This window comes from Bos mutus, chromosome 18 (genome assembly GCF_027580195.1).
Source record: "Bos mutus isolate GX-2022 chromosome 18, NWIPB_WYAK_1.1, whole genome shotgun sequence".
Taxonomy (NCBI): Eukaryota; Metazoa; Chordata; class Mammalia; order Artiodactyla; family Bovidae; genus Bos; species Bos mutus.
In genome coordinates this window covers 47,818,105-48,089,213 of record NC_091634.1, presented here as the reverse complement: position 1 = coordinate 48,089,213, position 271,109 = coordinate 47,818,105, and the positions used below count along the sequence as shown (strand labels likewise).

Here is a 271,109-nt window from a genome sequence, read left to right as displayed (position 1 = left end):
TCCGTTCCTCAGGGAGAAGTCCAGGTGGTCCTGACCTGGGAATCTGGTCTGGAGGCCCCAGGGCTGAGCTGGTGCAGCTGCTACAGTTGGGACCAGACAACCTCACTCCCTTGTCCTTCAGAGCCCACGTGTGTGTTCCCTCTGAGGGACTAAGGAACTCTGACAGAGCCTGCCACCACCGCGGGGGGATGCTCGCTGCCAGAAAGAATGCTGTCCCGTGTGTGACTCTGAAGGACGTGAGGCCACCATTTTAAACACCGCATGGACCATTTACGGGATGCACACAGTCGCCCTCAGGGACAAGTCCAAGTGACCTGCTTCCGCTCAGCCCAAGAAAAGCCAGAAAGGCATGTCCCCGACCCTTTGGTCATCAGTCTGGCTGGGCACTGTCCTAAGTGTGACTTACACCATCTGTCCCCACTGACAACCACCGGGATAGGGTCAGGGTGAAAGGCTGATCAGCACATACCTTCAGCTGGAACAGGGTGTCTGCAAAGAGAGACGATTAAAAGATGGTGAGGAGTGTGAGAAGCAGCACTCCTAGTCGGCTGATGGTCACCACCTCCCCTGAATGTGAAGAGCTGCCACAGAACTGGGGCCTGGAGGGAGGCCCACTCACACCAGCTTGGCACCTCCTTAGCCACAAAGCTCAGGCAATGAGAGTTTCCCTGACCTTCTGACACCTCTAGGAAACACCTGGACAGCACCAGCTGACCTTAAGGGTATGAGTGCAGTCCACAGTGAAAACTCAGTACGGTCTGTAATCAGTGCAGCTTTACAAAGGACCCTTGGGAGTTCTCCCCAATCTAGTAAGGTTTACTACTTGTTGTTCAGTTGCTAAGTCTTGTCTGACTCTTTGGAACTCCATGGACTGCAGCACGCCAGGCTTCCCTGTCCTTCACTATCTCCTGGAGTTTGCGTAAACTCATGACCATTGAGTTGGTAGTGCTATTTAACCACTCATCCTCTGCCACCCCTTCTCCTTTTGCCCTCGATCTTTCCCAGCCTCAGGGTCTTTTCCAGTGAGTTAGCTCTTCACATCAGGTGGCCAGAGTATTAGAGCTTCAGCTTTAGCATCAGTCCTTCCAGTGAATATTCAGAGTTGATTTCCTTTAGGATTGACTAGTTTGATCTTGCAGTCCAAGGGACCCTCAAGAGTTCTCCAGCACCACAGTTCAAAAGCACCTTCAGTGCTCAGCCTTCTTTATGGTCCAACTTTCACATCTGTACATAACTACTACAAAAACCATAGCTTTGACTAAAAGGATTTTTGTTGGCAAAGTGATGTCTGTACTTATTAATAGGTTTGCCACAGCTTTTCTTTCAAGGAGCAAGTGTCTTTTAATTCCATGGCTGCAGTCACCATCTGCAGTGATTTTGGAGCCCAAGAAAATAGTACTTGACAGTCTGTTTTTCATGGATAAAAACAGCAGGGTAATGATTCTTAAGTTATAAAAGAGCTGGCCCACAGAGACCACTCTCCATGGGAGCTGCCATTTCTGAGCCATCAAATCTGCAATGACCAACCGGAGACGTGCATGTGCGAACGTGTTACTGGCGAAGTCCCTTGGTATCTGAATTTGCCACTCGCCCAAACTCAAGAGCTAGGTAGTTTCACCTTAAAACTATCTCAGTGTATCCCATTCCTAAATTTGGGAAATGATTCTTGAAACTGTTTACCACACTAGCCCAGAATGAAGAAACAAAATTCTGGAACCAGAATCCAGACCCATAAAGGCAGGTGAAGGCTCCCAGCTGAGAGCTCCCCTGGGCCCTGTGCATCTGCCACCCATGAGCGCAGGCCCTGGGCAAGGCCAGGTTGTCTGTGCATCTAGAGCAGGTGGCAGGCAGCGTGCTTACTGCGGGGGACAGCAAGGCTGTGTTAGGTGTGGCCCAGACTCGGGTGGGAGGGACAGACTCCCACCCGAGGCAAAACCTGGCCCTAGAGAAAAGGGATATAAGAAAACAGAACTCCCTGGGGAGCTGAAGCTGAGTGGGAGGGGCAAAACCCAACGTGTGTGTGCTGGGCATTGGGGTGGGGTGCCTTCATCTTCTCTCTGAGGCAATCTGTATAGAATTTCCTTCTCGACAGTGACGTTCCACCTGTCTATCACACCAGCACTGAAACATTCTAGCAAATGTACCTATCTTCACTTTATCACAGATGCTTCCTGTTCCTAGGCAGAGCAGGGCAGAGAGCCCTGAGGTGGTACTGCTGGCAGCGGAGGACCAGACGGACGACCAAGCCGCCTGGGGCTTGCGCCTGCATGGACTCCCTCCCAGCCTGTTTTCCCATCTGCGGAATGGAATCATACGGTTCCTACCTCAAGAACTTCTGTGCCTGTACCTAATGAGGATTTTTTGCCTTAGCTCTTATTTCTCTTGGTAATGTTCTGGGGGCACTGGTACAACTGCCTCCTTTTCGGGTGCCCTCTGACCCGGAATCCCAGGGCCCAAAAGCCTGATGTCCCTCACCAATACAGCAGCTTGGCAAGTGGCGGGGGGAGGGGGGGGCGGGGCGGGGGTAGGGGCAGCCGGTCGTTGGGGAGAGCCGGGGAAGTGGGCGGGGATCAGGGAAGGGGCTCTGGTATCGGAGTTCTGGGTCGAGGTCCCGGGTTATGGGGTCGGGGACTGGGGTCCCGGGTTCAGGCCCCGGAGTCCGGGGTCGGGTTTCAGGGTCTGGGATCGAGGCCAGGGGCACCCGCCTAAGCCCCGCCGCCCCGCCCCGTGCAGCCCCGGAGGGCGGCGGCCTCTCACCGTCCATGGCTGGTCCGGCAGCGGCAGGCCTGGAAAAGGCAGACCGACAGGATCTTCCAGCGGCGTCAACAGAACCGACCGCGGCTGGCGAGCGGACCGGAGGGCGGGTGGGCACTTCCGGGTCGCGCCTATTTCGGAGGCGGGGCGCTCTCGCGAGAGGATGGGCTGGTCCCGCGGGAGGTGGTGTTGCCGTGGTGACCGCGCAGGCTTGGGTGGCGGCTGTCCGGCGTCTGTGAGTCAGTGGGCAGGGCGCCCACTAGGTGCAGGGGCTGGGACTGACTCTGGTGGGGGCCTGGGGCGGTGGGTCCACCTATGGGCCTTTCCAAAAGCAAACGCAAACTGGGGAAAGGTAAAGGGCCGGTGGCCTCTTCCCGGCGCGGCCCCGCCCCCGTAAATCTTCCGGCGCTGGGTCCTCTCTGAGGACGGTGCCTCGGGGACCTTTTCATCCGGGGAAGTATTCACATGTAGGGAAATGGAGTGCCCCAAGTCTTTCAAGCTATCTTATTTCATTCCAAACAGAGCAGGCAACTGAAGGATGGGGTCCATTGCCCAGACTCAGTAAAATAGGTCCAGTTAATTGCACATGTATTTTCAGATGAGGAGTCGAAGACCCGGCGCACTTACTTAGTTTCAAAGGCTGAGGAAAGGCGGGTGGACAGACCTTCACGAGAGTCCAAGAAGCCTTCGGACACCAAGCCTGCGGAGAGCCTCCGTGAGGAGAAAGGGGCGGCTAAGCGGCAGTGGCCTTCATCTGAAGTGGGAGGTAGGACACTCCCGAAACCAGACGTGTATTTGAGGATGAGGCGCACAGGAGCCTGCGGTGGGTTGCTAGTAGCAGGGGGCGTGCCCTGATGATGGAGAAGGTTTGGGGACCTTTATCTAGGAGGTAAATATGAGAGTTCTCGTAAAAAATGTAATAAGTTTGCATTTAAGTTTAATGTAATTGGTTTTAAGTTTCCAAGTGGTAGCTGCGTAACACACAGCAAGAAGGGCCAAGCCATGTGCAGACCCAAACCAGCCTGTAGTCCTCCCGAAGGCTGCACACCTTTGGCACCCGCCTGCCACTCCCTCCGCATTCCACAGACTGGAGCCTGAGCAGCTAACTTGGCGGGGGGCGGGGGTGAGGGGGGTGGTGGGGTGGTGATTGGTGGGGAGAGTAGGAGGTAGTCGGGCTGTGCAAGGGGACTTCCTGTCTGACAGGATGTGGGGGCAAAGAGAGGAGCCAAGTGGGCTTTGGTGACCATGAGAATGGATAGCCAGTGCATCCAACAAGGAAGGTATGGAGGAGAGAGAAGCTGGGCACAGAGCTTCACACTGAGGCCCCTTTGGGGTCATCAAGGGCAGAAAACCGTTTGAGGGGAGCACACTGGACATGGGAGCGAGGCCTGGACTTCAAATTCTAATTCACGAGCTCTTATATAAGGCAGGAAGGGCCAGAGTCCTAGGGGGAGGTTTGGAAAATTGCTGCCAGTCTGTCAGGAAGCTTTTGGCCGCTGGTCACAGAAGAGCTTTACTACCAAGGGGCTCAGTGTCCTCCAAGTAAAGAAGAGGTCAGAGGCTGGGCCCTGGGCGTGGCAGCATCCAGGATTGTGTGTTCACACTTGGCCACCCTCAGTGTCCATGGTCCACAGAGGGCTGGACAGGTTTCAGTGGCATGCACACAGACTATGTCTCGTTTGTGAGAGGTGTTATCTTGCTTCGTATTAGCAAGGGCACCATCCCTCAGAGGCCTGCGTGCCCAGCTCTCCAGGACGGGCTGGACCTGTGCCAGCAAGGAAAGGTGTGGCCGTGTGTGTCACACCCTAATTTCGGGGGCAGAATGAGGGTGGAGTTCCCAGAAAGCAGGTGAAGAGTGCCATCACACGGAACACAACCCTGGCACACGCTGTCCTGGGTAGCACACCCCAGAGCAGATGCGAGTGAAAGAAACCAGACACAGATCCTGCTCTGCTTACGTGAAAAGTCCAGGAAAGTCAACCCCATATGGAAGGAGCCTGGGCCAAGGGTGGGCACAAGGGCTCTTCGGAGAATGATGGAAATAGACTTAAAGACTCAGTCAGTGAGTGCCCAACTTTGAAAGTTTACTAAATCCCATTGAGTTGTATGCTTTACACAGGTAAGTTTCATGGTTTTTAAATTATACTGAATCAAGTTTTAGGAAGGGAGAACTTGTTGGCAGTGTTGAATGCTGCAGAGAGGTGGAGTAAACCCAGGGAACACTATTGAGTGAGACCAGCCGCTGCACTTGGTGGCCTTAGTGGGAACCAGGAGTGAAGACACATACCTGGTTTGCCAGGAGGACCACCTCAAGAAGGGCAGGGGCATCTTCTCATTCACAGTCATTTTTTAAAAAATAACAGTTTTTATTTATTCCTTTATTTGGCTGCTCTGGGTCTTAGTTGTGGCATGTGAGATTTTTAGTTGTAGCATATGGGATCTAGTTCCCTGACCAGGGATGGAACCTGGGCCTCTGCCTTGGGAGTGCAGAGTCTTAGCCACTGGACCACCAGTGAAGTCCCAACATCCAAGTTTTAAAGCTGAGGAATTTCCCTAGTATATTTGAAGAAATGAAAGTTAACCTAATACCATAAAAACCTTAGAGAAATGATGAGTTCAACAATAAAAAATTCTGTGTATTATACAATTAATAAAAATGGGCTTTACTACTGTTGAATGATTGCTGGGCTAGGGTCAGGGGAGGTGTGCTGACTGAAACAGGGCCCGTGGGAGCTCTGTGGGATGCTGGAAAGTTCTGCATCTTGTTTGGATATGGGAAACTGCAGCTGAACACTTAAGAACTGTGCCTTGTGTCTGGTCTGAAGTATGCCTCAGAAAACATGGAATGGAATACACATGAGTCCTTGTCTCTTAGAGCTGCACCCCCAGTATTCTGAGTGTAAATAGTTGTGCTGGATTGCCAGGTGAAGGAGAGTACGTGTTTTCACAGATGCTGCTTCCCTCCCTCTCCGCAGGTTCTGTGATTTGATCTCAATGCTTCTCCTACCTCGGGGGTCTTCATCCCCTCTCTAAACCTTTTCAGGTTTGACATTGTCTTGTAACCAGTAGAGTGGCTGAAGTGACTTCCAGGTGGTGGGCGATGAAGGGTGGCAGGGTCTGGCAGGCTCACCTGGGTGCCAGCTGTGCTGCGCTGGCCGCTGGGGAGGCCATGGGGGAGCAGCAGTCGCATAGTGCATCCCACCCGGGTGATGGGCATGTAAGTGACGAGCCTACAGCGACTGCAGCTGAGCTGCTGCACAGCACCTAGCAGCCTGGTGAGTGGGTGTCCGCCGTGGCCAGCCCAGTCGAGCCTTCAGATGGCATTTGACTGTAGCCCCTGGGAAACCACAGTGATAACTGTCCAGCTGAGCCTTTGCTCAATACTTGACCCATAAAATGGTGAGAAAGTGGTTATTTCCAGCTGCTGAGGTCAGGCTGAGTTGCTACCCAGCAGTGTAGTAAGCAGAACACAGGTGAGTGCATGCTGCGGTGGAGACCAGGTGTGACCGGGTTTGTAGTTGTGGCAGCTGGTGATGCAGATGTATTGTACTGTGCTCGCTTCTTGCTGCTTCTGTCCGTACTTCAACTTTTGCATTAAAAACCCAGAAACATACATTATAGAGACTAAGGCACCACAAGTTGGCAATCAGCCAGTTCCAAAATGCTGCAAAATCTTCTGGAAAAAAAAACAACAACAACCAACTTTTCTACAAATAAATGACTTGAAGAAAAGGAGCTGTCTTATAGGTCTGATCAGGTGGCCATCACAAACACCATGGGTTGGGAACTTGCTTGGTGATCCAGTGGTTAAGAGTCTACAGTTCACTGCACGCAGAGTGGGTTCGATCTCCTCTCAGGGAACTAAGATGCCACATACCCAGGGGAAAAAAGCAAATCCTATGGGCTTGGTTTAAACCACAGACCTCATTTCTCATCATACTGGAGCCTGGGGGGCCCCCTATCTGTCTGTGTTCCTGTGAGGATCCCAGACAGCTGTCTGATGGCTGTGTCCTCACGCGGCCAGAGGAAGAAGGTTGTGGTCCCCTCTTCCTCCTGATCCCTTCCTGAGGGCTTCACCTTCATGATCTCATCTAACCTTAATTCACAAAGGCCCCACTTCCAAATACCATCACATCAAGAATCAGGCCTTCAACATATGATTTGGAGGGAGGGGAACACCAACTTTCAGTCCACAGCAGTTGCTAGGAGATTTAAGAGACCTATGAACAAAAAGCAGTGTTTGGATCTGGGCTAAGTTATTCTTGAGATAATCAAACTGGGTATTAGATGATAATAAAAAGTCAATGATAATATCCTTAGATGTGACAGTGCCATTGTGGTTATGCTAAAAAAAACATTCCTCATCTGATAGAAATACTGTATTGTATTATCAACTATTAAAAAAATGTGAAAAACCAGTTTCCAAAGATTTATATGCTGCATGATTTTATTTATGTAACATTCTCCAATGACAAAATGATAGTGATGAGGACAGACTAGGGACTGCCAGGGGTCGGGGTTGGGGCGGTGGGGCGGGACTGAAGTGTGGCAGGAAGACCGGCCTTGTCCAATGTCTGGATCTGGTAGTGGTTACAGGTGACCACACGGCTCAGAACACTCACTGCACCGCAGTCGGCCCTGTTCGTCACCTGAGGTGAGCATATGTTCTGCTGCCTGAGGTGAGTCACCTGAGGTGCTGCCGCTGAGGGCAATTGACAAGGTAGCAGGGAGCTCTCTGGGCTACTCGTGCAGCTTTCTGTGAATTGATATTGTCAAAGTAAAACATTTTAAAAGACATCAAAAGTTATAATAATTAAAATAACATGGCTACCATATAAAAAGGGCAGGTGAGTGAAAGGGGAAACATGGACAAGAGTGACTGTGTATGTATCGATGTCACCATGTCTATATATAATTAGAGTATGATAAAGCTGGCATCAAAATCAGATGGGAAAAGGAAGGCTTGTATGGTAAACTGTGCTAGGAAGATTCCTTAACATTTTAAGAGAGAATGTAAGGTGGACTGTAACATCCTGCTGTATGCTCTGATAAATTCTAGATGGGTTGAGTGAATATAAAAAGTGACTACATGTACATCAAGTCTACTTAAAATTTTTTAAAAGGTAGACTGTAAACTGATCAGGCAACTCAAAGGGGAAAGGAAAAGAGCAATTAGTACCATCTTCCAGTTGACAGTGTGTGGTCATCTAAAAAAAATTTCCTTACTGGGGGAAAAAAAAAGGTGCCTACAAAAAATAAGATGTACATTTTATTCTGATTCCTCAATTGGGAACATCTCTCTAAACCTCAGAGCAAAGACATTACAGATAATATTGAAGGATTTGACTACATTAAAAAGTAAAACATCTCCCCAGCCCTCTATAAACAAATGTAAAACAAATAATGGTAAGCTCAAAAAATATTTACAACAGAAACAAGAGGTCAAAGAGTAACACATGACAGGTCCAGAGCCCAGACACGTTGTGGGTGGAAGTCAGACTGAAGGCATCTGGTAACGTGGGAGGTGGGTTCAGAGGCCCCCAGATCGCAGTTCTGCGAACAAGTCTGTAGGAGCCCCTGCCCTTACGTGTGGTCATCCCTGGGAGGGGGATGGGGGAGGCTTCCAGGATCAGGTTAGTAACCTTTGGTATTGGCTTAACCCAAATGGAACTTTTCTGGAGCATTCCTGAGCTCATCAGAGAAGCCTTTGAAACAGGTGAAAGCATCAGAGAGGTGGCTGTGAAGCAGTCAGCTCCCGTGGTTTGAGAGTCGCCAGCCAGCAGGGAGACAGTGCTTTGTCCTTGGCCCACAAAGAAATGAACTCTGCCTACAACCTGAGTGGCTGTGGAAGGTCTCCAGGTTCAGATGAGGACACGACTGGGCTGACAGCTGAACCGTAGGCTGGACTCCAGACCCAGTGGAGCCCGTGGTGATGTGTGTGCTGTTTTACGTTGGCCACTAAAATGTAACTTGCAGGCCGTAACTGAAAAATAGTGCAGGCTGTGTGCATTAAGAACTGTGAAAAGATTCGTGTTTCTAAATGAAGAAGCTTTAAAACTCTGAGGAAGATGCAAGGAGTCTTGTTTGGGGTTAGAAACCTCAGCAGCGTCACGGTGTTAATTCACCCTTATTCTAGCAAGTCAGTGTGACACGAGCAAAAGAGCACAGGTCATTTTGAGAACAGAACCAAATTAGCCCAAAGGTCACGTGAAAGAGTAACAGTGTAGGGATGGCAGGAAGCATCTGGAAAAGTGGCTAGAACAGATAGAACCCTCTGACGTGTGAACGTGTCTCACAGTGATGAACTCACGGTGTCCTTCGTGCTCCAGTGGGGCCCCGAGAGGTGCTGTGGTAAAGATGGTAGTGGTTGGGGGAGATAGGCAATCTCACTAGACAACTGAGAAAACAAGTATAAAGTAAGTATGAAAAGGAAACGAGTGAATGGTTTTTACAAGTTTGGACCCGGGGGTGCCTTTTCCAGTCTGACAAACTACAAGCCATTAAGGAACAGATGGATGAATCTGTTGCAGAAGGAAGCTGTAATAAAAAGCCAGGAGCTATCTGTAACATATTTAATAAATCCCTAACAGTGAGTTTCCCAAATATAAAAAAAAGCTCACACACAAAAAAGGTAAAAGTAGAAAATGCAGAATGACATTCATTCACAGGAAGATACAGGGGCGGAATGAGCACTTCCACGGTCACTGTAGCCTTGGAAAAGGTTTAGAAAAACGAAAAAAGCAGGAGCATGTGGAGAAATGTCCCTGGTGATAATCTCTTAGCGAAACACAAATTAATCTTTACGGAAAGCAAGTTGACAATATTGGCCAACATTTTCCTAGTAACTTACCCGACAGGTAAACCTCCAAAAGTTTGTAAATACATAAATGCAAGAATGTTCACTGCAGCATAGTTTAAACAGAGAAACTGGAACTAAGCTAAGTTATATTCATCAAAGGGAGCTGTTATAGCATGATGGCCCCCACAGTGAACTCCAGGCTTGTCTGTGCTCAGCTGGGGAGGGTGTGGTCACTGCGAGACTCAGTGTGTGGTTCCAGCAGCAAGTATGTGTGAAGTGTCTGCAAGAAGCAGCATTCCAAATATAGCTTTTAACCAGTGTGGATTATTTTTAAGTGAAATGTTTTTAAGTAAATATTTTTAAGTAGTCTTAATATATAACATACCCGCTCGGTTGGTAAAGAATCTGCCTGCAAGGCAAGGCAAATTCAATTCCTGGGTTGGGAAGATGCCCTGGAAAAGGAAATGGCAACCCACTCCAGTATTCTTGCCTGGAGAATCTCATGGACAGAGGAGCCTGGCGGGCTACAGTCCATGACATTTCAAGAGTCGGGTACAATTTAGCAACTAAACCACAATATGTAAAAAAGCTTGTGTAAATCGATATGAAGAAATTATCTTAATTTTAATTCAAAATACAATGAAATGCACATTGACTTATGATAAAAAGGAGAAGAAAGGATACTCTTGAGCTGAGTGCAGGCGTGGGCCCCTCGGCCATGGTTAGAACCATGGAAGCTGTGTGTGTGGCACTGGATGGTGGCAGCATCTTCCTCGGCTGCCAGCCCTGGGAAGGTGACAGCACTGCTCTATGCCTCAGTTCCTTCTGTAAAACGTAGGTGTTAAAGCACCCACCTCAGAAACGTGCGGGTCGCTATTCCAGGACTCAGAGCAATGTCTGGCGCAGAATGGGCTGCTGCTCCTCCTCCAGGTGGCTGAGTTCCTGAGGTGTTCAGTGAGGAACAAGCAGGTGACGATGTCTTCTAATTCTGTTCAGGACACATGTGCGCACGCGGGACACAAAGACCTCTCTGTAGGGCTGAACAGAGGCCCAGGTGGAGGAGCCCCGAAGTGGTGACCTCCAGGAAGCAAGGCAGGAGGTGAACGGTGGAAGCAGTAAGGAGCTCTGCATTTAGGCTTGTAGCATTTGGTAGTGGTTCACATGCCCTGTGCATTCCTGGAGATCGTAACGAGTTTGAGGAAACGCTGTGGCCCCCAGCTCTATAGCACCCCCACTGATGATGTTCTGTACGGAGAGCTTCCACTCTGTTTAGAATCCTGTGGAAACTGTGTCTGAACCTTCACCTGTGGGGCAGACCCTGCCTCTTCCAGGTATCTCTCCTGCGTCTGTCTCTGGGCCGCCCCAGAGCTGAGGCTCTCCACAGGATGGTGGGGGTGCCTCTTCTGTTCTCCTCATGGAGGGGGCGCCTCCTGGATTCACCACCTGCGTGTCTGAGTTGTTGCTTGGTTTAAGCTTTGGAATGTTCACTTAGGGTTCTGACTGTTTTCAACCTCGCTCATTTCTTTTCCTTAGCCACAAACCTAATTGCTTTGCTCTGGCCCTAACACAGACTTATGAAATGCTTGGATGTTTTCCTTCCTTCTAGAGAAACCTGATGTAAATCCAGAAAAGAAGAAGCTTGCCATCCCACAGATCATCATCACCACACCCTCAAAAGAGACTGTGATCAGCTATGGTTCCATGGGAATGCAGGAGCAGAGAACCATTCGGGAACGGGCTGAGCAGGGTCCCTACTCCCGACACAGAAACCCCAGCACAGTAGACGCCTATAACATACAGACCACAGAATAAACAGGCACCCCGGCAGCTGTGGTTCCTCCCTGTGCAGTGTCTCGGTGGTGATGGCAGAAGGGCCACCCCATCCTGTGAAAACCTGCAGGTGCCCCTTCAGTCAGCAAGGTTTCCCCAGCTCTTTGACACTGGCAGGCAGCTTGGCAGAGGGCAAGAGTGACTCTGGCTCCAAGAGTGAACGTGGGGTGATCATGAGATGAGCCCTGCTGGAACTGGCTGCCTGCACATCACGATTGAGAGGTATCAGGCCACCATCTCTTGCATTTCTAAACTGAACCCTTCCCGTTCAGGACCAGAGGGCCATGGCACAAGCACCCAGCAGTGGAAGTGAAGGAGGTGTACCCACCCGGGAACCAAAGGTGGGACTCTGAGGTGTTAGCACCCAGAACAGAGAAGGGCTCTTAGCTTGAGTACCACATGATGCGGAGAACGTAGACGCAGCCCCAGCACTTGGAACACTGGCTCTGTCAGAGCCACCCGGGGGGGAAGGTGAGTTGAGCTGACAACTTCCCCTCTTTCTGGCTGTGTTTGAGGGCTTCCAGTGGGGAGGGGCCATTAGGGGACTCAGCCTCAGGTGTCCCAGCCTCATCAGCAGCCCTCGGGTCAGAGTCCACTCTTCTCCGGGTTGGCTGGAGAGCATCCTGCCCTGTCTGAACTCACATGTTTAGTCTGGTGACAGTGTGTGCCAGCTTTCTTCATTCCTGGAATGATCAGCAGGCTGCATACAGAGGGCTCTGTCTTTGTCTGTTGAGGAGCATCATATCTTTTTAGTAGTAAATAGTACAAGTGACTTCCAGTCAGTGAGTTTTGATATAATCAGGAAAACAGACATCTCATATTGACATTGTTTACTAACACATTGTTAATATACTCATTTGTATTTATTTAGTACATTTATTTATGCAGTCTGACTGCCACGAATAAATATTTATACAGAAAGGTCAAGCCCATACAAAGGTGAATTTTATCACAGAGGGTCAGCATGCTTCTCCTCCATAAAATTGCAAGTAGCTGTTGCATTTCTATCATTCGACCTAGAAATTGCCCTCCTACCCTGCCCTAAGCATCTCAAGCAAATAATCCAAAAAGTTATTTAGTTGTTTAGTTGTGTCCGACTCTTTTGTGACCCCAAGGACTGTAGCCCACCAGGTTCTTCTGTCCATGGGATTTCCCAGGCAAGAATACTGGGGTTGGTTGCCATCTCCTTCTCCAGGCATCTTCCCAACCCAGGGATTGAACCTGCATCCCTGCATTGGCACATCTGCTGAGCCACCTGGGAAGCCTCCAAAGCTATATTTCAGTTCAGTTCAGTTGCTCAGTCGTGTCTGACTCTTTGCGACCCCATGAATCGCAGCACACCAGGCCTCCCTGTCCATCACCAACTTTTGGAGTTCACTCAAACTCATGTCCATTGAGTCAGTGATGCCATTCAGCCATCTCATCCTCTGTCGTCCCCTTTTCCTCCTGCCCCCAATCCCTCCCAGCAACAGAGTCTTTTCCAACGAGTCAACTCCTCGCATGAGGTGGCCAAAGTACTGGAGTTTCAGCTTTAGCATCATTCCTTCCAAAGAAATCCCAGGGCTGATCTCCTTCAGAATGGACTGGTTGGATCTCCTTGCAGTCCAAGGGACTCTCAAGAGTCTTCTCCAACACCACAGTTCAAAAGCATCAATTCTTTGGCGCTCAGCCTTTTTCACAGTCCAACTCTCACATCCATACATGACCACAGGAAAAGCTATATTTACTATGGCATTAATTCTAATCTCGTTATTAGCTATAAGTTTAGCTTATCAGAATTCAAAAACAACCAGAATGAAGTGAATGTGGTAACTAGTTTAAATCATTTTGACTCATTATCTCCTTTCATAATTATCTAATGTCCTTCACTTACATTAGTAGTATTTTAGCACTTACAGTGTCTTTCCTCCTGAGCAGGCCGTGTACATGACTTACCTTGTTTACTGCTTCCAGTGAGAATGTAAGGTGCCGTAGGGCAGACTCGGACATGGGCAAGTACGTAGTGAGTGCTCAACAAGGATGTATTAGGGGACCCATTGGTCCCAAAGTCCGTCCGTCGCCACGTCGTGTCAGTTCTTTCCACATCTCTCAGACGCGCCCTCTACTCTCTCTCAGTCCCCCTGGCTCTGCCAAGCCTTTCCCTTCTTGGCTCCAAGGGAGAGCTCTAAAGCACAGCTCCCACTGCCGGGAGAACACCACAGATTCCCGCCCTCTCAAGCCCCTCCCTGCCCTCCCCCACCCCGCACCCCTGGGACCCATTGTAACCCCCAGATCTCCTCCTCCTCCGGTGGCCATTACGCAGCGCGCCAGCGCAGTCACGTGCCTCTGTGTGTGTGTATGTGTGTGTGTCGCTCAGTTGTGTACGACTCTTTGCGACCCCATGGACTGTATAGACTGTAGCCTGTCAGGTTCCTCTGTCTGTAGAATTCTCCAGGGAAGAATACTGGAGCAGATTGCCGTATCCTTCTCCAGGGGATCTTCCCAACCCAGGGACCGAACCAGGGTCTCCTGCATGGCAGGCAGATTCTTTACGGTCTGAGCCACCGTACTTAAAAACTAAAATAAAGCTAGAATCTTGGTAGTCTGAGTGCTTCGTAGAAACTGAGGTTCTCGGGGATCTTGGGGAGGTTTCCTTGGTAACTGTTGCTAAGGAGCGGACGCCCCGGAAGTAGGCCATGCGCCTGCGCAGAGGATCCCTGGTCTGCGCCTGCGCAGATGGGAAGCTCGAGGGGCTGCTCTCGGCATGGGGGAGCCGGAGCCGGAGCAGATCCGTCTGAAGTGTGTCCGTAAAGAAGGCTTCTTCACGGTGCCTCCAGAGCACAGGGTACGAAGAGGGTCTGTTCTGGTAGCTCTGTCCTCGCTAGCGGCAGGGCGGGGCTGAAACGTACTAGGGCCCTCAGCGTCGCGCTAAAGCGCCAGGAGCGCCAGGAGCGCCAGGAACGTCAGCAGCGGGAACGGCAACCCCAGCGGTCCTCGAGGGTAGCGTCCGCCCCGGGGACTGGCCGGCTCTCAGGTCGCCGGCCTCCTCGTCAAGAGCGCGCTGCAGCGCGGGCGTTTCTTAGTTTTGCGTCCGGGACGGGCGCCTTGTGTTAGGGGAGAATAGTCGTGGAAAGTGTTGGAGACGTGTCTCCTACCAGCCTGTGGGTACACTGGGCGGGGTCCGTCTGTGACCCGGCAGCTCCGCTTGTGCCTTGCTCCGTGCGGGGCCTCTCCGTGTGTCAGTCACTTAGTCCTTTCGAGCACCCTTCGTAGAGGTGAGAAGGGTGAAGCTTAGGGGCTTCGAGTGGTTTTACTAAGGTAGACGGCTCGTGCAGGGGCAGGTGTGATCCCTGGTGGCGGGTTGTTTTGACTACTTGCTGGTGCTGTGCGAGGCCGCGTCAGTGTCCAGTAAGAACGGTAACAGACTGAATGAGTGAGCGCAGGAGCCAGCCTTGAGCGGTCCCCCCGGCGTTGTTCACCGAAACGCAGCAACTAATCTCAGTTAAGACATACCTAGACGAGGACAGTGCAAAGTGCGCAATTGTAAGTGCTGCAAGACCAAAGTGTCAGGGGATTTTGCAGAGAAAGAAATGTTTTCAGCTGGGGCTCAGGAAGCAGTTTTGAGAAGGGGCAGCATTTCTGCTGGGCGGGAAAGTGTGACTAGGTTTTGGATGCACAGATGAGGAGGCAGGTGGGCTTGCTAGACCTAGGGAGCAGCAAGAGCAAAATCCCGCTAAAGGCAGTGTGTACAGGAAGCACCAGGGGTTCCGCAGAGAGAGGGGGGAAGAGGGAAGCAATTAGGTTGGGATGGGATGAGGGAAGGGTTCATTTGGAGCCAGGTGACCCTAACTTGGTTTCCCAAGATGGAGGGCAAGGTAAATAGAGGCAGAGAGTCAAGAGAGGGGCAGTTTAGAACCTGAAACTTGCCGCATGTTGTACGACCCACAAGGAAGTGCTACAGATGAAGGTGTATTAGGGTACAGGCTCTGCTAGAACTTGGAGACCCCAACATACAGTGCTTTAAGGACGGGACTTTTATTTCTGGTGCCCCTAACATCACACAGGTTTGCAGGCACTCAGGTTGTCAGTTTTTGCTCCACCAAATCCTAGCTTGCCTCAGGAGGCAGAAAGGAGTGAAGAGCAACCAGCTTCCTTTGGTCAGGAAGTGGTGCTTGTCCCTCTGTGTACATCGTACTGGCCAGAATTTAGTCACATGTTTACACCTAGCTGCAAGGGAGACTGGGAACTCGGGCCACCATCTGGGTTGCCATGTTCCCTTGGGATTGTTTCATAACGCAGAGGAAGAAGTAATGTATGGATGTTGGAGACAGTTTCTGCCACTGTGTTTGGTAGATGCTTTGTGAAGGTCTTCAAGCTTTTTCATGTCCAGAGCTTTGTTTATTTATTTATTTATGGTCACACTGCTTAGCCTGTGGGATTTCAGATCCCTGATCTGGGATCAACCCTCACCCTCGGCATTGAGAGTACAGAGTTCTAACCACCGGACCACCAGGGAATTGCCCAGAGCATAGTTCAGACCATTGCTGCTCAAGTGGACTTTCTGTGATGATGGAAACGTTGTGTCTTCTGAATTGTCCACTGTGGCCACCATGAACTGCATGGGGCCCTCGAACACTTCACATGGCTCATGCAGCTGAAGAAATGAACTTTTAGTTTCATTTTAGTCAATTTTAACCAAATGTGGCTGGTAGTTACTCTTTTTAGGCAGCACACATCTGGACCATGGGATTGAAAGGGAATGGTTGGACCGACTTTGATTTCATTTTCAAAGTGTCTGGCCAGTATCATCACCCCATTTTCTCACCCGCAAACCCAAGTGTGTGGTCAGGACAGGTGCTGGCTCTTTGGAACAGCTTAAGTGTCAGTATCCATCTCTGGTTCCCTTAGCTGCCAGATCCCCTCACTGCCAGCACCTCTCTCTTTCAGCTGGGACGGTGCCGGAGCGTGAAGGAGTTTGAGAAGCTGAATCGCATTGGGGAAGGCACCTATGGCATCGTATGTGAGTGGCTACAGTGGCAGGCCTGGGACCCAGGGACTGTCCTGGCAGCAGCTGTGTCAGGGCTGGAAGGAGAGTGCAGGTGACCTTTAATCCTTGGTATAATTGCTGTCGATTTCATACTACGACTGAGTGAACGGAAGCATCAGATTGTTCATGTGTCCCTGTGAGTGGAGGGCGCTATCACACGATCAAGTGTAGCACCGTGGGACAGTGGCCAGAAGTGTAGCCACAGCCACTGGGACGTCGGTGTGTATCACCCTGCCGTGGGTGTGGAAGCTGCACAAATCCCCACAGTGCTCTAGGGATCAGCTTCATAAAGATAAGGCTGCTTTTTTCACGATAAGGACATTATTTGCTGTTAGAACACAGAAACCACAGAACGCAAAGCAGTGGTCTGCACTTTGACTCTAAGAAGGAAACGTTTAGGGAGACTCTTCTAGCTGGGGGCCCGCTATCTGCTCAAACCAGGGGACTCCCCAGGGAGCACCTGTCTCCCAGCGTTGGAGTATTGCTTGCACAGGGTACCAGCAGTCAAGGAAGAAGAGCAAGGGTGCCCCCATGTGGCAGGAGGGCAGAGGGTGGGCCTGGATCCTACTGTGGAGGCGCTTCCCTTCCAGATCGGGCCCGGGATACCCACACAGATGAGATTGTCGCCCTGAAGAAAGTGCGGATGGACAAGGAGAAGGATGGTGAGCTGGGAGGGGCCGCTGCACCACTTGCACTCAAGTGGGAGGGTCTAGGAAGATGCAAGTTGCCTGAGCTCCCTGAGTGGCACCTGCATGATGGTCAAAGGAGGCTGGTCTCTAGGGGGCTGCAGTCTGGCCCTGCCTGTCTCCCCTGGACTTCTCCAGCTCATCACCCCTCCTCCACACCCTAGCGTCAGTTCCCCTGAGTCGTGTGCAGTTCATTCCCTTCATCTGTCCTCTCCTTCCTGCTGGCTGACTCTGCCTCCTCTCCTGTCTCAGCTCAGCGTCACCCTCCCCAGGGCTTTCCCACTGAAGCCTGGGCAGGTAGCCCCTGTGTGCTGCTCGCACCCCTGCTGACTGCCCCTTGGGCGCCTGTGCGTGCAGGGCTGTGCTGTGCTCACTGGGGGCTGGCTGCCATACACAGTGGTCAGTACAGAGAGCTGCTTGTGTTTGATGGAGGAGGAGAGGGTTAAAGGTGCTGGTTTGGATGGCCTTGCTTCTCCATGAAGTAGCAGGCAGAGTTCTGCCAGGTAGGGCTGGGAGTCACCGAGGCAGCTGGCTGTCAGGGGTCCCTGTCTGCAGGGGTGGGGTCATTGAGTGGGCCAGCTGCAGAGATGGGGTCACCAAGGCCAGGCTGGTTGCAGGGGTCCCCATCAGCAGCCTTCGAGAGATCACACTGCTGCTTCGCCTCCGCCATCCCAACATTGTGGAGCTGAAGGAGGTGGTTGTGGGGAACCACCTGGAGAGGTGAGCGGTCGGTCTGCTTGCTGCCCCCACATTAGGCCCTGCCCAGCCCCCTCCCTACTTCCCTTCCTGCTGCCCAGGAGGCTCCCTTGGCTCACCTGGGAGGAGGTGGGAGGTGGCATGCGTTTCTCCCTCTTACTTTAGCATCTTCCTGGTGATGGGCTACTGTGAGCAAGACCTGGCCAGCCTTCTGGAGAACATGCCAACACCCTTCTCTGAGGCCCAGGTTGGAGGCGTGGGCTGGGGTGGCCGGGAGTGGGGGCTCTGGTGGGGGGCTTCCCAAGCCGTTGTTAGGCACATTGTGCCAAAAGCAGACCTCCTGGCCTTCTGCAGGTCAAGTGCATCATGCTGCAGGTGCTCCGGGGCCTCCAGTACCTGCACCGGAATTTCATCATCCACAGGTGGGCGGGGCTTGTGGCTTGGGGGCGGGGTGACCACTAGACTGACTCAGCACCAACACGCAGGGGAGTAGAGCAACCTCAAGGCAGTGGAGCTCCTGTAACTGGTCCCAGGGGAGGGCGGGACAGCATAGTACCTGTTTTCCCCTCTGCCAGGCAGATGGCCGGGGAGGGACCTGGACTCCCTGTGCAGGGTGGCTCGTGCGGCCCTGGGGGGGACCAGGGGCAGGACTCTACCTCTCAGGAAGTCACTGAGAGCTCTCTGCTGTTTCCAGCTACTGAATGGCCTTGCATTACCTGTGCTCCTCCTTCTAAAAAGTACAAACAGGACGAGATGTGTGGGGAAGCGTTCTGAGTGTTGCTGCAGCGGTAACAACCTTGTTCCTGCATGCGAGTTTCTGGGAACCACTGGTGTTATCTTTCTGTCATAGGGATCTGAAGGTCTCTAACTTGCTCATGACGGATAAGGGCTGCGTGAAGACAGGTGGGTGCAGGGGTCCATGAGTGCCCCTGCACTGGGGTGGCAGGCTGGTCTCCAGAAGCTCCGTGCACACTACACACTGGCTCGAGGTGGCAGTGGTCAGCCTTCCCTGGGTGACACTCTCCCTCCCATCCCTCTGCCTCCATCTCAGCGGATTTTGGTCTGGCCCGGGCCTATGGCATCCCAGTGAAGCCAATGACTCCCAAGGTGGTCACACTCTGGTAAGTCCCTGGAGACCAGGGGAAGTTTGGGTGGGTGTGCGTGGGTCATGCTGAAGTGGCCAGAGCATCTTGGAGGTCTTTCAGCTGCCAAGAAAGAGCAGTGCTGTCACGGGGAGGGACCTGCCCATCCAGATGGGGTGCTGTTCTGTCCTGAAGCAGCCCCGCCCCCAGCTGGCCTTGCGCTGCTCAGAGGGGAGATGGCTTCACCACTGGAGCGTGGGAACAGCGCCGGTTTCTGCAGTTACTTCTCACTTGACATTTTGAAGCAAAACGGGTTGTGGTTCAGGGCAGGCTGCGTTCTGCTGTCACTCACCCCCGCCTGTGTAGAAGGGCCGGCATAGGACACTGCAGCACTCAGGGCTCACCCAGTAATAGCAGCATGTTTGTCAAGCTTTCGTGGAAGGGACAGCCATAGCTGAGGTTCATGCTGCCTCATCCCAGGCTGTCTCTGGCTCTCAGGGCAGGGTGGTGGCCGGTGGGTGCCCTGTGGAGGCCAGGCTGGAGGAGAGGAACTGCCAGATGCAAAGCAGGGGCTTCTGTTCGCAGGTACCGAGCCCCTGAACTGCTGCTGGGAACCACCACGCAGACCACCAGCATCGACATGTGGTGAGAGGTGGATGCTGCTCCCAGGCCTCTCAGACAGTGGGGTGGTCTTGTGGGACCTGGGGCGGGGGGGTGGACAGCTCTGGGGCTGGGGTCTCCCCAGCTCCCAAGAAGATGGGCCTATGCCTGGGGTCCTGAGAGGCAGAGGGAGACAGCCCCATCACTGAGGACCTGCCCTCGTGGCCATAAGAGGCCTGCTGAGGCCAGGTCACGTGGCTCAGCTGGAGACCCCAGTGGTCATCCCATCATGACCTCCTCCCAGCTCTGCCCCCAGCCTCCGCCCCAGCAGCTGGGGGACTGGTCCAGGCGGAGCCAGGGAGCTGAGAGGAGACCCCGCACTCCTCTGCAGGGCGGTGGGCTGCATCCTGGCTGAGCTGCTGGCCCATAAGCCCCTTCTCCCCGGCACTTCCGAGATCCACCAGGTGGACCTGATCGTGCAGCTGCTGGGGACCCCCAGTGAGAACATCTGGCCGGTGAGTGCCAGCCCCGCCCTCCTCCCTCCTGCCCCTGCTGGCCATTGGCCTTTACCGGCCCCTCCCCACAGGGCTTCTCTCAGCTGCCGCTGGCCAGCCAGTACAGCCTGCGGAAGCAGCCCTACAACAACCTGAAGCATAAGTTCCCGTGGCTCTCAGAGGCTGGCCTGCGCCTGATGAACCTCCTCTTCATGTACGACCCTAAGAAAAGGTGCTGAGAGAGCCCCACACGTGCATGAGTCAGGCCCGATTTTGTGGGATTCTGTTGGTTTACCCAACTTTCTCTTGTGTGGAGGGGAACCAGGGGGCGCTCTGCGGGGCAGCTGTGCGGGAGACAAGCCTGACTGGGCCTGGGCCCTGTGAACAGTGAGCTCTCCTCTCCAGGGCGACGGCCGGTGACTGCCTGGAGAGCTCCTACTTCAAGGAGAAGCCCCTGCGTGAGTCTTCCCCGCTGGCACCTGGCCGGGGGCCCTTGTGTAGGGTGGGGGTTAAGGCAGGTGGGTGGTGGGGCCCAGGCGGGTAGGGGCTGTTTTGGGCCACATAGGGAGGCTCAGGAGGGGAGCAGAGGGTAGCGTGGGGCCCTTCCCTCACTCAGGGCTGATGCAGTCCGTTCCCCCCACCCCCAGCCTGCGAGCCGGAGCTCATGCCCACCTTCCCCCACCATCGTAACAAGCGTGCCACCCCGGCCACATCCTTGGGCACTGAGAGCCAGAGCCGGCGCGGCAGACCCTGACGGGTGGAGGTATTCCAGCTGAGTACGCCGCCTCCTGTGCCCCTGCCCACCTCTGCCCTGGGACAGCAGAGTGTGGACCTTGGGGGTGATGCCAGCGGTACACTCTGAGGGCCCAGCCACCCAGAGGCCGGCCCACCGGGCTGTGACTCCACGTTGCGGCTGGGCTGGGTCCGACCTGTGGCCAGGCCTCAGGCCCTCGGTTCCCAGGAGGAAACCTGGCTGAGCCCATCTCAGCAGGTGTTGCTGGCTTGGGACAAGCAGACCTCAGACCTCGTATGGTCACTTTTGTCCCCAGTTGATCTGCAGGATCTGCCTGGAATGGAGAGGCCAAGGTGACCCCCTGGTGGGGCTAGGGAGACACGGAGAGGGGAGAAGGGATGGAGATGTGGACTGAGTCTGAGCTGCTCTGTGACCCCTAGAGTGAGAACCTTGCGCTGTGCCCTGTGCCCACGCCCCTTCTCTGAGGCCCATGGGGAATGGGGGTGGTTCGAGAGATAAACGCTTTTCTCAGATGCGGTTGGAGCCAGTGTCCTTTAATGTACTTGGAGGTTGTGATTTGTGTGACGTGACAGGTGTGGGGGGAGGGGGGCAGACGGCCTGGGGTGGGGGCACCATTGAGCAGAGGCCCACAGAAGACTGGTACCTGCCCCAGGAATCCCGGTGGGCAGAGCACCCCCAGTCCAGTGAGCTGGGGATGGCTGCTGGCATCTGTGCGCCGTTACCACTGGATCTGGGGTGGGCAGCCTTTGAGGTCTCCCACCCTGCCTTCCAGAGTCGGGGGTGGGACCAGCGGGGAGCTGTCCATGGAGGGTGAGTCCCACCTCACCTGGTAGGGTACAGACTCCACATGGCAGGAGGAGCAGGGTGGCCAGTGGGCGGGGCCTGAGGTGGGACAAGCCCCAGAAAAGCACCACGGAGTTTCTCCGGAGAGCCCTTGCCCTGGGGCCAGGTGGGTCTAGGGCCCGGCCACAGGGCTGTCGTAGAGCAGGGCGTCCACCTGGGCTCGCTGCAGCCACAGACGCCGCTGGCTGTTCCCACGCAGGGTGCGCAGACTGTGGCCGGGGTGGCAGCTGGGAAGGGCAGCACAGTGGGTGGCGTGCAGCTGGCGACACGTGTCGCAGCAGAGGGCGGGCAGGGCTCCTGGGGCCAGGCAAGTGTGCATCTGGTAGCCAGGGGGCTCTGAGATGGGTGGCGGGCTGGCCTGCTCAGGGCTTCTAGGGGCATGGGGAGGGGCCAGGTCCCCAGGCCGACTAAGCAGCTCTCTACGCAGTGAGAGGAAGGAGAAGGCTTCGGGCTGAGGCTCCTCCTCTTCTGAGGCCCCGGAGGTGGGGCTGCTGGCCTCAGCCGGCTCCCATGGCCCGCCCCCCGCCCCCCACAGTCTGGCACTCTGCTCCCAGAACCGAGGCTGGCAGGCCAGTTCTGAGGTGGGAGAGTCAGGGCCGGGCGAGGGCCCCCCGTACAGGCTGGCCTCGTCTGAGCCCTCGTCCTCCTGCATGTCCCGGTACAGGTCCAGCCGGGCCTGGCACCCGGTGGGGGAGCCACGGCGGGGCAGGGGTGGTGGTTCTTCCTCGCGGGCCAGTCGCTGCTGCAGCCAGGCCACGCAGGAGGCCACGTCCACACTGGCCCGCCGTGCCTGAAGCAGCTCCTCAGCTGGCAGCACGCTGGTGCCCAGCTGCGCCAGCACCTCACCCAGGATCTCGCACTCCAGCCGCAGGGCGAAGCAGCCCAGGGCCACCTGCACCAGCTGGCGGGCGGGGGGCAGGGCAGCCACCATGAGGCGGTGGGCGTCCCTGCGCACGTAGCCCATCTTCTGGAAGCTCTGGATGAGGAGGTCCTCCGAGAGCGCGCCCTTTAGCACGTGCACGTAGCCCCCGGAGAACGTCTGCAAGGGAGGGGGTCAGTTGGTGGCAGCCCCGCTCCCGCAGACCCGATGAGCTCCCTTCCAGGGGGTGCAGCCCTGGACACAGCCTCTACCCAGGCTGGGGGTGTGAGCTAGGTTTTTGTCTAGGCCAGCTCCCCTAGGGCATGCAGAGGTACCCCCGGCCCCTGCCTACTTCATAGGAGATGCATTCATCTCATGTCCACCTCTACTCCCTCCACCAGGTTCAGTCCCTGGTTGAGAAACTGGTATCCATCCCGAAAGCTGTGCAGCCAAAAAAGAAAAAAACAGGTGTTCGGGTCACCCCTGAGGTTCTAACATTACTGGCTGAGGCAGGCCTAGGCGTCACAATCTTTTTTAAAAGCCTGATACATTTCGCCTGCATCAGAGTCCCTTCCACCTCCTGTCACCTGTAGAGGTTTGCTCCTCTAGTTAGTTTCTTGTGTACCTGCTGAGTGTCTGGTTATGCAAACAAAAAATAGAGGTGTTTTTCTGCTTCTCTGAGCAGGTAGCCACCTAAACACTTTATTCTGAGCTCTACTTTTGCAGTTTCTGAGAGCTTTCTTTGTTAGGAAAGAGGGCTGTGTAGCTTTCCCACCACATGGATGGAATGTGTAGTTTTGGGAGGCTCCAGACTGCAGAGGAACTAAAAGTTTCCTAGGATGGTGATCTGTGTCTCCCATGTGTCTGCAAGTCTGTGACATCTGGGACCTCATGAGTGCTCTGCTTAGAGCCACACATGGGGGAGCTGTTGTGTGTAAGATTATACCCAGGGCTGTGCCTTCACCCCTCAACAATGGACCTTATGCTGGACTGTTCTTTTGTCTGCTTCCCAGAGGAAGAAATGGATTCTTGCCCCAAGCCACAGCAGATCCCATACAGGTCTGCTCAACACTGAAGCCAGTTAGCGTCTCAAGAACAGGCCTGCCCATTCTGCTCCTGGCCCCTGTGGGGCTGGATCCTGCCCTCTGGTCAGAATGGATGAATGAAAGCCCTAGCAGATGTCCGGTGGAGCGGTGAGCCCCAGAGCTCACTGTCCCTGAGAGAGGCTGCTGTTGCCATGACAACCAGCGGAGGCAGCCGCCCACGTGCCCAGTGACGTCATTATCTTCCCACTCTTCTGAATTAGCTCCGGAGCACAAAGCAGCCTGCCCCCTCCTGCCAGCCGGCAGCTCACCTGGAGGGGCCAGGCCGGCCCTGGGCACAGCCTCTACCCAGGCTGGGGGGTGAGCTAAGGTTCTTGTCTAGGCCAGCTCCCCTAGGGCATGCAGGGGTACCCCCAGCCCCTGCCTACTTCATAGGAAATACATCCACCCTATGTCCTCCTCTACAAACGGGATCAGCCCACATCCTGGAGGGATTAGGGTGATCATAGAATGATCCTTCCCATGCACCTGTCCTAGGGTTTCTATGGTAACAGGCCACAAGGCCGCTCTTAGGGCAGCGATACAAGCTTTAAGAGGCAGGATTCCCTGAGAAGGCAGGTACCCAGACAGGTGTTCTTAGCCCTAGGAGTACCAAGGGAAACCTCAGCCAAGAGATGCTCCAACACGCCCAGGACACTGGCACACTGAGCCCTCTGAAACCCATCTGGCTCTGTGGACACCTGCAGTCCCTCATCCCAACGGTAGCCCCCGTCCGGGCGGTGCCTAGCACCCAGTAGCCGGGGCAGGGAACCTCCATGCGGCCCGGCACCCTACCTTGATGGTTGTGAACTCCTTTCTCCACGGCAGCAGGTATAGGTGCACGGCGGCCAACTCTAGCAGCTCGAAGGCACGGGCCAGGCCGCGCAGCGCGGGGGCCAGGTCGGCGCGCCCCCACAGGCCGTCGGTGAGCAGTGCCAGCGCGTCATCCTGCAGCGCCCCGTGCAGGTCGAAGTCTTCCACGAGGATGTGCCAGAGCACGGCCCGCAGCGATGGATCCCCGCACACGCCCGCGCGGCCCCGCCGCAGTTCCCGCTCCAGGCACAGGCGGTAGTCCTCGGACAGTGAGCTACTGCCCATGCTGAGGGGCAGGAGTAGGGTGTCAGCACCCAGAGGCCCCTCCCTGCGTGCTCCGCGCCTCCAGAGTCCCCGCCTGCGTCCACAGTACCCCCTCAGCCCCAGCTGAGCGCCCCTGCTGTCCACAGCACCCTGTTCTCTGGAGATTTGCGCCAGCTGAGTCTCCCTTCCCAAGCAGAAATCCGCTTTTGCCCAGCAGCCCACCGCCCTACCTATCTGCCCCCAGCGGTGCCAAGCCCCAGCCGCTCGGTTCGGGCTTCTCAGCAGGCAATAGCGCGCTTCCGCTGGGGGCGGCTCCGCCCCTCGGCTTTGGCCCTGACGTTCTGGGCGGAGTCTCCTCGGGGGCGGGGCCTGGTCGGGGAAGGGGAGCACTAATGCAACGCACCTGCACTGCCCGCGGGGCGGAGTGAGGGGTGCACAGCGGGCGCTCCCACCCAGGCTGGCACGGGGCGCTCTCCTGCCGCGGGGGCAGACTGCCAGAGCTGGTCCCTTGGGAATGCTAGGCCGCCAGGGAAGCAGGTACCGGGGCTCCTCGTGGGCACGTAGGGGTCCCGGGACGAATCTTGAGGGCGGGGCTACCCCGAGGGGGCGGGACCCTCCTCGTGGCCTGACACAGACATGGGGAAGAGGGCGGAGCCGGCGCTCAAGGTGGGCGCCAGACGTGCGTTTCCGTGTGATTTAAAATAGCAACCCGGTGGTCCATTTGGTAGGACTCCGCGCTTCCGCTGCTGGGGGCCCCGGGTTCCATTCGTGGGCTGGGAAGTTCCTCGTGCGTGCCTCCCAAAAGAAAAAACAGAACAGCAACGTGGGCCTCTTTGACTCGGTCAAAGATTCCAAGCATCCAGGCCCAGAAGGGCCACAATTTCCTTATTTTGGTTTTCCTGCCTAACTCACCGTTAAGACTGTGTGGAGGAAGGGTGAGGGAGGGGTTCGCTCCCTGGGCAGGCAAGGCTCCGCGATTTCTGGGACTCTAACCTCTCCACGCCAAGTGGGACCTGACTGGGGAAAAAATTTCTGTACTTTGAGAAGAATATCATAACCAAGTAGGGAATCTGAGCCGAGCGGTGTTTTGCCGAGCACCGCTGAACATTCCAATCTTTCACTTACTGTTTACTTGACTCAGCCCCCTCCAGGCTTGCATCAACCCTGAAGGGACATCTGACTTCGCACACCTCCAAGTGCATCCTTGTGTGAAGGAAGAACAGCTGCGCTTTCTACGCTCCTCAGTTCACAGTGGTTTATGGTGGGTGCACAGCGCCTGCCGCTCTGTGGCATCTCCTATGGCCTTGCCCACGGCGCCCCTCCCCCACAAAGGCGATCGCTGAATGCGGTGGACACACCCTTGGAGCACATTGTTGCCAATGTGCAGGCCCATGTGTGGACAGTGTTCTGCTTCGTGTCCTGCTCTGCTGCTCCACTTGGGCCCTCAGTGGCTGCAGGTGCTTTCTCTGGATTGTGTGTGCTGCTCCAGGGAGCAGGCCCCTGTTTTGGTGGGACCCTTGAACCTGGGTAGGTCTTGGCACCGTCCTTCCATAGAGGACACAGAATGAAAATGACAGTGTGTGACTTCCTAGGTTAGGTCACAAAAACGCCTTGTTGTCTTGAGATGCTTACTCTTGGAACCTAGTCACATGCTGGGGGATGCCAGCAACTGTATGAGGGGCTAGATAAAATTCAAATTCCACAGAACCTGGGAATGTGAGCTTATATAATCAAGTTAAGACGAAGTCAGACTGGATGAGGGTGGACCCTAAGCCAAGTCAGAACAGTGTCTTTACGAGGAGGAAGGTTACACACTTCAAGAGGAGGCATATGATGGACACAGAGACTTGCAGCCACGGGCAGAGGCTACAAGAGCCCCCAGAGCTGGACGAGGCAGGGAAGGGATCTGTCTGGCACTCTGCCAGCCCATGGTTCTGTGGACACCTTGATTTAAGACTTTAGGACTTTGAGAGTAAACTTTTGTTGTTTTGCGCTCCCCAGTTTGTGTTTTGTTATGGCATCTAGTTAGTTACAGCAAAGCAAATGGCTGTCCTGTGTTTAAGCCACCAAGTGGACTGGCTTGTCACCCAGCAGGCTGCTCTGCCTCCTGTGACCTTGGGCTACAACCGCGAGTGGAGTAGGTGGGTGAGAGGATCAGTTGATACTTACCTTGGCCCAGCATGCTGCACACTACGTGTGGCCCTGTCTCCCAGGTAGCACTGCCCTCTGGATTTTCCCACCTTATCTTCGCCAGTCCAATGCCTAGGTTTCCTATCTTGTGTTTTACTTTGTATTTCTTGATTTTTAAAATGATTTCAGACACTTCTTATGCTGATTAGCTTTTAAAATTTCTTCTTCTGAAGACAGACTGTTCATAGCCTGTCTATGAACAAGGCTTTTTTCTTGTTGTTGATCTGCAGGATTTTCTATGTGAAGAATCCATCATTCACTCATTCTATGGAGGGCCACGGGCTGGGAGAGGCTAAAGGACTGGCCCAGAATAACCAGCAGGAAAGCTGTCTGATCAGGGGAAGGGGCCTTCCCAGTCAGGCCTAGCTTGAGACCCACATTTACCTTCACCTGCTCTGTGAGGGAGACTTTACAGTCCCATCCTCGAGATGTCCCCACCAAGGCCTGGACCAGGGTGTCATCCTCCCCAGGCTTCACAGCTGGCTGGGACTTGTGTCCAGGGCTGGGGGCTTTCCTCTGGAGAGGGCAGGGGTGGGAGACAAGGGCAGGAATTCAGAGGCCGCAAGTTCTGAGAGCAGGGCAGGGTGAGTGGGTGGGTGCCTCCTTGTTTGTTCCTGGGGTGCTGGTGGGCAGGGGACTCCTGCTCACAAAGGCTCCCGAGACAGACAGCTGCCCCAGTGCACTGGGCCTGTGCCTGCTCTTCAGGTTACGTCCACTGGTACCCTCTGGCCTCTGGAGTCAACCTGCTGGGCTCAAAGCCAGCTCTGCTCTGGGAGGTGTGGCCTGGAGGAGGCAGTCACCTCCTCATGCCTCACTTTCCTCATGGTCTCCTGCAGAGCCCTGGGATACTGTGCACACAGGATGGACAGTCAAGTCCAACTGAGCCTTTCCTAGGGACCTGCCCACTCCTCCCATGATGGGCCTCTGCCGTGGTAGGGGGCCGAGGCTCTGCCATGGGGGGCAAACCACCCACCTCCTTCCCTGGCAGATGCTGTCTGGGGCTGCGGCCAGGCCACCTGTCTTGTATTCTCCAGGAGCCCCTGGGTGTGCTGCCCACCTGGAGAGCAAAGCTGACTCCAGAGAACTCTTCAGGATAAGTGCTCTAGGCTTAGGTCCTGCCCAGTGATGACCTCTGACCCTACCAACCCACTAGGCCCCACAGAGTGTCTAATGCTAGAGCGAGTGGCCCCTGCAAGACCCCACTCCTGGGCAGAGGGCTGGGAGGCAGGCTGAGTTTGGCAATGGCCCCCTGGGCTCTCTGGGACTGTCTGGTTCCTGCTGCTCAGCCAGGCGTGGCTGTACTGCCCAGGCCTTGGGCTGGCCAGTGGGGTGGGGAGCAAATGAGCCACGTAGAGGGAGATGCCAGTGACCTTTTTATTTCCAGTTGGGTCAGTGGCTGCCCAGGGGCCTGTAACAGTTTGTGGGCAGGTGGTGGGCTACAGGCAGGTGCTGACCCAGGCTTCGCACTGACCCCACAGGGGCTGAATGGGGGTGGGGATTGGTGGGGGTCTCAGGATTTCCATGCCCACTGCCAAGGGTGAAGTGTGGCTCAGAGATCCCAGACATGGGTAGATGCCCTGGGGACACTTGGGCCTCCAGGACAGAGTGGTCAGTGTCCAATAAATAAACAGCATGGTCTGAACCCACCTGGGCCTCGGGCCTCTATGGGGGTGATCAGCTCTCTACTTGACTCAGACAACAACCTGGCTCAGGGGGCTCCAAACGTCACAGAAATGTAGGGGAGCAGAGCTGCCCTCGGCCAGGCCCACAGCCCCCTCAGTCCTCACGCTGTCAGCGGCCCGAGCCGCCAGGATGTTCATCCTACCAGGAGCAGAGAGGCCTCCCCAAGCCCTGGGGGCCGAAGTCAGGTGGGGGCAAGAGCCCCTCCCTGGCTGGCCTGCTGACCCGCACAGGTGCCTCCTGGCCAGTCCTTGGCCGGCCAGTCCTCCACTACTTGCCCAGGGCCCGCCGGGGCAGCAGCTCCACGTAGCTCAGGGCGCTCTGCAGGGATGTCAGGCAGTAGCCCTCCTCTCCAATCAGGTACCTGCATGGAGGCGACACACGGGTACCTGTCACTGGAGGGGCTGCAGGGCAGAACCTCACTGCTGAGGTCCCATAGGGGCTGTCGGGGGCACCTCTGGGCCACGTGCTGAGGGTGGGGCAGGGACAGGCTCAAAGACCCCACCTCTCATGGATGAACTCCTCCAGGGCTGCACACTCCGACACCAACTGAGGGAGGCCACTCTTCAGCGCCACAAAGGACAGGATGGGCAGCAAGTCATCAGCACCACTGTTGGGGAGACACACATGCAGCCAGGAGGCTCCAGGGACCTGGGCAGGGGGGCCTGCTCTGTCCCCAAAAGCCTGAAGCTACAGCTCAGTCCCTGGAGCAGCCTTGAGCTTGCTGGCTGCTCTCTGTGCTCCTCCCACCCACCAGCCACAGGGGATAGGGGTGGGCTTAGATCAGCATGACAGAAGATCTGGGAGCACTGAGGCCATCCTGAATGGGGACCCTGTGCTGCAGAGCTGGAGGAACCGTTCCTCATTCCTGTGCACTTGCCCGAGCCCAGGGACAGGCTGCTGGAGTGGGAGGCCCATATTCCCAGGCAGCCTATTCACTCCTGGGATCAGGGTCACTCATTTGCCACGCCTGGTATCCCAGACCTGATGCAGGAAGCTTCTCAGTGAGGGAGTCCCTGAGGGATGGTCAAACCCCCGGTGAAGGCCCCACAAGTCAGTGCTCTCTGCCAGAAGCATGAAGGCACAGACCAGGGACTCCTGTTCCCACTTCCCAGGGAGCCACACACCTGCAGCCACTCACCACCCTCTCTAGCTCCTCAGAAATCCTGAAGGAGCTTGTGTGGGGACTTGGACTCTGAAACACTCGTAGTTCTGGGACCTTTTCACCTGCAACAACTTTTTTGGAGGCCAGATGGTAAAATGGTGAAAGCAACCCCAGGCCTCTGCACAGGTAGGCACCACAGCCTGCCCACTCGGCTACAAGCACAGGTGCCTTCAGGGTGACCCTGGTCTCTGGCACAGGATAGCAGGAGGCAGAGCCCTGGCTGGTGCCGAGGGTTCACCAGTACCAAGGCAGGAGACTGCCAGCTCTAGGCTGGCCCAGGTGAGTTAAGGCAGGACACGGTGGGGAAGGCCCCTACCTGCCTCCGGAGTCTGGGCAAGGACTATGGAGGCTTCCCCAAGTGTGAGACAGAGGGAGGCACAGCCTTCGAGAATGCCACCAGAATACAGAGGGGCAGGGCCCTGTCGTCTGCAGGGCTGGAGCCAGGGGTCTTTGGTGGCAAAGGGCCATCCTGTCCTTAAGGAAAAGCAAGGCGGAACCCCAAGCGCCCAGTGCCGGGTCAGGGTGAAGCGTTTCTGCTTTCCTGAGCCTCTGAAGGCAGCCACAGACAGGCCCAGCGCCCCCCGCCCCCCAGCCCCACCCCAACCTCACAATCGCACCCTTCTGGGACTCACATAGCGGCGATGCCAGGCTGCAACGCAGCCTCCCGGGCCCGGTAGTAATCCTCCGCACAGGCGCAGATGACCCGCAAGGCCCGAACTGAGGCGCAGAAGCCAGGCTTCGGGTGAGGGGGTGGGGACGGCGTCCCAAACCGGCCCGGGGTACCGCCGCACCCCGACCCCGTGCAGGACCAGGCAGGGCAGGACGAGCACCGCTTTTGTCCCAAGGGACTCCTCCCCACCAGATGGGACCAGGCTGTGGCTCAGAGGTGCGGACTCAGGGTGCCCCGTGGGACGGGACACTGCTCTCCCTTCCCAAACCGCCCCCTCACCAATGCACTCCAGCTTCTTCTGGGGGCAGCTCTCCAGAACCAGCAGCCCCAGCTCCTGGGCTGCGGCGCAGTAGGGGTAGGGGCCCGCTCCCGCGGCCTCGGGGTCCTGCGGGAGGAGCCTGGTGGGGACGCCGATGGCTGCCGGGGGCGCATTCCTGTACAGCTCCATGCTCCGGCTCAAGGCCGCCTCCCGCAGGCGGTGAACATTCCTGGGGTGGAGAGAGGCCAGGTTCAGCGGCCCAAAGACCCCGGCCCCGGGGCGGACTGAGACCCGGCTGGGGGAGCCGGCCACACCCAGAATCCTGGACGGTGGGCATGGCACCGCCTGCGAACCCAAAACACCTGAGGCCGGGAAGGGAAGGCGTCCGCGGAGAGTAGCACCCAGGTGGACCTCGGGGGCGGGGCCCCACCTGTAGATGGCCAGCAGCAGGGGCCACAGTGGGGAGAAGAACGGCTCCTCGATGCAGGCCAGGCAGCGGTCCTTGGAGGCGGCCGTGTTTAGGCCTTCAAAAGCCAGGAGGGTGAGCGAGAGCAGCCTGTCTGCCGGGAGCAGAGCCGGCTCAGCGGGGACCTCCAGCCCCGCCCCGCAGAGACAGCCTCCTCGGGGTGGGCCTCACCGCAGGCTGCTTCTGGGCTCCTTGGGAGGGCGCTCTACCTGGCCCTGCCTCCCCTCCCCTTGAAACCCTGCGGCCTGGTGAGCCCTTATCCCTGGGGTCACAGGGTCACATGCAGCCGCCCAAGCGCCCGTCTTGGGGCCTCACCGATGGCATCGTGTATGTCCTGCACGGTGCCCTTCAGCTGCTCCAGCACAGGCTCCTTCCTCACCCCTGGGGTCTGGGGCTCAGGCCGCTCCCCAGGGCCCCGGCCCCTGCTCTCAGGAGTAGCCAAGAACTGTTCTAGGTCCTCGAATGAGCTGTCCTTGCCCAGCAGCTGGGGTGAGGGAGGCCCTGCGGGGCTGCCGGGGCGGGGTGGGCTGGCGCAAGGGCCGTCTGGGGGCTTTGGGGCCGGGCTGGGTTCCAGCAGGGAAGGCATGCAGTAGAGGCTCTGAGAAGGCCGGAGCCGCCGGCTTCCAGGAGCCAGCAGCCCGTCGGCATCGGGGGGCAGGGAACAGCAGCCGGGGGTGGCGCCCTTGCTCACGATGGGGTACAGCGCCCGGTACACCGCGCACTGGAGCTTCTTCAGGAGCTGGGAGATGGGGTGGTCGGGAACGCTGTGAGTGGGGTAGAAGCAGTGTAGAGGGCAGCCCTGTAGGTCTGGCGGCTGCAGCCTCCTCACCAGGCTCTGGGGTGGGGGCTACAAAGCCTGCCCAACCCCCCACCCACTGGTCATGTGGCCCCACTGTGAGAGGTTTCAGAGAAGGGATTCACGGATAAACCTTGTGGGCAAATGTCCCTCCCCTCTGAGAAGGCAGAAGGCCTGTGAAAGGCCATCAGGGGCCTACTGCCCCTGCAGTCACCCCAGACCTCCTCTTTCCCTCTTAATCCTTTCCTCTGCCCGCAGCCTGCAGCCTGCTGGAGGGAACTGAGGCCCGATACCTGAGCAGGTGGGAGACCAGACTGGTCACCAGGGACAGGTCCCCTGGGCTCCTCTTGAGCTTGGCCTTCCAGAGCTTTGGCCAGTCCTGCAGGACAGGAGCCCTTGGGAGAGAGCCCCGGGAAGCCCCTCCTCCCTCACCAAGGCTGCACCCCCGGGACTAGACCTCCCCACCCAGCCCCGCCCAGCACTCACATGGTCTTGCTCATACTCCAGGATGGCAGCATAGACGGCCCGCTGCTCCCGCTCCTCGGGGGTCAGGGCAACCTGGCTGCAGAACCTCCTGGAAGGAAGGACAGGTCTGGGGACCTCAGGGCTGGACAGGCTGGCGCGGGAGCCCTCACCTGCTCCCCCACCCCCCGAAGTCCCGGGACCTGAAGCAGGGACGCACTTGTTGGCGGCCTCCTGGAGCCGCAGCCGGCGCTCTTCCATCTTCCTCTGCAGCTGGGGCAGTAGAGTCAAGGCCCTTTCTGAGTGGCATGTATGGACCCCCGGCGTCCCTGAGCCCTGCCGGCCACGGGCCGGTGGGGTGGGTGGAAGAAGGCAAGTCCTAGTCGACCTGAGGGGTGGAGAGGAGTCTGTGGGTGCTGGGAGGGGCAGGGTGGCCTGTGCAAAGGCCAGGAGGCGAGACAAAGCAGGCTGGGCAGGAACCACTGCCCCCCGACCCCAACAAGGATGCTGGGCTCTGGCACCTCTACTCCCTGCCTCCTCCCTCAGCTTAAGCCTCTGGACCCCAAGGCTGGATGGAAAGGATACTGTGTCCTCCCGGGCCTTAGCGATCACCAGGTTCTCCATCATCTGGCGCTGCAGGGACAGGGTCTAGGACAGGAAGAGGGAATAAGGCCTGCCCCCCTGGTACCCCCACTCCACATGGTCCTGGGCCCCACTCACCAGGGATGTCTTCTGCATGGCCTGGCTGGGGTCCAGCCGGGCCATCCGGGCCTCATAGGCAGCCTTCAGCTTCTGATTCTGCAGGGAGGCCTCTTCCAGGGGTGTCAGCTCCCTGAAATGGTGACAAGCTGCTGGCCAGGCTCCAGGAAGCCCACAAACCCTCCAGTCATCTGAGGACCCCTCCTGACCCTCCCCTGAGGCCCCAAGGTGAGGAGGTGGTGATGGGGGCCAGCAGAAATGTAAAGGAGAGAGGACGTCTGGGGTGGATGGGAGACACCTGCCCCCCTGAAATATGGCCCTACTGCCTGGACTCCAGACCTTTAAGCAACTCAGTTATTTGAGTTTCTGGAATAGTATGAAACTCTTTGAAGGCACCATGCGGCCTAAACAGCTAGTTTGCAGCCCACGAAAGGGAGGTCACAGTACTCCGTAACAGCCACTGACAGCCCTCTCACCATCCAAAGTTTCAGTCTAATATCTTCCTGCTTTCATGGGTGGGAGGAGGTAGGCTGTGGGGCACAAAACTGTCCTGGGATGGGAGTTGGTGCCTGGCCCCGCCCCAGAGCAGCACATGCAGAGACAAAGTGAGCAGTGGCTCAGAACCTGCAGCAGGAGGAGCCCGTCCTCTTGCCTACCCTGCTGGGGTTCTGGCATTTGTGTCTTGGGGTCTTTCATCAGCTCTATAAAGAAAATTGTCTTTCTCTCTTCAAATAACGCTCCTCTTCCATTTTCTTTGTCATCTGTTTCTGGATAGACCTTCCATGTCTTTTTCATCTTTTCTTTTTGTGTGTGTGAGCCATTCAGGAAAACCTTTAACCTTTTATCCAGTTCTCTAATTCTCTCTTCAGCTATGTCCACTCTGCTGTCACAAACTTGTACACTTCTTTTTGGGTCCACGTGTGTATTTTTACAAGAGAATATAATTTGTTTCCACATTGTTTTTGATTAATTTAAAAAAATAATTTCAGTATTTCTTATTACTACTTGGTTCTTATTTGACCTCTATTATAAACAAGAGTCAGATTTTACAGTTTCTTCTTCCCTAAAGGAATTTTAAAACTTTCTTTTTATTTTTCTGAATATAGAGAGCATGACTGTGTTATAATCTGTGTCCCATAACTCTATCTGAAGAGTTTTCAGGTGTGTTTCTGCTACTGCTCAAACTTCTTTTTATGTATGGTTGTCTTTGACTATGTACCACTCATTTCATGGAAGTTGAAGGTGCTTTTCTCCAGAGACAATTTGCATTTGCTTCTGCTAGGCACCAGGTTATTTCCATTCTAGGATTCCTTTTGACTAAAGCCACCACAGTTATCTCACCATGCCTCCAAACCCAGGTTTAGCCCACATGCCGTGCTGTCCCATCTTACTTCTTAGAGCTTTGTGACTCCACGACCTGAAGCTTCTGGAAGATCTCAGGTGGCAGGAACGGAGAGAGCTTCCCTCCCTCATCTGAGTATACCCGGCGGTGTCGACTAGCAGGGGAGGGCACGGGTGCAGCCACAGGCATGGCTGGCCTCAGGCATGTTTTCCCTGTAAGACACGTACAGCCATGGATCCGCATAGGGGCCCCACTGAGCCAGACTGAGCCAGGGCCAGGGTGGGTGACCCAAGAAAGCTTTCTCCTGGACACCCACCAAGCTTGGCAGCTGTTGACTGGGCCCTCTCCAGACACTGCTCGGCCAGCTTCAGCATCTTTGAGGTATCAGAGGTCACAGTTTCCCCAGCTTCTGGGGAGCAAGTGACAAAAAAGATGGTCACCATCCCCTCTGTCACTGGTCAGATTCTTGCTGAGATACAAACAAAGGCACCCCCTCTCCTCATCTCGGACCACCTGCCCTCTATGTGGCTATCCTGTCCTTCAGCCTGGACCATCAGAGCCTTTTCTCTAACTACCCTGGCCTTTTCTCCCGCGGACAGCTTCACATGTACTTACAGCCCCTCCCCCAGGCGGGCCCTGCAGGCAGTGTGGCTGTTTCCCAGAGATCATTTCCTCACCATCTCCAGCCCCCCACCCTGCATCCCATGCACCCCGGGGGCGTCTGTTCTCTGCTTTGCACTCCTCCTCAGGAATCACTCCTGTCAGCAAACTCGTGCTGGAGGGGCTGCCACCTGACAGTCTCCCATGGACCCCACCAGCCTCAGCTCCTGACCCACCTCCTACTGCCTTCAGGGCCAGCCCCTCACTACACCCTAGTTCAGCCACCAGATTTCCACTCATCCACTCATGTGCTGCCCTTCCCCACGGGTCCCTGACCCCCACAGTCTTTCCTCTGACATCCCCTCAGGGCCTCTCCCACCATGCCCTACTCCCTGTGCTCAAAGCTCTGCTGAGCTCCCCAGGGTGGTGCTCACTGTGGGGACAGCCACCTCCCCTTGACCATGTCAGGCTGCCACACGCCCGGAGCAGACCATGCCCATGATGGAGGCCTCAGCTTCTGCCACCTCCTGCTCCACCTCCGGTGCTCGCTTGCCCCCAACCAACCCCAGCACCTCACTGCCCCCTGAGAAAGTCTGCTGAGGCAGATCTTTAGAGAACATCCCCTAAGCCCTTCACTTGCCCACCTCCTGGCACTCCCACCACTGCTGTCCCCACTGTGGGAACCTCCTGGAGGCTCTGCTGCCATGCTGGCCTCTGCCCACAAAGCATCCATTGAGCTTCTCCTCATGCCAGAACAGTCCCAGGCCCACCCAAGGCCCTGCCTGCCCCAACCGCACCTCCCTCTCTCCAGACTGCCTTGTATCTGACACCCTCTTCGCTGCAGGGCCTCTGGGCCGCCCTCAGCCCCCAGCCATCGTGTAGTTCACTCCTCCCAGAACTGGGGTTCAGCGTTCAGTCTGTGGTCGTGTCCCCACCCATCTCCATCCTCTGAGTCACAGCAGCCGTCCCTTCCTGCTCCATGTCACACTCATGCTGAGTGTTCAGGTGTTCACCTGCTAATGACCAGGTAGGTAGGACATGGGACATGCCCAGGTCTGGGGCCCAGAGACCCATCAAAGGCCAATTGATGTCCACAGTCTGGGCAGCACAGGAGAAGCTGTACCTTTAGTGGCCTCCACTTCTTCCAGCAACACCTGGGAGATGTAGTGGATGCTCCTCAGGTATTCTGTATATGCCTCCTGTGCCCAGGGAAGAGAAATGACATAAGTCATGCCATTAGAGGCAAATAATTCCATCATGTCTGCTTGGTGCCCTTTTGAAAACAGCAACCATGATGCCTGCTTATCTCTGAGATACACCTGCATTATCCCAGCTGGTTAGCTGGTAACTGCTCTGCCTGGGGCACAGAGAATAACCCTTTTTTCTAGACTTGAAGCTGGTGTCACTCCTTTCTCTCCAGCACGGAAAGGAATGGAGGTTCTCATTCAGTGGGTCAAGGAAGCAGCACTGGCGGGTGCTGCCGTTTCCACTCTATGCAACAAGTTCTTTTCCTGTATAACTCAAGGGCCATTCATTCAGTGGCTTTAAAGAAATATTTCCTGGGAGGTGAATCAGGGACTGTGTTGTAAATCTTAGAGTCACTTTCTGACTCAGTCTGGGAAAACTCTTTCCTGAACCCCAGTGTAAGAATTCCCTGGGCACGCAGGAGTCTATGCCACTAGAATGCTGGCACTTTCAAACGTGTGACCCTCCTGGTCAGGGCTGCCTGACAGAGCTCAGGGCATTTGGAATGACAGCATGGGGCTTTGCTTTTTGTTTCGTTGCATCCCAGTTCTCGTTGCTGCTGCTAAGTTGCTTCAGTCGTGTCCGACTCTGTGTGACCCCATAGACAGCAGCCCACTAGGCTCCTCTGTCCCTGGGATTCTCCAGGCAAGAACACTGGAGTGGGTTGCCATTTCCTTCTCCAATGCATGAAAGTGAAAAGTGAAAGTGAAGTCGCTCAGTCTTGTCTGACTCAGCGACCCCATGGACTGCAGCCCACCAGGCTCCTTCGTCCATGGGATTTTCCAGGCAAGAGTACTGGAGTGGGTTGCCATTGCTTTCTCCGCCCAGTTCTCGTTACCCACCTTTAAGTCTACACTTCACGTAAAGATAAAATGGATTCCGGGAAGGATTTATGACTTGTGGGGGCATTTGCTGCCCTAGAATCCCGACTTGGGAAAGGAAACGGATGGAAGACCTGAACGCCTCTTCCCTTGGGCGGCCCAGAGTGGCTCCGCCGGCTTTTCCACGCGGTTGCCACCCTTAGGATTAACACTCGTTCTCAGAAACAAGCCGCACCCCTCCCCCGCCGGCACTTCCTACCAAACAAGCTCTGAAGGCGACTGGAAAGCCGCAGTTACCCTCTTCTGCGTACCGTCCCCTTTGGGAACCTGACTAAATCTACAGGGCCCGCCTCCAAACTACACAAACACACGGGACTGTCTGCTAGACACACTTTGGCGGGCGGCTTCACGGCACCTCCTGAGTCCCTTCACAAATAAAAACGCCTCGGCTCCGACCGAATTGCTAAACAGACGGGGTGGGGAGAGGGGAAAGGTCGGGAGCTGTCCAAGGTCACGGCCCAAGCCGGAGCCGGCACCCCGGAGTCTTCAGAGAGGCCTGGAGGCGCCCTCCCCGCGGCCCCGCCCTCGCCCACGCCCACCAGGCCGGTCGCTGGTCGGCGACCGCCCCCGCCCCGCTCTGCTCCGCCCGCCTTACCCGGGGCCGGTTGCCGGTGTCCAGCTCGATGGCCCCGTTGGCTAGCTTCATGGCGCATTGCAGTGGCTTCACAGAGCCGTCTCCGGCCGCAGCGGCCATGGCGCCGGCGGGGGAGGCGGTGGCGGCGGCCGAGGGGCGGGGCGGCCGGCTCCAGGCCCGGAACGCAACGTGTGCAGGACCAGGTTCCGCCCGAGCCCAGGACCATCGGAAAAGGCGGTACCAGCAAGGGCCCACTTCCGGCAGCCCGGGCCCACTTCCGGCAGCCCCGCCCCGCCGGCGCGCTGCGCGCTCTGCTCCCGGGGCCGAAGGGGCGGAGGTAGGGGTGACGGAGCTCTCAAATAACCTCATTACGCTGTAGCCAAGAGCGTGTAAGTGCAACTACTGCTGCCCGCACTCCACGTCGGTGACAGGCCAATAGCGTAGACCGTGTCCCTTGCCCTCAGGCCGTACTGCTCGGCCCTCTTCACTGCGCCCCTCCCCTCCTCACTCCGCTCCTCCCTTTACGCTCTCCTCGCCCTCCCCTCCGGTGGTCAGCCCGCCCCATCCAGGTCTCTTCATCCTCCTCCTCCCCCCTCCCTCGCCCCGCCCCTCCCTCATCGCCTCCCCCGCTTCCAGTAAGTCCAGCGAAGCCGAGCGGCGGAGTCGAACGGAAACGAACGAGCACAGTCCGCCTAGCGGACTAGAGGCTCCGGACGTCCTACCTCGGCCCAGCTAGCCGAGCGGGGCCGGGCGGAGCCGGGCCGGACGGAGCCGGGTGGGGCGGAGCCGGGTGGGGCCGAGTTGGGCCGAGCCGGTTCGGACGGGGCGGAGCGCTGGGGCCGAGCTTAAGCAGTCTCCACGGCTATGAAGCGGGACCGGCTCGGGCGCTTCCTGTCGCCCGCGGCGTCCCGGCAGCGCGGGAGTTCGGGCCGCGGTAGTTGTGGCGGAGGCCGGGTCCGGGGCCGCCCCGCCCGCAGCGGTCCCGACGTGGCCGAGGCGGCTGCTGTGGTGGCGGCGCGGCTGGGCTGGGGCCCGGCGCGGCCCTGCGGGGACGCGGGCGAGGACGGCGCAGACGAGGCAGGTGGGTCCGGCCGTCCGGTCGCGAGGGGCGGCGGGTGGGACCCCTGTGACCGTAGAGTGCCCTCGGTGGCCACCGGGACCCCGCGGGACCCCCCGGCCCAGGGTGTCTCAGAAAGCGGACTAGGCCTCCCCGCTGGGAGAGGTGAGGCGGCCTCCCCGGGACGCCGCAGCTGCGCGGGGTGCTCTTTCGCAACACAGCTGACCCGTCAGCTCCCCTCAGAGCTTGAGGAGTAGTATAGTGCTCGAGTCGTGCCGTCTGTCGGGCAGGCCTGGTTTCAGTCGTGGTTTTGCCCTGTGCTTTTAGGATAATGGCTGAATCTCTCAGGGCCTCAGCTTCTTCTTCGTTAAAACAGAACTAAGGATTAAGCATAGGAGTGCCTGGCCCCCCCGCCTGACGGACTGTAATGGGGGTTAATATGCACTTGGTCTTAGTGTCATGTTTTTGCCCCCTCAGAAAAGACTTCAAGCTGCTCTCCTATAATTCCGGGGCAGAGGGGCAGGGGCATCGTCTACTCCTGCAGTCAGGAGTAGAGACCCCCTGGAAAGCAGTGTGTGGACGTGACTCCTTCGCTTCTGGCCTCAGGGGAGTGGTGTGAAGAGGAATGAAGTTTCCAGCTCAGTTTATGACGGTTCCATAGCTGTGGAGGCATTTATATACTCAAACTTTTTTTTTGAGAAAAAAATTTGATGTATAGTTGGCACATAACATGATGTTGCTTTCAGGTATGCTAGCTAACACCCATCACCACTCGAAGTTAGCAGTCTTTTTCCCTTGTGATAAGAACTTATAGGATCAACTTTAAAGAGCTCTTAGCAATTTTCAGATATACACAAAAGTATTGTATTGTAGACGACGTCACCAGGACGTGCTTTGTAACTAGAAGTTTGCACCTTTTGATCACTGCACACCGCATTTCAGCACCTCACTCCCCTTCTTTCAACTAACAATATATCTTTTCTGTAATCATTAGTTCATGATTTTCTCTTTTTGTAGATTCCACATGTTAGTAACATCATATGGTATTTATCCTACTCCATCTGACTGATTTCACTTAGTATAATGCTAATAATGTCCATCTTTGTCATCGGAAATGGCAGAATTTTCTTGTTTTCTGATAACTGAGTAAATATTCCATTGAGTATATATGCCACTTTGTTTATACATTCATACATTGATAGACACTTTGGTTGTTTCCATACCTTGGCTATCATAAATAATGCTGTAGTGTATATAGGGGTGCATGCATGTACCTTTTCAAGTTAGTTTTCATTTCCTTAGGATAAATACCGAGCAGTGGAATTGCTGGACTGTATAGTAGTTTTATTTTTAACTTTTTGAGGAATCTCTGTACTGTTTTCCATAGTGGCTGCACCAGGTTACATTCTCACTAACTGTACAAGGGTTCGCTTTTCTGCACATCCTCACCAACACTTGTAATTACTTGTCTTTTTGATGATGGCCATTCTGATAGGTGGGAGGTAAATGTCTCATTGTGGGATTTTTTTTTTTCTTCATTGTTTTGATTTGCGTTTCCCTCAGTACCCTTGCCTGGAAAATCCCATGGATGGAGGAGCCTGGTGGGCTGCAATCCATGGGGTTGCTAAGAGTCTGACATGACTGAGCGACTTCACTTTCACTTTTCACTTTCATGCATTGGAGAAGGAAATGGCAACCCACTCCAGTGTTCTTGCCTGGAGAATCCCAGGGACGGGGGAGCCTAGGGGGCTGCCGTCTATGGGGTCGCACAGAGTCGGACACGACTGAAGTGACTTAGCATGAAGTAATGTTGACCACCTTTTCATACACCTGTTGGTTATTTGCACACCTTCTTTAGAAAGAGGTCTCTTCAGAGCCTTTGCTCATTTTAAAAATCAGATTATTTTTGTTATTGAGTTGTATGAGTTCTTTACATATTTTGATTATTAACCTCCTATGTGATACATAACTGGTGAATATTTTTTCCTATTCAGTAGGTTGCCTTTTCATTTTGTTGATGGTTTTCTTTGCTGTGCAGAAACGTTTTAGTTTGACATAGTCCCATTTATTTATTTTTGCCTTTGTTGCCTTTGCTTTTGGTGTCAATCCAAAAAATCATCTTCAAGACTGATGTCAGGGAGCTAACTATTATGTTTTGTTACATCGAAGTTTTATGGTCTTTTCAAGTCTTTAAATCATTTTGAGTTGAGTATGGTATAAGATGGTCTAGTTTCATTCTTTTGCATATGGCTGTCCAGTTTTCTCAACACTATTTGTTGAAGAGACTGTCCTTTCCCCATTGTATCTTGGCTTATTTGTTGTAGATTAATTGGTTATATATACATGACTTTATTTCTGTACCGTCAATTCTGTTTCATTAGCTTATGTGTTAATTTTTTTTTTAACTAAAAATATTTATTTAGCTGTGTTGGGTCTTAGTTGTGGCATGCAGGATCTGTGATATTTGTTGCAGTATGTGGGATCTTTAGTTGTGGCAAGTTCCCTGACCAGGGATTGAATCTTGGCCGCTTATAATAGGAACGCGGAGTCTTAGCCACTGGACCATCAGTGAAGTCCCTTTATGTGCCTCTGTTTATGCCAGTACTGTACTGTTTTAATTATTGTAGCTTTGTATTATAGTTTGACAGAGAAGGCAATGGCACCCCACTCCAGTACTCTTACCTGGAAAATCCCATGGGCGGAGGAGCCTGGTAGGCTGCAGTCCATGGGGTCGAGAAGAGTCGGACACGACTGAGCGACTTCACTTTCACCTTTCACTTTCATGCATTGGAGAAGGAAATGGCAACCCACTCCAGTGTTCTTGCCTGGAGAATCCCAGGGACGGGGGAGCCTGGTGGGCTGCTGTCTATGGGGTCCCACAGAGTCGGACACGACTGAAGTGACTTAGCAGCAGCAGCAGTATAGTTTGAAATCAGGAAGCATGATGCCTTCAATTTTGTGGTTCTTTCTCAGAATTGCTTTGGTTGTTCAGGGTCTTTATTGGTTTCATATAAATTTTAAGATTGTTTTATTTTTGTGAAAAATACCAATGAGATTTTGATAGCGGTTGTTTTGAATTTGTAGATGACTTTGGGGAGTATAGACATTTTAACACTGTCTTGTTAATTAATGTCAATTGTCTTATTATTTGATGTCAATTAATTATTCCAATCCATGGTCATGGACTACTTATTTGTGGTTTCAATTTTTTTTTGTCAGTGTCTTATAGGTGTCAGTGTACAGGTCTTTCATCTCTTTGGTTATATTTATTCATAGGTATTTTATTCTTTTTGATACAATTGTAAATCTGATTATTTTCTTAATTTCTAATAGTTTTTTATTAGTATATGGAAATCAACTTTTATATATTGATTTTGTATTCTATAACTGAATTTGCTTATTCTAACAGTTTTTCTGGTGGAGTCTTACAGAATTTTCTGTATGTAATATTATACACAAACAGATTGTCTTGCTTCTGTCTGTATGATTTGAGTGGTTTTTATTTTTCTTGCCTAATTGCTTTGGCCAGAATGTCCAGTACTGTGTTGAATAAAAATGGTGAGAGTGGGAATCCTTGTTTTGTTCCTGATCTTAGAAGAAAGCTTTAGCTCTTTACCATTGAGTATGATGTTAGCTTGGGGCTTGTCATGTATGGCTCTTATTATGTGGTGGTATTTTCTATCTGTATACAGTTTATTGAGGATTTTATCATGAATGGATATTGAATTTTGTCCACTACTTATTTCTCCATTTATTGAGAGGAGTATGATTTTTATTTTGTTAATGTGTGTCACATGAATTGATTCGGGAAGGTTGAGCCATCCTTGCCTCCCTGGAATACATTCCAGCTGATCATTGTGCATGATCTTTTAAATTAAGTGTTGAGTTCAGTTTGCTGTTACTTTGTTTAAGACTTGTACATCTATGTTTATTAAAAATAAATATTATTTTATTTTCTTGTTGTGTCCTTGTCTGGTTTTAGTATTAGAGCAATACTGGCTTTGTTTTGGAGGCATTTAGAGTTCTTTGAAAGGATTTTCCACTCAGAAGACCCTCCACTGGCCATTCTCCCAAAAGACTGTGTGTTCATCTGGGAGCTTGGAGCCAGAGCCCTGCCTCTGGCCCAGACCTGGACTTGTATCTAAGGGGCATGTCTGGGGAGGTCCCACTCCAGGAGCTGGGGCGGGGGGCTGGTGGAGTGTGGATCTCACTTCGCCTGGGAGCTGTGTTCTGCATGCCTGACTTCATGTTTCCTGTGCTTGCCCAGGAACAGCCCGGGCCCTGGCCATGGGGCACTGTCGCCTTTGTCATGGGAAGTTCTCCTCCCGGAGTCTCCGCAGCATCTCCGGCAGGGCACCTGGGGAGAGCTCAGAAAGGCCACCCCCTGGGGACCGTGTTTTCATCCGGGATTTCCAGCGCCTCCTGGGCGTGGCTGTCCACCAGGACCCAGCTCTGTCCCAGTTTATCTGCAAGAACTGCCATGCCCAGTTCTACCAGTGCCACGGCCTCCTCACATCTTTCCTGCAGCGAGTCAATGTTCCCCCGACAGGCCGCCGGAAGCCTTGTGCAAAGTAGGCGCCCCTTCCCTCCTTTGCTGGGGGCGTGCAGGAGACCCTGTGAACAGGGCTGCATGGGCACAGGGCAGCCCGGGTGCCTGGTGAGGCAGACACTCATGAGCACCAGTGCGCTGGGTGTGTCGGGAGACTGACCGGAGAGCACAGGGCGGGGAGGGCCTGGTGGGTGGCCTTGGAGGAAAAGGCTCAGCCTGCACACACAGTGGCCACTGGGCCCCATGCTTGCTCTTGGTGAGCAGCCCTGCTCCTTTGCAGGGTCGGTGTCCAGCCACGGATGGGGCCAGAGGAGGGAGCGTGTGTGGGTGAGTGCGCCCCCAGGGTGGGATGCAGGGTGGCTGGGAGGCGGGGGGACCCAGATGCTGACTGGCCACGGGCTGGCGTCTCTCTGCCTCTCCTCAGTGGACCTGATTGCTTCGAGCCCCCAGGGCCTGCGTGGCTTGGTGGGGTGGGTGCACAGACACGCGGCCGGCTGCGGGGCCCTACCTAGCCTCCAGAGGACGCTGTCCTCCGAGTACTGTGGTGTCATCCGGGCCATGTGGGGCTGCGACCAGGGCCATGACTACACCATGGACGCCGACTCCAGCTGCGGGGCCCTCTTGCTGGACAGTGCTTTGGGTGTCAAGTGGACGTGGGACAAGGATTCAGCCCCGCGACTCCCCCAGCATCGGGGGTTCAACCCCACTGGGGCTGCCCCTCAGAGCTCCCAAGGCAAAGCAGCTGCAGCTGGGGCTGAAACCGAGACACTCCCCAGCATGGACACAAGCCGGCTTCCTTCAGATGGTGACCCAGTGGGGCCGGGGCCGGGCCCCCCGTCTCAGCCAAGCCTCCCCCCAGGTGGGGCCCCAGGTAGGCGGCTCCTCTGGGCTATTTGACCAGTATTCCTGGTCCTGAGCCGGGCAGGGCCCTTGGCAAGAAGTGGGTGTTGTGGTGGTAGCAGTGGTATCATGCGCAGAGGGGCAGTATAGTAACCAAGGCAGCCCTGGCACCGCCTCATGTGCATCTGACAGCAGAGGGGCTGAAGACCCCGTTTGAGCGCCTTCCTTCAAGGCATGCTCACCTGCGATCCAGGTGTTCCTCCAAGCCTGCTTTGGGCCAGGGCACAGAGGGAGGAAGAGCCTGGGCCTTTGTGGGGCACGAAGGCAGCTGGGGTCAGGGGTTGTCCCGAGCCAGTGCAGGTCACTGCCTGGGCCTGTCAGTGCCCTGTGGGGCCTGATCCTGTGGCCCTGTGTGTTGGGTGCAGCTGTTCACCAACGTGGTATTAGAAGGGCTGGGCCGGCTTCCTACCCACGTCTCTGAGCTTCCATGTGGGTGCCAGGCTGCTCCTGTGAGTGATGTTTGCCACCGGATGGTTCTAAGTGAGGCAGTACTCATGCTGGAGGGCTTCACTGTTCTTAAAACTGCTTGGAGTTTTGAACTGTGTGCCTGCAGTACTTGGATACCAATGATCTTTTTCGATGTTCTGAAGCATCCCAGAGTGACTGGATCTGAACCTCTGGGGCAGGGCTGGATTTGCTGCTGTTGCTACTGTTGGCAGGACATGGGGGTGGCATGGTGGGTTTGGCTATGCAGGCCTTGTGGGCGGGGGCGCCAGGAGGTGAGTGGATTTGAAGGCATAGGAACCCTAGGCGCCCTGTCATGCCTGTGGGGAGCACTACCACGCTGTTCCCTGGGGTGACAGGTGACTGGAGTCTTGTTCTTTGTTTCCCAGGGCAATTGGGTGAGAAGCAGGTTCCATCTCCAACCTCGGATGATCGGGTAAAAGACGAGTTCAGTGACCTTTCTGAGGGGTGAGAGAAGAGTGGGTTTACATAGCCTAACATTCCTCCTTGGCAACCCAACGCCACCATCCCAGGGGCTGCAGCCTGGCTCTCACTGGCCTCCCACTTTCTCTGTTGGGAGGAGGGGAGTGGTAGGGGGTGCTTAACAGGCTTCCATTTTTGATTGGGGGCACTTCGGACCTGATGGAGCTGCACAGGGGGCCCAGCCAGGTGTGGACATCACTCTATTTAGATGGTCCTCTGGCTGCTGGCTCATCTCCGCCTCCAAGGCTGAGTTTTATGCCAACCCCAGATGTTACTAGAACAGAAGCCAGCCTCTGGCTGTTTATCATGGTGTTTGTGGTGTGGAGTGGAGGACAGACCTTCTAGAGTCAGGCAGGACCACCTGTCTGCTCCTGGGGCCACCCCCTTCCCCGTCTCCAAGATCAAATCTCTCAGGGTGGAGGCCGCGCGCCAGCTGACCTTTCCACCCTGCCTTGTGCACTGTGGCTGGACCACAGATGTACTTTGTCCAAACAAGTAGAACGACAGCGTGAATTTTGGTGCCAGTGACAGATGACCCAGGTGTTGGAGGAGAACCAGTGGGTGCCAGAAATCCACCCCCCACCCCAGGTCAGGAGGCTGTGGCTGTCCTCCAGCCACCAGCCATCCTTGGGCCTTTCTCTGTGGGGAGGGTGGCAGCCTGTAGGGGCAGCTGAGGCATGCCAGCCAGGCTCTGTCTGCAGACTAGCAGAGCTTATGTCGTGACTCACATTTTAGGGTAGAGATTACAGACATGCAGATCTTTTTCAGGTCTTTGTTACCCTTTGAAATCACTGACAGCTGGCCTGTCATTTGGGCAGGTGTTTCTAGTTACGGGAGTGAGGTGACATTCTAAAAGCCCACTTTCTGTGAAGCTACCTCTTGTGAGGGTCTTCCCCTCTGCCTGGGGCCCCGTAGGCTGACTCTTTCTGAGTTTGGGGTCCTGGTGTGATGAGAGGCATGGCTTACCAGGGATCCTCAGCCTGTGACGCTGGTTTTCCCTTTCTTTTAGGAGATGGTATTAGAGTATTGGGGATTTTAGGCCTTCTGAGAAGTAAAACATGTAGTGTGGGGATCCACATGGTGTTAGACAGGAAGTTTCACTGCCTCCGTCACCTGCTCCAGAGCATTGCTGAAGGTTCTCTTCTTTCCTAGAGATTTCCTGAGTGAAGATGAAAATGACAAGAAGCAGAACACCCAGTCCTCGGATGAGTCCTTTGAGCCGTACCCAGGAAAGAAGTAAGGGGATGGTGGTGCCATGAGCTCCCCAGGGTCTGGGGGGTGTCCAGTGGGTGACCTGGAGATCTGAGCCTGCCCTGGGGGCAGCGGGGACCAGACAGTAGCTTTCCCCTGTCTGCCTTGGTCAGCACACGCTCTGCTTCTCTAATGGCCTGACCTCACCAGCCCAGTGAAGGGTGGTTTCTGGGTAGCCCAGAAGGACTTTCCCAGTTCAGCACAGGGACCTGGCCTAGTGCAGCACTGTGAATGTGATCCGTCCACCCACCTGTGTCTGCTCTGGTTGCCTCTGGTCCCCCACTCGCCTTCTGCCCTCTGTGCCCAGGGCCTTGGCGACATGGCCACCTGGCCCTGCAGTTGCTCCGGGTCTACCTCTGGCCCTGATCCCTTGTTGAGGCAGCCCACCTCCCACAGGGTTTTGTGTTCTTGCTCTGTGGGTGCTGGCAGAGGAGGCTGGTTATCACTGTGTGACCCTGGGCCCAGGAACACCCAAACGCCTCGTTAGTAGATGCCCAGCTTGGGCCTTTGATGTAGAATGAAATCACACCATCAGCCAGGAAAGTGCAAAACAAAATGGAGAAGCAGGCACAACTTCCTTTTTCCTTTGTGTGTGGAGACAAGAGAGGCGGTGGCTTGGGAGTCCCCAGTTGGGATGTGGGACTGGGTCACAGCCCTTGAGCGGGCCTGAGTGAACAGACGCTGCTGGGCCAGAGGGGCGTCAGGAGGGCCAGGATGGAGGGGCCAGGTCTGCTGCAGCAGGAGCCCTTGCTCTCCACCCTGATCTCCATGAGCCCACCTCTTAAGTCCTGCTGCCAGCAGTCCTAGGGCAACTGGCATGGGGTTAGGAGAGGGAGAGGCCCTGCCCTGCCCTGCTCCAGGTGGAGACGGCACGCAGGCGGCCCCCCTGCCCTGGGTTTCCGGGAGGGCGCACAGACACTGCAATAGGACGGGACACATCAGGTATGTGTTCAGAAAGAAAGTGGAGTTGCTCGGTTGTGTCCGACTCTTTGCGACCCCATGGACTGCAGCCTGCCAGGCTCCTCCATCCATGGGATTTTCCAGGCAAGAGTACTGGAGTGGGTTGCCATTTCCTTCTCCAGGGGATCTTCCCAACCCAGGGATTGAATCCAGGTCTCCCACATTGCAGGCAGACGCTTTACCGTCTGAGCCACCAGGGAAGCTGCAATGTGTTCAGAGGCCTTGGTCAGATGGAACGTTAGTGGAAGTTGTACCTGTGGGAGGCTGGAGCTCTGGGCTCATCCCTGACGGCCTCTTGGTGCCTCCAGCACCACAACACGAATGCCTGCTGACGTCCTAGGATGTGGCCTAGGTCCATGTGACCTTGCAGCAGACGTGCCTGTCGAGGTCCTCAGCCACACAGACAGAAGGGGACACCAGCTGCCAGGGCTCCCACAGGAGCCTGAGTGGCCACGGGAAGGAAGAGCACCATCAGCCCCAAGTTGGGCCTGTGAGCGCCATCCTCCCACGCCTGCAGGGACCCCAGCCCCTTGTCCTTCAGGGACGCACTGGGAGACATGGAGGCTGCTCCTGCTCTCAAGGAGCATGTGATGTGGTGCGAGCACCGGGCATGGCTGAGCTCTCACTAGGTGCCTGAGCGGCACAGCAGCGGAGGGTGGAGGCCAGGACCGTGGCCGGGTGGCAAAGAATAGTCATAGACAAAGAAGGGGAGGAGCAGCCTGTGCAGTTGTTGAAAAGGTTCTTGTTAATATTACTGTTTGAAGAGGAAAACAGCTGTTCATGTTTTTATTTGTGGTAAATTAATACACAGCAAAGGTTACTGTTTTACCATTTTTTAAGTGTACAGTTCACTCCCGTTTCAGAACTTTTACAATGTTGTGCTACCGTCAGCACTGTTTCCAGACTTTCACCATCCCAAACGCATCCTCATGAAGCAGTGAATTCCCTGTCTGCCCCTCAGGCCCTGCCCACTCCTAGTGTAGGTATCCATTCTGGGGACTGTGTGTGTCTCTTTCCCACTGGCTTCTTTCACTCAGAATAGGGTTTTTGAGATTCATCCATGTTGTGACCTGTCAGTTTGATTCCTTTCTATAAGGTCCTATTAAAGGGACTTTCCTGGTGGTCTAGTGGTTAGGATGCCACATTTCCACTGCTGGGGACATGGGTTTGATCCCTGGTCGGGTTGCCATGCAGCACATGGTATGGAGGGACCACATTTTGGCTGCTGTCAATGGTGCTAGAAAGGTTGGTGTAACAATTACCTGTTTGAGACCTGTTTTTGATTCTTTGGGTCCTATGGTACTTTTAACTTTCTGAGGAACTGCCATAGTTTTCTACAGCAGCTGCACATTCTACATTTCCTGCTGCCGATGTACAGGGGTTCTGATTTCTACACATCCTCACCAAATCTTGTTATTTTAGGTCCTGCTAGTGGATATTAAGTAGTATCTCATTGTCATTTTGATGTGCATTTCCCTAGTGACAGTGATGTTAAGTAGCTTTTCATGTTTGTATCATCTTTGGGGAAATGTCTGTCCAAGTTCTTTGGCTGTGTTTTAACTAAGTTGTTTGGTTTTTTTGCCACTGAACTGTAGAATATATTTTGCCCTTTTTTCACTGTCTTGAAGTCCAGTGTTCCTGTTTTTACTTTTTTAGTTTACTGTGATTTTGGTGTCATATTCAGGAGAAACCATTACCAAGTCTAAGGTCATGGAAGATTTACCCATAAGAGTTTCACAGTTTTCACTTAGATTTAGGTCTTTGATCCATTTGAGTTACTTCTGTGTATGGTGTGAGGTACAGATCGACCCCACTCTTGCATGTGGATATGTGATTGTCCCAGCACCTTTTGTTGAACAGACTGTCCTTTCCCTAGTGAGTGGTCTTGCTACCTTTATCAAAAGTTAGTCGATTGTACTTGCAGGGGTTTATTTCTGGTCTCTGTTTCTCGGTATGTCTGTCTGTCTTTATGCCAGTACCATGCTGCTTTGATTACCGTAGCTTTGTAGTAAATTTTGGAATTAGGAAGTGTGAATCCTTCAGCTTTGTTGTCTTTCAAACTTGTGTGGCTATTCAATGTCCTTTGAAATTCCATGTGAAACTTAGGATTTTTTTTCTACTTTGTAAAAAAAACACAGAATTTTTATAGGGATTGAATGTATAGATTGCTTTGGGAGATTATTGCCATCTTTACAATTTTAAGTTTTCCAGTTCATGAATATGTTTCTACTTGCTTAGGTCTTAATTTTCACAGCATTTTCATAGTTTTGTGTACCAGTCTAACTTTTTAAGTTTACTCCTAAGTATCTTATTTCTTTTGATGCTATAAAAAGTGAATAGTTTTCTTAATTTCCTTTTTTGGACCATTCATTTTAAGTGTGTAGGAACAGGACTGGGTTTTAATGTGATTTTTCCGCCCTGCAACTTTGCTTAATTTTTCTGTGTAGGTTCTTTAAGGTTTTCTATATATAACATCATGGCATCGTGAATAGAGGTAATTTTCTTTCCTGTTAATTTAGATGCCTTTTTCTTTGCCTAATGGCTCTGGCTAGGACTTTTAGTGCTGTGTTGAGAACTGATGAAAGTGGGCATCTCTGTCTTCCTTCTGATATTAGAGGAAAAGCTTTCAGTTGTTGACCATCGAGGATTGCGTCAGCAGTGGCTTGTCATTATGGCCCTAGAAGTTGACTTCTGTTCCTGACAGATTTCCTTACATTCCTGGATCTAAGAAGAGGTGTGCATGTCTCTTTAAGACTTTGAAGGACACCAAGGGGGAAGCTGCTCTGTTTGGCCTGGTCCTCAGGGCCCTGTGAGACTGGCTGAGGTGCACAACCCCATGCTTGGAAGACAAGGTCCCCACTGCCTAGGGTCTGCAGTAGGGGGACAGCAGTGGGTGTGGAGCTCCCCACTGGTTGCTGAGGGTCTCCTGGCAGGTCCCAGGAGAGTGGATCTGGATCTTCTTTCTAGCTTCCCCCACTCCACTATTTTCCCTGGTGTCTCCAAAGTTGTGTTTTGGTGTGACAACAGGGAGTGACACTTGGCCCTGAAGGCCCACTCCTGGGTCCTGAGGTGGCAGAGCAGGGCCTCCACCTCCCCACAGAGTCTTTTTAGCTCTGGTGGCCAAGCGTCAGTGTGAAGGCCAGGTGGTCAGCATGGGGACTGGAGGCTAGCCCTGGAAATCCAAAGAAACTACCTCAGTGTTTAAAGAAAAATGAGCACTGTGTATGCAAAAGGTCAGAAACATCACTGACCAGTGTTGTCTTTTCTTCCAGGGTGTCTGGTAGGAAGAGTGAAAGCAAAGAAGCCAAGAAGTCAGAAGAACCAAAAATCCGAAAGAAACCTGGGCCTAAGCCGGGCTGGAAGGGCAAGCCACGGTGTGAGAGGTGAGGGGCTGGAGCGGGGGTTGCACAGCCTGTGGGGGCTGTGGCTCCACGTGTGCTCTGCATTGCAGGGAGGAACTGCCCACCATCTACAAGTGTCCGCACCAGGGCTGCACGGCCGTGTACCGCGGGGCCGACGGCATGAAGGTGAGGGGGCTCCCAGGAGAGCGCACCCCCAGCTCTGCTGACAGGGCCTGCCTGGGTCTGTGCCTTCGCTGGGAGGAGGCACGTGCGCTGCTCTGGGGTGTTGGCCATGCCAGGGGACTCACGCCCCTGGTCCCTCCCACAGAAGCATGTCAAGGAGCACCACGAGGAGGTCCGGGAGAGGCCCTGCCCACACCCCGGCTGCAACAAGGTGTTCATGATTGACCGCTACCTGCAGCGCCACGTCAAGCTCATCCACACAGGTGTGTCCTCTCCCCTGCAGATGGGGCTCCCGGGAACTGACACTGAAGAAACCCTGGTGCTGTCCTGTGAGTTTATTGTGGTCTGTTTTACATCATTTTGTGTGTCAGTTGCTTAGTCGTGTCTGACTCTTTGCGACCCCATGGACTATAGCCCACCAGGCTCCTTTGTCCATGGGATTCTCCAGGCAAGAGTACTGGAGCGGGTTGCCATTTCCTTCTCCATTTACATCATCACTGGAAGAAAATGGTATATGCTTTTCAGATTATAAAAGTAACCCAAAGCACAGGGAAGGTGGCGCCCGTGATCACCGCCGTCAGCGTGTGAGGTTGCTACCGCTCCTCTCTGAACACGCGTCCACGGCCTTGGACTCGTGTGTGCCTATGCTCATCACTGCTGTTCTGCCCAGAAGGCAGCTCTCCTGACCTGCAGCCCCCATGTCCAGATAGTCCATCCTAAACGATATCTTTGCTCTGTTGATCTTTGTACAAACGACTGACTTCCTTACTCTGATTTGCCCACTTAATGGCTGGCTCACAGTCCCTTGGTTTCACAGCATTTCATGCTGTGAGTGTTCTTGTCTGTTAGTCCAGACACAGTAATTCCCTGGTGTCGGGTCAAGCCGTTGTAACTCAGTCTGACCACAGTCGTGACCACGAGCAGTTTTTATTTTCAGCACAGAACAGTCTAGACCTCACAGTTTCAGGACGATTGCTCCTAGTCACGGAGGAGCCTGCCTGTGCGGCTGCGTCACATGTTGGTAGGCGCGCAGTGACACAGGAGAGAAGCATGTGGTGTTGCTCCAGGTGCATGGCTGGGGGTGTGACGTTCAAGTTTTGTTGAAAAGCTCTTGTAAGACTGACTGCCACAGTGGGTACCCCTGTGGTGGGGACAGTCCTTAGAGTAGGAGTAGCTGTAATCAGTCATCTGTGAAATTGCACTGATTGGGCTTCCTCTAAGAATTGGTGCTCCAGAAAATAGGTTTAGGGAAACATGCTACAGCCAAGTGACGTGGGTCAGAGCTGTGTCACCTGTGAGTCAGGTGCTTGGGCACCAAGGGGACAGTGTCAGGGCCTGTGGTCACTCCCTATCTGGTCCCCAGAGGTGCGGAACTACATCTGCGATGAGTGTGGACAGACCTTCAAGCAGCGGAAGCACCTCCTGGTCCACCAGATGCGCCACTCGGGAGCCAAGCCTCTGCAGTAAGTGGGGGGTGGTGGCCCTCCCACTGGCAGCACCCTGGCCCTGGCTCACTGCCCCCATCCCATAGGTGTGAGGTCTGCGGGTTCCAGTGCCGGCAGCGGGCATCCCTGAAGTACCACATGACCAAGCACAAGGCTGAGACAGAGCTGGACTTTGCCTGTGACCAGTGTGGCCGGCGGTTTGAGAAGGCACACAACCTCAACGTGCACATGTCCATGGTGCACCCGCTGACGCAGGCCCCGGAGGCCCCGCCCCGGCCCGCAGCAGGGCAGGTGGTGAAGGCTGAGCCCACCTGAGGGCCTGCCTGCCCCAAGCTCGGGTGGTGACTGAGGTTCCGGCCTGTGCGCAGAGTGGTGCCCTGATGTACCCCCACTATGTGTGCTGGTGGTGATGGTTCAGTCTACGGCTCCGGGGTCTTGTGGCCTCTGCTCTGGGACCAGCAGTTTCTTCTCCTATAACCAGAGTGACTTGGGCCAGATGCAGATTTTAGAGAACTGATTCCTCTTCCCCACTAAAGCAATTGAGATTTGTAACCCACTTTCCAGGGCAACAAGAGCTCCATGTCATGCTTGTAATAAATTATTTACCAAGGAACTGGGCAGTGCCCTGTGCAGATCGGGTCAGAAGAGTTGGGGCTCCTGGGAGAGATCGGGGTCCAGCACAGCCTGCCGCCTGCTCAGGAGGGCAGCACTCACTTCCGGGTCACAATCTCCACTCACAGCCAGCAGCTGCAACAAAGCCCACATGCTGGGCCCATTCTGCCCCCGTCCCTCCCGGGCCTGGATGCTGGATGCCAGCTTTCCCCAAGGCGTCCAGCATCCTCACGTCACACGGTGACATGGACCTAAACACAGACACCGCGGTGAGCACCTGGGGGTTACCTCTGCCACGTGCAAGAAGCTCCTTTCTGGGCACCGAGGTATCAATTGCAGCAGAAACAGACGGGCATTTGTTATCAGGCTTACGAGGTCACCCTAGAAAGATGGGCAGTGCCAAGGTCAGGGTGCCCACAGCTGTGAACTGTGCCAGGAGCATCACCCTGGTCTGTCTGGAGATGGGGCCTGGCCCTACACCTGCCTGAGTTGGGAGCTCCCCATCATGGGCCACAGTCCAGACTGCACCGGTCTCCCCGGCCACAAAGAGGCCAACAAGCTTCAGGTACATGTTGAGAGCAACGTGCAGGAAGGCATCTTCTGTGAGGAGGGCATCCTCGTCAAAGTAGGGAAGGAGGCTGAAGGCAGACACAGGTGTCAGGTGACGACCTCACCCGTCTGACTGGGGCTGGTGGCAGGCAGCAGGGGCGCAGCCTCTCCGTCTTGAAGGACCCCTGCTGTCTCTCCCCTGACTTCCAGGCCCTGAGGGTTACCTGTAGAAGGCGACCGGCAGCAGCCTGACCTGGTGGTCGGGGGCCAGGCCAAGGAGGGTGCGCCCCAGGGGGACATCTGCAAAACCAAGAGGCTTGTCAGCAGCGTGGGGTCCTCCCATAGTGTCAGGGTCTCCAGGAGTTGTGTGCCTGCTGACCCAGAGGTGGCAACCTCACGCCACAGACTAGGGGGTAGGGGCTGGGTCTCTGAAACCCTCAGGGCTCCACTAAATTATTAAGTGAATCTGCATACTTAACCAAGAACATAAAGTTGCAAAAATGAGTTTTTAAAGTGAGCCCCAAGGAGGGCTCCTGCATAATCATTTGAAAGTTCCTTCTGAAGAGGACTGAGTCGGCTGCAGTCTGACCTGCTCCCGCCAGAGGGCTGGGGGCCAGCACAGACATGGCTGGCAGCCTCTGGATCTCTCACCCGCCTCCGTCAGCTGAAAGACCAGCAGCCAGGAAATCCTCCTCCTCTGCATACACCCCAAGATGTCCGCACAGATGTCCACAGCCCTCAGGGAACCAATGGCCTGTGACCCACAGAAAAACAGGAGAACTCAAAGGTGACAGTGGGCAAGGAGGGGGTGTCTACCTGGGGCCCTGCACAGACCCTCAGGGTACAGGGTCTGAAGGGAGACCCCACAGGGCAGGCCCATGGCCTGGGGTTTTCTCTCCTGAGAAAGTTTTTGCCCCAAAGGTACCACACCTCCCCTGCTCAAGAGACCCAACTTAGGAGGTCTGCGGGGAAATGGGGATCCATGGTTTCAAGCGCCCTGGGGGCAGGGGCTCGCCACCCTGTCCAATGTGGGAGAGGGTCTGACTTACCTGTGGAGTCAGATACGAAGAGAGCAGGCCCATCAAGGAAAAGAAAAACAGGGAAACGAACAGCTACAAATGAAAACACATCCGCTTACAACATTAGACTACCTGTATTCTGTCCCTGAGAGTAACTATAAGTAAAAAACATTCCTCACTAATTGAGTGTTTATAGGCCTAGGTTAGAAATCTTTAGGGGAATCTTCGCAGGAATAAAATTTCCAATCGCTTTTAGAGAATTTAATGGGTTATAAACAATTACTGCTTGGCGCCCATCTCTGTGGGTCTGTCAGGGGACAGTGGTCTGGAAGATACGGAGCCACTAAAAGCCTTCCAACAAAAACAGCCTGAAAAGTCTAAGAACAGATGCTCCCTGGGACTCTGTTACTTGAAATTCTAATCACTCAAACCCCACACAGCTCAGCAGTTGTTGTCAGGCAGGTGTATACAGCCTGAGCTTCTGGGGAGCTCTGGGTTTTAGAGAATCGGGTTCAGCTGGGTGCACCATGGCAGCTCCCAGTGGGGACATCAGCCTGCCCTCCGAGCAGCCCTCCTCCATCCAGCCCTGGTCTCAGCGAGCAGCTGAATGGGGTATAGGTACCTTGATAAGTGCCAGCCAGCCCTAACTGCCCCCTCCTAGGGATTATGGGGAGGATAAACAGGTCAAATAAAAGCAGTTGAGAGTTAACCTGAAAGTAAGTCTTATCAAACCTGTACACCCAGGAAGGTTTGCTTCCAAATAAAGTCACAAGGACCCCAAACACTTGTGTGTCCTTGAAAAGCACAGTGTGTTAGATGAACCCTGAGAGAAGGTGACCCTCAAGGAAGAGGGTCTCATCCTTGCCTCCTCTCCTTGGCCATCCAGCTTCCCCAGCTCCTGCCGGAAGCTCTCCTTCCTGGCCCGTTGAATCGCAAAGTGCAGGGCAGCCGCGCAGAGCCAGGACGGGCCAGGTGCGGGGGACGGTGTGAGGGGGGAGGACACGCTGCACAGACAAGAGGAGTGTATTACCACAGGAACCCCTGCCCCCAACCTGGCTCTGCACAGACTGGCCCTATGCCCTGGACACAGGAAGCGGTGCAGCTTGCAGGGGGTCTCAGCTTTGTCAGGAGGGTGTGGAACGCAGGGTTGCCTGGAGCCCTTGCCCCGACCCCCTTCCCCCGATTCCCCAGAATCTACACCGGCCTCCCACACAACCCCTGCCCCAATTGCACTGTGATGTTCAAGGTCCTTCAGCAGGTTAAAACGGACAAAAGTGAAAAACAATAAGTGCAGTGATTTAAGAAACTCCTGCTCTCTCTATGATTAGAGTCAGTGGGCAGACTGGCTTTCCTTGTTTTCTGAGGTTTCCGGCATCCCTAACTCTTTGTGGGTGCCTGAGGGATGGAAATGGTCACAGAGGAAAATGTAAGGAGGCTGGAGAGGGCCAGCGATCCTCTCTGTGACCGTTAGGAGGGCACCCACTGGGAAGTAAGAGGAGACGGGTAGGTAAACACTGCACCTTGCAGGGACTGTCCAGAGGCCTCTCCAGCTCCCGAGATGCTGGGCAGGTCAACAAGAGCGTGCGCCCATACTCACCTCTCAGCGAAGAGGTGGGCCTCCTGCAGCTTCCGCAGCTCTGCAGGGAGCGGGCTCTGGGACCACCTCCTCCACCGGCAGTGAAGCTCGGGCTCCAGGCTCGACCACCACAGCTCATGGGAGAGAACGGGCACCGACAGTCATTCCCCACCACCAGGACTCTTTGGAGACCTCAGTGACCCTGACCATCTGGGCAGGACACGTCCACCTGCTGGCTGACACCCACCCCCCCAAGCCTGGCTCTGCTCATCTAGTGCTTCCTAACCACAAGGACAGTGTCTCATCTACGGCCCAACACAACTCATCCTCAGAGGACGCACGGTTGTCCAGGGAGCTCGGCATAGGACATGCTGCTCTGAAAGAATGGGGCTGTGTCCTCCCTCCTGACAAAACGAGAAGGGGTGAGAAAGCCCACGAGGGAGCCCCTCCTGAGGAACTTTGGAACGCCATGCAGAGGCCGGGCTGCAGGGGCTGAGCCGGCAGCTCCAGCCCGGAGCACACAGTGTGAACGATTCCTGTCGCTTGCTCTGGTACGGATGGACTCCTGTAACCCTGTCCTCCCACTCCAGTTCTCTCCCCACTGCTCCCGGCCATCTTCTCCTGACTTAACACCCACTGTGCCTGGGATCACACAGCCAGGAAGCCCTAGATGGACGTGCAGCCCCAGCCACACTGACCCTCATGGCACCTCACCAGGCCCGGGAGCTCCCGCAAGAAGATGGCAGGCCTACCAGAGCAGAGGTGAGCAGCAGGGGGCACTGGGTCTGGCAGGCGGTCAGGGCCAAGTCGGCTGCCAGGGATGGGTCTCTGCTTCGTGCACAGGTGTTGAGGAGCCCCTGGGGGAGGAGATGCCCACCACTGGGTTTGCACGTGGACCCTGGGAACCATTGTATACACAAGGGCCAGGCCAGAGGTCTGAGCAGTGACACGGGAGGGGTGGAGGGAACTGGAATTACCCTGAAGAAGTGGGCGGTGATGTCGTGGGTGAGGGCACCATCATGGGAGAAGTTCCTCTGCAAGATAGTAGAGGCTGGTGAGGAAGGAAGGCGGTGGACGGGGGTGGGCGGCCATGTGCTGTCCCTCCTCCCCCAGCACCTGGCTGCTTTCACAGGCCGTTCTCAGAGCTTGAGGGGGAACAGCCTCCAGAACGAACTTGAACAGAAAATCTCACCTCATTTCTGTTGCTCCCCAGTTACCCTATAAGCTCCACACAGATGACCAGAACCTCAGATCAACCTCCAACCACATGGTGCAATTTTACAAAGCCTCCTGCAGTGGGCACAGCACCTCCCTGTCCCTGACTGTGCACAAGTAAGGGAGGGCACCCTTTGGAGCCTGAAGAGCCAGGTGTGGGCACTGTCTGGCTTTTGTGCCCAGAGGTGAAGCGGGCAGGTCGGTCAGCACTTCTGGGGCCCAAACTGCTAACCTGGGGAAGCTTCTGTGAAGGAGTCGTGTTCCAGAGAGGGCACTGGCCCCAGTCTCTGGCCTTGCCGCCAGTGTCCAACAGGGTGAAGGACTCCCTGTGGCTCCAAGTGCCACAGCCTATCCTCAGTGACCTGCTGCAGGTGGGACTTATACTGAGGCCGCTGGCTCCATGTGACCACAGATGCACTCCTGAACTTTCCCCAGAACTAGTCTACGGTGCCCACATGGCCCCGAGCCCCGCACTTGACCTTGCTCGCTCCACACCTACCAACTCTGAGTTGACCAAGTGGAAGAAATCAGTGCAGCTGGGGGCAGCCGGCTGCTCCGCACGGGGGCTGCTGACCAGCATGGAGGGGGGCAGGCCGAGGAGGGTGCTGGGAGGACAGAGGTGTGGACAGTCACCCCCGAGAGCAATGCTTGGAGCAGCAGCCACCCTCCCAGCCTGTTGGGAACTGGCCCTAGTCTGCAGCCCATCCCTCCCTGGAGGGCCTGGGCTCCTGTGCTGCTGGGTCCACAGACACCACTGTGCTTCCCCAAAGCAGCCATGCAGTTTCATGATGACCCAGGGTGGGAGCAGTGTGCGAACCAACGAGCTCACTAGCCTGGGAAGGATGTCAATTCACAGCTCAGTTGTGATGAAGCTGCTGTGAGGACCCCTGAGCCCACATTCGATGTGAAGCCTTTGAACTGAAGGGATCCTGGGCCCAGACCCTGCTCTCCAGGGGACTCCCGGGGAGAGGCCAGCCCAGAGACCCGCAACTAGAGGGAAGAGAAGCCAAAGTGGGGAGAGACCCTGGGACACGACCGTGTTACCGTTTGCAGGTGAGCAGCTCCCGCTGTCTCTGGAGGCGGCTGGCCATGTCCCACCCGTGAGTCAGGGCCTGGAGGCGTCTGCGGAAAACTCCAAAGAGAAAGTGTCCGTGGGGAGCAGCGTGGCCGAGGGGCGCAGGGCCCTGCTCCAGGTCAGCAGCCATCTCCTGGAGACGGCAGCAGATGAAGAGCACCCGTCTCCTTATCGTTCTGTCACACGCGACCTCTAACCCCACGACTCCTGCCGCGGCCACCCTCCCAGGTACTTTCTTCCACTTCCCGTTACGATGGACGCAGAGGACACACGTCCCTTTTGTGTGGAGTGTTAGGATCTCCCTTTCATCCTCCACATTTTCTAAATTCAGGCACTTTTAAAGAGAGATAGCGGGAATTCCAGATCCCATAAGACAGAGCTGTGTCGGCACGTCCACAGTTACAGACTCCCAGTGTACAGCCGGCGAGAAGGACAGGCCTGGTCTGCCCTCTGACCCCAGAGCCCACTCTCAGGAGATCTGGGCAGCAGCATGCTGACAGAAAGGCACTTTTCACTGCAGGATGAGAACCTGAAGGGCTTCTGCACCCTTCTCAGTGTTCCTGCCTCAGTGACAAGTGACCCGGGAAACAGAAGGGGCTGTATTCCAAACTCTAAATACTCAGCAAGTGGAGGGTTATTTATATCAGTTCTCAAGAGTCTGACCTCCTAGCGCAGCACCCAGAGTTAAAGAGCAGAGAATGGGAGTAGCAACCAAGTTACTACTGAAGTCCATATTTTTACTTCCTGTTTTCAAATCTTAAATGTCCTAAAGCCTGGAGATGCTTCCTGTATTTCATCTTTCATTTTTGTGTTCCTTTGACGTTCATGGTGACATGAGTTCACAGAACACATGGTCTCTGGTCTGAGTGACCATGTCTGTGACTCAGGCTTTCATTCTGCTTAGAACAGGCATCTGGACTCACTGGATACTCAATAAATATCATGATAGCACATGGCTTCGATGCAGTGGACACACTGAGTTTTGCATTTTCTAACTCACCTGCAATCTGGAAAAAATGTCCCGATTTCCTTTGCAGCCACTGAGAACCAAATCAGAATTCTCTGAGTGATGATGACTCCTCGAACTGAAATGAAAACACACTGAAAGCCTCCTTAGTGTCTCCTATCTGTGCTGGGCTACCTCTTCTTCTGTCTCCAGTATGGCCTGTAGTCACAGGGCCAGGGAGTACCCAGGGACCACAGCGCACGCACAGTGCCCCAGCAACAGCACAAAGCCAGCAACCAGCTCCAGCGACACATCAAAATGATTACACAACCAACTGGGATTTATCCTAAGAATGCAACGTTGGCTTAATATGCAAAAATCAATTAATGCAATAAACATGAGTAAAATAGAAAACCAAAACCCACACAGATAAAACATTAAGTTCAACACCATCTCATGACTAAAAAAATAAACTAACTAGGAGTAAAAGGGACCTTCCTCAACCTGGCAAAGGGCATTTATGAAGAACCCACAGTTCACATTGTACTCAATGATGACAGACTGAAAACTGTTCTCCCAAGACCAGGACCAGGACGAAGTGTCTGTTCCTACTGCCTCCAGTGAGCATTGCACTGTAAAGTTCTAGACAGGACAACTCAGCAAATAAATCAGCACATAAAAGTCATTTGGATTGGAAAGGAAAAGGTTAAACCATCTCTATTCACAGATGACAAGACCTTATATATAGAAAAATCATAAAAAATTAACAATAAAAAGCCATCTGAGCAAATAAGTGAAATTAAAGCAATGATCCCATTTACAATGGTGCTAAAAAAAAAAAATACTGCAGAATAAATTTAATCAAGGAGATGCAAGACTTGCACACTGAAAACTATAAAACACTGTTGAAAAATATCAAAGATGACCTAAACAAATGGAAGGACCCAAACTGATATACAGATACAGTGCAGTCATTATCAGAATCCCAGCTCATTTTGTACAAATTGATAAGCTGATCCTAAAAGTCCAGATGGAGCTGCAAGGGCTCCAGAACAATCTTGATAAAGAAGGACAAAGTTAGCGGACCCATGTCTTCCAATTTTACTTCCTTGTTTATTTTTTGGCTGCACCGTGCAGTTTGTGGGACCGTAGTTACCCAAGGCAATGGCACCCCACTCCAGTACTCTTGCCTGGAAAATCCCACGGACGGAGGAGCCTGGTAGGCTGCAGTCCATGGGGTCACGAAGAGTCGGACACAACTGAGCGACTTCACTTTCACGCACTGGAGAAGGAAATGGCAACCCACTCCAGTGTTCTTGCCTGGAGAATCCCAGCGATGGGGGAGCCTGGTGGGCTGCCGTCTATGGGGTCGCACAGAGTCAGACATGACTGAAGCGACTTAGCAGCAGCAGCAGTTACCCAAGGATTGAACCCAGGCCCTTAGCAGTAAAAGCATGGAGTCCTAACCACTGGACTGCCAGAGAATTCCCACATTTTCCAGTTTTAAAACTTATTACAAAGCTATAGTAATCAAAATAGTGTGGTCCTGGCATAGGGATAGATGTAAAGATAAGCAGAACAGAGTTGAGAGTCCAGAAGTAAACTCTCACACATGGTGAGCGGACTTTTGACAAGAGTAATAAGACCATTCAATGGGGAAAGAACAGTCTTTTCAGCAAAAAGGGCAATTGGACATTCACATCCAAAAGAATGGGGCTGGATCTCTACCTCACATCTTACAAAAAATTTACTCAACAGACTTCCCTGGTGGTTCAGTGGTTAACAATCTGTCTTGCAGGGGATGTGGGTTCCATGCCTAGTCAAGAAACTAAGATCCCACATGCCGAGGCACAACTGAGCCTGTGGGCTGTAACTGGAAAGTGTGTGTGCCTCAACTAAGACCTGATGCAGTCAAATAAATAAATTTAGGGGAAAAAAAAGTAACTCAAAATGGATCAAAGGCCCAAAAGCTAAAACTAAAAACAGATGAATATGGCTTCTTCAAAATGTAAAACTTATATGAATCAAAGTACTCTATTAAGGGAGTGAACCAATGACTTTAAGGGATGGGAGAAAGCATCTGTGATTCACGTGTCTCAGGGGACCTGGCATCTGGACTATATAAAGAACCCTTAAGACTCAACAAACAAATAGCCCAATTGTAAACGGGCAAAGGATCTGATCAGACATCTGTCCAAAAAAGATAAATAAATGGTCAACACTGTGAGCCATCAGGGAAAAGTAAATCAAAACCATAACAAGATAACACCACATATCACCTGGACACAGCATATGTCCCCAACCAGGAGGACGATGAGACTGAACAGGCCGTGTCAGACGCCCACAGCCTGCACGGCCCAGACGGGACTGGGAAGGCCTGCCTCTCATGGCAGCCAGTCCACACTGGTACTTCCTGCACTGTGGGTGGTGACACTGGCACCCACCACCTACTAGACCTTTTATTCTCCTCATGTTTGCTGACCAGGTGATGCACAGAGAAAAAGATGATACCAGAAGCTTGCCTTCACTGCGAAGATTCAAATTTGTTATCAGATATGTCCAAATGTGTGGACCGAGAGAAATAAAAACATTCTTAGAGCTACCAAAATCAAAACACACATGCCTCTGGGCACCAACGTTCCTAACCTTTGGCAGAAGTCCATGAGCACGTCGACCAGGGTGGTGCAAGCAGCTTCCAGGTCTCCATCGCAGCCACCGGTGGCAGAGGGCATGGGGAGGAAGTGCTGGTGGATGGCCCACTGCTGGAAGTCCTGCCTACAATGCAAATGCCAGTGTCTGTGCCTAGGGAGGCCGCCTCAGCTGGAGGGGTTGGGGACTGCAGGTGCACGGCTGTTGAGCTGGGGGCAGAGGGGGCGTCTGTACTGGCTGGTCCAGCAGCAGAGCATCCAGATGTGGACCAGGCTCCACAGTGCTAAGACCACAGCACTGGCAGCCACCAGTGCTGCAGTCTGCCCCCACAGGGAGACCAGAACCCGAGCAGGGCCTCGGCCACGACCACAAGAGGAAGGGGGCACTGCAGTGAGGAGTAAGAAAGGAGGCCCCAACCTGACTCCTCACCGACAGCACAGTGGCCTGAGGGAGAGCTAAGAAGGCGTACTCTGGAGCTGCACGCCAGGACGCTGGAGAGGAGGGAGGCCCCGGGCCCATGAGCATAGGAAGGAAGTGCTCAGGAAGCAAGCCGGGCACAAAGCTGATAGGTGGGAGCGCCCCACCAGCCCCTCCACCCCCACCCTCCGAGCTGCAGAGGCATTGTCGTCACTCCCACTCCTGTTTGCCGTCATCCCTAAGCCTACTTGTTCCACCAGAATCTGACACCACGTCACAGCATCTCCATGTGCGGGAACGTCTCTGACCACACCACAGATGGCGGCCTGAGGACAGCCACCCCTGCTGCGAAGCCCCTCAGCACACACCTGAGCCCCAAACAGCATACCTTATGGCTCAGCCATCTCGTTCGCCCGCCCCGAGACCCACAGGGGCCCCGGGACCCACAGGGCTCAGACCCCAATTTGCTCACTCCTGTTGCCACGCCTTGAAGCCAGCAATTGGTGAAGCCATGCCCACCCTCCCCTCCTTGGCTGACACCAGCTGAGATCTTTGTGGCTCCCTGACCATGGCCCTCTGGGGTTCAGACTCTTTGTTCCTCACCCGGCAGCACCTGCTCCCACAGCCCTGCTGTATCTCCCTGCCTGCCTCCGGGCTGCAGTCCCTCAGTAGGAGTGCCCACTCAGGGCCAATGGGGCAGAAGCGCAGGCGGGGAGCCCCGTCTGTTTTGTTCACGCTACATCCCTAGCTCCCAGAACATTCTAGAAGTATCTGCCAAACCACAGGAGCTCAGGAAGTATTCCTTGAATAATAGAATGAATAAAATTATATTCACAGACTATACTATAACAGACTGTATGTTAAGCTGAACATTAAATTGAGGATATCATGACACAAAACAGTGTAACGTTTTAAAGGGCAGATCCTTTAAGCACTTACCTTTCTGTATCTGAAAGAGAATCAACTTCAGGCTGAATTTCTATTTCCAGTTGTAACCAGTCTCTATAAGTCAACTGAGAGAAAAAGCTCAAGTGACCACCATGCCAAGGACGGTGCACAAGAGCCACAGGGCGGGCTGTGAATGTGGCTCTCATGGCAGCTGGAGGTCTCCTGTGTCTCGGACCCTCTCGCCACTTCCCAGTGTTAGACAGGGAGCTTGGCATGAAGCCCCAAGAACCAGTCATTTAACCCTGAAAGTGAAGCTAACTGAAACTTTTCAAACTGGTCTTCAACTGCATCCTCCACATTGCTGCCTGGCTCTGGACAGATCGTGGCATCTGCATAACTTGTTTCAGCTCACCGAATTGGGCATATAACATGAAGCTTCCAGCAGTTGCACAGCACTCGCCCTGTCTTTAAATTCTGGGGCAGCTCACATGTCCACAGAGACCAACCTCAAAACCTCACACTGCGTGTAGCAGGTGTCCCAGGGAGGGGACTGCAGGACGTACCTGGAGCCCCTCCTGCTTGAGCAGTTCCTTCAGGGCTCTTTGCTTCCACAGGCAGAGCCCGGCTCTCCGCCAGTCCACGGAGGGCAGGCACAGGGGCCTCCAGGGTAGGCTGGCCGGGTCCTCCTGAGACGGGGGGTCTCGAGCTTCTGGGAACCATCTGAACATGATGAACTGGAACTGAAAAAAGCCAGTGGCGTGTGTGCTGTGAGGCTGGCCATGCTCGGCTGGCAGTGGGGAGCCCCTGCTCTTCAGATGGCACTTCAGGGGGCAGCAGCTTTGACTGCACATGTGAGGCCGCTGTGTCCTGCAGCCGTGCTCAGCCGTCCCCTGAGGCTTGCTGGCACTGGGGTCTGTGTGAGATGCTCCCAGGTGATGGACAAGCCACCTGTCTTTCCTTAGGAGACAGAAACCCCTGCCCTGTGCTGCCGGAGTCACAGGCAGCACAAGAGGACCATGGCAGCTTGGGACCTGAGGTGGGCTTCCTCTTCTGGGAATCCACTCCCCCTGACCTGCCCCAATCCCACACTGTGAAACTGTGGTACCAGCCCCCAGGCTGCTCCTGACAAGGCAGCTCCCAGCAGGGCCCAGGAGTCCAACACCGAGCCTGGAACTGAGAAGCAGGCTCACTGCCCAGGGGACAGGCTCCCTGGAACTCTGCACGTGCCGCAACCCCGGCTCCCACTGGAACGGACAGCCCTGCCACCCTTGACACAGAATCCCAACACGCAGTCTCCAGGGCTATCTTTAGAGGAAGTATAGGGTGCCTCTTTACCTGGGAAGACGCTACTTATGACTACTGAGCCAATTTTATAAACGGGAGGGACATCTGTGGTTCACCTTACACCCCCTTCTCTTAACTCAGCCAGTGAGAAAAGGCAGAAGGCGGTGGCTCCCAGGAGAGAGCCCGCCACAGACCAAGGCGGTGCTGAGCACGAGATGGAGGCCACACAGCCTCGGGCCAGAGACCCGTAGAAAACAGGAACTCGGCCGAGAAAGGAACCCAGAAGACTCACCTTTTTTATAAGGCCAGGAGACAGACAGCTGTGCAGAAGCTCATGTGACTGGGAAAACTTACACAAGGAATAAGAAATTGCTGCTGTAGAAAATCTGAAAATAGAAAACGGAAATTATAACACAGAAACAGGATCCACACAAAATACAGGGTGGAAGTCAGCATGAGTCACATGAAGTGAACCAAGGGCATCCAGCACCCCCACCCCACCCCCTAGTAATGCATCTTGGAAAATGTAAACAAGCAAGCACTCCACGTAAGGGCTTGCTTCCCCAGCGTGTTGGGGAGGGCGTGCTCCGTGAGGTTCATGAGCATGACCACACATTGTTTGCCGTTCCTGCCTATAAGGACCTCCAAGCCAGGGAGAAGTGGGTCCAGTTGCAGCCTCAGCTCTGCCCACCCATGGTGGCTCAGACGAGTCGGGCAGAGGCTAGAGGCCAGCAGGGAGTCTGGGTAGTGAGGACAGGGCCTGATTCCCGGGGGCCTCATTAGTGAGAGCTGCTCCTGTGCTTGGCTCTCCCTGTCTGCTGACGTCAGCTAAGTCCGCAAGCCAAGACCCTGCCCCTGCCAACATCCCTCCCACCAGAGTCTGGCTTCTGTCCTGACTTCAGTCTGTTCACGTCAGCAGCTGCAGAAAGCCCCAGGTCTCTGCCATGGGGTGGCCACTCTCACCCCAGCCATCTCTCACACCTGCCAAGCCTGGTGCTGGGCTCCCTGCAACGGCTGGGTCCTGGGAGAGGTTCTGGCACTTTGTGTGCAGTGACGGGACAGCCATGCGTGCAGAAGAGTCCCCCAGAGAAAGCTGCTCGCCACAGGGAGACCCCAGAACTGAACCTGAGGGACAGGTCCACCCAGCTGCTGGCCACCCAGCCTAAAGAAGGACACCTGCAGCCCAGAGCCAGCATCTCCAAAGGCAAGGAGCAAGGCAGGATGACTTCACTGTCCTAACCAGAGATACCAGCATGCGCCCAGATACATCCAGACAAGGTTCCTTTCGGGAGGTGTGGACCAGCACAGTATGGAACACGTGTTGTCTGTGCTGTGCTGTCTGAGGAACACATGTTACTACTGACAAGGTGTACTTACTTCAGACACAGGGCCGAGGCCTGCTGGGCCGTGCAGGGCAGGAGGCTGTCAATGAACTCAGGGATGGGCAGGCCCCTGGCAGGGGCTGGAGGACCCACGTGCACCTTGGGGAGCTCAGACCTGGACTCACCCAGGTGAACAGCCAGCGCAGCCAAGCCCAGCACGTGTGAGGCACTCAGGCTTGGGCCCTAAGAGAGAAAAGGTGTTCGGTGCTGGGGGGCCGGGTGGGGGACCCACTCCCAGCTGGAGGGAATGGCAGCCCTACCTGGTGATGGAGCAGCTGGCAGAGCCTGGTGAGCATGGCTGGCAGGAACCTGTGTCCACACAGGGCCCTCACGAAGTGGGTGGCCCAGGGGCCCTGCCTATGGGGACAGCCATAGAGAACAGGGCAGTGGCAGTCCCAGCCCTCCCAGCCCTTCCAGAGCCCATGGATGAGCAGGCAGGCACCGCAGACCCAGAAAGAGCCAAGTCACTCCCCAGACAGCAGGCTCACCTGCTGCGAGGCTGCCTTGCCCACGTGCCTGTAGTACATCAGCCCCCAGCCCTCCCCGCCCTCCCCCAGTGCAGCAGGACATCGGGGGTGGCCCAGGGCCCAGAGCTGGACCAAGACCGATGGCCTCTCATCAGGAGCACCAGGCCACCCTCGGGGCAGCTCCAACCACCTGCTGGGACCACCCAGCCTCTACCTGTCCGGTGGGGCGACACTGGAGGCTGCCATGAGGTTCTGACAAAAAGACGTCAGCAGGAGGTCCACCACCTGAGAGGAAAGGTCTTGTCAGAGCATTTACACCCCGGAGACACAGGATCAGGGCTAAGCTCACGAGACTACGAAACAGGCTGCTGCCCAGAGAGAAGGCTGCCACTTCCAGGTCATAGGAACCCCCAGACCCTAGGAAGGTCCCCCGGGGTCATGATGGGATGTGTCAGTGGAGAACAGGGTCGGCAGACCTGCCCACACCTTCGTCCCAAATGCAGAGTCTGCATGCAGACAATACCAAACCCTCAACTCACTCACACATGGTCTCCCACACTCACCCTCTGCTCCAGCGGCTGCAGCTTGGGGGCCTGGATGCTGAGCTGCACCGGGGCCGCCTCGTCACTGCTGACATCCTCGCTGAGGCCCAGGACAGAGTGGAGCCTCTCGGAGACCATGGCCACCTGAGCTGATAGCTCTACGAGGGAGGGACTGCCATGAGCAGGGGCGTCCCTGCCCCCACTGTGTCTACACCACCCTCAACTTGCATCGCCTGCCACCTCTGCAGGCGCTGACACCTGCTGCAGCCCCTCGGCCCAGCCTTGGTGTCCCCCAGGACCACAGGCTGCAGGGGCAGTGTTAGGAAGGGCCATGCTGGCCACAAGGGGATGTCCTGGGCCCGCAGGGTGACCACAGCTGCGGTAGAGCTAACCACACAGGGCTGGGACTGTGAAAACCATGTGTCACTTTTGACCCTCAATTTTAACTCCTCACAGGCTTCCATGTTCTCTGCAGGTCAGATGTGAACGTACATACATTATATGCGTTCACAACATACCTAATTTTTTTGATATCTCTAGGCTACATGGTTTATCTGCAAGTTTTTTCAAATTGTCATTTGCCTCTGAAAAATTAAGTATATTTACTGAAAATAATCTGCATATACTGAATGGACCTGTGCAGTTAAAAACATGGCTTATTTATATTAGTTTCTGCATTTAGCATAACAAAGTCTAAAACTACTGGAACTGAGCACTTTATTTTGTGGCCACTGCGTGCTCTGAACTGCACAGACTGGTTCTCCAGGTCCCCCAGAGGAGACAGCCCAGGAGCAGAGACCCAGTGCTGAGGGCTGGAGGTGCCAGGCAGTGGAGGTCAGAAAGAAAGCCATACCCAGCCCAGCACACGGCTTTCTCCTCTACATCACCTATCCCACCAGTGCCAAGGAGAGAAAGTTCACCTTCTGCCAAGGCTTGGGACAGCCTGCATGTCAGAAACAAGGCTGCGTCCTCCACACCCATCAGGCCATGGTCAGGCTTTGTGACAGATGCTGAGCTCAGGGAACGCAATGACCACTGTGGCTCAGGGACCAGCCATGAACTTGAGCGCACGGGACATGCCTTCCCACCCACAAACACCCACTGTGGACAGTCCTGCCTGCAGCCCCCTCCTCACCGTCATGCTGGGTGGGGTCCGTCATAGAGGCCCTGAGCCTCTGCAGGGCAGCCATGAGCAGGTCCAGTGGCTCCTCTGCACAGCTGGGCTCCACCTCCCCTCCCTGGGCTGCATCTGAGAGGCAGGAGGTGATTTTCACAATTGGGCTAGACAGCAAGCACATGGAAGTTTAGGAAAAAACCACGGTTCTATGCACATCATCACCGCAAGTGTAAAATGCACATACGTAATAAAAAAGACCAAACGCTTGTGGAGGGAGGCTGGGCTGGGGGTATGAATTATGGACAGATGATGGTCAAACTGATGATGATGTTTCTTAAACTTTTAAGTAACATTGTGATACTGTTTTTTACCATAGGATGTTAAGATGAAATGTTAGAGGGAATTACCAGTCCTCAACATACATTTAAAAGGTTCTAGAAGCCCTTTTCCAAAAGCAGGACCAGAGATCAGGAAGAGAGGCAAGGCTGCTCTTGGCTGTGGACACAGCCCTCCAGCCCCTTGGCACCTCATCAATGAGATGTTCTGATACGGGTCCAAACAGGTGTGGGTCCCCTTGGCCATCAGAACCTGTGGCAGACTCTGTGAGAGTGTTCTGCCAGACAGAATCAGAGAACAGAGTTGCAGGCAGTCAGTCAGCCTAACTGGCCAGCAGGCAGCAGAGGCTTTGACCAGCAAACAGCAGCACCATCTCAACACTGATAGACCAGGCCCTGTGCAGATGGCACCTTGCTCCTGGGGGGTGGGGTAGGGACAGTGTCCCCGGCTGCTCCAGGTCTGATGCATTCTTGGCCCAGGTCTACATCATTGTCCCCTAGAAGCAGCAAGATCCCCACCAACATCACAAAGAGCTGAGGCAGACCCCCAGTAGGACACGGTGCAGAACCAACACCATGACCTCAGCCTGGCTGGTCACCTAAATGTAAAGCTCGAATCAGATGGGCAACAGAAACCACGTTACAACCTCAGTGGGGCACACAAAGATGACAGTCAAGTGGACTTGGTACCACTTCCTTCAGGAAGTGTAAGGCAGGTACTTCCCGGCTGAGACCTGAGAGGGTTGATATCACAGGCAGCCCTCCGGGTGTCACAACCATCCTGGGGCTGAGCCAGTCAGTCTCTGAAGCCACAACTCTGACCAGACCAAGCATGACATGACCGGACCAGAGGGACTATGGCTCCACCGACAACGTCTCGTGATTCGGGAAGCGGAGATGGGCACAAATGAGGACCACACCTTCTGGCTGCTTCTGTCCGGCAGTGGAGCAGGCTTGGCGGTAGGCGGAGTACAGGGCTGGGGGAATTTTATCCGCTCTGGGTCAGAAGCAAACAGTAAAATAGTCCATTGCAATTTAAATTGATTCTCAAGGTTACAATTCCAGAAACTATCAGAAAACACAAATATGCAATACAGTAAACTATACGACACATAAACAGATTATACAACACCACACCACGTGACTCTACTGAATAATACATGCTACATAAACGTCTGCCAATGGTTTTTGTTGGGCAGAGAGATTAGAAATGATTTTCACTTCTCTCAGTCAAGTTTTGGTAATTCTCACATTTTAAAGGTGAAATTAATTACTTTTAATGAGAAATGCTAAGAAAAACACCCAATTAATGTTTACGACACTCAAAATATAAGTCCAGTGATGATGCAGGGCAGCTACAGGGCATGGACCCAGGTGGCATGCCCTCATGGCACAAGGACGAGTCCAAAGACAAGAGCCACGGAGTCACCTTCAGAGGAGTGGAAGTCACAAGTGGCCCAGTTATGAGACACATGACAGCAGCATGGTCTGCAGGACACTCCCCTCCACACACACTGTGCTGCAAACTGTGATGACAAGACTCAAGCAGAACAGAGAGAGACCTGCTGCGGTCTAGAGTATGACTGTGCACAGGGGCTGGAGACTAGGAGCTGAGGGGCACCGCCTTCTGCCCTGGGGTCAGTACAGCCTTTAGCCCAAAGTCAGAAACCAGTGCAATTAAAAAGAGCAAACTCAAGGAAACAGAGAAATCCACAGAAAAGAAACTGTGAGTCATTGCTTTCATTAACATCTTCAGAGAGACAAGACATAGCACTGCATCTATGAAACAAGAATGGATTGCTGGGGGTTTCCCTGGAGGCTCAGTGGTAAAGAATCTGCCTGTCAATGCAGGAGACAAGGGTTTGATCACTAGTCCAGGAAAATCCCACATGCCATGGAACAGCCAGTGCATCACAACTGGTGAGTGTGTGCCTTAGAGCCCATGCTCCACAAGAGAAGCCACCACAATGAGAATCCTGTGCACCACAGCTAGAGTGGCCCTTGCTTGCTGCAACTAGAGAAAACCTCACACAGTAACAAAGACCCAGCACAGTCAAAAACAGATTGTATTAAAAAAGGAATGGACTGCTGTACAAAGAAATATCTGATGGCAGAAATGAAACACTCAGTAAAAGTACCTACAGATAAACTTTAAGAAATCTCCCAGAAAGGAGAGGGAAAACAAAATGAAACAGATATGCAAAATATGACAAAAGAGGAAAAAGTCAGAAGACACTTCAGGAAATATAACACCTAAAAAAGAGAAGTTCCAAGAAGGAAAAAGACACAGAGGAAACTTTCAGTGACATGAACCAAGATAAAATAATCAGAGTCTGGGACTGGCTTCAAAACCATCCAGAATACTGAGTGGGTAAATGAATTTGAAGGCTACAGATGAAACAAGATTGGTCATTTATTGATAACTATTAAATCTGGGTGACAGATTCTATTCTGCTTTTCTGTCTTAAATTTTTCATAAAATTTTAAAAAAGGGTTTTAAATATCCAAGAAAATTCCTCAGTACTGAAGAATATGAACTTCCAGATTAAAAGCCCCACCACATGGGGCTTCTGCAAGCTTCTACACCTTGCTCCAGTCCATGCCTCCCCTTCTACACCTTGCTACATCATTTCACCAGAAATGAAATCAGATCTACAGTGAAATGCACTGCTATAAAACTTCAGAACACAGGGAACAAAGACACTACAGGCCTCCAGAAAGAACACAGATCCCATGCAAAGAGTCAGAAATTGTAAGTTTCTAACATCTCAGCAGCAACACTGGACATTAGAAGTCAAGGAAGTGATGCAAAAATTTGAGGGAAAATAATTTCCAACTTAGATTTCTATACCCAGCCAAACTACCTATCAAATGACGGGCTAAAAAAAGTGTCAAAAATTTACCTCCCATCCATCCTTTTGTGAGAAGCTTCAATAGGAAGCTTTCCACCAACAAAAAGGAGTAAACCAAGAAAGAGGAGGATCTTGATATAGAAAAGAGAAGCCAGCACAAGCCATGGCAGAGGACAGCACAAGGTGATGCTGAAGGGAGACGCAAGGGTGACAGCCGTCTTAAAGGCATAAACAGCTAGTAAGTAGCAATGGAGCAGGTTAGAAGGCCTAGAAGAGATTTCCCTACAATATAACTGCAGGGATACTCAATGATTCTGAACAAGAGAACAGTTAGACACCCAGCTGAGTTTGCAGGGAAGCGTATAAATATGTACAAGGAAAACTACGATAAAACAAAGATGATTATGAACTCCAGAGAAAACAAAAGGAACAACTCTGAACAGTGTCTGGATAGTCTTAAAAACAAGCACTAAATACTGAGGTTTTAAAAACTATTACAGGAAGGATAGCTATGTTTGTTGGTGGAGGACAGAAAACTAAACCAGAAAAAGTGGTAAGTACGGAAATAAAGTTATTTGGAGATTTGGGGCAAAATATAAAAAAATCAGGTAAGAGATGAAAATGCTTGCTTCCAGAAAGAAAGTGAAGTGGCAGGATGGGTGGCATGGCTCTCTGTCTTAAACTTCATAGAAATATCTGATTCTTTAGTCTAACTTGTTTTTTTTAAATTTTGACATATAGTTGAATTACAATGTCGTGTTAATTTCTGCTGTACAGCAACATGACCCAGTTATATATATCGATACGTTCTTTTTCATATTCTTCTCTATTCTGATTTATCACAGGATATTGAATAGTTACCTGTGCTATATAGTAGGATCTTGCTGTTTATCCATCCTTTATGTAACAGTGTACATCTGCGGATCCCAAACTTCCGGTCCATGCCTCCCCTTCTACACCTTGATCCCCTCCCGGCAACAAGTCTGTTCTCTCTGTTTGTGAGCCTGTTTCTGTTTCATTTGGGCCATGTTTTAGATTCTACGTACAAGGGACATCATATGGTATTTTTGAAGTTGTGATATTCAGAATCAAAGAAATTTTCTTTTTAACATTTTAAGCAACTAATTTTAAGGCAACTTTATAGATAAATAGAGCATACGTGTGACACCACACAGGTCTCTGTGCTGCTAGCCCCCAGCCGCACTGGCCACACATACCTCCTCAGGGACTCGATAAGAGCCTCGCAGGAATCAGGGGCTCTCGGGAGCTATGAAGAAAGACAGACTCTGTGAGATGCCGAGAGGAACCCCAGTCTCTGCCAACCCGGCCCCAGGGTCACGGAGACGTGTACTGACCACTCGTGGTGTGAGCAGCGCAGGGAGGAAGTGGGACAGGTAATAGGACCTCCGGAATATGCTGCAACGGAGAAGGGCAGGCTCAGGGCGGCCCCTGGCAGAGGACCTGCAGCAGGGCAGTGCCATCCACATCTGGGGCCGTCCCTGAAGGTCAGCATCATGTTTTCAAGTCTTCTTTCTCACTGTTTAGGGGCCCTTTGCACAAACAGAATTCTGTGCTGGTGACCACCTGTGGCTGGAGAGTCAGGGCATTCTGGAATCTGGGCTCATCCATGATCAGGAGGTTGACCGTGGGAGCTGGAGGCCATGCACATCCCTCAGGGGCAAAGCCTTAAGAAAGCTACCCCATGCTGGGAGCAGCCAGAATTCATGCTTTGGGGTCACAGCAAATTCTACAAAACTTTGCTATTCAACTCCCTGCACTGGCCTCACACAGTCACTGCTGAAGCATGAACAAGAAAAATCATTGTGGCTTAAGGGCGGGCCTGTTCTGATCCCTCTGAACAGCTTTCCTAAAGGGCCCACCCATCATGGCCACAGAGCTTCGCTGGGGCCTGCCCAATAGCCCTCCCGGTGTGTGACCCTACCTGGCCTCTAGGATGGCGACGGGAACCTTCCCTGTGTGTTCAAACACCGAGAGTGCCTTCTCAACATCCTGGGATGCTTGGCTCTGGGGCTGGATGGAAATGAACAGAAGACTTAAAGAAAAGGCAGGAGCAGAGCAGGGCCACGGTTTTGTGGTCAGGTGAGAAGCACGAGAGAGCAGGGCATGTGGACAAGCCCCTGTGCCAGCAAACTGCTAGGAGGGATCGACTGCTGCCCCCAGCCTCAGTGAGCTCACCATGTTGGAGAGCTGCCCTGCCGGCCCCCGTGGGTCTGTCCCTCCACCCTCTTTCTGCTTCCCTTCTAGAGCAACAAAGATCCCAATGCAAAATTTTCAGGTGGGAAGATGCAGAGACCTGATTATTTGACATTTAAAAATATTATGAAATGGCAACTTGTAAACAGCAATAAATCTTAAATGGAAAACTGCTTTACATATTTTAAAGCTTTAATCTGACAGTCCAGCACCTCCAAAAGTTCTTCATAGACTCATAACTTTGAGGTTAGAGTGTCTTAGGAAAGTATACACAGCCCATACACCCACCTGACATGTGTCTACACGAACAGAGTTAACACTTTTTTCTATAATTCTGAGAAAAACACAACCTTGCCCTTCCCCAGCTGATTTACAGACCACTTTGTCCATGAAACCACGTGAAGGGGACCCCAAGAAGAAACGTTACTGGCCGTGGGGCCCCTGCTGCTGCTGTGAACAGACACCAGAGGACGGCTTGCCTGGCCGCCGCACATGCGGGTGCCCCGATGGCAGAGGCTCTGACGCAGAGTCCAGGAAGGAGGCCACGCAGAGAGGAGCATGGGCACGTTACCTGCGTGACATCTCCAGCAGAAGACAGGTCTTCATAGAGCCCCATGTTCTCTATAGAAATCTGCAGAGAGGTGGGTGTCGGTGAGGACCCCTGGGGGCGCTGGGCTCCACGGACAGAGAAGAGGAGCTGGGACTCACTTTGAGGTCGGCCAGGCGTGTCTTGGCCAGCACCACATAATCGGTGAGGAGGGTACGATACTTGCCAGGGACCAGGGGTGGGTGGAGAATGTGCACCTGTGGGCAGAGGGTGGGGGCGTCCATCAGCTCCTCAGCTGCCCCGACTTTCTGGGGCAGTCACTCACACTGACCACAGAAGAGTCCCAGCATCAGCCACAGACCAGAGGACATGCAGCAGACAGGGCCCTGGGCCAGGCGAGGGCAGGAAGGGTCCTGTCACAGAGCTGGTTCCCAGGCCCCACATGGGAGGGAGGCAGTGGGGGGTGGGGGGACAGGACTCAGGAGGGCATGTGCTCACTCCCTCTATGTGCGTTACTTTGTGCGTACTCTTTGAAATGAAATATACATTTAATTAAATAGGAAGATGATGTTCATTTTCCAAGTGCCTTACCCACGAAAGTGAGTGCTGGGGATAGGCATCTCATCACAAGCAAGTGCACAGCAGGATGCTTTTGGTGACAACATGAACTGAGCATCCAGTCTTACACCCCAGGAATAACAGTCATGGCCTCGGGGGCGTACTCCCCCAGCTTCTTTGTCAGTATACAAATAGATCATTTTGAACACCAAGCACAGGGCCCAGGACGCTTGCCTGCCTCACCGTCTGTGGTGTGTAGGCACGCAGACGGCCCTGCTCACGGACCAGCTCCCAGGACCACACACGCTGGTTTCTGGGCATTTACCAGAAGAAACCTGGCTCCCTTAGGTACACCCTGACACCCCAGGGTGGCGTCCCTGCTGTGACTGCTCCCTGCTGCAGTGTCCTGGGGGAACCCCAGGACCGGGGACTGAGCAGAAGGTCCTGCTGGCCTCTCACCTGCAGGTACCGGGGGACCTCGAAGGGCACGAGGTCAGACAGGAACTTGAAGAGGAAGACCAGCGCCTTCTTGCTGCAGCTGTGGATGCCCCTAGTGCTGCCGAAAGTGGCCTGGGGAGGAGCCGGGAATGAGGTGGGGCGAGAGGAGGACCTGCCATGCAGTGGCCATGACTATGTCCCAGCCTCAGCAACAGCGGGAAGAGGGAAGCAATGTCATTTTAGCTTGTTCGTCTCCAGGACGCCATGGCTGTGCCCTAGCTAAACAGACGGACTGAGAATTTAAAAAGTAAAAAATACAGTCCTGTAGGACTTCGTGATGGCCCAGTGGTTAAGAATTTGCCTGCAAATACAGGGGACATGGGTTCCATCCCTGGTTCAGGAAGATTCCACATACCGAGGAGCAAGTAAGCCAGTGCACAACTCCTGAGCCCCCACTCTAGAGCCCATGCTCCACAACAAAACCCTGACTCTGCCCAGACCGCGTGGCTTCCCACCTCCTCATGAGTGCAGTCTGGCAGGACGGCGAAAACCAACACGGCTGCTTTTGTGCACACTGGGCTGCTCTGTGGTGGTTCTCACGTGCATGGGGATGGGGTGGGGGGTGCCCTTCTCTCTGCTTACTTCCCACCAGGTCAGGTGTTTGTTCGACTCTCACAACTAGAGAGTAGCCCTGCTTGCTGCAGCCTGTGCAACAAGGAAGACTCGGTGCAGCCAAAAATAAATAAAAAATTTAAATTTAAAAACATTTTAAAAATTTATAAAGGATACATTCCTGTGGAAAATGGTAAATATGGTGCCTTTCTGTGAACCTTAGAGACAGGATTTGTCAACTGCCCACGAGAGCCCTGTCCTCGAAGACACACTCATTCCACTCTAACCACACGCTCAGCTGAGTGGACGACAGCCCTGCAGGGGAGGTAGCCACGGCAGGTGGGCCTTTGGCAAAGCCCCAGGTCACAGCAGGAAAGTGAAGAGGACCCTTAGAGAACTGGGTGCGCCTGGGGGAGGGAGGTTCTGAAGAGTCGGCCCTGAGCAGTCTGGATGAGCCAGCAAAGAGCAGCACCCACCCCACATGAGGCCCACCCACCACATTGCAAGGCCTGCAGCAGCTCCTCTTCCAGATCACACCCCTAGTTCTTCTGACAAAGGATGGTCAGACAGACAGCAGACATACAGTCACCAGAGTGAGCATGCAGGACACACAGTCGACACCACTGGGCCTGCCATCAGAGCACTGCCTGGGCCCCAGGGGGATCCTCAGTGCCAGGATGGTGGACACAGCTTCGGAGCCACATGCAGAAGCCCCTGGTCCACTGTGTGGAGCTGGCCGACACACTGGGCAGGAGGGAGCTTCATTCAGTGAAAGAACGAACCACGCCCACCAACCCAACAGGCAAGCCGGGCACAGAGTCCAGCAAGGAGACAATAGCTCTGCCACCCAAGCTTCTACAAAGAATAGGCCTTGTAATCCCAGATCCAAATGCACCCAGATGGGCTCAGCAGTCTGGAAGGAGCAAACCCCGGCAAACACCTGCACCTGGTGGGAAGTAAGCAGAGAGAAGGGCACCCCCCGCCCCACCCCATCCCCATGGATGTGAGAACCACCACAGAGCAGCCCAGTGTGCACAAAAGCAGCCGTGTTGGTTTTCACCGTCCTACCAGACTGCACTCACAAGGAGGTGGGAAGCCATGCAGTCTCAGCAGAGTCAACCACAGCTGCAAACGTGGGCCATGCTGGACCCCGGGGGCCAGGCGGGAGTGCAGGCAGCTCACCTGGAACCAGGTAGCGTAGGATGGGAAGACAGCTGGGCCCTCCAGCGCAGCCTGCCGCACGACTAGGAATGCCAAAACCATGCTGTCCAAGTCCCAGCTCTCGAATGCACGTGCCAGCAGACGGGTCACCCAACCTAGGTAAGAACACCAGCACGGCTGTGGACAAGCCAGGGGTGCGGGCAGGACCGTCCACCTGCCCACACCGATCCCCAAGCATGGGTGGCGGCCTGCATGCAGCCTGGCAGTGGGTACGAGGGCAGACGGCAGCAGGCAGACGGCTGAGCAGGGTGGGGTCCTGGGAGACACCACAGCCACAGCTGTCCCCGGCTGGACGACCACCTGCTGAGCAGGTGTGAAGGGCTTCATTTTCACTGAGCTGGAATCAGTGATTCCATGACAGGCTCACTCACAGACACCGGTCCATAAATCACACACAGACACACACTGAGAACAGGACACAGCTCCCTCCCTACGCGCCAACACACACACACCCAGAAAAGGACACAACTCCCGCCCCACGCACCATTAACCAGCTGCTGTGCATCCGGGAGGCAGATGACCAGCGTGGACACACAGGACAGCACGTGTCTCCAGTTTACCTCCTGCGTCTCCAGAACGTCTTGTAAGTGGCCCACCAGCTCCTCTGGGCTCAGGATCACAAAGAGCTGGAAGCAGAGAGTCAAAGCTGGACCTTCACCTCCTCCCACTCTGCATCAGACACAACCTGGACTCAAAACACCTGCCCATGCTGACCCCCATGGCCAGCACCAGCCAGAGGGAGTTCTCCTCTGAGGCTATGGCGCTCTGCCCTAGTAACAAGTTCAGTCTTGGACCTAGATGGTCATCCAGCCGGGGACAGCTGTGGCTGTGGTGTCTCCCAGGACCCCACCCCATGCACTTACCCTGCGGTACAGGCCACTGAGCAGAGCGGGGGTCCTTGCAAAGCTCCACTCTCTCTGCATCTGAACGGCATCGGAAACTTCATTCAGGAGCAAACACACAGAATGACAGGTCAGCAATCATCAATGTTCATTGAGTCCATGTCAAACACTTACTGTGTTTTAATTTGCACTTTTCCAAGTGTATGTGAACTTCATCGTTTCATTTGTCAACCATTTTTTATGTCATATCCTTTATCATACATATCTACTAAATATCCTCCAACCCATCAGTTACATTTTAATTATTTGGCTTTCGAACTTTCACTGTGAACAAGCAGTGAGGACGCCGTGGAAAGCATGGCAGGTGGAAAAGCACAGGTCAGCGGGCCCAGGCCCTCTGCTGGAGCAGTGGCCTCTGAGGAGTTTCCTGTGCTCCGAGGGCAGGCGTGTTGGGAGACACGCAGACCTGGAGAAGGCCTAGGTGCTGGACACCTTTCAGGAAGCCATGTACCCACAGGAAATGCTGACCTGAGCCACTGAGACAGAACCCTGGAATTCACAGAAAGCCATGCACACACAGGAAATGCTGACCTGAGACACAGAAACAGAACCCTGGAATTCACAGTATGAGCACTGTTTTAAAAACCTACCTAGACTTCCCTGGTGGTCCAGCGGCTAAGACTCTTGGCTCCCAATGCAGGGGACCCGGGTTTGATCCCTGGTCAGGGAACTAGACCCCACATGCCACAACTAAGATTCTGCATGCTGCAACTAAGACCCAGCTCAGCCAAATAAATATTAAAAAAAAAAAAAAATAAACAACCAAAACCTACCCAGAAAAGACAAGAAGGCCTTCACCCATTGCCATTCTACTGTGGCAATGGGTGACACTTCTTTAATTCAAACTTTCTTTATGGGAAAGTGTTACTCTCAAACAAGATGTTTAATGACAGAAGACTGTCCTTCCAGTGTTAACACCCACAGTCTGAGTTCCCGTAGCGGGGAGCGCCAGGACGCTTGGACCCACCTTTTAGCACAGGCTTGTGGGTGAGGATCTGGGTCAGAGTATGACAGAACCACCTCTTCAGAGTCTCTGCTGAAAGTATACTCTGGTACATGGGTCCACTGAACACACTGAACCTGTAGACACAGCGGAGGCACTCAGGGAAGGGACCCTCTAGGTTCCCATTGCATGGCAGCGACACCTCATGCACAAGGAGCAGCTCATCCGAAGAGCAGCGGAGACCTGCAGGCCCCACACTCCAGACCCCTGGCTCGGGTGTATGGGCTGGCCTTGCCCACACCCTGCCACGCTTCCCTGGCAGGCCTGCAGCCCGGCTTCCATGCTGCAGATGGAAGGGAATCTAGGGGGGCATCACTCTACAGGACAGGATGAAAGGTAACAGTCGCTGTCACAGAGAGAAGCAGGCAGGTCAGACTGGGGGCGTGAAGGGCCGCTCCTCGCAGGTTTCACAGGCCACAGGAACCACAGCCCCGCCCTAGACCACAAAGCTCTCAACCACACCCACGTTCCTCAAGCCAAGGACGCCATCCCCCGACACGAGAGGGAAGGAAAGACAGCGCAGAGAGTCACCGACAGGTGAGGAGGGACAGGGGCTGGGCCTGACAGTGGGGTGCCCCTTAGAGGAGAGAACTCAGGGTCCCAGATGCCATGTGACCTGCCTGCATCCCACATGCAGTGAGGAGGCTCTGGGTGGGAGACAGGGCAGAAGCCACCCAGACAGGGAGGGGCCTCTGAGTTCACTGATTTAACCTGGGAGGCTGTGATCGCACAGTCAACACACGATGAACATGCACACACATACAACACAGCTGTGTGCTGTAGCTGCTTACTAAGTGCTGAACCACACAGCAGGCTGAGGACTCCTGATGTCATCATGGGGACCAGCAACCAGGAGCAAGGTAATTAAGAAGGGGAAGGAGTAACAAAGCACAGAAGCCTCCCACGGAAGAGCCACAGTCTGGGTGGCCTCAGCCCACGATCCCCTGAAGCAGGTTCGGTCCCCAGGAGCGTGGGGCACGCCCCCACAGAAGCATATACAGGTCCTGCGGGGGCAGCATGGCAGGGCAAGGCCACCCTGGCTTGGACCCTGAGGACCCAGGCCTGCCCCCTCCTCACAACCCGGAGGGCACAGTTCCCACAGGAAGGGCCCCATCTTCAGACGGTTCCTAGCACTTTGAGCTGTCACCACGATGGCGAAAGATCACGGAGCTTTCAGGAGGGAGAGCGCAGCTGGGACGCTCAGCCTGCAGGCCCACCCCAGGAACTCACCAGCAGCTCCCTGCCTTGTATGCTGGGGACCCCTCCGGTAGGCCAGCTGCCACAGCTTCAAGAGTGGCTGAGGCAGAAAAGAGACATCAGCATCATATCGTCACGTCTGTCAGAAACAGCCCTGACCAAGTGCTTCTGGGCAAGTCAGGTCATGGACCCCTAACCCACAATCCCTTCAAGCTCCCACACGTCTCGGTGGCATCAGACTCAAGCCTTGAAAATCCACCCAAATACAGATAAGACAGTGCTTTCCTAACAAACCATCCAGCTGTTACCACTGCTGCTCTGGAGACCAGACGTGAAGACAGCAAAGCTGGTCTCCAGAGGAGACTGTAGTGAGTTGGTCAGTTTGTACCCCATCACAGACGTCAAAGGGCCTCTGCAGGGCACGACTGAGCTGGAAAGGCAGGAGCTACAGGAACCCCAACCAGCCCGGCCCACAGGGCCACTCACAGGCCAGCATCTGCTCAAGAACAGCAGCGGCGATCTGTGGGGACAGAACACTGCAGTCACCTGTGTGCAAGCAAGCCTGCCATCACCCCAGATCCAGTCTCCAGACCCCCTCAGGGGATCTGCCCAGGACACCCTTCCCCCTGTTCCCAAGCACTGGCCCAGAGTCTGGGAGCTTCAGAAACCAGAGACGCAGGAGAGAGACCACTGCCCAGGCCTACGCCCTCGCAGCTAGACTCAGGGAGCGCCCCCATATGGGGCTGCACACCCAAGCCCCTCATCCTGTGCCTGCTGCCCAGAGTCCTGTTCCACTTGCCTGGCACCCACCTGGGCCATCTGCGCTGGTGCCCCGTCTCCCCTCACACCGTCGCTTTTCTGGAATCCCCTCAAAACAAACATTTGCACAAGATCTGAAAAGCACAAAAGCAAAGTGTTTTTGTGCACTGTGGTCCCTGGGCAGACCACCAGCTTCAGAAGGGCTGGGAGGGCAGGGTCTGCACGAAGCTGGGACGCTGGCTCTGGGCACGGGGGGCCCACCAACCGCATCCACCAGACCCAGCCAAGCCTTCCCTAAGCCCACTGCACAGAAAGGGAGACATAGCTGGTCAGGTTTATGGAAGGACGTTCTCACTTAAATAAATTTCAAGAGGGTTTCACGTGTCCTTTCCCTCCTACTCAACCACACTAGGACGCTTTTAGGGCCCGAAAGTGTTAAACTGTGGGGAGCAAGGCAGGAGATGGACTCAGAGCTTCTGACAAGGTTACCATCAAGGGACTGAAATTAAACAGTTTAAGCTTCATCTGGGAGCAGGATAACTCACATCAGCAGGACAGTTTTAGGAAGAAGGAATGCCCCTTCCGCAAAGGAAGACTGTATAAGCCCCACAGGGAACCCTCTCGTCCAGGCTTCCATTTACTCACGGGCCGCATTCCTCGGGGAGGATGGGTGACGGCAGACCTGCTGACCCAAGAGCCGCAGGGGCCGGGTGTCTGAGCGAAGGGCCACAGCAGGCAACCCTGCTCACCCAGAGTCCCCACATTCAGAGAACCCGAGGTTCTTGCCCAGTTTCCTCTCTTGCACCTTCTAAAATCACCACTTGGAGCTGGGCCTCGCAGAGGCATGGATACTGCACAGGTCCTAGGAGCCGACTGTCCGCCCTCTCCCGCCCGCTCGGGGCCTGGAAGGCAGGACAGGTCATCCACGGAGCCCCTGCCTCTGTGCTCAGAAGGCCACCACGTGCCTATCCTCAATACAGCAGCCGGCCCACCCAACAGGCCAAGAGGCTGCCAGCACATGCCCTCGAGGACAGGTGTGCCTGAGCTGACTTCTGGTGGCTCTCCACACCCCAAGTGTGGCCTGCTGTGCTTCCCTGACCATCGCCACGGGACACACCCGCCCGCTCCATGCACTCACCGGCAAGCACAGCCCTGGCGACCTCAGCGTACGGACAGGGGACCTCTATCTGCTCACACAGCAGGCCTAGGTCCTTGCAGAGCCAGACCACCACAGCCTGGGTGTCAGCGCGGCTGAGGGCACAAGCACAGCATTCCATCATCTGTCACACTCACTCCACCAGGGAGCTGAGGCCACAGGCAGCAAGCCGGCACTGCTCAGCCTCCTGCCCCCACCACTGTGGGGCCAGCCAAGTAAAAATCATCACTTTTTCCACAGTGTATTTACTTGGAGTGGCTTATTATTGTTGGGGGAAAAGAAAAATCTTAATAACAGTAATGAGAGTAGTAATAAAGTAATGAGAGTAGTAATAATGGGCTCGGGCTCTAGACCAACAAGTGAGTATCTGGCAGAGCAATGCTGGTTTGGGGGCGTCGCAGTGGGTGGGCAACTCTCACTTGCCGGGTTTGTATTCCCCTGGTGACTAATGATGGTGAGCATCTTTTCATGTGCTTAGCTATTGGTGGATCTTTTTAAAATTTACTTTTATTTGGCTGTAGTAGGTCTTAGTTGTAGCCTGCAAACTCTTAGTTGTGGCATATGGAATCTAGTCTTCTGACCAGGGATTGAACCTGGGCCCCCTGCCTGAGGAGTGCAGCATCTTAGCCACTAGACCACCAGGGAAGTCTCTGTAAAATCTTCTTTAGAGAAATGTCTATTGAAACCCTTTATCTGCTTTTTAACTGGATTATTCCTCTTCTTATTGTTGGAGTAGAGGAATTGTTTGACTTGTAAACAGTTTCCTGTGCACTCTTTTCATTGTCCTGATAGTCGCATGAACTTTAGGTGTCACGTCCGAGAAATCCCTGCCTGGTCCAAGCTCATGAAGATTTACCCTTGGATCTTCTTCCAGGAGGTTTATGGTTTTAGCCCTTAAGTTCAGGTCTCGGATGCACAGAGTTAACTGCTATCTGTAGTGGAGGTAGGGGTTCAACTCCATCCTTCTACATGTAGATATCCAGTGGTCCGAGCCCCACTGCTGAAAAGACCATTTTCCCTCCATTAAATGGTCTTGGCACCGCTGTCAAAAACAACTGACCATAATGTATGAGTTTACGTCTGGACACTCAATCCTGTTTTTCTGTATGTCAACTGTTATGCCAGGACCCCGCTATCTTGATAATGACTGTTTTGTACTAAAAGTTCTGAAAACAGGATGTGTGGGAACTTGCCTGGTAGTCCAGTAGCTAGGATTATGTGCTTCCACTGCACGGGGCATGGGTTCAACCCCTGGTTGGGGAATCCCACAGGCCGCATGGCAGGCAAGCAAGCAAGAACTCAAACAATCAATTCAGTAGGTGTGACTCCTTCAGGTTTTCCCTCTTTCTGAACAATTTTTGGTGATTCAGGGTTCCTTGCATTTCCGTATCAGCACTGGGACAAGCTTGTCAAAGTCTGTGAGCAAAGCAGCTGAGACCCGAAGGACCCGTACTGGGTACACACGTCGTGTTGGTGAGCAGTGCCGTCTTGATAATAATATGTCTGATCCAGGAGCCTGGAGCATCTATTTAGGTCTTAGCTTCTTTTAGCATGTTTATAGCTTTCAGTGCACTAGTCTTGTTCTTTTTCTTTTCGATGCACTATTAAATGAAATTATTTCTTAGTTTCACCTTCAGGCTGTGTGTTGTTATCGTATGAAAACAAAAGTGTGTTTGTGTATTGGTCTAGTACCCTGCGACCACATAGAATTCATTTATTCACACCAGAACTTTTGGTGTGGATTTCTGAGGATTTTCTATATGCAAGATGATGTCCTCTGCAAACAGTTCCAGTTCTTCCATTCCAAACTGGACGCCTTTTTATCCCCTTTGACTAATTCCCTGGCCAGAAAGTCTGGTGATATTGAACAGAAATATTAAGAATGTTCCTGATCGTACAGTCTGCAGTCTCAGTATGATGTGAGCTGTGGGTTTTTTCTCAGATGACCTTTATGAGGTTGACACGTTCCCTCTACTCCCAGCTTGCTGAGTGTTTATCATGAAATAGTATCAGACTTTGTCAACTGCTTTCTGCTTCTATTAAGATGATCACTCTTGTCCTTTATGCTATTAATGTATATGTTAATTAACATTCAGATGTTAAACCAACCTTGCATTTTGGGGATAAATCTCCATTTTTATGATGTTTAGACCTTTTTTGGTTGCTGGATCCAGTCTGTAAATATTTTGCTGAGTTTCTGCATCTATATACATTAGAGATGCTGGTTGGTAATTTCTTGTCCTGGGGTCTCTCTGTCAACTTTCCTGTCAAGGTACTACTGGCCTCATGCAGTAAGGTGGGGAGTATTCCATCGTCTTTATTTTCTGGAAGAATTTATGAAGGGATACTGCATTTCCTCTTTAAATGCTTGGCAGAGTTCTCAAGAGGAGCCAGGGCCTGAGGGTTTCCTTGTGGGAAGCCTCTGAATCATCTAATAGTGACTTGGTTTCCTCTCCTGTTACAGTCTATTCAGTGCAATCTTTTGTATCTTTCTGAAAATTCATTCATTTCATCTGTTTTCTAATTTATTGGCATAACACTCCTCACAGTATTATCTTACAGTGCTTTTAATTTTCTGTACGGTCAGCAGTAATAACCCCCCTTTCATCTTGATTTTGGCTGGCTGTGTCTTCTTTTCTGGGTAAGTCTAGCTAAAGGCTTATCAATTTTGCTGACATTTTCAAAGACATCTTCATTGATTCTATTATGTTTCTCATTTCATAGATTTCTGCTCTAATGGTTATTATTTCCTTCCTCCTTCTTGCTCTGGGTTTGGTTTGCTTTTCTCTCTCTAGTTTCTTAAGGCCAAACTTTAAGTCACTGACTTCAGATCATTCTTCTAATATAGGCTTTTGCAGCTAATTTCCCTCTAAGCACTACTTCAGTGGCACCCAATATATGTTGGTATGTTATTCCCATTTCCTTTGTTATGCTATTTTCTAGTTTCCCTTGTGATATTTTTCGCCAATCCATTGATTATTGAAAAGCGTGTGGCCTACTTCCCAAACACTGTGGATTTCCCAAATTGTCTTCTGTGGATTCTTTTCAGCTGCTCTGTGATTTGAGAAGACACTTGTATGGATTCCACCCTTTTAAATTTATTCCCACTCTCTCTAGGGCCTGACCCATGCGGCCCCCTCCTGCAAACGGTTCCACACTTGAGAGCCAGTGTGTTGCTACCACTGGGTGGGACATGCTGCAGGTGTCAGATACGTCGGCTGGTCATCACCAGTCTGACCACTGGATCGACCCATTACTGAAGGCTCCAATTAGTATGGTTCAAAGTCCATCTCTCCCTTCATTACCATCATGCTTTGCTTCATATATTTGGCACTCTGACATTAGGTGTGTACGCTAGGAGATAATGGTTTTCATGTAGTCAAACTAACCAAACTTGCATAACTTCTGGATGTGACCCACACATCATGAAACCACTGGCTTCAATATGGCACTTACCACTGTGCCTGACAGTCCCCCAGACTAGACACTCTGTGTTTCTTCTGGCCAGAGAACAAACACCTAAACCTCCAGCCTTCTGTTGACCAGGGACGGCCAACCACTAAGGCTCCTGACCCTTCTCACATCTGGACAGGTGGCAGGCAGTGTGCGTGTCCGACTGGCTCCACCTGGATCACCTCTCCTTCAGTCCCTCCACTTTCTGCCCCTCCTCCCCTTGTCTCTCCTAACTATACAGGGTTGTTCCTTTGTAAACCCCCCTTTCTGACTCTTGGTGGCATTTCAGGAGGTAACAGTTGCACACATTTTACCAGTCATAAATTTACCTGAGAAAAATATTTTATCACATTATGTATCTCATAAAAAAAAATTACCAAGTCTGTGCATGATGAAGATTTCAATTATAACAACGTTGTCTTTAAATAATAAAGCAACTGCTTCTCTGGGTGATTTTTGGTTTCACATATACGTGAGTCAAATTAGACTAGATTACAAAAAGTAAATCAAGTAATATTAACTTTATGTTACATAAAGTTTTCATTTTAGCTTATTTTAATGCTAAATAATCACTGGTTTACCTTTCCAGCAGCTCTGGGATGCTTACAACGTTTTGAACATGAAGACGCCACACAGCTTCAAGCAGCAAAGAATTCTGAAGAAAGTGACAGAACTATGAGTCCTTCACCTACACATTTTCTTCTAAGACATTCAACCTATATGCCTAATGACATGCTTTCCTGAAAACCAAGCCGCCAACACTCAATGACCACCTGAACCCCCATCCCCACCATGATCCTGCGTTCAGGCCCAGACTCCAGCTTAACTTACCTCCAGGCCTTTCTCTGCTGTGGCCAACACAAGACCCCACAGTGTAGCTGGTCACGCCAATTTCTCCTTTCTAGGGCCCTTCAGTGGTTTCTCTCCACTTTCAGGACAAAGGCCCTCCAGTTGTAGCCCTGACATGCCCCACCCCTCGGACACGGTGCCCCAGTCTGACTCGGGCCCTCACACCCACTGCACCCTTCTCTTCACCCAGGAATTCTGACTCAGGCCCCCCACCAACCCCGATGAGCTTCTTCCTGGAAGCCTTTCCTAACCACCCAATCAGACACCCTGCCCACTCTTCTCTGCTGCCTGCAAACACCTGGACCATCACAACCCTCATGCATTCAGCTCATTATCAGCAGGTGCTGGGACCATAGTAAAGCCTGACAATCACTTGAACTCTAGATAAACGCTGGATAAAAGTAGGGAAAAACCATGAATGCATCACCACCCTTGGGTTTCTTCTTTGCTACATAACTGACCCCGTTTAGTAACTAAGCAATAGCTTTCAACTGTAAATCAACTATGCGTGTGTTCTGTCACTCAGTTGTCTCTGACTCTTTCCGACCCCATGGACTGTAGCCCACCAGGCTCCTCTGTCCATGGGATTTCCCAGGCAAGAATACTGGAGTGGGTTGCCATTTCCTTCTTCAGGGGTTCTTCTCAACCCAGGGATGGAACCTGTGTCTCTTACGTTGGCAGTGGATTCTTTACCACTGCACCACCTGGGAAGCCCCGTCAGTCAACTATACTCCAGTAATAAAGTCTGTTTAAAACCCTGTAGGCCTACTGAATTTATAACTTTCCAAAAAACAACAGATAAGGGAATTCCCTGGTGGTCCAGTGGTTAGGACTCAGCCCTGTCACAGCCTTGGCCTAGGTTCAATCCTTGCTCCAGGAATTAAGATCCCACAAGCTGCACAGTGTGGCCAATAAAAATAAAAATAACTTTAAATTACATTTTTATAGTTTACTACCTTGGGAAATTATTCATCATAGTACACCTAAGAAGGCATAACATGATGTTTCTGTGTACTGTCTATTCTAATAAATATGACTAATGATGGGAGAATACTGATAAATACGGTAATTGAAGGTCCTTCTTCCCCATTCACAGAGACACTTGCTGAAAGCTTTCCACTCCAGTCTCTGTGATTAACAAGACGCTTGCTGGAAATTCCTAACAAAACCTGGGGATTCTATTGGCTCCACCAAAATGAACAGACTACTGCTTGAAGATCCTGGAATCAGAATTACCATCTCAACTTTACCTGTGCTTTCCATAATTCTTGACAGAAGTAGAGACGGGAAAACATGTTCTGTGCTAATAAGTTCTGAGCGATCTCCAACAAGGACGACAATTTCTTCTGAAAAGAGATTAAATCCTTTCTAAGAAAGCATATTAAATGTCCAGTTTTCCCAGACAGCCAAACAGCAACAAGCAGAGTCCCCTCACTCACGCTGTATCTTACCCTCTGCTCTGGTGTCAGCAGCACCTTGGGAGGGGGCCTCGTGTCTGCCTCACAGATCCGCATGAGGCCAGATGCCACCACCTGGCTGGACAGGACAGCCACTGGAACGCCCAGCCGTGTGGCTTGATCCCGCAAAGCAGAGCCTTAAAGACAGAACAAAATATGGAGATACCCAACAAAATCTACTACTGAAGGAGACTGGTTAAATGCCTTCTCTTAAGCTCTAGCACTACAGAAAACTGCCTTTTGAAGGGGAGAAGAGACCTGGGGGACACAACATATAAAAGTAAGGCAATTTCAGTCTGGTTGAAGCATCCCACGATGGTCTGGGGCCCCTGAAGCCTAGGGCTGCATACACATACACACACGTTTGGACGTTATGGGTGACACAAACAGGGCGCCTGGCAGATGGATTCTATTTCCATTTAATTTTTGGCTGTGCTGGGTCTGTAATAAATTACAGAAACTGAAAAAAGAAGAAGTGGAGCCTGAAGATGTGACTGATTTCCTGCAACCTCATGATAAAGTGAAGGATGAGGAGCTGCTTCTTATATCTGAGCCAAGGATGTGGTTTCTTAAGATTGAATATAGTCCTTGTGAATATGCCAAGAAGACTGCTCAGATGACAACAAAGGATTTAGACTATTACAGAAACTTAGCTGATAAAGCAGCAGCAGGGTTTGAAAAGACTGACTCCAACTTTGAAAGTTCTACTGTGGGTAAAATGCTATTACCCAGCATTGCAGGCCACGGAGAGAGAATCTGTGAAAGGAAGACACAGCGGATTTCACTGTTATCTTGTCTTAAGAAATGGCCACAACCACCCCAGCCTTCAGCAACTTCTACCCTGATCAGTCAGCAGCCTCAACAGTGAGGGAGACTCTCTACCAGTAACAGAGATTATGGCTCTCTGAGGGCTTAGACGATGGTTAACATTTTTAGCAATAAAGTCTTTTTTAAATTTTAGCAGTAGAGCATGTTCTAATTCAGGTATGCACACTGTTCTTTTAGACATAATGCTGTTGCACACTTAGTAGATTACAGTGTCATGTAAATGTAACATTTTTATGCACCAGGAAATGAAAAAATCTGTGGGACTTGCTTGCCTGCAACACTGGCTTCCCAGGAGTGGCCCAGGGCAGCCTTCATCTCCAGCTGCCTTCTGCTCTTCCCTACCCAGCACGGCCTGTTCCCACCACTTCCAGAAACGAGGACCATATTTCTGTCCCATCTTCCCAAGGGTCACTTAGGTTCCTACTGTTCTGAGCCCGATGCACAGTTGCTGTTTTTAAACAAGAGCCTCAAAACAAGCCCCAAGCAAGCCACATAAACTTGTTGTTGGTGACCACACATGTAAGTAGAAAACCATTATCTGGGGGAATTTAAACACATCTGCCTGTTAGAAGCACATCAAAGTCACTTTACGTACAGCTCTGCCATAACGCAATATATTAAGAAAACAAATCTATAATTCACCTATCAATGAACTGGAAAGGTTAGTGTGGGCCTCAGGACCATCACAATCAATCAACTGGCGGAGACACAGCTGGTCACAGGGAGGACCTTCTACCTAGAAACAAAACATCAAGAACTCCACTTTAAAATGCAAGCCATGTCCTGAAGACAACCAAAGTGTACACAGTGCTTGCCTACTGTGCAATTCCCAAATAATCTGAGGTGAAAATTTTAGGGTGAAACTTACTAAAACCTTTGAGAATTACCAGACTCCTCTCTGGACTATTCTACCTCCAAATAGATATATGCTCCTGATTACTTTTCTCACCTGGACAGCATTTAGTGGGTGCTCCTCCCAGATACTCACAAGTCTTGCCAGGTGTCTCTTCATAAAGGTGATGCCTTTGAGAGGCTCGAAAACCTGCAACCCAAATGTGCTTACAAAGGCGAAGCCAACTGCCTCTCACCTCCAGAATGAGGTCATTCAGGTTTAGATGGCTTCTCAGGAGGCGCACGGCTGACTCTCTCACCTTCTCCTCCCCTTCGGGACTCAGTTTCTGCCTCTCAACTCTTCCCTCTAGGGAAGAAAATCAGTTTCACAAAAATTACAGCACTCCTTAAAAACTCAGGCAAGGAAACACCGTGACACGCTGTACCCCTGGAGGTGATGCACCCTGGAACGTTATGTCCATGGGACTCCTGCCAAAAACCGCACAAGCTTAATCTAATCCTAGGACATATCAGGCACACCCAACAGAGGGGCACTCCTTCAAACGCCCAGGTCAGGAGGACCCAGGAACTGTCACCCACGCAGGGACCAAGGAAAAGGGAGTAATTGACACGTGGGAGCCTGGACAGAAAAAGGACTTTTACGGGGAAAACTGATGAAATCTGAGCAAAGTCTAGTTTAGCTGTTTAGGACTGTACCAAAGCTACGTTCTTGGGATTGATCCTTTCAAAGATGTTAAGGTGACTCGGGCTGAGCGGAGCTGAACAATTATTGTCATCCAGGCTACTGGGGGGTGGGGGAGGTGAATCTTACGTCTCTACCTTCTGGAATCGCCCCCTCGTGACCGCACGTAGGACAGAGTGGACAGAGGGCTGCCAGAATGGGAAGCTCGGGTGAGCGTGGAGGGATCAGGGCTCCGGGATCAGGATGAAGGGGGACGAGGATGGGCAGAAGAAGGTTCGGGGGGGAAGGAGTCTTGGGGCCCGCGCCCACCTACCCAGCAGCTCAGCCCACGCTCTCCTGCGGACCCCAGGCCCCTGATCCGAGGCGGCGACCCGGGCCCCGGGGGCTGACATCTCTCAAACAGAGCGCGGGTCCAGGGCTCTACGGGTCCTGCCCGCGCTGCCCTCTCATTGGCTGCGGACAGACGCGAGCGCCCATTGGCTGCCAGCTGCCAGGTCACACCCACCTCGGGGGCGGAGACTCGGCGGCCATCTTGTCCGGGGCTGAGGCGGCCATCTTGCAGGTGGCGGGAGACAGGGGCCAACCGTGTCTGTGGCATTTATTTAGGTCCGACTGAAGGCGGAAGTTAGCGGCCTGAGTCAGATGTCACCACCGGGAGAAGACTGTGCTATCCCTTTTGCGTTATTCCTGACGAGGTGAGCAGAGCTGTGCGTGAGGAAACAACCGACAACCCCAAATTCCGGAGACGCCAGAACCGCGCCGCCTGTAGGAAACCGAGGATGACGAGTCTGCGCGCGAGACCCCGCGGAGCCCAGCGGCTGTACTGAGGCTGCCCCTCCCTCCTTCTCCCCAGACTTAAGCGAAGTGTCACCGCGAGGCCGCGCACGCCGGGGTCGCACAACAGGGGTCTCCCACTGAAATCCATTTCCATCCCCCTCGCCCCTCTCAGGAGGATGTGGGGAGGAGGACTGGAAATCCGGGCTTGTAACCATGGTGACCAGCTCTTGTCCCGTAAAGTCCTCTTGTTAGAAAGATGCTCCCAATATTCAGCCCACTTAGGAATTTACAGGGATTCAATGGGTATGTGCCTGGACTGGGCGCAGACACTGACGTGCACCCCAGTCTCTGTGTCCAGGTTTTCAGGCAACGTGGTTTCCTCGGCCGTGAAGACGGGGTGACGGATGCCCTCAGAGAGCGCTCACTGCCACCCGCTGAACCTTTTCCAGGTGGCTGGAATGTGGGTGCAGGCCGTGACCACCACTCCTGCTGCCCCACCCCTCCATGGGGGCTGTTGAACTTGAGTAAACAAGGGTCCGAGGGAGGTGGGTCTTGTGGGTTGCAAAATATGGCCAGAAGTCCTCCCCCTCTGTCTCTGTCCTTTCCATTTGGGCTGGTGATGGTATGCGAGTGACATGCAAACAGGAGTTTGAAAGGAGCTCATGCTGAGAGTTAGGGACCCTCCAGCAACCCTCAAAAGAACAGCCTGAACCAGCCCACCAAGGACCAGACACATGGAGGAGAGGCAGCCGCTCAGCCAGCAGTCCCTGGCCAGCTGCCTGCCCACTGCCAGAACCTGCAAATTAGGCCATCACAGGCAATCCAGCTGCCAGTGACCTGTAAACGAGGGGACAAGGCTGGCTGACACCAGAACTGCCACAGGCACATGATGAAGCACTAAGCACACTGCTGAGGAGGGGAGCACCCACGTGGCCTTATAAGTATTGAGAAGACCTTGCCTCCAGGCCCAGAGAGCAGAACCCTGGCAGGTGCATGTCCCAAGTTATGCAGCTGGTTGAAAAGAGACTGTGGGGAGGCAGAGGCGGCTGAGATGGACTCAGGCCATCATTCGGCAGTGGAACAGGGGCTTGACCAGAGCGGAGGCCTTGAGGTGAAGAGAAGTGATGAGATCGATTCCTGCCTCAAAGGTTGATCCCCCAGCTGAGGAAGAAGTGCAGAGTTTTCTAACCTGAGCCCGTGGGAATGCAGAGATACACATACATTGTACCCACAAGCACATTATGTTCACATACATCATACCGTATACTTGTACATCATATATGTACATGTGCATCATACACACAAACATCGTGTGTGTGCATTGATACACCATATGCACGTGTATGTATGACACATACATATTCACGTACCCCATACACATGTCATATTCACATACATCATAGGAGTATATCATATGTTTACACGTGTTGTATACACGAACATCGTACGCATACATACATTGAGATGCCATATGCATACATGTATACATCACACACATATATCATATACACACATCACATACCTACCCACATACATCAGCTGAGAGGTGGCAACACTGGGAGGATGGTTGAGAGACAATAACAGGACAGGCCCAGAGTTCAAGTGTGAGTGTGTCAGATTCAAGATGACAGACCCTGGGTGGGGCTGCCAGGGAAGTAGGTTGTAGGAGCCTCAATACACACATGCACACACACACACCAGGGCTGCCCGTCACTGCCCATCATGGCAGTCCTCACCCGCCTGCTTCAAAGAACAGTGGAGAGCAGATACCAGTTACTTGAAGCACGTCAAACGTGCCACTGTCGTGACCCACATGTCCCCTGTGCTGGATGGACCTTCTCTGGGGAAGGGGCTGTAACTAAGTATTTCCAAAACATCGTTGGAGCCTGTGCCTTCCCAGCATCCACTGATAGACTGCATTATTTAGGGGCTGCTGCTGCTAAGTCACTTTAGTCGTGTCTGACTCTGCGACCCCATAGAAGGCAGCCCACCAGGCTATTTTCCTTTAAATTTAGTCATTTTTTTCCCTCCTTCCTTCCTGTTTGGCTACCTTGGGTCCTTATTGCTGTTCACAGGCTTTCTGTAGTTGCGGTGCTTGGGCTTCTCATTGCAGTGGCTTCTTTTGTTGCAGAGCCCAGGCTCTGCAAGTAATTGTGGCTCACAGGCTCTAGAGCCTGCAGACTTCAGTAGTTGTGCAAAGGCTTAGTTGCCGAGGCATGTGGGATCTTAGTTCCCAGACCAGGGATTGAACCCAGACCCCCTGCATTGGGAGTGTGGAGTCTCAGCCATTGAACTACCAGGGAAGTCCCTGACTGCATTTTATTTATTTTTTAAAATTATTTATTTAATTTTTGGTTGTTCTGGGTCTTTGTTGCTGCGAGTGAACTTTCTCTAGTTGTGACAAGTGGGTGCTACTCATCTTTGCAGAGCTTGGGCTTCTCATTGTGGTGGCTTCTCTAGCTGTGGCATGCAGGCCCTAGGCCCGCAGACTCAGCAGTTGAGGTGCACGGGCTTTAGTTGCTCCTCGCCATGTGGAATCTTCCCAGACCAGGAATTGAACCTGTGTCCCCTGCGTTGGCAGGCAGATTCTTATCCACTGTACCACCAAGAAAGTCACCTGACTCCATTTTAAATGAGGTTTCTGTTCATTTTCACAACGTAAAGAAACCCCAAATTTTGCAATGACCGCCAGGGTCACCAGTGGGAAGCAAACGGTGTTCTTGAGTGTTTTCTCAGCTGCTGATCGGGAATCCAGAGAAAGCACCTCCATAAGCGCCCCGTCCTTGTCCCCTCTGCAGAACAGCTCTGTCTGCTTCCCCTCCATTGTAGTCTTGTGGGATTTCCTCTAACCACCTTGGTTTAGCTCTGGGTCCCCACTTCCTGCTAGTACCAGCCTAGAAATCTGTAGTCACGCCCAGCCCCAGTGCCCTTCCCCCGGAGCTGTGTTGGCTCCTTTTAGAGATCAAGCACAGCCTAGCTGAATCCAGCACCCCTGGGAATTCATGGCCTTTATCATTATCCTAAAATAAACCTAAAGCACAAACCACAGCCTCTTGAATTTCAGCTTTTCCTCCCAGACCCCTGAGCCCTGCCTCTCTGCAAGGATGGTGACAAGAGAAGGCATTCAGGGGCCTGGTTGCTCACAGCGTCCAGTGTGCACAGATCCCCTGGGAGAAGCCGACCTGTTTTTCAGGCTGAAGTGGAATTCGGTACAAGCTGAGAGTCTCTGCTTCCCTCACAACAGGTGAAGTGGCTCTGCCTCTGTCTAGGGGAGTTAACTGGGCTTTCATCTCACATTGTTTGACATTTAACCTAGTTGCTTATATGCCTGACTCACTCTGACCTTTGTCTCTGAACTCTCAGCCTGCTCTCAGTGTGTCACCGTGGAGCCCTACACTGTCCTCCTGGAGTCACGTACGTGTATTCCACATGGCACCTGTACTTACAGCTCTAACTTTTTGGCGTCCAGGGGCCAAACCAGGATCCTTTAGTTTCTATTCTGCTAAGATGCTCAGCGGTATAATTCCTGGAGATTTTAACCTCTGGCCAGTGGCAGTCATGAGCCACCCACCCCTCTGATTGCTCTGCCCTGGCACAGACACTTATCTGTAATTCCCTTAGCGCGTCGGACACAGAGCGTGAGAAAAGCGAACAGCCAGTGGGGTTGTGTAGCCATCTGTCCGTTTCCCACCTGCAGTGACGATGTTTCCCTGTGGCTGTTTGCCCCTGAGGACCTGGGGGATTCTTAGGGGGACCTGGTCAGGTTTTTCAGACTGATCTTCCCAGTCTTAAGACATGAACACCTAGTACTCAGCAAATATGTGTGAATGAACAGCCTACACTATGAGTATCTGGGGAGTGTGCTAGTCCAAGTACTGGTGGATTAGTCACTGCACTGAAGGTTTCAGTTCTGACCCCAAGCACAGCCCATGGTGACTGACAGCCTTCCTCGTGTACTGGACATGAAGGGTGAAGGACACGGCTTCAGAGTGGGCTATGGCTGATCCCATCATTGTAGAACTGATCTGGATCCAACGCTTTCCCTGTTGGCTTCATGACTGACCCGTCAGTTTCTGTTTCTTGTTGAGACTTTGAACAGCTGGAAATACACTAAAATTTCATTTCTAAAATCTAGGGGGCAACTTCAGGTTATGGAAGAACTAACATTTCTTCGACTTAGTTCCGTGTAGTGTTATTGGTGGACAAAGAGCTCCATGTTTGACTTGAAAGCCACTTTCTACTGGGATGAACCCCATTCCCATTTTAACCAGGCATTGTCTGCCCTCCCTCAGTGGCAGAGTTACCCACACGAGTTTTTATTAAAGTATGGGTGGGGCTTGGCTCTCCACTCCAGGAAGGAAGTGATCACCTTGACTCTGACTTGTAACCACTGTGTGTGCCCACCAACCAGATCAGAACCCGCTGCATCTGGTTGATCAGTTTCAGTCTGGCGGAGTCACTCTGTTGCCCTTTACTGACTTAGAAGCCGTGCTTACACTCCTAGGCTACACCCGTGACACCCCTCTCACTGCCACCACCTGCAGGCTGCTGCTGCTTACCTGTGTCCATTTCTGGAGCTCATTTGGGACTTTTTTGGGAGATGTGTGGAAAGTGACCTGGCAGGAAAAAAAAACAAAATGGTTTCTAGGGGCATCTCGAGAGCTGCCTGATGCTTCTGTTTTCATAATTTGCTACGGCTAGAAAGACAAACCTTCAGATATTGAGATGCAGAAGTAGAACCTAACAAATCTTTTTTTTTTTTTTGAGTAAAACCCCAGTGTTGTAAATCTCGCTGGCTAAAGTGCACAGGGATCCTTGAAAAAATAATGACAGATCAGAAATGGTCTTGTACCTTACACGGGTGATTGATTGCAGGGCCCCTGGATCAGGTAGATGTGAGTCATCACTACGCCAAGTACAAATTGGCATAACAGGTCTTCAGGTAGTTATTTTCAGAAGATTTTATAAGCCCAATTCTTTTTTTTTTTTTTTTAAAGCCCAATTCTTATATGTCTTCGTGTCTAGAAAAGCAGTAAAAGCACTGTGACATCTGCTTGTGACTAGCACCAAGCCTCTGGCAAAATGTGTGCCTGACTGCACATCCCCTTCACTCAAATCATGTACATACTGACCTTCCCCTGCCTCTTAGAGGCAGTTCTGTACAGCTGTCTGATGTTGCCCCACTCCAGATAAACTTAACTCACAGCTCTCATGGTGTGCTTTTTTGTTTGTTTGTTTGTTTTCTCCCAGTGAACAACTAGGTCCTTACCAAGGCCTGTCCTCATCAAACAAGACCCTCAGTTAGGGAAATTGAGGCCCTTTGAAGAAGTACCAAGAAAGGTACTTTTGCTACAACCCAAGCACCTTCCAGTTAGAGTACTTGCCACTTTCTGCCCTGGGACTAGGGTGCCCCTTGTGAGAGGCTCATGCCAGCAGGAGGCAGGGGGTGGCTCTGCCTAAGGTAGGAGCAGTGACCCTAACTTCCAGTGAGTTAGTGGTGGTCTGAATGGAAGACTTTACCTGCACAGAGTCTGAAAGCACCCCTTGTGTGGGTCCATGGGGAACAGCCACATGGGGGAGGACAGCTCTGTGTCCTTTGAGTCTGGGCCTTACCTCACCACTGTCTGGGAACTCCCCACTGTGGTAAGACACACCTGGAGGTTCTCCCTGACCTCTACTGACAACCATGGGTGGGGGTTCCAGTGGGTGAAGATTAGGCAGAAGATCGGTCTTAGCTGTCATGCAGGATCTTTTCTTGCAGCACAAGGACTCTAGTGGTGTGCAGGCTTCGTTGCTCTGCATGTGGAATCTTAGTTCTCTGACCAGGGATCAGACCTGCGTCCCCTGCATTGCAAAATGGACTCTTCACCACCGGGCCACCAGGGTCCCTAGGCAGGAAGATTAACTTGAGTCCCGGTGCTTGCAGTTCTTGGAGCCCCAGGCTCCACCTTCTCCACAGTGGTGGCACTGCCTGGTTTCTGCCTGCATAAGCGCCAAGAACCAGGAAAGCTGTGAAAGTGCCCAGCTATTGGACACCAAAACTTGTACGGTTGATTCATCTGTACAAACTCCTTTTTTAGGAAGATGAAAATGCCAGTTGGGGTTATCTGAGAGTAGGGCCCTGGAGGCCCGCCTACAAGTCTTCAATGAGGTGACATTACAACTCTGCTGTGATTTCTATCTTCAGCTGTTGAGAATTCCCAGGAACTTTCCAGTCCCAAGTTCCACTACAGACCTGAGAGAATCGCCCGCAAGGAGAAATTCAGGAATCTAGGCCATGTGCTATCCAGGGTGGGGACCGTCGCCTTTCTTGCCTCACCTACCAGTGTATTTTGGCCATGTGACTCTGACCCCGTGCAACCAGGGCGGAAGAGCCCGCGGGGGCGCCTTTGAGCCGGAGCTCCCGGCCAAGGATGGAGCTCCCCGCGCGTTCCACGGAAACGCCAGAGCTGTCAACACTGACGCGTGTCTCCGCTGGAAAAGGGACACTTAAGTGCTTCCTACCGCGGGTCTTCCTGGCTCTCTTCACGGAGTGGTGACTCCCGAGGTGACTTGGCCAGCTGGCTCTGCAGCACCGCCTGAGCCTCCGGGAGTCACTGGCCTCCGGCTCCCCCGCAGTCACCGCGGTGGGGCTTGGGCGGGATGTTGGCCTGACACGCGTGTTGAGAGCCTAGTGTGGGTTCGCGGGCCGGGCGAGGAGGACCACGTCTCCACAGGTGGCCCCCACCCCGGGCGCCCCTCTGCGGGTCGACCCTGCGCACCCCTGCCCCCTCCCCCGGACTCTCCCCCGACCTCCTCCCGGCTCTGCGTTCCCCCAGCACCCCGATCCTGGCCTGTCCATCCCCGCCTCAAGCCCAGCTCCACGCCCTCTCCCGCCTGCCAACCCCCTCCGCGGGACGCCCCTCCCTCCCCATCTCCTGCCCCCTCCTCCCCCTCTCCTGCCCTCCTCCCCCTCTCCTGCCCTCCTCCCCCTCTCCTGCCCTCCTCCCCCTCTCCTGCCCTCCTCCCCCTCTCCTGCCCTCCTCCCCCTCTCCTGCCCTCCTCCCCTCCGCGGCTTCACCTGCGGCCGCTCGCGCTGGGCGGGGCCGGGCGATGACAAAGCAGCGGCCGGCTGCGCGGGATCCGCCCCCCGCGCTTCGCGGGCGCGCCGGCCCCGGCGCGGCTGTTATGGAAACCGGCCGGGCGCGCAGGCGGCGATGATGGGGCGGCCATGGCCCGGGCCGGCAGCTCCAGCGGCGACGCGGCCGCGGGCGAGCGGGCCGGGGGCGCGGGGCGCTCCGAGCCGTGGGAGCTGTCCCTGGAGGAGGTGCTGAAGGCGTACGAGCAGCCCATCAACGAGGAGCAGGCGTGGGCCGTGTGCTTCCAGTGCTGCCGCGGGCTGCGGGGCGCGCCGGGCGGCCGGCGGCGCATCCGGGACACCGCGGACATCCTCCTGCGCAGAGACGGCTCGGTCAGCGCGCGGCGGGAGTCCGGTGCGGCGGGTGAGGACGGGGACGGGGGCGCGACGGGGCGGGGGGCGGTGCCCGCGGCGGGGAGGGGCTGCGACCCTCCGTCCCTCCCTCTGCCGGACCTGGCCTCGGACCCGGCGCCCCCTTTGCCGCGCCTTCTCTCTGCGAGACCCGCTGACCTCTCCCACTTCCGCGCCCCCTCTGCCGCACTGAGGGCCCTCCTCCGGCTTCTCTACCGGAGTGGAAGGCCCTCCTCCCCCTCTCCCTTTTCTGGGTTGGGAGCCCCGCAACTCTCCGCTGGAGCTCGGACCTCTGCCCCTCGGGCCGCCCCCCGCCCCACCTCCGCCAACACGCACACACACACCTGGAACCCATCTTACCATCATGGCCAGTGCTGGCTGGAGAGGAGAGGAGCTTTGGCTCCTTGGCTGAGGACGTTCCGCAGGGAGACCGGACTCTGCCTCTCCTGCCCGCTCTCCCCACCCGGTCTGCTTCCTTCTGCTCTGGGAGTCGGTCCCACCCAGTGACTGATGGTGTGGATCGTTGTTGGACTGGTATTTAGGCAAGAAAGGAAACGTGTTTTGCTTGGGCTGTTTTTTGTGGGTCTGCCGATTTAATAGAGGAAGGAAAATGTAAGATTTGAGGAACAGCTTGCTTAGTGTTCGGCTCTTAACCATGAGCAATATTCAACAATGAAGCCCTTGAAAGATATTTGAAATCCTTGGAGAATGGTGAGTTTAAGTGATTTTTAGCCTCTTTAAGAAAAAAGTTTTCTTCCCTGGAGAACCAGGGTGCTGGTGCCGAGCACACTACCCCTAAAAGGGATATACCTGGGGAAGTACACCGGCCGGCTGTGTGTGCTGGAGAGGTGGGTTTGCAGAAATCCATGCGATGGGCCAGGCCAAAGCTAGCCAGTAGGACAGTTCCTTTGATAACCAGGCAGTCTTCTGAATGCTTGCCACTCCTCGACCCTCAATATTCTTCCACAAGCTCCCATCTCATCTGTGTGCCCTGTTCCCACCTCCCTAACACCGCAGCTGGGTGATATTTGAGAGTTGCTCTATTTGCACAAAAAGCTCTAATATATTTGACAAGAGAAAATAATAAGAACTGGACTCAAATGGTACTGTTTCCATTCTGCACGCAGGTAATCTGAGGCTCAGGCTTACCTGTCACACAGGAAGGGTTAGGATCTGGATTCAGCACAGATGCCCTCAGTGCCTGTGTACACCGTCCTCACAGGTGGGCTCAGAACATGGGACAGGGTGGCCTCGTCTCACCTGTGGGCCCTGGAGTCTGTATGTTCACAAAGAGCTTTTCTCTCACAACTGTATTTCCTCCTTGAAAGACCTTCCCTGTGCCCCTGCTCATCCCTGGGGACAAACAACATAACCCAGGGACTGGCTTCTGCCACCGCAGAACAGGACTGTAAGGGCCTGCCTGGTCTGACCCTCTGATTTAAAAGGTGGGGAACTGAGGGGGAGAGTAGTAAGTGGTCTGCTGCCAGTCCTGGCAGGTGGCTAGAACTGAGGGCTTCTCTTTGTAGAGGAGTCAGTATTGTCCACATGGACCACGATGGCCATCCTCTGGGGTGGTGGTCTTCTGGACCTGTCCACCTCTCCTGCCCACCCCCTCTTCAGCCCCTTCTTCCTGGTCCCTGCAGACCCAGAAGCACTGACCTGTACTGGCCTGTGACACAGGAGCCCAATTTCATTTTCCATTAAATACGATCTTTGGTTTCTGTCCATAAGCATGAGAAATAGACTACCCTGAAGTTTCTTTTCTGTCCTTGTCGAGCTTTCGTCAATCAGCTGAAACTTTAGGCCGACTGTCTCCTGTAAGTAGCTAACCCAGCATTTCTCTGGGACTTGGGTGTTTCTTTCAGTGGATTCACTGCAAGAAGTGTGCTGTAATAGCCATCAGGAAAAAGGTCACATGGGCCCTCAGTTCCCAGCCCCCCTCATGAAGTTCTGGTAAAGCTAGGCATTAAGTCAGTGTTTAAGGTAATGGTAAAGAAAGCAACAACCAGGTACTTCCCCAGTGGTCCAGTGGTTGAGACTCCAGGATTTCATTGCAGGGGGCACAGGTTTGATCCAAAAGAAAAAAAAAAAAAAATTCAACAACCAAACAACTTTACCTGGGGAGGATGAACAGTATTATCTTAGGACATGAGCAGGAATACTTCCCACTTTCTGCTACTTGGGAAAAGCTGACTTGAGTAAACTTCTTAATCTCAACTTCTTCATAACTGCTTGGAAGCCCCCCTTCTTCAAGTGGGGAAAATGAAAAACCATGTTAAGTGAAGTTATTTTTAGGAGGCTATTATTAAAACTTCCTGATAGGCAAAGGTTTTGGGTTTTTTTAAATTAAGGCAAGAAACTCTATCAGGCAGCATATGTGCTGACCATTCCCTGAGAAAGCTCACTCTTTCCATGCAGCGTGGTCGTGGTCAGTGACCCTGGGACAGTTTCAGTGGCATTTGTCCACCTGATGCCTCCAGGACAGATCCTGCAGGACACTGGCTGCTCTCAAAGTGACACTTGGCTGCCTGAGACCTGCCTGCCAAGCCAACATCTGCAGGGGAAACAGACATACCTTCTCTTCACACAGGCTCTCCACCCTGAAATCCCTGGGCAGGCGGAGGGTGGATGCGGGGCTGTCACAGGGCTGTGCCTCCTTTCACCACCTTCTCTGTTCTTATATGAATCCACACACTGCCCTACTTTTCCATGTTTGGTGTTTTTTTTTGTCAGTTTTGATGCTAAAATTTTTCACAGGACCCATTCTGCACGCCCGGGTGCCTCACGTGGCCCGTCCACCAGGTCACACCTGCATCTGTAGCCCTCCCTCCTTTTCTGCCTGTAGTTCTGCAGCCCCTCTGCCACCCCCCAGACACCGGCACCTGTCCCCTTGCCACCCACCGCTACCTGGAGGCAAGACCTTTCCAGTTTACCTCCTTGGCGGCCCTGTGTCATGACCTCCGTGCTTCACCTCTTTATCTCCAGCCCAGCAGCTGGAGTTAGGGTTAGCTGAAGTTTAGGGGCCCCCTTTCCTCCCACATAAACTGGGGTGAGAGTGGCACGTGCCCGGGGACAGAGGGGGACTAATGAGGGAATGTTAGTGTGAAGCCTGTGTCCACCCTGGGCCCAAAGACCTGTGCACACAGCAGACACATGGACACACACACGGGCACACAGAAACATGGGCACGTGGACACGCGGTGCTGTCGCCGCCACCGCTGCTGCGTTTCTGTGCTGCTGGCACTGTGTGTGTAAGTGGGGCTGCCCCTTCCCATGAGAGGCACCTTTTCATGTTTCTCCTGGCCCAGGGTGTCCGCTCCCGGAAGCTGAAGTGGGACCCCCAGTGTTCAGGGCAGCCCTGTGTGTCCTGTGGGCTCTGAGCCCTCATGTGACTTGCTGGGCCTCTGGCAGGTGGCCTCCTAAGTGACCAGGGTTGCCTGTATCTTTTAAATGGCCTTCCTCACAGGGGGTTGTGCAGTGATGTGGGGAGAACTTGGGATGGCTGCAGAGCTGGGATGCTCCCCCTGGAAGACAGCACACATCCTGAACAGAGCAGCCAGGGCTTTCCCATGTGGCTCTTGTCTCCTACTTCTTGGTCCTCTCCAAAGCTGCTGGTGCCACCCACCCTGGCGGTCCCCCAGCTCCCCCCACCCAGGCCCTTTTCTCCTCTGAGGGTCACCCAGGAAGACATGGTGTGGGGCTGCAGCGGCTCCACCTCGTCATCGAGGGAGATGGGGGCTTGCTCTGCAGTCCGCAGCCCACTGTCTCATTCACGCCTCTGACAGGAAGGCAGGGCTATGCGCCCATCATACAGACAAGGAAACTGAGGTTCAGGAAGACAGAGCAGCCATGCAGTCACCCGCAGGGAGACGTGGGGGCAGGGCTTGGGAGTGGGCTTGGCTGGCTTGCGCCCACCCCTTGCCTGACCTTGGGAAGTTACTTAGGACTCTCGGTGCTTCAGTTTCAGTCTCTGTGGAATGGGGCTTTGCTAGCAGCTTCCCCAGAGGTCATGTGGGTGTCTGTGGAGCCTTGGGACATGCTGGCCTTGGGGAGGTGCTGCTCACATGCCCCGTGTGCACCTCACCCAGGCATCGAGGAGGCTGTGCTGAGCTCAGGGCACCTGTGCACATCACTGCCTCAACTCCACCAGGAATCCCCCTGTTCAGTGAGTGCCAAGTTCGTGGGTGTCCACTCGAGTATTTTCCCCAGGGATTGGAGAATGCAACCAAGTGAAGTGGTTTAAAAAATCAGAGCTACCAAGGGAGCAAGTTACACAAACTTACTGCTTACTACAAATTTACCCTTGTAAAGCCATGATAATCCCTTTGCCTTAAGGTCACCTGAGTAACAACTGAACCTCCGTCTGGAACCTGAGACAGGTTTCTGTCTTGGATCTCCCTGGGGCTTGACTCGCTTCCTGGGCCTTGCTGCTGGGTAGGAAGCCACACCCATGGTGATGTGTGAGTTTATGGCAGAAATGAACTGGAGGAGGAAGGACACACCGCAAACACAAGGCGCCTTTGACCCCTGCGCTGAACAGACAGCTTCTGGGTTTGGAGCACGTGTCTCCTCTTGGCTTCAGGTGGCATCTTGCTTTCACCAGCTCCTCTCTCGAGTGAAGAAGTGAGGAGTGGAGAGCGGAGTCCAAGGCTCCTTCCTGTGCTGACCCCAAGCCCAGAGGACGTCATCAGCGGACGATCACCACCCCCCTTCCCCAGCATCCTTGCAGGGCACTGCGTCCACGTCCCCCTGTTCCCTGCGGTCAGGGAGGCAGGACACCAGGGTCCTTACTCACCACAGTGCTCCTCAGCCCCAGCCCTGCAGAAGGGGGAGAGGCTGCCCGGCAGGCACCCCATCCCACCACCCCCTACTGGGCACAGGGAGGCACCGCCCCCGGGATTCCAGACTGCAGAGTCCTCACAGAGTTCTCTCCCACAAATGAAACCTGTTTCCTGTACTATAACAGGGTCATCTCAAAGAAAACGCCCTCACTTCTTGAATTCTTGTCTTTTGTTGTTTCCCAGAAGAAACCAAAACAATTTTCCACCCCAGCACATATCGGAGAGGGTGTCCTTTGGGGTATGGGTGGTGAGGATGCCAGGGAAACCAGGTGGCTGCGTCTAGCTCCCACCTCACCGTGCATCAGTAGAGGCTTGCGTTTATCTCCGTCTCTCTGCTTTTCCCCAGGGAGCAGTTGGTTTGTAAATAAGTATGAGCTAGTGTGCAGGATGCCAGGTGAGCAGCTTGTTATGTCAAGCTTCTGTCAAAGTTATGTCGACTCCAGGTGTTCCGGGGGCTCTGGAGGGTGCACCCAGAGTCTTACTGTGCCTGGTGGGGCTCCCAGCACCACCATTCCTTAGCTGTGTGATCTTGGTAAACCCTCTCTGTCTCTAAGCTCCAGCTTCCTTATCTGTGCAGAGGGAGCCGTGGCCCTGAACTTTGCAGCAAAGCACTGGGCAAGGGACCACTGCAGGGCTCCTTGCTCTGCACAGCCCAAAGGTTCCCCAAGCCTGTGTGACTTTAAATACAGTTGGGTTGGTGCAAACTCAACCTCCACACCATACTGGGTTTATAAAGAGTTTGAAGGGTTGGCTGCCCCCTCCCCCTTTATAGCAAGGTAACTCGGGGCCCCGGCCCCTCCATTTCTCCCACTTTCCATGGTCCCTGTCCTTCACAACTACAGACTTTTTACTGAACCCTCAATAAGGCCAAGATATGTGCCCAGGTGCTCACTATTCCATCAATGCCACTAATGTTGGGAGTGCAGTGTTTTAATGGGAAAGTGTTTTCATGGCTCAGCCCTATGCAAACTCCCTTTATCCCTGGCAATCTTCCTGTCTCTTGATGGCATTTGGAAAATATTTGCAGAGTTAGCAGGTTCACTCAGCGGAGAATGTCATGGTTTGTGTTTTTATCCACCTCAATTAAGGCAGCTGAAATTCATACCCTCCCACAGCTCTGTGTGCTTTATTCAAGCAAGGCTGTGGAAGGAGGTGGGTTTCCTGTCTTTCCAGCCTGGTCTCTTAGAAGGCTGGAGGGTGGCTCAGGTAGTGACTGGAGCACAGATTCTGGGGTCCCCCAGCCTGGCCGCAGCCAGCACCACCACTTACTAGCTGTGATACCTCGGGGCACATAAGCTCATCCCCTAGAGCCTTTGTTTCCTTATCTGTGAAATGGGTACCAGGACCATTGATCTCCCAGGCTGTACACTGGCTGTGCAAGTGCTTATAAACATGCCAGCTCAGTGCTATGTTTAATAATAAAATACCCACAGCCAAATTCAGCACCTGGGCACCCTGTGTGTCTGGCTGAGGTGCTGACAGTCTGGGGAGAAATCCCCAGTGCCAGAGGTGCAGCCAGATGGCAACTCACCCATATGGCTGCTGGGAACCCTGGAGCAGAGCCTGCCCTCCCCACTGCACCCGACTTTCTCATCCAACTGGTTTGGGAGTGCATGGCTCCCCCCTGCACCCGGGTTTCTCTTCTGACTCTGATTTGGGGTTGCATGGCTCCCCACGGCACCCAGTTTTCTCATCTGACTCTGAGTTGGGGGTATGCCGCTTCCTACTGTGAGGCCTTTCCTCAGGCCTGGCTGACCTGAGCTGCCCCCTTGACCCTTCCTCTCCCCTTTCACTCTTGCCCCATGCCTGCTTCCCCAGGGGGCGGGATGGGCTTCGAGGCCCTGTAGGCTGCTCCTGTCTGAGTGGTCACTTTGGGGTGTGACCGCTGTGCAGGGCGGGACCATCTGCCCCAGGGCAGGACCACATGGCTCTCCTGGCATCTGGTGCAGAGCTGGGTCTTATCAGTGTCCATCTAGTGACTGATAGCTCGGTGCCCTGGTTTCTGGTGGAGATCTTGGGAGATGCGCTGTGTGTTCCTGGGGGGTAGGTGGGGGGCTGGCCTAGGGGATGCTTAAGCTTGTCTTGACTGCTGCTTCTCTTCTCTTGCAGAGCCCACAACAATGGTGTCACCGGCCAGCTCGGAAGCCCAGGTACTTTAAAAACAAAATTTAAATGTACTTGATCCGAAGTAACAGTTAGGTGTGTTGTATGCTGTAAATTAGAAGCACATACAGTTGTGCTTCTAGAAGGACCGGGAGATAGTGAAGCCTGGCATGCTGTAGTCCATGGGGTCACAAAGAGCTGGACATGACTGAGCGACTGAACAACAACAGTTGTACAGTTGTTCCTCTGAGGCAGGATGTGGATAAGTGCTCAGTGGCTTAGTGGAAGGGCTTGTGGGGAGACGATGCCTGAAAACAGGCAGGGTGGGGAAGCCCGTACACACAGTGGAGGGGGTAGACTCGGGGGTCTGAAACGTGGGGTCTCCCCGGTGACCCCCTGGCTCCTGGAGGTGCCTCCCGCTGACCAGAGGGAAGAGGGGGCAAAGGTGATGTGGTCTCCCTGGTCAGAGCGTTGGAGAGGTGTGGGGCTGGGGGACAAACAGGAAAAGCAGCCCATCCCCTGTGTCCCTGAGCTCCCCCCAGTACCTCATCCCTGGGACCTTTATCTGTGTCTCCTGTCCCATCTGCCTGCCCCCAGGTGCTTTGTCCTGAATTTGATATTTATTTCACTGCTTTATAAAAAGTGGTTTTGTGTAAATATGTATTTATATGTTAAACACAGTGTTATAGAAAGGGGGTGGGCACCGCCGTTGGTCTGCTGTGAAAGTGAAAGTCATTCAGTCATGGCCAGTCCTTTGCGACCCCATGGACTGTAGCCCACCAGGGTCCTCTGTCCGTGGGATTTCCCAGGCAAAAATACTGGAGTGGGTTGCCGTGCCCCCCCTCCAGGGGATCTTCCTGACCCAGGGATCAAACCCGGTCTCCTGCATTGCAGGCAAATTCTTTACTGTCTCAGCCACAAGGGAAACCCATTGGTCTGTCACGGAGGATTTTTACCAACAATGATAAAACCATCCCAAAGTTTTCTGACTTTTTCTAGTCACCGCATGCTGGCAATTCTTAATTGTGTCAGTGATAAAGTACATCCTCTGGCCGGGCGGATGCCCTGCTGTTTATACAACACGAGTTCCCAGGGGTTGTGAGCGCGTGCTACCCAGCGTCCTGGAACCTGAGTAAGAAAAGCCTAGCCCTGTTTCAGGACGCGTCCATCTCACTGCTGTGCGCGGCTCCTGCTGCCAGGCTGCCCTGCCCCACCGCCCCAAGTGAATTTGTGTTCCCCACCCTGTTCCACTTGTGTTCCCTACTGTCATCAGTCTTGAAAACACTTACAAAGAACTTTGTATATAGGCTCAGGAATCGACGTGGGGGCCCCAGGAAGTCGGTCAGGGCAGCCTCCTGGCCTGGTTGCGGAGATTCTCATTCCCGCCCTTCAGTGCCTCACGGTGGTCCCGGGGCCTCAGCTGCTTGGTGCCCACACTGCCAGAGGCAGGGGGGCTCGGGGTTCTGCCTAGACTTTTCCCTGTGGGGAAGCCAGTGGTCTCTCCAGTGTCTGGGTCTGGGGCGGCTCTCTAGAGGCTTGCAGTGGAGTTAACCCTTTCACTGATGTGAAGCCAGCACAGGCCAGAGACCAGAACCAGGGGAGGCAGGCCCAACAGGGGCGCTGTGTGCTGCACTGGAGCCAGGAAGCTTTGGTGCTAGGCCTCCTGCCTGCCCGGCCCGAGGGGTAGAGCAGTCTCCTTCTGAGAGAGAGGGTCACCCTGGGGTCAGTGGGGGCTATGGGACAAAGCTGGGGTGAGGTGGAGTTCACTCTGCTTTTTTGTAAAAGTGATTTTATTCGTTTATTTTTGGCTGCGCTGGGTCTTTATTGATGCGTGGGCTTTTCTCTGGTTGTGGAGAATGGGAGCTACTCTTTGTTGTGCTTCATGGGCTTCTCATTGCGGTGACTTCTTTTGTTGTGGAGCCTGGGCTCGAAAGCACAGGCTCAGTAGCTGTGCCACTTGGGCTTAGCTGCTCTGCAGCACATGGGATCTGCCCAGACCAGGGATCGAACCTGCCACGTCTCCTGCATTGGCAGGCAGAGTCTTTACCCCTGAGCCACTAGGGAAGCTCATCTCTGTCTTCTTCCTGCACCTCCCTCTGGGCTAAGAAAGGACCGATGGGAACTTGTGTAAAATGAGGTCCTTGCCCACCCAGCAGTCCCAAGGGGCTGCCCCAGGGACTCCACTGGCCAGAGCAGGCCCTTTGACTCCTGATTCTGGGGTGTGACTTGTAGCCCAACTGGTCCTCACCTCCTGAGGCAGAGATAAGGTGCCTCCAGGCTGGGAGCGTTATTGACTTTCACTGGAACTTCGCTCCCACAGGGCCTCACCTTCCCCAGGCATCCTCGAGCCAGGCAGACCCCCCCTAAGCCCCTCCAGACTCAGGGCATCTTGGGAGGTGCTTCTGTGGACAGAGAAGGGCTGTTCTTGTGCCCCGCCATCTGCCCAGCACTGACTGTCACACTTCCCTTCAGCTCTGCTCTGACCCCTTCCCTCGGGGTCTGGGGGTGACATCATGGGAAACAGAGGAGAGACCAGAGAGGTCCAGAGGCCGGGTGGCCTGCACATGCCTGGCAAGGGTGTGGCTCCGTCCAGGGGCACGAGGTCAGGGCACAGGCTGCAGGCTGACCCCACCCCCAGGCCAGCACGGTCCCCCTGCCTGTGGCAGGCAGGTGACCAATGTTTGCCCCACCTGTGAGAGTCTTGAGACTAGTGGCAAAGAGCTGTTGTCATTTTGGGGTGTGTGTATCTCTTGTACTGAGTCGTGACAGGAAACCATTAACGCCCTTTCAAACACAAACACGCAGTGCTGTGAGCGCTGGAAGCAGCTTCCTCATTCTTCTTGCTGTGTGCCACGGGCTGGCGTTGAAGTGCTTCCCCGGTGCCTCCCTCGAGCAGACCCAAGGCTGTGGGGCACACGGTACAGAACCTGGATCCGAAATGCTAATGGTGGTCCCTAAAAGCTCAATTACCTAGGGGCTAAGTAACACCAAAAGCAGAGTTAAGAGGTGTGCAGGACTCATCTCTAATGTGCTAATCCGCTTTTTAAAACCTTGTTGTGGAGAAAGAATTTTGAGCTTATGCAAAGCCAGCAGAATAGCATAGTGGCCCCACACAAGGCTCCAACAGCAAAGGACTCACCTATTCCCTGCAGCGCCCCCCCACTACCTGCCTGCTGGTGACCCCACCCCCTCTCCCAATACAGGTACAATTATTTTTTAGGTTTTTCTCTTTCAGGTTAAATTCACATACATTGAAATTTACATGCAGCTGAAAATACTTGAGGGGTCTCATTGTGAGTTCCAGTGTCAAGCTTTATATGTGTCACTAAGCAATTACTGCAGCAGCATTTATTGAATAAGCTAGCCTTTCTCCTCTGATTTAAAACATACTGTCATTGCACATGAAAAGCTAATGCTTCCTTAGGTTGCCTCTCTGTCTTTCTCTAAACACTTTTATTGCGGGTAAACTGTACATCTAGTAAGCTCTGACTGGTGTGAGACCACCACACACACCTTTCCCAACATGCTTCCCCGCCCCCGCACCCCCCCCTACCCCGGGAGCCAGGGGCCTGCCCTCTGTGGCTGTGGACTGCTTCTGGCTTGTTTAGAGCTCTAGAGTCCTGGCTCTGGGCGGTGCTGGGGGTTCAGGGCTGTGCACGGCTGACTAGTATCCCTCGGATCACCACCCTACTTGGGACCCGACCTTTGTGGATTCCCCTACAGGGATTTCCGGTTTTCCTCTCTTGGTGAACACCGCCCCCACCTCGCCCCCAGAGGAGCTGCAGTCCAGCGGTAAAGCGTTGTCTTGATTATAAGAACCTGCCACGCAGTTTTCCACGGTGGCTGTGCTGCTGGGGAGCACCGTATTTCCCGGGTGGGGGCGGTGGTGCACCCCTCAGAGGACAGCTGCTATCCCATTTCACCAGTAGAACCCACGCGATGGTGACCTCCTGCGGCGGCTAGAACGCAGCCCACCCCCATCCCACCCCCCACCTCTGCCTTGTGTGCCCGCCCTGCCCTGGCCTAACAGCAGGGCCCTGTCCCGCAGGTGGTGCAGTCGCTGGGCTTCGCCATCTACCGCGCGCTGGACTGGGGGCTGGCCGAGCACGAGGAGCGCGAGCTCAGCCCGCAGCTGGAGCGGCTCATCGACCTCATGGCCAACAGCGACTGCGATGACGACGGCGGTGGCGGGACGGCCGACGAAGGATACGGGGGTCCCGAGGAGGAAGAGGAGGCAGAGGGCGGCCCCCGCACGGTGCGCACCTTCGCGCAGGCTATGCGCCTGTGTGCCGCGCGCCTGACCGAGCCCCGGGGCGCCCAGACCCACTACCAGGCCGTGTGCCGCGCGCTCTTCGTGGAGACGCTGGAACTGCGCGCCTTCCTCGCCAGGGTCCGGGAAGCCAAGGAGGTGAGCTGAGGGAGCGGCCCAGGCTGCAGGGCCAAGGATTTGCCCGGAGTGGAGGGTGGTAGGTGGGGCCGGGCGAGCGAGGGGTGGGGTCCCGGAGGCGCCTCCACACGCAGTTCCTTCTGTTCCTCCGTCTGTCCACAGTGGGTGTCTACTCTGTGCCAGACGGTCCTGAACACTTTGTAGGTTTTAGCTTAATCCTCAGTGTCCTGCTTACCTGGCTTTGCACAGGAGGGACCAGAAATTCACAAACTGGTGTTTTTCCCCATGACCTCACTCGTGTTGTCTCCAAGTCAGTCCTTAGCTTCACTGGTCCTCGTGTTTACATCTGCAAAAGGGACTGTGTCTCCAGGTCTCCTGCCCCAGAGCTGGTTCCTTCTGAAAACAGGGAGCAGAGGTGCCAGCATGTTGGAGCTTTGGGGAGGTGGGCAGTTCAGTGAGGGGTCACTCGTCCAGGTGTTTGTCCCTGGATGACAGTCCCACATTCCTCTCCACCCACAAACCGCCACCACCCCCACCCCCATGGTGGTTTTCACCCATTTCCCAGTTGAGCAGCTGGAGGCGCTAAGAGGTCGTGTTCTCACCCCAGGTCACAGCTAGTACGGAGCAGAAGGGCTTGACTGGCTCCCGGCTGCCATTCTCCCCACAGCTGTTCTGCCGCTTCATGGTCTCAAAGTCAGGAGGTGACAGTCTTTGCTCAACTCTCACAGCCTCTCCCTTGGAGAGAACGGAGGTGTTTCTTTGAAATGGGGGTCACAGCCCACAGGGACCCCTGCCTTCCACCAGCATTTCACAGATGAGGAGAAAAATGGAGACTTTGGAGAGGTCAGGAGGTACTTTTGGAATTAACTGATGCTGGTCCCTGATTTTACCCTGACCCTTTGTTGGCGTGTGTCTCCTTCCTGCCCAGCTTCCCTAGGCCTGGGCCTGAGCAGACTCTCAGGGTTTTTCTGACCAGGGGCCTGGGATCTAGTGCAGGACAGGTCAGATGCTGCTTGGGTCACTTGGCCTCGTCTGCAGCCCACTTGTAGCCCAAAGTGTGTGGTCCCTCTGCCCACCCGCTGCCCCCCAGCCCGGTCCTTTGTCTTCCTTCCCACCCCTGCTCAGCATCTCAGAGATATCCTGCCAGTGCTTTAATTGTAGCTGCCCCTAATTCTTGTCTGCTTTTCCTTTTGTTTTGACTGGACTCTAGAGGATGGGTGGGGATTGTGTCTGAAACTTACGCCCCACTAGGGAGATGTCCATTCTGGTTTTCCCGAGATGGCCTTCAGAGCATTGTCTTCTTGGAGCCGCTGCTCTTGCTGTAGCAGCCTCTTCAGGTCCACTGCTGAGTGAATCCTCCCTGGAAGACAAGTTCCTCTTTTTCTCGAGGACCTCCTGGCCTCCTGTTTCCTGACTCTTCAGGGTCACTGTGTGGTTCCTTTTTGGGGAAAGATTTCTTCCTCTTGGGAGGAACTCCACAGCCAGCTGTCTCTTCAAGGTCACCACTAACCGGCTCCTCCTTGGAAAGCATTTCTTTTCCTTGAGTTTGAGAAGGAGACAGATGGGTTTTCCATTCCATTCTCCTGAGGAGCCTTTTGGGCTTCTGTTTTTCCTTCTTTGGGGTCTTTTACTTGTCTCCTCGTGCTCCTGTGTGGCACTAAGGATCCTAATGATTTTCAGTTGCCTGGCTGTTGCTAAGGTCAGTTCCTTGCCCAGGCAGTAAAAGCTCTTTCTTTAGGTGTAAACAGCTCTAGACTTCAAGCAGTTGACCCAGGAGAAGTCAGGGGACTGGAGGAGGCAGTGAGAAGTGGGCTACTGGCAGTGTGTGGCTGGGCTGGCATTGGGAGCAGAAACAGCCTGCTCAGAGGCAGTAGAGCTGCTCCAGAAAGGACAGGAGACCCACCTTCCTGCCCTTTATCCACAGAGACACAGGTCACACCCAGCTCTATTTTTAGAACCACACACCTTGTGCTTCCAGAAACTTGGCTGAGTTTTCTAGAGCATCCCAGGGCAGTTTGGCAAGTGGCTTGGGAGGGAAGCCGGGGTGACTGGTTCTGTTCGACCTAGGGGATGGGGTGGCAGAGGCTGTGTGCTAAAGGCAGATGCTCCTCCAGCGTGGAGAGCCAGTGAGAGCAGAGCTCCCGCTGCTGCTAAGATCCAGGGCAATGAACCTAGCAGCCTCTTCACAAATTCTCAGCAGAAAACAGCTCCCTGAGCATTCCCAACATCCTTCCTGGGCCCTCACCTTGCTGGTGGCGTTTTTCCCAGTTCGTGAAATACATCTGTATGACTTTGGGGCCTGCTAAGTGACTCGCCCTCTTGCCCATCCATCCACCCATCCAACTATCCACTTACTGATTCATTTATTCACTCAACCAATGCTTAAGACCTAGCATGTGTCACACAGTGCTGGGAGCCAGATTTAAAACAACCCCAAAGCTGAAAACATGGTTCTGACCTCATGGAGCCAACCATTCAGAAAACAAAGAAGCAGATGACTGTAGACTCCAGATGGGATGACATGCACAGAAGTGGCCGTGGTGTTCCACGAGGGTGGATGTGCCCTGTAAGCGGCAGTCTGGAGCCCTTCCCAGATGTGGGAGGGCCTCATGCCTGCATCGTGGAGGATGGGGGCCCCGTGGAGGAGTGTGGGTCAGTGTGAGGAGGCTGTGGGTTCTGCTGCAGCCAGGGGTTGCTGCAAGGGTCATGCTTCCCCCCGCCCTTGCACTGGAGGAGTGGCCTCTGATAGCCAGCAGGACATGAGTGTTTCCATGTGGTTCTAAGACTGATGGCTTGGTTCCCTCAGATACCTTTCTGTGCCCCAAAGCCTTGTCCAAAATGCCCACGTGGTGCAGAAGCATCCCCAGGGGGCCAACCAGCACCACCACTCCTGTTCTCTCGTTTCTCCCGGACTTAACAGATGCTGCAGAGGTTCCGGGAGGATGAACCGCAGGCAGAGAAGCCCCTTGTGGAGCTGGATAGCCTGAGGCGCACAGACTGGGTAAGACACGTGCCCCCCACCCCCACCAGGGCACAGACGGGGCACAGGCCCGGAGCCCCGCCCAGGGCTAAGAGCCATTTCTCTCTTCTCGTGGGCTTAGGCCCGCCTCTGGGTCCAGCTCATGCGGGAGCTCCGCCATGGGGTGAAGCTGAAGAAGGTGCAGGAGCAGGAGTTCAACCCCCTGCCCACAGAGTTCCAGCTCACCCCCTTCGAGATGCTCATGCAGGACATCCGTGCCAGGAACTACAAACTGCGCAAGGTCATGGTGAGCCGCCAAGGTCATGGCGGGCTGGGTTAAAGAGGTCACATGTTCAGGCCCCTCTGCCTGCCGGAGCCCCTGCTTGGTGCGCTGGTGACTAAACCAGGAGTCCAGTGGGAACGGTCAACGTGGCCTCGAGTCATACACCTCATGGTCCTTTCAGGGGCCCACTGTGACATTGGCAGGGAGAAGGGGCCCAGGGGTGGGAGCTGAGGCTGTGGGATTGTCCCACTTAACTCTCACAGGGCCTCGTGGTGTGCCAGCATCGCTCTGAGAATCTAAACGTGTGAGTTAATCTCACTGTTATGAAGACCCTGTGAGGTAAAGCTACCGACCTGCATTTCAACATAAAGAATCTGAGATGCAGGGAAAGCTGGAGGTCAGGTCTTGAAGGCCACAGCCACTGAGGGGAGGCTGGGGGAACCCCTCTCTTGGCTGCAGCCCAAGCAGACGGTCCCTCAGCCTTGCTGCCCTCCTTCTCTCCCACAGGTTGACGGGGACATCCCTCCCAGAGTGAAGAAAGATGCCCATGAACTCATCCTGGACTTCATCCGCTCCCGGCCTCCACTGAAGCAGGTACCAGCCCTTCGGGGCGTCTGGAAGGTTGGTTCTGGGGACACTGCCTGCCAGAGCACGCAGGGCCTCCAGGGAACTGGCCCCCAACGTGGTGCTGCCACACCCCCTGCAGGTCTCAGAGAGAAGGCTTCGCCCCTTACCCCAGAAGCAGAGAACTCTGCACGAGAAGATCCTGGAGGAGATCAAGCAGGAACGCAGGCTACGCCCCGTGGAGAGCAGGCGCTGGGAGGGCCGGGGCGAGCGGGGTGAGCACGGGACACCCCTCCCCTGCGCCTCATCTCCCCCCACACTGTCCTGTCCCTCCTGCCTCACCTCCTGCCTCCCCCAGGGTTCGGCTCTCTGCCCTGCATCCTTAACGCCTGCTCTGGGGACGTCAAATCCACTTCCTGCATCAACCTGTCCATCACGGATGTTGGGAGCAGCGCCCAGCGCCCGAGGCCCCGGGTCCTGCTCAAGGCACCTACGTTGGCTGAGATGGAAGAGATGAATACTTCTGAGGTCAGAGCCCACAGGTTCCTGAAGAGAGACTGACATGAGGAGGAGGTGGGGGAGGGGAGGGGAGGGGGGGGTGGGAGGGGAGGAGAAGGAGGAAAGAGAAGGAGGTTCTGGGGAACTGAACACAGCCAGGGTGCAGCATCCAGCTGTGGGCCCTCTGCTCGGGGTCCTGTCTGCACCCTGCTGTGAAGCTGTGTCCTGCTGTGGGGCTGCGTCTGCACTGGGGACAAGCAGGGCTCAGGCACCCTCTCCCATCTTGGTCACTCACAAGGGTGACTGAGACAGTGGCCTTGAGCCACTGTTGCCTCAGCACATAAAAGGATGAAATGGAGAGCCATGTCCTCCTGGGCTGGGCAGCCACACTTGGAGGTGCAAAGCTTACAGGTCCCAGCGTGACTCCCCACCCTGGCTGCATTGCCCTCTGACCCTGGAGACCAGGCTGAGGGCTGTCTCCACGTGACCCCAGGCCTGTCATCTCCAGGACTTTCCAGGGACCTCAGGCCAGGGGCTGGCTTCTGAAGCATGTCTCCCCTGGCCAGGGTAGTGCATAGCTGTCAGTTTGTGCACCCCACACCTTGGTCCACGGACAGGCAGGAGGCACTGGGGCAGAGCAGTCATGGTGATGCTAGACTGGACTGTCCACAGGAGGGTGGACAGGGTGTTGCTGGGCTGATGTGTCCACAGGAGGAAGAGTCACCGTGCGGAGAGGGGACGCTGAAGCGAGATCGTTCTTTCTCTGAGCATGACCTGGTGCAGCTCCGGAGTGAGGTGACCTCTGGTCTGCAGCCGGCCCCTCAGCCCCCCGGAGGCCTGGAGTTGTCCCGGCCGCGAGCAGGCAGCATGCAGTCCTGGAGGCCGAGCCCCCTGGAGCCAGGTACGTGGCCTCTCCCTCCCTGGATGCCTTCCTGCAGGTCCTGCTGCTCCAGAGGGAGCCTGCACTGCCAGAGGGACATTTATCACTTCAGGCAGCCACGCCCCACCTTTTAAAACTCTGCTAAAGTAGTAATCCATATCCAGTGTAAAACTTCAGAAAAGTCCTCACAATTCTTTTACCTAGAGATATTAACTTTGCCATATTGGTCTGTAGAAAGACAGCTGGACCAATGGATGGATTGACAGACCGTTCTTATCTTTTTCTTTCCTGTCAGTGGAAAGGGGCCCAGAGAGCATGCACACCACTCTGGACTGGACTAGTCCCCTGCGGTTTGTCACAGCCCCGTCCCTTCCCGTCGGTCAGCCGGCCACTCTAGGTTAGCTGGTCCCACAGTGCTGAGGCCTGGGGTTGCCATCCCACCTGCTGCTGCTTCGTGCCTAGCACAGCCCTGCGACACCAGAGCTGCTGCGGGTTGTCCTGACAAACCCTGTCTCTTCCTCCAGGTTCCCTCCCCGTCAGTGTCCAGTCCCAGCCTGACCCCAGCTCCCTACCACGCAGTGACATGAGCTCAGTCGAGGACAGGCAGGGGGCCTCCGCGGCCCCGGATGCCAGTCACCTGTGGCTGGTGAGTGACAGAAGCACTGTGGTGCAGGGTGGCCGGGGTGGGGGACAGCGAGAGGGGACTGGGAGTGCCCCTTGTGGGCTCAGGAGTGGTGGGGCCCTCTCAGTGGATGCCTGGGAAGGTTGGTCTTTGCTGCCACCTCCTGGGCCTTCTGGGCACTGCAGCCCAGGCCAGAGAAGGACCTTGCTAAGGGCACAGCCTAGTCCCAACTCTCAGGGTCAGGGCACATGAGAAGGCAGCATGGTGACACTGGACAGCACTTTCTCAGGTCTCAACTCTGGCTCCGGGCCCTTCCCTCTCTGTGCTGCAGTTCCCTCACCTGTGAATTTTGTCTGACCTGTAATCATGAAGAACTAACAATTGCTGACATCTTGAGGCTCCCACTTGGACCTGAGCCAAACGGAGTGCCTGCAGGGCCACAGGGCACCTTGCTGGCATGTGGAGGGGGGTCCAGAGGGTGGCTGTCATTATTGATTCATTGAGGTTTTACCGAGAGGCTCAAGTGAGAACGGATGTTCAAAGGCTTTGGAAAGTCAAGGTCATATTACTGTAATACTCCCCAACTGAAGGGCATGCTTTACCCTTTGAGTCCTGTATTAGGAATCTGGCCACATATAAAATCACCCCTCACTTAGCAGCTGCAACAGCACAGTTACCATCTCATCATCTTTCTGGGTCCAGAGCCCGGAACTGGCCTCCATGGGGCTGCAGTGGCAGGGCTGCGTCTCACCTGGAGGCTTGACCTGGGCTGGAAGACCCTTCCTAGGAAACTCCTCCCCTGGCTGTGGGCGGGGCCCCAGCTCGTCCCAGGTGAAGCACCCTCATGAGGTGGCTCCCCTGAGTGAGCCATCTGAGAAGCAGAGGGAAGTCCGTGTCTTTATGACGCATTCTCGGGACTGACACTGTCAATTCCACCTTATCCATTCCATACAAGTCAGTCACTAAGTCCTACTTAGGGAACTATGTCTTGTTTATTTATTTGGCTGTGTGGGGTCTTGGTTGCTGCCCTCGGGATCCTCCTTGCCCTCGGGATCCTCCTTGCATCATGCGGAGTCTTTCCTTGCGGCACGCGGCTTTTCTAGTCGTGGGGCAGGCTCCAGAGCACAGTAGTGGGCCCAGTAGTCGTGATGTGAGGGCTTAGTTGCCCTGTGGCTTGTCCCCCTTTTTTAAAGATGGATTCTTTATTAAAGATGTTATTATTTTTTATTATTTTATTTATTTTTGGCTCTACCGGGTCTTTGTTGCTGCATGCCAGCTTTTTCTAGTTGCGGCGAGCAGAGGCTGCTCCCTGGCTGTGGGGTGAGGGCTTCTCACTGCAGCGGCGTCTCGTGCTGTAGAGCACAGGCTCCAGGTGCATGGGCTTCAGCAGTCGCAGAGTGCAGGCCCATCAGTTGCAGCACATGGGCCTAGTGGCTCTGTGGCATGTGGGATCTTCCTGGACTCGGGATCAAAGCCTTGTTCCCTGCATTGGCAGGTGGATTCTTAACCTCTAGGCCACCAGGGAAGTCCCAGGACCACCTCTTGAAGGGAGGGATGTCAAGCAATCAGGGGGCATGTGTTGAATAGCAAGTCTCATGAGTCTTTCTCCAGCTCAGGACTCGAGAGCTTTCCAAGAGGCTTGGCTATCAAACCCCTGAACTGCGATGACCTTGCCTCAACCCAATCTGTTGAGCACCCAACTTGAGATCTCTTGGCAATGTGTACAGTGAGTGTAACATCTGTAAGGTTAGAGGGAAATTGTTCACATATAAACAGCACCACCAGGCTACAGGAAACACTAATCAGAAGCCAAGAGACCTGGATGCTTCAGGTGAGAGGAGAGAACACAAGGTCCCAGATTCACCCCATGCCAGACAGTAGCAGCTGACCAACAAGTGTAAACAGGAGAAAATCTGACCACAAACACCATCCACTTCCACATCCTCTGGTGCCTCCCATGCCACCTGGTCTTCGTAGCTAACATTTTGATTCTGGTGCCAGACACTGCATCTTCTTAGTGGAGCTGAAATACCCTACTTCATAGAAGAGGAAGTGACCCTTTGAGAAGTCAAATTCTATGCTAAGAACACAGGACTGTTCTCCTGGGGCAGAACAGGGTATACTCACCACGACAGCCCAAAGGGCCAGGCGGTTATGACGAGGTGGACAGGAGCATCCAACGGACCAACAGACCCAGAGTGGCAGTGGATGGATAGCACTGGGAAAGAGGAGGGGGTGCGGTGGTTGGGGGTTCCAGGAGGCTGGGGGCAGGAGGGGGTGCAGTGGTGTTGGGGTTCTAGGAGGAGTGAGGTGGGGGGCAGGAGGGCACTCTGGTGGGGGTTCCAGGAGGGAGGCAGTGGGCCTGGGGACTCTGGGTGACTTTGATTGTCCTGGGGTGTTTTCAGGTGAGCAACAAGGTTGGAGGCAGATGGTTCAGGTCTGGGTAGCATCATGAACATAGGTGGGATGTGCTGAAGGGTTATGTGAGCAATGAGGTCATCGAGGGGCTGGCTGCCAGTTGAGTTGTTGGGCCCAGGTCAGAGAGCTGCCTATAGGAGTATCCCAGGAGCAGTACAGTCTCAGGCATGGGCGTTCTGGGGAGCTTGCCTGGACTGAGGCCAGGAAAATGCCAAGTCCTCAGGGAAGTGGGGAACTTGTGGAGATGTCCTGAGAGCCTGAGACCAATGCCACAGGCCTCCTGTCCCAGGAGTTCAGCCACCCCGTGGAAAGCCTGGCTCTGACGGTAGAGGAGGTGATGGACGTGCGCGTGTGCTGGTGAAGGCAGAGATGGAGAAGTTCCTGCAGAACAAGGAGCTCTTCAGCAGTCTGAAGAAGGGGAAGGTGAGGAGCTGGGTGGGGGGTAGGTGTGGGCAGGGCTGGGCCTGGCAAGTTTGGGACAACACTGGGCTCCAACCAGGCTCTCCTCACAGATTTGCTGCTGCTGCCGAGCCAAGTTCCCGCTGTTGTCATGGCCACCCTCCTGTCTCTTTTGCAAGAGGTGAGCCTTCTGTACGCACCTTGGCTGTGAATTCACAGGGGAAGGAGGTAGGAAGCCTCTTGCTTTCTGTCCAGTAGGGCTTCCTGTGGTTTGGGGCATGTTCCATCAGGCACGGTGACCAGTGCAACCAAGGAACAAAATTTTTAATTTAACAACTGAGGGGCCCCCACTTTCATCCAAGATTGGGTAATAGGAAGCAGAACAGGCATTTTCCACAGGAAACGGCCAAAAAAAAAAAAAAGATGCAAAGACATAAAACATTGGTTCTCAAGAACCAATCAGGTTTGAAGCAAGTACCAGAAAGCAGACAGGGTAAGCTCTGTCCTACGACTGCCTCAGCTCTGGACTCAGGCCTGTTCAGCTCCTGCGGTGGAGGAGGTACAGCTGAGAACAGGGGTACCCGGGCAGCTAGAGTTCACAGCACAGATCTCCAGAGGGGAGAGGGTTCTCCAGGAAGCAGGTCTCAGAGACCTTCACAAGGTTCTCCTTGGATATTCAGAGTTCTGATCAGCACAAACATGAAGGAAATGACTGAGGCTGTGGAAACCTGGCCCACTGCCTATTTTAGAAATACAGTTTATTACAACACAGTCACACCCACTTGTTTATTATTCATTTAGTCACACCTAAAATGTTGACTATCTGAGCTTTTAGAGGAAAAGTCTACTGACCCTGTCCTACAGATTTAAAGGAGCAATACCAGGAATAGTGTCTGTTCCCACCAACCAAGGTGGCAAGTTGTGACTCAACGGGCTGCTGAGTGAATCACAAAAAAGTCTTGCCTCACTACCAGGAATAAGCGCCCCCACAACTGAGCAACTTCACTTTCACTTTTCACTTTTCATGCATTGGAGAAGGAAATGGCAAGTCACTCCAGTGTTCTTGCCTGGAGAATCCAAGGGACGGGGGAGCCTGGTGGGCTGCGGTCTATGGGGTCGCACAGAGTCGGACACGACTGAAGTGACTTAGCAGCAGCAGCAGCAGACTGAGTGCTGCTCCAGAACTAACAAATCAAAGTCAGACCAGAAAAGACCAAACTATTCCCAAGGATCTTAATTGCTTCCTAGAATAAAACTCAAGTCTATGTGTCTACATATATTCGCTCAGTTGTGTCCGACTCTTTGTGACCCGGTGGACTATACATGGAATTCTCTAGGCCATAATACTGGAGTGGGTAGCCTTTCCCTTCTCCAGGGGATCTTCCCAATCCAGGGTTCGAACCCAGGTCTCCCCGCATTGCAGGCGGCTTCTTTACCAGCTGAGCCACAAGGGATGCCTAAGAATACTGGAGTGGGTAGCCTATCCCTTCTCCAGCAGATCTTCCCAACCCAGGAATTCAACTGGGGTCTCCTGCATTGCAGGTGGATTCTCTACCAACTGAGCTATCAGGGAAGCCCATAAAACTCAAGAATAGGAGTAAAAAAATACCCAGCATCAAGCCAGATAAAACACCTGTCATCTAATTGCAGATTATCAGGCATGTCAAGAAGCAGGAAAACATGACCCATGGTGAGAAAAACCAATCAAATCATGGAGAACTGACCCAGATTATAGGATTAGCAGATAAGGACATTAAAATTTTTGAACTGCATTTTATACCTTGAAAAAGTTAAAGACATGGAAGATATAAAGAAGTAACAAACATCTAGACATGAAATGTATGAGATGAAAAAAATTACACTGGATGATATATAGCAGATTAGACATTTAGAGTAATGTACAGAAGAAAAGATTAGTTAACTTGAAGATACAGCAGTAGAAACTATCTGAAATAAAACACACAGAAAAAAAGAATTGAAAATGGCATTGGCAAGCTGTGGGGTAACATTAAGAAGCCTAATACAGCTGTAAAGAAAGTCCCTAAAGATGTGGGGACAGAAAAAGTATTTGAAGAAATAATGGCTAAAAAGGTTTTCCAAATTTGATGAAAACTATAAACCCACAAGAAACTCACTGAACCCCAAGCACAAGAAACATGAATAAAATCACACCAAAACACACAATCAAATTGATCAATGATAAAACCAATGATAAAGAAAAATACAAGGACAGAAATTCCTAAATTCAGTCAGCAAATAAAAAACATGTTGTGTATAGAGAAAGATAAAGATGACTGCAGATTTCTCATCGAAACACTACAAGCAGGGTGTCAGTGGAACAACGTCTTTAAAGTACTGAAAGAAGAAAAAAGTGGTCAGTCTAGAATTCTGTACAAGAATATTTGTGTCAAAAACAAAGGCAAAAGTAAAGACACTTCGAGAAATACGAAAGCCCCCAGCAGACCCATACTGGAACAAATGGTAAACGAGGCCTGCTGCACAAAATGAAAATGATGCCAGATGGAGATCTGAATGTACACAAAGGAATAAGAGCACTAGGAGCAGTAGCTGCTAAGATGTAACTCTCCCAACATGAAAGATTCTCTTCTTATGCCTCCTTAAAAGCTAAACCAGTGCTTCCCTGATGACTTACTGGTAAGGGATCTGCCTGCCAAGGCAGGAGACATGGATTTGATCCCCGATCTGGGAGAATCCCACTTGCCACACAACGACTAAGCCCATGTGCCACACCTATTGAGCCTGCACCCTAGAGCCTGGGAGCTGCAACTACTGAAGCCCACGTGCCCTGGGGCCTGGGCTCCGCAAGAACAGGAGCCACTGCAGTGAAATGCCTGTGCACCGAAGCTAGAGTGAGCCCCACTCTCTGCACTAGAGAAAAGCCCATGCAGCAGTGAGGACCCAGCACAGCCAAAAATAAATAAATGAGAAAAAAACAAACGGTAAGCCAATATCTAGCACCCAGCAAGGTAAAATTCAGTCTGCCATCCAAACAAAGTTTATTAGGAGTGCAAAAAAGTAATAAAAAATGTATTTTGGGGCTTCTAACAGATGTATAAGTAAAAACATCCTAACAATATCATTAAGACTGAAGGTGAGGATCAGAAATACACTGTTAAAAGTTTTTTATACTGTACATTAGATGGTAAAATATGACTTGAAGGAAACTGATAAGTTAAAGATGATCCTGTGAGCCCAAACACAACCACTGAATTAGCCTTTAAGTCAAAAAGAATATACTGGATTGGCTGAAAAGTTCATTTGGGTTTTTCCAAACAAACTTTTTGGCCAACCCAATAAAACGGAATCATAAAAAAAAATACTCAATACAGAAAGCAGAAAAAGGAAAAAAGAACAAACACAACAGAAAGAAAACAAATCCCAAGATGACAGACTTAAACCCAACTGTATCAACAATTACATTAAACATAAATGGCTTAAACAAGCCAATTAAAAGAGTTTCCCATATTGATTAAAGAAAGCAAGACAATCTGCTGTCTATAAGTCGTGTATTTTGGTTTGTTTTTTTTTTTTTTGGCTGTGCCATGCAGCTTGTGGGATCTTAGTTCCCTTGCCAGGGATCAAATGCACACCCTCTGCATTGGAAGTGTGGAGTCTTAACCTCTGGGCCACCAGGGAATTCCTATGACCTGTAGTTTAAATAAAAGACACACATTGATTGGAAGAAGGATGGAGAAAGATACCCCATTCCAAGAGTAGTCTAAAGAAAGCCTGAGTTGGTATGTTAATACCATACAAAGTAGAATATGGAGCAAAGAATATTAGCAGAGTTAAAGGAGTTCATTTCATGGTGATAGAGGGAGGAAATAATTCTGAACACTTTCTGTACCTATCAAGAGATTCAAGATACATGGAACAAAACGTTGACAGAACGGCAAGGGAAAATAGCTAAATCCATGGTTATAATTATAGAAATGAAAAACTAAGGGTATAGGGGATTTGAATGACACCATCACCAACTGAACCTACGTGATGTTTACAGAAACTAATCCGTACAATGGGATGTACATTCTTGTCAAGTACACATGGAATGTTCACCAACATGACTGTATTCTGGGTCATAAAATAGGTCTCAGAAATGTGGAAGGATTCATATCATACACAGTATGTTCCCTGACCACAGTGAAATCAAATCAAATGAATACAGAGGTCTGTTGATGGCAGATTAAGTATGGGACATCCCTCTAAGAGTATATGGTCCCTTGTTTTAAAAAATGAATTTGGACAGTTTGCACTGATGTGGAGAAGAACCCTGGTGTATCTTTATAGGATAGTACACAGGATACCCCATTCCATTTATTGTACTCTTATTTTAAATGTATGTTTTTATTCATTTATGCTTAGATCTGGAGCATGGAAAGTGTGCTAGTAGGGAGCATCTCCAGAATGGGCTATACAGGAGAGGACTCATGACTAAATTAAAATTCTCTCTAGTGTTTGAATTTTTACAATAAAAAGGCATGTACTTTTGAAATTACATGTGGATGGGAAATAAACGTTACTCACGGCTTAAAGCTGGGCATGTCACCTGACGGCCCTCTGGCTGCAGCAGTGCTCATGTGTGGGGGAAGTCAGGCACCCTCCACTGCAGATCCGTGGTCCCCAGAAAGAGCCTGGAAGGAAGGAGTATTTTGTGTGTGGAGCTAAGTAAAAAGAAAAGCAAGATTTGGGAGTAAAATGAGAGTAAAACACTGATGTAGCCAGGGAGCAAGCAGAAGGCGGCAACAGTCTGGCCTGGCCTGCGTGCTAGACCCCTTGAGCTGACCCTACTAACCCTCTTCTTTCCTCTCCAGAGCCGTCTGCAACTCCTGTAGCATAAAGGTGAGGACCACCTGGGGTCAGAGCGAGGCCCCGTGTCCTGAGCGTCCTGCAGCCTGGCTGGGTTGTCCGGGAATGAGGTCGGGGGTTGACAGAGGCTCTGCTATCTCGAGTCTGATGACCCCCCTCACTAGTCACTTCTTTCATCTTCTCCTTCCAGGAAGAACCCACTCCTACACTGCCCAAGACTGCAGTGTAAAGACCCTGTGGATGGTTCTTTTTTTAAACAAATATTGTTTTAGTATCCCAGTGCCAAGAAACTCTTCTCTAAAGTCTCCTTCCAGCACCACAGTCCTCGAGTGTTTCTGGAAGGGCTCGTTTTAGATGCAGCAGCTTGTGGCGTCTGTGTACACCTGGGGTGCAATTCGGGTGTCACTCCTTTACCTCTCCTTTATCCCAGAGATAGTCATCTGTTTGAGGGGTTTTTACCACCACGATTTTCAAACCCTTGCCTTTTATGACCCCTCTCAATGTTAAGTGATGGTTACATACAGGCCACTGGGCTACCCCTGGCATGTTAAAAAGGCACACTTTGCTCTACAAGGCAAGGGAACCATGCCTTCAAACACCAGGTGTGAAGGGGCGTCCAGTGAGCATGTGGGAACAAGTGACCTCAGGCAGGGTCCTCTGCTGGCCGGGCAGGTGGCCTTTTTTCGGGGGAGTGGGGTGCCTGGAGTGTCTCTCTGTATTGCAGATGAAGATGCCTTCTAAGAAGTTTGCTCACATCCCTGTCTACACACTGGGCTTTGAGAGTCCTCAGAGGATGTCAACTGCCAAAACCACACCAACACAGAGAAGAGACGCCTTCCAGTGCGTGCTGCCCTTGGTGATGTTCCTGGTGGGCCGGGAGCTGGGCGGGGGTTTCTCTGCTGGGGAAGGAGGAGGGCAGAGTGCTCAGAGCCCGGAGTCCCAGTTCTTCCAGAGGAAGGGCTTTTGTGGGGTGGCTTTGCTCTGCCTGGCGTGGGTGTAGGGGACGCAGAGGCTCGGGCAGAGACCCCTGACGGCCCTGTCTTGCCCCAGATCCCTGCAAGGGCTGCAGTGGCGGAACGTGGAGGAGGAGTTCCCGCACATGTACACCCACGGCTGTGTCATGAAGGACGTGTGCAGCGACTGCACCGGGTTCGTGGCGGATGTGGTGCACTCCAGCCGCAGGAGCGTGGAGGCCCTCAACACCACGCCACGTCGTGCCCGCCAGACCCAGTCCCTGTATGTCCCGAACACCTGGACACTTGACCTCAAGTGATGTCCTGTAGCCCCTGGGCTGCATGGCAGATACTTCTCAAGGTGCCCCCAGACGGCCATGCCTCCAGGGAGGAGCTGGGTTAGGCCTGGACCGGGATGAGTCTCCATCCTGGGACAAGAACCCCTGTCCTCCTGATGTGCATGTACATATATACATACGTTTATATAATATATACACACAGCCTATATATTTATATTCATGTCCCCTGGCCCCCAGAGCTCACTCCAGGACCCTCCCTGGGGAGACTGTTCCTCTCAGGATTCCCTGGGTGGGGTGGGAGCAGGTCTTCTCACTGAGACAAGGAGGGGCAGGTGGGTGTAAGCAGAGCACACTCAGAGGTGCCGGGGTGGTGCTGGTCCGGGGGCCCTGGTGATGCTGGAGGCCCTGGTATGGGAAGGCACTCCGTAGATTGTACCCATGGCTACTCCTGGCCTAATAAAGGTGGTCTCACAGTCTCCGGTGTGGGGTGTGAACTGAGCTCTCTAGTTGCAGCAGTGGGCCTGTGCTCCGAGGGCCGTCATGACACAAGGGTGCTCAGGCTTACTCCATGACCTGGCCATCTTGGTCTTACGGCCAGCAGGGCTGCGTGTGTGACGACCACTCAGCCTGCTTTCTATCACCTGCCAGCCTGGGAGACCCTTTGGCCTCGTCCCCCAGATCTCTACTGCTGTTGTCTAGGCAGAGGGTTCGCTCAGGACCTGCAGAGCTGGGGGGAATGTACGCGTGGGCACCCAGGTGCTCTGCAGTGGGCTTCTGTGGTCACCCCATCTTACAGATGAGGAAGCTGAGGCTCAAAGAGGTGAGGGAACTGAACAAGATGCACAGCCAGGCCTGCTGGATGCCAGGCTCTAAGGCCTGAGGAGACCCCAAGGGACAGAACGTGCAGCAGTCGGGCCTTCCGGTGAACTGCTTTCTTTCCCCAGCTGGGATCTAGGGACACTGAGTGACACAGAGAGAGCAACCAGGAACAACATCCAGTTCCCAGACTTGTTCTAAGCACTTCCTGTGCAGGGAGTATTATTCCCATTTTAAATTGAGAGAACTGGCACAGAGACGGTAAGGAATTGCGCCCAGTCACACAGCCAACAAGGAGAAAGCACCTCCAAGGGCGATAACATCCCCTAGGGCAGATAATCCTGCAGGTGAGGAAGCAGGCAGGGGACACATGCAGGTCCATGCTCCCAATAAGGAGAGACTTGGGTTCTAATCCTCACAGGGATACCGTGAAATGAAAGCCACCTTGGGACAGCTGGGCTAAGCCAGGAGGGCCCATATGGCTCCAAGGTGAGGTCAGGAGGGAGGGTCTAGGGTTCCCAGTGCTCCTACAGCCTGGCTGCTATGGGTTCGCCTCCTGCTGAACCCAGGGGAAGCAAGCTGTAGTGTCCACCCAGCAAACCTGCCCCACCTCCGCTCACCTAATGTACCTCCTGACAGGGAGGGTGCTTGCTCTAGAACTGTTCACAACCAAGCTTCCAGCTCAGGCCAGGCCTTTGGGAATACTGGGAGAGACTCAGGCCCAGAGTTTCCTGTTCAGGGAGGGCACCCCTCACAGTTCCTGGGCAGTCTTAGGGACTTAGGGACAGCAGAGCAGGAAGCAGCTTTAGGTGACACCCCCACGTTTCCATCCACAGGTGAGATGACAAGCCTGCATAAGCTAGTCACATCTGGGACTAGCCTAGCCCTGCACAGGAGGGTGGCCTGGAGGTACTGTGTGTGAACTTAACTCTTAGTGGCTGGATTGGGGCCGGGGTGGGGGTTGAGGCAGCAGCCACGTGCCAGCCACGGTGAAGGAGCCCCAGGTCCCAGGGACTAGCATGGCTATCCGACCAGCGGTGTGGGCACTGGCACACACCCCTGCCTCCCTCTGGGTCCTCGCCAGCAGTCTTCCTCATCTGAGCTTTGGAACCGCAGGCAAGAAGGAAGAAAGACCTACGTTCTACGTGGGCCAGTTCCCTTACCTATAAACGGATGGATATCGACCTTCTAGGGCGACGTAAGAACTCAGTACAGGGATCGGCCTGGTGCCGCAGTCAGAGTCGTCCGACTGACCGTGGCCCTTTGCTCTCCTCCGTCAGGGAGGGAGGGCCCATTTCCACGCAGATCAAGATTATCTTGCCCTCGCGTTTGGAGCTCTGCAGGGCAGGGTTTCTCAAATCTGCTTGCACGTCCTAGTCCCCTGAAGATCTCACGTCGGTATTTCTAGGGGAGGCGTCGACCTTCACTGTAAACCGCCCCCACTCCACGCCCGCCCTGGGAGGTTATGACACACGGCCAGAGTGGCGAGCCTCCACATTAGATCACGGATTCCCCCATCCAGATATGCGGAAGAATCACCGGGGACTCACTAATGACGACAAGGGCAAATTCCTAGGGCGGACCCTAAGGGTCGGTTTCAGCCTGTCCGGGGAGGGGAGTCCAAAGGACCTGTCCAAAGGACCTTCATCTTCAGCATGTCCAGTCCGCAACTTTGGGAAGCTCCTCAGCTTGGAGACGCCTACTTTTAAGGAGGACAGAACGGTCTCGCGGGCAGCCTCATAGGCGGCCGGCACGGATGGCCCCGCCTACCCCAGGTGTTGCCTGGACCCAGCCGACCCACACTGCAGGCTGGAGGCTCGGAGCCCCACCCCGCCCAGAAGACCCAGAGACACGAGCCCGTGTGGCTCCCAAGTCGCGCGAGAACTCTCCCGGAAGTGTCAGAGCCTTTTCTAATACTATCGACAACAGAGAGGAAGTTCCGCAAGGCAGCAGCGCGCAGACGCGACACGCCAGCCTCGCGCCACCGCGCCTTAAATGCGCAGGCGCGCCAGCTGCTCTCTTTTCTGCTCTTCCTTCTGCCTGTCTCCAGACGTCAGCGGCTGTTGGGTCCTATGTCGCGCCGGGCCCTCCGAAGGCTGAGAGGGGAACAGCGCGGCCAGGAGCCCCTCGGGCCTGGTGCCCTGCAGTTTGTCCTTCATGATGACGATGATGTGGAAGAAGAATGCCCAAAGCGGGGTCCAGGTGGCCGGCGCCCCCGGGGCGCAGGGAAGGAGGGAGTCCGAGTCAACAACCGGTTCGAGCTGGTGAGACGTGGGGCTACCTGGGGTGGGGGCAGCAGGTGGGGGCGGTGTGCGAGGCGGGCCAGTGACGTCAGGGGCGGGGCGAAGAGGGTCTGGGCTGCAGTGGGGAGGGCGGGGCGAAAGAAGTGGGCGGTGACCTGAGGCCAGGGGGTGGAGCTACGTTGGGTTTGTGCCGCGGTGAGGGGAGGGGCCATAGCGTTCAGGGGCGGGGTAAGTAGGGTCCAGGCTGCCGCGGGGTGGGCAGGGCCTGTCATGGGGGCGGGACCGCGGTGTGGTGGGCGGGGCATCACTCCCATAGACTCGGGGCTCCAACTCTGATTTCAGGGTTAAGTATCTCCTCCGCGGTGCCGTCGCAGGGCCTTCGCAAATGTTCTCACAACCCAGTACTCTGTGCCTCTCCCTTGCTCGTCGCTTCATCTCCCACAGCAGGTGCCAGGCACCGAGAAATAACGCCCCCACCCTGGGTTCTCCAAAGCTCTGGCTTCAGACTGTAATTTTATTTTTTTTCTTTTGGCTGCGTGGCTAGTGATATCTTAGTTCCCTGACCAGGAGTGAACCTGGGCACTTGGCACTGAGAGCTTAGAATCCTAACCACTGGACTGCCAGGGAAAACCCAACTGGGTCTGTAATTTTGCATGTGCTGGTTCTGGCTCCTCCGACTCCCCTGTGTAGCAGGTAGCATGTCTGCTTCCTGTGCCCAGCACACACCTGGGGCTCCACACTACTGCCTAGCGATTGGAGGAGTAGCAGTAGGTCTGAAGATCTGGGAGAAAACACCTCTCTCTTGGTCTGGCTCCCAACTTCACAGGAAGGTGGCACGTTAGGACCCATCCTAAGACAATGGGGAGTGTAGGCCGCCCGTCCCACACAGGAAGTTTGGTTTAATGGTTGTCCATGTCTCTCTAAGGTGAGAAAGCCTCACTCCAGTTTCTGCTGGGGGTGGCATGAAATCTGTCTTCAAAATCTCTGGATTCTCTGTCCACCTCTTCTGAGCCTCCCCACACCCTTGTTTCTTGTCATTTCTTTCTTTGTAACTTTTTATTATGGAACAGTTCCAACATATGCAAAAACAGAGTGTTATAAGTAACCTTCATGTTCCCCCTACCAGCTTCCCTGGCTCCCCACATACAGCCACATCTGGTTGTTTTACCCCAAGGCTCTCATCAAATCATTTATCCCTAAATTTTGCAGTTACTTTTGACTTGTCCCAAAACCCTCAGGGCTTCTTTCCATCCCACTTGTTCACAGTCTGAAATGGGTTTGTGCTGGAGTTGGCCATTTTCACGGATCTTCTGTCAGGGTAATTTCTCCTTATTCTGACATCCTCCAGGTTTAGTCTTTTTTTTTTTTTTTTTTTTTTTAAGTCAAACAATAATAAGGTATTTGGAGAACATTCACACATCCCAGGCACTCGTGTGATGTTGTGTGCCTTACTGTTTGCCCAGGTCATGTTGTCCCCATTGTACAAATGAGGTAGTAAGTGACACCCACTGTGTAAATCCAGGCTTGATGACTTACAGTTGTACTCTTAACCATGCCCTGGTATTTGTCTCTGAGGCATAGTTAGTGTCCCTTCTGAAGAAGAATGGAAAGTAGAATGGAAAGATGGACAGTAGGGCAGGGTATGTGGGATAAATGGGGGAAAAGGCAGGTTTTTCTCTGTGTGAACAGAGGGAAAGGATGCTTATGTGGAGCCCCATGAACTCAGGTCAGGGGATCAGTGGCTGCACCTGTCTGTCTGTGCTGTGTGTGTTCCCTTGTGCTTTCCGGTAGGACACTGATGTGGCCGGCACAGACCTCCATCGTGGTCTCTGGATTCACACCTCACCTCCCATCGTCCCCTTTAGATGTTCTGCAGACATCTCAGACATGGTGTGTCCAAGCTTCAGCTGCCTTCTGCCTCCTCCAGCCCTCCCTGACTGTTGAGGGAGCTCCACTCTCCTGTCACTAAGGCCAGCAGCCTGGAAGCACCCATGACCTTTCTCTCTCACACACCACATGCAGAGCCTGGTAAGGCCTGGACGGCTCCAGGCGCAGCGCCTGTGGGGTGGCCATCGCCTCCACCTGAATCATTCTGACCACTCCTGCTCACCCTCTTGTCCTCTGCAGCCTGTCTGGACGCAGTAGCCACAGGGATCCTGTCAGGTCCATGTCTGCTGTCAACCCTGCTTCCTTATAGCCCCCGAGGGCCTGGGTCATGTTGCTCATCTGCTGGAGCCACAGGCCAGAAACACAGATCTCCTGCTATCCCCTCTGCCTGGGGATGCTGTTCCCCCTCTGTTCCCCCATCGCTCACTTCTCAGGCTTTGCTCAGATGTTGCCTTCTGAATCTCGCTCATCCTTCCCAATTTAAAATTACACCCCCCTCCCACTCCCGTGCCCGTTCTTCTGGTCTTTGTCCTTTTCCCATGGAGGTTTATCACAGAGGAAACCAGCCAAGTTACCTCCATGTTCTTTTTATCTTGTGCTGCTTGCCTCCCTCTGCCTTGTGAGAATGGAGACTTCATTGTTCCCCAGTGTGTCCCCACCCCTGGAGTGGCATCTGCCCCCGTGGGTGTGCAGGGAGGTTCTCTGAGGCCAGCCTGTGAGAGCCTGCACCTAACTTTGCAGTCAGAAGGACCCAGATTTGCATCATGGCTCCACCTGTCCTTACCTGTGGGAACTCAGATGGCATTCGTAACATATGTGAACATATGTGTCAGCTCCCCTGCTTCCTGCCCCATGGGGTTGTCACAGGCGATCAGTGAACTCCATGCCAGGCACACAGCACTCAGCAGATGTTGGTATTAAATGATGTTAACAACCAAGAAAGGGTGTAATAGGACTTAAGTGGTTCCCCCACCATCCCTGCGAGTGGGAAGATCTCTAGGGTGTCTGTGACTGGGGCTGTCCTCTTTTCTGGCTCTTGGGTGAGTTTCCTTGGCCTTAGATTAGAAATCATCTGTCCTACCTCATTCCGAGTGGTTTTTGAAAATCCTTTTTATTGAAATATAATGTATATGATAAACATGCCTGTTTTGAGGGTATAGTTTGAATTTTGCAGCATAACGTACTGCACAACTGTTACATAGTGTTGTGAAATAGAACTCACTAGTGTTTTGGGGTCAGGGACCACTTTGACAATTTGATTAAAACTACAGAAACTTTTGAAAACTGTCAAGTTTTACTCTATATCATTGAAAAGTTTTAGCAAGAAGACCATTTTGTTCCAGAGAATTGCATGAGTCTGTCTCTCTGTTTTCATGTACAATGCAGTAACCAGTCTCTGAAAGAAACCTCAATTATAAAGGAAATCTAAAATTATGTAATTAAATAAAAACAAACTTCTTTCAAAATAAGCTTCATTGTTCAGGTTGCTATTGTTTGAGTGGAGTAAGAACTTGACGTTGTTCAGTGACTGCCGACTTGCCAATATGTGTCATCTTCGTCTTTGATGTCCAGTTCAGGAGCAAAATGCCCGGCTTCATATTCACAAATGCGTTTAATATCAGGTGGCGTTAGAACCTCAATAGCTGTTTTCACTGGTCAAGGGCACATTTGGATGAGGATTACCATAGTTTTCTAAGATTCTTCATGTTAACGTCATGTCACATCAATTGTTTTATCCTCAAGTTTGTGAGAAAACCTTAGCAGAGATGGCCTCACTGATGCCAGTGTCTGCCTACAGTAGACAGTAGATGAGGCTTTGTACTCATTAACTACACACCATAGGAGTACTCTGTCAGTATCGCAGAGGTTTAATGTTTTCTCTCTTTAAATGGGAAAAATAACTAAAATAAAAGCCTTTTTGTTTTTTCAACCTGCAGGATCTTAGTTCCCTGATCAGTGATCAAACTCAGGCCCCTGCAGTGAAAGCACAGAACCCTAACCACTGGACTGCCAGGAATTCCCCAAAAGGCTTATTTTTGTAGAGCCAAAAATAATCTCTCAGTAAACCAAGCAGTGCATTAATAGAAACAAAAGTAAGGTTTCTACTTGAGCCCTGGCAGAATAACAGGTACTGAAGTAGCCCTCTTGCCCTAAACAACTGTAGGACCAGCAGAATACTGAACTAATCATGTTCAGACATTAGACAACAAACGTTGCAGGTCTCAGGTCCCCAAGTCCCCTGTGCAGGTCTCAGGTCCCCAAGTCCCCTCTGCCAGCTTTCTGCTTGGAGACACTGTCCAGAGATTAGCACAGGGAGGCTGTCCCAGCAGACCATGGTGCTCTCGGTGAGTCGGGGAGTGAGGGGTAGACTAGATTTGGGGTCTGCAGAGGTGGCTTGAGTTAAGGGAGAGGGAGCTGGAAAGAGGGAGTTCTAGAAGCCTGCTTGGAGTCTTGGGCTCGATACCTGGCTGTTTGGGCATAGAACAGCCAGTGGAGGAGGGACAACACCAGAGATTGACCACCACTTGAGTTCATGGGCTTGGGAAGACATTCAGCTCTGACCAACCAGAGCAGAGAGGCCGCATAGAGAAGCCTGGTGATGAGTGGAGGCCTCCGAAAGGCCTTGCCGTAGGAGTAAGGCAGTCACCCTCCGGTGAAGAATGCCCTATGCCCATCCTAAGATAGCCTAAAGATAAAGTTTGGAGGAATTGTGCTAATCTGCAAGTAAACTTACTGCCGGCCTAAATAAATATCAACACTCTGTTAAAGAAAACTACAAAATCCAGTCACTCGGCAGTGTCAAATCATGACAATCAGTGCCCACTAAAAAATTACAAACACATGAGGAAGCAGGAAGATGTGATTTGTAATCAGGAGAAAAAGCATTCAGTAGAAACACACATGCTGATGACAGATGGTAAAATCATATACAAGCCTAAGACAAGATATAAATATGTTCAAGGATTTAAAGGAAATCATGAATAAAAATAAATAAATAAATAAAGGAAATCATGAACATAATGAGGGAAAAAATAGAGAATCTCATTATAGAAGTAAAAACTATAAAAGGGCAAATTCCAGATGGGAAAATATTTACTATCTGGAATGAATAACTCAATGGTCTGAGTAGCAGATTAGATAATTGAGAAGAAAAGATCAGTGATCTTGAACTAAGGGCAAAAAAAACCATCCAACGATCCAGAAAGGGGGAGCGTGGTGGGAAAAATTAGTACTTTGTAGAGCAGTATCAGGTTGTTTAATGTCTGTAATTGGAGGAGCAGAACGGGAGGGGTTCTGCAGAAAAAGCCATCAATGAAATTGTGGTATAAAGCCTCAAATTTGACACAGAAGAAAGCCCCATAGATCCAAAATGTTCAACAGACTCCAAGTGGGATACAGTTTAGCAACAGTTTAAATCATAATTGCTGAAAACCCATGGTGAAGAAAAGTCATAAAAGACACTGGAGGTAAGAGACAGGTTGTCTATAGGAAAGCAATTACTGACCCACTCTGGCTCAGAGTGGGTCAGCATCCTTAAAGTGCATTCTATGTCCAGTGAAATGTTTATCACAAATGATTGTGAAATAAAAATATTTTCATAAGCACAAAAGCTGAGAAAAATGATTGCCATAAGGCCTACACTAAAAGAAATGTTAAAGGAAACTTCATTTTGAGGGTAAATGATACCAACTGGTAATGTGGATGTATGTGGCAGAGTGAGGAGTGCTGGATGTGGTACATATTAGGGTAAGTACACAATGTTTTTTAGTGTTAAAATTTCTCTTAAAAGCAATTGACTGTTTGCCTCTTCTTACTATTTATTTACCTAATGGGGTTTTGATATTCTTTTATTTTCCTTTCTGTGAATGTTGTCATGAAGTTCTTTGTGCATTGAGCATGAGGACATGGGTTCGCTTCCTGGTCTAGGAAGATGCCACAGGCCAAGGGCCATGTAAGCCCGGGTACCACAACTGCAGAAGCTCACTCGCTGTGGAGCCCATTCTCCACAACAAGAGAAGCCCCAGCAATGAGAAGCTCAAGCACCATAAGTAGAGAAAGCCCACATGCAGCAATGATGAGCCGGCGCAGCCAAAAGTAAATCTTTTAGAAAAAGAATGAGACGACCCTCAGAAGCCATACACTGTGGGACTAGACACAAGAAGACACTGGCCTGTGGGTGCAGCGTGCTGGGACAGTCAAAGTCATAGTGGTGAAAAGCCTAGGACTCGGCCGCCTGAGCCGTGGCCCGTGTTCTGGGGTCATGGAAGGGCCTTGTCTTTCGACCAGAGTTTGGGTCACACACCTCCTCCAAAACTTGTCCTGTACATTCATTTCAAGAGTTTTAGTAAAAAGCTTCCTACCTCCAACAGAGATCCAGCCCCTCCCGCATCCTCACTATTAGTGTGCTTTGCGCCCTGTCTTACTGTGGATCCCAGAGTGCACACCGGCAGTGGACAAGAGCCTCTGGAAGTTGGCATCCATTTGGGACCTTGAAGCTGATGACCGACCTGGAGGCTCCTGGATGGCGAGTCGAACACGTCAGGGTGCTGGACAGAGGTGCCGGGCGGCACCAGCCAGTGTGGGTAGCAGTGAAGCTGCCGATGTGCAGAGCCCTTGCGTCCTGCGTGCACAGTCAGAGGTTTTCTTTCCGGGGAAGTTGATCTTGGCATGCTTGTTATTAATTGAAATTTCTCAAAACTTTCTCAGAGCTTCCAAAGGGGGCTCAAAAATGAGAGTTTGTTTGAAGGAAGTGAGCAGGACTTAAAAGAGATCCAGTCCCTAACTTCCCGGAGGTGCAGAATCCTAGACAAAGTGTGCGGGCCGTTCCTCCAGGACCCCCGCCACAGAGAAGAAACATCACAAGACCCTGCCTGTACTTCTTCCCTTTGTGGCGCTGGTGTGGGGAGCAGCCCCCGCCCCTGCCGCTCCCCGTTTCCAGTCGTTACAGAAGAGCTGTGAATTTGAGGGACCGGCAAGCCATCACACAGCCTCATGCTTTGTCCCTGCCCCATGGGAACCTCTACTGCTGAAGACAGGAAACCAGGGCACCCATACAGGCGTATGTCCCTCCCTGAGACCTGTGGGAGCCTGGGCCTGCGGGAGCAGGCAGTGCACGGTCGCTGAGGACGTTGTCCCAGTTTTGTTTTGAAATCATCTTAGGGCTCTGGGGTTAGAGTGGATTTTATTTTTTATTTTTTGAGCTTTATGTTTTTTGGATGTTCTGAATCAAATGTGGTTTCATTTCTCTACTTTTGGACCTCAGCAAAGCAGCGTGGGGCCCTCAGATCTGGCTCGTGGAGCCTGGTGGTTGCTGCTGCGTTGCCTCTGGCTTGCTGGTTCGTTTACTGGCCAGAGGGCCAGAACTTGTCCCATGACTTGTCCCCCGCCCCTCTCGAGCGCGAGGATGTGTGTCTTCTGGGACCTACCATCCATCCAGATTTGGGTCCCTGAGGTTTGCGTGCATGCGTGTGTGTGGCTTATCCCTGTTCACCACCAACTGAGGTCCCATCCTTAACTCGTGCGTGTCGCCCACCTTCTCCCCAGCGCTGGTCCTGTCTGCCGGTGTAGACCGGCTAGCTGGAGTCCAGGCAGGAAAAGGGAGCAGTGAGGCATTAGCTGAGCAAGTATGTTTGCAAACCGTCGCTCTGGAGTGGTGCTCGAGGGGGACCACTTGTCACTGCTCAGCACAGATGATGTGGCCTCATGGCGCCCTTGCGTTCCCTGGGGACCCTAGACAGGTGATGTTCATGGTCCTCCCCTTTGCCACTTCAGTGACCTGACATGCACCCACCACCCCAAGACACGTGTGTCTCAGATTCACCTTTGTAATTGGTGACTAGGATGCAGCCCTAATGCCCTTGCTTCCCCATCTATGTTTCCAGATAAACATCGAGGACCTGGACGAGGCACCCGGGGTGAATGGGGAGAGGACAGACTGTCTGCTTGTGGACGCTGTGGTGTCAGGGAACAAGAGGAGGGCCCAGAGCGGGCATTCAGAGTCCACCAGGGGCGGCAACGCGGCAGACACAGCGGTTCCCTCAGAGCAGGTGCGGCCCACCTTCCATCCCGCTGCTGTGCTCTGTGACTTGCCTGGCTCCCTGGATTGCCTTGGGAGCCATGATCAGACTCGCATGGACTTCTCGAGACTTGTGGTGGCCGGGGAAGGGCCACAAGTAGGGGCCTCTAGGCACGTCTTCCTGGCACAGGGCCTGCCTCCCACTTTCTGGGTGTGTTGTTTGCCACTGGGTGGATGCTCCTTGAAGAAACACATAGGCTAGGTTAGGGTTGGACGAGAAGGGGTCCCCATAGGAGGCCCCTCATCATTCACCTGGTAAGTGCTGACTGCAGGCCCATCTGTGCCCTCCAGGGACCTCTGGTGCAGCTGGGCACCACTGGTCTTGGGGTGTTGGGGGGCTTCCTTGAGGACCTTCGCACTGATGGAAGGAGGTGGCCAGGTGAAGGCACGAGAGATCTCGAGGCAGGGGGCCTTGCAAGTGGGAGGGGCCTGCTGACCGAGGTGGGGAGTGGCTGACTCGGTGAGGCACAGCAGCAGAGGGCAGGCGGGTGTATGGTCCAGAGCCCATGAGTTGTCAGGGACACCTAAGAAAGGCAGGGTGAGACCGGAGTCAGGGAGACTGGAGGAGGGTCAGCTGCTGGAGAGAAGTGGGTGTGTTCCTAGGGGATTCAGAAGGCAGGCTGCTGCCATCTTCCCCTCAGCTGACTGCCCCTCCCCCCAGCTAGTTCTTGGGTTTAAGATGTCCTCACCTCTGGCCATTGAGTGAAATGTGCTTCTTTTGTTAGTCCAATACCTGTAGCAAAATCCGCAAGAAGAAAAGAAAACAGAAAAATAAGAAAAACGCAGGAGAAACCTCGGTATGTACAGCTGGCAGATTTCCTCTCTGTTCTTTTCTGTTTCTTGAGGTGGTGTTGAAAACAGGCCAGTGTTACTTGATATTTTGTTGACTATTCAGAGATTGGGGAAATGAGCAAACTTGTTCACTTAGATCCCAGAGGCTTGGAGCCGTCTGTGCTGTCCGTTTTCTGGCAAACATCTGAAACAGTGCAGACGCTGAGTCCCTTCCCGGTCCGTGGTTCTGACTGCCCATCTTACGACACACCTCTCCTTTTTCCTCGCTATTCCTGCAGTACATAGTGTTCAGAGTGGACTGTCTTTCAGGAAGGAGACATGATATAATACTTGCTTTTAGTGAAAGTAGATTTTGCCACTGATGCTCCGTTGGTGTGTGTGTCATTTGGGACTCTCAGCAGAATGGCCTGGAGGACATTGACCGCATCCTGGAGAGGATCGAGGATGCCAGCGGTGCCAGCCGCCCGGGCCCGCCCCCCCTGAGCACGAAGAAGCATGTCCTGTATGTGGAGCACAGGTGCGGCCGCGCGGGGAAGCAGTGGGCATGGGCGGTGCTGACCCAGCAGGACCTTTCTCTAGCTCTATGTGCCTGGGAATATTCCGAGTGTATGACCTCCTCTGCTCCTGTCCCTACCACCGACCGTGGCCTCCTTCCTTCCTAAGGCAGGGAAGACCCCTCGGTTTCATGCCCAGCGAGTGGTGGCCAGCGTGGCCACAGGCTATGTGGTTGCAGAGAACGTCAGCAGGCAGGAGAGCGATTTTCCCTGTTGGGTTCTCATGTGACTTTCTAACATTCCCAGGATTGTTGTCAGAGCGCTCATCTTCATTTTTCTCTCTAAAATTTTCAATTCTCTAGACACTTGAATCCAGACACAGAGCTGAAAAGATATTTTGGTGCCAGAGCTGTTCTCGGGGAGCAGAGGTAAGGCCACGGCTGTGTTCTCACTGAAGGGGGCGGGGAGGGGCTTTAGAGCCACAGTGACAAGCGGAGTCCCAGGGCCTGAGGGGAACTGGGGAGAAGTCGTGCGGCCTTGCCGGTGGGAGCCAGGCTCCATCCCTCACTGCTGCTGCCCACCAGGGTCCTAATTTTACACAGCCTTGAAATCTCAGCCAGGTGCATTTTTGCTTTGCAGTCGAGAGCAACTCTAACCTGGAGTTCGGGTTCTGACAGAAGTCTGATCTTTATGAAGTGGGTTCTGTGGCCACGGCCGTGTTTTCAAGGCCATGGGAGTGCCCAGAGCACTGTGATCCCAGGCTCTGTGGGAGGGGCTGTTCTGCCCTGTGCTCCCTTGCAGGCCCAGCCCCAACTGAGGGAATTTTCCCTCAGCCCAGGCTTTATCTTTTCTTTTTTTTTTTTCTTTTTTAAAAGAACTTATTTTAATTGGAGGCTAATTACTTTACAGTATTGTAGTGGTTTTTGCCATACACTGACATGAATCAGCCATGGGTGTACATGTGTTCCCCATCCTGAGCTCCCCTCCCATCTGCCTCCCCATCCCATCCCTGTGGGTCATCCCAGCACACCAGCCCTGAGCACCCTAGGCTTTATCTTTTCAAGTGCATGTTTCTGACTGTAGGACTCAATGCTTCTGTGAAAAACAGCCGCTTACTCCAGCAGCTCCAGGCCGGCTGTCTGCTGTGCATCCTGGGCCCGCGGGTCCTGCTGTCTTTCACGTGCCTGGTTTGCATGGCTGAGCTCTGGGCACCGTATAACAGGGCACAGGTGCTGGGGTGTATTTGACTGTAGCCCCTTCTGGCACTTGGCGTGGGGGTGCCACCCACTGCCCTCTTTAGAGTTGAACCCGCGCCCCCAATCTGGGTGTGGCTTCCTGCTCGGATCCATGGGAGGCGTGGGAGGCTTTAAAGACTGTTGTGATAACAAGGTGAAAAATAGTTATGTGTTGAGATTTGTTGGTTTGGTTTTTCTTGGCCTGGTTGCTCACCATGAGGGATCTTGGTTCCCCAGCCAGGGATTGAACCCATGACCCCTGCAGTGGAAGCACGGAATCTGAGCCATTGAGTTTCTCATTGTGTTTGCTTTATAATTTGCTTTTGGTTTCGGTGTTCAGTTATTCAGGACACAGAGGTCTCTGACTTTGTCTTCCTTTTTGGAGTATTAAGGAAGAACGTTTTTAGCTCAAAACGTTGTCTTTTTCACCTGGGCTCCCCTGGGCTCGACCTTCCACCCTGCTTCCTTGCGTCCTCTGTTGGCCATCTGCCCAGTCGTTCTGTACCGCATCTTTACATGTTTGCCTGATTGTATTTCTGTGCAAATTACAGTTGTTAGTATACTAGTATTTAATAGCTCTGCATTTATGTTTTCAGTGGTAAATTGTACTTTTTATCCCATTTACTCCTTTGAACACTTAAGTCCTGTGTATAGGCTCCCCTGAGAAGCTGTGGTTTCTCCTGGGCCCCGGGCCCCATGCGTCTCTGGCCATCTTGAGACCTCCTGGTGCCCTGTGCGCCTCACCTTCTCTGCTGCTGGTGTCTGCCCCCCGCTTGGCACACCACCTCCCAGGGCAGCCTCTCCTGCCTGGCAGCCCCCGTGCAGGGTTGGACCCTCCCTCGGATTCCTAGACGGGACAGTTCTGAGCATCTGGTTAATGCTTTTTTGTACACCTTACCAGTCACCCAGAACCATCCCACATTTCAGTTTCCTCCAGGTTTTGACCGCTGTTTTCTTAAGAGTTGTGTTTTCTCCTGTAGTTTTTTACTTTTTTTTTTTTGGAGTAAGTGGGATTTTAAAAACTTTATTTGGCCGCGTTGGATCGTAGTTGTGCGTGTAGGATCCTCGTTGTGGAATGCTGGGTCTTTGGTTGTGGCCCATGGGCTCCAGAACGGGGAAGCTCAGCAGTTGTGACATGCAGGCCTGGTTGTCCTGCAACATGTGGGATCTTAGTTCCCCGACCAGGGATCAGACGCATCCCCTGCGTTTGAAAGGGAAGGAGGATCCTGAACCACAGGACCACCAGGGAAGTCCCAGTTTTTTACTTCTGTGTTGGAAGAAGGGCCATACTTTTTCATCCCGTTCCTCACCCAATCCAGATTCTTACTTATTTTTTTTTCTTGATGAAATAATTCAAATAATCAAAGAATTATACAGAGAAATATAGACGAGTCCACTAGGCCACTGCTGCTCAGTTCCGTCATAGAGGAGAAAGCCTTTGGTGTAACCATGGCTGAGCGGAGGGCCTGGCGCCTGCAGCAGAGAACACCGCAGCAGAGAACACCGGCCTTTAAGAGATTGGGGGAGGGCTAGGGGAGGGAGCCGGGCCACGGCCCACTCGTGCTGGTGTTTGTGTGGCTGGTTTTCTCTCTCCAGAAGCGTGCTGATGTTTGGGCACTGATGCCCCGTCCCTCTGGGGTTTGCTGGTGGACCCTATTCAGCGGGTCGTCGACCACGGAGGCCAGCACATCTGCAACTCGTTGCAGGCTCCCTCTCTCCTTGTCATCTTCACGTTAGGTTCCACCTTGTGCTGCTTTTTTTTACCTTTCCTGCTGTTTCACTAGCCTGAGTTTCTTGTTTTTCTTACCTCTACATGTGTGGTTTGGTTGCTCGGATCACAGTCTGCAGTCCCATCTGGCAGCCTGACGTCCAGTTTATATGCTGTCCTTGCCTGCCGAAGTAAAGCCATGCCCTGTCCATTCTCCCCAGGCCGCGGCAGAGACAGCGCGTGTACCCCAAGTGTACATGGCTGACCACCCCGAAGAGCACGTGGCCCCGGTACACCAAACCAGGTGAGGGAGGGGGGCCGCCAGGCTCTGTGTGTGCATGTGCTCCCAGGGGCTCCAGCATCTGGGCTCAGACCCCACCACCGTCTGTCTTCTCAGCCGTGTGGTAATCCGCTTTGCTCCACCTTCTCCCTTTGTGCTGTGGGTCCTGCCGCACAGGAACCAGTAAGTTCATTCTTTAGCTGTGCTGTTCTGTGTTCGGTTGCAAACTCACAAGTGTACAGAATTCATAGAACAGCTGCAGAGCAGAAAGGTTTGGATGTGGAGCAGTGCCCTGCTGGGGGCTTGGCTGTGTGGCGTGACGGATGGGGGTGCCCTGGGGCCTGGGGTGCCCTGCGAGGCCCCTTGTGCCCAGTGAGGGCCTGGTGGACACCTCGTCCCCCTGGCCCTTCCCTCCCACGCTCGCAACAGCGGCCCCTGAGTGCAGGCAGAGGACACAGTGCCACGGGGTCCTGTTGGGCTGGAGTAGACTTTGTCAGAGACTGTGGCTAAGGGCATCCCCCGACCCTGACGGGTCTCACGAAGGTGCTGAAAGAGATGAAGTTGTCAGGCTTCTCAGACCCTGGACCTGGCACCCAGCGTCAGCATAGGAGCAGAGGGTGTCATGAGTTAGCAGTCCCTGTCGCCTTGGGGGTGGCATCTGGATTCTGACTTTAAGCAAACCATGTCCAGGGCTGACCAGGTTGGGGGGTTGGGGCGGGCTCTGCATGTCCCCCTGTTGTCCACCTTTCTCGGGGGAGAAAGGGTAGAAGGGGCGTCGGAGGTGTGGCCTGAGCCACGGGCAGTCGGCTCTGGGCATCCTGATGTGGGCAACCCCCACCCCAGGTCTGTCGATGCGGCTGTTGGAATCCAGGAAAGGCCGCTCGGTCTTCGCCTTTGAGCACAGCGAGGAGTACCAACAGACGCAGCACAAGTTCCTGGCCGCCGTCGAGTCCATGGAGCCCAATAACATTGTGGTGCGTTGGTACCCTGGTGTGGTCCTGGGGGCGTCCGGAGGCCCGGGGCCTGCCTGGGTGTCATCTTGTCAGCACGCATCCCCCTTCCCCCATAGGTCCTGCTCCAGTCAAGCCCCTACCACGTGGACTCGCTCCTGCAGCTCAGCGACGCATGCCGCTTTCAGGAGGACCAGGAGACGGCACGCGACCTCGTGGGTAAGGCCGGCCAGCAGCCAGCACCTGCCTGCATATAGGCGGGGACGCTCTCTAAATACAGCTTTATGGACCTAGTGTACACACAGCTGTTTAGCCACACCCCTGCTGATACTAGATCATTCCCATGGGGTGTCAAAGGACCTTGACCATCAGCCGTCACTTCCCCTCCCCCGCCCCAGCAACCACCAGTCCGCCCTCTGTCTTTGAACTGTCCTGTGAATGGAATCTCGACCAGTGTGTCTCGGCCTGGCTTCTTTGATTTATCACGATGTCCTCAGGGTTGACCTGTGTGAGCCCTGTGTCAGCATTTCATCCCTTCTTTCATTCTCCCAGCCGGTTCCCACCCTGGCTCCCGGGAGTTGGCCCCTGGGGGCATCTGGGTTTCTTGAGGGGTGTGGCCAAGTCACGACTCCCTTGTGACTGACGCCCGCTGTGTGTTGGCCGGCAGAGCGTGCGCTGTACAGCATGGAGTGTGCCTTCCACCCCTTGTTCAGCCTCACCAGTGGGACCTGCCGGCTGGACTACCGCAGGCCTGAGAACAGGTGAGCCGACCGCCCGGGGGTTTGTGGGCCTCTGTGTTCCCTTGCAGGGGTCATAGGCGTCACGACGTGAGGGCTGGACAGTCTATGGGGGCACCACTGCGATCCTCGGGTATCTCACTGTGTCTAAAGCTTGGATGCAGGAGGGCTGGGCCCAGGGATGGACAGGACCGGCTGGCCTGGGGTTGACACTTGTGCGCAATAGGACGGAAACCATCAGCCATTTCACCACATGGGACCTGCAGTTGTACTTCCTCTTGTGTCTGGACTCAGGATCCTTTGGAAAGCCTATGGGCAGGCGTGCATGTTGGCACTGCGAGTGGAGTCATCATGTCCATGTGTGGTGGTTGGTCACACACGCATGTGGGACCCTCTTCCTGCAGATGCCCCTCCCCCGAAGCCCTCACTCAGCAGCGCAGCCTCCCTCCTGGGCCTCCGCCTCAGGGCCCTGCACACGTGGACAGGCTCCACAGCCCAGGCTCCCTCTCCACCCTCCTGTCGTGTCCCACGTGGGCTGTGTCCCCCGAGCTGGGGGCTGTGCTGGGCCCCAGGGCACCGGGCCAGTCCTGAACTTTCTCTCTTGCATTTAATTGTATGAGCTCTCTCCAGTGAAACTCTTTAGTTCTTTGAGATGCTGAAAACACTGACGTTCCTGGCATTAGCAGGCATTAACAGAGCAGTGGTGACAGTTGAAATTGGAGGATAAATGAAGATGGTGATTACAGTTGGAGGTGTTAAGTCTCTTCCCTTAAACAAGATTTATTTTTAAGAGAAAGCCTAAGAAGATGGAGGTCTCCACTAACACATCAGCTTGGTTTTCTGTCCGTGCTCCCACATGTGACTGCAGACAACAAGCAGAGTCACCTTCTCTGCAGACAGGACCCTGGCGAATGTTGGCGCTGATTAGGCCACACGGGATACGCCAGCGCAGCCCGCGGGCAGAGGGTGGACGCGGCGTCGGACGAGGCGCCGAGCGACGTGCGGTGTGGCCTGCTGCCGCGCTCATTCACGAGGAACTGTCTTGGGTCTAGGAGCTTCTACCTGGCCCTCTACAAGCAGATGAGCTTCCTGGAGAAGCGGGGCTGCCCACGCACGGCGCTGGAGTACTGCAAGCTCATCCTCAGGTAGGGCTGCCGCTGCTCCCCAGCCTGGGGCTGCAGCCCGTGGGTGTCCGCGCTGGCCCACTCTGGGTTTTGTCTCCCTCTGCCTGCCCTGCTCACCATGCTGCCTCCCCCTGGAAGCCTGGAGCCGGACGAGGACCCCCTGTGCATGCTGCTGCTGATCGACCACCTGGCCTTACGAGCGCGGAGCTACGAGTACTTGATCCACCTGTTCGAAGAGTGGGAGGTGGGTATGCGCACAGGCCAGGCAGGGTGGGCCTCCAGGGAGACTCTGGGGCAGACCCTAGTGCTCCTGCCTCTCTGCCTCGCCACCTGCTTACAGGTGAGTGCAAGCGCAGAGGAGGCCTGGGGGAGGGGATGGCCATAGACCCCTGGACACGTTGGTGCCAGAGGGGTCTGAGACTGGGCAGGAGTGAGGACACCAGCAGCCCCACTGATGGCCTTCAGGGTGGCTTCACACGCAAGCGTTGCTGTGTTAGGTGCACTAGGTTGCATGTAAGGTATTAGCATCAATTTCACCCGTTTTCTTTTAATTTGCTGCTAGAAACTGTATACTGATGGTGTGCTCCTGTTGGGTGGTGCTGTCTTGGGGGACACCTCCAGTCAGGAGTGGGTAGAGGCAGGAGGTGACAGCTGTTGCTGCTCTTTGAACTTCCTCATTAGCACACGCCGGTGTATAATTGAAGGCTAAATACATGGATCCCTTTGAACTCTGGGTCTGTGGTGTAGTTGGGCGAGGATCCCCACCCATGGGGTCTAGTTCACACAAGTTCCTGAGGTCACAGGAACATAGCTGCAGGGGCTGCCCCTGAATGTTTGGGGTGAGACCGTGGCTTCATCCTCCCAGAGCATCTTACATCGTGTGTGTTCTGCCCTGTGCCCGTAGGCAGGGCGGCGAGGGCCGGGTGTCAGCAGCCGTGGAGGTGGGGGGCGATTCCACTGCCCAGATGACCCTGAGCCTTGGGAAGGTGGGCATCTGGCCTTCCCTCACTCACCCGGCCTGCCTCTGTCCCCACACCTGGGTCCTTTTATTTGCCTTTCTGCACAGAGGAAGGGACAGCTTGCCCGTGCAAGCCATGTGCCCATGAGTATCATCTTGAAGCCCCAAACTTCTCCTTCCCCTTGTAGGCCCATCGGAACCTGTCCCAGCTCCCAAACTTTGCCTTCTCTGTGCCGCTGGCCTATTTCCTGCTGAGCCAACAGGCAGACCTCTCCGAGCAGGAGATGAGCTCCGCGAGGGAGGAGGCCTGTGTCCGGATCCAGCAGGCGCTCACCATGTTCCCCGGAGGTGGGTGTGCCCTGCAGCTCTAGGCATGAGTGGGTCCCATGCTGGCCCAGCTCCCGATGATGCATCTGAAAGCCAGCTGTGCTCTCAGAGCATCTGCGGGGCTTAGGGCGTCTTCACATATTGACAGTTCTAGCAGAACTTGTCCCCTGAAGCGTAGGCTTCCAGGGAGAGGGCACTAGGCTGGGTGTGACGGAAGCAGGGTGTCTGTCCTTGTCCTGAGGACCCCGCTCTCACTGCGTGAGGAGCTCGGGGTCGGGGTTGCCCTGGTTTTCTCTGATGACCTGCCGGTTTCCATGGGCCCCTGAAGTCTGGCTGCGTGGATGGGAAGAGGGCCCGCCGCCCCATCAGGCCCTGGTGGCGCTGCGGTCCTGTTCTGTGTGTAGTTCCCAAGGGGCTCCCTCCCCGGTACGAGCCTGCCTGCGGGTGGCCTGGTTGCTCGGGGCCTCCTGCTCATCTCGATCTGGCTCCATCCACGCATGGGGCTGCCTGGCTGGGTCTGAGGGGAGCTGACCTTGCCCCATTGAGACCCCTGCACAGGGAGGTCACCCGCTTCATGGGGAAGCCCCATAGGGCAGGTGGGCAGCTGTATGGTTGCCTGTCCCAGGGAGAGCGCTGGGGGAGGGTCTCTGATGACAGCGTCCAGCACACGTGCTCGGGAGTCTTGGGTGAGTTTCCTTGGCCTCAGCCCCTCAGGGTGCCGCCCTGCTCCCCCACAGTGCTCATGCCCCTGCTCGAGTACTGCAGTGTACGCCCCGACGCCACCGTGGCCACGCACCACTTCTTCGGACCCGACGCCGAAATCAGGTACAGACTGGAGGTGCCTGGGGCCTGGGGAGCGACCACCTGGGTGTCAGCCTGGGGCCACTGCAGTGTGTCTGCTGGGCGAGCATAGTGTTGCTGTAGCTGTGCATGTGGTCCAGATGCCTGTGTTGCCACCTGCTGCCTTTTAAAATTTCTCATAATAAATGAAGGAAAACCTGTGACGGGAGCCAGGCACCTCAAGGCTGGTCAGTACACCAAGGCGGGTCCTCAGGTCTGTGTCCACAGGTGCACACTTTCTCCGAGTGTTTATGTTGTCATTGGGGAACTTGTTCTTAGTAAGGGTGCTCGCTGCACAGAAGGAAATGCCTGGGTGCCCTGCCCTGGGAGCCGCATCCCGGGACAGCAGCCCCCTCGGGGCAGCCTCCTTCTGCTCGGGGTTGCCAACAGCCTGGGACCCCCAGAGCACCAGTGGGCCCATGGAGCTGGCCCACAGGGTCTCACAGTCCCCGCTGCCCACAGCCAGCCGCCCGCCCTGAGCCAGCTGGTGAGCCTGTACCTGGGGAGGTCACACTTCCTCTGGAAGGAGCCGGCCACCATGAGCTGGCTGGAGGAGAATGTGCACAAGGTTCTACAGGCGGTGGACGCCGGGGACCCTGCCGTGGAGGCGTGTGAGAGCAGGTGAGCTGGGGCGTGGGAGCAGGCAGTGCGGAGGGCCGGCCTCTCTCGTGGGGCCGCAGCCTCCTGCAGCGCCACCCTCGTCTCCCGGCCCCAGGCGCAAGGTGCTGTACCAGCGGGCGCCCAGGAACATCCACCGGCATGTGGTCCTGTCTGAGATCAAGGAGGCTGTGGCCGCCCTGCCGCCGGTAAGGAGAGGGCTGACCGCAGGCTCTGTCCCTCCAGCAGCTCTGCCCCCAGGTCATGGTCCATGCAGAGCCCCCTGAGAGGCAGAGCCGTGCCTGCAGCTTCCGTGATCTTACGGGGTACAGAGTGGTGACCCGGCGGCTCAGGGCCCACGGCCTGTAGCCAGCAGCCCTGACATTTGGGGGGAGTCACAGCACCTGTGAGCGGAGGCCTTGTGATTCCCACACATATGCTTGTCCCGGGTTCACCCCGATCCTCAGAGCAGACAGGCTGAGTGTCCTGGTGGAGGAAGCCCCCCGCCCCAGACTTCCCCGACAGGGAATGCGGCCCACTCTCAGCAGAAATGTCTGGTCCAGAGTCGAGTCAGTTGAAAGCAGCCCATGCTCTCTGTCCCTTTCCGTAGGATGTGACCACACAGTCTGTGTTGGGCTTCGACCCTCTGCCCCCACTGGACACCATCTACTCCTACGTCAGACCAGAGAGGTACTTCTTTCTTTGCTCCTAGGCTTGCACTGCTCCGAGGTCAGTGCTGGGGCTCGGAGGGTCTCAAAAAAAAGAGTCAGCCTCTGCTGGCCGTGTGTTTTCACATATCTGTCCACCCAAGGGCGTTTCTCTGTCAGGTCTGGAGCAGGTGGTGGATACAATGGGACATGGGTATCGAATCCAGGAGTAAACGTAATCAGAACTGTTGTAAGAACCGGGAGGAGACAGCTGTGAGCCTGGGTTGTGAGGAGCAGCTGGTTTCCCGTGGGAGCTTCAGCCCGTGCAGGGCCCCAGGGACAAGCATCCGGCACAGCCAGAGGCTGGGAAGGAGTCCCCGAGGCCCAATTGTCCAGGCTGCTCCAGAATCGTGTCGGAGACAGGCTTTTTTCCCTTTCCTTATGGCCTTTAGCACTGAGTGAGTAAGTGCTTCACTTCACGCAGAGCCCACCTCACAGTCCCCAGCCTAGGAGACTCAGACAGACTTTCTCATGTCCAGGGCTCAGGTGGAGGTATTTTCTAGAGCCAGGTATTTTTTTCCTCCGTTGAAGTATAAAACTTAGAGTACACGTTCATAAATACAGTCCACAGTTAAATTGTCAGTGGATTAAGATGAAAATTATTAATGATGAGTATCAGAAGGCTCAAAACCAAGCTGGCATGTGGGGTGTGGTCCCACTAAGGACAGTTGGGGACCATCCTGGCTCCAGGCGCCCAGAAAGTGCAGGAGGCCCCCGAGATGCACTTGCTAACATCGTCTCTCACTGCACAACTCGGAGGGAAGGACGCTTGGAAACACAGCTTTTCTCAAGATGCAGTGGGGCTTGGCTGCAGTGGCCCCGCTTTGTACTCTGCTCAACCAGCCTCGTTCCAAAGGGCCAACCCTGCTGTAGATCCCCTTCCCCCTCAGGCCCCAGCCTTCATGGGGGCTGCCCTCCCAGCCCACCAGGCCTTTCTGACCATCCTGACTCCCTCCTGCAGGCTCAGCCCCATCAGCCACGGAAACACCATCGCCCTCTTCTTCCGCTCACTCCTGCCCAACTACACTGTGGAGGTATGTGGCGTCAGCCCACAGGGCGCCAGCCTGAGACTGGGTGTTGGGCCTGGAGGCCTGGCTCAGACGAGTCTCGTTTCCACAGGGGGAGCGACCGGAGGACGGGGGGCCCGGGGGTCTGCACCGTGACCAGGGCCTGAACAGACTGATGCTGGCTGTGCGGGACATGATGGCCAACTTCCACTTCCACGACCTGGAGGTGCTGCCCGAGGAGCACCCTGAGGGCGACGGGGAGTGGGACTGAGTCCAGCGGGTCGCACGCCCCAGTGCTGCACAGTTGTGCTCCAGGTTCTGTTCTGGTCGGATCGGCCAGGTCGCCGCCTGCTCTGCTCTTCTATAAACTACGTGGGTTGCACTCTGCTGCGTGAACTCTTCTTTCCCAGGGCTGCAGTCGCCGACCCCAGCTCCCCTCACGGGCAGGACCTCGCCGCCACTGCCCTGCTGCCCCGGGGCATCACAGGGCCAGAGTCCATGCTGGCTTCAGGGAACGCGGGTGGGTGTGGAAGCCAAGAGATATGTCTTGGGAAGATTGCTCATCCTGGCAGCTCTGGGGAGTGAACGAGGCAGAGACTAGGGGGCACTTGATCTGGGGGCAAATGGACTGAGGGGTGGAGAGGGCGAAGACCAAGATGCTTCATCCAGGATGCGTCCTAGCACTCGAGTGACAGCTCAGAACCACACGGGCCGCCTGTGACTGAGGACGCTGTGTGGTGGTACAAGGATCCAGGCCACCGAGGTTGAGTCCCACTGGGTCCTCTTGTCTACTGAGCACCCTCCCGGCCCTGACCTCTGCCCACAGAGGCTGCCTGTGTGCTCCAGGGCAGCATCTGGGCCCCAGGCCGGTCAGTGTGGCAACAGGTGTGACCTAGTCGTCTCCCATCAACAACCACTCAAGTCCGTTCCATCGCCCATCTTCCAGGAAGTCCAAGGCATCCTAGTGATGTGAGCTCACCCTCCAGCCGTTCCCAGGTGAGGGGCACCTGAACACCTGGCAAGGACCGCGCCCTTCAGACATGATGCTGTGAGCTAAACTTCCCACCATCCACACCTAGCTCCAGAGACCAGGCCTGCCCTGGAGCCACACAGCCCCCACCAGTGTGGCCTGTGATAGACTGCCCAGTAACAGTCTGCTGGGGATCTTCTGGGAAGGGACTTGCTCTCTGAAAATGACAGGCAAGCAAGGAGAGCTTGGTGCCCTGCCTCTTTCAACTTTAAATACATTTAGGTGGGGCTGTGATGTATGGAGCTACAGCAGCCATCTTGCAACCAGCAGTCCAACTTTATGATGAAGAGCCAGGGTCCTGGGATAGTGAAGCAGAGGCTGGGCCCAGGCCTGCTGCCCACACAGTGCTTAGCCATGCTGCTCTGGCTGCTAGAATTAGACAGCCAGGGCCCTTACATCTAGACATCTGTGCTATAAAGTCTCACCTGATCACTCAGACCTTGTGTTGCTCATGGATTGCTGTTGTACTCTTTCCTACCAAGTCACACCACACCTCAGGTCTTCAGCATGAGCACCAAAGAAGGGGCACAAAAGCCCCTCCCTTCCCCAAGTTCAAAAGAAAATAGACAGTTCTTGAACCAAGACCCTATGACTCGACTCTGGGCCAGGCCTTGCTGAGCTCTCCCTGCGGGGTGGGGCGGGGTGGGGAGTGGGGGTTCGGCAGCACATTCCCCATGGCTGCCCTCGGGTGACCCCTTGAAGGTGGGCCACTCTGGTGTGACTGGCTGCATGCAGGCACCCCTCAGCTCTGCAGACAGAGGCTCCTCAGGCTCCGGCTCCCAGGAGCTCCCTCATGGGACGAGCCTCTGTGTGCCTGGCCCTCTTCTGGTTCTGGGGTTCCCACTCAGCCTCCACATGCACTTGGCACATGGTCTCACGTGGTGTATCCTCTGAGGGGGTGGCCATGCCCCCCGCCCCGCCTGTCTCCCCTCACTCGTTTACTCCCAGGGGTAGAGGCGGACAGGCTGCAGGGCTAGCTGTGGGTTCGCATGGATGGTTCCCAGGACTGTGACCAATTGCAGCTCGGCGGTCCTGCTGTCCCCCGCCTGCGGGTGAGCACCAGATGGGGAGTCGCGAGGCCTCCCCAGGAAGAGGGCTGTGGCTCCTGGCAAAGGCAGCCCAGTTCTCACGCCCTTTGAAGTCTCAGGCTGGGCGACTGGGGGCTGGAGAGGCGCAGGCAGCTCAAAGGCCTCATTTACGGGGCAGCAATGACATGGAAGCTGGAGGCAGGATGCCACTCACCCAGTGGCCTTGGTTGGTACCTGGGGAGTCCTAGGCTTGCATGGCCGGTTCAGGGCCGAGGTCCCAGCACAGGCCTTGCCGTGGCTCTTGCGTGGTCCTCTTCTGGGACCCTTTTTTCCTTTGGGGGCTGTCCACCAGGGGGGCACCCTGTGCCTGGTTCTTCTACACAGGGGTGTGAGGCTCGTGCCTAGCCAGGAATAGGCAAACAGTCCACCAGCAGGTAAAAGGGTTTCCCTGAATCTACCAAAGCTGAAAGTGTGGCTCTGACCAGGTGTTGTCACCCAGCAGCAATGTTTGTGACAAAACAGGAGCCGCCCAGATGCCCACCTGGCCAGTGCCTTGCTGACCACTGAGTGCAGCCAAGAGAGTGTCTCAGTGCTGAGTGAGAAAGGGCCCTGAGTCCTATGGGTCAGGTTCTAAAATGGCAAAAACGATGATCAGGGAGTGGCTGCTGGGCAGGAGGTGCCCCAGAGAGTCTGGTGTGGTCATGTTAGGTTGACTGATTATGGAGTGCTGCGGTCCCGAGGGTGCTGGGTGCGGCATGCACCAACCTGCATGTTTATAACCTGTGTACTGTCTCTCACCTACCATGAGCTTCAATAAACAGCACTGACAGAGCCACAAAGGAGAGGGCCATGTGAGTCCCGGAAAGGGAAGGGAGGAGGGCACGGGACAGGTGCGGGCCTTGGCCGTCTGGCAGAGGAGGAGAGACCCTGACAGACCAGCGCCGGTAGCATACCAGCCCCATCGGCCCACCTCTGACTCCCCCACCACCCCCCAGTGGGGCCGGCCTGTACACTCCACCCTCCTCCTAGGAGGGTTTGTCGTCAGCACCACGCACTCCTCAGTGAGAAAGTGCTGGGGGGCTGGCACGCGGCTGCAGACAAAGGTTTGTCCTTGAAGTGGTTGCTGGCTCTGGGCCGGCTGTGGTGACCTTTCACAGAGGAAATGGGGGCTGTTAGGGAAGGACTGGCAGTCCCTCCCCACCACCCCGCCCCCGCACCCCAGGGAGAAGCCACAGTGCGGTGAAGGGGCTGGGAGTCCTTGGGCGGGGTTGCCCTCAGCCAGCCTTTAACATGAGTCGGGAGGGAAGGTGGCTAGGGCCAGGGTGGGGGTTCCTGAGGCAAGATTGGACGGCTTCAGGGAGGAGGTAATGGTTTTATGTCGGGCTTGGAAGAGGGTTGGAGGTCTCAGGCAGGTCTGCAGGCCCCCCGCCCCCACCTGCATCACCTGGAGCACCCGTTGGCCGAGCACCGACCGCTGCACAGGCCGGACTGCCTCCGTCTGACAGGCCTGGGCTCCGCCTGCGCCACCTGGTGGCGGACCTCGCTGCAGCCCGGCACACGCCCATCATGTGGCCGCCCTCAGGAGGAGGGACTCCGTGACGACTTTAAAGATGCCAAGGAAGGCTCTGTTCTCCCTGGACCTCAGCCTACCGCGGCCCGGTAAGGCAAGAGGTCCCCACAGGACAGGAGGAGGCAAGCGGCCCAGAAATGTCTGCCTGTGGGCAACCGCACATCCAGGGAAGAGGTGGGGAGGCGGACTGAGAACAGAAGAGCGAAGCCGCGCCCAGAGGGCTGGCCCCACACGCTTGGGGCCATGCCTGGGCTGACATTTGTCCAGCCAGGGAGGGGAGGTGTGAGGCCCCTCCCAGGGGAGCCATGAGTTGAGCAGGACCCTGAGAGCAAGCACCCCTTCCTGCTCCCTGCGGGACGATGCCTGCACTTGGCTCCCAGAGGCGGCTGCTGGGTTCCCTTAACTGCACGCCCCCAGCCACCCTCCCCTTCACCCTGGCCCCCAACCGGACGGGGCCCCAGTGCCTGGAGGTGTCCATCCCTGACGGGCTCTTTCTCAGCCTGGGGCTGGTGAGTCTCGTGGAGAACGTGCTGGTAGTGGCTGCCATTGCCAAGAACCGCAACCTGCACTCCCCCATGTACTACTTTATCTGCTGCCTGGCTGTGTCTGACTTGCTGGTGAGCGTCAGCAACGTGCTGGAGACGGCAGTCATGCTGCTGCTGGAGGCCGGTGTCCTGGCCACCCAGGCGGCCGTGGTGCAGCAGCTGGACAATGTCATCGACGTGCTCATCTGTGGATCCATGGTGTCCAGCCTCTGCTTCCTGGGTGCCATTGCTGTGGACCGCTACATCTCCATCTTCTACGCCCTGCGGTACCACAGTGTTGTGACACTGCCCCGAGCGTGGAGGATCATTGCGGCCATCTGGGTGGCCAGCATCCTCACCAGCCTGCTCTTCATCACCTACTACAACCACAAGGTCATCCTGCTGTGCCTCGTTGGCCTCTTCATAGCTATGCTGGCCCTGATGGCCGTCCTCTACGTCCACATGCTGGCCCGGGCCTGCCAGCATGCCCGGGGCATCGCCCGGCTCCAGAAGAGGCAGCGCCCCATTCATCAGGGCTTTGGCCTCAAGGGCGCTGCCACCCTCACCATCCTGCTGGGCGTCTTCTTCCTCTGCTGGGGCCCCTTCTTCCTGCACCTCTCGCTCATCGTCCTCTGCCCCCAGCACCCCACCTGTGGCTGCATCTTCAAGAACTTCAACCTCTTCCTGGCCCTCATCATTTGCAACGCCATTGTGGACCCCCTCATCTATGCCTTCCGCAGCCAGGAGCTCCGGAAGACGCTCCAAGAGGTGCTGCAGTGCTCCTGGTGAGGGTGGCAGTGCCGTCGTGTGCCCCAGGCCTGTGAGGCCAGGGCAGTCCCTTGACAAAGAGGATCGGCTAGACCATCCCTGAAGGTGAGGGTGCACAGGCCTTTGGGGCCTGAGAGGGGAATCGCAGGACTCTCCAGGAGGCTGTGCAGAATGAGGAGGCTGGGGAGATGGTGGGGCATGGCCTCCCACACCTAGAAAGGAGGGCCCCCACCCCTCCATCTGGGGCCCCACTCTGGGGCCGGTGCCCACACCCCACCCCACCCAAAGCTGTGGGAAGTCCCGCTCCAAGGACTTCATGACCAGCACAGGAGGAGGTGGGGCCCACAGTGGGGGCTTTTCTCTTCTAACGCTCTGTGGTGACTGGGAGCCGGGCTCAGCCCATCTGCCAGCAGCACATGCATTCGGCAGACACCCCAGCCAGGCCTGCTCTGGGGAACCAGCAGCCAATATGCAGGCTCCAGGGCCAGGAAGCAGTGCAGCAGTATTAATAAACGTGATGCTTGGTGCAACCTCCTTCCCATCTTTCTTGCCTCTTTCCGAAAGTTGCCTGAAGCTTGGGGCGGAGGAGTGGGAGTGTGGTGAAGAGGGGTAAGACCTAAGTCCCAGGAGCCAGTCAGAAAACATGGCTTACCTGCCCAAGTCATGACACCACAGCCCCCAGTGTCAGAGGACTCACCTGGGGAAGGGCGAGGAGACCCCAGTCACACCCACTCCATCCTGTGTCTTTGCATTCTGTCTATGGTGCAAACCCCAGCCCAGAGGTCCCCCGCTCCGAGTCACCTCCATTGTGTCAAGACCCTGGCACTTCCCAGCTGCCCTCAGCTGCAGCAGAGGCAGGACCATGGTGACCCGTGTGTGACTCTGGCCAGAACATGGCCCTCTCTCAGCCTCCGTATCTGCTGCAGGGTGGCCCAGAGGCTGGGGTCTGCTTTTAAGTTCCGTCCTGCTGGGAGAAGAGTCAGTACCCCGCCAGCCCTGGGAGGTGTGAGACAAGCTGCCCAGAATAGGGTGTGGTTGTCCAGGGGCTAAGGGGCATCCAAGCCCCAGGGGAGTGGGCGGGGTCCTCCCCCTGCCCCACCCCCACCCCATTCCTCCACAGACAGAGCATATGCCCTACCCTCTTGCTGGGACAGGCTTATGGACGAAAAGCAGGGGTACCAGCCAGCCCTGCAGCCCCCTGGCCAGTCCCCTACCCTGGCAGTGCCACCTGACTGTTGGCCTCGGGGCTGGGAGCTGGTTCCCGGCAGGGCCGGCCTTTGCTGGGAGATGGACGATGAGTCAGCCTCGAGCCAGCCTCAGTTCCTCTGGGGATGGAGGGGGAGAGGTCCTGGCCGGGAGCCATCCCGCAGGGCGGCAGGTGGGTGATGGGTCCTGCTCAACTGGGTGCGAAGCTTCTTCCTTCCAGGGAAAAGGACCCCCTGAACGGGGACAGGGAGGGGCCCCAGGCAGCTGGAAACCAAACACAGGAAACCACATCAGAGACACATTGTGGGGGAGGGGCATCTCTTGAGAACAAAAGACCCTTTCCAGACTTGCCAAGTTGGGGAGCTTCATGAGGGGAAAGAGGGGCACCCACAAGCAGTGTGAGCACATGGGAACAGGCTATACACTCTGTGGCTGAAACCCTCCCAGAGGCTTTTGTCACTGAAATGTAAGACGGGCTTTCTTGTAGGTGGTTTCACTCTACCCTGTGACCTCAGGAGACTGGTGGTGTCGTCCAGGGTGTGTACCGTGAGTCTCTTCTTTTCTGACAGTGACCTCTCCCGGCTGCAAACACCAACTCCTTACAGAGCCTCTCCCCACCCACTGAATTTCCTTGGCCTCATTTGGATCAAGACTCTAGGGGTACGAGTGACAGCAAGGAGTGAGTCAGACACACCACCCCCCAGACTGATAGTTCTGTGTCTGGCTTGTGTGTGTCCTTATGACAATCCTGGACACCATTGCTCACTAAGCAGCAGCTACGTCCAAGTGCGTGTCTGGCAGGGGTACAAAGCACCCAATCGCAATAGGTCCACCTGGAATGTCATGGCAGTGCCCTGGGGCAGCAGGGGCAGGTGGCACCCCACTGCAGAGATGAGCAGTGACAGAACTGCCATAGGAACCCACCTCCAACTCCTGCAGCCACCGCCCTTCTGACTCAGACGTCTAGGAGCCTTGCCCCAGCTTGCTTTCTTCTGGAGAGAATCTAGTGCCCGCTGCAGCCTTGCCTGCCTCCCCCACCATCAAAGGCTGCGGGCAAAGCTCAGAGTACCTGGTCTGCCCCTTCTGACAAAGGAGGGGTGCTGGGAGGCGTCCCTTCTGGCCTTCCGGTGTGGGAACATGGGGTTGGTCCCTAATCAGGTGTGCACAAGAAAGACCCTCCTTGCTGCGCCGAGGGGTGAGGCTCCCGCTGGGGAGGGGAGCAGAGGGCAGTCGGGGCGGGGGCCAAGGGCCAAGGGGGGCTTCTATTGTCCTCCCTGGAGCTCACCAGCCCCGCCTTCCGGATGCGCGGAGCCCAGAGACCCGGTGGCGGAGGGAGGCGGCGCCGCCGCAGCGCGCGGTCGAGCGGGGATGCGCGGCGCGGATGCTTGCTGCAGCCGGTGCCGCAGTCTTCGGCGGCGCCCCGGGATTGGCCGCGCGCGATGACGCCGTGCCGGGCGAGACGGGCGGGGCCCTGCCTATAAGAGCGGGCGGCGGGGGCGGCAGAGCCTCCGCAGCCAGCTGCAGCCGGTCCGCTCGCGTCTCGCAGCCGCCCGCCATAGCACCGAGCATGAGGGAGATCGTGCACATCCAGGCCGGCCAGTGCGGCAACCAGATCGGGGCCAAGGTGAGGCTGCGTGGCCCTGTGTGCCGGGCCCCGCACTGGGCGCGTGTCCCGCGTCCCCAGCGCGAGCGGGTCCCGGGGGAGGGAAGCAGCGGGGAGGCGTTGTATGCGCACAGCGGCACCCCAAGCCCGGCTCACCACTGCGAAACCTAGGAGAAACGGACGGGATCGTCCCCGCTGCCGGCGGGCGGCCGGGACTCCGAGTCGCCCCTCTGCCAGTCCTACCCCGGCCTTTCCGCTGCCCCGCCCGGGTTACCTCGGGCCTGCCGGAGGCACAGCGCAGGTCAGCGGCTCCCTACTCTCCAGCCCCCCGCCGCTGCAGGTGCAAGTGGAAGGCGCTGGCTGGGCGTGGCCCTCTTCTCTGGGGTCGCAACTCGGCCTCGGGCGAGATGGGTGGGGTGGACAGGCTCGGGTGGGGCTCCCCCAAAAGCCATAACGATTCCCTCTGCCCTCCCACGCCAGGAGCTTGATGTCCCCCAACCGTTCAGAGCCGCCCCCATTCTCCCAGCTAGCTTTGACAACCCTCAGTTCCCTGGCCCCGCCCTGTTCCTTTGTTGGGGAAGAAACTGTGCCCGGACTCCGAATGACCTTGGTCCAGGACGGGGCTCTCCCCCGGCGTAGCACCTCCCGGGCCACCCCTCCCCCAACCCCACTTAGGGACGGCAGTTCTAGGGGTCGGTGGTGGGAACAAAGCCGGGCTGGAGGGGCGCGGTCCAGAGCTGCTTCCCCGCTAGGCCCCTCCCCTCCATTGTTAGCCCCCCTCACAGATGTCGGGATTGAGGCGCGCAGGCCACGTTCCCCCCCACCCCGCCCCCAACCCAGGAGGCAAGTGTCGTATCCCCAGGTCCAGAGACGCTGTTCCTTGCCCAAGGTCACACAGCAAGTGGAGACAGAGCCTCTCCGCCCTCCGGCTCTCGGTCCCTGCAGGTGCCCACCCAGCACGAGGCTCAGGCTGGGTGGGTGGGGCCTGCTGCCCTTTGTCAGCACCAAGGCCAGGGGCCCAGCGGGGATGGTGTGGAGCAGGTTCCCCAAGGAGAAAGTGGGAGGAGACAGGTCCTGGAGGGGAAGGGACCAGGAAAGCCTTCCTCCGGAGGCTGTTGCCATGGAAACCAGGCAAGAACAAAAAGCTAATTACAACAGGGCTGGGGCAGCCACGTGGCTGACATGTAAATTGCAACTTGGGCTCTAGGGTGGTGGCGCCTCGGATGGGGGGAGGGCATGGTGGGGAGACACCCTAATCACTGAGGAGACAGCTGTGCCTGCCTGAGGAAGGGAGTTGGGGGAGGGGAAGCCTGGGGGACCAAGGCCTCAAATTAAATCAGGCCTCTGGGGGCCGTCACTGACAGATGCCCTGGCCGGGCAGGAGGGGCCAAAGACTCATTACTGTGGCCACAGGGGCCAGGCCTGCCCTGAGCATCTGCTCCTCTGAGGGTCAGGGGTCACTGACGGGAAGGAGGGTAACCCAAGTTCCATCGCAAGCCTGGGGAAGTGTTGGTCGGGTTGCTCTGTTTCCTTCTGTGGCTGCATGGGCACCAATCATGCAAAGGCAGGTTCATGCCCAGCTGCAGCCCCAAGGGGCGGGGTGGGGTGACGTAGGGATGGGAAGGGGGACAGGGGCAGCTGCCTGAGTGCTGGGCAGTGTCTTCTGCAGAGATTTTTTTCCTCTTTCAAGTTCGGTGTCCTTTGGGTTTTCATTACTTCTTATTCATTTGAGGTTAATTTCCTTAACTCATGTTTGTTTTAAAAGTAGTATCTGATGTTTTGTAACAGTACAAAAGAGAAGTGGATTTGGGAGGAGGGGAAGCAGTGAGCAAAGGAGGCAGTCAAGTGGTTTCCTTCTGGGCGCCCCTGCCCTGGAGCACCTGGCAACCAAGCTGGAAGAGCTCAAAGCTCGGCAGGGGCATTTGCCTGCATAGGCGCTCAACAGCAGCCTGTGGACAGGGTCTGGCCGCTTCCTGCTCCCACACAAGTGTGGGCTCTTGGCGGAGGGAGACCAAACTTTTCCCGCCAGTTGCCAGCGGCCGCTGACTGGTGGGGGCGGGGCGGGGTGCCACCAGACTGTTACAGGTAGGCTGTTACCCTACTTGGAGGCAGGCTGCCTGCTATGGGGAGGGTCCTGGCTGTGGGTGGGGTCGGGATGGGAGGGGTTATGGAAGGAGGAGGGGAAGTCTGGGCGATCAGGGCTAGGAGAGAATGCGACAGCATTTATGACAGTGACCACTACGTGTTGGGCACTGTGCCAGGTGCGTCCCTCACTGCGCCTCTCGAGGTTGCGGTGAGACAGGGTGCTGCCCTCCCCGCAGGGCACGGGTGTGAATCCAGGCCTGTGTAGGCACATCAGGATGGGCGGGGAGCCCCCAGCCCCCACCACGGGGCGAGGAGTCAGGGTACCCCACCCCCCTCGCCTAGCGGGTAGGGCGGTCCCGGAGCCTTTGTCTGCCCCATCTTCCTTGACCGCTGGGCGGGGCCTCGGAGAGACGGCCCTGGCCCTGACAGCCAATGGGAGGAGGGAGTTTCTGGTTTCCGACCCCACCCCCACACGCCCACTGCTGCTTTGCGCCTGGTGGGGAAGGGCGTGGAGTCCTAGAGGGGCTTAAGCCTGGGAGTCGGCCAGCCCACCCTCTGGAGTCACACACTCAGCTAGCTTTGGGCTCCTCTGTGTGCGCCCCTCTGCCTCCCCGCCCCAGGTGTGGGCGCGGCGACCGTCAGCACCACGGACAGCGCCGCGGGAGCTACAATTGCGTGTGTGAAATAGGAGCCTGGCCTGGACCCTGGGGTCCACGCTCCAGTTCTCATCTGTGGTGATGATCATAAGCATTATTTAATTTATTATATAGTATTTTGTTGTTTATTAATGTTATATAATACATGTAATATATTCTGCTAAGCTTTTATTAATAATATATTAAATTGCAATTTATATTCGTTTTAACTACTAAAGCTATTATTAACATGTGTCCCTTCTAGGAAGTTGAAGCATTGCAGATAAGGCTAAAGTGACTGTTTAAGCACCTCCCCCTAGTGGTCCCCCTCTTCTGGGTGGAGCAAGTTTTTTTCCCTTATTCTAGTCCATTTTCTGTGCATGTCCACCTATGCATAAGAATTACAGCATCTGTTGTGAGGTGCCTGTTTTTACCCTGAATATCCTTGCCATGTGCCTTCCCCCCCAAGGATGTGCCTTGGAGATCTACTCATACCAGTGATCATCTTTTATTGTGCCACAATATTCCAAAATATATTGATTTTTTAAAGTACTTTTTATTTTATTTATCAGTGAATGTGCATTGGTTGCTCAGTCATATCACTATTTGTGACCCAATGGACTGTAGCTCAATAGTCTCCTCTGCCCATGGAATTCTCCAGGCAAGAATACTGTAGTGGGTTGCCATTCCCTTCTCCAGGGGATCTTCCCAACCCAGGGATTGAACCATGGCCTCCTGCATTGCAGGCAGATTCCTTACTGTCTGAGCCACCAGCAAAGTCCTTATCAGTGAATAAGGCTTGACAAATTTAAATAGCAACCTAAGGACTTTTAACTTGGTGAGACCAACATTTGCTGAATGCTTTTATTTGTCAGGCCTTGAGTTGACCACTTGAAGTGAGTACTGTCATCGTGTCTACTTTACAGATGAGAAAATGGAGATCCTGAGAGGTGGCACTCACTCTGGTCTATTGCCTTCTGGAAGTCTATGCATTCCATACATGAGTTCCAGAGAACTCTCCATAGATGTATTGGTGGCTGGGCCACTGAGTCGCTCTCTGCCGCCCCCTCACCTGCCGTCTCAAGCTCATTCCTTCTCTACGGGGCTTGTGGATGTCCCAGGGCTGTGGGGCCAAGGTCCTGGAGCCAAGCAGTGATTTAAAGCTCTGATCAGGCCTGGAAGGCCTCAGTGACACCTCCAATTACAGCATTAACACATACCTAATGCAGGGAGAAAGACGAAAACTTATCAGTGACACAAATCACAAAGACCAGCTGAGAACTGACTTTTGCCAACATTGTCTCCGGGTGAACTGCCAAGATTCCTCTGTGCATTTGATAATAATGACTCTTCATATTTTTCGGATTTTAAAATTTTAAAGTCTTTTAATTTTTTATATATATTTTTTAATTTGGCTGTGCTGGGTCTTAGTTGCGGCATGTAGGATCTGAGTTCCCTGACTAGGGATCAAACCCTGGGCTCCTGCATTGGGAGTGCAGAGTGTTAGCCACTGAACCACCAGGGAGGTCCCTAAAATTTAAAAAAAAAAAGTTAAAAAAATTTTAACTAATCTTTTTCTTTTCTTTTGAGAAGTTAACATGTGCACGTGATAAAAATTAAAAACCACCAAAGAGTGTTCAGGGCAAAAGCCTTTCTTCCCAACCAGGACCAGGCTTCCCTTGTGGCTCAGCGGATAAAAAATCTGCCTGCAATGCCAAGACTTGTGTTCGATCCCTGGGTTGGGAAGATCCCCTGGTTCTAGAAGGAAATGGCAACCCCCTCCAGTATTCTTGCTTAGAGAATCCCATAGATGGAGGAGCCTGGTAGGCTATAGTCCATGGGGTCACAGAGAGTCAGATATGACTGAGTGACAGCAACAAACCCCATCCAGAGTAACTGGATTTATTCTCAAAGCAATCAGACTTCATCTTCAGGCCTTTGGGCCTTCAGGCCCAAGGCCCTGAGACATGGAAGCTTCAGGGGTTGGCTGAGGTCACGCTGGGAAGGGGTGGTCCAACTTGCAAGCAAGACCCTGTCCTGCCTTAGTCCTGAGAGAAGCGCTATGGGTTCTGCCCAGGGCAAACAGGACAGATTGCATTGCAGTGAGTGAGCCCTTGAAACTGGGGCTACGTCATCTCAGCTCAGACAAGCTGGGTGAGCCCAGGCGAGTCACTCCCCATGCAGGGCTCCTATGGGCTGAGGCTGCTGCTGTGGGCTGCTTCCAGGCCTTGGCACTGGACGGCCTATGCTCGACACTGAGGGGTTTGCATATCCTAGGCCTGGTCTCCATCACTTACCTTCCTGGGCCTCAGTTTTCTCATCTGAAAAGAGGGAAGTAAAAAAAAAATACCCCAGGTGGGTGTTTGTTACTAACCCCCTCATGGAGAAGTGGGCTCTCAAGGCCCCTGTCAGCAAGTGCAGATCTGGGTCTGGGGCCCAGGTCTGTGTCAGTTGGGCACTGATCCACCCTGAGGACTCTGGTCTCCATGGACATGCATATTTTTTATTATGACAATTCTCTTGATGACAGAACTTGGGGCTCTTTTTCAAAGTCACTCAAAGGGACTAGTGCAGGCTTTGGGTCCACACCCCTCATTTTGTAGCCTTGAGGCTACTGGAGGGAGGGCTTTGCCAGGGGTCATGACCACCAACTGGCCCTTCCTTTCCCTGCAGTTCTGGGAGGTCATCAGCGATGAACATGGGATAGACCCCAGTGGCAATTATGTGGGTGACTCGGACCTGCAGCTGGAGCGCATCAGTGTCTACTACAACGAGGCTTCTTGTGAGTCCTCCTCAACTGGGTGGGGGTGGGGTGGGGGGCCTTGACTGCTGGGTCCCAGCATCCCTGACTTCCTTCCCTTGGCTGGCAGGTGTAACCGGAGACTAATAGAGTAAAACAAGGAATCCTAGTCACCCTAGTGAGATGCAAGTGTGTTTAATGGCCATGAGACACATGTAGGGGAAAGACCAGGGCTGGGCAGGGTCCCAAAGACCCTTCAGGAGGCCCATGGAGGGTCCAGAGCAGGGGTTATATGGAGAGGTCAGGCAGAGGCCATTCAGAAGCTGGTGTGAAACGGTGCCCTCAGAGACACCTGCCCATGTCCAGGTGTCAACCATGTGATCCCTGCCTCTCTGATCCCAGAGTCTAAGCTTTTAGGTGAGAGCATGAGGCTGGCAGGCCAGGGCAGGATTTAGGAGGCAGAAGGGGTGCCCAGCTTCTGTGATCCATGTAACCCACCCCTCTCCTCTCAGCACATAAATATGTGCCTCGGGCCATCCTGGTGGACCTCGAGCCTGGAACCATGGACAGCGTCCGGTCTGGGGCCTTTGGGCACCTCTTCAGGCCTGACAACTTCATCTTTGGTAAGTTTCCCCTTTCCCCACCTTCTCATGGTGGACCCCACCACCAGCAAACCCAGATCAACAGAAACAAGGGCAGAGTTACCCCTGCCCACAGTGCTGCAGAGCATCACTGAGCTCCCTGATGTGCAGTGAAAGAGTCCCAGAGAAAGAGTTCTGTGCAGGAAACAGACACTTGTGATTTCAAGTAACGCGGTGTGTTATTAGGATATTAGAGAGCTAGATGGGGTCTCCAGAGCACACCAGCTCATGAGTACACCGCATTGCTGTGGTCAGGGGTTGCCCGTCCTCATGCCCGTGATGGTGACAGAGGGAGGGCCTCACCCCACTGTCACCTCCTAGAGCTCAGCACCCGATGCGTGGGCATGGCCCTCGTCCGGATCCTGGGCTGCGAGGCACTCAGGGTTGTAGTTTACCCTTCCAGCACAGCGGGCTAGAGGATGGGTGGACTAGAGGGCTGGGTAGATCAATTCCACTAGGAGTTCCTCCTGAGGCAGAGCAGAAGCAGAAGCTCCAGAAGCTGTGTCTGTGTCCACATCCCACAGCACTAGGTGCCGGGGGCTACATCCCCACACACAATGTGACTGGCACGAAGAGCCATGGAAGTGAGAGTTGCATGCCCCCACTTCATGGAGGTCAAAACAGGCACCGATCTGCCTCCTCAGCTGCTCTCTGGGGTGGGCTGTTCAGGCCGGTGCTGGAGCTGTGACCCCGTCTGTATCCCCCCTGCCCTCCCCACCACAGGTCAGAGTGGGGCTGGTAACAACTGGGCCAAGGGCCATTACACGGAGGGCGCCGAGCTGGTGGACTCAGTCTTGGATGTGGTGCGGAAGGAGTGCGAGAACTGCGACTGCCTGCAGGGCTTCCAGCTGACCCACTCCCTGGGTGGAGGCACAGGCTCGGGCATGGGCACACTGCTCATCAGCAAGGTCCGCGAGGAGTACCCCGACCGCATCATGAACACCTTCAGCGTGGTGCCCTCGCCCAAGGTGTCAGACACGGTGGTGGAGCCCTACAATGCCACACTGTCCATCCACCAGCTGGTGGAGAACACGGACGAGACCTACTGCATCGACAACGAGGCGCTGTATGACATCTGCTTCCGCACCCTCAAGCTGGCCACGCCCACCTACGGGGACCTCAACCACCTGGTGTCGGCCACCATGAGTGGGGTCACCACCTCCCTGCGCTTCCCAGGCCAGCTCAATGCCGACCTGCGCAAGCTGGCTGTGAACATGGTGCCCTTCCCGCGCCTGCACTTCTTCATGCCTGGCTTCGCCCCCCTCACTGCCCGCGGCAGCCAGCAGTACCGGGCGCTGACCGTCCCCGAGCTCACCCAGCAGATGTTCGACGCCAAGAACATGATGGCAGCCTGTGACCCGCGCCACGGCCGTTACCTGACCGTGGCCACCGTCTTCCGAGGCCGCATGTCCATGAAGGAGGTGGACGAGCAGATGCTGGCCATCCAGAGCAAGAACAGCAGCTACTTCGTGGAGTGGATCCCCAACAACGTGAAGGTGGCTGTGTGTGACATCCCACCCCGCGGGCTGAAGATGTCCTCCACCTTCATTGGCAACAGCACGGCCATCCAGGAGCTGTTCAAGCGCATCTCGGAGCAGTTCACGGCCATGTTCCGGCGCAAGGCCTTCCTGCACTGGTACACGGGCGAGGGCATGGACGAGATGGAGTTCACCGAGGCCGAGAGCAACATGAACGACCTGGTGTCCGAGTACCAGCAGTACCAGGACGCCACGGCCGAGGAGGAGGGCGAGATGTACGAAGACGATGAGGAGGAATCCGAGGCCCAGGGCCCCAAGTGAAGCAGCTGAAGGGGTGGGACGTGGCTGTGGCCAGGACCAAGTGGTCTGTCCCCCGAGCCATGTAGCCACTGACACACCCCCAATCTTACCCCCACGAGGTTCAGTCATGTCACCCTGGGGCTCCCGAGTGTTTTTCCTCCAGTATTTACAGCATCCCTGCCCTGCGTGAGTTCTCTCAGCTATCTTTGGCCTTAGGTCAAATCCGTTTCCTGTCTCTGCTTTATTGTTAGCTCCAGGCCTGATGTTTCATGTTTTTTTTTTTTTTTTTTTAACTGGTTTCTGTTTATATTTGGGGGGGATATTTAATAAATTTATTGCTGTCAGATACCCATGCCGGGTGCTGGAGTTTTCCTCTTTTTCTAAAAAGATGGGGCCAGAAGAGGTAAGGAGAGCAGATGGGGAGGCCTGGCGGAGGCAAGACAAGTGACAAGTGGGAGGGGTTGAGACAGACCTGTGCTTGGAAACTGCAGGTGTCTTAAGGTGCTGCCCATGGTAGGGGAGCTGCTGGCAGTAGTGTTGGGAGAGATGGCCATGCCTGGAGGAGCCTCATCCTCAAACCCCAGACGTGCTCTCAGGCAGCTCAGGACAACCCTCCAGGGTGGCTCATTCTGGAGAGCTTTCCCCTGGCCTCTCTGTGTGCCAGACGTTAGAGGCAGGTGGCTGAGAACCAAACAAATGTGAGGAAGTAAGGAGCTTGAGGATTCCCCCAGAAAATGTGGTGTGTTGGAAGGTGGGGGTTTGAACCCCAGGGAAGGGCTGGTTGGGTCAGCAAGTTGTGGCCACCACACCTGGGTGCAGGGGCACTGGGAGCAAAGTTCTGGCCCCACATGCCTTCTGGAGATCATTTCCATGGCTGCAGGGCACCCAGGGTCCCACAGATAGGGGCAAATCTGGCCACCCCTCCTCCTACAAGAGAAATGGAACCCAGAGTTGCTGTCTGCCTGGGGCCCGGGTGAGCACGCACAGAGCTGGACGAGCCTCAACCCTGGTGCCCTGAGCCTCCTCATACCCCACCCCTGCATGCCCCCCTCCGGGTGGGTACCTGAGCAAAGAGAAGCCAAAGGGGCTGATCTGGACCGGGGAACAGAAGCCCCAAGAGGGCCCACATCCTGGGCTCAGGCTTGAGCGGATGCTCTGGGCACCTGCTCTGTGCTGGGTGGCTTGAAGTCCACTGCACTGCTGGCCCTGAAGGCGGCCAGCTTTCAGCGTGTGAGCCTGTGCAGGGCCCTCCGACCCCACCTTCACAAGACTGCAGCCTCCACGCTGTTGGGGGGAAGGGTGTCCACAGCCCAGGTTCTGCAGGCTCTCCATGATCCCCAGACGGTTGAGTCACCCACTGAGTGTTGACAAGGGTGCCCCAGGCTCCTGATATCCTGGTGTTCATGCTGGGCTCTGGGTCCACGATCTTGTGGGGTCTCTCCTGAGGGTTTAACCTTCACACTGAGGCCACTAGTTTCCCTGGCAAGAAGTGGGACTCAGAGGAGCATCTGCCAGTTGGCAGGTAGTACAGCAGTGGGCCGGCCCACTCCACTCCACTTTGCTCAGACAGCTGCAATCACACATCCCTCCTGAGCACCTGCACGGTGAGAACTTCATCCTGGCTCAGGTCACGTAGATGAAGCTGGCCTACTGGGGCCACCCCGCCTTCTCCCCTGGACCACACCCACTCCAGCCCTTGTGGGGGAGTCTTCTCTTTGTCCTTCCTCCAGCCCCCCCTCCCTTCCCCCTGCAGAGTCCCTCAGCCCTACCCCTTGAGGCTCCAGCCCCCTTTCTGATGAGAGGCCTTTTAGTTCTCTCCTGTGTTCCTCAGTCATGGCCTCATTCCTCACCCTCACAGCACAGGCATGGTGGAGCAGATGCGGCCCTGAGCGGGGTGAATGGCTGTACTCCATGTCACTGCATTTCAGAGTGGTTCGCTGTGCACCTGCAATTGGGAACACACACGGAAAGTGGCGGGGACAGCATGTGGCCCATATCGAGAGCCCTAAGCGTTAGTGCTCATTTACCTGTGACTATTGCTGAGGGGTGTGTATTTGCAGGCGCACCTGGACAAGAGGGGGGCAGCCCACTCAGGGGTTGCTCCATCTCACGTGAGCCTCACAGAGGGCTCTGACTGGCCCAGCACCATGCAGTGTTGACAGCAGGCGCTCTCGGGCAGCCTTTGGCACCACCTACCTCCTTGGCTATTTGCCTTCAGATCGGTCTGTTCCTTTCAGCCTGGTAATGGGCCAGGGGTGTCCAGACCTGGGCACACTCCTGTCCTGGGCACACCCTCAGCCTGGCATGCAGAGCTGCTCAGGGGCCAGCAGATGGCCTCACACCCAGGGGCAGGGCAGCCAAAGCAAATCCAGGATGCCCAGTCACACTGGGATTTCAGATGAACAAATAGCATCATTTCTGGGGACATGTTTGTACCAAGAGATTACTCCTCAGTTACAAAGCTGGGGTAAGCCTAGGCTAGGGGCTGGCCAGCCTTTCACTGGGCCTGTTCTGGGGGCCCAGCCGCCTTGAACTCATCATCCACTATGTTACACATCCCTACAGACTTGTGAGGCGGATACTTTCAAGGAAGAGGCTGAAGCCTGGGGATAGACAAAGCTGCCCCAAGACCCCAGCTGCCGGGGGCAGGAACACAGGAGGATACTGGAGTTGTCACTGCTCCCACCACTGTGGGAACCACAGCAGATGTGAAGGGGGACAGTGAGTGTGGGATACAGGTGACCCTCAACTCTGCCACGCCACCTGGCAGGGCACATCCCCTCTTTAGGGCAGTTTCTCCAGTGGAAAAGGACATGTCCTACTCATATTTTGGGAGCTGAAATTCCAGATGGACTCATTGGAAAGAAAACATCTTGCTTAGATAATAATAAATGAGCAGGTGCACATATGACTGTGATAAAACCCAGCATGCCGACTGGATGTGGAGTTCGCCGCCAGCACAAGTGTGGGTGGGGATGGGGGTGGTGGTCCTCCCAAAGAGGATGGATCAGAGTTCCAAGTCTGGATCAGGGGGTCCAAGACTGGATAGAGTCAGGCAGAGCTGAAGGGAATTGAGTCACCATGGGCGGGGTATGAAGGCACCCTCCTCAGACCAGGACCCTGACACTGATGGGAATCTGCTCCCTGGGGCGCTGCTGAGCCCAGGTGCAATGGGGACATGGCTGTGCGTGCTTCTGTGCGTTTCCCTGTCTCCTTCTCCAAGGGCCTTTGGAGGAGGGCTGTGTTCTCCTCCAGCAGGAGCCATTTATAAGGTAGCTTAGAGTCTCCCCAAGATTCCCACACTTTCCAGCATGTTTACAAGGGCCGCTCCTGAACATTCCCCCAACTGTCCCCCACCTCCCTCATTCTTACCCTTGGGAGCACTGGGGAGTGAGAACTTGTCGGCTGCCTTGTCATCCTGTTTATTTTCTTGCTGTGCCTCACGTCTCTTACTAATGTGCATCTTTGTTTACTGTCTGGCTCCTTGCATTCTGGGGCTGCGCCAGCCTTCTCCCTGCTGAGTCAGAGTCGGGCTGGGCCCCTGTCGGTGGGGGAGGGGGGCACAAGTGAAGTGAGGCCAGCTCTTCCTTAGCCCCTGAAACTAAGCACCTATGTACCTAGGAACTGTTCTAGGCCCCAAAGCAGTGAAGAAAGCAAACAAAACCCTTGCCTGCAGCCTTTAGTTTCTGGTGCCAGGTGGAGGTTGGGGGTGCCCGTGGAGAAAGACAAAAATCAAGTGAAAAAGTACAAGGTGTAGGACATTGGGCAGTGACAAGAATTATGGAGAGAACCATAGCAGGGGCCTCTGGAGAGCAGTAGGCTTCTCCAACACCTCTCCCATCTGGACTGAACAGCCCCTTGTCTCACGGTGGCTCAGTTTCCTCCTTTGTGAAATGGGTAGCATCGCAGTAACCTCTCCCTCACCAGTGATGAACATGGTGGAGGCAAACACAGCTGCTGCTTCTGCTCAGCTATCACCTATTCCATTTTCCCCACAATTGCTAGGGTTTAAAAGAAAATCAAACACCATTTTTTTCTTATACACACACACACACACACACACACACACACACATATTTTTTAAATTTGGCTGCACTGAACCTTAGTTATGATGTGTAAACCGTTACTTGCAGCATATGGGATCCAGTTCCCCAGCCGGGGATCAAACCTGGGCCTCCTGCATTGGGAGTGTGAAGTCAACCAGTGGACAACCAGGGAGGCCCCACCAATTTTTAAAAGAGTGTTTGGTTTTTTATTTAAATAAAAACTTTTGTGATTATGGAAAATCTAGTCAGTGCTGCCTCACCCCCACCCCCGCCCCAACCTTACCATTGTGGGCAAAAAATCAATCAGGTGATCTAAGAAAGAAATGGAAATTTTTATTCAATCCAAATTTGAGGATTATAAGCCAAGAACAGCATCTCAGAAAGCTCCAAGGACTGTTTTGCCATTAGAAGTTAAGTCACAGTTATACAAGTTTCTTGAGACAGAGCACAGGAGCGTAATCCACAGTTTGCTGCTGCTGCTGCTGCTGCTAAGTAGCGTCAGTCGTGTCCGACTCTGTGCGACCCCATAGACGGCAGCCCAACAGGCTCAGCCGTCCTTGGGATTCTCCAGGCAAGAATACTGGAGTGGGTTGCCATTTCCTTCTCCAATGCATGAAAGTGAAAAGTGAAAGTGAAGTCGCTCAGTCATGTCTGACTCTCAGCAACCCCACGGACTGCAGCCCACCAGGCTCCTCCATCCATGGGATTTTCCAGGCAAGAGTACTGGAGTGGGGTGCCATTGCCTTCTCCGAATCCACAGTTTACACAACTCAAATCTAAGCTCATCATGGCCCCTCACAAGATCAAGAAGCTGTTCAGTTGCTAAGTTATGTCCAACTCTTTGTGACCCCATGGACTGCACCATTTCAGGCTTCCCTGTCCTTCACCATCATCCAGAGTTTGCTCAAACTCATGTCCATCGAGTTGGTGATGTCATCCAATTATCTCGTCCTCTGTTGTCCCCTGCTCCTGCCCTCAGTCTTTCCTAGCATCAAGGTCTTTTCTGATGAGTCAGCTCTTTCCATCAGGTGGCCAAAGTATTGGAGCTTCAGATTCCAAGGAGCATTAGCACTTCCATTAAATATTCAGGGTTGATTTCCTTTAGGATTGACGGGTTTGATCTCCTTGCAGTCCAAGGGAGTCTCAAGACTCTTCTCCAGCACCACAATTTGGAAGTATCAATTCTTTGGTGCTCATCTTTCATTATAATCCAACCCTCACATCCGTACATGACTACTGGAAAAACCACAGCTTTGACTATAAGAACCTTTGTTGGCAAAGAAGTTCAGGAAGTGACCTTATCTTTTAAGCAGATGTGCTGGATTCCAGGAGGCGTTTCTGCTGATGGGGGTGGTTTGGCAGATGCATAAATGCAGATCAGATGCACAGCGAGGAGAGAGGCGGGTAAAGGGCAAAGAAATTTTTCGTGTTTAAATTTTCCTTGTCTTCCATGAAGCGTGAATTTTATTTCACACCATCTTCAACAATTGGCATGAAGGGTCACCCATTTCTTGGACTGGGAGGTGGAGGCCTGAGTCCGGGAGTGGGACGCGCAGACTCCGCCGGTGTCGTGAGCCTCCCGACCGCAGGAGGCAGCAGCGAGCGAGGCGGATACAGTGTATTTAGGGCGGCGATGGATACGCTGTAACGAGCCCGGCGGGGCGGCTACAATGTAACCGGGGCGGCGGTGGTCAGGTGAGCGGCGGGAGGGGCGCGGGCGGGGTTCTGGGTGGCGGGGACTCGGACGCTCGGGCCGCCGCGCCCCGGAGCCCGGGGAGCCTCTCTCCCGAAGTGGACACAGGGGCGTAGGGGGCGAGGAACCCGGCCGAGGCCCAGGCCCGGGCGCAAAGCAGGATTCAGACTCCCGGGCGATCACCTGGGGGCAGAGGGGTTTGGGGACCTCAGCGGCCCCGATCCCGCTCTGTCAGGGTCTAGCTGGGAAGGCCGTCCTCGGGCACACTGTCACCCCTTCCAGCTGTCACCGCGCGCGTCTGTGGGATGCGAGAGGGCAGAAGGGACCCCACGGCTGTGCCACGGTGCTCTGGGGCTGGACCACTCTGAGCCTGTTTCCTCATCTCTTAAACGGACGGGGTGTGGTGGAAGACAGCTGGCCCTGTGCGGAGCCACTTAGCGAGGGTCCCCAGAGTGTATGTTGCTGCTGTTGTTGTGGGTGAGGGTGGGGGAGGCCCTCTTGGGGTGGCGTCACCCAGAGGTGGGGGTGGCGCTGCCAAGCTTCAGTGGCAAGCAATCCTTAAAGGGACAGTATCGGCCCTGCTCCCGGTGGGGTCCTGGAGGCCTCCTCATGGCCGTGAGCAGCTAGGGTGCATCTTTGCCCTGTCCCCTCTGGTGCAAAGTTTAGGGACCTCTGGTGGTAGCCGGGTGAGGACAGGACCTCTGGTGGCTGTGTCACAAGCAGAACGGGCAAGGCTGGTTTGGGCACATCTGAGCTTCAGCCCTGTGTTCCTCAGGGCCTGAGAGATGTTGGGCTTTGTTCTCAGGGTCCTCTAGTTGCAAAGTCGTGGGCTCCTCACCCTGACCCTGGTGAGAGGAGGTCTCTGGAGAAGGGGAGACAGTGGACTAGTGGGTGTCCTGCATGCTGCTTGCTCAGTGTCCACCTTCTGGCCTGCTCCTGTCTGAGGTCAGGCCTGAATTTGGGGTGCAGAGCTGAGATGTGGGTGAGATGTGGGTGAACCTGGTCGGGTGGTGAGGGTGGCTATTGCTCTCCTCTAAGCCAGTGGCTGCACACTTTGTCTGCTGGGCCCCTGCATTAGGACCCCTTCTGGCTGCTCCAGGCACCCCCTTCTCCCTGGAAAATGCAATTTTCTTAACTTTGGCAGGAGAGGAACTGAGGCTGAAAGAGGTCAGGTTACCCCAGTCACTCACTCATCCATGGCCTCTCTGCCTGGCCTACCCATCAGGAGCTTAATGAGAGATGCGATTTCCTGGAGGGCTTGTATTCCAGAGGAGGGCAGCTGAGCAGTGTTCCTGCCTTTGAGCTCCTCAGGCCATGTTTTATTTTCTTTCTGACCAAGGCCTAAGAACGTGTGCATTTTATGTATTTTTAAAAATGTAAACGTGGTTGATTTACAATGTTGTGTTAGTTTCCGGTGTACAGCAAAGTGCTTCTGTTACAGATATAGATATCTTTTTCATGTTCTTGTCCATTATGGTTTATTACAGGATGTGGAATATATTTCCCTGTGCTATACAGTAGGATCTTCTTGTTGATACATCCTTTGTATAATGGTTTGCATCTGTTAACCCCATAACCCCAATCCAACCCCCACCCCCCCACTTGGCAACTGCGAGTCTGTTTTCTTGACACATCTGTGTGTCTGTTTCTGTTTTGCTGATAAGTTCACTTGTGTCATATTTTAGACTCCACATTTAAGTGATATCTATGGTATCTGTCTTTTGGACTTAGTGTGGGAATCTCTAGTTGCATCCATGTTGCTGCAAACGGCATTATTTCATTCTTTTTTATGGCTAATATTCCATTGTGACGGAGAAGGCAATGGCACCCCACTCCAGTACTCTTGCCTGGAGAATCCCACGGACGGAGGAGCCTGGTAGGCTACAGTCCATGGGGTCGCTAAAGAGTCAGACATGACTGAGCGACTTCACTTTCACTTTTCACTTTCATGCATTGGAGAAGGAAATGGCAACCCACTCCAGTGTTCTTGCCTGGAGAATCCCAGGGACAGAGGAGCCTGTTGGGCTGCCGTCTATGGGGTCGCACAGAGTCGGACACGACTGACGCGACTCAGCAGCAGCAGCAGCAGCATTCCATTGTGTGTATTTTTTTTTTTGGGGTAAAAGCAAAGATAGCTTTATTGGGAAAGCTGACAATCCTGGGAAGAAGCTGGACTCATGTTCCAAAAAACCAAATCCCCATTGCTGATCAGAGGGCAAGAGATTTTAAAGAATTAGATGTCCATCAGCAGATGAATGGATAAGAAAGCTGTGGTACATATACACAATGGAGTATTACTCAGCCATTAAAAAGAATACATTTGAATCAGTTCTAATGAGGTGGATGAAACTGGAGCTGATTATACAGAGTGAAGTAAGCCAGAAAGCAAAACACCAATACAGTATACTACTACTACTACTAAGTCACTTCAATCGTGTCCGACTCTGTGTGACCCCATAGATGGCAGCCCACCAGGCTCCCCCGTCCCTGGGATTCTCCAGGCAAGAACACTGGAGTGGGTTGCCATTTCCTTCTCCCCATTGTGTGTATTTGTACCACACCTTTATCCACTCATTTGTTGATGGACATGTAAGTTCTTTCCATGTGTTGGCTATTGTGAATAGTGCTCTGATGGATGCTGGGTGTGTATATCTTTTTGAATTTCAGTTTTCTCCAGATGTGTGCCTGGGAGTGGCATTGCACAATCATATTGCAAGTCTGTTTCTAGTTTTTTCAGGAATGTCATCCTGTTCTCTCTAATGCCTCTGGCTGTATTGTAAAATGCTGAGAGGTTTCTGAGGAGAGACCCATGGGGGTGGCTCCTGACCCTCCAGTCTTTGGGGGCTGGACTGACTGCCATGCACTTGTGCTTACTCTCCAGTTTGTAGTCTCGTTTAGACAGTAACTCTTTACAGCGGATACTATTATTATCCCCGCTTGAAACATGACAGCTCAAGAGCACAGAAAGATTTAGGCATTTGCCCAAGGTCACACAGCTAGAGCTGATAGAGTGTGGATTTGAGTAGGGCCAATTTGCCTGCTGATCACAGTCTGTTGGGGGTCATTAGTATGGATCTGTTTTGGCTGCAAGAGACAGAAATCCTCCTCCTGATAACAGTAGTTTAAACAGAAGTTTATTTGTGTCTCAGTTGAATGAAGCCTGGGGGTGAGCAGCCCAGGGATTCTTCACCACTTGGGAAGAAGGGGCTGGTGAGTATCGGGACAGCTGGGTCTCCCCTGCATTCTGGAGGCTTCCCTGGGCACTGTGGTTCCTGTCATCTGGTGAGGCACTGGGCATCAGAGCTGAACAGTTTGCGAGCTTCCCAGAGACCTCAAGTTATAAGGGAGATAGGGATTTGGGTTCGTGGCACCATGTCCTGCCCTGCTCTGACCAACAGGTAGTTGGTCTGCAGGTGCCAGTTCTACTGGTCCAGAACTTTCAACCCACATCCCTCTAGAGGCAGACAGGTCCCGCAGAGGTGTGGGGGTCCCCACCCAGGTGCAGGGCAACACTACGGGTGGAGGGTGGCCTCGGGCCATCGCTGCTGGCTCAGTTTTCCTTTCAGTGTGTGTGTGGGCACACAGGAGTCATAGGATTGCCTTTTATAATTACAGATTATTCAGACTGCAACCCAGGTGTCAGCAGAGCACAGCCAACATCCATGTCCTTCCTACAAAGTTTTGAAAACATCTTTCAGCCTCCTGTGAACTCATTTGTCCTTGGAGCAGAGAGAAGCTAAGGAATGTGGGTCAGCTAGTTAAGTGTGGGCCTCTGTCTTAGGAGCCACCAGCCCTGTGTGTCTGTGGTTTGCTGAGCTCCCAGCTGTGAGCTCAGCACTAGCTGCCTGTGCCCTTGGGTCCCGGGGTGTGGGGCCAGCCGTGGGCTCAGGCCGCATGGTGGTCATACAGCATTCAGAAGGCCTCTCCACAGGGCAGTGTTAAGGTCGGTCCTGCCCTGGGTCACACTGCAGGTGGCAGGGCAGGCCTGAGCCCTGGCATCAGCACTGAGCCTTCTGCTGGCCAGGCTTTCTGAGTGCTCTGACAAGGAAGGAGCACCCTGGGTCCTGGGCAAGAGGGAGACACTGAGTGTTGGCTGGCCAGGCGATGTGCACGGGACCAAAGGGGCTCTGTGCTGGAGGTCTGGCTGGGCACCCCCAGCCCTGCCTGCCCCATCGGTGACTTGGGCATCACTGCTCTCACTGAGGGGCCAGCTGTGGGGGCTGAGCTGGCTTGGGGAGGGGTTCTGGGGGGGAGGCCGTGGTGTGGGGATATTTGGCCTGGACCCTCTGGGAAGTGAGAGGGGCCAGGTCTCCCCTCTGATACCTCAGGCACTTGAAAAGGGAAGGGGACCCCAGTGAACCTGAGTGCTGGATACCCACCTCTGCTCTTCCCGGCTGTCCGCAGGTGGGGTGCTATGGAATATGACGAGAAGCTCGCCCGGTTCCGGCAGGTCCATCTCAACCCCTTCAACAAGCAGCAGCATGAGCAGGGGGCTGGCGAGGAGGCCCCGGACATTACTTCTCAAGGTGGATTCCGGGGGTGGGGTTGTGTAGGTGGTCTGCCCTGCTCACACCAGCCCCCATCCTCAGGTGGTTCCTCCCTGGGGGCATGCAGGTGGCTTCTTCACAGTTCAGACTGCTTCCCCCTGGTCCATCCTCAGGAGAATGAACACGCCCCTGGGCGGGGATGTGTCACTGTCTTGTCTGCCGTGTCCCAGGGGCCGAACACAGCAGGTGCGCCCTCGGGGAACACTTGGGGTGTGAACTCAGAGCCGAGACCTGCAGGGTGAGAGGTCAGCAGGATGTGAGCCCTGAGATTGCAGACTGAGCCCACAGGGTGCCAGAGTCCACACAGGGGCTCCCATGTTCCAGCGTGTAGCCCTTCAGAGGTCCTCCTCCAGTCCACAGATGCACACCCAAGCTGTGAGCCTTAGAAACTGGAATGTTTCTGTAGCCCTGGTTTTGCACGGCTCTGTCCTGTCGCCACGAGGACACAGGGTCCTCTGCAGGTGCACGCAGGGCTCACCCCAGAGTAGAGACCTGCTTCCCTGGGCACCTCTGTGGGCTCCCTGCTCCCTGAGGGCTCCGCAGCACCCTCCTGGGGTGGTGGGCTGACTCATCTCTCTGCCACCCTCCCCACCTGCCCCGCTGCAGCACGCCTGCCTGAGCTGCCTCCCGGGGAACCAGAGTTCCGCTGCCCAGAGCGTGTGATGGATCTTGGCCTGTCTGAGGACCACTTCGCTCGCCCCGTGGTAAGGTTCAGGGTCTGTGGGTGGACAAGGTGACCCACCCCCCCCACCCTCCCTGAGTTTGAAGAGTTGGCCACGTCCATCTCAGCCGGGTCTCCTAGGCGTGGAGTCTGAGGCCTGCGTGACACCTGGCTCCCACCCTATACCTATGTGCCGGCCTGTGGGAATGGGTTGGATGCGGTGTTTGGGAGCCTGGGCTCTGTCCTCCTGGGCAGCCATTCTCTCCCCTCCATGCAGGATACTACAAAGCAGATGTGGGGGCTGACTCCATCTGGGGTCCTGGGGAATCCTGTCGTCCATTGCAGGGTGAAGGCGAGGCGGCCACTGCCCACCACCACCTGCTCAGCTAGGCAGGGCCACTCCTGTCTGAGCTAGGTTTTGTTCCATGAAAACCTTGTGGGGTGTTTGTTTGTTTGTTTGTTTAATTAAAGGGCTCTAATAATTCCTTTAAAGTTTCAAAATCTTTGCAAACTATCTCCAACTGTTGTTTGAGAGAGATGCTATGGTAACATTCACATAGGACTTTAAGATTCGCCTGAGCCCCCATTTCTCGTTTGCTGTTCATTTTGCTGGTCATGTGGCCTTTAACTTTACATTCTGTAGGTACATACACTCCTCTCAGTTATGTGTTTGAACCCTTGTTTTGCGCTCCTGCGGGCAGTGACCCCCTTTCTTGGGGCCCTGCTCTGACACCTGGCCTGTCTCCTTGCCCAAGCTTAGGGCTTTGCTGGACCCGAGCTTGGGTCAGCCTGTGAGGTGCTGGGCCTGAGGGCAGGTGGCAGCCAGGGGTGTCTCTGAGCTTGGCGATTGAACCAGAAGCCACTTCCTCTCCTTCTTGACAAACAAGTGTCATTTCCCCTGATTTCATCCAAGAGGAAGTTCTGTAGAAGCAAGTGAGATAGCACAGCCAGAAGAGCAATTGGATTTCTAAAAGAGGGAAGTTGTGTTTTGAAGAACACCATGAGTTAGGTCTCCAGAGGCCCATGGGTGGACAGGTCCAGAGAGTGGGCAGGTGGTGTGGCCTGGGGCCTGCCTCTGCTGCTGACGGTCCTGGGCATTGAGCAAGTCTTTGGGCCATCGGGGCTCGAGATGGGTGGGGAGATCTGTTCTGGGCCCAACGACACACAATCTGACTATCACTGTCCCCAAACTGCTCCCCCTCCATGTGAGCAGGGCCTGTTCCTGGCGTCTGATGTCCAGCAGCTGCGGCAGGCCATCCAGGAGTGCAAGCAGGTCATCCTGGACCTTCCAGAGCACTCAGAGAAGCAGAAGGACGCCGTGGTGAGACTCATCCATCTCCGGCTGAAGCTTCAGGAGCTGAAGGTAGGTGCCGGTCCACCCTCACCAGCAGCCAGAGCTGAACTGGAGGCTGGGGGAGTGATGGGCCCTCAACCCAGCTCTGATCCTGCCTGTAGTCCTGGGTCATGTGTCCACCTACTGAAGCAGGTGGGTGAGTTAGTCCCACCTTGAACCACATGACCCAGAGTGTGGCCTGGTTCCCTGAAGATGACAACAGAAGGGGTCATGGATCCTGGAAGCCAATAACCGCTGGGGTCCGTCATGTAGTCCTTGAGTCTGGTTCATGAGTCCATGGGTTTTGGACAGTGGTAGTTTCATTAGAATATAGGTAAGGCAATGGTATGGGCTCAGACAGCCCGAAAGACAGTGGCTTAAAGGAGTTGGTTGTGTAGATTTACTCACGTGGATGTGTTGCGGGTTCCCTGGGCCTATCTGGCAGCTACTGGCATTGGAGACCGCAGGTTCCGCTTTTCTATTGCTCTGCTCTTCCCTGGCAAGTCCAGGACAGCTTCCACCAATCTGGGTCTGCTCTCAGCCAGCTGAAACAAAGCAGGGAGGGCAGCAAGGGCCCCTCAGTACTGCTCACGTGCCCTTGGCCCTAATGTGGCCCTGGTGCAGCAACTAGGAACAGAGGTGGTCTGTAATCTCAGTGGACCAGGCCTGACCGGGCACCCTGTCCTATTGTAAAGGGAGGGGTCTGTGGTAACCTTTGCTATGTGGTGCCTGGGAGATGCAGTCAAGGGGTTCATGTGTCCAGAAGGAGCTGTGACCCTTCCCTGGTCTCCTCCCTAGGACCCCAATGAGGATGAGCCCAACATTCGAGTCCTTCTCGAGCACCGCTTCTACAAGGAGAAGAGCAAGAGTGTGAAGCAGACATGTGACAAGTGTAACACAGTCATCTGGGGCCTCATTCAGACCTGGTACACCTGCACAGGTGGGCGGAGACCAGACTGCCCTTCTGGGCTGGCAGTCTAGGTCTCCGGGGAGAGGGGTTCTCTATCGTGTCCTCATTATTTGCAGAACCCGGTAGTGTGTGGTGGGTGTAGCAAGAGATGAGAGACCCAGGTGTCTGCCTTCACTGGGCTCGAGTCCACTAGCCACATGTGACTCTTCAAATTTAAATTATTGAACATAGATAACTAGCTCCTCGGTTGTACTGTGCATGTTCCAAGTACACAGTAGCCATGCAAGGTTGGTGGCCACCCCGCTGGACATTGTAGAGACACATCACTGTATTGGAGGTCTTGCTCTGGATGAGAAATCAAATGAGTCAGTAATGTGGTGTGTTAGAAACAGTGAAGAAGGCTAGGGGGGCACAAGCATGTCAGGGAGTGGGGTGCTGCTATTTTAGGGTGAAATGAAAAGGCTTCATGTAACATTTAATAAAAAAGCTTGGAGGTTAGGGGCAAACCAGGAGCATATCTGGGAAGGAACATTTCTGCAGGGGAGCTGTATGTACAAAGGCCTGTGGTCAGTGTGTGTCCAGTGTATTTCATGAGGAGTTGAGAGCAGCGTGGCATAGAGGTACTTCAGAGGTGGCAGGGGGCTTTTCTCTAAGTGCACTGGGTCCATGTGGGTGGATATACTTAGGTTTTAACTCCAGCTGCTGAGCTGAGTATGGCATGGGGGAGGGAAAATGATGGCCTTCTGACCAGGGTGAGACTCTGACATTCAGATGAGAAGGGCCAAGTGCAGCTATAGCTGGACATGGGTGTAAGAGAGGAGTCGGGATGACTTCCCAGTTTGTAGTCTCAGGAGGTTGAAAGACAGAGTCCCTGAAATCTGAGATGGGAAGCTGTGGTGGATTTGGGTAGGAAGAGCCGGGTTTCACTTAGATGGCTTGGCCTTGATCTCCTTGGGTATCCCAGTGGGCATGGCTGGTAGGCCCCTGGACTTCTGAGTCTGAAATTGGGGGAAAGGTGTGCACGTACTTTCAGGGCAAGGCTTGGGGTGGGGACATTTGGGGACCTGCAGTGGCACCTGGAGAGGCTCTTGGGTTGATCTGGGAAGCTGAGTGGAGCCCCCTGGGGGTCCTGGAAGCTGAAGGTCAGCCTGGGCTGCAGAGTGGCCCTCCTCCTAAGAGGCATGCTGTTGGGCCCCCATCCCAGGGTGTTATTACCGCTGTCACAGCAAGTGTTTGAACCTCATCTCCAAGCCCTGTGTGCGGTCCAAAGTCAGCCACCAGGCCGAGTATGAGCTGAACATCTGCCCTGAGGCAGGCTTGGACAGCCAGGATTACCGCTGTGCGGAGTGCCGAGCACCCATCTCTCTGCGTGAGTGCCCCCGGAGTGGGGGGTGGGAGTTGGGCAGGGCGCAGGGCTGAGGGGAGCTGTCCTGGGCAGGGTGCCCTGCCATCAGCTGCGTGAGTAAATGGGAGGAATGCGCAGTTGAGCTCCTCTCCTTGGGAAGCCAAAAAGGACTGCTTTTGGCACCTTTTCACGCCCGCCCAACCTGACCAAGGTTCCCCTAGGAGTCCCTGCAGGGCTGGGCTAGTCTCTCTCCTGTGACCGCATCATCACAGAAAACCCACCCCATGGGAAGACCACACTGCACTCACACGCTGTGTGTCAGGCCTTCCTAGAAACATACTGACATTGACTCAAGGGATTCCCCATCTACTGTCTCGTTTTACTGATGAGAAACGGGAAGCCGGGCGACTTAGAAGAGGACGAGTCAGGGGCGGGGCCAGGCGGTGGGGAACCCTTGGTGCAGCTGGGGGAGGGGACCTCTCAGGTCTCCCTGACTTTGGAACATCTCCTCCACAGGGGGCGTGCCCAGTGAGGCCCGGCAGTGCGACTACACTGGCCAGTACTACTGCAGTCACTGCCACTGGAACGATCTGGCTGTCATCCCAGCGCGTGTGGTGCACAACTGGGACTTCGAGCCGCGCAAGGTGCGGAGAGAGAGAGCGGGGAGCGAGGGGTGCCGCCCTGGGGATTGGGTGGGGGCGTGGTGTGGCCTGGGGCGTGGCAGAGCGCTGGGGCATGGGGCGTGGCTGCGGGGGCGGGTCAGGGCACAGGCTGGGGCGGGGCCTCGGGGTGGGGCAGAGTGGGGCGGGGCTCGAGACAGGGCGGCGGTGCTGCAGGGGCGGGGCGGAGCGCAGAGGTGCCACCTTTCCGCCCCTCTGGCCCAGGTGTCCCGTGGCAGCATGCGCTACCTGGCGTTGATGATGTCGAGGCCAGTGCTCCGGCTCCGGGAGATCAATCCTCTGCTGTTCAACTATGTGGAGGAGCTGGTAGAGATCCGGGTAAGACAGTGGAGTGGCGGGCGTGGGGCAACCCTGCTCCACTTTCGCAGCTGTGTGAGGAGATGCCACCTGTGTCGCTGCCCCCCCCCCCCCCCCCACTGCCCTTTAAGTTAAAGTCGCTAGAGCAACTGTCCAGTCACAATACGAAATAGCACACGAGGCTCAGAGGCAGTTTGAAATTTTGTAGCAACCACAGTAGAAAAATGAGGTGAAGTTCATCTCAGTGATGTCTTTTATTTCGTGCACATTGTTGAGACACATCGTGTGGCGTTTCTGTCTTGTATTAGACTGCGTCCCAGTGTGTATTGTCAAGAGCAGCCTCACATTGGCCCAGCCACATCTGGTCGCTGTTCTGAGGAGCTGTGTGTGACTGGGGGTCCTCTCTTTGGCACTCAGCAGGAGGGCGGGGTGGGGTGTGCCTCAGGTGGGTGCGGAGAGGGATGGGACTTGGTGGGGAGGAGCTTGAGGCACAGGGCCACTGAGCTGAGCAGGGGATCTGGGTTCAACTGGGCAGTCTGATGCAAGCTCAGGCGCTCCCAAGGTGTGTGTGTGTGCATGTGGAGCTGGACGGGGAGCAACTGTGCACTATGGAAGCTTAGGGTCCTGCCTGGTGGGGAAACTGTGTCTTGACCTTGAGCTCGGTTGGAGGCCTCAAAGCTGGGACTGTCGTGGGGGGACGGGAATGCACTTACGGTCCTCTACTGACCCAGACTGTAAAGTGACAAAGCTTCCCACAAAGCCAGCCCTGCCTCACCCCCACTGGCCATGCAGACATGCCCAGCACAGCCCCTGCTCTGGCCAGAGATGCCCACCTGCCCCTCTTGTCCACAGAAGCTGCGCCAGGATATCTTGCTCATGAAGCCATATTTTATCACCTGCAGGGAGGCCATGGCAGCGCGCCTGCTCCTGCAGGTCAGTCCACCCGCCCCCCGGGGTAGAGGAGGGGTGGGGTGGGGAAGGGGCCCTCCAGGAGGGCAGGAAACAGACCAGGATCGTGAGGGGAAGACTTGACACTGCGCATGTGCTGTGCCATCAGCAGAGGGTCTCCACACTGTCCCAGGGAACACCAAGTCTACCCACAAAAGCATTCTACCCACAAAAGTGTTCCCTGCTTCTGTCAGCATGAGAAGCACTGAGAGAGTGGGTTGTCACCCTGCAGCCTTCACGGGAGCCTCCATGGAGTGGACCCAGGGATGGCCAACCACAGAACACTTCGAGGCCCACCTACTTACTTGTTTGCAAGCACTCACTGGGTGCCTGCTGCGGGCCGATGGTGTTCTGGATCCTGGGGAGCAGAGTGGGCGGGACCTGGCCCTCACCTACGAGTGCACTCTCCGGGTTGGGCCGGCAGGAAGAGTAGGAAGCAGCGTATTGTGTGATGAGATGTGTGGACAAGATAAAGCTGGGAAGAGGGCTCCGGTCAGGCAAGGGCCCTGGCCTGGTGGCTCCGGGGTCACATGGCTGTGCCTGCAGCTCCAGGACCGGCAGCACTTTGTGGAGAACGATGAGATGTACTCGGTGCAGGACCTGCTGGACACGCACACGGGCCGGCTGGGCTGCTCACTGGCTGAGACCCACACGCTGTTTGCCAAGCACATCAAACTGGACTGTGAGGTGGGCCCCTACAAGCCAGGTGGGGAGGCGGGAGGGCGGCTCGGGAGGATGTGCCCCCCTACCTGGGAGTGGGCACTGACCTCCCCGCCTTGCCCGCAGCGGTGCCAGGCCAAGGGCTTTGTGTGCGAGCTCTGCCGGGAGGGAGATGTGCTATTCCCCTTCGACAGCCACACGTCCGTGTGCGCCGACTGCTCTGCTGTCTTCCACAGGTCTGTGTGAGCGTCCGCCTCCGTAGATGGTGGATGACAGGTGTGGGAGAGAGTGCTGGGAGTGTCAGGTGGGGAGAGGCTGGGGCTTGACCTTTGCCACCTGGTTTCAAATGGGACTTAGGTTTACTGAGGCTGGAGCTTCCTAAGCTTTCTAGTTTTTGTGATTTTTTTTTTTCCAAACATCCCTAGGCCACAAGAAATACCCAACAGTTTTATTTATTAAGTACTTAGGTTCAACAATGGAAGCATTTATGTCCTAAAGCCTTGTGGATGTTTGGAAGAATGATACACAGCAGTGGGAAGAAGATATGTGAACTCTTTAAGTACACTTATCAGTAGGCGTGTGCCTGTGGGGCCCACATGGCTTGTCACACTGGGCTCAGATGGGACCCCACCACCCCGTTTCTGTCCACACTGGATTTTCCTGGCCCTTGCTGTTTCTCAGAGTGACCCTCAACCTCATTGGTCAGCAGAGCTGGACTGCGGTCTCAGTAAGGACTGTAGCACAAAGTGTTGAAACTCTGAGCCACCTTGAGCTGGCAGTTTGTGAGGTGTCCTGTCAAATGTTTCTGTGCCCCCTTCAAAAATTTAAGCTGCCATGGGGACCATGTGCACCTCCACAGAGCCCTGAGCGGGGGGTGCTTTACATGGTAGTGGGAACAGGTCAGGGAGGGGAGTCACTAAGAGGGTCAGAGGGTACCAGGTGATAGGTGTGGCCCTTTGGGATGTCTATACAGAGGTATGGGATACAGGCCTGGCTGGCACACCTGGATGAGACTGCTGCAGGCTCCCGTCTGTTAAAGGAATATTGTGAAGACTCAGGGTTACAATTCTGCTTGTGGAGCCCCCTCTTCACGGCCATTCCTGTCTCCCCCAGGGACTGCTACTACGACAATTCCACCACATGCCCTAGGTGTGCGCGCCTCACCCTGCGGAAGCAGTCGCTCTTCCGGGAGCCTGGTCCAGACCTGGACGCCTGAGCGATGGAAGCCCTTCTAGGCCTGTCTGTCCTGCTGGCCGTTGCCACAGTCAAGGTGTTTCCTATACTCTGGAGACCTAGGGTCTAGCCCCTGGACCCCCCGACTGCTGAGCCAGCACCACCAGGACCACCGTCCCCCAGTGCGTGTTGGGGCTTGGGGCGTCTGTTTTTTGGGTGGGCTGCTGTGAGGGCCAGGACGTGCACCCTTCCTCCACTGCAGAGCTTTGAGGGTCAGGTGGGGGGAGCATCCCTCACCTCCCCTTTGGTCAAGAGCCCCCCACCCTACCCTGCCCACCTTGGGACCAAGGCTACTGGGCCCTGGCTACACTGGAAATCCTGGAAGCCTTCCAGGGAGTGCCGACAAGACTGAGGATGCAGTCTTAGCCTGACTTTTACCTGTGGTGGACGGTATGGGTTCTACTTGGAGGCCCCTCCCCCAGCCCCTTGCCTCTTTGAGGTCCCCTGGTTGTCCCTGGCTGGGGCTGTGTTCATCCCTGTCTCCCGAGGGCCCTGCCCCTGCCCCCCGGGTTCTCTGGGCCTTCGCCAGCAGGACCATTCCAGCGGCTACTGGCTGCTGTGGAGATCTCACCTCCTACCGCCCCTGCCTTGGCCCAGCCCAGCTCACTCTGGTGCTTCATGCTGGGTGGCTGAGGGGGTCCCACCCAGCGAGGAAGTGCGCTTCCAGGTATTGGGCGGGACTGTGCCCCTGGCAGGTCAAGGTTAGGTGAGAGGGCTAGGGGACAGTAGACCTGGCCCGAGTGTGCCTATGGAGGGCTCCGGATCACTCGGAGACCCCCCCAACCGGGGCCTTCTGTTTGGGGAACTGAGATCAGGCACTGGAAATACTTGCTCAGGGGAGCACCAGGCAGGACTCATGGGGTGTGGGAGGTCCTGCCACCAGCGGCAAAGGGAGCCGGGCATGGAGGACTGACCCAGTGGGGAAGATGCATTTGTGGGAACCGTCCAGGGGAAGGCTGCCCTAGCCTTGCTGGCCTTCTCCTTGCCCTGGACTGTGCTTGGCTGTTGACACCTGGGGTGGCTGGTGGGCAGGAGGCAGTCACCTGGACATCCATTACCTTTGACTGGGAAGTGCAAGGAGAGGCTTGGCCCACAGGGAGGCTGGCTGAGCCAATGTGGGGGGTGGGTAAGGACAGTGCCAACCCCTCCTTGCCCCTCTGCACCCCACGGAAGCCCTGCCCAGGGACTTTAGGCCACCCTCCGACTGTGCTGGGCTGTTCAGAGTGTCAGTGTGGGGGTTGGTCCACATGGGGCCACCCTGCTTCCCGTTCTTGGGTCTAGGGGGTTAAAGGCTAAGCGCCCTCTTCCTACACCTCACATCTGTACGTCTCACTGCGGCATCGCATTTCTGTCCCAGGGATCCTGGCTTCTCCCAAATGGACTCTGTAATCAGCACTGTGTTATTCCAGTTACAGTCACTATGTCCGTAAGAAATGTCAGTAGCCATTTGTTGGGCAAAGTTGACTCTTTTTTTAAAACTTCCTCTCACATCACGTCTTCTCCTCCTCCCCCTTCTGGGTGACAGATTCTTTAAACAGAATCATGTGTAGGTCTTTCTGAGACCATGTCACAGTAGCCAGAACCCAGAGGAACCAGTTAGTATGGCCAGGCCTCCCAGGAGAGCCGTATGGGCTGGGTGCTGGGGACAGGGCGGGGTTTGCTGCAGGGTTAGTCAGAGCCCACAGGCCCCTCCCACAGGGTCAGGTGTAAATGGGGCACCTGACCTTGGCCTCAGTGTGCTGACACCTCCTCTGTAGGCTGCACTAAAGCACTCTCTGGGGTTGTTTGGGTTCCAGGAAGTGCTGAGCCCAGTCTGGCTCTGTAACAGAACCTACGTCCTCTCTCCTGAGTCCTCCCAGAGGGAAGACTGTCACGTTAACTCAATGCAAGCAGTGCCGGTCCCAGGTCTAGCTCCCAGAAGCACTTCCGGTCTTCAAGTTTGACTCACTGAAAGGGCCCTTGGAGCTCAGGAGAACCCAAGACCCCCTCCCAAATGACATTCCAACCTCTGTGTATGTACATTTCTCTCTGGAGATACGACCTCTGGTTTTGAGGATGATCTCAAAGAAACATCAGGAGTGTGCGGCAAAGGGGTGGGGGAAGGGTGTGTGTGGGCTGTCTGTGGGTCCACGCTAGCGCCTCCACTTCAAACAACTAAAGCCACACTTTGTGTCAGAGGGAGCATGCGGTCTCCACCCACCCACTTCAGGTACGAGGATGAGTTTTTCTTAAACTTTTAACAGCTGTAGGTTTACAGAAGTGCTGCAAACACATTCCCAGGTACCCATCTCCTGGATTCCGTGAATGTTAACATTTTCCCCATTTGCCTTACTCTTTCTCCACACACTTTCTTTTGAACCATCTGGTGGAAGTTGCAGATGGTGCCCCTTTGCCTCTAAGTGCTCCTGTGTTACCCCAGCAAGGATATGCCTCCCACAGCTATGGTGTGGCCATGACATCAGGATGCTCACGTGGATGCTGACCGTAAAGCCTACAGCAAGCCGTGTTCAAATTCAGCCACTTAGTTGCCATGTCATTTTAGCCTTTAATCTGGAAGGGTTCAGGACTCTGACACAGAAAATCACAGACAAATTATTCTGAAGACTTTCCTTTAGTGTGGGTTTTTCTGACTGGACTCGGGCTTTGCCCTTTTGGTGGGATTTTCCACCCACCAAAGTGGTGGGTGGGTCCAATTTGTCATCTATCCTGCTCAAAACGCTCTGGTCCACTTGGTCCAGCTGACTGACATCTTCCTGGCACTCTTTAGGCACTTTCTTACTTTCTAGCACAGGAAAGTGTTCCAGGCTTAGTTAGTAATTGCCCCAGTCCCAGCCCTGACACCAGTCATCTCTCCAAGGAGCCCTGGGACCTTCTGGTGGAGGACGGGTGTGATAGTTGGGTGTGCTCACTTTTGGGCTGATCACTGCCCAGAGGTCCTTTCAGTAGTGTGGAAATAGTACTCCTTATCTATTTCTTTTTTGGTCTATAAACATTAAAAACCATGAGTTCACAGTGAAACTTCCAATTTCAAAACAACACAAGTCATTCTTTCCCTTTTTCATGTTTATTATTTCCTTGCTCGACAGTGAGAGAGCTGGCTCCCTTATCCAGAGTACACTTATTTGCTCAGTCCGACAGTACACAGAAAGCACCTTTGGGACTGCTCACTTACGCTGGTGAGAAACAAGGCTACTCACGAGCCTTTAATATTTGTCTATAGCCCGAGGGCATACAGTCAAAAAGTACTTGCTTTTGCTTCTTCATTGTGGGTGTGCAGTTCCTGTGAAATACGGTTCCATTCAGGCAGTCCACTGCTTTACTTCCCCATCCTTCTTTACTTTTGCTTGTACAGTATATTAACATGGTCCCCAAAGTCAGAACTTCATAAAAGGTACAAAAGTTATATCTCCTCCCACCTCTGGAACCAATCTCTTTAGTCTGATTTCTCCCACCTTTGTTTCTTATTGTACAAATGAGTATGATGTATGCATATTTTCTTATTCCCTGTCTTTCTTCCACAAAAGGTAGCATACTCTACTCCTGATGTTGCTTTTTTTCTATTAATAATATATCCTGGAAACCACTCCACATCAGTTGAGTTCTTCCTTGTTCTCTTATTATTGTAGTTGTCATCACTTACAACTGTCTAACTCTCCATTGTGTACAAGCGCCATTTCATATTTGACTTTTTACATGAGACTCTTCAGGCTATTTCCTAGGTTTTGAAGTTACAAACAAGGCTGCAACAAAATCCATGCATCTGTATTTTCTTTTGTTGGAAGTGTATCCTCCTAAAAGTGGGATTGTTAAATCAAAATAAATATATTTTGTATTAGTGCTTGATACTCTTCTGTAAGGGATGTACAAGTTTGTGTTAGAACCAGCAGTGAATGAGGGTGCCTCTGACCCCACAGCCTAACCAGTGGAGTATGTAGCCATACTTTTGATTATTGCTGATCTGAATAATGAGAAATGGTATGAGTGTTGTTTCATCTGCACTTCTCTTATGTTTGAAGCACTAATTTACCTGCTTATGAATTATATCTTTTGCCTACTTTTCCATGGGGTTTTTGGTATTTTCTTCTCAATATTTATGAGTTCTTCACATATCAGAGATATTAACTCATTATCTGTGAGAAATTTTCTTCCAGTGTATCATTTGCCTTTGACTCTGTCCTCTTTTATCCTCATGGAAAAGTTTTATTACATTTTCATATCATCAAATTGATTAATCTTAAATTTCACCTGGACTTCGAGTTCCAGAAGATCTTTCTGATCACCCATGGGGAAGAGGCATATATCCATGGGTTGTGTAGCACTTGTATTGTTTCAGCTTTTAGATTCAAATCCCTCGTCTGTTTATTTCTGTGTATGCTGTGAGGTGTGAACTAATTAGCTTTTGCCAAATTTTATCTAGCTGTCCTGCACTATTAAAAAAAAAAAAACCTATCTATATCTACTTCTGGACTTTCTATTGTATTCTACACATTTGAGTACCTCCTTGATTCAATCAGAGGTTTTATAGTGTGTTTCAGTGTCTAGCAGGGCTGGTCTCATTGTGTGTTTTAAATAACTTTTCCTGGATTTTTCTTTCAATCTTCTTAAAGCACATATTTAAGCACAATTTCAGTAACAAGATGTGATGTTCTTTAGTGTCAAAATGAATGTACCAGAAGCAGGGTTTCCAAGGATGTTAAACATCTGGAGGCCAAGACTTGGCCAGGCGTCACCCAGGAGGTTGCCCTGTTGTGTCTGGTCTTCCTGCCGTGGAGTGTGTTGTGCACTGAGGTCACCTAGGAGAGCTGTTTGGAGCACCGCTCTTTCTCACTGTACAGCTCCCTGTAGCAGCTTATTGCATCATTGATTGCTCTTGAAACTTGCAGTTTCCATGCAGCATCAGGGCTGTTACTGGTAAGGACCTGCAAGCCAGCCTCAAAATGTGAGAAGGCTGCTGACAGCTCCCGTGTGGTTAGTTGGCGCAGGGCAGGGGCAGCCTCTTCACCCTCCTCTTCCTCTCCTGCGGGCTCCTGCTCCAGCTGCATCAGCTCCTCATTTGAGAAACCCTCCTCATGGGACTGCAGCAGCTGGTCCACATCAGCTTCTCCCACCTCTCCAACAGCCACACTCTTGGCAAGGATCACAATATTTTGTTGAAGCTGTGCAATGCCATCTGTTTGGGAAGCACTCTGGAACTGAACACACTCAGGCCAAATCTTCTTCCACACACTGTTCATTGTTGCTGGTCTGAGCTCCCCCCAGGCTACTGCGATGTTGTCCACAGCGTCCACAATGCTGTAGTTTCTCCAGAACTCCCTGATCTCTGCTGTATCCTCCCCATCTGTTGCTTCTAGGATGTGCTCGAAAGTCCTTCTCAGGTAATGAGCTCTGAAGGCAGAGGTTACACCTTGACCCATGGGCTGGATCGAGTCAGCTGTGCTGTCATGAAGATACTCCACTCTTACAGTATCAGACAGATCGTTCAGATTGACTGGGTGGCATGGTGCCTTGTCTAAGATGAGCAGGGCTTTGTTGGTCAGGTTGTTTTGGGCACAGTATTTCTCAATGGCAGGGCAAAAAAAATATGTGAACCATTCACGAAAGATGCTCCTGGTTGCCCAGGCCTTTCTGCTTGAGCGCCAAATCACGGGCAGATTGGGCTTGGAGTACCCCTTCAGAGCCTTGGGGTTTTCTGAGTGGTACACCAATAGGGGTTTCAATTTGAAGTCCCCAGCTGCGTTGCCACCAAGAAGCAGCATCAAGCGATCTTTGGATGATTTAAATCCTGGCTCAGCTCTCTCTTCTACTGAAAGAAACGTTCTTTCAGGCATTCTTTTCCAATAAAGACCTGTCTCATCCACATTAAAAACTTGCTGGGGGGTGTACTCACCTTCCTGAATGATGCTCTTCAGTATTTCTGGATATTCATCCTTCTTGGCAGGAGCTGAGATGTTCATTTTGAAGTGGGGCAAACAGTGGCGTTCCTTGAATCTCACAAACCACCCTTTACTTGCAGTAAACTTTTCTGTTTGAGAGCTTTCACCTTGCTCACGCTGTAAGTCATCAAACAAACTCTTGGCCTTCTTCTGAATAACGGTGACACTCAGGGCCACGTTTCGCTGGCTCTGGTCTTCAAGCCACACGCACAACAACCGCTCCATGGTCTCCATGACTGCACTTCGGCGGCGAGTCAACCGGGAGGCTCTCAAAGGAGTGGCTATTTGTGAACTCGCTTTGATTTTCTCTTTATTATCTCTGATGGTTGCCACCGTAGAGGCAGCAAGGCCTAAGGCCTTTGCGATCTGGCTGAGCTTCTCACCCACTTCAAAACGTCTTAACACTTCTAACTTCACGTCGAGAGTGATTGCTTTCCTTTCCCTTTTGGCACTCCGGATGACTGCGGCGTTTAGGGACCTTTTCCCAGGCATCTTTGCCGCCGGTGTGTACTAACCACAGCAGTCTCAGGGGCGAGAAAGCCTGTGGTTACTCCATGCCCCTTCGCAGAATTTGGGGAAGAGAAATTGGGGCTTCCCCGAGGCGCAGGATGACTACACCGGGGACGTGACCGGCTCAGCACAGGCCGGCCCACGATACAGCCCAGGACAGGGCCGGTTCCTTCTGGGTTCCAGGGAGTCAATCAGAGCGGCCTAATCCCTGGACAGCAGGACTGGGTTTCCCTGAAGCAGAAACAAAACTCCGCGAGGGGCGGTAATACCGCACAGCACACGCCGCCCAGGGTCTTCGGTTCCTCGGGAACCGGTTCCCAGCGCTGTACCTGGACCACAAGGAGTCGGCGGACAGGCGGGGTGGTGTACGCCGCTTCCCAAGGAGGACTCCAGATTTAAAGTAAGTCTAAAGGATGTCTCCTCAGCACCTTGCCCGCGTCTGCCACCGTAGTGCAGGTGGCGCAAACGTTCAGATCCGAGTCAGGTCCGACAGTAGACACCTGAGGCAAGGTCCCCACCTAGGCGCCTTGGCCTCACCGCGCATGCGCGAGACCCCGAGGTCCGCTGGAGGTGTGGTGCCCTATGACCTACTCGCCGCTGCACTGCGCGTGCGCGCGCCGAGCGGCGCGAGGTCTGAGGGGGAATGTCGCAGCGGCTGGTGGCGGCGGCCGGCAGCAGGGCGGTAGCGGGGCCGCTCGCCTTGCTGTGGCGGTGCGGCCTTGGCCCACGAGGGGGCAGGACGTTCGGGGCAGGCGTGAGGGCGCTCGGAACCGCTCAGCAGGTGAGCGGGGAGGCGCCGCCCGCCGATTCCGGGCGGCGGGGGCGGTGGTCGCTCTCGACGCCACGGTGACGCCATCCACGTGCGCCACCGGCGCGGGGAGCGGGTGAGGGAACCAGATGCGCGAACCGGAGCCCCAAAAGCGGAGGCGCGTCGGCGGCGGCCACAGCTCCGGCCAGCTGGCTGGTCCCGGGGCTCCAGCCCTTCCCAGCGGCTGAGGCGGCTGCCGCTGGCCCAAACAGGTCTCCATCTGCTTTCCTTCTTGTGGCCTCTTACGCCCTTTTCTTTGAAAGTTCCCTCAGCCTCTCAGTGCCCTGTCCACTGCCCCTGCGTTCTTGTTCCCCGCTCCCAAGAGCCGCGTTGAGCGAATTGCGTTCAAGCCTTGTTCCGCTGTGAGCCTACCTTGTTTTCTCGGACTCTGGCTCCGACTGCGAGGTGGTTTCCTCCTGGGCTCAGCGGTGATACCACTTCTGCTCAGTATCACAGGGTTGTTCTCCGTCATGATACAGTTTTGTAAAGTGTTACGTGTTTTTTATTCAGACAACATTCGTCGAGCCCAGTTCTACACTGTAATCATAGCTAACGTTGTTTGAGGGGTTTCATGCTGAGGGCGTTACAGGGAATGTCTCATTTAAGTCTTATCCCCGTCCGGCAGGTAGGCGCTGCACTAAACCCTGTTTTATAGGAGAGGAGACGCTAGAGCATAGCTAGTCAGTATCTCCGCTTTTAGATACTTCTGTATTGTACGCCTTCCTCTGGGTTAGATTCTCTGAAGTAGACCATATTTTAAGGTTTATTTTTGTATTGAGCATCCCAGGGGGACAGTGATCACGTAGATTTCTTTTGTGGCGGACTGATGTGGAGCCTCTGGATTTTGGTCAGAGAAAGCTGTCTTGATTTCAGACAGTATTGAAAGGGGAAGAAGGGGGCCCATGCGTTTGTTTTCTGTCCTGTTTCCAGGAGTGAACTTTTCCTTCTTACCTCTTCATTTTGGGGATGGTGCACTGTCAGTTTGATTGTTTTTGGCAATATCAGTGAAAGGAGAGCCTTTCATCTGTGGCTGTGTGGCAACTCAGGGGACTGTTCAAGTTGTTAGCTGGATGGAATGCAGTGATTGAGGGGTGCAACACAGCTGTGTCATGAGGCTCTGAATTCCATGGAGCTCAGTGGTTTTAGTTAGGGAGGGAGGAAGTTGGATGATCTTTGAATTCCTTTCCAGACAAAGCTGTTCCGCTGTGGAGTCTATTAGCCACGGCATCTCATCTGGAACAGATGTGAGCTCTCCTTTGAGGGACTTGAAGGCTAGACCTGGCGTGGGAAGGCTGGAGATGAAGTCGCAGTTTGCCTTTTGGTTAAAAGAAGTGTGGGAGCAGTCAGTACTCCTCAAGGGGAATCTTATGTTTTGGATGCTTCTCGCAGTTACGTTTTCATTGACTGAGCTTCCTACATTGTCCATTCCACTCCAGAAGGAGAACCAGACAACAACATGTAGGTAGCGTATTAGGAGGTATGAAGGAGAAGGAAACGGAACAGAAGGAGTAGACAGTGAAGAGAAGGGTGGAGGAGGATGAGTGCCACGCTGTGAGAGGTGGGGTAATCGACTCCTGAAGGATGTGAGGCTTGAGCAGGAACTGCCAGCAGATTTGCAAGCGCCTGCTGGGGCTGCACCTGTGTGCATCTGAGACACAGGCTGGAGTCACCTGATTCGTGACCTGATAAAGGACAGTGACACTTTGCCTGTTACGGGAAGACTGCTGTGCACAGCTTCACATGCTGGCTTTGCATATCCAGACACCAAGAATGGGTGGTAGATCCCTGTCTTTGAGAGCTGTATCTGACCTACTGTGGTCCCCTAAGCAAATCAAAACACTAAGTCATGAAATAAAGGAGAGGGATGTTTCTCAAGTTTTGAAGGCCTGATGATCGTACTTTGTCTTTCTAGGGCTGGAGACCTCCTAACACCTCTAGGAGCCCCAGCTCCCTCTCTGGGGAGGTGCTGGGGAAACCCTGGGGGCTGGGTGCCAGAGCACTCATCACATACCGCTGGCTCCCAGTCACCTTACCTCAGGCCCTCACCTCCCTCTCCTCACTTCTGCATTTTCCACCCGACACGGGAGGGCCTTGGGGAGCAGAGGGGGCCAGGACCATCTTCTTCTGTGAGCCTTTGTCTAGGCCTCCCCTTACGGTGACGTGACAACCTGTGTGACATTACGTTCTGGTCCCCTTGTGTGTGGTGACTTGCTCTGTGTGGGGAGGGGACACTCATGGAGCAAAGGCTCCAGGAGCCTCATCACCATTACTGCTGTGTCTCCTTCCTGAGCCCCTTGTTTATGGTTTTCCCGGATTTCAATAACATTCTCATGGCTTACCTGACTTTTTAGTGCTCTGAGGCCTCTGATAAGGATGTGTGAATGATTGGGCTTATCAGCAAATTAATAATTACTAAGAAATGGTGTTTGCACTGGGGAATAGCCTGCCACCTTAAAAGACGACACGGCTGAAATAACACAAGAGTCGTCATGTATGGATCCAGTTTCATTATAATAAAATATTGGGAACAATCCAAATCTTTGGTTGGGGTTTTTTGTTTGTTTAACCATTTATGGACCTTTTTAAAAAAGAATTTTATTTTTAATTGGAGGATAATTGCTTTACAATAATGTGTTGGTTTCTGCCCTGGATCAACATTTAAAACAGTTTTTTTTTTTAAAGTATTTTTTTTTCACATTTTTTAAAAATTTTATTTTATTTTTAAACTTTACATAATTGTATTAGTTTTGCCAAATATCAAAATGAATCCGCCACAGGTATACATGTGTTCCCCATCCTGAACCTTCCTCCCTCCTCCCTCCCCATAAAGTATTTATTTATATTGGCTTTGCTGCGTCTTTGTGGCTGCGCGGGGGGCTACTCTCTAGTTGTGGTGCAAGGGCGTCTCATTGCAGTGGCTTGTCTTGTTTCAGAGCATGAGCTCTAGAGCAGGGTCTCAGCAGCTGTCCACAGGCTTATTTGCCCTTTGGCATGTGGAATCTTTCCGGATCAGGGATCGAACCTGTGTCCCCTGCATTGGCAGGTGGACTCTTAACCAGGGGACCACCAGGCAAGTCCTGGTTGAGGTATTTTGGCTGCAGTTAATACTCAGTGACTGCTTAGAGCTGTTTTTTTTTTTTACTGTGGTGGCTTCTGTTGTACTCGTTTTTCCTATAATGGCTTTTGACCTATGATAGTGAGAAACCAAAATTGTCTTTCATCCTGTCTTTAACTGATGTTAAGTATTGTTAGTAGCTTATGGTAATAAAAACTGTCATTTTCCTTTTTGAGAACTCAAGAAAATACAGGGTTTCTCAGGTGGTGCTGCCTGCCAGTACAGGAGACATAAGAGATATGGGTTCAATCCCTGGGTCAGGAAGATCCCTTAGAGAAGGGAACAGCAACCCATGGACAGAGGAGGTTGGTGGGCTACAGTTCATAGGGTCATAAAGAATCAGACACAACTGGAGCAAGTTAGCAGGCAGAAAATGTTTGCTTTCCTGACAAAACCACTGACCTGTGGCTGATCAAAGATAAATCGTAATACCCTTTGGTTTTTGAATTTCACATGATTTTAATGTTTGTTTTTAAGAGTTATTAATATTTGTTTTAATAGCTTCAGTGACAAAAATTGCCTCAGGCAGGAAGTGATTACTTAGCAGTTTTTTTTGATAGCTGTAGCTATAAAAATTCTTCATGTATTTCTGCACTGAATGTAGTTTCTGTTTCTCCTGCTTGAATCATATTTGTTTTTAAAGATTTTTTTTTTTGATGTGGACTGTTTTTAAAGTCTTTTTTGAATTTGTTACAATATTGCTTCTGTAGTTTATATTTTGTGTTTTTTGGCCACAAATCTTAGCTCCCCAACCAGGGATTGAATTCACAGTCCCTGTATTGGAAGGCAAAGTCTGAACACCTGGACCATCAGGGAAGTCACATTGAATCATATTTTTAATGAGATAAAGCAGGTAAAGGCTTCAGGTTTATGCCTGCACTCGAATCCTGGTCCTTTCCAACCTGGAACTGCCACTGTGAGAAGATGCTGCATCAGAATTTGTGGAAACTAATTCTGTCTCCCGTTTCAGTGTCTCCAGGGAATCCGCTTTCAGCAGTCGGCTCTGCAGATAAGACTGGCGTCAGTTTCCCATTGGCTGTGTTCAAAACCACCCAAAGGTATGTGTCTTTCTCCTGCCATCGTTAGCAGCATGAGGTCACAGGACCTGAGAGTGGCTTCCTTGGTGCCCTGTGTTTGTGGGGAGCAGGGACAGTGTGCATGACGGCCCAGGAGACCCAGGCCGCTCCTCTTCTAGCTTATATATGTATTGAGTCACACCTAGTTCCTCTCCCGTTTCTGGGTCACCTGCCCCACGTCTTTGCAGTGTTAATATATCAGTGAAGGTGGCAAAAGAGAGAAGGTGTTCCAGAAGGAAGTGGTGGGTGAATCTTTGGGAATGCTGGGGAGCAAGGCTTTGTTTCTGCACATCTGAGGGTTAAGCTGAGTCTCATGTTTGGAAAGCAGGACAGGGACCTCATGTCTATTGCAGTTAGTTTGGAGCACATGTGCCCTTTGAGCGCAGGTTATGGGCTGTGCAGTGGGTCTCGGAGAACCTGTGTGGGGAGGCTTGCAGAGTTTGGACTTGGAGGTGTGTGTCGATTGTACCAGGCTGAAGCCAGGAAGAAAATCGGCTTCTCCCTTACTCCTTTCCTGTTGGACAGTCTGGCTGCTTGTGTGAGTGTGGCGCGTGCTTTTAAAGTGCCAGAATCTCATCATTTTCCCTATGGGTTTGAGAAATTCTTTAAGAGGAGGAGAAGAAACACAGAATTAGAAATGCAACAGCTCATAAAACAGCTCGTAAAAGGAACAATTTGACCAATCAGACTATCAAAGTTTTACATTTGAGAATTTTTAATTTTTTTTAAACTTTTATTTTTGGTCATGCCACAAGCATATGGGGTCTGGGTTCCCCAACCAGGGATGGAACCTGGGCTTCCTGATGTGGAAGTATAAGATCCTAGCCACTGGACCACCAAGGCAGTCCCACACTTGAGAATTTTTGAAGCATTCATTAATTTTGGGATAATCGTGGGAGGTGGCGAGCAGGTGGGCCTGTGTGCAGGTGGTCTCAGCACTTCCTTCCCTTCACTGGTTTGTGGACATGGCCTCACTACCTTCCTTTGTCTTCGGGCCTCTGCACCTGCAAAGCTTGTGTGGATCTGAAGCCTCGACAAACCTATCTTTGATCATAAGTTTGGTGACGTGGGGGGTGTGCAGTAGTGTCTTCCTGCTTGGGGAGCCTGGAGCATCGTGAGAGAAGAGGCGTGCAGAGCTCGCTGGGAGGTGATTCGCTGTGACTGTAGGACTTCGTGTTTTGTCCTTCACGTTTATGCAGATCTTTGCTCTACCCTGTCCTGAGTTTGGCCTTCCAGGCATTGAGTTTTGGTTGTTGCTGTGGTGCCTGTACATCAGGGGCTGCTCTGGCCCCGTTTCTCCGGGAACTCTTGTGATGTCGTGCTCAGGCCCTGTGTCTTCTGCTGTTGACTGACACAGAAGTGATTTTTGTCTCACGCCTCTGTCTTTCTACCTTTTCTTTTCTCAGGGGAATGATTTTTTTTCTGTTTTGGGTTATTTTCTTAAGTTCTTTTGGGAAAACACATTCCTGTGTGTTCTTTACTCTCAACTCTTTCCTTCTGGTTTTGCACCAGAGTAACAATCTTGTGTTATTTCCCCTTGTCATTCTGTGTATGCTGAAATGCCTTCTGGATGTTTTAATGGGAGGAATAGTTGATTGAGTTGCCTATGCCCAGCTTTGCGGATGGTTCAGGCCACCTGACCGTTAGCTTGTACTTGGAGGTAGTGGGAGCTTTAGACCACAGATGGGTGTGTCCTGAGTGAGACCCATCCCCCCAGGACATTCTTGGCACCTGATGGAAGGGTAGGGGGGCTCCAGGAGTGTTTCTGGGGGTGCCCTGGTGTGGTTTGAGCTGTTACTACTTTACACGCACACGTTAAGAAAGAGGCTTGGGGACTGGGTTCAGTCATCTAGTCTGTGCGTCACAAATGTTCTGAGGGGTGATGACGTGAGTGCCAGCCTAAAGAGTTCTCTGGCTGTCCCGAGACTAGGACTTCATGCTTTCAGTGCCAAGGGCCCAGGTTCAGAGAGCTAAGATCCTGAAAGCCATGAGGCTCAGCCAGAAAAAAGCAAACCAAAAGGTAATGCCTCCTAGATCTCACCTGGCACACACACAGTCACTCTGATTTCAGAAAGCGCAAGAAACTGTTGTAAATTTCCCTTCTTGTCTGGGACTGTCTGGGATTGGTGTAGACTTGCAGTCTCCACTACCCTGGCCCCTGCCCTGATCCCAGGAGGGCACTGCAGGTTTTCCTCTCAGCTTGAGAAGCTCTGCCCCTTGCCACACGCAGCACTTGCTTTACGCTCCCCGTTTATCTCAAGGCAGCTGTGTTGGGGAAATTGTGTTTTGGAAGAGTTCTTCTCTTCTCTGAATCCTCTTTCTCTGGGCAGTTCGGTGTGACCATTCCCTGAGGTCAGAGTTTGTTTTCTCTTAGGAACTAGTGAACCAAAGGATGCTGGTCCTGGAGCGGACGGAGGGAAGAGAGGAGGAAAGCGGGATGACTTTGCCTGGTGGAAACGAATGCAGAAGGTTCGTGCGTGTCCGTAAGGGCCAGTTCCAGATGGCCTGTCACTTTTCTGAGGAAGTAATCACTGAGGGCTTGGGCTTTGTACAAACTAATTCAGAGATTCTAAGCAGTGGATTTAATTTCTAAAACTAAGATCTCCATCGGAGTTTTTAAAGACCCAGAGAAGCGATGGTCTCAGGAAGGCTAGCTGCTTTTCCCGAGTGGCCTGGGAGCTGCTGTGGCCTTACACACCGGCAGATGCTGCGCCCATGGAGGCCAGTGGCAGGGGGGGTTCAGGTGGAGGGCTTGGCGACTTCTCCCTCGTCTGTGAAAGGACATTTTTGTGAGAGAGCCACTCTCTTTCAGTGTAACCCATGTTGTGTTCTCTCCCTGCAGGGGAAGGTGCCCTGGGACGACAAGGATCTCCGCAGTCTGGCCGTGCTGGGGGCAGGTGTCGTTGCAGGATTTCTCTACTTCTATTTCCGAGATCCTGGGAAGGAAATCACTTGGAAGCACTTCGTGCAGTATTACCTGGCGAGAGGTCTGGTGAGAGGATTTGCACACTGCCAGCCTTGGAAGGAGATGGCCTGTCGGCCTCGGGGTGCAGATGTGACTACCTTGCTTCACCCCCACACCTGCCCACTCCCTGAAACACTCACTCATTGTGTGTTAGCTCTGGCTTCTCATTTCACTTGGTTCTGTTTGTGAATCTTGACACTGTAGTCGTGACTCTGACTCAGAGCCTTTCTCCTTGAGGGCACCCCTGGCCCACTGCTAGGCCCTGGACAGTAGGGGCCAGCACTGGGCTCTGAGTCACACCAGTGGAGTCCTCTGTCCTCCTCACACTTGGGCTTGAGCGTACACCTTCACAAACACAGTGGCCTTGCTCCCCGTTGCATGAACAGCGCACTGTTAAGGCTGGGCCTTCCTGCTGTGTGGTGACATCCGCAGGGAGTTCTCCTTTGCCCTGAGGTCTGTCCACATTCTGTCCTCAGGGAGGCCCGTGGTGATGGTTCTACATGGTGGGGGAAGGGCTGCTGCAGCCCCTTCTGCTGAGGACCTGCCCCCAGCAGGTGTGGCCTGAGGGGCGGGGGGAGACAGGTGTCCTGCTGTGCTTGCGGTCTGGATTGGTCCAGATGTTCCTCGAGGTCTTACGTGGCGGACAGTGACATGCTTATTCTGGAGCACAGCACAGCCCGGAGCACAGAAAGGTGACATGTCCATCCCCCCACTCAAGCCCACCTAATGCAGCCCTGGCCAAACCTGTGGTGCCTGATTGGGAGCTGACGCTCGCCTGGCCTAGCTAGACAAGGACCAGATCCCCTCACATAAGGGGACTTCCACATCAGCTGGGAGAGTCTAGCACCTGAACCTGAGGGCTGCGTCTTGTTCCAGCCCCTCTGAGCTGTCCGAAGAGGTCCCCTGATAAAATCTCAGAATGTCATGGAAATAAATGATGTTATGTGCAGAGGTCCCTGGCCTGGACCGGTTGTTCTTTTGTGAAAGGCTTGTTTAGGAACAAAAAACTATAACAAAACCTCAGTAGCGGACTTCGTTTCATTCAGTTCTTTACTTATGGCTGCATGGTGGGGTACGCGGGATCCAGTTCTGCTCCTAGGGATGGAACCCGCCCCCCGTGCTAGTGGCTCGAAGTCTCAACCACCGCACTGCTAGGGAAGCCCCTGCAGTCTTTGTTTCAAGCAGCGCTTTTGTTTCCCCTGGTCACAAACGTACCATGAAGTAAAAGTATAAAGCAGGAAGTCACCGTCTGTGCCCGCCCAGGGCCTTTTTCTGTGACCCTGTTGGCCACAGTCTGAAGGCGAGGCTGCTCACCCTTCTGTGCCCTCTGTCCCGTTGCACACTGGCAGTGAGCACTGCGGTGGGGAGGCATGAGGGGTCAGCTGGCAGGAGTCTTGCAGGGCCAGGAGGACATGCCACGCCCTTGTCTCATGAACCTGAGAACTGATGGGCCTGGCTGGCTGGGGCTCTGCATGTTGGCGGAAGAGAAACCAAGGGGGCAGTCGCCCGGAGTCCTGTCTGCCATGGTTTCTGGAGTCATGTTGGGTGGCGGTGAAGTTCCACACTCAGGATCATGTCCTCACTGGAATCCTGAGTGTTCCTGTGTTTTCCAGAAGGAGCTTAGTCGTGGTTAATGAGGTGGTGACAGCAGGCCTTGTCTGAAGCTCCCCAGAGAGAGTGTGGCTTCCAGGCGGTGGGCTGTAACCGGATGGACTGAGTGTTACGCACAAGTGTCAGAACAAGACTTTCATTTGTGTTCCTTTTGGAGTTTTTTTGTTTTTGGAATTTTTTGTTTTGTTTTTTTTTGGCCATGCTGCACATTTTGCGGGGTCTCAGCTTCCCACCTCAACCAGGGATTGAACTGGAGCCTAAAACTTATTTTAGGATCCTAACCACCAGGGAACTCCCCTCCTTTTAGAGTTTTAAGCCAGTTTGAAGGCTTAGTGCTCAGATGTGCCACATTTTAATTCATCTTCTTGAATCGGTTCCTGTTTATTGCCATAATCCCAGGCTAGAATTGTCCGTGTTGGTAGGAAGACAGAGCTGAAACTGTCCTGCAGAGTGTGAGCTATGCTGGGACAGGTGCCACCCATGCGTGTGGGGCTTGACTGAGACCGAGGCGCAGGGTGCTGTGCTGGTCCTGACTGGCTGTCTGTCTTCTAGGTGGATCGGCTGGAAGTGGTGAATAAACAGTTCGTGCGTGTTATTCCTGCCCCTGGGACATCACTCGAGGTGAGGACTGGGGTCAAGGCCAGTGTTCCATGTGTAGGCTTCGGTGTCAGTGTAAGGTGGAGTTTTCTGGGATTTCCCTGGCAGTCAAGTGGTTAGTAGCAGGTACCCTCACGGTCAAGGCCTCTGGTCCAGGAACTAAGATCCCACAAGCTGTGTGACCTGAAAAAAAATACATGATAGTTTTCTGTTTTATTGGAGAAGTGCCGCTCCTGGCTTCATTTTCCAGCACCCACCTGTGCTCATGTACCTGTAGAGAAGAGTCTTCCACGTAGCACAGGACTCTCCTGAAGCTGTAGCCATGCTTCAGTTTTGCCCAGTACCATGGACAGTCACCAGCTGAGATCCGAGAGGGGAGACTAAAATGACAGATAGGGGACAGAGGCAGACTCAGTCATCGATAGACATTTATACTTTGACCTCAAACCCAAGCCTGTGGTTTGGGGCCAGGACAGGAGGCCCATCAGAGCCGCTCAGGACTTTGCTGTGAGAGAAGCTGGGGAGCGGGTGGTGGCCATGGGGGGCAGCCCCCTACAGCGCTTGGCACCTCGGTTTCTGCAGAAGTATGCGTGGTTCAGCATTGGCAGTGTGGACACCTTTGAGCGCAACCTGGAGACCGCCCAATGGGAGCTAGGCATCGAGCCCCCCAACCAGACGGCCGTGGTCTACACCACCGAGAGCGATGGGTGAGCGGGTGTGGTCGGGCCCTGGTACTGGACACGTAGCACTTCCTGCTGAACTTGTTCAGGCATGTTGTAGGTGTCTTCTGGTAGTCAGTGTCTATGGTAAAGACAAGTTTGTTAGCTGTGTTTTTACTGGGGAAAGAATTGGTGGGGAAATGTTTAGCTTGGTAGCCTGAGGGCTGTGGTGCGGCAGCAGGGCAGAACTAGCTGGAAGGAGGCCGTGCTGGGTCAGGGGGTTTCTGGAGACAGCCCACAGCTACCCTGCCGTGCCCACAGGGGCAGTCAGGCAGACAGATGCTCGTGGACAGGACCTTTACAGTGGGTGAGGCCGTGTGTCCAGACGGACAGTGCTTGCTTTTGTGTAGCAGAGCCAGGTCCACTGTTCACAGCCTGTCTCTCAAGGGAATGTGACAGATGGTTTTCTTGGCCTTTCTAGGACTTTCTTGCGAAGCCTGGTGCCCACCCTTCTCCTGATTGGCATCTTCCTCTATGCCATGAGGAGGGGTCCAATGGGGGCTGGGCGTGGTGGGCGAGGAGGGGGCCTCTTCGGCATTGGTGAGACAATAGCCAAGATCATCAAAGATGACATCGGTGTGCGGTTTGCAGACGTGGCTGGTTGCGAAGAAGCCAAGCTGGAGATCATGGAGTTTGTGAATTTCCTGAAGAACCCCAAACAGTACCAGGACCTTGGGGCCAAAATTCCAAAGGTACTGACATGAGAGAGCACGCGGTGGTGCTTGAGCCAGAACCAAGCAGCTTCTGGTAATGATTCTGTGTTTTATTAATCACATCGAGAAGTGGAAATAGCATTCGCAGAGTCGAATCCTCTTATCTGGTAACAGTGTAAGCAGTGCACACCCACCTGTGTTTATTTCACCTGCCAGCACAGATGCCCGTGCTTTGTTTAGAAAACAGGCCTTCCTTTGAGTGTGACACCCGCGATTAGATTCTCTGTTCAGTACCCTGCACAAAGCACTACAGTTTTTTTTTTAAATGGAAAGTTTGCATTTTTTTGTTTAAAGTTTTAGGGTGTACTGGGTCTTCATTGCCGTGTGCAGGCTTTCTCTAGTTGCAGAGAGTGAGGGCCGCTCTCTAGTTCTGGTGCAAGGGCTGCTCACGGCGGTGGCTCCTTTTGTGCTCTAGGGTGCACGAGCTTCGGTAGTTGTGGCACACGGGCTTACTTGCTCCTTGGTTTGTGGGATCTTCCCTGAGCAGGGATTGAGCCTTTGTTGCCTGCTTTGGCAGGCAGCTGCTTTACCACCGTGCCACCAGGAAAGCCTTTGTCAGTAGTTTTGTTTCTCTAAATTGAACTGAGAACTTTAAAGCAGTTATAAGCACAGAATCATATATTTTTATCACATTTTCTTACTATTTCAGTTTTTTGTCCGTTCAGTTTGACAGCATTTTTTTCTTTAATAATTTGCCTTGATTTATTATATTAACAGTTTCAGCTTTGTTTTTGAAGAAAGGACTTTCTATTCTATTATTTATTGTTAAAGTATATAATTAAAGCAAGTGCAGGGAATTCCCTGATCCAGAGGTTAGGACACCACACTTTCATGGCTGGGGCCCAGGTACAGTTCCTGGTTGGGGAACTGAGATCCTACAAGCTGTGTGGCATAGCCAGAAAACCCAAGAAAAAAAAGAACCGACAAGTACCAACTGCCGTGAACGGGTCTGGGGTCAGCTGCCTGTCAGATAACCCACGACCCAGCAGTGGGACAGGTGTGCAGCGTGGACGTGGGTCGAGGCTCTGCACACAGGAAGTGACACTGTGGAGATTGTGGCCGCTGGCTTTCCCTGCAGGTGGCTCTGGGTGTCATGGATGTTCAGGGGCCCCAGCAGTAGCTGAACCCCTTCCTAGAAAGGTCTGCATCTCACATGGAAGAGGGTCACAGACCACGCCCTCCCCCGCCCACCCCACGCAAGGCGTCTCTGGGCTCTAGATCAGGCTGCGAGCTCTCTAGGGTGGAGACTCAGTGCACTGACTTTCCTGGTAACCCTGTATGCTTCCCTGAGACTGTCCTGAACAGCAGAGAACGTGACTGACCTCTGGAGATTAGGCGGCAGGAGGCCTGTGCTTCTCTTTGACCACCTGGTAAGGTTGGCTGGAAAACTGGGCTGTGGTGGGCCCAGGGGTCCCCTGGTCCCATGGCCCACTGTCTTGTGGAGACCCTTTGTGAGTCCATATCCATGTTTATGGGGACCTGGGGCCCTGGTGCCTTGTGAGTTTGTTTTGAGGCTCCCTCATCCTCCTTAGCTCTATATGTTTTGTTTTTATTTTTACAGACTTAGAAAAAACAACTTTTTTGTTTCTTTTGAAATAAGTAGATGTTGGCAATGGCACCCCACTCCAGTACTTTTGCCTGGAAAATCCCATGGACGGAGGAGCCTGGTAGGCTGCAGTCCATGGGGTCGCTAGAGTCAGACATGACTGAACGACTTCCCTTTCACTTTTCACTTTCATGTATCGGAGAAGGAAATGGCAACCCACTCCAGTGTCCTTGCCTGGAGAATCCCAGGGACGGGGGAGCCTGGTGGGCTGCCGTCTATGGGGTTGCACAGAGTCGGACACGACTGAAGCGACTTAGCAGCAGCAGCAGCAACCCATACTGTCAACTAGAAATGAAGTAGTGTGACCCCCCGCCCCCCACCCCTTTAAGTCCCTTCTCATGAAAGGAATACCTAGGTGTGTTACTGGGTGCGAATTTCAGCCTTGAGTCAGTCTAGAACAAGGCAGGTTGCGGACAGAACCACACACAGGTGCTGCTGTCAGACCTGCTGGACAGAATCATGGGAGCGAGTGTGGGGAGGGCCTCTTGCTCTTCCTGGTGTGAGTTGGCGTGTTTCATAGAGCAATTTGCTAGTAACTGTTAAAGTAAACATTGGACCGCGAGATCCATTGAGTCCTGCCCTGGGAGCATCACTTGAAGAAATAACCTGCTCGGTTGGGCTGGAGCTTTGGGGGGTTTCCTCTACCTGCAGCATTTGAACTTTTCATGGTGAATGCACATTTGTTTTACAAGCAGAAAGTTTCAAATGGAAGGCACACCTCAGCCAAAAGCGTGGAGTAGGCCAAGGAGTCAGTGGAACGAGACTCTCCTTGGCCCTGTCTCTCCCCTTTCAGAACCAGGTGTCGCCTTTCTGTTTCAGGGAGCCCTGCTCACAGGTCCTCCCGGTACCGGCAAGACGCTTCTCGCCAAGGCAACCGCAGGGGAGGCTGGTGTGCCCTTCATCACCGTGAATGGGTCTGAGTTCCTGGAGATGTTTGTTGGTGTTGGCCCAGCTCGGGTAGGTAGAGGCACACTTGTCCTTGCCCTGGCCTTCAGGTGGGACCCTGGGGACGGGTGCAGGGCACAGCACGGATGTAAAAACGACCTGGCAAGCAGACAGAGCGGCCGAGGTGGGAGTCAAGCCCCAGAGGTGGGCTGAGCCCAGGGAACTTAGTCCTGTCCTGGCGCCAGTGACAGAGCAAAACTGTGTGTGGACCCCGTTTCAGGTTCGTGACATGTTTGCACTGGCCCGGAAAAACGCTCCCTGTATCTTGTTTGTGGACGAGATTGATGCAATTGGCCGGAAGCGTGGCCGTGGGCACTTTGGAGGCCAGAGTGAGCAGGAGAACACCCTGAACCAGCTGCTCGTGGAGATGGACGGTGAGCGGGCTTGCTCTCTGGGCAGAGCTCCCCGGGCGAGACTCCCGCTCAGTCAGTCTGAGGAAGGCTGTCCTCAGGCCCCACGGTGCAGGGAGCTCCCTCCGAGCTCAGTGGCTGCATGAGGGCTGACGCCCAGGCTGCGTCCTCGCCGCCTCTGTCCTGCTGCCTCCTGCTCCAGAACCCTCTCTCCACCTCAGGACTCCTGTTCAGGCAGGGTCTGGTCCGGGTAACAGCCACGGGCCTGCTGCTGCCTCTTGGGGAAGGTCCGGTCTGGGGTGATAGCCATGGGCCTGCTGCAGCCTTCTCGGTGAGGGTCTGGGCGTTTGTGCCAGGTTCGAATTTGGAGAAGCTTTGACTGAACCTTTGGCAGGTCCTGTGCTCACTTGGCTTTGTAGCTAAGTCAGGGTACCCAGCGTGACCCCAGGTTGGTCACTTGCTGGGAGGAATCCGTGGGTCCTTGGATTCATAATCACGGTTGACTGCCAGGCCAGGACACGGGAGAATCATGGGGAGCAGGTGCTTGGGCTGGGAAGGTAGCCACAGCCTCCAGAGCTCTCTGCCCACTGAGTCTGGGTCGCAGCTTCTTCCTGGCAGCCAGTTGGGGGACACTCAGGAGTGTCATCGACTAGGACAGGGTTTCCCCTGGGGCTGGTCACATGGCAGTCTTTAACCAGCATGGGTCACAACCCCTGCCTCCCAGGAGGAAATATCATCTACTCAGATGACTGAGGCATGCGGGGCCTCTCCCTGAATCCCAGGTCCTGGGGCGGCCGAGGGCCCCAGCTGACCTTTCTGAGGATGAGTGCTGGTGAGTCAGGCCCTCACCCTGCTGGGTACCCCCATCCTCTCCCCACTGCATCTCCCCTGCTCTCGCCCAGCCTGGCTCCCTGGGCCCAGCAAGCTGTCCAGGACCTGGGTGGAGGGGTCTGCGTGGCTCCTGCAGCTCACTGTGTGGTGTGAGAGGTTGGCAGGGATCAGTACCAAATTAAGATAGGAGTTTACACCCTGAGACTGGGCCATGGGCCTCCCAGTTGGCTGAGGAAGGTTGGGTTACAGCCAGAGCCACCGTTTGCTGCCTGTCCCTGGGTGGGCAGTGGTCCCGGAAAGTGGGGACCAGATGTGCAGGGGAGAGGAGATAGCTGCTGGCCGGGCCCTGCCTGGGCTCACCTCCTTCTCGTATCCAGGATTCAACTCTACCACGAACGTTGTCGTGCTGGCTGGAACCAACCGCCCTGACGTCCTTGACCCAGCTCTGATGCGGCCGGGCCGCTTCGACCGTCAGATTTACATTGGTGAGTGTGCTGAGGGTTGAAAGTTTGGTTCGATCATTAGCTATGTATTTGGAGGAGGTTTTGAGGTGCCCTAAAGCAGCTAACCCCACTTGTGAAACAGTGGAGGTGCAGGACTGGGCCCCACTTCAGGATGAACAGGTGTGGCTGGGATGCGGAAAAGGTCATAGCAGTCCATGCAGCTGAGAGTGAGGTGACAGTGTTGGGTCCTTCAGCTTTTCTTTTTTGTGCACTGTTTACGAGAGAAGCATTCACCCTGGCCTTTCCCACTTGTGAGCAGGTCCTAGAAATTTAGGACCTCATTCCTGCCCAGGTCCCCTGCTGCCAGAGCAGCCATCCTGGGGATTGAGTTGTGCGGACTAGAGGCCCCACAGTGAGGAAGGGAGAGCTGAATGGATGTGACCTGTGGGTCGTTTCTGCCACCGGGACCTCTGGCCCTGGTCGGGTAGTCGAGTGTGCAGTGCAGACAAGCAGGAGAGGGTCCTCCTGGCCCTGGTGAAGCGGCTGAAGGTGACCCTGCCCTGGCCACCTGTACCTCTCTCTCTCTCTCTCAGGGCCCCCGGACATCAAAGGCAGGTCATCTATCTTCAGGGTCCACCTGCGTCCACTCAAGTTGGACGAGAGCCTCAGCAAGGATGCTCTGGCAAGGAAGCTTGCGGCCCTCACTCCAGGCTTCACAGGTGAGTGATGGAGGCCAGGCGGCTGCCCTGGGGCTGGCCGCATCATCAGCAGGTGGTGTCTGGTTGTGCCATTTGGTCCTGAAACTGCGCCCTTGTCTTTAGGACTGTGAATCTGGTGGGCACACCCGAGGCCCCAAAACTGGCTTTTGTCGGCTTTCACTGTGCCCCCACCCACCGCCCCACCGCCCCGGGAACGTAATGTGGTGACAAGGCCCCATCCTCTTGGTATGCTGCTTAGGGAAGAAGTCCTGCTCCACCCTTGCCACACTGCGTAAGAGATCTGAGTCTGCACACCCAGGAAGTGGGATAAAGTACGAGACGCCCACACTGAGACAGCATCATCTGTGTTGGTCAGATGTAGGGAGAGGCCTTGAGACCAGCAAGACCACAGGGTAGCAGCTGACTTCTTTTGGAAATGGAGCCCAGGAGGCAGTGAGTCAGGCAGAACTATTCTTCCGTAGTAAAGGAGAAATTAAGGCATCCCGTATAAAGGACAGGTGTGTAAAACCATAATCACATATCTGTGTTAATGGGCACACAGTGTAGAAAGATGTAACCTGTGAAGGTGAGAGGGGCTGCATAGGAGCAGAACCTTTGTACATTGTGAAGCTGGATCCTCAGGAGCTGCCAGGAGCTACCTGGAGCTGCCAGGGTATAGAAGAGCCACACAGCCTGTAAGAACAAAGTGGCAGACACTTCCCCAACGTGGAGCTTCTGAGGGTGGGCGCGGACCATCAGGATAAAAGTGAGAGGCCAGGTGTGTGCCTGTGCATCTCGGTCAGTTGTTTTGTCAAGGGTGTGAAGACCATCCAGCGCAGAAAGAATAGTCTGTTTGACCAGGTATTCACAAGCAAAAGGATGAAACTGGACGTTAGACCACATGTAGCAGTCAACTCGGAGTGGATAAGAGACCTGAGCAGTGGGGCGAGAACTGTAAAACGTCTTAAAATCTTGGATTTGGCAATGGTTTCTTAAAGCACAGACTGCAAGTGAGAAAACAAAATAGAATTTTTCAAAACTGAAATCTTTTGTGCATGGAGAGACATTATTGATGTGATGAAAAGAGCCTACAGAAAGGAAGAGAATGTTTGGAAATTATGCACCTGGTAGGGTCTAGAATCCACAATATATACAGAACCCAATTTAAAAATGGGAAAAGGGTTTGAATAGACATTTCTCCAAAGTATATAGATGGCCAGAAACCATGTGAGAAGGTGGTCATGGTATTAGTTATTAGGGAAACGCGTATCAAAAGCACAGTTTGACACCACCTCACGCCCACCAGGGTGGCCGTAAAAGATGGAGGGTTGGCAGGGATGTAGGGAAACGAGCACGCTCATATGTTGCTGGTGGGGATGTGAAGTAGTGTGGCTGTGGAAGTCGGCCTGGCACTTCTAGAAGTAAATACAGTTAGCATATGACCCCCAGTTCCACTCCTACATAAGAGAATTGAAAACATTTGTCTGCATAAAGGCTTGCACATGGATGTTCACAGCAGCATTACTCATAATAGCTAAACAGTGGAGACCACCCCAGTGTCCAGCAGCGTGTCACCAGTAGATGCGTGTACTGTGGGCAGAACCTGCAGATAGAGCTGGCCGTGTTACATGAGTGACTCGAGCATCTGTGCAATCCGGTGTCTCCTGTGGCTGCCTCAGGGCAGATGGAACCTGATTCAGCCGTGAAAAGGAATGAAATACCAGGACACGCTCCTGACAGTGGATGAATGGAAAAACACTGTGTCGTGTGAAAGGAGCACACACAAAACACACACCATATACTGTGTGGTTGCACATATGTGAGACTTCCGGGATGGGCATGTCTAAAGACGTAGATGGCAGAGTCATGTTCGGCTAAGCCTGGGTACAGGATCTAGCCCCAGACAGCACCTTCATGTTGGGGATGTCTGAGATGAGATGACAGCAGTCGTCACACATCTTGATGAAATTACTGAAAGTCTTTGACGTGCACATTTTTAAATGGATAGATTTTATGTTAAATGAATCACATCTCAGGAAATCACTGAGCCAGAAAATTGGCTGAAAGCAGCAGTGACTGACAGAGCAGGTCCTGTTTCCTTCACGCCCTTGACCTGTTTTAGCTCTGGCTCCAGTACTGCAGAGTTCCTGTGACAGCCTGCCCTGGGCCCCTGATGGACGATTTCTTCTCTGGGTCAGGTGCTGATATTTCTAATGTTTGCAATGAAGCCGCCCTGATCGCCGCCCGCCACCTAAACCCCTCTGTCGGGGAGAAGCACTTCGAGCAGGCCATCGAGAGGGTCATTGGAGGTAAGTTGGGCCACCATGGGTGAGTTTCCACCCTGGGGCCCCAGGCTCACTTCAGGGTACTCCACCTGGGCAGCTCTCCAGACCCAGATCTGGGACGTGGGACCTGCCAGCAGCTCTCCTGCTCTTCCTGGAGCAACATTCAGAATCTCAGAGAATTGTAACCTCCAGGGTGCTGAGTCAGACCTCGGTCCGGGTGCCCACTGTGCCCTAGAGGATCGGCCTGCTGGGTGCTTCCCTGGGAAGTTTGCCGGGGTCCCCAGTGCTCCCAGTGGCCAGCGTACCCAGAGAGGGTGCAGGCTTCAGCCTGAGGGGTCAAGGTCTCGGAGTGCCATCCTGGGGACAGAGGTCAGGGAGGCATCCGTGTGGCCAGCAGCCATCCACGACCCCACCTCACAGCTGTGAGCACCAGCCCGTCTAGATGGCAGGTAGCCAGAGTTGCTTCGTCTACTTCACTTTGTATTGAGGTGTGACACGTACGCAGGCATGTAGTGTCAGGAGCCCAAGGCACTTGCCACGGCTGTTTGGGGCTGTCATGGGCCATGCTGAGCTGAGCTGCCGTGAAACTGACTCACACTAGTTGTGCCTCTCCGTGCCCTGTTCTCTGCCTGTGACTGGGTGTACAGGGTGTAGAGAACGCTCCTGTCTCCCTGCTTTGGCTTCACTACCAGTTGAGCCACAGAGTAGCTAACACTGCTGCCTAAGAACAGGTCTCCCTGAGCATATGTTGCTTGCACAGGAAGTGGAATGGGTGCGGGATGTCTGCAGAGCAGAAGGCAGCTTAGCGTCTGGTTTGCAGGGACAGACCCCTGTGGGCCTGAGCAGTGTGTGTGGAGCTGACAGGCTGCAGGTCTGCTCTGATCAGCCCCCCGAACCCTGGAGTGGGGGCTTGGTTCCCACCACTTCGCTGGCGTTCCTCCTGTGCCTCTCACCAGGAGTGTGACTTGCAGGCCTTGAGAAGAAGACACAGGTCCTGCAGCCTGGCGAGAAGATGACGGTGGCCTACCACGAGGCTGGCCATGCGGTGGTGGGCTGGTTCCTGGAACACGCAGACCCCCTGCTCAAGGTCAGTCCAGCCCCTTACACATCTCTTGTGGGTCCAGGGCCTGCTCCCACCCCGAGGGCCATGTGTGCACAGTGTGTTGCGGGTGTCAGCCCTTTGGCTTTTGAAGAGATGGAACCGTCTAGAATGTGTCCTTGAAGGGTGGGTGGGAGGGCAGGGGCGGGGTGCTGGTTCCAGGAGGGGTCTGGATCTGGACACCTGACACCTGGAAGTTCCTGGTTGAACTCACCTCACTGCAAGCTTCTCCCCGAAGGCAGGCCCCTCCACAGCTTCCTGGGGACTGTGGGACAGAGGGTGTTTTTGAGTTCACCCTCAAGGTGACCCCCTGTGTGTGCTGGGGCCCAGGGTCTCCTCTCCTCCCACACTTATGGAGATGGGTGGTGGTCAGGGGCCCTGGGGATGACAGGGCGCCCTGCTGTGTCTGACAGGTGTCCATCGTCCCCCGGGGCAAGGGGCTCGGCTATGCCCAGTGTCTGCCCAGGGAGCAGTACCTGTACACACGGGAGCAGCTCTTTGACCGCATGTGTGCCATGCTGGGCGGCCGCGTGGCTGAGCAGCTGTTCTTCGGGCGGGTCACCACGGGGGCCCAGGATGACCTGAGGAAGGTCACCCAGAGCGCCTATGCCCAGGTAGAGCAGCAGCCTTGGGGGGTGGGGGGCAGGGGGCTCTGCACCGGGCTGACCCCGGCACTCGCCTCCTGCAGATTGTGCAGTTCGGGATGAGCGAGAAGCTGGGCCAGGTGTCCTTCGATCTCCCACGGCCAGGTGAGGCGCTGGTGGAGAAACCGTTCAGCGAGGCCACGGCCCAGCTCATAGACGAGGAGGTGCGGCGGCTCATTGGTTCTGCGCATGCGCGCACCCTGGACCTGCTCACGCGCTGCCGCGAGCAGGTGGACAAGGCAAGTGGGTGGCCGGACCCCGGGCGCGGGCGGGGCTCTGCAGGCCAGGCGGCCGGCTGACAGCTGCTGGGTGTGCAGGTGGGCAGGCGGCTGCTGGAGAAGGAGGTGCTGGAGCGGGCGGACATGGTGGAGCTGCTCGGGCCGCGGCCGTTCGCCGAGAAGGTCACCTACGAGGAGCTCGTGGAGGGCACCGGCGGCCTGGAGGAGGACACGGCCCTTCCCGAGGGTCTACAGGGCTGGCGTGGGGGGCCCACTGCAGGAGAGCCCAGCCTAGCGCCTCCGCCTGGAGAGCAGCCTCTGGGACCCCAGGAAGCAAATTAAAGCACATATAACCTGGAGCAATGGCACCCCACTCCAGTACTCTTGCCAGGAAAATCCCACTGACGGAGGAGCCTGGTGGGCTGCAGTCCATGGGGTCGCTGAGAGTCGGACACGACTGAGCCACTTCACTTTCACTTTTCACTTTCACACATTGGAGAAGGAAATGGCAAGCCACTCCAGTGTTCTTGCCTGGAGAATCCCAGGGACGGGGGAGCCTGGTGGGCTGCCGTCTATGGGGTCGCATAGAGTCGGACACGACTGAAGTGACTTAGCAGCAGCAGCAGCAACCCGCAAACAGCTTTCTTCCAATCAGGGTCCTTGAAGACCATGGGCTTCCTGCTCCTTGCAGGCACCCTTCCACCGAGGGGAGCTGCGACCTGGTCACTGCAAGTGCCCTCACCTGCCTCAGGGAGAGAAGGCCCAGTTCAGAAGCCCTCAGGTTGTGAGGTTCAGCAGAAGTGTGTAAGCCCAGAATCTAGGGAATGGCAGTTTGGGTAGTGGAAAGCTAGCTGGTTCTCACGGATGGAGTTCAGGACTCCCACAGCCTTATGGCCAGGGTGGGGGGCGGCTTAGGGGTCTGAACCTGAGGGGGAGGGGTTGCCGTTTTCTCAGGGTGGGGCTTTGTTGCTGGCATGTCTCTGGGAAGCTGTTCCTGGTGGCCTGGTTTTGTTAGAATCCAGAAGGTGACTCTGGACAGGACAGCCCCTGGGGGTGCAGCTAAGCTCTTGGGCTGAGGCCGGCAGTTGTCTGGTTGGACCTGGAGCGAGACTAGGGCCCGGTTCCAGGGAGCTGGGGTTAGTGGAAATGGCCCCACAGGTCCCCAGCACACAGCCAGGGGGCTGGAGTCTTCAGAGTCATGATGGTAGCAGCAGTTCCTGCCTTGAAGGGATGGGGGGACAGGCATTCTGGGCTGACAGTGAGTGAAGGGGTGCCACCCCATGTTCCCCCCTGTTGCCAGCCCAGCCTACATACAGGGCCTTGGGGATGAAATTTTCCACATCGTTTGGTATGTTTGCCTCAAAAATAGAATTTCCAACTTGGGACAAACACTTTCAACTTTGCTCTTTGTAGAACATGTATTGTTGATATTCTTGTCTCTGGGGCTTGCCCTGTATTGCAGCCTCCACCATTTAGCCTCTGTGCTGAACTGCTGGGGACCCTGCAGGGGCCTGTTCTGGGACCTTCTGATGGAGGTAGGATGCTCCCTCATCTCAGGAAAGCCCTATGTTGTCCCAAGCCTGGGGTGCTGCCCCTCCCCAGGTCCAGGGCACACCCCTGGTGATAGCGCCCCTGCGTGTGGGCCCTGTCCCCTCACCCCCTCCTGTCTCCTCAGCTCCCTTCATCTGGCTGAGCACCTGGGCTGAGGCCTGGCTGAGAGTGTCTGCTCAGGGAGGCTCCACCCTGTGGGAGGAATTGCCTGCTCTCTTCTTACTCTTCTACTCACAGACTGGCCCTTCCTGCTGGCTGCCTCCCCAGATCCTGCCCTGGGCTGGGAGGAGTCTTTTGGGGCTGCCTCTTCCAGCCTGGGCTTGTGGGGACAGAGCCAAATGCTAGCCCCCCGTGTGTCACAGTGGAGCCCCCAGAGGCTTCAGCTGGGGGAGGACCAGAGCACAGAGCTCTTGGAGGTTCCTAGAGCAGCCAGCCCCCTGCCCCTGCCCAGCCCTCACCCCTGAGCTCTAGTGTCAGCTGGAAAGGAAGACACTGGTCCGCGAGACTGAGGACAGGGTGATGTTTTAATTGCGCTTTTTCGAAACGAGGTCACGGAAGCTGCAGCAGGAAGCATGAGGGCTGGAGGGGAGACCCTGGGGTGGGCGAGGTGCGGCTGCCCTCATGGGGTCCCTTTTCCGTTAGACTCTTGGTTGTGTCTGGAAATCACCCCCGTGCAGCTGTCCTTCATGTGCAGGAGTGTTGCCCCAGTGCTGGTCCAGAGGTGACTGTTTCCTGGCAGGGTGTGCCCAGGGCTTCCACAGAGGAGCCTTTTTTCCTTCCCCAGAAATGTCTCAGTGAAGAAGGGGTCAGGACAGGTGGCCTTGGGGACAGAAAGCAGACTAGACTTGCTGTCATACTGGAAGCTGGTCCTGTCCTCAGCACATAAGCAGCATTGGGAGCAGTCAAGCCTGGCATCCCTGCATTGGGGTTCAGGGGGTGTGCCCAGGTGCCCTCATGTCCCCACCCCCTCAGACTGCTGCACCCCAGACTGGGATGCTAGCCAGGGACACAGACCTACATGTGTGTGTGCCTGTGTGTGCGTGTGTGCCTGGTGGGCTGTGGGGATTGGGCAAGCTCTGCCTGCCCTGCTGTCTGAGGCCATCTTGATGGACTTGGCATTCTGCGCTTAGGAAGGTGGGTCTGGCTGACGGGGAGGGAGGAGGACTAGCAAGTTGTTGGGAGTGTCTGGTGCTGACAGTGTTCCAGGGCAGCAGCAGGGAGCAGCGGGGAATCAGAGGTGATCTGGGGGACTCACTCCCCTATCCACTCCCTGGCTGGACAGCAGACTCCTGTGAGCTGGAGTTCGGCATGGTGGTTCATCCCCTTTCACCGGCAGATCCCCACTCACCCTGGCCCCACCCAGGATTCTGGTGGCAGATGATAACACCGTTCCTGCAGACAAGTCTCCTCTCATCCCTGGGCCTTGTCCCTGATCCAGGGACCAGGAAGGAGCTGATATAAGGCCACTGGGCTGTGCTTATGCTGAAGTGCCTTGAGACCCCAGCCCAGAGCCGCAGTGGGGAGGGCGGGCAGCGTCCACGTGGCCACGGCTGTCTGGATCTGCCCCATCTCGGCCCCGGGCCAGCTGGCCTAGTCCTCCTTGGGCCTCTCCACAGTAAGAATCGTGTCCACAATGGCAGGCTGTCGCTCAGGGTCACCAAAGGGCTGCTTCTCACGGTTCTGCTCCGCCCTAGTGCGCGTCCAGGAGGGTGAGCGGAGACAGCCGGCTCGGGGCAGCGGGTGCAGGCCTGGTGGGAACGTGGGCTGGGTCAGTATGGCGGACCAGTCACTCCTGCACCTACTGCCTGGCCTGTTTGTGCCTCCAGCATGGTGTCCGGCCACACCTGGGGCCCCCTGGTGCCAGCAATGTGTGCATATGGGTCTGGGTGCAGCCTGGGCACTGGCTTTCCTGATGCTCCCAGAAGGGTCCACATGCAGCCAAGGTTCCACCCTGGGTGTGAGCCTGGCCTGTAGCTGGTGTGGGTGGGGAGTAGGGAGGGAGGAAGGTCTCTGGGCCCCCACACTCCCAGTGGCTTGCATGCCATTTCTTTGGTCAATGGGGTCCAGTGCTTCCCTGGAACTGAGATGAGCAGCCAGGTTTGGTGAATGCCACCCCTTTTGTGTTCTGCCTTATAATTAAATCTGCATAGTGAATTCTACTGGGGGGCCTGTGGCTGTGGTCTTTTGCTGGTGTTTGAAAACCGAAATTAAGGAGGGGCAGACAATTCCTTAAAGTCAGCAGAAGGGTATGTAAAGTGCAGAAGCAGTGAGTGAAATGGTGCCATGTTGACAAACATGCATTAGGAAGGAAATCATTTTCCAGACCAGGTCTTCAGGGGGCGGTGCTGGGTGGTCTCAGGCCACGGGGCCTCCCCACAACACCCTCAGAGCCCGGTGGCAATCCCACCTGCATGCGAGTCGCTGGCCACGTTCTCGTCATCCGAGTCTGCAAAGACCTCGGCCAGCTCCTGGTCAGACATGTCGGTGAGCTCTGTGAGGTCCAGTAGGTCGAAGTGCACCTCCAGGGAGGAGACGCTGCTCAGCGGCTCTGGGGGCAGAGGGGCACGTCAGTGGGCCTGGTGACGGCCAGTGTAGGGGAACAAGGTGGGGTCGACCCATTCCTGGCGCTTGCTCCCTGGGGCACAGCGGGGCCCAGAGACCCATCCCTGGTCCCAGGGGGCTTGTGGAGCATGATGGGTGGGTGGGCCGTACTTACGCCGCCTTTCCGTGACCTGCAGGAGGCCTGGTGCTGGTATTGGGATGCCCAACTCCTCCTCAGCCATGGGAGACTGGCCACTGGTCCCCGTGACAGGGACGGGGGCACTGAGGGCAGCCTGTGGCATGTCGACCTCCTTAACTAAGCCTGCAACAGAGAGGGCGTTACCTGGGAGGGGCTGGGGTCTTCACCCCCACTGCCAGGACGCAGGCTGGGAGGACCTGAGAACCTGGCCCATGGAGCTAGCCCTCAAGGCTCAGGTAGTGATGGGGGTGGTCCTGGTTCAGGAAGGACAGGGCGCTGGGGGCTTCTCTGAGGAAGCTGACTTTCCCCGGCTCCTCATTCTCTGGTTTCCAGATCCTCTGCCCTCACTACTTGAACGGGAATCACCGCTGGTCTTGCGGGGACCCTTGCTGGTTCTGTCAGAGCCCCCAAGACCCCAGTACTGTCACCTGTCTACTTTTGGTCCCACTAGGGTTTACTAAAGAAGACTATCTTGCAGCTGGAGATGAAGAAGCTATATGGTCAGCAAAAATTAGACCGGGATCTGACTGTGGCTCAGATCATGAACTCTTTATTCCAAGAAGAGTCTGGAGAGTCCTTTTGACGGCAAGGAGATCAAACCAGTCAATCCTTAAGGGAATCAGTCCTGAATATTCATTGGAAGGACTCATGCTGAAGCTCTAATACTCTGGCCACCTGACGGGAAGAACTGACTCATTTGAAAAGACCCTGATGCTGGGAAAGGTTGAAGGCGGGAGGAGAAGGGGACGACAGGATGAGATGGTTGGATGGCATCACTGACTCGATGGACATGAGTTTGAGCAAGCTCCAGGAGTTGGTGATGGACAGGGAAGCCTGGTGTGCTGCAGTCCATGGGGTTGCAAAGAGTTGGACACAACTGAGCGACTGAACTGAGGGTCTAGTGGACAGTCATACGTTTGCTTTAATCCAACCTGGCCCCAGCTCATGTGTCTATCGTATGCTGTGTTTGAACTCAAAATAACATATTCTCATAGTGAAAGAGACCCATTCCCCACCAACCTCACAATTGGGGATGTTCCCCCAGGGATTTTTTCTGCTCAAATTTTGTTTTCATGTAACAGCTTGTCTCTGTCAGGTGAGAGCTGAGGCCCCTTGGGGATCTGCTTGGTGAGCACTGCCACTCAGAGGTGGGGCTTCCACTCCACGGAGGGCCGTGTCCATCCACAGCTCACCCATTCCTCTCTTCCAGAGTGTTCTAGTGTCCCTCCCCCCACAGCTAGGGTCCCAGTCGTCTGTCAGGCATGTGCCCTGAGGCAGCTGGACCCCTTGGCTCCCCTGAGACGCCTTTCCACAGTGACCTCCCCTCAGCTGAGGGATCCCCCAGCTGAACAGGTGCCCAGTACAGAGTGCGGAGTCCCTCCTCCATCAGCAGTGGGGCCTTGCCGACCCGGCGGGCGAGTGTGGAGAGTGGGGTGTGGACAAGGCCACGGGAGCAGCTGCCAAAGGGGATCAGGGGGGCCCAGCACCAACAGCTGCCTTTGAGGGGTGGGCCTGTGCAGCCAGCAGCCTTGATGTGCCCGGCAGGCCGCATAGGTCCACAGGGTCCTGGCTGAGTGGGAAGTGGGACATGGATTTGTGACTGCAGAGCTGGCTGGGCTGCCCCAGCCTCAGAGGGCACCCCTCCCTGGGAAGCGTGACTGAGGGCAGGTGGGCCTGCTGACTGGCAGGGCCTGCCCGGCTCTGCCCCATGCTGTGTTGTCACTGGGGCCAGGGCTGGCCCTGCCAGACGGGGCTCAGGATCTGGTTTCCACCTCGCTGCCACATCTGGCACGTGGTGTCTGAGCATCCTCAGAGGGCAGGGTTACACCCTCTGGTGGCCCAGCCCGCCCAGCCTGACGGGCAGTTTTCCTGAGCCTCAGAGTTCCTGCTGCAGCTTTAGGCCCAGGAAGCCCTTGGGGCCTTTGTAGGGACACAGTTCTGTTTCTTAAGCGATGGCACAGCGGCCAGATCGCCCTTCCCCAAGGGCACATGCGTGCCTGGAGTGTCCTGCTCCTCTTCTGCACACGTGGCCCATCCTGGTGGGTGAGGAGGGTGGCCTCTGTCCAGCTGGGGGCTCCGGCCAGGTGCTGCCATTTCTGTGGAGCCTCCACATGGGGCAGGTGACTCTGGGTTAAGAAGAAGAAGAGTGACAGTAGCTCCTGGTTTTCTGTGCTAGACACAAGCCCAGCAAAATGGTTTTCAGCTAATGTCACAACCAGCTACGAGGGAGGGACTGGGAGTTTTGTCCTGTAACACGGAGGGGATCAGCTTGTCACAGGCATGTTAACAGGGGCTCTGGAGCTGGAACTCTTGGTCACCACTTGCCAGCCCATGGAGGGAGGGGAAACCCTGACCTTGTGCCCACAAGGAAGCTAGGGCCTGGCCAGGCAGAAGGGGACTAGGATCAAAGGTGAAGCGGAGGCCAGGAGAAGGCCCTGAGGGAGCCTGGCTGCTCTGGGTGAGCTGGGTAGGAAAGCACCTACCTGCATGTTTATGGAATGGGACTCGGTCCAAGTGGAAAGGAGGATGTCTACAGCTTCTGAGATGGGGGCAGGGCAAGCAGATGCGCCTCCTTATAGACCTTGGGATCCAGGGGTCCCTCCAGCCCCCACAGACACAGTGGCCTGTTGTACTGATTGTAAGAAGCACATGTTATCAAATTTCGGTGTGTCTGAAACGGCACCATTTAGCTGATGGGTGTTGCAGAGCCAGTGGAATATGTTAACCGTGAATTTTTAAGTCACCTTCTGTTGACTTTTTTATTCCTTCTTCTCCCTTTGGCAGTGGTCTGCTCTTTACTTTGTAAATCCTGGTGTCCTGGCCTGTGTCAGAGCTTTGGGAAGAGGGAGGGAGCAGCGGAAGACACAACTTTGGCATCAAGGACGCTGATCTTTCAGTCGGAAGTGAAGGAAACAGGCCCTTGGTTTGGTCCCTGTGCACAGCAGGTGCACCATAAATGCTGGTTGACCGAATGAGCCCAAGACCCCACCCAGAGTTCCTAAGCAGCTGTGCTACCTGAGTCTGTCTGATACCCTCTTGATAGACCTCTAGGAAGAAGGGGCAGATTCTCCATAGGTGAGACCCCCTTTTCTTCTGGGGTGTGAAGCAGAGCAGTGACTGATCACACAGGTAGACACAGTGGCAAGGGTGCTTGCCTGTGGCCCAGAAGTAACCCCAGGGTTGCCCAGGCCAGGGCAAAGGTGAGGGGTGTTTCTAGTTCCCCAGGAAGCTCAGCATGGACCAGTAGCCCAGTGCAGGCCCCATTGAAGAAGTGCAGCCTGTGACTCCTGCAGGGGGACCTGCTGCCCTGACCTGTGGAAGCACTGAGGCAGTACCTGCATGGGGAGACTGGAGCTGGGGGGGCCACAGTCCTGCCCTGTCCAGGGTCCGCTGTGAACAGATATGGTAGGGTTACCCTGTGCTACGCTGCTGACCTATTTTCCAGCACATTCGTGCCAAGAACTTGGCCCAGATCTCAAGTTCCCTGCTGTGTGCCCAGGACTTTGCCCCAAGCCTCGAGGAGGGGTTCTGCACACACCCATCACAAATGAGTGAATTAATGAAGTGAATGAATGAATAGCATAAAACCAACATGGTTGCAGCAAAGGAGGTGTGGGCACCATCCCCTAAGTCGAGGGTGCCTGGTGGATGCTGTCTCAGCTCAGCCCCAGGGTTGGGCCCCAGCCCCTCTCAGATAGACAAGACTTGGAGGTGGGTGGGCTAGACGCTTGGTCTCCCAACAGCACGTTGCAGAGTGCACCCCCAACTCTCCCCTCCTTGCCTGTGCATTTGATATTAAATTATTGATTCATTTAGGTTTTAATTTTAAAACCTTATAGAAGTAATTTCAGAAGTACTTAAGGATGAAATAATACATTTAGATTTGCCACATTAGTACTGAAGGAAGGCTGGTGGAAGTGGGTGAGCAGCTGGCCGGGGCCATGCGGGGGGCTTCAGCTTTCTGTTCTACTTCTGTATGTGCCCCTCTCTCCAGTATAAGTTCCCAGAAGTTGGCAAACTCAGAATGACAGTCACAGCCACCCACACGTGACCCCTGTGGGGTAGGTGGCTGTGGGGTAAGAAGTCTGTCTGCCGGCTTTGGCCCCAGACCCACTGTGTGCCTGCACAGAGTAGGCACCTGGTGAACACAGGTCTCTGGGGCTCCAGAACACTCCCTTCCCTCATGCCTGCTGTCTGCTCTCCTGATCCGCAGGGAAGAGGGTCTGTCTCCACTGAGAGGAGTGGTCACGGAGCTCAGAGAGGTCTGGCTGCCGGCATCCCTAAGCCCTTGCTCACCAAGCCTTCCCCATCGAATCATCATAAGGCCTCACGGAAGCCCTGGGGTCCTGGTGCAGCCCACAGGAATACAAAACAAAGAAAACCACACCCACTGTCCCCCACCCTCCCCAGTGTTTCTCCTGGTGCTCAGGAGGAGGGTGACAAGGGCCCCCAGAAGGTGTCTGGAACGCACCTGCTCAGCTCAGACTTCAGACAGCAGTGAGTGGACTGACTGCTTCAGGACACTTTACGGCTAGCATTTGGGTCTCCAGAGGCAGCCCTCGTGGGCTACGTGGCCCCCGGCGGATCCCTGTGTGCTCAGGGAGTGGCTCCTGGGGAGGGGACCTCCAAGAAAGCCTAGGTATGCCTGGGGTCTGGCCTGGTGGGTGGAGGAGCCCAGCAGTTTGCATCCAACTTCCTAGGCCGACGGCACAGAAAAACCCTTCCTGAAAGGGAACGTTCCTAGAGTTTTCCTCTCACCATCGGGCCAGGGTCAGGCTAGGGCCAGACTCCCAGGGGAGAGACCCCCGAGTACATCTCCACCGTCTGGACAGCTGACAGAGGCCCTGAGGAGGGGTCACTCCGTTCACCCTCGACTCCCAGGTGTGTGCGCTCCTGGCCGCGCCAGGGCAAGCAACCCCTGCAGGCGTGGGAGCCCCCGTAGGCCGAGCCCGGGGCATCATCCGCCTCCCTCGCTCCAAGCCCGAGCCTGAGCCTGTATCTCAGCCTGGTGCCCCGCAGCATCCCGGCTTCCGCCTCCCCGCCCAACCCCCAGAGAGGTTCCGCACGGCCGAACAAAGCAGATGCGCGGCTGAGAGCGTAGCCTCCCCCTACGCCTTGCTGACTTGGACCCCGACTCTGGTCCCGGCACGCCCCCATCTCCCGAATCCCTCCCTGGCTCTGCTGGGAGGGGGCGCAGGACCAAATTGTGTGCCGCCCACTCAGGAGCGCGCCGGGCACCGCTGCCCCGGCCGGGAGCGCGGAGGACGAGGGGGCGGGGACGCGGTCCGTGCGCCTCTAGCCCAGCGCGGGGGCCGCTCCCGGAGGTACCCCGGCCTGGCTTCTTCAGCACGGCGGGCTTAGGCTTCCACGCTCCGGCCCGGCATAGGGGAACTCGGAGCTGCCTGCGGGTCTTGGCGGCCCTGGGGCGTGGTCGGTGAGAGGGCCGGGGGAAAGGACTGCGGGGAGGCGCAGATCTCGGGCTCAGGGGGGCCACACTCACCTCCTGGGCTGGCGCCCTCCGAGGGCTCCATGCGGCCGGTAGGGCCTGGGAGCCGCGCGCGCGGCGGCGGCGGCGTCACCCGGCCCCGGCGCCCCTGCAGCTGCGGCGGCGACTCGGCCCCGACTCCCTGCGCAGCGCATCGGGGCAGCAGCCGGGGACCGCGGCGGCGGGGAGGAGCCCGCGGGGCGGGGCGCGCAGCTGCTCCGGGGCCGGGTCCCGCCCCCCCCCCGCCCGCCCGCCGTCTCCTCCTCTGCCCCCGCAGCACAGGTGCGGCCCCGCCCCGCCCTGCTCGCGCCCCCTGTCGGCCCCTGCAGACCCTTCCCCGCCGACAGCACCCCTCCTGTCCGGCTTCCCACCCGGACCTGCCCGCGGCCCCCATCCCTGGCCTGGTCCCTGCGCGCACCCTCACTCAGCAGCCGCGCCACCGTGCGGGATCATCCTCACGCATCTGTGGGACTCCAACGACGTGCCGGCGCTCCGCGGGGCATGGAGGGACGGGCACAACATCCTAGGGCCCGTAAGCATTGCAGACCGTGGCAAATGCTTTGGAGAGACGCGGTGCGGGGATTGGGGCGTGAGGGGAATGGGGAGGGAAGAGGGGAAGGGAGGTAAGGAGAGGGAGGCGGGCAGAGAGGGGGCGTCCCGGAAGGCAGGCAGGCAGCGTCTGGGCGTGCCGAGAGCTCCAAACAGTTCAGCGGAGTCCCACTTCTAGTCGCTGGTCCCCTGCACAAGGCCCTGGAATGCAGCCCTGTGCCAATCCCTTGATGCACAGTATCGCATTTCATTCTCCTGGGGAATCCTTAGCAGACGAGGCCCTGATTTTCCAGGTGAAGCTGAACACGGGGTGGGGAGGGGCGGGGGCAGGGAAGTGCGACCAAGGTGCACAGCCGGTCACAGGAAGCCAGAGGAGTCAAGTGCAAGCCCCTGGTCTACACAAAGACAAACCAACCAAAGAAGAGCGTCAGGAAGACAGACTTGTTCCCAGCTGGGAGTGGAGAAATTCTCAGAGGAGGAAGGTGTGAACTTGGTGTTTTCAGAAAAGGTACCCTCCTAAGGCATCTTCAGCCATCCGAGGCCTCAGTCCTCTCCAGTCACCCCGAGCCCATAGCTAAGCTTTGTCAACTGTCAGTCAGTGAGGCAGGCTAATAGTTTCTATTTTTCTTTAGCTTACAAAACAAAGAAAAACTGCTAAAATGATGTCATGACCCATTAGGAAAGCCGCTGCAGTTTGCACTCCAAGAGGCAGGTCAGTCCCTCTGGGACAAAGCTGAGGGTGGTGGGGGTATAAGCCTTGAGAGGTCCGGACAGTAGGTGGACACTGGCTAGTGGGGTGGAAGTTTGTATTGTCTCACAATGGTCAGAGCAGTATCTCTGATTCCCCATGTCTTCCAGAACCTTCTGGTTCCATCCAACCATACCCTGTCTGTGCTCCTGCTCGCACCTGGGCAAGGCTTGTGCTGCTCTGACCAGTGGACTGTGTCCAGCTGATGCCATGTGACTCCAATGCTGGGTCTTAAGTAGGAGTCAGGTCTCGCTCCCCAGGCTCCCCTGGAATTCGGCCACTCTGTGTGAGAAAGCCCAGGCCATTTGAAGGGCCACTTGAGTATTGTCTGGCCCACAGTAGCCAATGAACCAGATGTAAGGTCTCAGGCAGGAGCCAGACTCTTCCTTTGAGCCACTCTCCCTGGGGTGGGGGTAATACATGGAACCAAGGTGAGCTGTCCCTACAGGGTCCCAGCCAAGTTGCAGATTCATGGGCAAAACAGATGTTGTCACTATATTAAGCCATTTCATTTCAGGGCCAACCTGTCACACAGCCATAGTAACTGTAACAGTCTTGGTGTTTAATAATTATCCCCATTTGACAGATGAATAAGTGGATACACAGGGAGTCTTGTCCAGGGCACCAGCTGATCTGACCCCAGAGGCCAGGGTCAAACTTTTCGTTCAAAACATTTTCATGGAAGTCAACTATACTTCAATTAAAAAAAATTAAACTAAATAAAAATAAAAAATCAAACAATAGTAGAATAGCATAGTTAACCCACTTATACCCATCATTTAGATTCAGTGATTACTGACTCATGGCTGATCGTATTTCTTCTCTGCTTTCAATGCCTTCTTCCACTTCTGGGTTGTTTTGAAGCAAATCCTATATGTATTATGTCATTTCTTTTGTAAATACTTCACTGTTGATCTCTAAAAATGTTTAGTCTTCTTGAGGACTCTGTTATGCTAACATTCAGGCCTCCATCGAGCTGCTGTTGTGATCTGAGGCAATTTACCTGGATGACCATGTACGTGGGTGTTAGGAAGAGCCAGATATTCACCATAGGTCATTGGGTTTGTATTAACATTTGGTCTGTCATTTTGTAGGAAACTCAGATGTCATTTATCTGGGTTTCTGAGATGCTCAGCTTGATGCCGATTAAAAGTATCTCAAGCCACCCATGTGGAGAAAGGCTCTTTTTTATAAATCTGAACTCAAATTCAGTATGAAAAGCACAGGTCACCATGGGCCTTGTGGGGAGCCCAGAGAGCTGGCAACAAGGCCTCCCTGAACTCTTCATCTCTGCAGTGCACACTGATAAACCGTGCTGTGCTGTTCATTTGTGACAAACGAATACCCTGTCTTGTTATCCTGAGCTAACCCTCCTATTCTTGCCCTTTTTGTTGAAAGGAATTATTGTTAATGCATTCGTTTAATTCAGGACTCCCAGCCAGAATTCTAAAGCAAAAAGCCAGTCAGCATGAGGCACCTAGCATAGTAAGTGCTAAATAATAATCAATAACACTCTGTGCTACCCGGCTGCACTGTCTTACTTGCCAGAACTCCTGTGGGAGGAGCCTACCTTAGGGGAGAAGACCCCTATCAGACCACAGGTGTCTGACACAGGCTCAGGCTCTTGCCAGCCCAGGCACAGAGACACCATCAGACCTTCCAGAGGCCCTGGGGCTGCTATAAATGTCACTCTTTGTGCCAGTCAGTTGATACAGTCCTTCCAAAGGGCCATTCCTCTCCAGGAACAATCAAGTCTTGGGTGGGCAAACAGGAACCCCCCAGGCTCGTTGCTGTGGCTCTCTTTCCTGACCGGAGCCTTTCTCCACTATTCACACTCTGTGCCCAAGGCAGTTCTCCAGGGAGAGAAGATTCCTCTCCATCCCCAAACTGACAGAAAACCTTGACCTACTGTAGAACCACTGTTTTGTAAGATGCTAATGTTAAGAGTGTGGAAAAGAAGACAACAAATGGTGTTGTTTTGGGTATAGGTAGCTGGATGGTAGGAGGGATCAGAAATTCTCTCTGCAATTTGTAAAGCAGTTAGCAGTTTTCAGAGCAAGAGGTTAGAGGGAAGAAACCCCCTGAAGACTTTTTTCCCTGCAGAGCTCGCCTGGAAACCCGTAGCAAAGGTTTCTAGTTTTTCTTCACCAGGAGGACAAAGTCTCTTTAGGAAGAGCAGTTAGATTTTGTGAAGGGGAGACTTGCTGATTTCAAAACTGTGGACCCGCTGGAATATGTTTTTTCTCGTCTTACTTTTGCTTCCTCTGAGGCTTTGTGGAAATCCAGCCGTCTTCCAGCCTCAGGTGGGAGTAATCGTCAAAGGGGACAGGGTGAGGTGAGGCCCAAGCGCAGAGGTTCCGCGAAAATTTGAATCTAATTGGGTAAAGTCGCGGTGTGGCTGCCTCCCCTCGCTCACTCTTGGAGTTCACGCACTGTAGGTCTTGTACCCACGTAGAGTACGTAACAAGTGGACGGAAACCGCTCCTCCAGCCTCCGTGGAGCTTAAGTTTTAGTGGGGAAGACCCGCAGTAAACATGACCTGTCCCGAAAGGAATGCGTTCCCAGGCGTCTTGGAGAGGTAGCTTGTGGATAATGTCCAGCTTCGGCCCAAATATACGGACTCCGCCTGGTTAGTTGCTAAGGACTCCTGCCGTTGCGAGGCACCAGCCCTGCCGGCGGGCTCTCGCGATGGTTCTCGAGACTTCGCGCGGGACCTTACAGTCGTTGCCTGGAGACGGCGCATCCTCGGAAGGCCCCGCGCTTTGGTTTGTTGGTCCAGGCAGGCGGGAAACCACAACCATGGTGAGGCGGTCTCGTAGGGTCCGCGCCGGGGCCCTGGGGCTCAGACGTCGGCGGGCCTTGCTCGCCGGGAGTCCCCGGGACGGGAGATCTGTAGCTTTGGCATCTTGGAGCTGCGGGCTTGGTGCTCTGAGGGGTGGCGGGGATGTCCTCTCGGGGAGGGTCCAGGGTGCCGCGAACGCCGGACGCGGCTCCCTAGTGGAGCTGAGAGATCTGGTCTCTCCAGAATCCTGTGCACACCGGGGTGGTGGTCAGAGAGCACCGTCTCCCCCGCCCCCAGACCTAGGGCCCGGTGTGTACGTGTCCGGACCGGAAAACCTGGGTCGAATGGCTTCCCTACCTGGAATGGAAGGCTCATTGATCAGATCCTTGGGAAACAGAGGTCCTCCAGTCTCTGGGATCGAGAGCCTGGGGTATACCATGGTGGCCAGAGGGTCCTGACAGCGGTTCCAGAGCACGTAGAGTCCCCAGGGCAGAGCTTGGGCAAACCTGCGAGGAGTCAGGTGGGAACTGAGCAGAGCGGAGCTTGGTGCCTCTGGGGTTCTCCATCCCCACCCGCTCTGTGGTAGGGCTCTCAGCTGCGCACTCCCCTCTGTGCTGTACGGGCTGTAGGTCACCCAGTTTCCAGGCAGGTGTGGCGGGGTGGCCATCAGTGTGGGGACCCCTCTGTGTGTAGGGGCCCCAGGAGTTCTAGAGGCCCCAACCACTGCCTTACTCCCAGATGCTGAGTGGCGACAAGCCCCCGGGCTCTTCTGATGGGTTGGATTTCTTGGAGTAGAGGGTTATAAAGAGGGCAGTGTTTTAGGAGTGAAGATTTCAGCAGCTCTGTCTTTTGCAAGTCAGCTGGGTAAAGATACATCATCACATTTGGTGATGTACACCAAAATACATCTACTTTCACTAACTTGTGGGAAATATGCATGATTTTCCTTTTTTTTTTTTTTTGTTACTTTGTGCTTTCTAACATTTCCTCATAAACTTTTTTGGTAATAAAAATGTTACAGAGACGTGTAGATGCGTGCCTACGTACAGACAAAAGCATAAGCCACAGAAACCTGGGAGAAGTGAGGGCAGAGGATAAGGCGTTAGTTTGCTTTCTGTTGAGTGGCCCCTGGAGAGGGAGTGGCGCAGAAGGTCCCCTCTGGCACCTTGGAGAAGTAGTTAAAAGCAGGTATCACCCCACTGACAGAGCCCACAGTGTGTGAGTGCCAGTCTGTGCCAGCAGTCTTCACCCTGGGTCTCTGAGGCACCCACCTTGCACCCATGGAGCGATATATTGCAGGTTTCTTTCTGGCACGCCAAGCACTATAGTCTGTGCTGCTGGGGATGCTCCTTTGTGAGGGCGAGTAGATTTTGCTCCACACCAAGGAAGTCTCTGCTGTATACAAGGAACATGTTCTCCCTTTTCCTTTCCGAGGGAAAGCAATATTCTCTTCTGAGAAGGGAGATTTCTCCTTGCTGTTCCAAAGGTGTCAACAGAATGTGCCTGTGGTTAAGGATGGGAAACCTTAGGGCAGAGTGAGGCGGCCCGGGTGGAAGCCTGAGACAGTGGGCAGTCAGATGGAGGTTCCAGGCAGAAATTCCTCTCTCGAATGGCCCTGAAAGGGAATGAACCAGCCAGAAGTGAACCCTAACCCGACCATGTGTTCTTCAATCCAAGGCGCCCAAAAAGAAAGGGAAGAAAGGCAAAGGCAAAGGCACTCCGATTGTTGATGGGCTGGCTCCGGAGGACATGAGCAAGGAGCAGGTGAGCGGGCTGGCCGGGCCTCGGCCCCTTGCTGGGTGGGTGGGATGGGTTTGCTGCCCCCCGCTGATCCTAGGAACTTCTTTTAGATCACAGCCCCCAAGCTCCTTGTCTGCCTCCCCTCAGTCTGGCTCCTGCCGTCTGTCCACACCAAGACATGTGAAACAGTGCAGCACGTGTGATGGGTAAACTTTTCTCTAGGGTAGTAGGAATTTGGAAGGAAATGTTTTTCTGATATAAAAGCTATTTTAAGTTTTTTTCATTCTTACCCTTTTTAGGCCCCTACTGTTTACAGAGATATTAATCATAGTATATACACTTATAGCATTCTCATTTATTTGATTTACTATTAAACACTGTGAGTTATTTTAGGCTGGTTGTTCATTTCAATGACATTAAGACCTAGGGAACATGATTTGATTAATTACAGTTTCAATTGAAAGGCTCCCGAAACCTATAACCTGTGCAACCCATGAGAGCAAATGTGGTCTGGAAGTGTTCATCACTCTTACTTACTTTTGATGGTTTTAAGATAAAAGAAATCAAAGGAGACTCAACAAGGCATAAGACCTGAAGATGGAGAGCTGGGCAGAGGCCCTTGAAAGTGGTGAATAGTCTCTGTTTCTCACACAGGGAAGCCATCGGCAGTGTCTGTAGAGGGTAATGAGGTCAGGTTGTGCTTTGAGGGGGTCACTGGGGCTGCCTCATGGAGGTTGGCTTACCCGCTGTGTCGCCCCAACAATCGGACTATTTCCTGCCTACGGGTTTACTTCCTGTCCTGTGACATGGCAGGGGTCAGTCTGCAGAGCTTGGAAGCTCTTGGGGTCCAGGCAGTAGTAAGATGAGAGATTCAGGGCAGCTGTGGCCAGGTCTGAATTTGGCAATAAGGAGTTCATGATCTGAGCCACAGTCAGCTCCCGGTGTTGTTTTTGCTGACTGTATAGAGCTTCTCCATCTTTGGCTGCAAAGAATATAATCACTCTGATTTCGGCGATGGCCACCTGGTGATGTCCATGTGTAGAGTCTTCTCTTGTGTTGTTGGAAGAGGGTGTTTGCTATGACCAGTGCGTTCTCTTGGCCAAACTCTATTTAGCCTTTGCCCTGCTTCATTCTGTACTCCAAGGCCAAATTTGCCTGTTACTCCAGGTGTTTCTTGTCTTCCTACTTTTGCATTCCAGTTCCCTATAATGAAAAGGACATCTTTTTTGGGTGTTAGTTCTAAACGGTCTTGTAGATCTTCACAGAACCGTTCAACTTCAGCTTCTTCAGCATTACTGGTTGGGGCATAGACTTGGATTATTGCCAAATTCAGATTTAAATTAAAGAAATTCAGGTATGACCTAAATCATATCCCTTATGACTATACAGTGGAAGTGAGAAATAGATTTAAGGGACTAGATCCGATAGACAGAGTGCCTGATGAACTATGGACAGAGGTTCGTGACATTGTACAGGAGACAGGGAGCAAGACCATCCCCAAGAAAAAGAAATGCAAAAAAGCAAAATGGCTGTCTGAGGAGGCCTTATATAGCTGTGAAAAGAAGAGAAGCGAAAAGCAAAGGAGAAAAGGAAAGATATAAGCATCTGAATGCAGAGTTCCAAAGAATAGCAAGGAGAGATAAGAAAGCCTTCCTTAGTAATCAGTGCAAAGAAATAGAGGAAAATAATAGAATGGGAAAGACTAGAGATCTCTTCAAGAAAATTAGAGATACCAAGGGAACATTTCATGCAAAGATGGGCTCAATAAAGGACAGAAATGGGATGGACTTAACAGAAGCAGAAGATATTAAGAAGAGGTGGCAAGAATACACAGAAGAACTGTACAAAAAAGATCTTCATGACCCAGAAAATCATGATGATGTGCTGACTTACCTAGAGCCAGACATCCTGGAATGTGAAGTCAAGTGGGCCTTAGGAAGCATCATTACAAACAAAGCTAGTGGAGGTGATGGAATTCCAGTTGAGCTATTTCAGATCCTAAAAGATGATGCTGTGAAAGTGCTGCACCCAATATGCCAGCAAATTCGGAAAACTCAACAGTGGCCACGGGACTGGAAAAGGTCAGTTTTCATTCTAATCCCAAAGAAAGGCAATGCCAAAGAATGCTCAAACTACCACACAATTGCACTCATCTCACACGCTAGCAAAGTAATGCTCAAAATTCTCCAAGCCAGACTTCAGAAATATGTGAACCGTGAACTTCCAGATGTTCAAGCTGGATTTAGAAAAGGCAGAGGAACCAGAGATCAAATTGCCAACGTCTGCTGGATCATCAAAAAAGCAAGAGAGTTCCAGAAAAACATCTATGTCAAAGCCCTTGACTGTGTGGATCATAATAAACTGTGGAAAATTCTGAAAGAGATGGGAATACCTGACCACCTGACCTGCCTCTTGAGAAATCTGTATGCAGATCAGGAAGCAACAGTTAGAACTGGACATGGAACAACAGACTGGTTCCAAATAGGAAAAGGAATATGTCAAGGCTGTATATTGTCACCCTACTTATTTAACTTATATGCAGAGTACATCATGAGAAACACTGGGCTGGAAGAAGCACAAGCTGGAATCAAGATTGCTGGGAGAAATATCAATAACCTCTGATATGCAGATGACACCACCCTTATGGCAGAAAGTGAAGAAGAACTAAAGAGCCTCTTGGTGAAAGTGAAAGAGAGTGAAAAAGTTGGCTTAAAGCTCAACATTCAGAAGACTAAGATCATGGCATCCGGTCCCATGACTTCATGCCAAATAGATGGGGAAACAGTGGAAACAGTGTCTGACTTCATTTTTTCTGGGCTCCAAAATCACTGAAGATGGTGACTGCAGCCATGAAATTCAAGATGCTTACTCCTTGGAAGGAAAGTTATGACCAACCTAGACAGCATATTAAAAAGCAGAGACATTACTTTGCCAACAAAGGTCTGTCTAGTCAAGGCTATGGTTTTTCTAGTAGTCATGTATGGATGTGAGAGTTGGATTGTAAAGAAAGCTGAATGCTGAAGAATTGATGCTTTTGAACTGTGGTGTTGGAGAAGATTCTTGAGAGTCCCTTGGACTGCAAGGAGATCCAACCAGTCCATTCTAAAGGAGATCAATCCTGGGTGTTCACTGGAAGGATTGATGTTGAAGCTGAAACTCCAGTACTTTGGCCACCTGATGCGAAGAGCTGACTTATTGGAAAAGACCCTGATGCCGGGAAAGACTGAGGGCAGGAGGAGAAGGAGACAACAGAGGATGAGATGGTTGGATGGCCTCACAGACTCAATGGACATGAGTGTGGGTGAACTCCGGGAGCTGGTGATGGACAGGGAGGCCTGGCTTGCTGCAGTCCATGGGGTCGCAAAGGGTTGGACACGACTGAGCGACTGAACTGAACTGAACTGTTGCCAAGTTGCTGCAGGGTTACCCTGTGGATGTTGGGCTCCAGAGCTGTTTTCTGATATTTGAAGACAAGTGAGAAATCCAGATATTTATAAGAAGTCTAAATATCGAGTGAGGGAACATCCAGCGTGAGCCACAGTCTGGTTTAGATGATTCGTTTGAGCGACACGAAGGCAGCAGGCCCGCGGGTCAGGACTTTTCCTGGGGAGCCAAGCCCCACCCCAGCCCTAGTCCTCCCAGTCTCCTGGCTACCCTTCCTTGCTGAGTTGTTGTCTTGGCCCTCTCTTGAAGTAAGACATCTGGTTTCCTTGTGGGGAACATGGTTATCAAAAGAGTGAAACTTTACAGCCTGGGCCTGAGGTTATGGTCAAAAGGTAACTAATTCTTACAAGTGAGAGTCTCAAGAAACTGGAAATCTGTCCTTTTTTCTTTTTCTTTTACCTATTTGCAGATTTGCATTTGGCTCTGGATCAAACCCTCTTGACTGTTTCAGGTCTACGGGTTTTGTCTGCTATTTTTTGCTTGATGTGTATCCTTAAAGGTGAAAGGTTTTTACATTTTATATCATTTGTATGAAAATATTTGCATCATTTTCATATCTTTGTATCATAGGTCCATATGACCTTCTGGCTAATATACTCTTGTTTCTCAACCATGCTGTTTAGAAGCAACTTGGATCATGTCCATTTTAGTTGTTTGCTGTTGTACTAACAGTGTTGCTAATATCTTTAAGTGGAACACTCCTGTGTTCTTTTGAGAAATTTCTTTAGTGTAAATTCCCAGGGATGAATAAAAGGATATAATCATATTATGACTCTTGGCCAAATACAAGAGATTTCTGGTGTCTGCCGATGTCTCCTGTCCCTGAGCCTTCCCGGCACTCTGAGTTAGGTTCTCACTTTTCACTCATGGTTTACTTTGAGATGAGAGCAGCGCCCCCCACCATCTTCCTGCCCTTTCTCTGCCCACCCTCCCTTGGCCGCGGGTAGGCCCTCTGGCTGCCTCACCCTGCTCTGCCCGCCAGGTGGAGGAGCACATCGGCCGCATCCGGGAGGAGCTGGACCGCGAGCGAGAGGAGCGCAACTACTTCCAGCTGGAGCGCGACAAGATCCACACTTTCTGGGAGATCACGCGCAGGCAGCTGGAGGAGAAGAAGGCCGAGCTGCGGAACAAGGACCGGGAGATGGAGGAGGCCGAGGAGAGGCACCAGGTGGAGATTAAGGTGAGGGGGCTGGCCCCATCCCATGGGAGTCGCCGCGCACAGAGGAGCTGGCCCGAGGTCCGGGGGCATGGTCATGCCTTGCTTTGGGGTCACCGCCCTTTGTGTCCTTTGACATTGGGAGCTTGAAGGTATTTTTTAATAACAAAGCAGGTATGTTCAGATGAGCGTGTGAGCCTATGTGTGCAGATGAGAAGTCGTGTAGAGGTGCGCAGGTGGGCATGTGTGTGCAAGTGAGCCTGTGTGTGCAAGCGAGCCTGTGTGCATAGGCGAGCATACGTGTGTGCAGGTGAGTGGACAGAGCAGGTGAGCAGCGGTACTCCCTCACCCCCAGGTCTACAAGCAGAAGGTGAAGCACCTGCTGTACGAGCATCAGAGCAGCCTGACGGAGATGAAAGCGGAGGGCACCGTGGTCATGAAGCTGGCGCAGAAGGAGCACCGTGCACAGGAGGGGACACTGCGCCGGGACATGCGGGCGCTGAAGGTGGAGCTGAAGGAGCAGGAGCTGGCCAACGAGGTGATGGTGAAGAACCTGCGGCTGGTAGGTGCCAGGGCAGCTATGAACATGTCAACTTAGCCACACCTGAGAATTCATGGTTCTGTATAAAAAGCCTGCTGGTGGGCAATTAACTGAAATGTTCAGCAACAACAATTGCATCAGCCAAACAAACCCCTTTGGGGCCAGGTGCAGAGTTCTGTCTCAGACTCGACCGGTTGACTTCCCGACAGGGAGATCCAGCCCGGGCCGCTCTCCACGTGCTGCCGACCCCGGGCCCCTGGAGTGAGCTGCCCGCCAGCCCTTCAGCTGCTGCAGCCTTTGTCCTGTGAGCCATGCTGACAAGCACCTCACTGGCCTTGGAGATTCTTTGATCCTTTCAGAGGGAGGCTGAGGGGCTCTGGGTGGAGGTTGGAATTCCTTCTGTAGCACACCAGGCCTGGCTCTGATTGTGGGTGCTCAGAGGGTGGGGCTGACAGAATGCCTGCCCGTGTGTGGCTGATGGTCAGGAGAGGACAGGCCACCCCAAGACAGAAAACAAAGTAAACTGTCAAACACGCATCACAGGTCCGCGGGCATGAGGGGGTGCTCCAGGAGATGCGGGAAGTGAGGTGGTTGCATTTCTGTACGGGTTCTGTGAATTCATTGAGAAAGTGACACCCGAGCAAAGGTGGGGGAAGGCAGGGCTGAGCCAGGCTAGGGGAGACCAGGCCGTGAGAAGGGTTGGGATGCAAGGAATGAGGAGGCTGCGGACAGGACTGGGGCTCTGACCACCCTGCCACACCTGAGTTGGGGACCTCTGGAGGGCTTGGGCAAAGGGAGGATGTATCCAACTTTGGCTTTCAAAGGTTCTCCTGGCTGTGGGTTGAGACTTGTCAATACGTTTGCTATATGTCTGGACGCAGCCTAGCCTCAACTGAATCTGGGAACACTCAGTAATATTGCAGTTTTCCGTGAAGCTTAAGGGTGCTGAAGATATGGTCCCTTGAGGGGCCTGGCTGTTTTGACAGAAGCACAGCATGGGCTGGCTTCCACCGAGTGCAGTCTCTGCTCACCCAAGGCATGGTGTGGAATAGTTACATGCTCAGAGTGCCTCTCGGCATGAAAATAAAGTATAATTTAAGCCTTTTATTCAAACTTTATAGCTGTCAGAGTAATTTGTCCTGGTGTTCTAAGCCAAAGCAGGTCAGCACCACACGGGGTGCCTGCAGCTCTGGGTGGGTCTGGTCCTGCTGCCCAGCCTGTGGGCACAGCCAGGGTGTGAGTGTCATCAGCATCTTCCCCAGTCCATTATGAAACATGGAATTTCCCAGACCCTCATTCCTCTGGGCTGGTCCTGAGCTCGGGGGTGAGGGTCTAGCCGGAGCAGCAGCCGCACAGGCTGTCGGTGCTAGTGAGGAGGGGACCCTGCTGCGGGGCCGGTGTCTGTCCTGTCCCGTCTGGCCTCCAGTGACAGCCCGCTTCCGCCTCTGCAGAAACACACCGAGGAGATCACCAAGATGCGCAACGACTTTGAGAGGCAGGTGCGAGGTCAGTGCTTCCCGCACTCCGCTGCGTAAGGCGGCCCGAGAGCCCCTCCTGTCAGGAAGGAACTGCCCTCCAGTTAAAACAGCCCAGACCTGCGGAGTGAGAGGACATGGTCATTTCTAAGGCTGGTGTCTAGGAGGCTGGGAGGACCCCCCTCGCCCCCCCACCCTGGCACACAGTGACTCCTGGAGCAGGTCACCCAGCTAGGGGGTGGCATGCTGTCCCTCCCGTCCTGCAGAGGCATCGACCTTAGCCACAGTCTGGCTGGATGGCCGTGGCCCGTGCCCCCTGGCACCGGGTGGCACTTGGCTGTTGGGATCCCTGAGGCAGGGACTGATCAGCGGTGCCTGAGACAGGCAGAGGAGGGCATGTGCTGGTGCCACGCAGCAGGAGAAGCGCCCCGCCCTGTCCCGCTGTCGATGGCCTCCGTCCCCTGGGAGGTCTTCCGCCTTGGGCACAGCCGCCATCTGTTCTCGTCACCACGGCACCAGGGGTTCTGCTCAGCTGCTCCGGGTGCTGCTGCCTTTCAGAAATCGAGGCCAAGTACGACAAGAAGATGAAGATGCTTCGGGACGAGCTCGACCTGCGCAGGAAGACAGAGATCCACGAGGTGGAGGAGAGGAAGAACGGCCAGATCACCACACTGATGCAGCGACACGAGGAAGCCTTCACCGACATCAAGAACTACTACAACGACATCACCCTCAACAACCTGGCTCTCATCAACTCCCTCAAGGTGCCGCCGGGGCTGCCTGCCGCCTCGAGCCCACACCCCTGCTTGTAGACACACCTGGCCTTCAGCGGCCCCTGATTGAAACGCACATGTTGTGAGTCCCCTTGCGTGGTGGGGAAGTCATAGGCCCACGTGCATCAGGGGTGTCATCGCACCCAAGTGCTGGCAGTGAGCACAGCGGAAGCTCTGTTTGCATGCAGGCCGCGTTACTAGAGAATTCAGAAACTATTCTCCGTGTCTACACACAGAACACATGCCTAGGACCATCCTCTCTGTGCAGGAGAGCTCGCAGCCCCCGTGCAGGCCACAGCACCCAGTCCTGCCACCAACACCCCTGTCCCGCTCCTCCCCCGGCACCCACAGGAGCAGATGGAGGACATGCGGAAGAAGGAGGAGCACCTGGAGAAGGAGATGACGGAGGTGGCCATGCAGAACCGGCGCCTGGCAGACCCCCTGCAGAAGGCTCGGGAGGAGATGAGTGACATGCAGAAGAAGCTCGGCAGTTATGAGAGGGACAAGCAGATCCTGGTGGTGGGTTTCCGCTGCATTCCCAGCCCTCCCTGGTGTGAAGGGGCAGGAAGGTCGGGCAGGTGTCTCCCGAGTCCCAGAGCAGAGTCGGCCCTCGGGGCACCAGGGGAGGTGCTGAACCCCTCCGTCCCCTGCCTGGTGACCTGGGGGCACGTGGGGTTGGCACCTGTTCTGGGAGCCCAGTGACCCCTGGCCGCCATGGTGTGGCTCGGTCCATTGTGACCGGGAGCCATTCGCTCTGACGATCACCTCACCTGGTCATCCCTCCTGAGCTGCATCTTGTGGGTGCCTGAACTGGGGGTGCTTTCTGACCCTTCTTTTCTCCAGTGCACAAAAGCCCGTCTGAAAGTCACCGAGAAGGAGCTGAAGAGCCTGAGGTGGGAGCATGAGGTGCTGGAGCAGCGATTCATCAAGGTGGGCTCCAGGGATGTCTGGGGCCTCCTGGGGGGTCTGGGGGGCTCCCGGCACATCTGGGGGGCTGGCAGTTTGTCAAGGTGGGCTCTGGGATGTGTGGGGGCCTCCTGGAGCATCTGGGGGGCTCCAGGGCATCTAGGGGGCTCCCGGCATGTCTGGGGGCTCCTGGGGTATCTGGTGGGCTCCCGGTTCGTCTGGGGGGCTCCTGGTGCATCTGGGGCCTCCCAGAGCATCAGGGGGGCTCCCAATGTGTCTGGGGGCTCCTGGGGTATCTGGGGGGCTCCTAGTGCATCTGGGGGGCTCCTGGTGCATCTGGGGGCTCCCAGGGCATCTGGGGGGCTCCCGGCATGTGTGGGGGCTCCTGGGGTATCTGGGGGGCTCCCGGTATGTCTGGGGGGCTGCTGGTGCATCTGGGGGCTCCCAGGGCATCTGGAGGACTCCCGGCATGTCTGGGGGCTCCTGGCACGTCTGGGGGACTAGGTCGCTGGCTCTGGCCCCTCCCCGTTCTGCAGGGCTCTCAGTGGACGAGCTTGATGTCTTAGCAGTTCCCCACTGCTCTCACCTTGGGCTGGCCTCTGAAGCAGCGGTGGTCTGGCTCATCTTTCATCCCTGTGTGTGTCTCTGAGTCCTAACCCTTTACGTGTGTCGTAGGAAGCCCGTGGGTGAAAATGCAAGGCCTTGGGGCTGCATGCTGGTCCTCACACGTGGCGAGAGCACCCTGAGTTCTTCCAAACTCTCGAGTGTGCTGGTGTAGGACCTTGCTTCCCAGAAGTGGGGGCCTGCCTATTCCTCCCAGCCCGCGTTTCTCTCCAGAGCAGCCTGTGTCCCCTGGTGAAAATCCCTTGTCAGTCCTTGCTGCTATAGGCACCCTGTTAGTGTGGTGTGTGACCCTTTTTTGGAATGGTGATTCCTAGCAGGGGAATTGCTGGGTCAGACGGCTGGTGTTGAGAATGTGGACGGTCTGCCCGAGGGCTGTTCAGGGTTGTGGCCTCATCCATGGTTTCCCAGGGGGCCGTCCCCAGCCCCAGGTCCTCACTGATGGGACTGGGTGTGTGTGTCTCACTGAACGTGCTTCTCTGCAGATAGCCCCCCAGCGTGCTTGGTTCCCGGGGCCTGGCCGCGGGCAAGCACCTCATGTGTCAGCTGTTAGCACCTTTCCCACTGAAACACTCTTGCAGACTGTGACGGTGGAAAGGACCCAGTTCCTCGGGAACATCCCACAAGCAGCTGGATCTGGAGTCACCCCCAAGGGGCCTCCGAGGGTCCTGCAGGCACCAGGGAGATGCTGCTCCCGCTGGTCAAAGTGGGCATGAATCAGGAGGAGGCGGCTCAGTCAGGCTCAGGCCATTGTAGGTCTGCATTCTCTGCCCCTTGTCCTCCATTTGCATGTCTACGCAGTATGTGAGAGAGGCAGTGTCCTGGAAAACCAGGGTCATCAGGTTTTAAAGAGCAGAGGGCCAGGGAGTGGACGGAAGCAGATGTGAGGTGTGGCAGTATGGTCAGAAGGACGGGGCCGCAGGTTTGCAGCGCAGTGCTTGTCATGCCTCGCAGTGCTGTGTTTTTTACGGGCGTGGAGAACATTCTGGAAGGAGTCCCAGCCAGTGCTCAGATGGTGGCCTCTGTGAAGTGGGGTTTAGGAGGGTCACTTTTTCCTGTTACACCCCTGCTAAGTCTTGACTTCTAAATGGTGCACAGTTAAAAGAAGACGCGGAAGCACGTTGTCCTTGGTGGGCAGGCAGCTGGCTGTAGGATCTGGGGCAGATGGAGTGTACCTCCTCAAGGCCCCTCACCCCAGCATTGCTGAGTCTGAGGCCCTGATCTCCTGTGGGGATGATTGGGGGTGGGGTGCAGTCCTGAGCCTGCCATCCAGACCCAGGGCAGGGCTGGCTCTGGCTTCTTGGTGGGAGGGTCGCTCTGCAGCTCATCCTGGGGGTCCCCATGGCTTCCTGCCACACCTCCCAGAGGTGTTTTCTCCTGCCTCCCATGGTGTGGAGACTGCACTCCTTTAATTTGGTTGCAGAGAGTGGGGCTTGGGCACAGACCAGCCTGCCCGTGGCTGGACGCTGGGGAAGGTGGGGGTGTGGCCCTGGGCAGAGTGGGAGGGGCATCTTGCCAGCGAGGTACCCGTGCCCCGCAGGTGCAGCAGGAGCGGGACGACCTGTACCATAAGTTCACCTCGGCCATCCTGGAGGTGCAGCAGAAGGCGGGTTTCAGGAACCTCGTCCTGGAGCGCAAGGTGCAGGCACTGGTTGCCGCCGTGGAGAAGAAGGAGGTGCAGTTCAATGAGGTGCTAGCGGCCTCCAACCTGGACCCCGCGGCCCTGACCCTCGTGTCCCGCAAGCTGGAGGTAGGCCTCGAGGGCTGTGCTCAGGGCTTCGTCCCTCCAGGGCAGACCCTCAGTCAGCCTCGGGGAGGGGCGGTCGCAGCTTCCTGGCCAGAGAGCCCAGGTCCGTGTGCGCCGTGGACTCCCAGCTCCAGTGTCTTCAAGGTCTCCCCAGCCCCTCCTTGGCCTTTTAACCCTTCTAGCCCGAGTCCACTGCCCGCTCCAGCTTGGTCTCTTAGCCGAGGCCACAGCCTCCATCCGCCTGGACCCTAAGCTGTGCTGGAAGAGACCATGGCCCCTCACCATGGCGGGCGAGAGGCAGGCCTGCGGTGGCCTGTGCGGCGGGTGGTGGGAAGGTTTCCCTGGGACGCACGCCTGAGCACAGGCTGAGCGTCTGTTCCCTCGAGCGTCCGCAGTTGTCTGTGGTGCTCCCCTGGGGCGGGCTGTCCTGGGCACTGGGCATTGCTGGGAAAGGACAGACAAGGCCTCGGTGCCCAAGGGCCAGAGGGCCTGACCGCACCTGGCAGGGACCCCGCCCAGAGCTGGGCCTCGACCCTCTGCTCCCTGACCTGGGATGTGTCACAGAAGGAGCAGGTGACGGGGGCGGGGGTCTCTGGTGTTGCCAGGGTGGCATGGCCTGGCTCTGGGGTCCTGGCCAGCTGGGTGACCCGAGGCTGCTAGGCCTGAGGTTAGGTCCCCTCGGGGTCTAGGGGGCGGACACACACTGGGGTCTCACTCTGAGGCCTTCCCATGGCAGTCCTTCCCTGTGTGGATGTCCCTGTGGTGGGGCCAGGCCATGGTTCCCTGATGCCTTCCTCTCCCCAGGACGTTCTGGAATCGAAGAACAGCGCCATCAAGGACCTGCAGTACGAGCTGGCCCGGGTCTGCAAGGTGCGGAGGGCCCCCCACCGCCCCCTCACCCAGGAGCCCCCGATCTTGATGCTGACCCCCGAGATCAGGGTGCTGACCCAGTCTGAGGCCATCTGTGCCCGCCCGGGGTCACTGGGCCTGTGTGTGGCCGAGCCTCTGCTGGCGCCTCCCGGTGCATGGCCTGCCTGGTGTCCCGTGCGACCCTCGCTCTGGCACCGTGGTGCTAGCCTGGCCTCTGGGGCAGTTGTCAGGGGGTTCTCTTTACTCCCCCAGGTTAATGTCCATGTCCTCCAAGCAGGGGCAGTTAGGGCTCTGGCCTTTCTCGACCATTCATGGAGACTTCCTGCACAGTGCTCTGACCCTGGTAACCATCTGTGTCCTGCACCGAGCGTCCCCAGCTCCTGGCTGAGCCCACAGTTCTGTCAGGGTTTGGCCTGTGGGGACACAGATGAAGTGCTGCCTGCAGAGAGCAGACACCCCACAAGTGTGACTCAGACACGAGCCCTGGGTCTTGGAGCCCCGGGTGAAGGCACTGCCATCATGGGCACTGGGCTCTGTGGTGACCAAATCCCCTGGCCTTCCCTGCCCATCGGGCCCTCCCCGGGTGCTCTGGCAACCCTGATGCGTACTCGCAGAAAATTAGGGCCATGCACTGGGTGCATCAGGCTCTCAGGAGAACTTCCATAACCCACATCTGATTGTCGGGAGGGCTGAGCCCCAGAGAAGGAGGAGGGCTGGGGCCCATCCCCGAGATCTTCCGGAGCCTGATCCTTGCTCGCCCTTCTGTCTCGGCTCCCAGCATCTTGTCGTGACGATGCTGAGGACAAGGTATCCCTTTGAGCTTTTGTCCTGAGTCAGGCTAGGCTCTCAGCATGTAACGTGCTCCGCTCTTCACACCCTTACCACCACCTTGTGAAATGTGCTCTTTGAGAAAAAGTAGAGGGGACAGAGATCCTGCCTGCATCGGTCCTGCCAGCACCGTTGCCCAGACCTTGGCTTTTCTGGGAAGGGGAAAGGGAATAGATGCTGACAGACACGGCGGGGAGTGTGGTTCCCAGGAAGGCAGGGATGGTGAGCCTGAGTGAGAAATGCCTGCGGGAACCAGGAACTCTGAGTGCACCCCCTCTTCAGCCTCCCCAGCCGTGAATCGGACGTTACTGGAGGTCCCGCACATGAAGTGGTTGGGTAGCACCTGATGAAGTTCTTAGACTTGGGCCACACTTGTTCTCTCAGTAGGGAAGCTCCTGGTTATCTTCCAGCTGAGCTGGGAGGTGTCTGTGCATGGCCATCACCACCCACTTACCTGGAACCGCACTTCCGGGGGTGGAGACTCAGTGACTTCAATCCTCTTGGCTTAAAAGAGTGGCTCCTTCCATGGGGCCTTTCTTGGGTGAGTTTGGTCTTATGGAGGCCAATCACTGGGGTTTGTTCTGCTTACTTTAATCATCTCCTGGAGAGTCAGGTGCTCTGAAAAGCTTTACATGCCTGTTTGCACTGCTAACTGTCGAGCAAATGCTCTCCTTAAGACTGGGACATTAAGAAGAAGAGGGGGGAATGACAGAAGAGGGTCAGCACAGGCTGAGAGGCCACAGGTGGTGGCAGCTGAGACCACGTCTCTCAGGCTGACAGCCTGATCAAAGCGGGGCTGTTAGAAAGCACCGGGACGCCCCAGTGGTCACTTGTTTGAGCCCGACCAGGGCTTCCGCCTGAACTGACCGCCACCTCAGCCTCTCCAGGAGTGGAGATTCTGACCCATCAGCCTGGGGCTTTCTGGTCAGCACTAGGGAGGTGACCTGCTAAAGACCCCCGCCTCCCTCAGGGAGGCACCGATGCTGGAGGGTGGCCGCACCCCGCCCCTCCACGCCCGTTGAGCCTCCATCTCGTGCAGCTCCTTGGAGCGCCCTTCTGTTTAACAAGTGGCTGTTGCCGACTCAGGAAGCCCCGAGTAGAGCTAGTTAAATCTAAATCTTTAAACTTACATAAATGCGTGTGGGTGTGGGGCTGGGCCTGGGCCTGGCACAGTCAGCACCTGGAAAAGGCGTGTCCTCCACGGGGCTGGGTGGCCTGAGCAAGGGTCACCCCGGCTACCCCCCTACAACACCGCTGTGTCCCTGCAGGCCCACAATGACTTGCTGCGCACCTATGAGGCGAAGCTGCTGGCCTTCGGAGTCCCCCTGGACAACGTGGGTTTCAAGCCCCTGGAGACCGCTGTGATCGGGCAGACGCTGGGACAGGGCCCCGCAGGACTTGTGGGCACTCCAACGTAGCCCCAGCCCGGGTGAGGTCCCCCCGCAGCAGGACAGCAGGTATTTGTCCTGTAGGCGTGCGTCAGAGAATGAAGGTTCCCACGAGCGCTGCGTGTCCTCTTGTGTGGCTGTGTGGGGAGGTGCCCCCAGGGCCTAGTGCTCCCCCTGTGCACACGCCCGCTCCTCATCCCCCCAGGGCCTAGTGCTCCCCCTGTGCACACGCCCACCCTCATCCCCCCGGGGAAGCTCCCCTGTGCACACGCCCGCCCCTCATCCCCCCGGGGCCTAGTGCTCCCCCTGTGCACACGCCTGCCCCTCATCCCCCCGGGGCCTAGTGCTCCCCCTGTGCACACACCTGCCCCTCATCCCCCCGGCCTAGTGCTCCCCCTGTGCACACGCCCGCCCCTCATCCCCCCGGGGCCTAGTGCTCCCCCTGTGCACACGCCCACCCCTCATCCCCCCGGGGCCTAGTGCTCCCCCTGTGCACATGCCCGCCCCTCATCCCCCCAGGGAAGCTCCCATCAAGCTTGCCTCATGACTGAAGCCACCTCGCAGATGTCAGCAGCAACTTTATTGAAGCCTGAGTGACACCTGCCCCTGCGACATGGGGCCAGAACATCCCAGGGAAAGTGTGACCCTGGTGCCCATCAGGAACTTGCCCACCCCCCTGCTCCGGGGTGGCCCGGTCTGCCGTGGTGCCGTGTCCACGCCCACAGGCTGGCTGCCGGTCAGCCGCTAGCTCCCTCGGTATGTGGTGTAAGACCACGGGCTCAGCAGCAGTGGCACGTGGAACTTGTGGGTCTCGTTTGTGATGGTGAAAACGACCTGCGGGCAGAGGGGGCACTGGGAGTACACACAGCCTGGCCAAGTGGAGACAGGACTGTGGGTGGGGCTGGGGTCTGCCCAGGGGAAGCACTTGGTCTAAGGGGCCCCTGGGCCTGAAGGTTCCCAAGGGTTAGGACCACCCTGAACAGGTCAGGCGAAGGGGACAGAGAGCTGGAAGGGCTCGGGTGAACCTCTGTCTGCCGGGGCTGAGTCAGCCTGACTGGAGTGGCGCGGTGCAGGCGTGGGGTGGTCAAGGCCAGGAGCTCAGAGCAGGTGCTTGTTGAGATGGGGCGGGGGAGGACCAGCCTGCAGGTCACAGTGCATCTCGGGCCTCCATCCGTCTGGCCCTCACCTCCACGTATGGGTAGAAGCTTTCCTGGCCCCTCTTCTGCCAGTAGCCCTTGGTGTCAAAGGACAGCTTGTAGGTGCCCGCCTTCATCTGGCCTGGAGGTAGGAGCCCAGGGCAGCGGCCGTCACGATCTGTGCAACTGGGGAGAGGAGCGTTGCTGCAGAGGGGTACACGCCTAGGTCTCCTGGGTCCGTGTGCCCGGTGGCCTGACTCGGACCTAGGTGAGCAGGGCCTGGGTGGCTCTGCAGCAGGGCAGCGTCCAGGACCAGGGCTATGTCCCCTCACTGTCCTTAGGGAACCCCAGAGAAGAGAAGGGAAAGAACCTTCCCTTCCCCCGCACTTCATATCTGGCACAAAGACTTCACATTTTCTCTATGCATAAGTGTGCTTATTTACAAATTAAAAAAAATTGTTGTACTAGCCATACTGTTTCATGACGTGTGCACGTGTGCTAAGTCACTTCAGTCGTAACCAACTCTCTGGGACCCCTGGACTGTAGCCCATCAGGCTCCTCTGTCCATGGGATCTCACAGGCAAGAATACTGGAGTGGGTAGCCATATCCTCCTCCAGGGGATCTTCCTAACCCAGGGATTGAACCCATGCCTCTTAAGTCTCTTGCGTTGGCAGGCGGGTTCTTTACGCTGTCACCACCTGGGAAGTGTAAAACCAAGCACCTGCTGTTCACTACACTGTGCTTTCTGGGTGAGTAACTGTCTCCAGGCTGCCAGCCACGTTTCTAGCTGCAGTGCCGGCGGCTCTGAGGGCCTCTGCTCACCGAGAGGCCATGCTGTCAAGTGTCCGTGCTGTGATCAGCATCAGCAGCATTTACCAGCGCAGTTTAGGGGGGTTGGGAGTGGCTCTGTGTGGCTCCATGTGTTCCTCCAAGCTCAGATGTGACCTGGACCCCCTTTCATGAAGGGCTCCGTAGTCTCAGGCCCCAGGCCTTTGAGGTCCACCAGGGGCAGGGGCCTCCTGCCTCACCTTCCATCTCCTCACGTGTGGAAGGGGTTCCTGCGGGGTCTGTACACAGGGTACAGTGAGAACCTAACAAATGTCCAGCGCTCAAGAGCTGCCCAGCACAGGTCACCCGCCAGTCACGGTGACGACCAGGCCTTTCCGATTCCTCCTCAGGCCTCAACTGGCCAATGGGCAAGGAGAGACAGAGCCCTGTACCAGCGCAGTGGGCACTTGGGGTGTGAGCTCTGCCAGCAAGGCTGTAGCATGACCAGGACTACTCAGCCTGTTGAAACAGAGGCTCTGAGAGTGCAGGGAGACCGTCCGGCCCGGTCAGCCCTGCCACTTGCCAGCGGTGCCCACACCCTTTGCCCCAGTGCAGGGCCCCTTGCGGGGGGGTGGGGTGGGGTGGGGTGGGTGGGTGAGGTGGGGAGTGTTCTGGATTGAGCCCTGCCCCAGACCACCCTCCTACCTTTTCTTCAGCTCGGTCCACTGCTGGCCACAGTCCTCGAGCCTGGACAGACGGAGGTAGAGGCCTTGGGCCGGGAGCCCTGAGGCAGTGTCCAGCACGTGTGTGGTCAGCGGGCTGCTGCCCGGCTCCATGCCTCTGCCCTGGGCCACGAGAGGGGCAGGGATGCGCTTGTGGGGCAGACCTTGTGTCCACACCCCTTGGTAGGAGGCAGTGCCTTGGAGTAAAGAGCCCCAGGATCAAAGTCCCAAACTGCCCTGAGCAGGGTTGGGGGGGGCGGGGCGCTGGGGGTGGGAGTGGAATTGGGTAACACATTGCCATATACAATGCTGACCCTTCCCCCTCCTCCCAGCACCGAAGGGGTCTCTACACCCAGAGCACCCTGGCCACCTTCAACCTCTTCAGGGCCTGGGTGACCTCAGGGGCTTCTCTCTGAATCCAGCTCAGTCCCCTGATCTGCGGGCCACCTCAGAACTTAGCCCCAGGTGGAGGAGAGGTCAGGGGCTCCGGACCCAGGTCTGTCCCCCTACCTCCCGGAAGCCCACGTGTCGCTGGAGTGTCTGCAGCCGCTGGGCGGCCCCAGAGCTCATGCCGGCCGACCTGGGGACTGGCGAGGAGGCCAGAGGTCACCACACCGCCATCCCCAGAACCTCCCCGGGAAGCCCTGCCCTGGCACCTCCCACGTGTCCGGCCAATCCGGGGAGGAGTGGAAGGTGCCCACCCAGGGGGTCCTAGGGGTCTTCTTGGTGGTGGTTGCGGGGGCCAACAGAGCGAACGCAACGCGCAGACCTGCGGAGGATACGGAGGCTCCTCCCGGCGGAAGTGGAGTGGACCTGCGGCGTAGGGTTGGGAGTAGGGGTGGGGTATGAGGGGCGGGGTACGAGGGGCAGGGCTCAGACGTGGGGGTGGAGTGCTGGGCGGGACCGGACGGGGAGGGGCGCAGCAAGGGCAGGGGGCGGTGGGGGGAAGGCCGGGCGGCGCTCCAGCTGGCGCCCACGCCTGCCACTGGAAGCGGCGCAGTGAGCCCAATCAGCCCCAGGGCCCTACACCGGTGCAGTTTCTTTTCCTTCCTTGGATGGTCAGGATCTGCTGGAAGCCCCGACAGGCCGCGTGGAGGTGCCTCAGGCAGGACCGACCCCTGGTTGAGAGTGATGGTGCGGGGTGACACCCTTGTGGTTGCGTTTTACCCCCTCCTACCTGCTCTGACCCTCGACCCCAAGGTGCAGGGACCCGGCACACTGACAGCGTAGGGTGAAGACTGTGCAGAAATGAAGGAAGAGACAAGTCTGAGCACACAGGCATGAATCTCCTCGTACTACAATATCACGTGATGTGCGCACGAACAGATTTTATGTAACATAAAAATAAGGGCATTCTGTATTTACAGTCTGCGTGACATTGCCTGACGGGTTGTGTTGCTCTGGGTGTGGGGTGGTTTTTCTTCTCGCTAAACTGCATGGTCTAATGATCGGATAGTGAGCGTTCTCAGTTTGAGCTTTAAGTATCAAGCCCCTCTGAGGTGGGGAAAGAGACCTCTGGCAAAGTTTGTGCATTGGTTACAACTGCTTTGGAGATAACCAGGAAATGTGTGTTTGAGGTAAATATGATGAGGTTTGGCAGGGCTTATGTTTTTAGGAGGTGACCCCACAGAGATACACACACCTGTTTAGGCAAACTGCTATGGGGATGGGACCAGAAACAAGCTTACTTCCCCAACGAGGAATAATTAAATCAATGAACTCCTCCACACACTGGCAGCTGTGCAGCCCAGTACAGAGAGTGAGTCCAGTCCAGCCCGGTACAGAGAGTGAGCCCAGTCCAGAGAGTGAGCCCAGGACAGAATGAATCCAGTCCAGAGAGTGAGCCCAGTCCAGAGAATGAACCCAGTACAAAGAGTGAGCCCAGTACAGCCCAGGACAGAGAATGAATCCAGTCCAGAGAATGAGCCCAGTCCAGAGAGTGAGCCCAGTCCACAGAGTGAGACCAGTACAGCCCAGTACAGAGAGTAAGCCCAGTGCAGAGTGTTGGTGTGTGAGTGAGCGGTGAGTAGTGGCTGGTGACTGGGGGGAGAGGCAGCTTTAGCCTCATGTTTGAATCTGCAGCAGCTTTCACTCCATTACAAGGGTTCGTTCACCTCTTCACCATCACAGGCTCAGGGTGCGGCTGTCAGAGTCTCCGTGTCGCAAAGGACAAAGCTGACGTGCAAAGGGGCTGTGTGCTGGAAAACTTCCTGGTGTGGGACACAGGCGAGTGATGCCAGGACCACGTCAGGGATGAGCAGTGTCAACGGGCTGATCATTTTCACTTTGTAACCTTTCCTTGTACACTTACAGTCTCAAATGTCAGAAGCAAGCTAACAAAAACAACAATCAAACTTTTTTGGCTGCCCTGTCACCCCCTCTGTCTAGAGCCCTGATGCCTTCTCTGCCCAAGAGAGAACCTAGTCCTGGGAGAGCACCGGGCAGGGCAGGGCATTGCCACAGCTGCTTCTGTGGCCCCACCAGGGCCCCTGCCCAGCCTGCAGGCTTCACCTGGAACCTGAGAGGGCAGGAGGCTGACTAAGAGCAGGCAAGGGGTCCAGCCTAATAGTGCCAGGGCCAGCCATGCCACGTTCACCACGTGACCCCTAAGCGGTAGCTGCCACACAGCACCTTCAGGCTCCTGGGAGCAAAGTGCAGCTCTGCTGGTGGGCCAGCCCTCCTCCTCCCACTCCCTTCTGACTGTGTGATGTGATGCTGGAGGTGCAGCAGCTCCCCAGCACAAGGAGGCACAACTTGTGCTAAGGAAGACATGAGACCACGAGGAGGAGACGAGCAACTCCCTTTCTGGTGTTTCTTCTGGGCCTCCTGGCAGGTGTGTGGGGCCTTTTGTGTCTGGATTGTGTTTTCTTGAGTGACCTTAAACCACTCCTTTTGATTGTTTCAAGCATGTAGCCCGAAGCATTCTGCCTGAGGAAGTTGAGATCATGCAGGTAAAACGTGCAACAGCACACAGGGTGCTCAGTGCTGTGGAACTGACAGTCCTTCCCGGGCAGCCACGACCCTGAGCAGTGACAAGAGACTCTCCCCATTGTGGTCCCAGGAAGAAGGAAGCTGGTCTGCCTGCTGTCCAGGTCCGAGCCGGTGCTGGGAGGTCCCTGTCCTACCCTGACCACTGGAGTGGCCCAGGTGGGTGCAGCCTCTCAGGCTCCTCTGAGCCCCTGCTTCACACCTGCCTAGAGAGTCCTTCCAGGCTGCCGTGACAGGAATTTGTGGTGGGAACTCAACAGAAAGGGTGTGAAGGCAGCTGGGACCTTCCTTCACCAAGGACATAACATTGCCAGGTACACTGAGGTGATGCAGGTGTCAGGGAGGCCACTTCAGATGGCAGTACGTGCTGAGAAGGATACAGGGCACGGGGTACCAGAGGCTGATGGGCGGTGAGTTCAGAGAGTCGCCTTCTTGGAGGATGGGAGATGCTCAGATAGAACCACAGCTGTGGGCTGGAGTTTCAGGAGGGCCGGCCGATGGGCTGAGGAGGGTGAGGCTGGGGCCAGTGGCCGCAGGAAGGGTGCGTTTGGCCCCTGGTAGAATTTCTGCTCCCCAAGGACTGGGGTTATTGTCTGTCTCCTGACAGCTGTTCCTGTGCCTGGAACGTGACCTGGTGAGAGGCAGGTGCTAAACAAATATCCTTTGAATGAATGGACAGTCTGAGTATGCAGATGCACAGGACAGACAGTGTCAGGCTGCAGAGTGGGGGTTAAGTAGATTAGGAGGCAGAGAAAGGCATACAGGGTTTCTAAGCCCAACCTCCCAGCCCCCATTGGGCTCAGCTCCACCCAAGCCTGTCTGTTCTCCCAGACACTTTTTTACGGTAAACTCCCTCTGACCTTTGCTCACCTGGGTGTCCTGCTCTGCATGTCTTAAAAAGTGGCTCTGAGTCTGTTCCCACCACCTGCGCCTGGAGCTTCTTTATTCTTAAGCCAGGGAAGCCCCTTCCCTGCCTGGGGACGGCTGGACCTTGTCCGTGCCATGGACTCTGCTCTCTGCACTCGTCTGCCCGTTCAGGTCACTGCCTCATCCAGGACTGGGAGCATTGATGGGTCAGGGTGTCCCCGCTGTTTCTAGCAGTCCGCCAGGCTGAGTCCCGCTGGGCTGCATCGTGACACCGCTGCTTACCAGTGACACAAGGGCCACCCTAGAGCACAGGTCATGGAATGTGCACTGGCCTCAGCTGGACTTTGCAGTCGGGCCAAAAGCCAGAGGGTCGATGCTGTTGGTGCCTGTGTATTTCTTGTTTGGAGATATGTCTGTTTAGTTCTTCTGCCCTTTATTCGATTGGGTTGTTTGTTTGTTTTTTTTTGTTGAGTTGTATGAGCTGTTTGTATGTTTTGGAAATTAAGTCCTTGTTGGTCACATTATTTGGAAATATTTTGTCCCATTCTGTAGGTTGCCTTTTTCATCTTATTTATGGTTTCCTCTGCTGTGCCAAAGCTTGTAAGTTTGATTAGGCCCCCTTTGTTTATTTTTGTTTTTATTTCTGTTGCCTTGGGAGACTGACCAAAGAAACCATTGGTATGATTTATGTCAGAGAATGTTTTGCCTGTGTTGTCTTCTAGGGGTTTTTACAGTGTCATGTCTTTCGTTTATGTCTTCATTGCTGTTGCCTGTTCTCATTGGCTGCAGTGTCTGTCCCTCACCAGCTGGGACAAGTGTCGATTCGGTGGCTTCACTGGGTGGCCCCCTGCTGACCCTTGACTTGTGGGTGCATCTGGCAGTGGGCATGCTGGTGGTCTCCACGTGCTAGCTGATGTGACATGGCACCGAGGGGTCTTGGCTGAGGGTGTTGGCGACGGCCGAGTTGTCTGTGCTGTCGGCTTCATTATCACCACCCATGTCCAACGCTGAGACTCACATCACAGAGGTTCCTGCGGGGACAAAGGGGAGGGGAGTTGGTAGTCTCAGCCAGTGTGACAAGGCAAACTAGCATAAAATCTAAAATCAAATGTATCCCTATTTAGTCTACTCATGATGGAGATGATAAATTGATATCAACTGATACAAGTTCCAGTTCAAATACTTCATCACAGTATTTTAATAGTTTCCACATGGTTTGCTTACTCTTCCAAAAATCTTTAGGGCATCCTTTCAATGTGACTGTCACTATTGGGGAATAGGTTCCCCTTGATGTGATTAACTTCAGGGACTGGGAAGCTGTTAAGTGCTGAAGGGGAGGGTGATGCTCCACACTCCCACCGTTCCATCACGCACTGCTCCCTTCTCCCCGCCCTTGTTAGGGGCGTCTTATCTGGCCACTGGCCACGGGGCTGGAGCTGGGCTGAGCACACGAACCAGAGGGGGAGAAGTGGTTGGTTGGGGGCTGGCCCAACGGGTTAGGGGCATGTGTCCTGGTTGTTAGAACTGAGCCTCTTCTGTTTGGTCCACTGATGGCCTGAGACGGCCTTGGCCTCACATGGGTGATCAGAACACAGCTCGTCTTGCCCGCTGAGCAGCACAAGGTCTCATGTGAGTGATCAGAACACAGCTTGTCTGCCCGCAGAGCAGCGTGGGGGCAGAGGAGGCAGCTGGTCCACTGATGGGGCCTGAGATGGCCTTGGCCTCGTGTGTGATCAGAACACAGCTTGTCTGCCCATTGAGCAGCGCAAGGCCTCACGTGCGTGATCAGAACACAGCTTGTCTGCCCACTGAGCAGCATGGGGGCAGAAGAGGCAGCATTGGTGGCTGCTGGTTGCAGGTTGGAGGGGAAGGAGAACACCCTCTCCCAGCTTCCTTTCCTGGGAAACGCCTGGTACTTTTCAGTCCTAGGTGTCGGTCAGAGACTCTGGGTTTGTGGACATGGCACCAACAGAAGCTTCCTAAGACACCGCGGCTGGAGGTGGGGCATGAGTTTGAGAGCGGGATGGCACCCCCTGAGGGAGAGGTTGGCCCTGGAATGGCCAGTCAGATTCCTGTTTTCAGGGGCAGGGTTGGGAGCATGAAAGGACAACCAGCAGCTGAGCAGGGATGGGGGCAGCTGTGGGGAGGAGGGCCTGTGAGCAGGAGGGACACAGCAGGGGCGGGGCTGCCAGTGGATGACCCTGGGCTGTGGGTGACCCCAGATAGTGGACAGTGGCAGCCCCACAATCCCAGAAGGGCCCCCTTGCTGTGAAATGCTGCCTCCCCACCTCCGCCCCAGTCCCAGCACTCTGGACCAGGGTCTCTACTGCTTGAAGCCACAAAAGCCTTTGCAGTCCCGGAGCTGCCCTTGCTCGTCCCAAGAGGAACCTTCAGTGCAGTAAGATTTTCTTTGATCTTCATACTTTAGTTTCCCAGAGTCTTCATATTTTCCCTGGTGGTGTTTCCATGTGTCACTAAGACCCTCCATTGTCTAATGGTGGGCTTCCTGTCACAGATCTCTCAGAGGCCATCTGCTGGGTGAATGCAGGTTCGCCAGACCTCTCAGAGGCCGTCCACTGGACGAATGCAGGCTCTTGGTCATTCTGGTCTGTCACAGACCTCTCAGAGGTAGTCAAATGAATGTTCATCGCTCTGGCCTGTCCAAGACCTCTCAGAAGTCATCTGCTGGGTGCATGTGGGCTTGTGGTCACTCTGGCCTGTCATAGACGTCTCAACTTCTCAGAGGCCACCTGTTGGGTGCATGTGGGCTTGCCAGACCTCTCAGAGGCCGTTTGCTGGGTGAATGCACATTCATGGTCACTCTCGTCTGTCACAGACCTCTCAGAGGCCGTTTGCTGGGTGAATGCATACTCATGGTCACTGTGGTCTGTCACAGATCTCTCAGAGGGTGTCTGATAGGTGAATGTGGGCTTGTGGTCACTCTGGTCTGTCGTGGACCTCTCAGAGGCCATCTGTTGTGTGAATGCAGGCTCGTGGTTGCTCTGGCCACACAGTCTCCATAGGGCTGTCAAGAGGCACTGTGTGGCTGCCCCAACTGGGAGCCCCTTATCCCACTCTTGCTGCCCACAAGCTAGGTCTGGAGAAGGCCAGTCCCAGTGAGAAGCCGCTTTCTGACTTCATCTCACATCCCAGGAACTAGTCTTCCAGCCTAAGCAGGTCACTCAGGATTTCCTGTATTAGTGCTCATGGCTCACATCCCCTAGAGAGAGTGTTTGAGCTGGGGACACATGTCCCCTGCCACTGGACATGACACAAGACCGTGTTCCCAGGGATGGACCAGAAAGGGCGATGGGAGACCCTCTGCCCTACTTGCACTGTGCCCCCAGCCCCTGCCTTATCCCCACTCAGATATGGAATGTGGAAGAGAAGGAGGGGAACCTGGGTCCCCAGTGAGGCCCGCTCAGCAAAGCTGGGCCTTGGTCGGGCTTGGAGTGTGTGACCAAGAGTTTGCTCGACAGGGCGCCTCGTTTAGAAGGCCTCCTGCAGTGTAGGTTTTAGGGCTACATAGCAACTAAGCACAGAGCATGGTGGCTGAGCTGGTGGCTGAGCTGGTAGCTCTGGATCCTGCAGACTGAATGCTGAACCCTGAATGTTGGAAGATTGTCTGGAGTCACAGGACATGCTTGCTCTCTCTGCTGAGGTGATCTCAATGGGGACCCAGGTTCCCCCTCCTACCTGCTAGCAGCCATCAGACTGCAGCCACTCCTCACTGTGAACCCTGAGGAATCTCGGGAAGGAGAAGAATACCTGCCCTCTAGCAGCCATCAGACTGCAGCCATTCCCCACCGTGAGCAGTGAGGAAACTCGGGAAGGAGAAGAATACCTGCTCTCTAGCAGCTATCAGACTACAGCCAGTCTCCACTGCGAGCCCTGAAGAAACTCAGGAAGGAGAAGACAAGATATTGGCCCCAGATGGTGAAGTGTGTATCAAAAGGAATAATTTCAATGAGACGACTCTTGCATCTTCCCATACATAGAAAAGTGCTAAATTCCTTACCTTTAGATGCTGCCTCCAGTTTTGAAGTCCTAAAAGATTCTCACTGAATAAAACTTAACTCTCACACCTATGTTATAAATATTTTTATGTCTACACATGTGAAGTAGACACTTTCCAAAGAACAACAGAAGACAAATCTCGACATTCAGAACACTGGCACCAATGGTGGACACGCCCCCAGAGACGTAACTGATGGAGTAATTAGAACAGTCATCACCCATTTTTCCATAAGATTGTGGAATGGACACTGACAGTGGGGAATTGTTACAGGGAAGAACAAAATCTGACTCCATGTTTTAAAATTAAAAAAAAAATTAAATCCTTTACTTTAAGCTTTGCTTCCTGTTGGCTTGTTTACTGTAAGGATACTGTCCATACGTAATGGCCCACCTCAGGAAACCCTGCCCTCTGCTTTTGTTCAGGACCTGTCCACCTGTGAATGGGTACAGGAAGGAAGAAAGTAACACATCTCCTCCCTAGCCTGGCCATTCCAGGAGATATTTGCCAGATTAATGGCCTTTTTACTTTATTTCCTTACCTCCCCAGCTCTGTGTCCTATAAAAGACACTGGCATCCAGACCCCAACAAGGTGGCTTCTTTAAGACATTAGTCCGCTATCTTCTTGGTCTGCTGGCTTTCTAAGTAAAGTCATATTCCATGCCTCAGCACCTCACCTCTGATTTATTGACCTGTTGTGCGGCAAGCAAAGCGAGCTTGGACTTGGTAATAATCCCACATGCCTTGCAGTCAAAAAATCAAAACATAAAGTGGAAGCAATATGTAACAAATTCAACAAGGACTTCAAAAATGGACCATATCAAAAAAGACCTGAAGCCAAACCCCAAAAAGAACTCAGTGGTTGTCTGATATTTTTAGAAAAGGGGTTAGTACCCTCATGCCAGTACCCCCTGAAGCCACACTGGACAGTTAGGCCCTGTCCGACATTCAGGACACCTTCTCCAGACCCCAGGTAGTGCTGCCCCCAGTGCTCACCTGGATCTCAGGAGGTAGAAGAGACACAACCTAGGGGGTCTCTTCCCTTGTCCAGGGGAGCGTCACACCAGCCACCCTATCTCCCTGCCTATAATAAACACACCATAAGGAGCGTCTTGTCGGCACCTGGGCCAGTGATGCTGTGAACACCTGGACTGCCTTGTCCTTGTGAGATTTGATATGAAGACAACACAGAAAGAGAATTAGCCAAGAAGGATCTGATCACGAGTAAACCCCTCTTCACAGGGACCCTGTGAGACCCAAGCACTTGCTCTGCTCACCCTGCACTGACTTTTGGGAACTGGCCTTTGTCATTCTCTGGGCAGGAGGTGGGAGAGACAACCTAGTCTTTCTTCTACCTCCTGAGACTCAGGTGGGCACTGAGGGCAGCAGAACCTTCATCTGGAGTCCAGAGAGGGTGTCTTTTTTTTTTTTTTTCAGAGAGGGTGTCTTGAATGGACAGGGCCTAACCATTCAGTGAGGCCAGCCCTTGTCCATACTGCACTGACCTGCTGCAGGGTCTTGGGTTCCCTGGCATCCAGCTCACCCATCGCTAACCCCAGCTTGAGGTGTCTTGGGAGCCCCTCGCTGGCAGGCACCCAGGAGTAGAAAGCTGCATACCCAGCGAGAAATAAAAATTTCCTCCTTAGTCTCCACACGAAAGGGAACTGTGAGCAGATGAAGCCACCAAAGAGAGGGCCAAGTTAACACTGAGGCCGAAGACCTGTTTCATGTTTCCTAAGCTCACAGGCACCCAGCACTTCCTGTTACCTAAAGTAATCAGCGCTTCATAGTTCCTTTTCACATTCCTATATCAGACTTTACCCCCATTATCCCATCTGTGCCCATTCTTCCTTGCAGAAGTATATGGAAATGTCTTTGAAAGCATCTTTGGCCTAAGAAAAATAATAGAGTTCATCAGTGACTTACTCATATAAGTCAGACTTTAGAGCTGGGCCTTCTCTTCCACCTTGGGTGCAGGGAGTAGCCTGAAGCTAGTGGATGGTCTCTGTGAGACAGGGATGAATAATTTCCTTCCGGACTATGTCCTGCTTAACTGAGCAAACACTGAGCCTCCTAACTGTCCCTGGACACAGAGCAGTTGATGATGCTAGTGTCCTGTTCCACCCCAGTCTATCCCACCGTCTCAGACAGGACCGGTACTCCCATCCTGTGTATGTTCACAGAGTTTACTCCGTGGCGCAGGCAAGCAGTCTGTGGTCCTTCAGGGACCACCTCCATGTCCTTCCTGTGGGGCCGGCTTAGAGTCCAGCTTTGCCACTCTGCCGCTCACCGTGGGCTTCCACTCTGTTCTCCCAGTATCTCCCTCAATGCTGTCCTCTGGGGACCTGTTGGGGCTCATGGCCATGGCACTGCCTCAAGGCCAAGGTTACCTGTGGAAGAAGAAGATGCTGAGATAGCCTAGACCACAGTCCAGGGCCAGGTCTGTCTTCCTTGTGTGGAGTGTCCAGGGCAGGAAGGTGTGGGGAAAGTCGGGGTGGGGGTATTGGTGGGATGGAGGGATCCTAACCAGCTATGGCAGACCAGCCTAATGTGAACTAGATTTGGTTTCTTTGATTCCCCTACAATTTAGCCCCTCTGAGGAAAGGCACTGGGAGTGTTGTGTCTGTGGGTGACAGAGGGAGTCCTGAGGAGACCTGGAAGCCCCTAACTGCTGGACTGGGGTCAGGTTGAAATCAGGGCTCTGTTCCAGTGCCTGGGAGGGAATATTTCTCCAAAAAGTGTTTTGGGGATCTCCGCCTGGGTACTCTGGGAAAATCTGGGCACAACATGGGTTCTACATCTAAGGGACAAGTCGCTTGGCTTCAGGAGATCTGGGTCACCCCGGCTGAAGGAACTGGGGTTCCTCAGAAGGAGGGGATTGGGGGGGTGTCTTTTGGCTGATGTAGAATGCACAGGGTGAGAGAACTTGGGATCTTTGAGGCTGAGGAAATTGGGGATCTCTCATTAAGGGGCTTTAGGCGTCCAACATGCAGGACAGTTGGGGTCTTGAGCATGACAGGATTAAGAGTTCCCAGGCTAAAGTATTCGGGGTCTCTGAGGAGAAGGAAATTTGGTCTCTCTGCAGGTGCTGTTTTTAGGGTGCCTCAGGCTGAGGGGAATTGGGGTTCCTCTAGATATTTGGGGGTCGCAGCACTAGGGGATTCGGTGTTTCTGGGATTTGGGGTTTCCCAGCCTAGAATTGGAAGAGGCCAGGCTAAGAGTTTACGAGGGTTTCACAGGGCGCTTTTCCGTCTATCCTCCGGCCCTGCCCAACCCGGCCCGGGGCGCGCCCGGAGCTGGGCGGCGTCCAGCCGAGCCTAGTCCAGTCCTCCCGGGCTGAAGACGAGCGAAAGGCGAGCAGCCGGCTTATACAGGCCTGTCAGGCACAAGCCTCCAATCGGCGTTGCGACCGAAGCAGCCCGGCCAATAGGCGCCGGGAGAGTGCGGAGCGCGCAGAAGGTCCCGCCCCACCACTCGGGGATTGGCTGCTCTGCGTCTCGCGCGTGTCTGTCAGGAGGCCTCCAGCGCGCAGGCGCATCTTGGCAATTGTCTTTGTTTTCAGGTGCAGTCTTAGTCCTGGAGCCTGAAGTCGGCGGTGGGTCCTCAGGCAGGGTGTTTCCTTCCAGTTCCCTGAACTAGACTCTCGCCTCCACCAGACTTGAAGTCCTGCTCTCGAACTTTCTCCCAGGCCCACCTGTGCCCTACTTTGTCAAATCCAGTTTTAGCAAGAACTGTATGTGATGAGTACCGCGTTATTCAGGGGAAAACTGTGTAATTAACTAAATCAGATGAGACACAAGATAAATAACATATGGACAAAGATTTAAACGCAATGCATGGAATAATAAGTATATGAGGAAAAACTTGGAGGATTTTTAACCTCAAAGTAGAAGTGGTACTGATAAGTAATCTGTATATTTAATGTAGGTATAGGCTTCCCTGGTAGCTCAGACGGTAAAAAATCCTCCTGCAATACGGGAGACCTGGCTTCGATCCTTGGGTTGGGAAGATCCCCTGGAGGAAGGCATGGCAACCCACTCCAGTATTCTTGCCTGGAGAATCCCCATGGACAGAGGATCCTGGCAGGCTACAGTTCATGGGATTGCAAAGAGTTGGACATGACTGAGCGACTAAGCACAATGTAGGTATTAAAAGGCTTCAGAAATGAGCCATAAATAAAACCTCAAAGCCCTACCAGTGTTTTCCATAAAAGGAGGCATTGAACTGGAGGATGATGGATCCACAGAAGAGAATTTGACACCTACTGGCTTCACAAGATAAAATGGGGACACTGTTTCTGGCCCTTACTTAGCTTTGCTTGCAGAAAAATAACATGATTTCCATGTATTGGAAGCAAGACAACTGACTGTAGAATTATTATCAAGGGGGGCCAGGAGTGCTGGTTGGGAGTCTGGATGGAGAGGTGTTACCAGAAAAGTGGATTTGCCTCCCGGGGGTTGTTGAACCAGAAGCTACAACTCAGCCAAAGCTCATCGGAAGGAAAGGTGTATTACTTGAAGACGTATGGAGAACATCAGGGAGTTTTCCAGAGCAATGTCTCTTCAAACTACAGTTCAGTTCAGTTCAGTTGCTCAGTCGTGTCCAACTTTTTGCGACCCCGTGAATCGCAGCACACCAGGCCTCCCTGTCCATCACCAACTCCCGGAGTTCACTCAGACTCATGTCCATCGAGTCAGTGATGCCATCCAGCCATCTCATCCTCTGTCGTCCCCTTCTCCTCCTGCCCCCAATCCCTCCCAGCATCAGAGTCTTTTCCAATGAGTCAACTCTTTGCATGAGGTGGCCAAAGTACTGGAGTTTCAGCTTTAGCATCATTCCTTCCAAAGAACACCCAGGGCTGATCTCCTTCAGAATGGACTGGTTGGATCTCCTTGCAGTCCAAGGGACTCTCAAGAGTCTTCTCCAACACCACAGTTCAAAAGCATCAATTCTTCGGCTCTCAGCTTTCTTCACAGTCCAACTCTCACATCCATACATGACTACTGGAAAAACCATAGCCTTGACTAGACGGACCTTTGTTGACAAAGTAATGTCTCTGCTTTTCAGTATGCTATCTAGGTTGGTCATAACTTTCCTTCCAAGGAGTAAGTGTATTTTAATTTCATGGCTGCAGTCACCATCTGCAGCGATTCTGGAGCCCCCAAAAATAAAGTCTGACACTGTTTCCACTGTGTCCCCATCTATTTCCCATGAAAAGTGATGGGACCAGATGCCATGATCTTCGTTTTCTTGAATGTTGAGTTTTAAGCCAACTTTTTCTCTCTCTTCTTTCACCTTCATCAAGAGGCTTTTTAGTTCCTCTTCACTTCCTGCCATAAGGGTGGTGTCATCTGCATATCTAAGGTTATTGATATTTCTCCTGGCAATCTTGATTCCAGCTTGTGCTTCTTCCAGCCCAGCGTTTCTCATGATGTACTCTGCATAGAAGTTAAATAAGCAGAGTGACAATTTGGGGAAGCTTTACTCTATTGGAACTGGCATGTTCAGGCTTCCCTGGTGGCTCAGATGGTAAAGAATCCGCCTGCAGTGCAGGAGACCTGGGTTTGATCCCTGGGTGGGGACGATTCCCTGGAGGAGGGCATGTCAACCCACTCCAGTATTCTTGCCTGGAGAATCCCATGGACAGAGGAGCCTGGCAGGCTTTAGTCCACAGGGTCGAAAAGAGTTAAACACAACTGAAGTGATTTAGCATGCACACTCCATAGTAGCTGTTCCCAGTTGACTTTCCAGCATTGATGGAGGAGGGTTCTCATTTCTCCACACCCTCTCCAGCCTTGGTTCTTTGTAGAATGTTTGACAGTGGCCATTCTGATCGTTGTGAGGTGATAGCTCATTGTAGTTTTGATTTGGATTTCTCTAATATTTAGCAAGGTTGACAATGTTTCCTGTGATTTTTTTAAAGGTTATGAATTAAACCTCTTGCAGATGACTTCTTGAATGTCTGCCCTGTTTTTCGATGAACACTCCTAGAACATTTTTTGAGGGCAGTTGTTTACTCAACCCCACAGGCCTTCTGAATATCGTGTCCATCAGCACAGCTTTTAACGTTGCTGTTATGAAAAACGGCCACAGGGTGGCAGCATTTCTTCATGCCCCTTTCTTTTTTCTTTTACTTTCTCTGTAATTTCATTTTGATCTTATATTGGAATAGAGTTGATGTCCAATGCTGTGTTTGTATCAGGTGTACAGGAACTTAATTCAGCCATGCATAAATGCATATCTATTCCATTTCAGGTTCTTTTCCCCATATACAGAAGATCCTAAAAAGTACTGAGAAGCAAGTCAGAGAAGAGAATAAAATGCAGCAAGATGTGGTGGAGGTGTTGGAAACAAATGGAAAATCCAAGAAATGTAATCCTGTAGAAGCAGGACTCTACAATATTTTTGCATATTTATTTATTTATTTGTCTTTGTCAGCAGTTGAGCAGGGATGGGGGCAGCCGGGATCATGACACTCGTGACAATCCTGTGACACTCGGGATCATCATTGCATCCCACAAAGTCTTTGATTGAGATGCATGGACTCTCTAGTTGTGGCTTGAGGGCTAGTTGCTCTGAGGCCTGTGGGATCTTAGTTTCCAGACCAGGCATCGAACCTGACTCCTGCATTACAAGGTGGATTCTTAAACCCTGAATGCTCAGGGAAATCCTGAAAGCTCTGCAAATTTAAAGCATGGAAACTGGATTTCGGGATTCTTGATGGTGGGTCCATTTTGTCTAAGAAACTGCCAGAGAAGCCACTCACCATCCCTACTGGCTTTGATTTTGAAACAGAGAAAGAATCAAACAATGAGAAGCAAAGAAGGTATGGGAGGATAAGCACTTTAAATTTCATGTGGAGCCTTGCCTTTCTTGTAGCTTGTTAGATGTTGTGGGTGTTCCTGAAAAGAAAGAAATTCCACTCATTGACCCCAGGTCACCTGCCTTTGTTTGGAAGAAGAGAACCCCAAAACTCACCTAAGAAGATGAAGACGAGGAACAGCCAATAGTGATAAGAGCTTAACAATTGCCCTACTGCGGGGTACCTTTTAAGCCCAAAATCCCGGTGAGGAGAACTATGGAAATAGGCCCTTTCTCTTTTGATTCAAAAAATTAATTTACAGGAGAAGACAACAAAGCAACTGCAGAAAGGAGAGGTGCCCAACTTCTAGGCACTTCCTTTGCTTCATTTTAACACCATTAACCTGCAGGAGAAGATGAAGAACACAACTCAGGCTGAGCCTTCTGCTTGGAGCCTGGCAGAAGAGGTGCTTGAAGGCACACACTTGGGTTCTCTCCGTGCCCCGGTGATAAGGAAGGCTCCTCCTGGTGTGAAGGAGAGAGCAGCTCTGGTTCCCAGATGGTATCTGCAGCCGAGTCTAGTGGTGGAGTCGACTGGAGAACTTGGGTGGTACCCACATAGTCAACGGCTGCTCATTTACAGTAATTTGTGTGGCTTCCATCCTCCTCCTGTGTTTTATAAATGTCAAAATATATAGTAATTTATTCACTTAAAGTGTAATTTTTACTGCTTTTATCCTTTACTTTTTATATTTAAATCTAAAAATAAAGATACTTGATTTCATTTATAGTTTATGTCTGATTCTTTTCTCTTCTCTGTGGAAAATGAATTTGGAGTTAAGGGACCCTTTTCTATGAGGGGGGAGCCTCGTTAACCGCCTGATGAGTATGAGACTTGACTGATGTGTCCCTCACCAAGGCTGTCTGCCAGCTTCTGGTGGAGCTGCTGTTCAGACACCTTCTTCCTTTGTTGGTGCTGATGATAAGGGAACGCTGAGCAGGACATATTTTAAGTCCTCCTGTGACCTAGGCTGGAATCAATATGTTTGTTGCCAGGGTCCAGCCCCAGCAGGATCCAGGGGTACCCTCAGGATGACGGCATCGGTGATAAGGAAAGTAAAAAAAAGGGAGAGAAAGAGGCTTGATCTTCCTTGGTTTACACAGAAAGCCAATAAAGCTCCTGGCACGGAACTTGCTGTGTTCACGGAGGCTGCAGGCACCCTCTCAGTGGCGTGAGGACGCAGGACACCCCCTCCCTGGTGAAGACGCAGGGCACCTTCCCGATCAGGTCTTAGAAGCCCAGGCAAAAAAGTGAATTCAGAGAGCCCCTGTGCCCCAAGGAGTCATCCGGAAAGAAGAACAGAGAGAGAAAAGGAAAAAAGAATGACATGGGGAGACCAAGCTTCGGTGAGTGAGGCCCATAACTTTATTTTCAAAAGGAACTTTTATACCTTGACTTGTACATAGAGGGAAATGAAAGATGCAAAGTCATGCAGAGTCAGCCCACACATTACATCTGTTTTGTCTTTAGCAAAACCAGGATTTTTTCTGCATACCTTTCCCACAAACAATGTTGTGTACATTATCTTCTGGCCTTGGAGGCCTGTGGACATTTTATGACCCTTTTTTGATAAAGGCTGATCAGCCAGAAAACTTATTTTCCCTTGAAGTGTTTTTTCTTTATATTTCTAATCTATGTCAGCCTCAGAAAGTGCTAAACAGAGTTACATTCTCACGGAGCAAAGGTGCAGTGGGTCACAACAAAGAAAGAACCAATTAGCTCAAAGGTCTGATGTGGTTAATTCCAAGGCTACTACTTGTTTTTTTACATTCCAACTATGCTAACTAATGCACTCCCAGGTGCACAGTGGATAAGGGATATGGGCACTTGGCAGCAAGCATTGGCTCAACAATGAAATCTTACACCAGCAGTACTCTAATAGTTTTTAACTCTTTGAAAGGCTGTATATTTTTAGAATGTTTTAGGCTTCCCGTGTCTCTCACGATTGGGAGGCTGTGAACAATCACATGTGTAGCTGCAAGAGTCTGGATAAACCTGTCAGGCAAGCTAGAAAGCCATCAGAGGGGTTTGAATTGAAACACTCCTATCGTGCCCAGGAGACTTATTAACTAAAGCCCTAAGTTGACTTTTTCCAGAGAAAGGTGGTCGGGGATAGCCCCCTGTTAATGTCAGAAGAGTTGGTGAAAGGCACAAAATAGTAAGACAGACAGATTCTGGTTTTGGGGTAGATGCTTGAGCAGATCCAGGGAATCCCTCGAGGCCTGATCCGTCTTTGCCTGTCAGGTTCTCTCCGCATGACCTTTGTCATGGGTGGGATCTCCCGTGGTGGCTCCCGGCAGTTTGTCTTACTAAAAATTTAAAAAAAAAGAGACCATTCCCTACTCCTCTCCACAGTGATTCTTAGCTTTTACATCTCATCAGCACCATAGGTATTCTCTTTCCTCCATATCTTCTCCACCATTTACCTTTGTAGACTGAGGATGGCCTTTCAAACAGGTGCAGAGTGTTCCCTCGCTGTGGTTTTGATTTGCATGTCTCTAACAATTCCTGATGTGCATCTCATTTTCATGGATTTTGATTTTAACTAGTGTGTGTGGAATTGACTGTGGACACTTTCTTCTTCACAGTCTGCCCAGTTTTTATTTATTTTCAATTAGTTCAGTTCAGTTCAGTTCAGTTCAGTCACTCAGTCGTGTTGGACTCTTTGCAACCCCATGAATCACAGCACGCCAGGCCTCCCTGTCCATCACCAACTCTCAGAGTTCACCCAAACTCACGTCCATTGAGTCGGTGATGCCATCCAGCCATCTCATCCTCTGTTGTCCTCTTCTCCTCCTGCCCCAATCCCTCCTAGCATCAGAGTCTTTTCCAAAGAGTGAACTCTTCACATGAGGTGGCCAAAGTACTGGAGTTTCAGCTTTAGCATCAGTCCTTCCAAAGGACACCCAGGACTGATCTCTTTAGAATGGACTGGTTGGATCTCCTTGCAGTCCAAGGGACTCTCAGGAGTCTTCTCCAACACCACAGTTCAAAAGCATCAATTCTTCGGCGTTCAGCTTTCTTCACAGTTCAACTTTCACATCCATACATGACCACTGGAAAAACCATGGCCTTGACTAGACGGGCCTTTGTTGGCAAAGTAACGTCTCTGCTTTTGAATATGCTAGGTTCAATTAGTTACCCATGGAAAATTTTAAAGTGCCATTATCATTTAGAGCCCAGCAATCCTTGTGAATATGAAGTGTTCATAAGTGTGGCAGTGAAATAAGAAATAGTTTTCTTTTTCTCTTTTGCCTTTTGAGTCCTTCTCTACTTTAACTGTTCCTGATCTACAGTCTGCATTGATAACTAAGTTTCCTTCTTTACAGAAGACTAATCTGTTATGTAAGCTATATCCTGCACCTGTGTGTGTGTGTATGTTAGTTGCTTAGTTGTGTCTGATTCTTTGTGATCCCATGCACTGTAGCTCACCAGGCTCCTCTGTCCATGAAATTCTCCAGGTAAGAATACTGGGGTGGGTTGCCATACCCTTCTCCAGGGATATCCCCCACCTATCGCCCTCTAACTCTGCATGAGCCATACTTTGCATCTATTATCTTTTAATTTCATGCTAGTCACATCCTTAAGTTAAGTGATGCTTAACTTTACGTTACTCTTTCTGCAAACCTTCCCTTGTCATGTGTTTGTCCCTCTTTCTGCATTACGGAGAGAAAGGCACAGTGCAATCCACAAAAGGCAATGGATCCAACTCCTGGGACTGCCTGCCAGACCCAAGTTATTGGGCTCGCTGACACAGCCTGTTGACTGTTTTGAAACAATGCAAAAAGAAAGCATACAGGATCCTTACGTGTTTGCCCTTTATCTCCAGCCTCTGACTGTGAGCCCTAACTGTGTGATCCCCTTGACTCCCTATTGGGGGAGACACAGTTCTTGAGCATAAGCCTACTGTGTTCTCTCTTCTTCCAGCTTGGGGATTAAAGCCATCTTTCTATTTCCTCCAAAAAACCTTTATTTCCACAAAGGTATAAGGTTCCCATATTCTTGTTCCTTTTTGCATTGTTTCAAAACACTCAATAGGTTAATCTTCTGCAAAGAAGGAAACTTAGTTATCAATGTAGACTGCTAGATCAGGAACCACTAATGTAAAGAAGGAATCAAAAGGCCAAAGAGAAAAAACTTTTATTTTTATTTCACTGTAGCATAAGCAATAGCTTTAAACTTTCTGTTGCAGGAAATGGCCACAAGGAGACAGAATTTCTTCACGCCTTACTCCTGTTACTACAGTAACCAGAACCTTAGGGTTACTCCTAGTCTGTGGTTTCTTCTGACAGGTGCCAGAAGCCTGTGTCTCATTAATCCTTTTTTGTTTGTTTGTTAAACTTAATGTTTACTTCTTTTGGAGGATAGCTGACTTACAATGTTGTGTTTGTAGGTGGAGAGATTCTTCATCAGTTATCCCCATACACATTGATTCATCTTTGCTTTTATCACATACATATTATTATAGAGTGTGTAGTACAGCACCTTTCTCAAAGTAGGTCCGTGTTGATTCTATATTCTACATGTATTTGTGACTATACATTAATCCCAGCCTCCTAATTTATCCCTTCCACCCAGAACTCCCCTTCAGTAACCATGCTTGTTTCCTAAGACTGTGCGTGTATTTCGCTTTTATAAAATAGCTCATTGGTATCAGTTTCTCCTTCTGAAGTACTTCACTTACTATGATTGTCCTAGATTATCCCTGCAAATGGCATTTTTTTCATGGCTGAATCATATTCCATTCTATGCATATATGACTTCTTTATTCATTCATCTGTCCATGTACATTTTGGTTACTTCCATATCTCAGCTATTGTAAATGCTGCTCCAGTGCATGCTTGTGTGTGTGTGTGTGTTGTTGCTGTTCAGTCGCTACTTCTTTCTTGCAAAACTGAGACAGACCCCACAAGACACTCAGTCCCCTTTTACCTCCCTCAGCCTCTGGCACCCACCATTCTGCTTTCTGTGAATACGGAGCCGACTGCTCTAGGGGCTTGTATGAGTGGACTCAAACATCATTTGTTCTTTCGTTTCTGGTTTATGTCACTGAGCATAATGCCCTAGGGTTCATCCACGCTGTAGACTGTGTCAGAACTGCCTTCCTTTCAGGCTGGACAACATTTATTGTGTGGATGGACCATGGTCTGCTTGTCCGTTCTTCTGTTGAGGGACCCAGGGAATATCTACATTCATCTCTCACGTCTTGTAATATTTGTGGAATAACTTCAGAAAGTCCCATGATGATCCAAAAGTCACTCACCACTAGCTACTTTATAAACTTTTTTATTTTGAAACCCATCAAAGCTCAGAAGAAGGGAAGAATGCATGTGAGCTTCACTTGTGTTTAGGAATGAACGCCTTAGGGTATTCATTTTACTCCCCGTGTGTGTGCTATGCGTGTGTGCGCGCCTGTTTGCAGACATATGCTGTTTGTGTGCATGGTGTAGGTGCACAGCGCATTATGTGTGCAGCATGGGCGTGTGTGTTTTTGTGGTAATGGATTAAGGGCTGGGGGCTTGGGGCCCGAGCTGGGCAGGTGGGCGCAAGTGGGAGCTCCCTGTGGGTTCTTTGCTCTGATGGTGTCTATGCCCCACCTCTGCCCGCATTCTCCACTTGGATGCAGTGCGGTGCCCTATGGGCGTCAACCCCGGCACGAAGTCACTTGACTGTGAGCCTAGGAGGTGTCAGGCTCCCTACCCCACCACCCTGCAGGGAAGCAGGACTTGAGCGCGCTCCATCCCTGACCATCAGGATGGACGGACCCACTCTACCCGCCGGACCCTGCAGGACTGTCCTTTTTGGGAGGCCAGGGCAGCGCCTCCTGCTGGAAGCCTGGGACGCTGCAGCCGGGCCACTTGATCTGTCCTGCCGCGCTCCAGGAGGTTCCTGGCTCTCCCCTGGGCCCTGACCACCACGTGGCCACAGAACCTGGTGACGGTTTTGTTTTGCCTGTTGGAATGTTTAGCGACAAATCTTTTGTTCCATTTCCTGATGTGGGTGACGTGTGGAGCCCAGTGATGATTTCTTCTTCAAGAAAGGTACATCCTCATTCTCACATGTGGGTGAGCCCCCTGTCCAACCATGAACGACCCCAAATGTGTGACCTGTGCCTCCTGGCACAGCCCTAAGTTTCTTTGAACCTGACCAAGTTCTGTCTACAGAGTAGATTCAGACCTCTGCAAGTCCTGACTACACTGCTTATGTTTAGATGAGATCATGTGCTTCTACACTGAGAACATTTACACCTGACCGGGTTCTCTGTGCAGTAGGACATGGAGACCTGGGTGGAGACCCGGCCTGGCCTCTGTCCTGGAAAACTCCGTGCCTGTGTCTGAATGTCAGTGCTCAGATGTCTGGGGTCTGGAGCTGAGGTGGGTTTCTCTGGGTAATCGTGGGGCTCCATGGCCCTCCCAGGGGTCAGTGCTGAGGTAGGGCTCTTAGTCTTTCCTTCTGACGAGTTCACCTCCCCTGGGGCTCACCGAGACACCTCAGGCAGGCTACCTGGTTGTTGTTCAGTCTCTAAGTCGTGTCCAACTATTTGCAACCCCATGGGCTGCAGCATACCAGGCTTCCCTGTCCCCCACTATCTCCTGGTGTTTGCTCAAACTCATGTCCATTGAGTCGGTGATGCCATCCAGCCATCTCATCCTCTGTTGTCTCCTTCTCCTGCCTTCAATCTTTCCCAGCATCAGGGTCTTTTCAAATGAGACAGTTTTCCCCATCAGGTGGCCAAAGTATTGGAGCTTCAGCTTCAGTGTCAGTCTGTCCAACGAATATTCACAGTTGATTTCCTTTAGGATTGATGGGTTTGATCTCCTTGCAGTCCAAGGGACTCTCAACAGTCTTCTCCAGCACTACAGTTTGAAAGCATCAGTTCTTCGGTGCTCAGCCTTCTTTATGGTCCAACTCCCACATCCATACATGACTACTGGACAAACCATAGCTTTGACCATATGGACCTGGCTTGGTTACACATTGGGGGCCCGCCGACCACAGCCATGGTGTCCTGACTAAGTGAACGTGTGACCCCAGGTTGAGGAGTCTGGGGACTGTGTGAGTCTCACCCCATCTGCATGGGTCAGAATCATATGCAGAGGGAGACCATACACTCAAAGCTAAGAAAAGGGGAAGAATACATGTGAGCTTCACTTGACTTGTGTTTAGGAAATGCATTACAGTATCATTTTATACAGGCCTGTGCCTATTCCCTCTTTATCCCTGTGAGTGAGGTTCCCCATCCCTGGGGCTCCTGGAGACTCCTCAGGTGAGCTCAGGTAATTATTCCAATTCACCAGCATGAGCATGGCGAGAAGGGAGCAGGTGTACCTGCGCAGTTGATTGCAGGGCACACGAATCAGGCAAAAAGCCAGTGAGTAGCAGGTGAGGTTGCTGCTGTGATCTCCTTCCAGTAGACCGCCCATGCTCAGCAGCGACCAGACCTGCCCCTCGTCTTCCAGCGCAGCGTCTGGTGTGTTTTCACAGCACCTCAGCCAGCACCAAGGTAGTGTGTTCAGCATTATCGTGACAGCTGTAAAAAAAAGTTAATATCACATAGAACCAAAGGGAAAAGAGGAGGACTTCTCTGGGACAAGTGTGGGGGAAGGAGACCCCCAACACTTCTATCTACCAAGCCAGGAGCTTATAGGAACTCACTCGTTCCACTGTAGGGGCCCAGCCAGCAGAGACCTGCTGTCCTAACCAAGGGTCTTGCCACCCCAGGTGCAGGGTCTGGGAGGGGTCAGCCTGGTCAGCCATTGATTTTCTCAGTCTGTGAGTCTGTTTCTGTTTTGTGAAGACTGTGGAGACTGTGGTCATGTGACCCCAGGTACAGGGTCTGGGAGGGGTCAGCCTGGAGACTGTGGACATGTGAGCTCAGATTCAGGGTCTGGGGCGGTCAGCCTAGAGACTGTGGACATGTGAGCTCAGGTTCAGGGTCTGAGGGTGGTTCACCCTGGAGACTGTGGACGTGTGAGCTCAGGTTCAGGGTCTGGGGGGGGTTCACCCTGGAGACTGTGGACGTGTGAGCCTGCGTGCAGGGTCTGTGGATTGTGTGGGTCCCACCCCATCCACAGGGTCTGGATCCTGTACCGAGAGGACCGCATGTCTGCTCTTTACCTCGGTGTGTCTACACCGCTCTGAGATTTCCAACATCTGAATTGAGGGTGTTGCCCAGCTTAACCTGTGGTCCTTTAACGTCTCTTCATATTGTCACAGTCACATGAGGTCAGGCACCTCTGAGTGAGTTGCCGCTCTGCATTCTGCTGAGTGAAAGAAAACCTTTGGTTTTCTTTGATATTAATGTGTCACATTAATATCATATATCTAATTCATAGGGTCACCACTGTCTGGTTTCCTCTAGACTGAGTTCATGTAATTTAATGTGTAATTTACTGTTATTTTATATTGGGGGTAGAGTTGATTTCCAGTGTTTTGTTTTAGGTGTACATGAACTTGATTCAGTTCTACAGAGATGTGTATCTATTCTTTTTCTGTTTTTCCCCCTCATATAGGCTATTACAGTTTGTTCAGTAGAGTCCTCAGTTCTATTCAGTAGGTCCTTTTTTTTGTTATCAACTTGATGTATATTAGCGTGTATATTTTCATCCCAAACTTTTAATTTATCTGTCCTTTCTACCTTTCCTTTGATAGTTATACTTTGATTTTCTCAGTCTGTGAGTCTGTTTCTATTTTGTTAATTAGTTCTTTGGTCTGAACTTACAGATTCCACTTGTACGTGATATCTTAGGTTATTTGTCTTTTCTCTCTGAAAAGTATTTATAGTATGATACTTTCTTGGTCTATCCAGGCTGCTGCCAATATCATTATCTCGTTCTGTTTCATGGCTGAGTAGCATTCCAGTGTATCGATGTACCGTGGAGTCTTCATTTTTCTGTCCATGGACATTTTGGTGGATTCTGTGTCTTGGTTATTGTAATAGTGCTGTCCTGAAAATCAGGGTGCACGTGTCATTTTGAATGGTGATTTTCTCTGGACCTAAGCTGAGGAATGGGGCTGCAGGATCATATGATACCTCGATGTTTAGTGTTTCAAGGAAACTCCGTACTGTTTTCCATCGTAGCCTTACCATTTACATCCCACCAAGACTGTGGGAGGATTTTATTTTCTGTACATTCTCTGAAGTAATTATTCTTTGTCGCTCTTTTCGACGATGGCTCTTGTGACCAGTGTGAGGTGAGACCTCATAGTTTTGTTTGGCATTGATCTAACAATTACTGATATGGACCATCTTTCCATGTGCTTTTATTATTGTTTTACACCTTGTGAGAACAATGTACTTCTTCGATCTGGCTTCTTTAAAGTTGGCCTGTTTGGAATATTTTTTCTGATGATTTACCCAGGACACTTCTTGACGGCGGGTGTCATTTACAGCCCTCTTAGAATTGTGACTATTATGAACCCTTTAGCATCTGTTTTAAGGTGTATAGATTGATCTGAACCAGCTAATTACTCCCTGTGCCTCTGCCTTTCTGTTTTGGTTACCATGAGTTTCTCTTCTAAGTCTGTGGGGCTGTTTCTGTTTTGTAAAGAAGTTTGTTTGTATCCATGTTTAGATTCCACAGGAAGTAATATCCTATACTTGTCTTTCTCTTTCACTTACTTCACTTAGTATGATTATCTCTAGTTTCTTCCTAGTAAATGGAAATGGCATTATTTCATCCTTCTTTACGTCTGAGTAATACTGCATTGTGTACATGTACCCCATTTTCTGTCTTCATTCATCCATCCTTGTACACTTAAGTTGCTTCCATGTCTTCGTTATTGTACCTAGTGCTGCCATGATCGTTGGGTGAAGGTGTCTGTTTGAATTTTGGCTTTCTCTGGATCTGTGCCTAGGTATGGGATTGCTGGCTCACTGGGTACTTCTGTGTGTAGCTTTTTAAGAACCTCCATAATCTTCTCCCTAGTGGGTGTACTGACTGACATTCCCACCAACAGTGTAGGAGGGTTCCCTGTTCTCCACACCCTCTGCAGACTTTATTGTTATAGGGTCTTCAGTGTGGCCATTCTCATCAATGTGATGTGATACCTCATTGTACATTTGATTTGCCTTTCTCTAAGAACTAGTGATGCTGAGCATCATTTCATGTGCTTTATAGCCACCTCTGTGACTTCTTTGGAGAAATGTGCATTTATTCTTTGGCTGATTTTTTTTTTTTATTTTGAGCTGTACTAGTGGTTTGTATGTGTTGAAGAGAAATTCCCTGTAAGTATCTTTGCAAGATTTTTTTTTCTCTTCTGAGGGTTGTCTTTTTCTTTCACTGACAGTTTCCTTTGCTGTGCAGATGCTTTTAATGTTTATTAGGTCCCATTTGTTTATTTTTGTTTTATTTTCATGATTCTACAAGGTGGATCAAAAAAGAACTTGCAGCATTTTATGTCAAAGCGTGTACTCTTTTCCTCAAGAGTTTCATAGTATCTGTCCTTTTATTTAGATCTTTAATCTGTTTGGAGTTTATTTTTGTGTATGGTGTTAGGGAGCATTCTAATTTCATTCTCATTTTCATTGCTAAGGAACCTGCCCGATGCCCTCTATAGTGGCTGCTCCCAATTTCCATTCCCAGCGTCAGTGTAGGAGGGTTCCCTTCACTCTACACCCTCTCCAGCATTTATTGCTTGTAGAGTTTCCATCTATGGCCATCCTGACTTGAAGTTTTGATTTGCATTTCTCTCATATTGAGCGATGTTGACATTTTTACATGTGACTTTTTTTTAAAACAGTGTGACTTAAACTTATTCAAATTGGCTTCTTGAATGCCTGCTTTGTTTTTAATATTTTTCTGTTGACATCCCCTAGGCCATTTCTTGAGGGCAGCAGTTTTTTTACTTACAGCCCCCAGGCCTAGTGAATATTAAGTGCCAATGAGCAAAGGCAAAATGGTTGTCTGAGGAGGCCTTACAAATAGCTGTGAATAGAAGAGAAGCGAAAGGCAAAGGAGAAAAGGAAAGTTATACCCATTTGAATGCAGAGTTCCAAAGACTAGCAAGGAGAGATAAGAAAGCCTTCCTCAGTGATCAATGCAAAGAAATAGAGGGAAAAAATAGAATGGAGAAGACCAGAGATCTCTTTAAGAAAATTAGAGATACCAAGGGAACATTTCATGCAAAGATGGGCACAATAAAGGACAGAAATGGGATGGACCTAACAGAAGCAGACAGTAGTAAGAGATGGCAAGAATACACAGAAGAACTGTACAAAAAAGATCTTCACGACCCAGGTAATCACGATGGTGTGATCACTCACCTAGAGCCAGACCTCCTGGAATGTGAAGTCAAGTGGAAGCTTAGGAAGCATCACTATGAATAGAGCTAGTGGAGGTGATGGAATTCCAGTTGAGCTATTTCAAATCCTGAAAGATGATGCTGTGAAAGTGCTGAACTCAATACGCCAGCAAATTTGGAAAACTCAGCAGTGGCCACAGGACTGGAAAAGGTCAGTTTTCATTCCAGTCTCAAAGAAAGGAAATGCCAAAGAATGCTCACACTCTAGCAAAGTAATGCTTGTGTGGATCACAATAGACTGTGGAAAATTCTTCAACAGATGGAAACACCAGAGCACCTTAACTGCCTCTTGAGAAATCTGTATGCAGGTCAGGAAGCAACAGTTAGAACTGGACATGCAACAAGAGACTGGTTCCAAATAGGAAAAGGATTACGTCAAGGCTGCATATTGTCACCCTGCTTATTTAACTTATATACAGAGTACATCATGAGAAATGCTAGGCTGGAGGAAGCACAAGCTTGAATCAAGATTTCCGGGAGAAATATCAATAACCTGAAATATGCAGATGACACCACCCTTATGGCAGAAAGTGAAGAAGAACTAAAGAGCCTCTTGATGAAAGTGAAAGAGGAGAGTGAAAAAGTTGGCTTAAAGCTCAACATTCAGAAAACGAAGATCATGGCATCTGGTCTCATCACTTCATGGCAAATAGATGGGGAAACAGTGGAAACAGCGTCAGACTTCTGGGCTCCAAAATCACTGCAGATGGTGACTGCAGCCATGAAATTAAAAGACGCTTGCTCCTTGGAAGAAAAGTTATGACCAACCTAGACAATGCATTTAAAAGCAGAGACATTACTTTGCCAACAAAGATCTGTCTAGTCAAAGCTATGGTTTTCCCAGTAGTCATGTATGGATGTGAGAGTTGGACTGTGAAGAAGGCCGAGCGCCAAAGAATTGATGCTTTTGAACTGTGCTGTTGGAGAAGACTGTTGAGAGTCCCTTGGACTGAAAGGAGATCCAACCAGTCCATCCTAAAGGAAATCAGTCCTGAATATTCATTGGAAGGACTGATGCTGAAGCTGAAACTCCAATACTTTGGCCACCTGATGTGAAGAACTGACTTTTTTGAAAAGACCCTGATGCTTGGAAAGATTGAAGGCGGGAGGAGAAGGGGACGATAGAGGATGAGATGGTTGGATGGCATCACCGACTCAATGGACATGAGTTTGAGTAAACTCTGGGAGTTGGTGATGGACAGGGAAGCCTGGCATGCTGCAGTCCATGGGGTCATGAAGACAGGACTGAGTGACTGAACTGAGCTAAGGATTTTAAATTGTTGTTATGGGAAATGGCCACAAGGCGGCGGCATGTCTCCATGCCCCTACCCTGGTTACTGGGGGAACCAGAGCCTTAGGGAAAGTCCTGTTCCTGGATTGTCAATTAGAGTGGAATGTGCCAGAAGATCCAAGGCTTGTCTCCCATTCCTTCTTCCTTCCTTACCCTATCCCCTGGACACATCCCAATTCCTGCAACACCATTCTGTGGAGGGTGCTTTCATCATAGGTGGGGTGACCCTCAGGAGGGAAGCTGGAGGTGGGAACCCCATCACCTGGAAACATGGAACCCAGGGGGCTTTTCAGAGCTCTTCCAGCCCAGAGGCTCCACATCCTTTGGGTGCAGTAGGTGTAGTTTCACTGCAGGAGGACCCGCCAGGATCTGGAGGTTGTGGGCTGGTGTATAGGGGAACAGGGTCACCAGGTCCACGGGGTAGGGCTTCTTGGCTGGCACATCCTCCCCAGCTCCCTCAGCCCCAAGACAGTCCAAGGGACCCCGGCCTGCCCAGACTTCAGGGATGTGGCAGCAGCCCAGGTCACTAAGGCCTGAAGGGAGTATACTCAGCATTCTCTTTTTGTAGAGAGCATTCTCTTTTGTAATTTGTATTTTGTAATGGTGTAGAGGTGAGTTTGGAGAAGGCAATGGCAACCCACTCCAGTACCTTTGCCTGGAGAATCCCATGGATGGAGGAGCCTGGTGGGCTGCAGTCCATGGGGTTGCTGAGGGTTTGGACACGACTGAGCGACTTCACTTTCACTTTTCAGTTTCATGCATTGGAGAAGGAAATGGCAACCCACTCCAGTGTTCTTGCCTGAAGAATCCCAGAGACGGGAGAGCCTGGTGGGCTGCTGTCTATGGGGTCGCACAGAGTCGGACACGACAAAGCGACTTAGCAGCAGCAGCAGAGGTGACTTACAATGTTGTAGGGTTTATTTGTTTCTGGTGTACCGCAACACGACTCACTCATCCATAGTGATGCATAAATGTTCTAGTGATGCATAGTACATGTTCTTTTTTGGGTTTTCTTCCCATGTAGTTTATTATGCAGTGTTGATTAGGGGTCCTCGTCCTATAGTGGGTTCTTGTTGATCATTTCACAGAGTCGTGTGTGTATGTTCATCTCCACCTTCTCATTTCCTTTGCCCACCACCTTTCCCTTTTGGTAACCATAAGGTGCTTTGCTATGTTGTAAGGCCATTTCTTTTTGGTAAAGAAGTTCATTTGTATCCATTTTTAGAATCCACCTCCAAGAAATATCATATGATACTTGTCTTCCTTTTTTTTTTTTTTTTTTTTTTTTACGTTGATCAGGGGCGCAGTCCCCCACTACCACAAATTATGCAGTCGAGTTTCCCACATTTGGGGAAATCACAGGGGTCAGCACATCCGGAGTGCAATGGATAAGCCTCGCCCTGGGAAAACCACCTTCGTGATCATGGTATCTCCCCTGCCAGGTAAGTATGATACTTGTCTTCCTTTGTCTTACTTACTTCACTTAGTGTGATCGTCTCTACTTCTTTCCTGTTGCTGGACGTGGCGTGATGTCACCCTTTTATGGCTGAGCGATAACTGCTCTGTGCGTGTACCCCATCTGGTTTACCCATCCATCTGTCCTTACCCACTTAGGCTTCATCCATGTATTGGCTATTGTACACAGTGCTGCCACAAACATTGGGTGCCCCTGTCTTTAAAATTATGGTTTTCTCTGGATGTGTGCCCAGGACTGGGATTGCTGGGTCCTATGCTACTTTGCTCTTTAGTTTTTAATGACCCTTTGTCTTGTTCTCCTTCGTGGATTTGATGACTTTCATTCCCACCAACAAGGAGGAGGGTTCTTTTTCCTCCATCCCCTCTCCAGCATGTATTGTCATAGATTTTCTGTGCTGACCATTCTGGCGTGTGAGGTGATGGCACTTCTGATTCACAGTTCTCCAACACTTACAGATGCTGAGCGTCTTTTCATGTGCTTCTTGGCCATCTCTATGTCTTCTTTGGGGAAAGGTCCACTTAAATCTTGTGCCCCTATTTGACTGGGTTGTTTCTTTGATATCAAGGTGCATAAGCTGTTCGTATGTTTTGGAGAGAAATTCCTCATGGGTGTCTCTGTTTGCACATATTAGTTTCATTATGGGGCTTGTCTTTTTGTTGTATTTATGGTTTCCTCTGCTGTGCCAGTGCTTTTAAGGGGAATTAGGGAAACAGTGGAAACAGAGTCAGACTTTATTTTTGGGGGGCTCCAAAATCACTGCAGATGGTGATTGCAGCCATGAAATTAAATGACACTTACTCCTTGGAAGGAAAGTTATAACCAACCTAGATAGCATATTAAAAGCAGAGACATTACTTTGCCAACAAAGGTCCGTCTCGTCAAGGCTATGGTTTTTCCAGTGGTCAAGTATGGATGTGAGAATTGGACTGTGAAGAAAGCTGAGCACCGAAGAATTGATGCTTTTGAACTGTGGTGTTGGAGAAGACTCCTGAGAGTCCCTTGGACTGCAAGGAGATCCAACCAGTCCATCCTAAAGGAGATCAGTCCTGGGTGTTCATTGGAAGGACTGATGCTGAGGCTGAACTCCAATACTTTGGGCCACCTCATTCGAAGAGTTGACTCATTGGAAAAGACTCTGATGCTGGGAGGGATTGGGGGCAGGAGGAGAAGGGGACGACAGAGGATGAGATGGCTGGATGGCATCACTGACTCAATGGACATGAGTCTGAGTGAACTCCGGGAGTTGGTGATGGACAGGGAGGCCTGGCGTGCTTCGTTCATGGGGTCGCAGAGTCAGACAGGACTGAGCAACTGAACTGACTGACTGACTGAGGTCCCATTTATTTTTAAAATTTTTTTTCATTTATTTATTTTTGTTTTATTTTTCATGATTCTAAGAGGTAGGTCAAAGAAAAACTTGCCGGATTTTATGTCAAAGTGTGTTCTGCTTTTTCCCTTGAGATTTTCATATTGTCTGTCCTTTTATTTAGGTCTTTAATCTATTTGGAGTTTATTTTTGTGTGTTCTGTTAGGGAGTATTCTAATTTCATTCTCATACATGTCTTAAAAAACCTGCACACGGTTCTTCATAGTGGCTGCTACTAATTCACCTTTTCACTAACAGTGTAGGGGGTTCCCTTTTTCCCACACTTTCTCCAGCATTTATTGTTTGTCAACTTTTGGACAACAGTCTTTGTTAACCACGTGAGGAAATGCCTCATTATAGTTTTGATTGGCATGAGTCTAATATTTGGTGATGTGGTCATCTTTTCGTGTGATTCTTTTATAGGGTGTGAGTTAAACTTACCTCTTGAAATTGACCACTTGAACACCTGCCTTGTTTAGAATTTTTTTTTTCAGTGACACCGAGGACATTTCTTGAAGATATTTTTTACCCTCAGCCCTTGATCCTTGTGCCTATTAAATACCCAGAGCACTGCTTTTAGGACTTCCCTGTAGCTCAAGTGATAAAGAATCTGCCTGTGATGCAGGAGACAAGGGTTCAATCCCTGGGTCGGGAAGATCCTCTGGGGAAGGGAATGGCAATCCACTCCAGTATTCTTGCCTGGAGAATTCCATGGACAGAGAAGCCTGGCGGGGGTCACAAAGAGGCAGACACGACTGAGTCACACACACACACACACACACACACTGCTTTTCATGGTGTTGTTAACTTGAAAGGCCCCAAGGGAGCAGCACTTCTTCATGCCCCACTCCTTTTCCCCTGTAATTTCCTTGCTATTTTGTGTTGGAATATTGTTGATTTCTGATGTG

General features: G+C 53.7%; 16 protein-coding genes, 2 long non-coding RNA genes and 1 pseudogene across 45 annotated transcripts in view; 9 read left to right on the top strand and 10 right to left on the bottom strand.

Annotated features, from left to right (window-relative positions):
• CHMP1A (charged multivesicular body protein 1A) overlaps positions 1 to 2,897 on the bottom strand; it is a 6,971-nt gene extending 4,074 nt beyond the window's left edge. The window contains exons 1-2 of the mRNA XM_070388526.1: positions 2,758 to 2,897; positions 470 to 489 (exon numbers count right to left, since the gene is read on the bottom strand). Of these exons, the coding sequence (XP_070244627.1) occupies positions 470 to 489; positions 2,758 to 2,764 (27 nt within the window). The 5' untranslated portion in view covers positions 2,765 to 2,897. The remainder of the gene's footprint in view (positions 1 to 469; positions 490 to 2,757) is intronic.
• A 20-nt stretch (positions 2,898 to 2,917) lies between these two features.
• On the top strand, positions 2,918 to 13,595 carry SPATA33 (spermatogenesis associated 33). Its single transcript, XM_070386771.1, has 3 exons — positions 2,918 to 2,989; positions 3,331 to 3,520; positions 11,160 to 13,595. The coding sequence occupies exons 1-3, from the start codon at positions 2,918 to 2,920 to the stop codon at positions 11,363 to 11,365; spliced, it is 468 nt and encodes a 155-aa protein (XP_070242872.1). The 3' UTR covers positions 11,366 to 13,595.
• Positions 3,413 to 21,248, top strand: CDK10 (cyclin dependent kinase 10). Of its 3 annotated transcripts, none has more exons than XM_070388525.1 (13): positions 3,413 to 3,520; positions 16,310 to 16,382; positions 17,000 to 17,071; positions 17,713 to 17,815; positions 17,957 to 18,038; positions 18,146 to 18,213; positions 18,642 to 18,694; positions 18,843 to 18,912; positions 19,459 to 19,518; positions 19,865 to 19,988; positions 20,060 to 20,199; positions 20,373 to 20,425; positions 20,615 to 21,248. In XM_070388525.1, the coding sequence occupies exons 3-13, from the start codon at positions 17,053 to 17,055 to the stop codon at positions 20,719 to 20,721; spliced, it is 879 nt and encodes a 292-aa protein (XP_070244626.1). In that variant the 5' UTR covers positions 3,413 to 3,520; positions 16,310 to 16,382; positions 17,000 to 17,052; the 3' UTR covers positions 20,722 to 21,248. The 3 variants fall into 3 exon arrangements, with proteins under 3 accessions (XP_070244626.1, XP_005892451.1, XP_070244625.1); XM_005892389.2 differs by lacking the exon at positions 3,413 to 3,520 and adding an exon at positions 14,079 to 14,207; XM_070388524.1 differs by lacking the exons at positions 3,413 to 3,520; positions 16,310 to 16,382 and adding an exon at positions 16,443 to 16,461.
• Positions 21,224 to 24,939, bottom strand: SPATA2L (spermatogenesis associated 2 like). The gene is made up of 3 exons (XM_005892388.2): positions 24,813 to 24,939; positions 24,301 to 24,604; positions 21,224 to 22,603 (listed from the first exon to the last, which is right to left on the bottom strand). The coding sequence occupies exons 2-3, from the start codon at positions 24,601 to 24,603 to the stop codon at positions 21,677 to 21,679; spliced, it is 1,230 nt and encodes a 409-aa protein (XP_005892450.1). The 5' UTR covers position 24,604; positions 24,813 to 24,939; the 3' UTR covers positions 21,224 to 21,676.
• A 2,777-nt stretch (positions 24,940 to 27,716) lies between these two features.
• Positions 27,717 to 37,992, bottom strand: VPS9D1 (VPS9 domain containing 1). 6 transcript variants are annotated; one of them, XM_070388517.1, is made up of 15 exons: positions 37,633 to 37,989; positions 36,035 to 36,110; positions 34,628 to 34,720; positions 34,361 to 34,523; positions 32,991 to 33,102; positions 32,856 to 32,918; positions 32,491 to 32,543; positions 32,295 to 32,382; positions 32,102 to 32,187; positions 31,328 to 31,776; positions 30,977 to 31,070; positions 30,567 to 30,775; positions 30,250 to 30,334; positions 28,958 to 29,062; positions 27,717 to 28,816 (listed from the first exon to the last, which is right to left on the bottom strand). In XM_070388517.1, exons 1-15 carry the CDS (start codon positions 37,978 to 37,980, stop codon positions 28,723 to 28,725), a joined length of 2,118 nt encoding a protein of 705 aa, XP_070244618.1. In that variant the 5' UTR covers positions 37,981 to 37,989; the 3' UTR covers positions 27,717 to 28,722. The 6 variants fall into 6 exon arrangements, with proteins under 6 accessions (XP_070244618.1, XP_070244617.1, XP_070244616.1 ...); XM_070388516.1 differs by having other exon boundaries at positions 30,977 to 31,106; positions 34,628 to 34,717; XM_070388515.1 differs by having other exon boundaries at positions 30,977 to 31,106; positions 37,633 to 37,988.
• On the top strand, positions 37,875 to 52,837 carry ZNF276 (zinc finger protein 276). Of its 3 annotated transcripts, none has more exons than XM_005892431.3 (11): positions 37,875 to 38,000; positions 42,936 to 43,239; positions 43,498 to 43,544; positions 43,642 to 44,088; positions 44,951 to 45,029; positions 46,197 to 46,280; positions 50,528 to 50,638; positions 50,707 to 50,782; positions 50,925 to 51,042; positions 52,143 to 52,242; positions 52,311 to 52,837. In XM_005892431.3, the coding sequence occupies exons 2-11, from the start codon at positions 42,956 to 42,958 to the stop codon at positions 52,537 to 52,539; spliced, it is 1,575 nt and encodes a 524-aa protein (XP_005892493.1). In that variant the 5' UTR covers positions 37,875 to 38,000; positions 42,936 to 42,955; the 3' UTR covers positions 52,540 to 52,837. The 3 variants fall into 3 exon arrangements, with proteins under 3 accessions (XP_005892493.1, XP_070244623.1, XP_070244622.1); XM_070388522.1 differs by lacking the exon at positions 37,875 to 38,000 and adding an exon at positions 38,029 to 38,692 and having other exon boundaries at positions 50,528 to 50,629; XM_070388521.1 differs by lacking the exon at positions 37,875 to 38,000 and adding an exon at positions 38,031 to 38,692.
• Positions 52,558 to 90,324, bottom strand: FANCA (FA complementation group A). 3 transcript variants are annotated; one of them, XM_070388511.1, is made up of 44 exons: positions 90,191 to 90,324; positions 89,432 to 89,541; positions 88,986 to 89,079; positions 87,510 to 87,652; positions 87,309 to 87,404; positions 85,791 to 85,864; positions 81,739 to 81,851; positions 80,652 to 80,734; positions 80,328 to 80,361; positions 79,875 to 79,941; positions 78,609 to 78,721; positions 77,603 to 77,679; positions 77,224 to 77,365; positions 76,701 to 76,834; positions 74,928 to 75,038; positions 74,072 to 74,167; positions 73,935 to 73,994; positions 73,092 to 73,180; positions 72,505 to 72,565; positions 72,367 to 72,416; positions 69,218 to 69,294; positions 67,981 to 68,094; positions 66,867 to 67,003; positions 66,518 to 66,588; positions 66,097 to 66,193; positions 65,832 to 66,019; positions 64,747 to 64,840; positions 63,734 to 63,910; positions 63,222 to 63,295; positions 61,863 to 61,991; positions 59,271 to 59,355; positions 58,240 to 58,403; positions 57,695 to 57,800; positions 56,958 to 57,014; positions 56,733 to 56,837; positions 56,002 to 56,114; positions 55,270 to 55,408; positions 54,435 to 54,497; positions 54,037 to 54,139; positions 53,610 to 53,685; positions 53,321 to 53,474; positions 53,125 to 53,217; positions 52,831 to 52,971; positions 52,558 to 52,695 (listed from the first exon to the last, which is right to left on the bottom strand). In XM_070388511.1, the coding sequence occupies exons 1-43, from the start codon at positions 90,267 to 90,269 to the stop codon at positions 52,864 to 52,866; spliced, it is 4,350 nt and encodes a 1,449-aa protein (XP_070244612.1). In that variant the 5' UTR covers positions 90,270 to 90,324; the 3' UTR covers positions 52,558 to 52,695; positions 52,831 to 52,863. The 3 variants fall into 3 exon arrangements, with proteins under 3 accessions (XP_070244612.1, XP_070244613.1, XP_070244615.1); XM_070388512.1 differs by lacking the exon at positions 57,695 to 57,800 and having other exon boundaries at positions 58,240 to 58,317; XM_070388514.1 differs by lacking the exons at positions 52,558 to 52,695; positions 52,831 to 52,971; positions 53,125 to 53,217; positions 53,321 to 53,474; positions 53,610 to 53,685 and adding an exon at positions 53,475 to 53,609.
• Positions 90,325 to 97,691: 7,367 nt separating this feature from the next.
• Positions 97,692 to 124,631, top strand: SPIRE2 (spire type actin nucleation factor 2). Its single transcript, XM_070388509.1, is given in 17 exon segments — positions 97,692 to 98,135; positions 105,073 to 105,113; positions 109,115 to 109,474; positions 112,374 to 112,454; positions 112,555 to 112,719; positions 113,203 to 113,289; positions 113,402 to 113,534; positions 113,618 to 113,787; positions 114,469 to 114,658; positions 114,933 to 115,034; positions 115,162 to 115,283; positions 117,967 to 118,021; positions 118,024 to 118,100; positions 118,190 to 118,257; positions 122,909 to 122,936; positions 123,628 to 123,743; positions 123,954 to 124,631. Coding segments are annotated over 17 exon segments (2,289 nt in total). The 5' UTR covers positions 97,692 to 97,864; the 3' UTR covers positions 124,177 to 124,631.
• On the bottom strand, positions 109,502 to 111,297 carry LOC138991834 (uncharacterized). The gene is made up of 3 exons (XR_011467725.1): positions 110,695 to 111,297; positions 110,056 to 110,188; positions 109,502 to 109,849 (listed from the first exon to the last, which is right to left on the bottom strand). It is a non-coding gene; the product is annotated as an uncharacterized lncRNA (long non-coding RNA).
• Positions 115,577 to 126,949, bottom strand: LOC138991833 (uncharacterized). The gene is made up of 3 exons (XR_011467724.1): positions 126,135 to 126,949; positions 122,622 to 122,728; positions 115,577 to 118,058 (listed from the first exon to the last, which is right to left on the bottom strand). It is a non-coding gene; the product is annotated as an uncharacterized lncRNA (long non-coding RNA).
• Positions 126,950 to 127,043: 94 nt separating this feature from the next.
• Positions 127,044 to 148,399, top strand: TCF25 (TCF25 ribosome quality control complex subunit). 2 transcript variants are annotated; one of them, XM_070388510.1, is made up of 18 exons: positions 127,044 to 127,235; positions 134,984 to 135,148; positions 135,903 to 135,974; positions 136,371 to 136,486; positions 136,826 to 136,891; positions 139,628 to 139,710; positions 140,530 to 140,660; positions 140,756 to 140,855; positions 141,304 to 141,397; positions 142,426 to 142,518; positions 142,636 to 142,741; positions 143,644 to 143,803; positions 144,520 to 144,607; positions 145,085 to 145,243; positions 145,338 to 145,428; positions 145,830 to 145,909; positions 146,888 to 146,960; positions 147,046 to 148,399. In XM_070388510.1, the coding sequence occupies exons 1-18, from the start codon at positions 127,044 to 127,046 to the stop codon at positions 147,202 to 147,204; spliced, it is 2,028 nt and encodes a 675-aa protein (XP_070244611.1). In that variant the 3' UTR covers positions 147,205 to 148,399. The 2 variants fall into 2 exon arrangements, with proteins under 2 accessions (XP_070244611.1, XP_005892448.2); XM_005892386.3 differs by having other exon boundaries at positions 136,368 to 136,486.
• Positions 148,400 to 149,959: 1,560 nt separating this feature from the next.
• On the top strand, positions 149,960 to 162,886 carry LOC102277577 (uncharacterized). The gene is made up of 5 exons (XM_070386770.1): positions 149,960 to 151,870; positions 154,152 to 154,683; positions 160,056 to 160,164; positions 160,635 to 160,745; positions 161,487 to 162,886. Exons 1-5 carry the CDS (start codon positions 150,921 to 150,923, stop codon positions 162,560 to 162,562), a joined length of 2,778 nt encoding a protein of 925 aa, XP_070242871.1. The 5' UTR covers positions 149,960 to 150,920; the 3' UTR covers positions 162,563 to 162,886.
• Positions 162,887 to 168,164: 5,278 nt separating this feature from the next.
• On the top strand, positions 168,165 to 182,343 carry DEF8 (differentially expressed in FDCP 8 homolog). Of its 4 annotated transcripts, none has more exons than XM_070388498.1 (13): positions 168,344 to 168,734; positions 171,430 to 171,490; positions 172,685 to 172,806; positions 173,434 to 173,531; positions 174,702 to 174,851; positions 175,620 to 175,761; positions 176,936 to 177,100; positions 177,593 to 177,720; positions 177,961 to 178,074; positions 178,906 to 178,986; positions 179,548 to 179,688; positions 179,788 to 179,897; positions 180,775 to 182,343. In XM_070388498.1, the coding sequence occupies exons 3-13, from the start codon at positions 172,695 to 172,697 to the stop codon at positions 180,875 to 180,877; spliced, it is 1,344 nt and encodes a 447-aa protein (XP_070244599.1). In that variant the 5' UTR covers positions 168,344 to 168,734; positions 171,430 to 171,490; positions 172,685 to 172,694; the 3' UTR covers positions 180,878 to 182,343. The 4 variants fall into 4 exon arrangements, with proteins under 4 accessions (XP_070244598.1, XP_070244599.1, XP_070244597.1 ...); XM_070388496.1 differs by lacking the exon at positions 168,344 to 168,734 and adding an exon at positions 171,896 to 172,025 and having other exon boundaries at positions 178,909 to 178,986; XM_070388495.1 differs by lacking the exon at positions 168,344 to 168,734 and adding an exon at positions 171,896 to 172,025.
• A 3,344-nt stretch (positions 182,344 to 185,687) lies between these two features.
• Positions 185,688 to 187,319, bottom strand: CENPBD1 (Putative CENPB DNA-binding domain-containing protein 1). Its single transcript, XM_070386769.1, has 3 exons — positions 186,782 to 187,319; positions 186,562 to 186,625; positions 185,688 to 186,279 (listed from the first exon to the last, which is right to left on the bottom strand). The coding sequence occupies exons 1-3, from the start codon at positions 187,317 to 187,319 to the stop codon at positions 185,688 to 185,690; spliced, it is 1,194 nt and encodes a 397-aa protein (XP_070242870.1).
• Positions 187,320 to 187,948: 629 nt separating this feature from the next.
• LOC102276454 (mitochondrial inner membrane m-AAA protease component AFG3L1-like) lies at positions 187,949 to 211,770 on the top strand. 3 transcript variants are annotated; one of them, XM_070388489.1, is made up of 16 exons: positions 187,949 to 188,118; positions 192,231 to 192,318; positions 194,711 to 194,805; positions 195,179 to 195,328; positions 197,465 to 197,533; positions 198,092 to 198,216; positions 198,650 to 198,920; positions 201,367 to 201,504; positions 201,713 to 201,866; positions 203,051 to 203,158; positions 203,710 to 203,835; positions 206,013 to 206,123; positions 207,071 to 207,186; positions 207,612 to 207,812; positions 207,887 to 208,081; positions 208,160 to 211,770. In XM_070388489.1, exons 1-16 carry the CDS (start codon positions 187,981 to 187,983, stop codon positions 208,400 to 208,402), a joined length of 2,328 nt encoding a protein of 775 aa, XP_070244590.1. In that variant the 5' UTR covers positions 187,949 to 187,980; the 3' UTR covers positions 208,403 to 211,770. The 3 variants fall into 3 exon arrangements, with proteins under 3 accessions (XP_070244590.1, XP_070244591.1, XP_070244592.1); XM_070388490.1 differs by having other exon boundaries at positions 188,068 to 188,118; positions 195,179 to 195,323; XM_070388491.1 differs by lacking the exon at positions 187,949 to 188,118 and adding an exon at positions 188,217 to 188,357 and having other exon boundaries at positions 195,179 to 195,323.
• DBNDD1 (dysbindin domain containing 1) lies at positions 211,202 to 218,463 on the bottom strand. Of its 5 annotated transcripts, XM_070388499.1 has the most exons (6): positions 217,852 to 218,011; positions 214,835 to 214,983; positions 214,349 to 214,477; positions 212,328 to 212,474; positions 212,019 to 212,159; positions 211,202 to 211,359 (listed from the first exon to the last, which is right to left on the bottom strand). In XM_070388499.1, exons 1-6 carry the CDS (start codon positions 217,989 to 217,991, stop codon positions 211,202 to 211,204), a joined length of 864 nt encoding a protein of 287 aa, XP_070244600.1. In that variant the 5' UTR covers positions 217,992 to 218,011. The 5 variants fall into 5 exon arrangements, with proteins under 5 accessions (XP_070244600.1, XP_070244602.1, XP_070244601.1 ...); XM_070388501.1 differs by lacking the exons at positions 214,835 to 214,983; positions 217,852 to 218,011 and adding an exon at positions 218,255 to 218,463; XM_070388500.1 differs by lacking the exon at positions 214,835 to 214,983.
• Positions 218,464 to 219,017: 554 nt separating this feature from the next.
• GAS8 (growth arrest specific 8) lies at positions 219,018 to 238,060 on the top strand. 3 transcript variants are annotated; one of them, XM_070388492.1, is made up of 12 exons: positions 219,018 to 219,097; positions 223,593 to 223,679; positions 228,082 to 228,279; positions 228,611 to 228,817; positions 230,248 to 230,302; positions 230,830 to 231,035; positions 231,396 to 231,563; positions 231,888 to 231,974; positions 234,112 to 234,321; positions 235,123 to 235,188; positions 237,285 to 237,473; positions 237,924 to 238,060. In XM_070388492.1, the coding sequence occupies exons 2-11, from the start codon at positions 223,665 to 223,667 to the stop codon at positions 237,432 to 237,434; spliced, it is 1,362 nt and encodes a 453-aa protein (XP_070244593.1). In that variant the 5' UTR covers positions 219,018 to 219,097; positions 223,593 to 223,664; the 3' UTR covers positions 237,435 to 237,473; positions 237,924 to 238,060. The 3 variants fall into 3 exon arrangements, with proteins under 3 accessions (XP_070244593.1, XP_005892446.1, XP_070244595.1); XM_005892384.3 differs by lacking the exon at positions 219,018 to 219,097 and adding an exon at positions 221,867 to 221,935; XM_070388494.1 differs by lacking the exons at positions 219,018 to 219,097; positions 230,248 to 230,302; positions 230,830 to 231,035 and adding an exon at positions 221,867 to 221,935.
• On the bottom strand, positions 237,966 to 240,867 carry LOC102276165 (5-hydroxyisourate hydrolase-like). Of its 5 annotated transcripts, none has more exons than XM_005892425.3 (5): positions 240,733 to 240,867; positions 240,542 to 240,618; positions 240,015 to 240,154; positions 238,591 to 238,726; positions 237,966 to 238,238 (listed from the first exon to the last, which is right to left on the bottom strand). In XM_005892425.3, the coding sequence occupies exons 2-5, from the start codon at positions 240,599 to 240,601 to the stop codon at positions 238,149 to 238,151; spliced, it is 426 nt and encodes a 141-aa protein (XP_005892487.1). In that variant the 5' UTR covers positions 240,602 to 240,618; positions 240,733 to 240,867; the 3' UTR covers positions 237,966 to 238,148. The 5 variants fall into 5 exon arrangements, with proteins under 5 accessions (XP_005892487.1, XP_070244605.1, XP_070244606.1 ...); XM_070388504.1 differs by having other exon boundaries at positions 240,801 to 240,836; XM_070388505.1 differs by lacking the exon at positions 240,542 to 240,618 and having other exon boundaries at positions 240,015 to 240,228; positions 240,733 to 240,839.
• Positions 240,868 to 268,654: 27,787 nt separating this feature from the next.
• On the bottom strand, positions 268,655 to 268,808 carry LOC138991887 (U1 spliceosomal RNA; annotated as a pseudogene).
• Between the last annotated feature and the right edge of the window lie 2,301 nt (positions 268,809 to 271,109).

Coding starts and splice junctions, on each gene's coding strand:
- SPATA33 (XM_070386771.1), top strand. CDS start 2,918: ATGGGCTGGTCCCGCGGGAGGTGGTGTTGCCGTGGTGACCGCGCAGGC. Junction 2,990..3,330: donor GTGGCGGCTGTCCGGCGTCT/GTGAGTCAGTGG, acceptor AAATAGGTCCAG/TTAATTGCACATGTATTTTC. Junction 3,521..11,159: donor GCCTTCATCTGAAGTGGGAG/GTAGGACACTCC, acceptor CCTTCCTTCTAG/AGAAACCTGATGTAAATCCA.
- CDK10 (XM_005892389.2), top strand. CDS start 14,127: ATGGGGGAGCCGGAGCCGGAGCAGATCCGTCTGAAGTGTGTCCGTAAA. Junction 16,383..16,999: donor AGGCACCTATGGCATCGTAT/GTGAGTGGCTAC, acceptor CTTCCCTTCCAG/ATCGGGCCCGGGATACCCAC. Junction 18,214..18,641: donor CGGAATTTCATCATCCACAG/GTGGGCGGGGCT, acceptor TTTCTGTCATAG/GGATCTGAAGGTCTCTAACT.
- SPATA2L (XM_005892388.2), bottom strand. CDS start 24,603: ATGGGCAGTAGCTCACTGTCCGAGGACTACCGCCTGTGCCTGGAGCGG. Junction 22,604..24,300: donor AGGAGTTCACAACCATCAAG/GTAGGGTGCCGG, acceptor CCTCCCTTGCAG/ACGTTCTCCGGGGGCTACGT.
- VPS9D1 (XM_070388515.1), bottom strand. CDS start 37,980: ATGAGGTTATTTGAGAGCTCCGTCACCCCTACCTCCGCCCCTTCGGCC. Junction 34,721..36,034: donor AGAAGTGGAGGCCACTAAAG/GTACAGCTTCTC, acceptor CTTGCTCCCCAG/AAGCTGGGGAAACTGTGACC. Junction 32,919..32,990: donor CCATGCAGAAGACATCCCTG/GTGAGTGGGGCC, acceptor TTCCTGTCCTAG/ACCCTGTCCCTGCAGCGCCA.
- ZNF276 (XM_070388521.1), top strand. CDS start 38,476: ATGAAGCGGGACCGGCTCGGGCGCTTCCTGTCGCCCGCGGCGTCCCGG. Junction 50,783..50,924: donor GCGGGGCCGACGGCATGAAG/GTGAGGGGGCTC, acceptor TCCCTCCCACAG/AAGCATGTCAAGGAGCACCA. Junction 52,243..52,310: donor TCGGGAGCCAAGCCTCTGCA/GTAAGTGGGGGG, acceptor CCCATCCCATAG/GTGTGAGGTCTGCGGGTTCC.
- FANCA (XM_070388511.1), bottom strand. CDS start 90,269: ATGTCAGCCCCCGGGGCCCGGGTCGCCGCCTCGGATCAGGGGCCTGGG. Junction 87,405..87,509: donor TGCTGACACCAGAGCAGAGG/GTAAGATACAGC, acceptor ATCTCTTTTCAG/AAGAAATTGTCGTCCTTGTT. Junction 53,686..54,036: donor CTTTCAGCTGACGGAGGCGG/GTGAGAGATCCA, acceptor TTGGTTTTGCAG/ATGTCCCCCTGGGGCGCACC.
- TCF25 (XM_005892386.3), top strand. CDS start 127,044: ATGTCGCGCCGGGCCCTCCGAAGGCTGAGAGGGGAACAGCGCGGCCAG. Junction 140,856..141,303: donor GACGGCACGCGACCTCGTGG/GTAAGGCCGGCC, acceptor GTTGGCCGGCAG/AGCGTGCGCTGTACAGCATG. Junction 145,244..145,337: donor GTGGAGGCGTGTGAGAGCAG/GTGAGCTGGGGC, acceptor TCCCGGCCCCAG/GCGCAAGGTGCTGTACCAGC.
- LOC102277577 (XM_070386770.1), top strand. CDS start 150,921: ATGCCTGCACTTGGCTCCCAGAGGCGGCTGCTGGGTTCCCTTAACTGC. Junction 151,871..154,151: donor GAGGTGCTGCAGTGCTCCTG/GTGAGGGTGGCA, acceptor CTTCTGACAAAG/GAGGGGTGCTGGGAGGCGTC. Junction 160,746..161,486: donor GCCTGACAACTTCATCTTTG/GTAAGTTTCCCC, acceptor TCCCCACCACAG/GTCAGAGTGGGGCTGGTAAC.
- DEF8 (XM_070388495.1), top strand. Junction 174,852..175,619: donor TGAAGCTTCAGGAGCTGAAG/GTAGGTGCCGGT, acceptor TCTCCTCCCTAG/GACCCCAATGAGGATGAGCC. Junction 179,898..180,774: donor TGCTCTGCTGTCTTCCACAG/GTCTGTGTGAGC, acceptor TGTCTCCCCCAG/GGACTGCTACTACGACAATT.
- CENPBD1 (XM_070386769.1), bottom strand. CDS start 187,319: ATGCCTGGGAAAAGGTCCCTAAACGCCGCAGTCATCCGGAGTGCCAAA. Junction 186,626..186,781: donor GAAGAGCATCATTCAGGAAG/GTGAGTACACCC, acceptor GTGGCAACGCAG/CTGGGGACTTCAAATTGAAA. Junction 186,280..186,561: donor AACCCCAAGGCTCTGAAGGG/GTACTCCAAGCC, acceptor CTCTGCCTTCAG/AGCTCATTACCTGAGAAGGA.
- LOC102276454 (XM_070388489.1), top strand. CDS start 187,981: ATGTCGCAGCGGCTGGTGGCGGCGGCCGGCAGCAGGGCGGTAGCGGGG. Junction 192,319..194,710: donor GTGTTCAAAACCACCCAAAG/GTATGTGTCTTT, acceptor GTTTTCTCTTAG/GAACTAGTGAACCAAAGGAT. Junction 208,082..208,159: donor GCCGCGAGCAGGTGGACAAG/GCAAGTGGGTGG, acceptor CTGGGTGTGCAG/GTGGGCAGGCGGCTGCTGGA.
- DBNDD1 (XM_070388499.1), bottom strand. CDS start 217,991: ATGCGCTGCGCAGGGAGTCGGGGCCGAGTCGCCGCCGCAGCTGCAGGG. Junction 212,475..214,348: donor AGAGGAGCAGGACACTCCAG/GCACGCATGTGC, acceptor TCTCTGTTGCAG/GCTTAGTTAAGGAGGTCGAC. Junction 212,160..212,327: donor GCAGGTCACGGAAAGGCGGC/GTAAGTACGGCC, acceptor CTCTGCCCCCAG/AGCCGCTGAGCAGCGTCTCC.
- GAS8 (XM_005892384.3), top strand. Junction 223,680..228,081: donor AGGACATGAGCAAGGAGCAG/GTGAGCGGGCTG, acceptor TCTGCCCGCCAG/GTGGAGGAGCACATCGGCCG. Junction 228,280..228,610: donor GGCACCAGGTGGAGATTAAG/GTGAGGGGGCTG, acceptor CCTCACCCCCAG/GTCTACAAGCAGAAGGTGAA.
- LOC102276165 (XM_005892425.3), bottom strand. CDS start 240,601: ATGAGCTCTGGGGCCGCCCAGCGGCTGCAGACACTCCAGCGACACGTG. Junction 240,155..240,541: donor GACACGTGGGCTTCCGGGAG/GTAGGGGGACAG, acceptor CTCGTGGCCCAG/GGCAGAGGCATGGAGCCGGG. Junction 238,239..238,590: donor GCTTCTACCCATACGTGGAG/GTGAGGGCCAGA, acceptor CTCTGCCCGCAG/GTCGTTTTCACCATCACAAA.